The sequence below is a fragment of the Micrasema longulum genome, unplaced genomic scaffold (genome assembly GCF_059751315.1).
Source record: "Micrasema longulum isolate JH-2025_06_02 unplaced genomic scaffold, ASM5975131v1 h1tg000570l, whole genome shotgun sequence".
Classification (NCBI taxonomy): Eukaryota; Metazoa; Arthropoda; class Insecta; order Trichoptera; family Brachycentridae; genus Micrasema; species Micrasema longulum.
Window position 1 is genome coordinate 1,563,606 of NW_028277766.1, and position 219,358 is coordinate 1,782,963.

The following is a 219,358-nucleotide window of genomic DNA, read 5'->3' on the forward strand; positions in this document are numbered from 1 at the left end:
CCAATGTACAATTTAAATTATGTCTGACATGTTAAATAAAGAAATAAAAAATCACGTATTCCGGGAAACAAAGTTAAGTGAATTATATATTTTATACCTAAGTATTATTCTCTCTACTTGTTGTTTTGATATATTTAATGTGTTGTATTCTGTTGCCTTCGTAAAATATATAAAATTTAATAATAAATAATAAATACTAACTGTATCATAATGCTTTGGTCATCTGTTACATGATGGGAAGGTGATCAGTCTTAATCACACACAGACACATATATTTTACACTTATATCTCTTGTTTTTATGAACTTAATAATTTTATCACCATAGCAATGAACGAAAGTAAGAAAAGACTATTGTTGTTTAAAGGGGAAGTGAGGCTACTGAATGCATTATAAATGTATACAACGAATGTCTTGAACAAACGGAAGAGTTTGTGTATCTGGAAAGCATGTTTTCAAGAAATGGAAGAGCAGACGATGTTGAAAGGAGTGTAAATACGGACTACATAATGAACGACGCATTAAGCACAGTGATTGCAAATAAAAATATGTCAATTGATGCTAGACTGGCAGTGCACAACGGAGTTAAGACCCGACACATGTGTGCTGAATAAAAACATGGAACTGTCAGAGAAAGAATTAAACATAGTTATGCAGAAAGCAACCAGTCCCACAGGTTTGAAAAATTGAGATATTGATGTTATTAGGTGCAGTAAGGTTCGATCAATTCCTGAAAATCTCATACAAACATGAATATATATGTTTTTATTTATTTATTCAATGCACAATATACACAATTTTATCATAGACAAATATATGTTTTTTACGTCCCGAAAATTCCGTGTTAAGTCGGGACTGTATTCACTAAATGCAGCACTAAGCATCCATTTTCTGTTCCATTTAATATAAGTTCCGGAACCTAACTTGTAGTCAGTCAACGTGAAGCAGCTTAAAAAGACGCGACTTTTAACATTGATTTTAAGGTAAGCTCGCGTTTTTTAAGAAAACTTTTTAAAGAAATAAACATTATGACGGTATTTAGTCAGAATATTTATGAGAATATTATGTATAATATAAATATATTATGTGTAAAAATATATCTCTTTTTCCCAAAAATAGCAACAAACATAATTATAAATCTAGAAGTAAAGACAAATGAGTAATCCCGAAATTAAAGCTTAGTAAGGTAAGCTTATCGTTTGTGGGGCACTGCGTGCACTTCTACAATAGAATACCCGAAAATGTCCTAAATATGACGGACAATAAATTCGATTTTTTTTAAAAGGCGTACCTTAAAAGATCCCGATTATGGATCAAATAAGCACATGAAGGACAGCAGTATATGGGACTGACAATTTTGTTTTATTTGTGTTAATTTATTTAATAATTTTTAGAATGTGTATTTATTTATTCAATCTTTGACTATATCTTTGTGTTGTTTTGTTTATTCAATATACCTTTTTCGACTTTCAATAAGCGTGTAAATCATACCTTCATTGAAAATTAAATAACAAAAACAAATAACAAACAAAATCGACAGTTATACCCGTATGCAGAGAAGGTGAGGAAAGTACATTCTATTGTCTTCACCTTCGGGTTATTCTCCGCATTTGAGATTAGAATATACTTTTCTCATCCTAAGTTTTGTCTCTGCATACGGGTATTAGTCTTTTTTACTCTATTACACGTTTTGCACGGCAATTTCCACGTGACAACTTTCAAACAAATTTCAAACAATCGTTCTATGAAGCATCATCTCTATTTGACTATACATCAGTGTATACAAACTTAGTATCATTCAAAATTAAACAAATAAAATGACGATTTTCGAATTCCACTTTCAGATAATTTGTCTTTGACGCCATTTCAAATTTTAGTTGAAGACATTCATCCATATTTATTTTGTGTTTCCACGATTTTTGGTTCAGTATCGAACGTAGTTTGGTGGCGGTAGGTACGCTCAAATACGTTGCGAATTACCTCATCTGTCACCGCCTCGCGATGTTTGGCGGAACAGCTAACCACGGACACACCTTCCCTGAAACTAAACCTTTGAAATCATTTCTGAATTCCGGTTCCCCCAATCCCAACTACCATTTAATACCGTATAATGTAGGTGTGCGTCAACCTTTTCGTCTACCGGGTGTTTGAATATTTGCGTTTACCTGAATATTTACATTTCCGCGTTATTTTCGTCCAGTCGTAAGTAACCATGTTAGAAAATGGGACACAAGAAATTGGTTGAACGAGGTTTAAACATTGGGCCTCCGGACCCGGAGTCTATAATACCATATTACCACAATCCGCCTCCTATTCATTTCACTCTACCACTACTTTGCTCTATCACCACATCACTCCATTTTTATCACTACTCCGTTTTAATGTCATTGTACATAAAATATATCATCGGGTTGCTGGCACAAGTTGGTAGCTACATTTTATTCCTTTTAAGGTATTGCCATTGACGAGAATAAGCATAAGCGTTCAAAATATAGTCCCTTAACCTGCGACAAATTGACATATGTTTGATAGAACCGGCTTTAGTATGTTGCAAACATTCTTCGGCTACTTTTGAACGTTTGTCTCTCCTCGTAATTACTAAAATGCCAACACGTACGCTAAAATACTGCACAAATCGTTTAAGAAAAGATAGAAAAGTGATAATATTACCTTTCACCGATGGGTAATGTTTTTATTTTAATCAATATTTGTTTAAAATACCTATTTTAATGTTAAAAAAACGTTTTGTTTACATGTTACCACTGCTACCAGTATTTATTAATCGTGAGCTACCTCTTGTCTTTGTCCTTCCCAGCGAGCCGGCATCACATCTTCCTTGGTCGTTCTCGTCCCACATTTACGTTCATTCTCGTCATAATATATACCTGTTTTACTATTCTTCCGTCATCCATTTTTTTGTAAATTTGTTTTTTGTTCAGATTTGGAACATTTTTTTTATTATATACATCACTTTATTTATTAAAACAAAAAAAAAACGTATAGGCATGGCTAGTGCGTGGGCATACTAAATTTAGAATATACTATGAAAGCAATGGTGTAGATTTATATATTAATATAAAAAATAGAGGCATATGAAAAAATAAAATAAAGTTACATTCAGGTTTTTATTATATTTTTAATACGAGTAAGTGGAAAATAAGCAGAAAAAATACAAATTTGATGTAGAGCAAAAAAATTAAATTAAAGTAGATAATTAAATTAAGAAAAATTGCGAAAGCAAATAAAAAGTTTGTCTGGAAAAGAAAACATTGAAGACGATATCAATCGCCGACTTGGGACATTCAAGAGTACATTAATCAACCAAAGAACTCCTTATAAAAAAAACAAAACAATTAAATGTGAATGAACTACAATTTTTAAAATTTATTCATAAGTAAGACACTGATATTATTGTAGACAAAGAACTAAAACTTGAAAAAAATTGTAATAAACATGGACATAATACAAGAATATCAGAACAATATCACATTCTCTAGTCCTATCTAAAACTCACTCTTTGATGCGCCTAAACTACTAATCTCAATAAAATTAAATATCCCAACTAGAAACCTCAGACAGAACTTACTCTTTCATACCGATAACCACAGAACTAACTATGGTTTTCATTCCCCTATGCTCAAAATTCTTAGGTCTGCCAACAAACATACCAGTCTTGATTTTTTTTATGGCAACTTGTCTTTTTTCAAACGATCATTGAATCGAATTCAATTACAAACACCTCTCTCCTGCTTCCACTCCCACCAAGTCCATTGTACTATATACCATTGTGTTTACCAGTGTGTTTTAAATATAAATATATGTCCTTAAAAATGCCGATTGGGCGTATATAAAAATAAATAAAAACAATATTCCAAAACAAGACAAGGACAATCGAAACCAATAAATCAGGGACTGAAATTATACAATAAACTACCAGACAAAACTAATCAAAAGACTCAGACAAACTTTTCAAAAGGCGTAAAAAATATAATTATCAACAACAGAGTATAAATAAATAAAAAAAAAATTTTTTTTTAAATGAATGTAATTATCCGTAATGGTTAATAAAAAAATTCAAATAAAAAAAATCTCCAAACAAAATCTAATCTTATCATCTTCATCTTTCATTCAACAAAAAACGATCGAGATACTCTGCGGTTGGTGTACCAATGCAGTGCCCTATGCATCATTAGGAGCCTATAAATAAATTACAATATTTTGCTAACCTCCCTGTATCAGACTAGCCTGTATTGTATAAGTTAGACGGTATGTAGTGTTATTTCTACAGAGTGAGAAATAATAGGAACCGGCTCATTAGCGCGCTTTTGTCGCCACTACCGGCCACTAGGGGGAGATTGGGCCGCAGCTACCCCCACTATAGAAGGGGAGAGAGGAACATTTGAAATAGGGACACCACACTTATCGGTTAACTGGTTGCCAAAACCGATTTATTTCGAACTGAGCCGAGGCCTCGCGATAGCATCTCGGACTTACGAGTCAGAGCTCTGGGGTTCGAACCCGCTCTGCCGAAACATGACATGAACTTTTGCTCAGAGAAAGTTATCTTTTGTGGCCCCAAGAGTGTTCAATGTCCTGGGTGGAACATATTGAATTCTCCAAAATGAAAACCATTTTCAGGAGAAATGTACGTAAGTTGTATGTAAGTTTGTATTTTGTCTAAGGGAAAACATTGCATTTGATTTTGGAGAGACATTGCATAGATTTATATACTATTAAGCGTGTTGCAGAGATGTTTATTAAAATTTATGTTTATGTAATAATTTTTATTTTTAGTATTCTTTTATTCATGCTTCCATTTTCCATTATGTTGTATCCCAACTCATTACAGGGCTCTTGGCCTCATAGAGTTAGGGATACGTTATTGTTTTTTGTAATATGTATATTTGTATGAATGAATAAATAAATCAAATTATTAAAAAAATTGATCCGAAATCAATATGTACAAGTTAACTATAGGAATGAAAATATATTTTATATAATATATTGGTAACGATGTAAAAATAAAAGCAATAAAGCCAATTAAAATGTACATGGTACAAAGAATAAGTACAATATCTTCCAGCCAACCAAAAATTTTGGTCAAAAAGAAGAGATTGGCCAAAATTTTCTCCTAATAATAATAAAAACCTTGTTAATTAAAAATAACAGCTGTTTTTTTAATTGGAAGATAAGGCTTGCACAAATTTACTTTAATAAAAATAAAAAAAACATTATGTTATACATGTTAAATGATGAAGAATATGGGATCAGATAGTGTGTTTGAAAAGAGAGAGAAAGAGGAACTAAGGAAAGGAAAATATATAATAATGTTTCAAGCGTTTCTTGAAAGTGGCTAGAGAAGGAGTATTGTTTATATCAAGAGGTAGCTCATTCCAAAGTCTAGCAGTTTGGACGGAAAAGGAGTAGCGTGTCTACTTAATTATATGTATGTCCAATTATAAAGAAATTTTTTTTTAAATATTGAAAGATACTCTTACAAACTGAATTACATTGAGAACTTTTATTTCAACATTACACCATTACTCAATAGTAGGAAACATTAAAAGTGATGCTTAATGATTTGTAAATATGCATTTTAACGATTGCTAATTGAAACATAAAATGATTTCTTAATCTGTTAACTAAAATTGTTAAATTTCATATTGCACTAAATAAATAAATTACTTTTATTATTTTATTAAATTATTTCATTTTAATTTCTACTATCAAAATAAATTACTAAATTTAATTATGAAATTATTCAAGAATCAAATTAAAATTTTAGATGCACGATCTTAACTTTGCTACTCTGTGTTTTATTAAATAGCATTTCTGAATTATATTTTTTGATACGCATAATTATTTTTATTTATGTTGTATCATATATTGATGTGTTATAATATTTTTGCATGTATTTGAAGTGTAAAGGCGTCCCGATAAATAAGTAAAAACACTTCTTCTTTTCCCGCATCTACTTCTAAATGGAGCATGTGGATATCGCTAGAAGGCTCCTGGAGACCTTATCGCTAGCTAGCACTCTCGCGTCCTCCAACGTCAATCTCGCGTCCCTTGGGTATGCCAAATACAGCCGAAAGATCGTCATTAACAGTCTTCCAAGGCGGCGGGAGCCCGTAGGTGTAAAGAAAAGTCAACTTGTGTTTTAAGCTTTAGCTTTCCTAGGCTTCTGCAGGACGTGACCAAGCCACGTCCACCTTCACACCCTCAAAACGCTCGTTATAGTAGGCTGCTGCGTCCGTTGTCGGACTTCAATGTTAGTCATAAAACCGAAACGCTTTTTGCCTAATATTTTCTTCGAGCAATTCTCAAAACTCAGTTCAAAAGTCCGCACCATTAACAGATTCTTAAAACACCTTAAATACCAACTCCGATTTTTGGATCCCATTTCCATATTTTTTTTTTTCAAATGTACACTGTCATTATGGCCCCCCTATTTTGAGTTGGGTTAGGCGACGAGGGTGGAAAGGGGGTTTGGGGGATGGACAGGTCGCCATGACAACCTCCCTCCAGGTGACACATGACACCTGCTGTTAATGTGCAACTCTGATTCTGGCGTGGCGAGGGTTCAACCAATTTTTGCGTTTTGACAAAGATAACGTTAGAAAGATCTTCAGAACTTGCGGTACTTTGTCATCGTTTTGTCATTTTCATACCTCGAAAATTCGCTGCAAAAAATATTCGCATTAGACATTGAATTTCCACCCAAATTATTCGTAAATGCAATAATTTATGAATTCATGAGTTGAATATTATTTTTTTTTTAAATATAGAAGCAAACATTATTTATTCGAATAAATCAAAACAAGTAAACGGAATATATTCTCTTTGTGATGTAGTGGTTAATGAAGTCCCCAGTTTTATGTCAAACGATGTCAACGTTGAATATTTAATTATAATATTATACGGTTTCTGCATAGCTTGCTGTTGCTAGTTTGCAACTGACGTATTATATTTGAAATTCATATCAATGTATTTTTTAAAGCATCCTCTCATGAATATCCCGTGCCGAGAGACAGATTACATTTTTCCTACGAGATTACAGATAAAAACTCTATTTAAAATAAATTGTTTGTCTGTACAAAATTTTGTAACAATAATAACATGCTGGCCATGGAAGTTCTTAACGATATATTGACAGGACGTCTAGAAAGTAGATAGTAGATAGCCAACTCAAGTCTCAATATTAGCCCTTAGCACTCCTGGCTACCGTACTCGTCACACACACGTCTAACTGTTCATGCCCAGAACACTGATGAGAAATGAGGGATCAAATAATTAGTGGAGGAAACAGTGAAATAATTATTTATCAGCAATATCGTTCTGAAATCACTGTTCCACGATTCCAAAAAAAATGGCTTTGGCTGAAAACAGCTCTCCAAACAGCGGTCTTCGGGTTATGAAGTGGTTTTTGATGATCTTCTTTCGGGTCGTACTCCATTCAGGAGCATATATTCTGTTTTTTGACGAACTTCGTAATGCAAAAATGCCATTTGTCACTAAGAAAGCGTTATTTAAATATGTTTTGGTAGAAAATTCTTTCAAAATCATTCTGGCATAGTTTTCCCTCAGTATGTAATCATCTTATTTCAACTGCTGCATGATTTGCAGCTTGTAGATATGAAAGTTTAAGTCCTTCTGTGAAATCTTTTGCACCAAAATATTTTAATTCCAGTAGATTCCGCAACATTTCGGTCAGATTAGTGTGGACTTTGCAAAATCTTATCTATATTTCTAGACTCAAAACAGAAGCAGAAGATCCGGTTCGAGGTTCATTTTGACTGATCCTGCTTTTTTAAACTTCTGCACTTACGTCCATATCAACCGGTTTGACTGCCAATAACTTCGGATATCGAACTGAGAACAATAACATCGTTTTTCCATATTGATCGAATTCTTGTTCGCGAAATACGACTCAACCGCGAAACCCCGTAGGCTCGTGTACACGGACTAGTGAGTAATAAAAAACCCGTAAGACTCCTGCGTCGAATGATCCTTCGCTTCTCTGCTTTTACTATAACCAGAGACAGAACGATTTAAAGTGTCAAATGTGGGCACTGTTGTGAAGGGGCTTATTGTTGGGGTCAACAGTTATGTTGGACTCCCAGTTCGTCGACTCTATTCTTTCTTTGCAGGTAGGTCAGTCAGCGTGCCTACGCTACGTGGAGATGTTTTTATACCTGCAATGCAGGCAAAAGTATTGTGAAAGAAGTTGGCGGAAGTCCTACGTTTATACGAATTTACGTTTTATACGAGTATTTTCTACGTCGGTTAACAATAATTTCGGGAGACTACGATCGGTGATCCTGGCAGTAGGTAGTGGGCAGCAGAGGTAGATAGAAGAGCGAGCGATCCGTTCGTCGGTACTTTTATAGTCTTACCTACGTCACTGATCCTCTGGGTTGCCAACGTCGTAACTATCGGGTTCGTAGGCCATTGCTGACGCCGACGCGCGACGATTGGCGGTACCTACTTCTGAGGCACGACATTGTATTATATTTTGTAAATATTATTTTAGTGATATAAGAAAACGCAACAAAGAAATTTAAAATAAGTATTTGAGTAATATATTTTTGTACCAACCGACATCAAATTTTATACCTTTATTCGGGTTTATTGAGAATTTCATATTTTCTCAGAAATGCTTTCAAATCAGCGGTAATATTATTCAGCAATACCGCAAATAAAAAATCAATGATCTTATGTTGGAAGACCGCACTAAAAGAAAAGGAAATGTCTTTATGTATGCGGGCTACCAACATAAAGTCTCTCGTGAGTGCGCCTGACATTCAAATTCGGTTCTTATTATGTTCCCCGTAAAAATAAATTTACACAGAACGTCGGCGAAAACACAACCCCTTTTTATTCTGAAAGATATAAATCAGCGGGTGGTTAGGCATGGCCACTGTAGACTAGCGATGTGCATAACTGATTGGTGCAAGTGATCGAATACTTCATAACCGTTTGACTGAATATTCGATTTCACGGTTAACTATCGTAATCAATTGTGAATTAACTGACGGATTAATTTTCCTTGTATCCAGGAGGATGAGTGAGTAAACAAGAACCAGAACTTTTGACTCGATGGCTGCTCTCAGATAAAATCCTGAAAAAAGAGATCAAATGCAAATAAGTTTTTATTATTGTTTATGTGGTCTTACCAGACTTTAAAAAATCACCGAAATTCCCTTAAGAAATAATTAAATTATTATTTAATTTATTACAATAAATGAATTAAGGGATTCTTAACAATTAAGTACCCTTATATAATTATAAAACAAAATGTTAAATACGTAATCACACTATACATCAGAGTTTTACTAGGGCTGGCTTTTTTCTGCAAAATGCACATCTTTGGTTATGTGGTCAGCCATATAACCAAAAACGTGCACAAATTAGGGATGTTTGGTGAAAGGTGAGATCATTGCGCTTACCGAATATTTAAAGAACTTAGTAATGACTAGTCTCTTACTCTTAGTAGTACTTCTTTTACATGGCCTCTAACTCTAGTCCATTAAAAATATTACACAGTATGGAGATAACGCACGGTGGCTTAGTCAGCGGCTCGAAATTTGGGGATGACCAGTTGGGAGGTACTCCTAAAACAATCACAATGGTCAGATTATACATAATATAGTTCTATGATATTATTGGACTAAGTGCGGTGGTGTAATGGTCATTGCGTTTGCCTATCATGCAATAGGTTTCGGATTCGATTCTTGTCATTTACTAAAGTAAAGAACATTCTAACTGTTGTGTAAATTTTATCATTCAATCTTTTCACGAAAGTGCTATTATCTTAGTTTCACTTTTCTGCCTGCTTGCCGCTTTCTGTATAACTACGTTTATGTTGTTGATAATAACGTTTTAAGTTTGTATTAGGATATTCATCTTTTTATATAATTCTTCTGTACATGTGATGTCACTGAACTCCTCCTAAACGGCTTAACCAATTTACTTGCGGTTTTTAAAGAAATATTGGTCTTTGCGCTGTGCGTGTTCATAGATATTAAAATCTTCAATCTAATATGTAAAAAAGAAGTTATGAGCATAAATGTTTTATTTGATTTGAAAGATGTTGTTTTTTGTATATAAAAAAAAATGTTTTTGAATGTTTACAAACAGCATTTGTTTTTGTGGATCTCACTCATATTGTTTCCTTAAATTCTTTATGATTTCTTCCCATTCATTTAAAAAAGTTACTGGATTTTTGGTAATACTGAAATAATACTAAATTAAATACATTTTTAAAAATCGTATTCCTACATTAGTACACCCCTCTGTTGGTGAGAAGACCGGAGTTTGACGTTTGCAAAAAGAATGCCATATCTGAAAAAATATTTATTTTATGCTTTGGAATTCAACCATAAATAAGTACCTAAGTACCTACTTAAATTCAATATTTAAATATTCAGTTTTTAGTTTTCGAATTAAATCACAAACAAGAACCTGGGTACATACGTATCAATGAAAAGTATTTTGCCAACGTTCGGGCAGGACAACGTCTGTCGGGTCCGCTAGTATATTATAATATTATTTGTACTATTTAAGACCAAATTAAAAAATATTTTGATATTTCGTGTCCGAATAAAACGAAACGCTTTGCAATAAATAATCGTAAAATTGTATCCAGTTATTGTATTTCATTTTTGGATACCATACCAACAATTATAATCGAATGTTTCTGTAATGAAAATATTCGAATGATTTTATTATTATAGGCAGTTATGCGCACCACTACTCCAAAATAATATTACTATATGGAGAATAAGACTTACCCATACTGTCGCTATGCGGGTGTCGTAAAAATAAACAAGCTATCCGATTTCGGCCAATGGCTCAATATGCCCTACTTTACGTAAACTGTGTCATTTTACACTAAGTAAATCTTGAAGACCCATATTTTTAAGTAATACAAACTAAATATCATCTTTCCAACTAAATAAATATTAATATTGAACAGCTTTATATTGAATATTGTTCTTATATATTCAAAATGTTACTTTACCCAAAATTTACATTTACAATAAAAAGAAGTCTCAGAACAATGTCCGTACGAGGTTTTCCCAGAGCATGAATTATGTCATACCCAAAACCCATACGACTTTTGCTTTGAGACATCTCTCATTTATCGCACCGAGAGTGTTTAATATTTTGGAAAAGCGTATTAAGCTCTCACGGACAAAAAATATTTTCAAGAAAGGAGTTAAGGACTGGATTTTCCTTAGTGGGAGGGATTTGAGTAGGAAACTCCTTCATGATTTTCCAAATGTTTGAGTTTACTGTTTACCATATTGATGTGCCATATATATGTTTTTTTAATGTATTTTTTTATGTTTCTGACCTTATATTTGTGGTATACTCATGTGTCTGTGTCAACTAATTGCTCGTCCCATCTCAACACCGGACTTTTAGTCCCATGGAATTGGGACTTACGTCTCAAATAATGTACAATAAACTTATGTATGTAAATAAATAGATAAATAAATAAAATAAATTGTTAATTTTTGGAAATCGATTCTTTAAGCAAGTTTTTTATTTTTTTAGAACTTGACTCGCTGTATTTAAGCTCTCAAAAAAAGGTTTGCACTACAGGGTTTTATAAATTAATGTATTTGCACTACAGGGTTTTATAAATTAATGTATTTGCACTACAGGGTTTTATAAATTAATGTATAATTACATAATAAACTTGACAAAATATCTAGGTAGGATCACTAGGAATTGTGTACAAGTAATCGTGGTTATTCGTAGATAAATGTAGGCGAGTTCTAAATAATCTACATTATATAGTTATATTATAAATTAAATATTATACGGGAATGACGATATCGAATATTTGGACTGGATTTTACGATTTTAATGATATAATTATTGATGTATTGAAAGCAAGTTTTCATTTATAATTTATGGGTTTGAAAACGAGTACATACAAAACAGTTCGCTGTTAAAGTCACGTTATCTTAACGTCACACGTCATGCTCACCGATTGCGCTTCTAACAAACATTGCGTACAAGTATGGCGCGGTAACGCAATACGTGCTATTTGGCTAGTCTGGAATTCCGACGAAGTTTTAAACAGTAAAAATTTCAGATTATTAAATCAGTTTTTTAGCTCTTGGGTTGAGAAATGGAAGATTCTCAGGGGTGTCTTCTAATATAGAGATCTATACTTGTAAAATTCTCATCTTTAAAAGAATGTGCAGAATGGTTGGTAAATCAAATTTTATGTATTGTCCAAGAAGCCCAATGTCTCTGGGTATGAACTGAACTAATATTTTGTGCTGTCCTTCCCCACTAACGGAAAGTAGTGTTGCTAACTAAAGTGGTGTTGAAATTTTCAAACGTAGTACCTACCTTCTAACACTACTTTCACTGTGATTCGTTGAAATTGACGTAGTTAATAACCTTTAAATAAACGGTGCTAAATGCACGATTATGGAATTTATCTTTTGGTGACTTACATGAAGGGTGTTTGAGTGAGAAAATTTTAAAATAACGATTATTTATTTATTTATTTATTCATTCATTCAAAATTACAAAATTAAATATTTATGAACTTATTAGGGCTTTTTAGGCTATGCCCATGTCAAGCCACACTAAATAACAATAAAAATACATAGTAAAATTAATTAGATCAAATTATAATGACATAGAATCACAATCTAGAAAAAAGGTAAATGTATTAAATAATCGAATTCCAAAGAATACAATGCAAACAAGATAATCAGAAATAATTTTGAAAATATAAATTATACAAATTAAGAATCACACATAATCAAATATACAAAATAGTGGTTTCATTAAAATCAACAAAATAATAGTAAAATATAGTAGTATTAAAAAAATAACACAAAATAAGAGCATGATTTAAATCATCAGAAAAAGAATATATATATATAAGCATAATTGAAATGATAATTGAGTTATGTTTTCTAAAAATTCACTCAATTATAGTAAGAAATATAAGGAATAAGAGCAATAAATCATATATTGTCTAATATAACGCTATTAAATTTATAAAATTATTATAATTTTAGTAGGTACTTTTAATTTTCTTATTATTTTTTTTTTCTGTGGATATGAATTGAAAGTTTCGATTTACTTTGTTTTATTTTTTATCTTGTTTTGATTCCATATATGAGCACACACTATTTATATATGTGTTTATTTTGTTTTTCCTATACTTAAAACACATCCAAGTAGATGTCTATTCTTTATTATTCTGTTTTCTAACTTTTCAAAAAAATATTTTTTTGTTGGGTTTTTTTTCTTCTTAATAATATTTTTCAAAGCATCGAAAACAAAATAATATTTAAATATAAAGTTTATATTTATAAATTATAAAATTAGACAAATTAGAAATCTTAGAAATTAAAAAAGCGATTCATAATAAGAAAACAATAATTAATAACCAAATAAACAATATTTCTTTTAGTCCTCTCAGGAGAGGCTTACTTCGAAAATAATGATATCAAATTACCACCCGTGTAAGAAAAAACCACTTGATTTATTGGGTCCACGTGTAGTATTTAGTGAACATGATAGAAATAAAAAAAAAGGAATCAATTCATTAGTTACGTTAACCTTGACAAAGAAGCTTGTTTGCTTTGAAACCGGTCGGTGAAAAAAAAAATTAGCGGTTAAAAACAAAGTTGTTTTATTTATTAAAATAATATTTTTTTATTATTTTATACGTATAAAGTATTATGTTTGACTCTTTTATTTGAGTATTAATTAAAACTAATGTCTGAGCACCCGATGACAAACTATTATTGAATATTTCATTTAAATTATTTATTGACAATTCTTGATGGAATTCCATTGTAATGATGTAATAACTTATATTTCCATATACGTTATTAATTTTAAAAATACTTGGTACACTTCCACTTATTTATTTTGACCAATCAGCGCTTTCACCCTCTAATGGACATCTTCAGACTGGTCTGAAGATGCCAAATAAGTGGAAGTGTCCCAAGTATTTTTTAAATTAATAACTTATATTATGGAAATATAAGTTATTACATCATATTATTGAATAGTTTATCGAGACAAATTAAAAAAAAGTAAAAAATAAAATAAAAAAATTAACATTGCCTATGGTGATATAAGTAAATACAGTTTTTGCTACTATTTATATTTGCAATAAGGACAAAAGGATGAATGACAATATCTAACTAAGGCCCCTTATATAATTTGCCAAACTCACATTGAAAGGGACAGTAAAAGTAGTAGACTCAAATGAAATAAAAAAATCGGGTCATGAAACTGCATATTTTTAAATAATAACTAGTTTACTGACAGAGAAACGTTGCTTTTTTGTATGAGTGAAACCGATAAAAAAACCCACGGTATTTAAATGGATTTGGGTATGTGGAGGAAGTACTTTCACGTGCCGTGTATCCCATACGGTGTGAAACGTCTTGATTTTAGGTAATTTAAAATATGCCTATTTTAAACTTTCGTAAAAAAAATATTCGACGTCGCACGATAAAAATAATAATACCGTTATATTTACAATTTTATGATAAAAAAGTGTTTTTTTTTTTTTGCTTCAATTTAGTGATGTTCGCCTTTTAAACGATCGATCATTACTTGGGGAGGAGATATTCTTTAAAGTATTTCATTTCAAATCTGTCGGTATAAAATAATTGGCAGTTTCGATACATAGCCAAAACCCGACACAATCTATGACCCATACTTAAGAATTTCTCAAACCACACTTGAATATTTCTCCCATATTTCATTCCTTATTTCTCGACTGTCATACATCCCGACTTGATCGATAACTGTGTTGTTATCTTGGAACAGAAATAACAAGGATATAGTAGAATGGGCGCCATAAATATTGCTTAGGGTAGTCGGCGATTTTTCCATGAAAGATCGTGTCATTTTTCATAGGAATGTTTATTATATGCTAAGGATAATCCCGTTTAGGGCGAAGTCTTTCTTCCTACCCCGTGTCCTTTGTCTGGCCTTCAAACACATTTTCAGAAAGATGCCTTCGAAATCATTTACTTGGAAATTAATCATTTTATTATGTCACTTTTTTATAATACTTTCAGCCTTACATAGCAGTTTTTCATATTTGAATACGTTCGATTTTGAAAATTTCATTTAATTATTCAAAATTAAAACAAAGATATGGATTGCCTTTTTAACAGAGCGGGAATGATATAAGCGAACAAATAGAAGTCAGACATTTTTAAATTAATGATTTTGATCCAAATATGAAAAATGCGAACATTATTTTTCGTTTGTCTGTGTTACTTTTATTTGTTTGTACGCGAATTTCATTCCTTATATTCTCGCAAATGTCTCCAGATTTTGAATTTATCTTTTTGTATAATATGTCCCATGTTAAAATGGCGATGTGTGTGTATACTGTGTGTGTCTCCGACAACAAAAAGTAAAGTCTTGGCATCTAAATATCTTCTGGGGTTTAGAAACACTTGAGGCAATATGTTATTCCATTTTGTTCCAGTCGCTTTCTGTGGAATACGCACACAAAACTCTGGAAGTAATTTCAAAGTTTGTGCAAAAATATTGAATTTTCCGGCGCCGCGTTGGGCGCCATTTCTATTATTTAAATTAAGGAATCACGCAAATTTTAAATATTTTTATTATTTACTTAAAAACTTTATTTCTTCCTTGTACGCGAGACGCTGTTTTCAATAATTTCACTGTTAGTTTAATTATTATTTTGTACATAAAAATACATATTCTCACTATCCCGCGCCAAACTCGATTTTTTTTCCATTATAAAATCATTATTTACAGTTTTTTTTTTAATTGTGACATATTTTTTCAGATAATAATGAGAACACAGCGTGTTCACTGGGATACGACGAAAAAATTTTTTTTTTCTTATATTTGCAAAACAACCGTGTTAATTCAATCCTTTATTTTCTTTTGTGGTTATTTTAATTTAATATTTAATAAAAACAGAAATACTGGCGTTTTTTTGATTTCCCCAAATATTTCAATTTTGGAGCCATTTTCAACGAGTTGTAAATAACTCACTTTTAGGAAATGGAAACCAAGTAGTGGTAAAGTTGGGTTCGAACCTCGGACCTCTGATCCGCGAGTCTGCAACACTAGCCACGGGACCACAACCTGATTAATTTAGATTCAAAAGTATCGTAGTTTAATTTAAATTTATTGTTTCAGGAGCGGACGAGGTTCACAAGTTTATTGGAAACGATTCACACACAGATCACTTTCGAATAATCTTGAGAGATGGAAACTCACTTCTCGTCGGCGGAAGGTAAGTTAAAAATTTAATTATTATTTTAATGTATTATTCAGAAATATTTCAGCTATTTTTTATTTTTTTTATTTAAAGCTATGATAGCAAAAACAAAATAAAATGGTTTGAATATCGCAAAATACCTTGTTTATTTTTATACACTTACTTACATGTAAAAAAAAATATCTGCTCCTATCGTTTTTCTTTATAAATTTCTTCATAAATTTATTGCGAAAAAAAAATATGCATATTTAATAACAGGGAATCTATATAAAACCAATTAATGTAAAATGAAAACGGAATGTTCTCTGTTTATGATAGTCTCCATCTAACATGGCACAGCTTGTTCTAAGATAGAGATTTTCTATCTTTAGAGCATAAGTAGTCCTATACTAATAAATGAAAACATAAAAAAGAAAAACTTAAAACCACTGAATTATAAATGCCTAGCTAATCAAATGTAAGAAATTATAAGTCGTTATTATACAAATATAAAGTATATATATGTGCCAAGAATACATGTTACTTAAATATAAATAATATAGTTTAATATATAATTTCTCAAGCCTGGGTGTTCTGTGATGTAATTCACCGCTGTAATTGGGCCTCCTGGCCTGTTGTGGTGCAAAAATAAAATAAAATAAAAATAAAATAAAAAACAAATATAAAGCAATGAAATACATAAAAATATAAATAATATGTGTACCAATTATATAAAGTACTACGTTTTTTGATTTGCATATATTTTTTTTAAATCTCTCGCTACACTATTTATATGTGCGGTTATTTTTATTTTAAAATTTGTTTTACATTTTGAGTCTTTTATATTTGGCAATAAATCATTAAATATTTTTGGAGCAGTTACACTATATTGCTTTTAACCAAAGGTGGTTGATACAAATGGGACAATACAGTTAATTTGTGTTGCTGAACGAGTGTTTTTACTTTGTTGGGTTCTTTTGACCTCTCTTAATTTATCATAAAATTTAAGTAGTAGGCACCTCACAAACAATTATCTATTCAATTTTGACAATTTTGTCTGTTAATTTCCTATAAAAATAATAAACAAAATTTGATTCGTTATATTTACGGCCCATACCATTTACAGTACTTGCGAGAAGAAAAATATATATGGAACATAAATACATGTAGCAAAGGCAAACAAGAACACTAAAATAATGGTATACAGTACGTATATTAAAAAAAAACGGTATTCATTATACATGAGCTAAGCTATGCCAATCCTTATGTTTAGTGAGGGAAAGATCTAAGACGAGTGGTAAGATCTATTCCAAAGAATTCAAAATATTGAAATATCACATGCTATGAATACCATTAAAAACGCGTAAAATGGATTAAGAAAAATCAATTGTATTTTCTAAATCAGGACGGATTTTGTAGAGAAATGTTTTCGTACATAATTTAAAACATAAAATGACTAAAAATATGTTTTTACAAAAATGTGATATGTTTGGCCTTGACAATAATTCGTCCTCCATCTTTCAAAAAGGCATATCTCAAATTTGTTAATTGTTGAAACGACTCTTTGACGATTTGTTTGAAAAATTTTTGTCTTTAAAAATAATAATAAAATAATATTTTTGTATTTATATTTTTTCAAATTATTATTTTAATACAATAAGGAGGCCTATTTTTTTATATAACTTAATTTTCAGTAAAATATTTACTATTCAATTTCGACATGAAACGAGATACGCCTTTTGGAAAGATGGACGACGAATTGTGCCGTCAAGATTCGTGACGATGTTCTATTTAAATTTAAACGGTCACATAAAAAATTCAAAATTTAACCGAATTGTGACGTATTTGGCTAATGCAATGTACTGTTTTTGCGGGAATTCAATTTTTTTTTGTGGTACTAATTAGTACAAAAAAATATTTATTTTACTCGATAATATTTTATATACCCTTATTAATATAAAATTGTAAAGGAAAAGTGATATTTCTCTATTGGGCGATGAATTGACTAGTCTGCAGTGTCTACACATTCTGGACATCGGGGCATATAAACCAAAGTTGCTCTTAGAAGATTGGATAAATAGCAATTTTTTACTTCTAGTAACACGGTTGGGAACATAAAAAGAGATTGATAGCAATAGAGATGGGATATGACTTATAACATCCAATATTAAGCTAACATGGTCTACAAACTCTTCTCATGTTGTTCATCTTGGTCACTATACCGAATCTTGTTGTCCTTTCTTGGCAAATCAAGATCAAAAGATGTCCATCTAACAAGTTTAATTAATAATGTCAATACTTCGCGCGTCATTTTTTTGCCAATACGTAAAGTAACTAATACGTAGGGGAAACGTGTCCAAAATGATCCCTTTAAAAGAGAATTGATATTTAATATTTTTAAAATGTATTTTTTTAAATAATTCGACAAGTTTTGAAAAGTGTAATAATTTTTATCTCTGCAACAATTTATTGAATTGTGTTATTATTCAACGTGTTATTTCTATACCGATTTTAGCAAAACCCTACCAAATAATCATTTTTCCCTACCACATGTTCAAAATGATCCTTTGAGGATAATTTCGCAGGATTATTCAGAAGTTATTATACTAATAAAAGAACTAAAATATTAATAAACTAACATATGTTTAAATAATGAAATAAATAGGTATTATTTTATAATATTGTTTGTGCTGTATAAAGAATGTGCTGTTTTACAACTTTATATGATGTTTAAAAAATACTTACCTTAGATCATACAGGTGAAAATTATATCTTACGCACACTGGTTCTCACTGCTCGCGTCTCTTTGCCATTTCTGTCAAATATTTAAAACGTTGTTTTGTATATTTATTTATTTATTAACAAATTACAACAGGGGTGGAAAATACCTTCAAGAGGGGAATATGGAAGTCTAGGCATTTACTGGGCTTATGACTTGTCATTAACTGGTTTATACACTGAACATTCACCATGACTCCCGAGGGGGTGAAATCCAGTATTTTATCTACAAGCATTTGGGCAAACTCAAATATTTATTTATCAATTTATTTCGACAGCTTACGCCTTTGACAAAGTATAAAATAGTATTGAAAAACAATTATAATGAAACTAAACACCTGTACACAAGTATAGAAAATATAGATACATAAAATAAAATCAGCAGAAAGTAAAGATATAATAAAGGAAAATTAAAAAGACATTATAACATATGTAGATATGCAGCAAATTAACAATAAATAAAGAGTTTAAATATAAAAAAGTATTGAAGTAACGGAGGCAATGTACGAGTATCATAGTATAAACAGTAAAACAAGTGTAACACTTGGTACATTTTTATAATTTACAAAAAAAGGGATCTAAAAGTAATGATTTTAATTTGTATAAAGATAAATGAAGTAAATCAAAGTTTCCATGCTTGTTCGATTACATGTGGAGCCGTGGAATAGGTGAGTATTTAGCATAGTTTGAACTATGCAAATCAACAGCAAAATAAATATCGTCTCGTCCCACGCGGTCTCACATAAAAATTCACACAATTTAAAAGTTCGGGACTGTCAATAACATTATTTAATAACTTAAAAACAGCACTTAATCTGAAATTTCCCTTCTATCACTATTACATATAAATTTTAACTGCTTCATTAAACATTTATAGTTTTAGCTCCTCAACTGGAATGTTTTATTTGAAATTCATGAATCTTACAAACTTGTGTTGGACCTTCTCCACACTGTTTATATGGGTAACAAAATAAGAAGACCAAACTGACCATATGTTTATAGAATTAAACAATAGATGGCATTAGTAGTTTCGCTGAAACCTCGAGGGATCATTTTGTACACGTTTCCCCTTCATTTCACTCGCGTTCTCTGTATATTTCTAAAACAGTTTGCACATAAGCCATGGACACAATATACATCTTGCATTCAGTAATACATAATATTATATACAAGATGTCGGGAAACCCAATCGCATGGAGGCACGCCTCGTCTAGGAAAACTGCAGGAAATTGTTCATTTTATCAAAATCACTAGAGTGGAAAAATTGAAAAACAATTTTGCTCTTATTTGGATTCGGAATACATTCTCAACCCGCGCCAATATCAACTTTACACGTACTTCCATTTCAAAGTTACATTTTACATATATCACATCACATGCATACGTTTGTATTTTCTTTTCTGAGAGTTCAAATTAGTACTCCCCCGCATCATTTCTACATCTTCACGTATGTGGTGGTATTTTGAATCTTCTTTCCCCCAAGAGAGTGATTAGTATAAAGATTTTTATTATTTTAATGCGACGACACTTTGCTTCATATAATGGCCATACTGATGATTAATCGTCAAATGGTGTATAAAACAGTGGCGAATGGTGATTTTATTTACAGATAAGCTATAAAAAAATATCATATATTTGTGCCTACATAGGAGGTACATATTAAAATGTAAATAATATATACTATAAATTGATATTTTTCTGTGGTACTGTGTGATACAACAACTCTTATCCATGAAATCAACTCAAACGATGTAACTTCGTGATATATTATATTATATAGATATATTATCCATTACTTTAATATATAATTCATTAAAACATAAATAAAAAATACCACTATGAATTCAGTCGATATTAGGTATTCAATTGAAATGTCAACTGGCCGAATTGTTCTAGTAATTAATAGTGCTAAAAACGGCCGTGTGAAGCGCTATATGTCCTGCAAAATGACGCATGAAAGTAATTATGGTCTTTTGTCAAAAGTACCATCTCAAAGAAAAATAGTCCTTAAGAAACAATGTTTGAAATACTGTTCCAAATCAAGAATCTTCCAACGTAACACGCGTAAAACGGGTTCAGCTAGTAATAAATAAAATTGTATGTTTTTAATTTTACAAAAGAAAACATAATACAACTAGTATTTTTCGCATTGTTTAATCATTTGTTTCTTTGGCAGATTGTTTATTGACACGAAGTAAACTAAACCAAAAAGTGTAATGAATATCTTTCACGTTTAAAAAAAAACAATTTGATGTTATATTCCTCGTCAATATTCCCATCGTTTTATCTGCGTTTGCTCAAATAATTCCGCAAAATGCACAGCACACAGAAAGAGAAGATCCAGCCATCATTACGAGGTATAAATAATCCTCACTCATCCAATATTTATCTTGGGTTTTGCGGGCAAATAAAAATCTCCGTCGGTAGCACCGATTGGCTCCCATTAGCGTCAACTTATAGCGGGCGCGATGTACTAAACTCTCCCCGATTCATGCTCTATCTGTGCTGTAGATCTCGATCAGTATTCCGTACTGTGCTGTAGTCGGCACTGCCCCTTGTTCGGGGAGGCATGTTCACATTGGTCCAATAAATTTATTCAACTTTTTTTAGTTCATTTTATTTTTTTTAATGTATTTGTATTATTTTGTTTCAAATCACCTATTAAAAAAATGCCTGCCGGCTTTTGAAAACGTCGTTTTACTGGAAATCAATGTTCATTTTTTTCTGTTAGTGTTCAAGGGATCATAATTTTTTTGTCAGAATATTAATGTTTTGGAAATGCTTATAATTAAAATTTCATAGTTAAATAAATGTTATATAATAAAATTGAGCGGGAATTTAATTCTCATTATAAAACGAAATAATACAGACTAAAATGGATACAAAGTCGTTGGAACAATAAACTTCTTTCCCCCCTTCGGCAACTACACGTGGACTGGACAATCTTCTAGGAATTTAGCAAAAACATGTGTTTACACATGTCCGATACTGCAACACTGACTAGTTACTACCGAACATCTACGAGGGCTACCCTTCGGATATTTTTATCTGTTATGTCATCCACAGTGTTGAAGTGCTTTATCTGTTTAGTTTTTTATTGTTTACTTTTTAGCACGAACACCTTACAGATTACAGCACGTCTTGCAGCTACAGAGCGCATAGACAATAAAAAATCTAGCCCCTATTCGACAATAAAGTTAAGAGATTTAGTGACATTTAAAAAAAATATATAACAAACAAATTCATAAAAATAGAAGTTAGATAACAACAAATCTTGCAGCTACTGAGCGCATGAACGGTGGAATTCTAGACCTCATTTACTAAATTTGTATATTTGATAGTTGATAACATTTACCTATTGAAGCTGGATTACTAATCGTCTGGAAGCTACAATGTGCATGGACGAATGAAATTCCAGCAACTTAAAATTATCAGTAAATCTACAAAAATAAACATTGAACATAATAGTAAATTTGTAAAATGTTCATGCTAAAAATGATTATAACACTGACAGTTTGAATCCCAACACACACATTAACATGAGCTAATTGAAATTTCGAAAGAATTGTACGTATCTATAATTATAATGAAGATCTTTTTTTCTTTAATTTCCACATTCAGCATTTTTCGCTCAATTCCATTACTCCATCAAAATGCAAACAAACGACGGTCAGCTTTCCCTACTCTTTCAATAACAACCCTATTTCTATAACAGATAGTCAAATTCGCGACTTAGGTGTTATTAATGACACTAAATTAATGTTTAATATTTATTTATTTATTTGACACTTTATATACATATACAATAAATATACATATAAGGGTGGGCATATTGCCTTAAGGCAATTTCTTCCTACCTACCCAAACCGTTCAGTTTGAGAAAATTATAAATACATGGACATATTGAATCTTACAATTTTATACAAAAATTAAAAGCAAAGATTAACAAAAATAAATATATGTATAAAAAAAAATAACACTATACTATGAAGAGAGGAGAGGGGATGGGAAGGAAAGAAGAAGGATAAAGGAACAATTTAAATATTTAGATAGTGACATTTCAATCTTGACTTAAATGTAAATAAAGAAGGGGTGTCTCTAACATTAGAGGGTAGATTATTCCACAATCGAGCGGCTACTACTGTGAAAGAGGAGGCAAAAAAAATAGAGCGATGCCAGGGTATTAAAAGGGTTCTCTCGTTACTAGAACGAAGAGATAGTCCGTGTTGTGAAAGAGGTTGGATGAGCTCTCTCAGATAAACAGGCGAAGTGGGATTATTTAAAATATTGTGAAGAAGTGATAGAATGTGAATGTTTCTTCTATGCCTGATACTGAGCCAGTGTAGTTGCGTGCGATACTCGGTTATGTGGTCAAATTTGCGAAGATTAAAGATTTAACGATATATAATATTCGTATTGACTCTGTCCTAAAAAAACATATAAAATAGTTGGACTTATCATGCGGGTATCGAAACCATTTAAATATTCAGAGACATACGAAAAACTTAATAAAACATTTGTTCATCCCCAGCTAGAATACTGTACTCCTATTTGGTCACCTTACTATAATGTTAGTATTAATTAGTGAAGGCCTTTTCAAATCCTTAGATGTCCTTGGCTTAAGGCAAATCTACAGGTAAGTAATACTTGACATTCACAACAATAGGAGCACTCAGGTGATTGTGAGTCATGCGCACTCAACCAGGAGTACGGTAAAAAACGATTTGGTGATTCCAATAGCACGTACAGCGGTATTCCAAAAATCATTTCTATATAACAGACCTAAAATATACAACCTGATACCGTGTTTTTGGAAATCTGATAAACCATCAATACTGAAAAAAAGAATAACAATTTGGTTGACAGACATTGGAAGTAAGGAATCTGAGAATTTATTGAGGATAGTAATCTAAATATTATGCTATCCCATTGAATCATTTATAAATTTATTGTATTTTTGCATGTGCATATATATTATGTATGTATGTATGTATATATATATGTATATGTATATATATGTGTGTATATATGTATTTATGTGTATATGTATGTTTGTATGTAGTATGTATGCGTGTATGCGTGTATGTGTATATATTTAATGTAAACTGTACTTTTTTTTTCTTTTCTTCTCTTTTGGGCTATAACTGATTTCTTTATCTTCAATATTATTTTTACTTATAGGAAACATATTTGAAAACCATATTTGCCGCAACAAATCGGTTTCTTAGAACAAGCATTTCCCCATATAGGAACCGATTATATACCGACCCTTCATATACTGAGCCTACTCCTAGTACAAGCAGACTTTGCCAGAGTGTTTTTTGTGCCATTTTTGTAACAATGTATGTATAAACTAATAAATAAATTTATCCTAAAAAAATAGACTAGAAAGGGTCCAACAAAAATTCTTTAAACAGGTCGACTACCGGTTAAACCTTAAATTCTCTAACTATACAGAAAGTATGCAGTACCATGGAATAAACTTTTTAAAGTTAGACGTGTATGGCGGTATATCCGCTCTGCCTACCCCTTCAGGAAATGGCATGATGAAAGTATTAGCAGTAGTTATTTACAACATTATTTTGGCACGTGTATTTGTACATACACAAATCTGGATTTCTCCCAATTTCCCATTTCGCGCTCCAACTCGCTTGTGAATGGTTTCTCGTTTAGTAACATATATACAAAAATCAAAAATGTTACCTGTGTGGATATTCGCTAATAAGCGGAATGGGGAATGTTGTAGTACCTACTTAAAGTGGCCACTTAACCCAGCCAATGACAGGTCATAAGCCCTGTAAACGCTCGAATATCCATAATCCTGAATTTGAAAAAATTCTACCTCATCTCTGTAGGGATATAAATAAAAATAGTAGTTATTTACTTTGATTTTACTTGGTAGTTTATTGTACATATGGGGTTCGGAAAACCTTCTTTAAAAACTATTTTAACCGAACTTTACAGAGTGAAATTCTGAAATATTTGAGGTGTGCGTATTGTGACTATAGATGTCGCTATCGTTAGAAGTTATTGCTTTAATTAGTTTGAATAAGCCTGGATTAGTTTCGTTTACGGCGTTAAGACAACGTCCTGTGAGATAGATTCAATAAGAAACCTTTTGGCAAAGTTTCGTGATCTCCATAAGCTTTGTCACTTGACTGGCTTTCTCACCCACTCAGCCGAGTTAAGGTGCGGAGTCTCGACTCTCGAGTACCGGCCGTATACTAATGACCCGTCACTCGGCAGAAGTTGCCCGAAATAAAAAAGATACTTGTGAGTTTGGTCCGTCCGACTCGCCCCTAATAGGCTTGGGCCATTCTATAGGGGTATTTTGGAACCCGCATAATGAATATTTCACGAATAGGGAAACGTAACTTTTTTTAACATTTTTAGAGTAATACTGTGTAATACTGTCTACTGCATTGGCCACACCCTAATACGTCACGATTTGGTTAAATTTTGAACTTTGTTCGTGACCGTTCAAATTAAAATAGAACGTCGTCACGAATCTTAACGTCACAATTGTAAAGGCCAAACACGTCGCGTTTTGGGAAAGACAATTTTTTTAACAATTTTATTTTTTAAATTATGTATGAAAACATTACTCCACAATATATTGATTTTAAAAATACAATTAAATATTTTACATCCATTTTATATATTTTTATCGGTACTCGTAGTTTGTGATATTTCCCTATTAGACATTTTGAATGGAAGAGAAATCAAATCCTCAGTACCACTCTTGTCAGAATACTTGTACTTAGAATACATTTGAAATTATTTTTTATTTATTATTAATTTATTTATAAGGATCAAGTCCGGTGAATACGGTGGCTGACGCATCAATGCGGTCTGGTCACGAAATAGCCACGAGGCATGAGCGGTAGGGCTGAAGAGTCTCGAGACATTTTCAGTATCGAGACTCTCAAGATACTAATATCGAAATTAAGAGACCAGTAATACGATTCTTAACTCTCTCTAGGAGGTAGAGAACGCTTTGCTAGTGCGTAATTTAGTTACTTTTTAATAAATATGTAGGATTTTGCTGGTTGAGGGTGGGAGCTCCTACCCCAGCTGTAGATTGACGGAGGACAAGAGGTTTGAGATTCAATATTGTATTTATTACTGGAACAGATTTGTTGCATGACTAGGTTGACTTGCTTGGGCTCTTTGGGCTGACTGACGTTACCACGCTCTGTGGTATCTTTGGACAACAAATCTTGCAGCTACTGAGCGCATGTACGTTTGGAATTCTAGACCCCATTTACTCAATTTAGATATTTAATAGTTGATTTTTGTCTTTTTGGTCTTATACTTAGTTTCAATAATAAAGTCTTATTTTATCTTATTTTATTTTATTTTATTATATTTTATCTCTAATTCTTAATATTTTAAATATATTTATATTTTCGACACTTGACACTTGTGCAATATTTACACACATGTCCACCATCATTCCAATATAACACCCACCCTCTCACTCACTTACACTCACACAAACACACTAGTATGTATTGTACGTGTATTTAATGTATTTCTGTGGATATCTGTCATTGGTTTTATTCTCTGTATATTTTATTTGTTGTATTTTTGTCCCCAATGAATAAAATAAAAAAAAATAAAAAAACATTTACCTATTGAAGCAGCTACTATTATTGTGGATAATGTATACAGCGCTATTTTTGTGAAAATCACCTCAAGGGCGCTTTACGATATCCAAACACGTCTTACGGCTACATAGCGCATTGACGGTTAGGATTCAAGTTCCTAGTTTAAAATTGTAATTTTAAAATTGTAAACTTCACTCTCAACTAGTTGTTGATTAAGAAAAAAAAATGTTATGTTAGTTAGGCCATTGTAATCTTTGTTTAGTGAATCAAGGATAGTCGGTTGGTATGTTTTGAATTCAATTTAATAAAGTATGCTATGATGAGATTTATTTATTACTTGCACTGTTTTTTATACGAATTGTCGTAAGTATCAAATAGTCTCTAAAAGTGTAGAAATTTGGAGACTTTGTCTCGTCTTAATCTTGAGACTTAAATTTGTGTCAAGGCTGGGTGCCCAAGTGAGCGGGTGTCCGTTATTTTCACTCTGGAATAATTTTGAAAATTTCGCCGAACAGCAAAACACGTATATTAGTTTGTCTCTCGAAAACCGGCTGCGCTTCTGAAATGGCCTAAAATTGTCAGATTAATTATTGACATGTGTAACAAACTAGGAAAATAGAAAGGTTCTTACAAATGAACGTTGTTATGCAGAAAGCAGCCAGCCATAGAAAAGTGAAACTGAGATAATAGCACCTTTTTGAAAAAGGTGAACAATCAAATCTACACCACAATTGGAATGTTTTTGACTTTGACATATAATAAACAATAAATAGATTTGTTTTTAATACTACAAACAAGAACCTTATTATTTATTTGACTAGTTTTAATGATTTTTAAAGTACCATAAAAATTTTCTAGTGCTTTGAGTGTTTTTTGCAAATTGAGAAATGTCGTCTTTGTGATCTAAACTATTTTCAAAAAAGTGGTTATTACAGTTTTTTGTATGAAAGCGATCTTTCTGTTTTTAACCCCTTTTACAATTACGGATTTATATTTTTAATTCAAATATTATATCAAAGAAATAAAAAAATTATTATGCGTAAATTACGAAAGTGGCTATTAGACAGATTGTTTATATACTGATTTATTATTTATGTTAAACTTTCACTTAAGAAACTCAGCATTTTTATATCTCGTTAAATACATTTTTACAATTTTCTTTTCCACCTTTACTTTTCTTGTTAATCTTAATTTAATGGGTAGTTTTAATTTTTGTTTTGTTGATTTTTATATATTTTTATCTTGTTTTGGTTGCATGTATGAGTACCCACTACTTTTACATTATTTTCTAAAGTTTCGAATAAATTCTAGTATATGTTCATTCTTTAATTTAATTGGATTTATTTTTTCTCTATTTTTCTACTGTTTTATTTGGTTTTGTCGAGTTTTTTTTTCTTTCTTCTTAATACTGTTTTTTTTTCAAAGCACCTAAAACAAAATAAATATATTTTAATTATATTATTGTTATCAAAAACATTTTTCACTTTGTGGTATGACATTTTACACTTATTTGTTAATAAATTTGTATCAACCACTTAATTTTTTATTTTTTTAATTACACTTCGACCGGTTTCGAGGTTACTACCTCATCGTCAGGAATTTAACTAACTTATAATTACACGCGTTGCTATTTATATAATAAAATATTGTATGAAAGATACAGAAAATTGAAAGAAAGAGAGAGAAAGAAAATAAAATAAATCATAACGGGAATAGTTTTAAAATAGGACTCGAAGTTAAATTTAATTGATTATTTATTATTTGAAGTTTTTGATTAATGGCTTTACTAATTTCTAATCGTTCTAAATTATCTAAACGAAAACCATTTTTATTGACATGCAAAATTTCCACACACGTTTCTTGATTAAATTCATGGTTTTCGGTTAATAATATAGCACAAATTTTACCTAAAAATATTAGGCCAGCTTTTTATACTAATAATAACATAGGTAAAATATTAACAAATTGTACAGATAAAGATGATAAATTAAATCATTCGGGAATTTATAAATTAAATTGTTTAAATTGCCCAAATTTCTATATTGGAAAAACTTCACGTAAATTTAAAGTTAGAATCAAAGAACATATAAGATGTCTGAGTAATAATAATTTTTCAGAATTCGCAAATCATCTTATATCCGAAAACCATGAATTTAATCAAGAAACGTGTGTAGAAATTTCGCATGTCAGTAAAAATGATTTTCGTTTAGATAATTTAGAACGATTAGAAATTAGTAAAGCCATTAATCAAAAACTTCAAATAATAAATAATCAACTAAATATAACTTCGAGTCCTCTTTTAAAACTATTCCCGTTATGATTTATTTTATCTTCTTTCTCTCTCTTTCTTTCAATTTTCTGTCTCTTTCATACAATATTTTATTATATAAATAGCAACGCGTGTAATTATAAGTTAGTTGAATTCCTGACGATGAGGTAGTAACCTCGAAACCGGTCGAAGTGTAATTAAAAAAAGTGGTTTATACAAATTTATTAACAAACAAGTTTAATATGTTAATTATTTATAAGTGTACAATGTGGCATAGAAAAGTCGGTAAGATGTCATATACAAATTTTCATAACACCTTGAGAAATGTTTGGCCACAAAGTTAATGCTTTAAATATTAATAATATAAAACCCTCATATTTGATATCAAATTCTTTAAATAAAGTACGCCATTTTAAATAACCTTATTATTACAGTTCAGTCAATAAGTTCGTTTTTATTTCATAATTTGTCTGTTAATTATGCTATCTTATTCATTTTACGTTTATACTGACGTTGCAAAATCATGTTTACATGCTACTTCTCGAGACTTATCTCTTTATTTCATTAACCATCCGTTCCCTCGGCATTGCGATCTTCCTCTCTAATTTACTGTTCATAAAATGAAAACCTTTGCCAATTCGAACAAATTACAGGCCATTCCGACCAGTCCTTTGTATTTTCCCTTCATGTTTTCATGCATTTGTGTACTGGTTCTTTTCATTTTACACTGGTTCGTAATATTTCATATACAATGGTATTCATTAAATGTGCTTGAAAAAAATACATCAAAATTTGTATCGTATTTTTATTTTGTTTGTGGATTATACACATTCTGACTTTTAGGCGCCATCATGATCACCATTTCCTTATCCACACTTAGTAATGCATAGGACACTGCATCATAATAAATAGTGATTTTGCGCTGATTACATATTTTTTATTTTTTTATTTATATGTTATTACTGTACAGCATTCACCATTCCGCATGTAAAGTGGCCACTTAAACCAGCCAATGACAGGTCATACGCCCTGTAAATGCCTAGAATTCCATATCCCTTCTCAAAAATGTTTTCCCTCTATGTCGCAACAAATTTAGATCTGAATAACTCCCTCGGAAGGAAATCCTGCCAGTCTGCAAGCATTTGCAAGCAAACATTCTGCAAGCAAACATTGATAAATTTATGTATTTAAATTTTCAAGTACGAAGAATTAGTACTTTGGCGGACTTATTGCTAAAAGCCTTATCTTCCAACCAACCAAAAAAAAAAAGAGTTGGTCAAAAATTTGTACTCAAAAATAAAAGATATATGTCAAAAGATACACATATGAAAAATCCTAATTAATTAAAAATAACAGCTCTTTTTTAATAGGGAGATAAGGCTTGCACATATTAACTCAAATAAAGGAACATTATGTTATACATACTTAAGGATGAGGAATGTGGAATTAGATGATAAATTTGGAAGGGAAGAGAAAGAGAAAAAGGAAACAAGTAAAGAAAGGGAATAAAAATATATTTAAAAAAAAACAATTAAATGAATATAGGTTAGAATTCTCAGGATATATAGTCATTTTTGGGCGTTTCTTGAAGGGGGCTGAAGAAAGTGCTTTTTTTGTATGAAGAGGTAGCTCATTCCAAAGTCTAGCACCATGAACAGAAAAAGAATTGCTGAAAAATGATGTGCCATGTCGATATACTATAAGTGTAGAATTTGATACTATGAAATTTTATCTTGCATACCATTCCGATAGTCAAAACGAAATTTGTCTAACTTGTAATCCTCTATGTACTCTTAGATTTTATTAGTATAGATTTCCGTTAATATCAAAAAATTAAAGCTTGAGTGATTACTCTACGAATAATTCCAATTTCCCAATTAATATTTCGTCTTATCGCCGATCTTTTGTGCTATCTTCCATTAAATAATCCTACCCTCTTTAAAATTCTTTTCTTCCCCAGTAATTTTTTATTCAAGGCTAGAGGTATTATCTTTTCCTTTAATACCACTCGTTTATTAACTTTCCTGACTTTTTTTCGTTTTATGCCCTTCTTATTACATCCCTTAAAATGCTCTATGTTTCTTTTATGTATTGTTAGCAATTTCAAGCGAAAATTCTGCCCTTAGTGTACAATCATTTTATTTTTCACCTGGAGTAGAAATCCAAATAAAGTTTAAACTAACCTTTGCAAATTTTCGCTGAGCCAGTCTTATTGGGAAAAAATGTAATCTTATATTTTTTGCGTGTAATATTCAATTTTACTTAACGAAATATTTGTCTCGAATTAAATTTTAATTTAACCCTTAAATATGGGTACAGGGCTTTTGTCTTGAATAAATTATTTTTTAAAGAGCTTTTGTCCGACTTGACGATAAAAAATCAGTCAAAATTAGCGATGAAAATAATTGAATGAATTTGCTGATCGAATGATTAGTAATTGAATAAATGAAATAATAAAATCAATCAATTGAATGAATTATTGATTTCTATTTCTGATATTCCATAGATAACAGAGATGGGCGTTTAGGTTACTGTAGCCTCCGATCACTTAAAAAATTAGTACCTTGTAGGGGGAAGATGTGACCACTGAATTCGGATGAAAGTTAGTATCGAAATTAATGAGAATTCGTGAGGTACTCACAGGTTTTTGCGATCTTCTAGGCACTAGTCCGCCCTAATATATTTTTTTTTTTTTTAAATACGTTTTATAATGCAACTCGTATATTCCTTTATACATACCGAAAAAAAATCATTTCATGCTCCTCGTAATAATTGCATATTTTTACGCCTCTATTCTCTTTTTGCGCGGGAATATTTTACCGATCCACCTTTTTTTATATGAGTATTATGTAAAGTTGTCGTCCATGTTTGATAAAACAGAATAACAATGAGTTTTGTGTTTCCATTTGTATATTATTTACGCCAATATTTGTATAGCACCTCTATAAATCAAACGGCATTTGTCTCTGAATTTTCCATAATATTTCAGTGTCTTTCTTCATATTTGTTGTGGTATTTTTTACATCTAGAACGATTCATCAGATAACCAGAGTCAAAAATACTGGAACGTCACGTCTTAAGACGCAAGATCAGAAATCCTAACCCTTTCGATCTGGCGAAAGATAATAAATAATTAACGGGAAAGATGATAGATAAATCTCCCCTCTAAGCCCAGAGCTTTAAAGTATCGGGCTATTTATTAGGTAGGGGGCGAGCTCTTTAACATCCTCGGGTTTAACCGGTGGTTCCCCGAAGATGAGGCTTCTTTTATGATATAAAGCATCACATTCACATAGAATGTGTATAGGTGGTTCCTCACCTGGACTGCAAAACCTACATCTAGAAGTTTCGAAAAGGTTCATTTTAAGGTGTTTGTTCAATCTGCAGTGCCCTGGGCGGGCTCTCGTGATAACCCTCACTTGATTCCGGCTGAGCTTCATGAGGTCGAAGGCAAAGCTTCGATAACGCATGATAAAAATGCATGATACGTTTCTATTTATCCCCCGAACCCATTAACCCACTGAAACCTTTATTTATGCCGGTGAGATTCGTGTAATTGAATTATTTCACCTCCATACTAGGCAACGCCTGAAAATGTTATTTTTTCAATTTCTATACTTCTTCATGGACCAGGTAATTTATCAACAATATTTTGAGTTTGTCCAAATTTTTGTAGACAAGGACTGGATTCAACTTACTGGAGAGCTGTTTATATTAACATTTTACAACAGAGATGAAGAACATTTAAGAGAAGGTAATATAGAAGTCTAGGCATCTACAGGCTTATGACCTGTCAATGGCTGGTTTAAGTGGCCACTTTACACACTGTGTAACATTCACCATTCTGCCTATATTTGAACATCTATATTCCTTCAATTCTTTCATCTGTTGATTTTTGTGAAGTTAAAGAGCTAAAACCTTTATTTATGCGGGAGAGATTCATCTAATTGAATTATTTCACCTACATACTAGGCAACACCTAAAAATATTCACAAACTAACAAAATAACTTCACAAACATTAACAGATGAAAGAATTGAAGGAATATAGATGTTCAAATATAGGCAGAATGGTGAATGTTACACAGTGTGTAAAGTGGCCACTTAAACCAGCCATTGACAGGTCATTTATGATACCTTCTCTTAAATGTTATTTATCTCTGTTGTAATATGTTAATATCAACAACTTCCCAGGGAGTTGTATCCAGTCCTTGTCTTCAAAAATTTGGACAAACTCAAAATATTGTTGATTAGTTAAAATGTTTGACCACAAAGTTAATGCTTTAAACATAAATAAATTTAAGCTTTACGACAATAACTGTAAAACAATCTAATAAGTCTGGTTGGTCTATGTGGGACACAAAAATGTATTTATAAAGTTTTATCGTTCAAAGCAATCTTGTATTCTGCGCTTATTTTATTTTTGTTCGAAATATTCGTATCTGAAAGGGTTGTGAAACAGCCCCCGATCTGGTTCGTCTACGAAATGATAATATATTCATGTTGTTCCTATAATTCATCCCGCTTCACTACGGACCACGAATCCATCTTATTCTGGCGAATGCCTTCGTCCTATTGCAAAATATTCTTCTTGTATTCTGACACGTCCTACATCCTTATATGTTCTGTTTACTGAGACGTGCCTACTTAGGGAGATCACTCAATAGTACTTGGATGCTTCCATTTTGTATTATGGAAACGACATTTGGAAACGAATTTTTATCCATACACCCAGCTTTAAAATAAATAAAAAATACGTTATTTATCATTCAACGGACCAAGTCCAATATTATTGTAAAGACACGGAATAAAGAATTTCAAAAAGTATTTAAATTTTAAGTTATACATTTTAGTATAAAAAATATCTGAATGGGAACAGAAATAGTTTTTTGCCAAAGAATTATTTAAAAAATCAACCTGTCGCGTCGTGTTTATTTCATGTAAAAACTGTTTTTAATGTAGTTTCAATTTTTGTTAAATTTTCACACGCTGATTTGATGAAATTTCAATTAATTCTTCTATGCCAAATATGTTTCTGATATAATATTTTTACACCAAAATATTTCATGGTCCCTGGACTTTTACCTGAAGCGTAAGACTGAGCATCTTACCTTCGTGTAACAAAAAAAAGATCAAAATACACTGCAATGTGTGTAACAAAGCAGTGCCCTATGCACTATTAGGTACGAAAAGGAGACAATGGTAATAATTTTTTTGTGCCGATTGGTTTTTTAAATAAAAACACTTCAAAAATCAAAGTTTTTACTATATAATTTTTTTACTCTTATAACATGATATTTTTCTTTTTATCACTACCTGGGCCTCGAATATAATGGGAAGATAAAGACGTCATACTTCACCTTGACGGTATAGTTAAAAGATAAATTCTCTCAAGCGATTACAAAGGTATACTTCCGACCCCCCACTTTCGTTTTGGGTAGGTACATCGATATGAAACAAGGGGAAGCGTACGTCACGGTACACATATCTACGCTCTAAAATGACATAGCTTCAGTATGACGTCATAGTTAAAGATAAAATTCTCCCAACCGACCACAAAGATATACTACCGATCCCCCACTAACAAGTTTTGATGTAAGTACGTCATTTTATACCGATGGGTCTAGAACGCCTCGATACGTTTATCTACAGATTAAAAGTGTCCAAAATTTTGTTCCACCGAGCAATTTTTTCGTTAATTACGGTTTATTTAAATTTTTAATCGTTTTAAGGTTGGCTATTTTTTTCTTAAATGCCTATTCAAAATATGAGAGAGAAATAAGTTAATTTTGAACTCGAATTAAATTCCAACATAACTGTCAGTTTAATTAAACGAACGCCTGGTTGCAAAAAATAATGTCGGTAGGTTCTGCCCTATTAACATATAAGAGTATCTAGGCGATAAAAAGTTACCACTGTAAAAAATAAATTTAGTTATTATATTTTTTCCATCTATATTTCTGAGAGAACGTTTCGAGAGTCGGCCTTGTAATCGCTCAGTACTACCTCAGTAGATAAATGCAGACGATCGTTAAACATATCGTTTTGGCAATGGTTAAAATCATATAAAAATCATGTTCAAGCGAGCTTTTTTTGCTTGAATTGGGATTTATTGGAGTTTATAATCGCTATGAAGTCAGCACTTTTTTTCACAGAAGCCTATTTAAAATATAAACGAGAACTATTTTAAATGTTAATAAAGTAAGGAACGCGGACTAATTTTTGCGGTCATTCATTGGTACGTTTCGATCATATGATGTCGATATGGCAAGTAGATAGAACATACCAAGGTAGATACAGATAGTACAGAAGTTAAGTTTACCGTCTCGATATATACAGATGAAGAAAGGTTTCATAATTGACATCCTGGTGGTTCATAGCATTGTTAAAAATATGTATTTATGTATAAGGTTCCTTGAACTTAAAACTGAAGTTCAAGGGTACGTTATTCTTACTAAACCTTTGGCAAAAAATAATGAAGGATTATCTTAACATTCTTTATTTGGTCAAAAAGCATGACTAATATTTTTGGCGTAAACTATATGACGTATTTTTATTTATTTTATTATTAAATTGTCTTCCTTTGCCTCTCATGACGTACAACGTACAAATGGCTTTGTCGGTAGTATTTATCAAAATGACAAATCGTGGATTTCATTATTCGGAAACTTTTTACATATTTAATTTATTAAACCGAAAACAGTATGAATTATAAGGAAATGTTTTATAGATTACTAAGTTTGCTCAAGTAAACTAATGTTCTTTTCGAAAAATGAAATAAGAAATATCGCCAAGTCAAAAATTTACAAAAACAATAAACAGTGTCTTATTTTAACGCTTTTGCCCGTAGAACCGACTGTATTATTATGACGTTTCCAAATTTGATGAACATTTTCTTTCTATTTCTTTACCTTAGACTGTGTCCGCGCAGCTTAATAAATATTTTTATACTATTATTTAATAGTGATCACTTACATTACTAGTTACTACAGCAAATATAAATATAAAATAACATGTTTAATACATAATGACACAACATACATCAGAGTTTCACTAGAGCTAGCAGTTTTCTGCAAAATGCTCATCTTAGGTTGTGTGGTCAGCCAAACTTTAAAAACCATTACAACTAGTCAAATACAAGATGAAATTATTTTTTGCAACATAAAAAAATGAATGTATGCATTATTTATCATTTTTCAATGTAAAAAACATTACAACTGTTATGTAGATTTGATTATTCACTCTTTCCACTTTCGTTTTTCTATGGCTGGCAGCTTTCCGCATAACTACGTTCAATTGATCCTCTCGGTATAAATTCACTCAAATAAATTCCTCTCAAAGAAAAATACAGAAATGATAATAAACTATTTACCAAGAGAACCTGAAACTGACAATCAAATATTATTATCAAAATCCAAGCGAAGACAAGTGATATAAAAAACTATTAATGCTTTTATTTATTTATTTATTTATTTATTAACGGACATTGTCCATGTATACAATTTATAAGGTTTAAATATTACAATAAAAGAATAGTTTAAAACATTTTTTAAAAAAGAAAGAAGCATTGACAAACATAAGGGACATCGAGACAAGATCTGGACTATTTATTTAGTGCTCGTTTAAATCGTTGTAAACTTAAACCAAAAAAGTCCAGATCTTGTCTTGAGTTAACAATACGACAAAGGCGGGTAATTGGAGAATTTAGGCCATAGTTTGTTCTATGCTGATCGATGAACAGTACTTTATTGTTTCTCAATCTACGAGTCGGAATATTGAATTTTACTTGTCCCAGTAATGATAGAACATCGATTATACCATTTAGTATGCCGAACATATATATGGAGTCAATATTAGTTCTACGTTTTTGTAGACTAGAAATATTTAACATTGACTCTATTACAGCATAAGAATAATTATCTCTCTCTAGTCCAAGCATCCACGCTATTTTTCGAAACAATCGATGTTGGACTGATTCAATGTGATTTATGCGATTGACATAGAATGGAGACCAGACCACTGAGGCATATTCAAGAAGAGGGCGAACAGTTGAGCATTAAAGAGCTTTGATTGTACGGACATTAGTAAAATCAGAGGATATTCTGTTAATGAAGCCAAGTAATTTCAGTGATTTATTTACTGTATTATCTATATGCTCGTTGTATGTCAGTTTATAGCCCAAAACAACTGCTAAATCTCTGATGTACTTTACTACATCAATTTTGGAGTTTTCTAATAGGTACTCGAAGGAAATCGGTTGTTTTGTTCTATGAAATGACATTATTTTGCATTTTAAAAAATGTATTAAAAAATATAGTTCTAATTTATTGACTTTACACCATTGGTTAAAAGAGTTTAATGTCTGATTGAAGAAAAAAACAGTCTTGTAAAGTTTGAATTATTTTGAGAATTTTGTTGTCGTCCGCGAAGAGCCAAAAACGAGAGTAAGAGAATGATTTAGCAACATCATTAATAAACAAATTGAAAACAGGGGTGCTTTATCGATTCGTTGTTTTTTAGCGAATTCGATGCTTTAACGAAATCTTTCCTATATCGGTTTGATATCTTTAATATCTTACAAATTTGGTGCCATGATGCAGGCCTCTTAATAAATGCCAAAAAAGGTGAATTAATATATTTATTTTTTATTTTATTTTATTAGGTAAAAAAACAGTATGTTCACAAATATTGCCAATTTCTTTGTATATTAGTGTACGAAACTCATGCACACACCAAAAAAATGGTTTACACTTAATACAATAATTTAAATTATGTTTAATATAATAAATGTAAAAGAAACGAAAAAATAAGTATATAATAATGAAGTTAAATATCTGCTTCTCTAAAAATTTCTATAATTTTTGACCTAAATTTACATACAATGTCACAAAAAATATCAGCCTCGGTAAATCTAATGTTATATTGGTCGCATATTCTAGGTATTGTAGATTGTTTAAAATAGTTTGTTGACGCGTTTTCAGTGTAAAACAGAAGATTTTGTCTTGTCGGTCTAGATGGCACACAGAATGGAAGTCTTGTACTTGAGTACGTCAGGAGAATCAATTTTATTATTTATTAATTTGATTAAAAATAGCCGGTATAACATTATTCTTCGATTTTTAAGAAAGTTTATTCCGTGGTGCTGCATACTATCATCATGATTAGCGAAGTTAATGTTTAACCGGTAGTCGACCTGCTTAATTTTTTTTTGTTGAACCCTTTCTAGCCTATTAACACTTACATAATAGTAACGTGACCAAATAGGATAAATGTATGTTAGATCGCCACATGCCATAGTAAATATCTTACCTGTTGTAAAATCTCACAATTTTGAATATTGCGTTTAAGATAAATTAGCCATTGTGGACGAATATGTTTATTTAGGTACTGATTGATTGTTTTTTTAAGTGGAATATTTATTTATCTTTTTATTAAAAACTTCAAGTACAAATAATAAGAACTTTGGCGGACCCATTGTTACAAGCAATATCTTCTAGCCAACCATATATACATATTACAAAAACATGCAAACGGTTAAGATCCGTAGTTAGCGAGCAACACAAATTAAAGTTTTTACTTCCTCTCTCCACAGTAATATTAGTATATTTGTCTCTGGCCGAATCCATAATAAGATACGGCATCATCGCTTGGGGACATTCTTGCACTACAAACATTAAAAATGTACAAAATGCTCAAAATGCATACAATCAGAGACAAAATACTTCATTCATGTATAAAGAATTACATGTTTTACCAGTTAAGGGTATTTTAAGGAGCAAAATTATTATCCAAAAGATTTTCAGCTCAATGTATAAAAATAAATTAAAACACAGTTTTCTAACAAAATTTACATCTGTTGATGGTCTAGTAGTACCAAAATTTAAAAATCAATATGGACAGCGTACGTTGGATTATATTGTTCCAAAAATATTGAAAATGCGGCCACTTGACTTAAAAACATATCCTAATAAAAATATTGTTATGTTTTTATTACGAAAGTAGTTAGAATACAGAACGTTTCTGTACTGATTTATTATTTATGTTAAAATTTCACATATTTTTATATCTCGTTAAATACATTTTTCAAAATTTTTTTTCCTTATTTTGTTTACATATTTTAGATCTTAATTTTAATGGGTGGTTTCATTTTTTTTGTGGATCAAATTTGTTTATTTATTGATTTCGTTTTATTTTTTTATGTTGTTTTGGTTGCATTTATGAGCACTCACTACTTTTACATTTTTTTTCTAAAGTTTCAAATATATTAAATTTTATGTTTATTCTTTAATTTAATTATTTTTCTTTCTCTATTTTGTAGACTGGTGTAGGTGGTGATTTATACTCTAAATGTAGACTGGTAACCCCAGCAGGATCGAATATCTAGTGCGGAGGTTCATTTCATTCTTCAAAAGGCATCACGTAGGAATAATAATGGGTTCATAACTAAAAGGCCATAATTACTATTTTCACGGGCGAATTTGATTTACTCTCGGGATTAGGGTGAGGAAAGAACTCGAATGAAATTGCCTGAGAAAGCGGACATAAATCCACTTTCTAATTATCATTGTTGGAGGAGTAAAAAATCTAGTTGGAAATTATGTCCTATGATAACGTCAAAGAAAACGAAAGAAAAGAATGAAATTTCATCCAATTTAAATCAGATTTGCTTGAATGCAAAGGAATAAAACTTGGATCAACTTTCTCCTTGTAACATTACGCAATCCGAGATATTACGGAAGGAAATATAACTTAAACGCAAACTTATCTGGGATTTTGTCAAAGTTTAGGAGATCTCTCGATGTCTGTGATGGGAATTTATTTGAAAAGTCCGCTGAGAAAAAAACGGGCATTGTTAGCTCGAAGTTTGTACCAACACACATTTTGCATGTATTAAAGATAGCAATCTGCTAGAGATTCGCTCCTTGTTCTAACAAAACAGCTTCGCTCGCGTCAGAATGTACTGCTCGTTCGTTAACTTGTGATGTCGCTTCCTGTTTCAGCAGTTTAAGACATGTTTACCTACTTTACTGTAAAAATTCATGCGATTCCCCACTTATAAATTAGTTTTCCTAACTAACCGATAAATATTTACATATTTATAAAGTAGCTTAAAAACACACCATCAGACCTTTATTCAATAAGCAATGAATTGTTCCTAAAATGAACTATTACAAAAAATATACACCAAGTATTGTCAAAATACATTGTCTTAGATAATTCAAATAAAATTATTTTCTTTCTTTTCCCCCAATTTGAAAAAAATTAATGCATTATTTAAATTGATTGATTTGGTGTTTATTTTGTAGAACTCCATATTTAAACTTATAATTAGAAATCAAACACTGATTTGAGTCTACTGAACACTTAATTTTATTTTTACAAATATAAACATAAAAAAATAAAAACTTCGTGACAATTGTTTCGCCTTATTAGGGCATTTTCAAACGAATGTGAAGATTATTTGGATTGAATGTCCTTATATAGTTATATAATTTTCATTTCAAAAATTGTCACGAAGTTTTTATTTTTATATGTTTATATTTGTAAAAATAAAATAAAGTGTTCAGTAGACTCAAATCAGTGTTTGATTTCTAATTATAAGCATTATTTAAACAATTAATTAAAACAATATTTTCGTTTACTTTACGTTTTTCTGTTTATTTTTTACTATATGGCATGCTTCGGTCCTGTGACGGTCAATATTATTTTTTTATTTTTTAAATATTATTCCGAGTTTCCATCTTCAAGCATTTGTTTGATTTGGTCATGCCATGTATTTTTTGGTCTCCCTTGTTTTCTGTTCCCATTAATATCAGCATCATTAAAAAAATTCACGTTCGTTCGCTGTCCATTCGCTCTACATGGCCAAGCCAACGCAGAACTGTTTTCCTGATTAAGTCCATAATGCTTATTTAAGCCTTGCATGATGCACAGATCTCGACTTTTGTTCACCTATCTATCTACCTGTGTATAGTTTTACCAGAAATATATTTTAGTATAATAATATGTATAAAATATTTCAACAATGTTTTGAGTATGTCCAAATGCTTGCAGACTGGCTGGATTTTCTTCCTAGGGAGTTGTTCATATTTAAATTTGTTGCAACAGAGAGGGAAAACATTTTTGAGAAGGGAATATGGGCGTCTAGGCATTTACAGGGCTTATGACCTGTCATTGGCTGGTTTACACATTTCCTCATTCTTCCATCAATTGATTTTATAACATTGTTGAATTAACTACCTGTTAAAAGAAGAAGTATAAAAAATTTAAAAATTGTTTTCAGGCGTTGCCAAGTAGGTGAATTGAGTCAGTCGGATGAATCTCACCCACATGATAAAGGTTTTGCATATTTTACTTCACAAAAATCAACAGGGGGAAGAGTCAAGAAAATGTGGATGTTCAAACATTGCCAAAACGGTAAATGTTACACAGTGTGTAAAGTGGCCACTTACACCAGCCAATGACAGGTCATAATCCCTGTAAATGCCTAGACTCCCATATTCCCTTTTCAAAAATGTTTTCCCTCTCCGTTACAACAAATTTAAATATAAAATATTTGACGCAAACCCAAATTATTTATTTTATCGTCCACTGTGAAAAATATATATCGGATTTTTTTTTTACAATTGAAGTTTCTGTTATTCATTTCATAAATATTATAAGAATAACAATTAGTTTTTTGCACGTTACGATTTGCACGAATTAAGTGCAATGAAAAAATATATCATTTCGTTTCCCAGCTTTTTCTTAAATAATTATAAACAGCGCGAAAACCGGATACTCGCGTTAATTTACTTTGTTAACCTTCTGGAATCTTCTTTGTGTTTCAATAAAAATAATAAAATAGCACGCCGGAGAGTTTCCCTCGCACAATTTTCAACTTGGCCGTGTATAATAAGTGATATGAAACGTGCCATTTGACCGAAATGCTTCTTAACAATGCTCCACCTAGAAAAAGTTCAAACAAAAACCCGACATGGAACAAGGATATCGGAAAAAGAAACGAAATGAAAAAATTCCAGCAAAAGCAATCCAGAATTTTTCAACTTTTGTCATAGAATGGAGAGGGACATCGGATGAAAAACATCGGCCAATGTCTGCCTTCGTTATTTTTCTGATATCGAAAACTTTATTGAATTAAGCGCCCTTGTACTAATGTGTTTTTCTTTTCCTGATATTTTATATGATACTGTTATTTTATTTATTTATGTGTACATCCCTGTATATTGTTGACACAAAATGGCACAAAAAACACTGCCAATATTTCAATGTTTTCGGAAGCGGCCCAAAATATTAAGGTTTTGGCAAGCCAGAAAGATTAATACGCCAAAAGTTGCAATTGGTTCCTTTATGGGCAAATGCCTATTTTTATATTTATTATTCATTCCAAAAGTCCTAAAAACAAACAACGCTAAAAAGGAACAAACATACATACATGTTCATGTGTATGATGATAAAAAAGAAAATACATACACATATGTTGTCTACCATGCAAGAGGTCTCGGGTTCGATTCCCGACATGGTTGATATGAAATATTATTTGAAAGGGTGGGTTCATAGTCCCTGGACTGGCACCTGAAGCGTAAGACTGATCATCTTACCTTCGTGTGACAAAAAAATGATCAATAATAATTTTACAGTACACATAACATTTATTTTTAAATTCATTCAAACTTTTTTTGTTCTTCATACATTCAGGCATCTCTTCATACTTTTTCAAACCTTTATACATAATACAATTTTGAGATTTTCTTTTTTTTTTAAATGGCAGCCTTATTCTGTCCTTATTTTCAATAATATAATCACGGAAATTTTTATTTAGCACTATCTTATTAATGAAGTTTAAGAATTTTTATTTAAAAACAAGCATATTATATATCAGTGTCATTTTTATTGTTATCCGATGAAGATCTTCTCGCATTTTTGAAATTTAACTATACCTACTTTTCTTAAGCACTATTCTCATGGCTCTGTTTTGTGAAGTATTCCCAATTTATTTAAATTTCCGTCATTGGTTAAAAATAATACTGTTGAGCATTAATCTATACGTGGAATGATAATACAAATTAATTACATTTCCAGGAGTTACTGCAACTCAATTCGGGATTTAAATCTTTTTTTAAAAGCATATTTTCAGAAAACAAAGATACAAAGCAAGTTTAACATCAAATATATGACAGCAATATAAAAACCAAAAAAAATTTCTTACACAGACAAAATAAATTTTAAAAATTACCAGTCTATTATATTGTCGTCTCTGTGCTATTTTATTTTATTTTTATTTTTATTTATTAAGGAAAAACAACAGTTGTTATATAAGAATACAAAATACAAAAAATAGAACATACATTCAGTTAAAGTTTTTCACAAATATAATGAGAGAACATGTTACACAGTAAAGAGAAAAATAATACATTATTTAAGACATGAGAAAAAAAAAGACTTCGTAAGAAGGTTAGGGATGAGGAAATAGAGTGGAAGAGTGGAGGAGAGGGATTTTCATAATATAGTTGACTAATTCTAAATTTAGATATTATAATAAAATAAACATAATTAAAGGAACATAAACTTATTACACACTGACAAATGTTTCATTTATACTAATATTTGCTTTCTTGACGCCAATACGTAACTCATAGATCGTCTGGAGCGTTTGCAGAATCTATGCATCCGCTTCATTTTTAATCTCAAAACGTATGGCCATGCATCACCCTTTCGCTCCGAACCTAAGTGGCTTCGTTTTTATCAGCGCATAAACTTTCAATCTCTCTCACGTCTTTATAATATTCTTCACAACCCTTGCGCTCCAAAATATATTTCTGAGAATTTTATTTACCTTTCTGATCGTGGTCTTTCGCTTCGCTCTCCTCAGGAGAGAACACTTTCCATTCCTCGACATGGCACATCATTTTTCAGGTATTCTTTTTCCGTCCAAGCTGATAGACTTTGGAATGAGCTACCTCTTCATATAAAAAATGCACCTTCTCTAGCCACCTTCGAGAAACGCCTGAAACATGATTAAACATTTTCGCCCATACCAATGCTGAATCAACTGCTCCACAACTGTCTAGCTTATGTTAGGTTTTTGTTGTTTTCATTGTGTGTTTTGTAATATAAATAATATAGATGTACATAAATACCTTGTTTTTAAAACTGTCTGAATATTTGTTAATTATATTTGTTTTTTTAAGTTAGTCTTCTTTGTTTATTCTCAAATGTAATTTAAAAAAACTAAATTGTTAAGTGTCCTCGGCACGGGAAACCCCAGTGAGGTCACATTATTTTTATTATTAATTATAGTTTGTAAGCGAAAAATATGAATAAATAAATAAATATATCCCCAGAACCCTGAACTCCCTGAATTTTATTGTTTTTTTTATGTTTATTTTTATCGGTTTTTTTTTCCTTACTTCCTTTTTCTTTCTCTTTTTCAAACTTCTTTTAACATTTGATATTAGGTGTTCATGGATGTTCCATTGTGATCGCGAATACGATAAACAACAACGAAATTGTTATTGCGTCGCTTAATAAGCTAGTGCTAATAGCACGTCGATAGTTTTTTGTGATTGAGCTACCGGATGCCTAAGAAATTTCGTGTGGTACCGTTTGATAAACACATGCAGATCAGAAGCGAGATTCAGATATACAAAACGTGTGTCAGACCAAGCATGTTGTATGCAATAGAAACGAGAGTAGATATGATAAGAACCAAAAAAAAACAATTAACATTTTATAAATGTGACCGTACTATAATCTTGAACATTGTATTGTTTTCAACTTCAAATTCAATATTTATTATCTGTGATGTCCCAAGTTAAACAAACTTGTGATTATATTGCAACGAAGTACCCAATATAATACGATACGGACTGATAATGACGCTACACATCGTTCAAATAAATTATATAAAGCAGTTTTATTCCGACGCCATTTTAAACCATTTCCCGTTGAAGTTATGACAGCCCCTTGTCACGACTGTTACAGTTGATAGTTAAATCGTTTTTCCATGGAATAATATTCTCCGCGGGGTGTAACAGGGGCTCTCTGTCGTGTTAAGGGCTCATCAATTTTCTATGAGCTTCTCGTGTAGATAATAATAGTTACAGTTCACATAAGTCCCCATTTTATTACAGAAATAATGCATTTAATAGGGCCATTTCATTACTAAAATACTCTTAACTTTACCAATAAACCGGCACCGACTATCAGCTATCGGAGATAAACGGAACTACGTTACAATCCCAATAAATTATATCATATTTTATATCTTGCCCGCGACACCTTTATTTCATCGAAATGATGCAAATTATCGTAAAAGGGTAGTCTGTATTTAAAGCTTTAACGTCCAAAAAGTATTAACGTATAACTGTTTTATATTACCAAATGTAATTGTATTTTTTCTTTATCGTACGCTCTACAAAATAGTTGATTTTGAGCATGCATACATAAGAAAAAAAACATACCGAAAAAAACTTAGCCACGGTGTCATAGTCTTAAGAAAAATATGTGGTGACAAAATATACCTTTTTTGCTGTTTCACGGATTTTTTATTATGAATAATAAATTCCTTAATTTTTGAGTATGTCCAAATGCTTGCAGACTGGCTGGATTTTCTCCCTAGGGAGTTGTTCATATTTAAATTTATGGCAACAGAGAGGGAAAACATTTACAGGGCTTATGACCTGGCATTTATTTATTTATTTATTTATTGTGGATAACTTATATAGCGCCATTTTCGTAATAAAATACCTCAAGGGCGCTTTAGATGGTGATTCTATTGTTAAGTCAATTCAATTGAAGCTCCTAAATTTGTAATTTAATCAAAATAATTTATTTTGCTGTCACGTGCTACGGATTTATTCAAATGATTTAGAGAACAAGTGGGTTTTAAGTTTTTTTCCGAAACATCACTTCACTTTCACAGCCTCGCACCTCTGCTGGGAGAGCATTCCATGCCATAGGGCCTGCGACCGCAAATGCGCGTTCACCAAATTTAGTGCGCTGTTTGCGTAGAGGTATAATAACTTTTCCTCTCGCCATAGACGTAGCTGATCTAAGCTGGCATTGGCTGGTTTAAGTGGCCATTTTACACACTGTGTAACATTCACCATTCTGCTCACGTTTAATCATCCACATTTCCTCAACTCTTCCATCTGTTGACTTTTGTGAAGTAAAGGAGCTGAAACAAACAAAAATTTATGGCAACAGAGATGGAAAACATTTTTGAGAAGAGAATATGGAAGTCAATGCAATTACAGGGCCTATGACCTGTCATTGGCTGGTTTAAGTGGCCACTCTACACACTATATAACATTAACAACTCTGTCCATGTTTAAACATCCACATTTCCTCAACTCTTCCATCTGTTGACTTTTGTGAAGTAAAGGAGTTTGTTTCGGCTCCTTTACTTCACAAAAGTGTTTCCCTCTCTGTTGCAATAAATTTTAATAAATTCCCTGTTTTCATTATCAATCCGAATCCCATAATGGTTGTCATTTTTATCTACTTATAATTGTATAGTTTCTAGTTTTATATCACTTCGTTTTTATTTTATGTTTAAAATGGACTCTATCCGTAAATTTATAAAAATCAAATCAAGTAAAAACTTGTGTTACAAATCAGATAATTGCAATTTTTCGTTTTATTCTTTTTATAATCAGAATTAATAAATTCAAAAACTTGAAACAATTAAGCCAGAAAAACGTCATCAGTATATAATCGTTTGATTTTTGTGAGCTATTTTAATGTCAATACAGCTAGTAATTGAAAAGTTATTGAAATTTCGTTCGTTTATTTTGAATCTTCCTATCCATAAATCAAATTTGGACATTTTCTCCGCTCAATTATTTTACCTTCGATATAATATTCACCGAACACCATGCGAAATGTTTTTAAATACCGACTCCCCCCAAAGTTAAGATTGTCGACGTTGTCTGTCCGAAGGATTCGTGATTCTCCTGAAATGCATTATTTATCGTTACTCCGTGATTTACCTTCCCCCAAACCAATATTTCCCAACCACCCCTCTAAATCAAACCTCCCCCGCTCAACAAAACTTACTCACGAAACAACCGACTGAGATTGCTCGATTTATACTCAATAATTGAACTTGTAGGATTTCTTGAATAAAGAAACCTTTTCTTAATTCAATGCAGATACTTTAAAATGTGGTAAATCACTTATATTTCATATATTATATACTTTGTAAACACAAATGAAACATTAAATCACAAAATATTTATACACAACCACTTTTTAAAATTAAATATTAAAAAAAATAACACAAAATTGAAACTTTTGTAAATATTTAGTATCACAATATGTCCACAAGATAAATTGGTTGATCTTAATCCGATTGACGTAATTTTAGATATACACGTCAAGTCTTTTTTTTAAAGTTTAATTATATTCGGCACTATCTTTCTAAGCTTTCATTTCTAATTATTTGTATTTAATCGTTGGCCATTGTTAATACGTTCCTTTATTTGTAGATCTGAAGAAATATCAAACACTTATTAAAATTTGGTAATGTATCCAAAATAAAACAAGTTTATTGGAATTTAGTTCTACTTTATTTTTTATAAAATACACAAAGGGTATATAGAAATCCACAAACATAAAATAGCAACTATTTTTAGTATATAAGGAAACTTTGTAAATATTTAAGTTAGTTTGTTTGAAAATGTCCTAACAAGACGAAACGCGTCACCACAATATACCCTTTGTATATTTTATAAAAAATAAAGTAGAATTACAATCCAATAAACTTGTTTTATTTTGGATACATTACCAAATTAAATATGTAATTCTACCAATTGTCTGCATACACAATAAATAACTTATTGGAATTATTTAATTTTAATTAGGTAAAATAAAGTTTCATTTATGATATCGCTTATGTTAAAAACATTCATAAAAATTGATCGTCTATTTGTAATTTAACGCAAATTTATACATGAATACGAGGTTGTTTTTGAGGTTGTTATTTGTAAATTCGTTGTTATGTGTTTGTAGTTGAATTTTGAAATAACAAAACTATATACAAAAAGATAAATCAACAAATAGAAAAATACACAGAAACGTATTATTAACAAGAAGAATCAATGTTTTTTTTCTTTTGTGTAGAACTGAATCTTACCTTTACGTTTTGATAATACAAATAACGTTACGTTTCTTTCGCTTTCCTGGAGACGTTTTTTCCCGAAATTAAAACCTATTTTTTCATTTATCTCTGTCCAAAGCCAATATAAACATCAAGGCAATAAAGAAATACAAAAGACACGACAAAAAAACTGTCCAGCGGCAGGGGACTTGGCTACCATTCATTACAAGTTGACATAGACGTAAGAAAATGAGACGCGAGATTTTGGTTTTTCGAATCGAGGGGTTTGTTTAATATAATAAATGAAATATCGAGACACAGAAAACTCCCATGATACATTCAATTGAACGTGGTTATGCAGAAAGCAGCCAGTCCACAATTTTGAAAAAATGCTATATTTGTTTATTATTTTAACACTTAACATTTCGCATTTGTGCGGATGTTGGGCCACCGGGAGCTGACAGTAGCTTGTTACTTGACCTAATGTCTGCACAGTAATTAAATGTGTGAGCTGAACTTATACTATAATGTTGTTTTCTTTTTCTTTCTTTTTTTAATTTAAATTTATTTATTTTTTTCTCTCTTACTATTATATTTGTATATATCTGTGTGGATTTAAATGTAAATATGTAATATTTTACGTGTATTTTATATATATTTTTTAGACATTATAAGTATAATATACTAAATCATGTAAATGAATGCCTCGACACGGGTTGTGCCCAGTGAGGTATCCATATTAAAAAATAAAGTTTTATGTAAAACGTGAAATAATAAATAAATAAATAAATAAATATACGATATATCTTTATATATATATATAAGGCAATGTTCGTATGTGTGTTCTCGATAGACTGAATAACTTCTGGCTCGATTTACGTGAGATTTCAGTAAAATGTAGTTCTTTTCCATAAGTATTATAATAGCTCTTAAAATCTTCAATTTATTATGAAGAAAAAATTAAGGAGCGTAAATGTTTTTTTCATCGTTCACCAAAGCTGCATTTGCCGAATTGCATTTACAAAAAATTGGAGAGATGTTTTTTTTTTGTTAAAAGATAAATGATTTCGAATGTTTACAAACAACACTCGTTTTTTATGGATTCCAAATAGATTTTTCCTTAAATTCCTTATAATTTCCACCCATTTTTTTTCTTTTAATGGATTTTCAGCAACGATGAAATATTATAAACTGACATTTAATACATTTTTAAAAATTGCATTCTCACATACAGTGCACCCCTGTTGTTGGAAGATCAGAGTTTGACATTGGCAAAAAGAATTCTGTTTTAGAAAATTCATTATTTTATGTTCTGGAATTCAATAAATAATAAAAACCTAGGTACAACAAGTACGCCAACTACAATAATTAATTTCGATTGTGTTCATCAATTGAATCTATATACGAGTATGCACTAAAATCTAGGTAAGCATTGCTGGGTTCAGCTCGTATACATATAAGGGTAGGCGTATTGCTTTAAGGCAATTTCTTTCTACCTACCCAAACCGTTCGATTTATTTATTTATTTTGTTCATTAACGCCCAAAAGGCATTTACGAAAAATAAAAATGATGCTAACATACTAAATAACAAACACAAAATATACAGAAAAAATATGTGAAATTAGTTAAAAAGTTATTTTTATATACAGTTATTTTAAAGTTAGAAAGAGTACAATGTAAATTCCTTAGATTCATCAATTACAAACTTAATATACCCACTGAAAATATTGATTACGATAATTTATTATGTACACTTAATATGTCAACTCTTTGTAAAGGAAGAATTATAAATGATTTATTAAATTTATATAAAATAGCAAATGGCGTATTGGACGTCCCGGAATTAACTAGTGTTATCAGCTTAAAAGTACCAGTTCGTAATACTCGGCCGCTAACGTTATTTTTTTAATCTTCTGGCAGTCACAATTATTATTACAATTCACCAATACCTAGACTACACCGGCTAGGTAATGAGTATGGTGACGTTGATATATTTCGTCTGTCTTTATATAAATATAGGTTAAGCATTCAAAAGGTTACAAATTAATTTGTATAAAATTTCTAAATATTGTTCTTTATTTACTATTTTTTTTCTCATGTATCTCTATAATAATGTATAAACTTATATGTATGTATATGTATGTGTGTATGTTTTCATATGTAAATTTATTAAATATTTTTCTATGTATCCTATACCTATGTTGGTACATTTCCTGATTTTTACTTATTATTGTATCTTTTAGCTTTTCTTATGTTATCTTTAATTTTAACTAAATTTACATACTTATGTTTCACTGCTACACTTGAATGTAATTTCTAATGTAAAAGCCCGTAGGGCGTGTAAATTAATAAATAAATAAATAAATAAATAAAAAGTTTTACAAAGTAAAAAAATAATAATAATAACAAATGTATGCAAGAAAAAACAGAAAGCATATAAACTAAAAATGCAAAGATATAAATTCTGTAAAGCAAACAATAAATAAAGTGTTACGGTAAGCAAGAAAGACATTTTTAAGTTAAATTAATAAACAAGCAAACATATATTATCACGAAAAAATAAGAAATAAAAATATGTATCTATGAAATGAGTATTTGCCAATACTACAATGTAATTTGATACAATAGTAAAAAATAAAAAACAAGTATATGGTAAAAAAAATAAACAAGTAAGTATTTTTTTAGTTTATGGAATTGAATTGTCAATAATAGTTTAACGAGCAGCTACAAATGAACTTGATATTGTGGACTTATAAGATAGTAAAGAATTGGACAGAATGTCTGCAGCCGTTACATAAGTGTTACCTAACCTATGCAGCTCGGTATCAATAAATTGTTTTGTTGGTTGGAAGAAGTACTGGAGCAATGAAACAATAAAGTACTCCTAGTGATGACAGCGGGTACTCTAAAATTAATCAATTCAAGTATTTTTGGTGCGTCAAAAAGAGAGTTTACAATTTCATACAATACAGTAAGATCATTAATAGTTCTTCTAATTTAATTTCTTCATTAATTTGATAAGATATTGGTGTTATCGGGTGTAGAAAGGTCAATTCTATGTTCTGCTAAAAGCAGCCAGGCCGCTTTGATGCGAAAAAATGTAATAATCACCTTCTGAAAATAATGTTGATCACAAAAACGATATTTTTCAATGTGCAGAAAACACCCACAGCGCTAGAAAAATCTGACAGCATAGATGCTGATAGGAAAATTAATACCTCTATAAATTTAGTTCTCTTAAATAAATTAATGTGAATAAATACAAGAGTATTTTAATTTTACAAATTCATTAATTTGAAAATACCAGTAATAAAAACTGTGTTTTAATACAGAATGTCACCTCATTCATTCAAAGTTTTAATGAGGTATCATTCAATATTAGATCTGTCTGTTTTCTGCAAAATGCATATTTTAAGTTGTGTGATTAGCAAGACTTAAAAAAATCACCTAGGTTTATTCTTTCAACACATAATTAAATCATTTAAAAGTTATTACAACAAATTAATTAAGTGACTCTTTACAACTAAGTTATCTTATATATATTTATAAATATATATATATATATATATATGAATAACATGTTCTATACACAATGACACAACATACATCAGAGTTTTACAAGGCCTGGGTGATTTCTACAAAATGCACATCTTAGATTGCGTAGTCAGCCTGGCCTTGAACCGGTCAAATACATCATTTATTTTTTTGTTTTATAAAAAATTTAATATATGTCTTATTTATAATTTTTCAAAGTAAAACACATTCCAACTGTCGCGTAGATTTGATTATTCAATCATTTCAACAAAGTCCGATTATCTCAGTTTCATTTTTCTATGGCTGGCTGCTTTCTGCATAACTATGTTCAATTGTCTTCACTGTTTTAACTAATAAAAAAAACTTTTTTATTAACTCTCTCTGAGCCGGATTTCTACTGGGTCTGGAAATATGCTTTTTAGTTTGATTTATATTTACCCCTGAGCTGAGCCGATTAATCATAGAGTTTCCGATTACCATGTATATTTATTCTGGTATTTTAGGAAAAGTAACTTGTCACGTGGATCTTGCAAGTAAAAGATGTAAGGTCCTTTTAAATTTCAGTCACGCTTCAGTCCTCCAAGGGTTGCATTCGCTCTGTGTTACATTTCCTTCCTGCCATTAGAATTTTTTGCACGTTTTTTAAACTGCTCAAAATGAATTTAGGGGCGTTGTACTTCTATTTTTATCATGTTTTATAACTCTAACAAATGTATTTTATGTATATTATTATAAAAAATCAAAAGTTTTTCACATAAACAATCGTACTTTTAACATTCTGAACTTAAACGAATTTACCCGACATTTATTCAGTTTGTATCAACAGAAATCAATTGTATTTTGTTCATATATTCAGATTCGATTAATGCTCAAAACATCTGGGTCCTCCGATATACCACTACTGAAATAGCTTGTTCTAAAACACCAGTAGAGCAGTAATAATACTCATGCTTTCAACAAAATTCAACGGTTTGCTGGTATCAAAGCAGAGGATACTTGCCGTTAATTTCATTATTTCACTTTGCTTTTTTCACATACTGTTTACTTTCAATTACTGTTTTATTGCTATCAATATCATGTCATTAAATTTATATTTACCTGTTATGTACATAAAGAATCAATGTTTTAATGGCAGGTAATTTCATGTTTTTGCTTTAAGAAAGTTCTGTAAATACATTGTTTTTCATTCAATATTCTACATACTTCTACTCTCAAACTTCTCGGTTTTATCAATAGAGTGACGGCGAACTTCAAAAATATTAATACCATCAAAACTCTATATTGCTCACTAGCTCGACCCCATCTAGAATACGCTTCTCCTATTTGGTCTCCATTCTACAGGACTCATATTGACCATATCAAGTCTGTCCAACGCCGTTTTCTAAGAAAAGTGGCATGGTTGCTCGGATTACAAAGGGGTAATTATTCCTATTTTGAAATAGAGCATTCTCTTAATCTGTCTTCATTGGAGAGACGTAGAACTGAGATGGACCTTAAATGCATTTTCAAAATACTTAATGCTTTAAGTGATGTCCCATCTCTGTTGCAATCAATTTCTTTTCATGTTCCCAACCGTGTCACCAGAAGTCAAAATCTGCTATTTATAAAATCTTCTAAGAGCAACTTTGGTTTTTATGCCCCAATGTCCAGAATGTGTAGATTAGTCAATTCATCACACGACTTGGAATTTTTTGGGATAGATCTTCCGGCTTTTCGTAGATCTCTTCGCGACTAAACAGTGTGGGATGAAGTTGGATTGGCATGGTTTAGCTCAAAGTTTTAGGTCTTTCGTTTTTTTGAATATATTGTATACAATTATTGTTTCCCCCTTTTGTCTTTGCTAAATAGTTTTATGTTTTTTTTGTTCAGTTTTTTGCATTTATGTTTCTTCATACAACTGTTGTTATTGGCTTAGGCCGTATATATAATATATGAATTACTTTTTATACTAAAGTCCAAGGAGGAATTAGGGCGCGGGCCGGGCAGTTAGAACAAAAAACATTGAAGTCCCATAGTTATTTGACTGCCAATATTTTAAAAGTTTTTTTCTAAAATATTCTTATCAAAAGCCTATAAATTCCAAAAAAACAGCAATAAATTGTGTTTTTACTTCGAGAGATACATTTGAAATAGTTTTACAACTTCAAACCGCTCTTCTGAACAATTTATCAAATGTGACTTTCAGCATTTCAGCTTTAAGAAACAGAAATTACTTTGGTATTAGTATTAGATGTAATTTCACCAAATTACATGTTACCTAAAAATATATAACAAAAATCTAGCTTTTTACTTATTCCAATTGGAAAACCACTAAGAATAAACACTATTAGTAATTACTTTTGATCTTTTGCACGTTTCATTTGACAAATACTCACCCCTATTTATCATCAGATCTTAAGTAACTCAAAACAAACCTCTTTATGCATAATAATTTCACGCTTACGTGGTTTTGTTCGCAAAGTGCAACACAAAAGCAACCACCATTGAGTGTTAATGACAACAAACTACCCTTATTTTCGTCGGGAAGACGTATAACTGAAACTGCCCGCCAAACGTACACGTATGTGCATATTACCCCTATAAATTTTCCCCCTCAAAGGAGAGGCTTTAAGCTTTATACCTGAGGAAATGGGATGTTGGAAGCGCAAGACGAAACTGCTGGTCAAGTTTATTGATGTTTACTTTTGTAGAATTTGTTGCACTATATTATATATATCTACTTACACACTGCTAATATTTTTTTATTCGTTTTGTTAAACTTGCAATAAATAAATAGGTACATTTATTATTGTTTGATTTCAAAAAGGATTATTTTATAATTATTCATTTTTGTTGCTAGATTGGTTTGACTTCATCTTTTTTTTTTCATTAATATCGTTAAAATTTATATTCAAAATAAATAATCTTGATCGCGCTAAACAAATAAAAAGTTTATCTGCGTGTTTCTAACACAAACAAGAAACATGTAAAATAGTAATAAAATTTTTAATCATACTAAACAAAACAACAAATAAAAAGAGGAGAAATAATTGTCAAACATATTTTTACACTTTAAAGTTTTGATTTTAAATGAGGAAGTCTTTTAATCGAGTAAATTATATTTTTAATGTATTATTTACTCTTATTTTTGTTTAATTTCAATTCATTTGATTTAATATCTTCATTCTTCATTTTTAACCTCGTAATTTTCTTTTTTTTTTTTTTTTTTAAATTATATTTAAGCGATTTTCTTTATTATAAATGTTACATTTTTAAATATGCTATTTGTATGTTTAAAGAATTAATAAGATAAATTTTATGTACGGAGTAAATATAATTTGTACACGAAACATTTTTTATGTTTTACTGTGAGTTTTTTGTAAGATCTAAAAAAAAAAATTGTTTTTAAAGCCGTAACGGATCATAGTATCAGTACGGCTATATGAGTTCGAACCAAAAAAATAAAAAATATTTTTTTGGCATTTTAAATTCAATGAGACAGCTTGCCCACCGCGTACCGCACACCGCATCAGAGGACATAAGTCTCCTTACATAAGTCTCCTTGGCGGTGCTTACATACACGAAAAAGTTGCTCTTTGCCGAACAAGAAAAACTGCCCGAAGGAGCTCTCTGTAATCTGGTAGCTTTAGCATCTTTGTGCTGAAAGAAGGTAATCCAGAAGTACATAATATGCACTTTATTGGATTTAAAAAAGAAGGAAGTAAATTCTTCACTGACTGGGATTAAATTGATTGAACATAATCAATTCGATGAAATGATAACAAAACTTTTTAGAAGCCTCAAAATTATTTTTGGAAGCCACCAGATCTGTATGTCCGATAGGACCTATAACAGGGTCACGGATAGTAGCGAGAAGCTTCATACGGTAATCCTAGAGAAAATAGACGCACTGTATCTGAATTATGCTATTCGTATAAATTATTAAATAATAAAGTAGACTCTTTTAACCTGCTCTTCAAAATTAATCTCAATGTCCCCTTTTGCGTGACAAGAAATAAGTATTTGTTCCATCTGCCAGTCTGTGGCACTAACTATGCACAACACTCTTTCCTCTATCGTTCTTGCTCAAACTAAAATGATTTTTTTTCGTCTATTGATATATTTTACATGCCCCTTATTTATTTAAAAATAAATTAAGACTCCTTATTTCTGGCTGCAATACGATCCCACTTACTATTTAATGATGCTCACACTTACACATACCTTTATAACTTTTACTCCTACACTAATACACATAAAGACACATCTATACTTACTCTCACACAAATACACATAAACACACCATTTTGATGTAACACAATTTAAGAATATGTGTGATTCTTATTTAGAAACTTTGCTGGTCTGTCTTTAAACTGTATTTTTTTTAATGTTACTATATCATTGTCGACTGTTTGTTTCTTTATATAAATAAATCAATAACACTGTAATAGGCTGAGACAAGCATTATCGACAAAATCATGAAAGGAGCTCTGCGCTGGTTTTGACATGTAGAACAAATGGACAGCGAAAGAACGGCTAAGAATATTTACTATGCAAATGTTGATAGATGCAAAAAATAGAGGAAGACCGAAAAAGACATGGCATGACCAAATTCAACAAATACTTGAAAATGGACTTGTCAAAAGTCGGAATAATCGGCGCGCGTGCATGAGAAGATGTATGAATGTAGAAGAAGCGAGATATGTACGCAAAGATGAAGTGATGTGGCGTTATATCTTCTCTGCCTACCCTTGCGGGGAAACGGCGTGATGATTTGTTGTTGTTATTGTTGTAATAAAGAAATTCATTGATCGAATAATCACACGCATATCGAAAACTTATTTTTCATAACATAATATAAAATATTATTATCGTACAACTAAAAGTGACGCTAAAAAAAATAATTTCCATAATTAATAACGACTTCATTTAAATAACTTAAATCCATGAAGTTCTGCCAGTACGTACGTATTTTGAAAAATAATGATTATTTTACATTTATTTTTATTTTTACAAATAGAAATGTAGTATATACCGCAACATAATTTTACAGCACTTCTTTTTTCTTCTTTCTTTTTTCTCTGCTGCCATTGGCATGTTTTTATACTTGTTATACTTTTAAACTACTTTTAATTACTTATATTATATATGTTAATAAAATCAATATATTGCTGCTCTTACTATAATGTGTCATTAATTTTGAAGATGTTTTTTAAATTGACCTAAATTTAAATTTACTGTCTTATATTTCACTTAAAGATTCTTCTCATCGTTTCTTTGAATCCCTTAAAATAAATATGTGTTTATGTTTTTCCTTTTTTAAAAAAAAAATGTTATTACTATTTTATTTTATTTTTACATCTGAGTATGTTTTTCATTCTTTATTTCCATTCTTAATTCTTAATTACTCTTACAAGTTTTCTTCATTTTTAATATTATTTCCATTTGTAAATACTCACTACAAACTACAAACCTTAAAATATATTTTTTTTTTCACTTAAATTTAAATTTTTAAACAACTTTCATTTATGTTTTCTTTTTCCTTCTCTTTTTTATACTTTCATAATTAACATTAGATTTAATTGCTTTTCAATATGGAAACTTCACTGGTCCATTAGAATTAAGTCCAATTGTGTAAAATATTAAGCTTTGTAACTGTACTGTATGTTTCCTGAATAAAAGAAAAAAAAAAAAAATAAAAAAAAAAAACAGCACAATTTTAGTTTATATGTATTCTTATTTTCTGTATGCAATACAATTTGTAAAAACTATTGTTTTTTTCCCAAAATAAATAAATATCGGTTCCTTAGAACAGCCATTGCCCATATAGGAACCGATAGATCCGTACATATGTTTTACTAATTTACATTACTTTGCCTGTTTGACGTATTCTCGCTATAAAATAATATCAAACAATTTTATAAATTAATGTGTATGTTCGTAAAAAAATGACGTTAGTTTTAAAAAAACACGCTATAAAAGTGTGCTAGATTTTCTATCATTATCATAAAATTAGCTACTATACTTTTAATTTACATTTTCGTTCAACATCATTCACATCAACACGATATATTTTAAATATTCGTTTAAAGACAAATGACAATCGATGAGGATGGCGCGTTTTTCTTTTAGTTCTATAAACGTTTCTTTGGAAAAATTAGAATCGTAAACAATGGCGTGGTTTTCCTTTAGTTGTTTCAATGTTTGTTTGTACCCAACAAAGACCGGTGGAATATTTGCCTTGTCATAATATTGCGCAGCCTATTATAAGAACTTCCACTGTTGCGTACAACTGTCATAGAAGATAGAATTGTTCTACTATTGTTCCTTTAACAGCACACCCCTATTTTGTTACATTGATCCACTGAAACAGCGATCAAAATCATTTTAAAAATATACAATATCGAAATATATATCAAAATTTTTGAATTTGTTGTGAAACTGTTTTCATGTAAAGAATGATTATATCGACTTACCTAAAAGTTTAGTTGTACAGGATGAGCGTGTATAAATAAAAAAATTCACTCACATATTGATGTGGTGTTTAATAACCTAACAAAGCAAAAGAACAATTAAACGGATGCCGACAATACTGGCTGAACCTAACGTCGCGTTAGGTTCAGCCAGTATTGCCTAACGTGGCTGAATCCTAACGTTTCGACCCGACGCGTCGGGTCGAAACAACCGAAATCAGCGCCGAGCAAAAAGTCTGAATTTAGTTATTCAGTTGTTGGTGATGTGTGGCATTGCCACGTTGGCAGGCCTGGAACCTCGTATTGCAAGTGTCAAGTGTTGAAAGTGGCCATAAATTAATATAAAAAATTTTAAGATTTTTTTAAACAGCCACAAAGAGCCGTAGGATTTTGCTGAATATTACAGTTATATTTCGATGTGTTAAAACAGAAGACTGTGTCGAAAATGCTTACTTTCGCCTACTTGACATTCCATTTTAAGGGCTAGTAATAAAAAATATAGGTATTTTCTTTTTTTTTTATTTATATAAAGATGTACATTACAACAAAAAAAAATTGACGTATCTCTAACTCTATGAAGCCAAAAGCACTGTGTTAAGTTGTGATACAACATAAAGGAAAGTGAAAGCATGCGTATTATTAAAGAATGCCAAAAACAAAAATTAATACATATACACATACATTTAAATAAACACGCTTAATATTGTATAAATATATGTAATGTCTCGCAGCAGTCTCCTGCAATGGTATCTTCCGTTAGACAAAATCCAAAACTATTGGGACCACAAAAGAGAAATTTCTTTGAGCGAATGTCGTACGTGTATTCGGGTAAAAATAATTCAAATTACAGGAAAACCTCGTACAAGCATTCTGCTGGGATTATTATTATTATTATAGTTGGATAATTTATAAAGCGCCATTTTTGTGAAAATCACCTCAAGGGCGCTGTACAATTAATAAATATCCCAGTACGTCTTGCAGCTACAGAGCGCATGGACGGTTGGGATTCTAGTTCCTCGTTTTCAATTAAGATCAATCAAAAATTATAATAGATAGGAGCTAGATTACAGGACGTCTTGCAGCTACAGAGCGCATAGACAGTTAGAAATTTAGCCCCCATTTACACATTTTAAAAATTGACAAATAAATTTAGTGTATTACAAAATAATAATAATATGAATAGTAAAAAGGAGTAAGATTACAACACGCCTTGCTGCTACTAAGCGCATAGACGATTGGAATTCTAGACCCCGTTTACAAAATTAAGGTATTTTAAAGTTGAAATATGAAAGCTAGATAACCAATCATCGTGCAGCTACAAAGCGCATGGATGAGAGGAATTCCAGCAAAGTTAAAACAATATCAATAAATCTATAAAAAATAGAGTATAGTAGTAAATTGGTCAAGTGTTCATACCAAGAAGTAAGCAATAAAAAACTAAATAAATAAAGCACTGTATCAACTCCATGGTTAACAAAGGGAGATAGATGTCCGAAGAGAATCTTTTGTAGACAGTAGGTAGATATTGTCACCATGTGGTCCACTAGGCTGCTGGAGAATTTCTGGAAACGCACGTGTGTAGACCCCAGGATTACGCCTATTGTTCCAACGACTTGGTGTCCATTTTGGTCCGTATTATTTCGTTTTATGAGACGCAACATTCCTGTTCAAATTCACTTCTTTACATGAATATTACACAAACGCGTGTATAAGCGGTTTGATTTATAATTTTGTATATTATTAGAAGGCAGATATTTGAAATATTATGTATTTATCAATAAATGTCAGTTCACTTTTAGTAGCACTGTTGTAATTTTTTAATTATGGGTGTAGTGTTCTAAATAGCAAAATTTAGGTACTTTCGCGTCAAAAACTGATGCATTCTTAAACGGTTTTAAAGGATTCATATAAAATTTTATGATTTTAAGGTTACAGACGCACTATTTTTGTAAGTTTCCATTGTTCACTATTTGTCACATATTTTGTTAAGAATAATGCTATTAAATAAATAGTCTTCTTTTTTCCACTGTTTGTTGAAACATGACTACACTACTACACACTAATGATTTATAAACATAAACTCATTGTTTTCTAACATATAACAACTTATTTCAGATTTATTATAAGATTATAAGCTACGGTTGGGGAGGAACTATATTTCACGCCCAGCCCGTACGGTGGCTGAGCGTATCTCTTATTGTAACCGCATGATCAGAAATGTGTCAATGACAATGTAAATGTAACGTCAATTCAAACATAATATCGTGGGTAAACTGGCATTTTTTTTATTATTTGTTATTTATTTTTTTATTTATAAATCATTAATCATAAATCATCATAAATCAAGTATTTTACAAGTATAATACGTTGAATTATATTCCCAGGAGTTACTACAACTCAATTCGAGACATAAATAATATTAATATTTAGAAAATAACGCATATTGAGAACAACAAAGAAACAAAGCAAGTTAAGCACCTTTATAACTAAAAATAGCACAACAATATATACGCTAAAAACTTTTTTTTACACAAGCTGAATAAATATATATTTAAAAAACGCTTTGAAGAATAAAAAAAGTAATGAATCTAATAAGGGAGATAAGGTCATTAACATCACATGCCATGCAGATGATGCTGCCATAGTGATGATGAGAACATATCCATCTCAGTGATTAAACATCTGGATGCCTAAGAAATGTCGCATAGTACAATAAACACATGATTATTGGAAACATAATTCGGATATACAAAACGTGTGTCAGACCAAATCATGGTGTATACAACAGAGGCGAGGATAGATAGAGAGAAAATAAAAAATACGAAAAACCTAGTAGAAAAACTAAATAGAAAAATTAAACCAAAAAACCAAATAAATTTTAACTCGAAAATATGTGAATTTGACTTACTTATGCAGTTTTGTAAAGTTTTTAACGCTCTACAAACTGGCAAAATACACTTAAGCTAGGGTTTCCTAGGACAGCGGTGCCCGTATTTTAACTGCCGTAGTGAACGGTGATGCGGTAGACAGCCGTCGTAACGTCGACTAGAGAGTGGTTTCCTAGAAAAACGGTGTTAAATAGTGTTGATAACGCGGTTTTCCTAGGAAACCACACTCTAGTCACCGTTACGACGGTTATCCACCGCATCACCGTTCACTACGGTCGTTAAAATACGGGCACCGCTGTCCTAGGAAACCCTAGCTTTAGTCATATTAAATTTTATATATTTGAAGTTTTAAAAATAAATTTAAGTATAAGTTGTATACCCGGTATTTTATTAGGGTTAAAAGCTTTAAATAACTTAACATATATTTAATATAAAATTAAGAAACGGAAAAATTAAAAACATGTTCTTAAATAAGCACTTAACATCTTACTATATTTAAATTAGATGTAAAAAAGTAAAATTGAAACAAAACTTAAATGCTTGATTTCTCAAAACAGGGATTTGAGAGTTAAAGCTTTTTGCCAGTATACCCACGATATCTTTTAGAACAGAACATCTTATTTTGAATGACGCCTTTACCATTGTGTGTTACATTTGGTACTCATTTTTAAATTAGGAAAAAATCGGACGAAACTGTATGTATTATTTTCGAGTTTGGTTTTATATTTATTACATCCCTAATTTAACTTTTTTTGTATATTTTTTTGTGATTTTGATCCTTTGTTTCCTGTGCCCAGCTATGTGTGCAGTTTAGCATTCATTTCTGTGTACATATTTAATGGGCGCAATTAATTTGTGTTCAACACCACTCTGTATGGAATTCCGTCAAGGATGGATACAAGCGGGAACAAGGTTGCCAAACCCAAATATACCACCTCCCTTTCACCCTCCACCCCCTCCTGCACCCAAACTATCAACCATTGAATAAAAATCTGTCCTAAATAATGGCCCAAAAAATTTATACCAACTTTTAAAAAGCTCAAAAGTTCTGCTCCAGGTAGGATGAATTTGTGTGTCAAATAGAACTAGAACCATAGGTGAGTGCTTTCAACTCGATGACTGCTCGAGGTAAAAATCCTAAATAATTAATCGACCAAAAAAAGATCCTCGAAGTTTTGTGGTTCAACTTGGAGAGCAGACATGAAACTTTTTTTTATGATTTTCCTAAATGTTTTGATTTTGGGGGAAATTTCAACGATTTTTTCAACGATGTCACAACAGGGTAAAAGGCCCAATAACACTGGTGAATTACATCACAGAATACCCTGGCTGGAGAAAAATCACATTTAATTATCTCCGGGAATCAAACCCGGAACCTTCCGTATGTGAGGCAATCATCTTGATCACTACACCACGGAGGAGAGTTATAAATAACTCACTATTAGAAAATAGGATTCAAGTTTGGGTAAAGTGGAGTTCGAACCTCGTACTCTAATCCTCTACAGTCCTCAACACTACACACGGGACCACAAACCCATATTAAATAATGTTTTTTTTTTTAATTCAGTAAGCTATTTTTTACTGTTATTTTTTTTACAACAATGGCTACACCACCAAATGATGTCATAGAATAGATCTATTTGCGTCGCAATAGCAACGTCATAGCTTCAGTCTAAAAACTGGTTCTTTTTCCTGGAATATATATTTTTTTATTCAATGTTATGCCTACCCCATTCTATACGCAATATACCTACCCTTTAGTTCCACCTCGTACTGTACCTACGTTACAGCGCAAAACGGGGTACACAACCATCAGAGTAATTACCTCATCTAAGGGATGTATGTATTCCTTATCTCACGGAATATTTACCACCCTTTCGTCGAAATAACACCGAATTTCGTACAGTTTATGCTTAAAACGTGTTATGTGCGTAGTTTTTACGGAAATACAAGTCATTTTTAACCCGTAAAAAAGTTTCAGTATTTTCTAGACGAAAATATTGCACCATTTTGTTTAGTCTATATAACATATGTAATTGTATATTATTATTTACGCATTAATTAGGCGTCTTTTATTAATCGAGACATCACAAACTTCCTTTATGACTAACATGGGATATGAGAATTCCAGTCCTAAATTAATTAGATTTAATTAGAGACCGGAACACAAGAGTAATATCAGAAGGATTGTTGTGGCAACCAGAGCTTGTATGGAGCACCGAAGCTTAGGAAGGACTAAACAATACTTAACAATATTTTGAGTTTGTCTAAATGTTTGTAGACAAAAGTCTGGGTTTCGCCCCCCAGGGAGTTATTAAGATTAACACATTAGGTACTGCTGAGAAGAATAACATTTTAGAAGGAAATATGAAAATGAAGGAAGAATTTAAGAAATATGCATGTTCCATCGACAGAATTATGAATTTTACACAATATTTAAAGTGGTCACTCAAACCAGCCAATGACAAGTCCTGTAAATTCCTTAACTTTCATAAAAAGAAAAAGGAAAAGCAATCAAAAGCTTTTGTACAATAATCTATAATGCGGGATATAAAATTGGGATCTGTTTCTGTAAACAGAAGTTGTCACATTGTTAATGTATAATTTGATCAATTGCTCCTGTATTAGTAGTATGTATTTACCTGTATTTGTGATCTGAGTTTGATTACTTGCAAAAGGGTTCAACACCCAGTCGTGAATATCCAAGTTAAAAATGTCTTCAAATCTTTGGTTAAGGTCCGAATGAAGCACATAAGCAAAGAAATCTTCATCTTTATTTTGCAATTTTAAAAGATTTGGACATTGAGAACATTCTCCTCTTCCTAAGTTTTGCTTGTACAGCAAAAGTTTTGCAACAAACGCAGATATTACACATTTAGTTTTGATTAAATTTAATCTTTCACCTTGTGGTTTCAAATGAGTCTTGTTAAATCTTGCAAATAAATCAGTCATATAAGCGATGTCATTTTTTGAGATAATTAAATTGTGCAGCAAATCATTGTCTTTACTCAGGAATTTCAATACTGAATCAAAGAGCGAAAAAAAGAGATTCAAGCACGCACTTTTAAATAACCGGTGAACTTCTGTGTTAAGTAGTAAACGATTATAGTCATCATAATTTTTCAAACATAGTTGAGCAAATACTCTCTCATTTAAGGCATTCCTTTTGATTTTATTTACTGCTCCAATTAAACCTTCCGCGGACCCCCAAATCAATTTTAATTTTCCACGGACCGGACCCCTTGAATGATCCCGGGAACCCCTGGGGGTCCGTAAGAACCACTTTGGGAAACACTGCCCTAATGAATAATAAAATGATTCATAGAGAAAAATCTCAAAGTTAGAGCTTCAAATATTAATGTTATAATAAATTAGAATTAGTAGCACAATCCAAGTGATTTAGAGATGAATAATGTTAATAATGAACAAACTTCATCGATACGATATAATCTCTTTCTTCGCTAGTTTTCTCTTATTATTCCAACCATCTCAAATAAACGAGAGTAAATGAGGTAAAGTTTCTTTGGGTTTCCAAGATCCGGAGTGGTTTTATTTCTGTTCTCTCCCGGAACGCGATATTAATCACTCCAATGGCATTGCTGAGGTAAGTTTTACCTTGTAAATTGTTTCTGCATTTGCATAACGAACCACCTGTCTGCACAAGAGTATCGATGATTATCTCCTAGATGATGGATTCCGAAAAGTCTCCTCTGGATTATCCAAGAGTCATAAATACGACTCTCCAAAATAAAACAAAACTTTTTGACAATAATCTTGATATTACAAGTCATTTCTTAATATTTTTTTTAGTAACAATAATTATTCACAAACCCACTTTAAAATGCACTCATCTTTACCTAAATTACTCTACTTAATGTTTATTTTTTGTAAATTTATTGATATAATTTTAAGTTTCTAGAATTCCACTCCTCTATGCGCTTTGTAGCTGCACGACAATTGGCAATCTTGCTTCAATATGTAAATGTTATCAACCATAAATTTTATAAATGGGGTCTAGAATTTCAATAGCCCATGCGCTTAGTAGCTGCAAGACTAGATAAAGATAGTTATAAAACGAGTCTGATTTTTTTTTCTCTCGCAATATTATTCTGAAACTTTTCTTTATATTTAAAAATGTTTTCCCTTTTTTTTATATTTATGTATTTATTTCGTTAATATTTTTGGTTGCTTGTGTGTATACCTACTTGTTACTATTTTTATACATAGTTATGCAATTTTATAATTTTTTGTTTTGTTTTTATATATGTATTTTTTTCATATTTATGTTCAATATATGTTAAAGGCAATTCATGCCGTTTATGTAAAATAAATAAATAAAATAAATTTCATTTTCATTAAATTGTTTATTTTTAAGCATTCTTTAATTTTTTGTTTTGTTTACTGCTGTGATAACTTTTGTAATACTATTTTGTAAAAGATTCTTTGAACCGTTGATTAATAAATAAAACTCGGTAATTAATTATTTTTAAGAAAAGTTATACTTAGTGTAATTTGACAAAGAAATTGTATTGACATTGCGAGTATTATCAAAATAATTACTTTTTTAACGATGCGTGCTGTCTGGAACTTTAATAATACGTACTCTGTCAAAAAAAAAACCTATTTTGTGATATCATTCAAAATAGAAATGGACTTACCTAAATTATTTAACGTGGGAAATTGTAATGTAAGTGTTACAAATATTAATTTTAAATATCGAACATTCAACTCTTGTATAATGCCAGTACTCTTGTAAGGGTGCGGATCCTGGCACCTTACCAAAACCCAAAACACTAAACTCCTGAGTTTTGGGAGTTTGAAGAGAATATTAAATATATTTATTTATTTATTTAATTTTTTGTACATAATGTTATTTGTACATTGGCGGGCTTATTGCCAAATGGCAATTTCTTCCAACCAACCAATAAAATAAAAGTTTTATTTTTATAATTCAAGTTACAGAACATATTCAATAGAAAAAAAAGAATAAAAAGCTAAATATATATAAAAATAGAAATAAACGTATTTGTTTATAAATTACCTTAAATCAAAACTATAACTCAGTGGAAAATGGAGAAAAGAGGAAAGTGGAAAAAGGAAAGGAGGAGAGATTAAGTAAGAGAAAGGAGATGTTTCTTCAGACGTGATTTAAACAGAGATAATGTAGTAACATCTTTGATGGTGGATGGGAGATGATTCCACAGTCGAGCCGCATGGACACTATATGAGTTAGAGAAGAAAGAGGAATTGTGGATGGGTATTAAGAGAGTGCCTTGAGAATTAGAACGAAGGGGTAAACCATGAACTGATAAGCGTTGAAATTTTTCACGCAGGTATATAGGAGCGTTAGGACTATGAAGTACATTGAACAGAAGTGAGAGGGAGTGATAATTATAAGGTGGTTGGATTATATAACCAACATTAAATTCTGAGAACGAAAGGAAAACCCCCCTGTAACGAGTGTCTTGAATGTGCGGCGGTGGACGTAGCTTGGGAGCTTGCTGCAAATGCAAATGAAAAAATGGATGTTTAAACATAGGCATAATAGTGAATGTAACACTAATAAAATAAATCAGCCAACGACAGGTAAAAACTTAAGCATTTGATAGTACGGCGAAGTTTCTCTAAAATGCATGAAAAAATATTTTTTAAAAAACGACAATGACAGACTGTTATGATAGATTTCCGGTTTCCGGGAAGCCGACCCACCAATCGGGAAAATTCACTGAAGAAAACTGGTGACATCACAAACGGAGTAATTCAAAAATTCCAAAACTTTATCGATATCGATTTATAAAAAAATCGTAGCGACGATATTATAATGTCTAAAAATAATTGACAGTCTATTAATTGACGATAAAATACGTTTTAAAAACCACTGAACTTAAAACAAACAAAAACACAAACCATCACGCCGTTTCTCCGTAAGGGTAGGCAGAGAGAACGCCACACCACTCTTTTTTTGCATACAGATCTCGCTTCCTCTACATTCATACATCTTCTCACCCACGCGCGCCGATTATTCCGACTTTTGACATGTCCATCTTTAAGTATTTGTTGGATTTGGTCATGCCATGTCTTTGTCGGTCTTCCTCTATTTCTGCATCCATCAACATTCGCATTGTAAATATTCTTAGCCGTTCTTTCGCTGTCCATTCGTTCTACATGTCCAAACCAGCGCAGAGCTCCTTTCTTGATTTTGTCGATAATGCTTGTCTCAGCCTTACACAATGTACGGATCTCAACATTTGTGCATCTATCGTACATAGTTTTACCACACATTCGCCTGAGAGATCGCATTTCGACAGCATTCAGCCTACTTTCATCCCTGTTTTTCCAAGTCCATACTTCGCTCCCATACATCAGGGACGGGACCAGGACTCCGTTGGGAACTGCCAATTTTGCCTCTTGCGATAAACATTTATTTGCCAAGGTCGATTTAAGTGCACCGTTTACTCTGTTTCCGGCACTCACCCTCCTTTTAATATCTTTCTCAGTCATTCTTCCCAGATACACAAATTCCTCTACTTGTTTTAGTATAACTCCATTCACAGTGATTTCACATTTAGTCATACTTTCATTTCTTTAAAAAACCTTCACATTCGATTTATCGACATTCATCAGCAAATCGCTTCTCTCGCATACATCGTAGACCTTTGTTACCAAGAATTGCAGTTCCTCTTTGTTGTTAGCAAGAAGTACAGCATTCACTGAACTGAACTTCCTCATTGTAATTTGATTGGACCGCAATTTTAATTAAATAATATAATTTTTTTAATTTAATCACTTTTAATATCTTTACAGTTCCTTAAATATTACTATTCCCTCTAAGTGCAGTCTGTGTTTAATGACTGTAATATTCTAGATTTAAGGTACTCTGTTGAACCAGTGCTGTTAAATTTTAATAGTATTTTCTGCAAGTCTGTCTGTTGCACTGGATAATTTTATTTTCTTTTATACCACCATTAATAAAACTGTAATGTTATTCGTAGCATAAAAATGCTTTTATGCAGAATGACGTAAAACGAACTAAATTTACTAACTTCGTCTGTTTTGATCTCTATGTGATATTTCGATGTCCGTTTTGATCTCTATAAATATTTTTCAGCAAGGAGGATTCGCTACAAATGGTCTCTAGAATTAATGATGTATGCCTGGAGAGCAAATTGGTGATTGACAAAAGTATGTAAATCAAAAGGAAATGTGACGCTACTGATCGTATATTAAATGTTAACAACAAATGTCTTGAACAAGTCAAAGAATTTGTGTATTTAGGAAGCATGTTTTCAAGAGATGGAAGAGCAGAAACATATGTTGAAAGGAGAGTGAGTTCGGGCATCAAAATTAAACACTAAGTATTTATGTTTATATTTCATTTATGTTTACCTATATTATAAAATGCAAAACGCAAAACAAAAGCGCAAAAACATAACATAAACTTAACATTGGTTTGGGAAAATGCGACAATTTATTTTACTTCTACCCAGCTCATACTAGGCAACGCCTGAAAATACTTTTTAATTTTTATACTTCTTCTCGGACCAGCTGATTTTATTACCTCTGTTGTTGAGGATCTATAAAAATAAGACTAGAAAAGAAATCAAAAGCAATATCCCAGAACTGCCTTATGTACAAGGGAATAAAGTTATTTGAGGAAATGCCAGAAAGCATAAAAAATGAAAAAAATGATAATATATTTCAAATTAAATGTAAAGAGTGTATCTGTAAAAATACTAGATTATATATATTGTAAATATTGAATATATATAAGTTAATATAAAGATTTTACAACAGAATGGTGAATATTACACAGTGTGTAAAGTGGCCACTTAAACCAGCCATTGACAGGTCATAAGCCCTGTAGATGCCTAGACTTCTATATTACCTTCTCTAAAATGTTCTTCGTCTCTGTTGTAAATTGTTAATATAAACAGCTCTCCAGGGAGTTGAATCCAGTCCTTGTCTACAAAAATTTGGACGAATTCAAAATATTGTTAATATAAAGAGTAAATATTAAACATTTTGAATACCATGATTTATGATGTATAGGAGCGAAGTATGAACTTGGAAAAACAGGAATGAAAGTAGGCTGCATGCTGTCGAAATGCAATCTCTCGGGTGAATGTGTGGTAATACTATGTATAATAGCTGCACAAATGTTGAGATCCGTACATTATGTAAGGCTGAGACAAGCATTATCGACAAAATCAAGAAAGAATCTCTGCTGGTTTGGACATGTAGAACGAATGGACAGCGAAAGAACTGCTAAGAATATTAACAATGCGAATGTTGATGGATGCCGATATAGAAGAAGGCCGAAAAAGACATGGCATGACCAAATCCAACAAATACTTGAAGATGAACATGTCAAAAGCCGGAATAATCGGCGCGCGTGCTTATGAAGATGTATGAATGTAGAGGAAGCGAGATCTGTAAGAAAAAGTAGTGTGATGTGGCATTCAATCCTCTCTGTCTACCCTTACGGGGAAACGGCGTAATGGTTTGTTATTGTTGTAAAATAGTAAGTGTACAATAGTAATAAAAAATGATAGAATAAGTATAGATGTAAATATTGTGTTGTAAATATATACATGTTAGACTATGTTTATCATAGAACTGAATAAAATAAATAATAATATATAATAATATTGATAACTACCAAAGGGGTTGAATCCTGTACTTACCTGCAAAGATTTGGACAAACTCAAAATATAGTTAATTAAGTGATTAACAAATTACAACAGTGATGGAGAACATTTTAGAGAAGGGAAGTTTAGGCATTTAGGGGGCTTATGACCTTTCATTGGCAGGTTTAAGTGGCCACTTTACAAACTGTATAATATTTACCAATTTGCCTAAGTTTGAACACCCATATTTCTTCAAATCTTCCATCTGTTGATTTTACTGAAAGTAAAGAGCTGAAATGTATATTATTCTTACATATTCCTTTTTCTAAAATGCTCTTCATCCCTGTTGTAATTTGTCAATCTTGTTGACTCCCTAGGGGGTGGAATCCTGTCTTTTTTCTACCAACATTTGGACAAACTCAAAGTATTGTAATTAAGTAATTGTTTGAAGGAAAGTTTTGATATTCAATAAGCCCGGAGAAAGCTAAATAACGAGCTTTTGTGGAGCGCAAACAGTCAAACATCTCGGCTCAATTATGTCAGTCTTTATCTGCCGAACAAATGTTTGAACTGCAGCGCATAATCAAACTCCATTGTTCTGATGGGATCCAAAAGTTTACCAGGCTCGGCAGCCGGCTGACCGCATCAAAGCGATTCCCGTTGCAATCAACGTCTAAATTCTAAATCTTTCGATCGCCCTTCAACTTGCGCGAATAACCGCTATTCCTTTGAGTACGAATCCGCCCCACTTTCGCTCGCTTCCTTCCCCCGAGTAAATACACCACGCGTTGCGTTCAAATGGGACAGTAAGGCTTTGATCTAGACCTTCTTTTCTTTATGTTTTTTTATACTGACAGTTCTGTGGCGTTGTACCACAAAGGGTTTATTATTATTATTGATTTTTTATTTTATTTTTTATTTTATTTCATTGGAAAGCCAACAGACATTTATACATTTATAAGAATCAATTATACCATAAATACATATCATAAAGTCCAATTAGAGGCTTCCACGTAATATTGTTATTGTAAATGTTGTCACATAAAAATTATACATAACATAAAATAACTAATCATACAAAACTTATAATATTACTAGAAATGTAAATGAATATTCTTCACACAGTTGCACATTACAATAAATAATACAACTATAGTTAACCATACAGTGTTCATTTATTATGTGCCTACATACAGAACTGCACATAACCTGTATATTATAGGCTGCGGATTCAAGTCGCAACATCATAACTTGAATTATTTTTGGAAATTTCACTTTTAAAGGAAGTTAAAGATATGTTATTAATATCAATACAATTTAATTTCTGATTACACATATGGCAGGTTCTATTTACAAATGAATTTTGAAAAGATTTAGTTTTACATTTAGAACTTTTAAAAAGAGATTGGTTTCTGGTCTGCGTTACTGGGACTCTAAAATTAATAAGTGACAGAATATTAGGGCAATCTATCATGTTATTCAAAGTTTTATACATAAAAGTGGCATCAGCCATGTTCCTTCGAGTTTGGAGAGTTTGGAGTTTAGGTAAGTTTGAAGTAATCTTGAAATAAGGCACTAACATCATCACCGTTCCCTTTCCTCACCGAATGGTGCATAGGATACTGCATTGGTACACTAATCGCCGCGTATTTTGATCATTTTTGCGACATGAAGTTAAGATGATCAGTCTTACGCTTCAGGTAGCAGTCCGGGCACTATAAAATATTCTAGTGTGAAAAACCCTTTTAAATAAATATTTCATATCAACCATGTCGGGAATCAAACCCGAGACCTCTTGCATGGCAGGCAAAAGCGCTGACTATTGCACCACGAGGCCAACAAACTATCTAGCAAAATAATCTTCAAATCAGTCGAGCAGAATAATTTTAGCGTATATTACATTAACTTTTAATAGTAGGTGTAGTATTTTATCAAATCTTTTAGTTGAAAGAAATGAAAAATATTGGGAGTGCGAAATTTGATCAAAATCAATCAAAATATCAATATCAATAATAAAAATTGAAATTAAACTAAGAAAAATATAATTATTGAATTGAAATTATTATTTAATCGGGTTGTGGTCCTGTGGCTAGTATCGTGGACTCACGGATCAAAGTCCAGGGACTATGAAAAATTTTAAATAAATATTTGATATCAACCATGTCGGGAATCGAACCCGAGAACTCTGCATGGTGGGCAAACGCGTCGAGAGTGTTTTCACACCAAAATATTTTATGGTCCCTGGACTGGAGTACATGAAGCGTAAGACTGATCATCTTATCTTCATGGTACACATAAATATCAAGATACGCTGGGATTGGTGTACCAATGCAGTACTCTTTTCACCATTAGGGAATGATGATACTGATGAAAAATCATAACGCTTCTAATTTTTTTTTTCGGTGTCTTGTCGGGTCCCTCCGACGTTGGTGATCGCTGCAGCGAAAGCATATCTGTACCGCGCTACTTTTATGTTCCGCAGCCAGGACGACTGCTTATTGATGTACTCGCTTTAGTGTTCGGTGTCTGAGGTTTTTGATTGCGATTGCCCCTGTCAGTGAACATCTTTTGCTGAGGACTTTCCTGAGCACGAAATATACGTCTACTTTATTGCTTTCGCTTGATGAGGTAAAATTCTTCAATAAAATTACAGTTTGAGTATGTCCGAGTGTTGGCAAACATTGGTTTGCAACCAGTAGTCTTTGATAAGTCTGCTGTTTTTGGGTGTGCCGCCGGTGACCGGCCTTGAGTGCCACCTGGGGGCGTTCTGGTTCTCCAGAGAGTAGTTACTAACGTTTCCTATCACTGTCAATATAAAGGGGTTTGAACTGGGTGATGGATTTATTTATTTATTTTATTTATTTTATTTATTTTATTTATTTTATTTATTTTATTTATTTTATTTATTTTATTTATTTTATTTATTTTATTTATTTTATTTATTTTATTTATTTTATTTATTTTATTTATTTTATTTATTTTATTTATTTTATTTATTTTATTTATTTTATTTATTTTATTTATTTTATTTATTTTATTTATTTTATTTATTTTATTTATTTTATTTATTTTATTTATTTTATTTATTTTATTTATTTTATTTATTTTATTTATTTTATTTATTTTATTTATTTTATTTATTTTATTTATTTTATTTATTTTATTTATTTTATTTATTTTATTTATTTTATTTATTTTATTTATTTTATTTATTTTATTTATTTTATTTATTTTATTTATTTTATTTATTTTATTTATACTTCCCTTTGTCCATAACTTGTAGACGATGAAGGGGCCAGGGGGTTTTTTAGTGGGAGTTGCTTTATTATTTAGCTTGCTTATAATATACAAGGTTTTTATTTAAAATATGGAATTTTCTGCAATTAAATTTCTTTTAATTTATCTAAACTGTTGGGATCAGGAGGGATAAACTAATGTGGGGCAATCAGGAACTTCTCAGAATTTGCTTATGTGGAGAGGAAACCACTTAAAACTCTTCAGGAGAAGCCGGTCTGTTAGCAGTAGTCAACAGGCCTTCTGTTGCACTAGAGGAGTGTTCAGCATTTTCTTCCCTACTTTGATTTATTTTACCCATTGCCTGCACTATATTGACCATGTATAATACTACCTCTCGTGTGAGTTCTTTATTACCTATCACCGATGGGATGTCACATAGATCTTCACCCAAGCTTCTGCATTGCGCCTCCATCTGTTGTCTTTAAAAGGGGGGGGGGGGTTTAGAACAACAGTGAAAGGGATATTGAAAGTGGTAAATGTAAATATTTGTTCGCGCTTTTCCTCACTGAATTTAGTTAGTAAAGAAAGAAATATAATCAATTTGTAATGAAAAAAATCATTGCTTGCTAAAATGAGTAAATCCAAAGAAAGACATTTAGTCTTTAAAATGGATTCGGGTATGTGGTGGATGTTTTCTGTGTTCCTGAGAAAAAATGACCAGAGTGGTTTCCTGTTGCCTTCTCTAGTAGATTTTTCTATCGGGGTTACCTTCTCTTAGTTAGTCGATTCTAGTTTGGAGACGCCAGACACTCGCTTTTCATCCTCTCGTTATCTGCTGAGATTACGCCGTTACGAGTGTGATCCCATTGCCCAGGGTTCGCGACGTGGACGCTAACGAGTTCGAATAGTCAGTAGTGTTGCCGGTGGAATGCAACTGGGCTTTCACAGCATTTAATAGAATCACACCTTTTAGCAAGATGTAACTCACTGCGACCCTACTGACAGTTTGAACCCAAGCGCTTCTAATAAGATACATAGAAAATAATATTTTTTTAGGCTTCGTTTGATAGTCCACTAACAAATATTTTAAAGTACAAAACTTTCTCATTCTTTAAATGCGGTGTTCAGTATTTGGTGGGTATGCTGTAGCTAATACTATGCTTTATGCACCACTGGGTGTGGATATTGAAGAGATGATGAAATATAATATCGATGACGCCCTGTGTGTGACCTTGTCCCGATTCCATCTCGGGGAATCACGGTTAGCCTACAATATATGAACCATTCTTACATCCCTCCTCTGCCCTCTCGTGTCTCTTTCCGCAACTTTGATCTTCAGTGGCGATGGCGGGGGGATTCCAAGGCTTAGCGTTTTTTAAAGGGCCGTAAAATCTGAAATCGTGTCTGAAAACCAACCCCCGGATAGAGAACGAACCGTTGACAGACAGAAACATTATTATTGTATAGAATCCTCTCAGTGTATCGAAGATCAAAGATTTTGCAAAACGTTTTTCATAATACATACTTTTTATGTAACTCACATCTCATAAGGTGAGTCTGTAAAGGAAAATGGATACTTATTTGTCATATGATGTAAAATAGATATTTGAAATACGTGTAATTTATAAATTTTTATTTTATTTTATCGAAAAAAACGATATTTGATGCCTTTTACATATTAGTGGCAAATACAGTAATATGCACACATGTAAGTAGAATTATTAGTCAAAACAGTTATTTGCAAATTGAGAAGTCTGAAAAGATAAATAGTATAAAAATTATAAAAACAGTTATAAAAGTGTTAATGAAAAAAAAGTTATTTGTTATAGAAATATTTTGAACCAGTAAAAAAACAAAGAAAAAAATACGTAAAAAGATTTTTTTTTAATATCACTAAATGATTTTAAAAATATGTATATTAACATGTTTATTATTATTTATGTAAATAATATGTATTTAATAACATAAATTGATATAAAAAAATACAAATTGAAATATTTCGTCCCTGTAAAATCAAGAAAGGAAAAGGAAAAAAAACATTATTAATAAAGAAATTTAAACAATTTTGATCAATACCAAATGATAAAAAAAAATATTATCCAGAGCTATTAGGTACTAGCTTCCCCTACCTATAAATACTGAATTGTGTAGCTGAATCTCTGTAGCTACAAGACGTGTTGGAATATTTATTTATTGTACAGCGCCCTTGAAGTGATTTTCATAAAAATGGCGCTATATAAATTATTAAACTATAATAATAATAATAATAAATACAGTAGAAGAGCTGCCCTGTTTGTACTAAACTTTACATGGAATGAGTCACCAAATATTTTTTTTTTTCAATTTTGATTTAATAGTTTATCGACAAATATGTTTTAAAACTTTATGTTTTTATTCTTATAATGTATTCAAATAGTAATAAAATGAGTATTTTATTGAATCATAATCTATTAAAGTATAATAATAAAAACCACTTAATTTACATCTTATTACCGACCGGTTTCAAATTTTTAATGAACACCTATATTTATTTTTTAAGTATTTATAGGACTTGCAAACAAAAAAATACGAACACAGTTCAATCCTTGTCAGAACAGGTTAAAGAAGCGAGGAAAACAATTCAATCCATTTTCTTTACAATGTTTGATAAATCGCATAATAAAAAAAAACATTTTGCACCAGGACAAAGTTGTACCGTCAGGGATTAAAGGATTTAACAAAGTTGCCTTTTCTTAACATCTGCGGACTCCAGCACTACCATTCTTAAGGTCCTGGGTTCCTGAACAGAAACCGGAAGCTTAAGACTGATCACCAAACGTTCCATGTAAATAAATATATCTAGATTAAAGATGCAAGGCGGTAAAATTACCGCGGTATTTTACGGGAATTTTACCAGATTTTGGTAAAATACGGTATTTTTCGGTAAGAAACGAATTTGACGTACTAATTTTTATTTTTCAAAGATATTACAAATACGAGTAGCTTTGTTTTAGAACACTTTACATGACTGCAAAAACCAGGTTTAGATCCATCGGGTGGTTGTCGAGATTTATTAGAAGTATGTGACGTTCAAGGTCATTCGGTATGTACTTTTTTCACTTTTTTTTATAAAAAGGGTTATTGTGTTTTGAAACTTAACAGAATCGGTGGACATAGGGTCCTTGGTAAAACCTTAAGTTTTTGACCTTGAACGACCACCGCTCATGCCGTGATTTTGAAAAAATCGTGCTTTAAATCAGTTTTTTGTGTATAATTACGTCCCTGAAGGTTTTATAGAAAAAAATATACGAAAGTCTGAGAAAATAAAATTTACTTGAAAATCGTTGTATTTTTTTTTTCGTAGGATCAATACTTTCCAAGATTCACGTTTGAACATCAAATACATTTTAACAAAATATCGGAAAAGCGCTATTAGCACTAACTTTTTACTAATTATTTGATAGTTGACCTACCAAAAGTCATCATCATTATCATCACATTCCATGTCCGCTACCTAGTTGGAGCATATGGTGTTCACAAAGATCCTCCAGGCATCTCGGTCGGATGCCAGCTCCTGTGCATCCTCACAAGTCAGGTTCGCATCTCGTAGTTGTGACATGAACTACCAACCAAATTAGCAGCGGAGGTCTAAGACGTCGAGAACTTGATGCCTCGTTAAGCCGGCTAACCTGAAGTAGCATTATGTAATATTAAATTATTTTTATATTATAATGTACACTGTTTGAAGTATTTGTAATACCTACCGCCTGTATATTTGTAAATTTCGATTCTTTTATTAGAATACGCGACTGCGAGAAAAAAAACTCTTTTTTATTCGTTTCTTACCGAAAATTACCGTAAAATACCGTAAATTACGGTATTTTACCGCGACTTTTGGTAAAATTACGTAATTTTACATCCATAATCTAGATACGCTGCAGTTTGCGTACGAAATGATGACGCAAACATTATTTTCTGTTTTTTCTTGGTAATTCAAAATAAAGATAAATTAACAAAAAGATAGAATATCAATCCTTATTTTCTGCGGTCTTCTTCTCTGAACACTGTGACATGAAGTTAGGTGTAAGCGAGGCTCGGGACTTACTCTCGGCTTGCTCTTTGCAAGCTTCACCTTAGGAAACTCCATTAAAAGTTTCACCTCGATCCAACAACTTGGGCCAAAGGACAAGTGTAGAATTATTGGAGTCCCGTGCATCAATATTATCAACACATAGGTCACCTTCATCTAATCTCTTAAGGCTGAAGTTAGCTCGTGACATTTAGCTGTCATATTAATAATGTTACTGTCAACTCCGCAGCGTCATATTTTTCAAAAATACAGAATAAGCGTATTCACATATCTTTGATGGGCAGAGATAAGACCATAAGAGTTTAACTACATTTTTGTTAATTTTGTGATTTGTATGTGAAAATTGTGTTCAGGCGTTGCCTAGTAGGTGATTTGGTTCAGCCGGATAAATCTCAGCCACGTGATAAAGTTTTCAGCTCTTTTACTTCACAAAAGTCAACAGATGGAAGAGTTGAGGAAATGTGGATGTTCAAACATGGGCAGAATGGTGAATGTTACACAGTGTGTAAAATGGCCACTTAAACCAGCCAATGACAGGTCATAAGCCCTGTAAATGCCTAGACTTCCATATTCCCTTCACAAAAAAATTTCCCTCTCTGTTGAAATAAATTTAAATATTTACAACTCGTTTAAAATGGTCGTCAAGTTGAAATATTAAGGTGAATTTTTAAAACGCCAGTATTTCTTTTATTTAAAAAAAACGCAAATATTCGCATAAAAATTTAATTTGGCCATTATTTTTTGTGATGGTAGTAGTACGAGTAGTATTAGCACTGTTAGAGTTGCGTTATATGTTGTATTAGATTCTATAGAAAATGATTACATTGCTTTCTTCGGTCATCGCACTATTTCAGGTGAAATCTCAAATTCAATAATTATCTGTTGGCTTTCCGATATAATAAAAAAATTACTGTTTTTTGACGTGGCAACCACGTTTATTCTTTTTGAGTGATTAAAAAGTCAACTGCAAATATTTTAATCCAGCCACGCCTTGTTCGGGCGTTAATCGTCGGAGTGCAAAGTTCGTCCCTGGAATAAATTATTTCACTCGAGGAAGTAAGGAAACCGTTCCTGAACTTTGCTAAATAAGTCAAAATAACCTTTCTGCCCTCCCCCGCACCTTTGTACGGTCCTGGATCAATTAGTCACCCGCTAACGCAAAAGTTACCTGGCTCTACCTGCCTTTAAACCGATGGATACACCAATTGTGAGAATTTATTTATTTTAAGGTAGTATTCAGTGTATATATATTTTTTTCTTTTATTTATTTATTTATTTACACATTTCATCGTAATTACAATTTTTTGTTCACTTTGTCCAGCTAACAAGGGTGAAGGGTACATACCCCATTTCAAGCTAGGCAATTACGTTTTATTGGATGAACTGGTTTACAAGTTAATAGAAAGCACAGACTAATAAAACATTAACTTACTCGTATACACATTTTGATACAAATACACATACACAGATTTACATATATACATACATACACCAGGGGCAAACCGTGTATAGAAGCGATATGCGCAGCTTACTATTATATTTGACTAACCTTAATAATGTTGTACTGTAATTTTATTTACAGAAAAACAAATAAATAATTCCTTTTTATTTTAAATCATTTCCACTGTTTGTATCTTTATTCTAATATAATTATAAATATTAATAAAGCGCGCCCAGCGCTTGCGGTGAGCCAAGAAACTAGCCGATTATTCCAGCTTATTTTTTTATACAAATAAGTATACTATATTTCAAATGTCTTAATTCCAGTACGGGTTTTTTCTCCTAGATTAAACTTGCAGATTACACAAATTATTTGAAGATTCTTGACTTGGGAAAATAGTATTTCAAACATTTTTTCTTAAGGGCTATTTTTCTTTGAGATGGTACTTTTGACATAAGACCATTTACTTTCATGCGTAATATTGCAGGACATATGGCGCTCGACGCGGTCTTTTTTAGCACTATTAATTTCTAGAGCAATTTGGCCAGTTGACATTTCAATTGAATATTTTATATCGACTGAATTCGTTGGGCTATTTTTGGTTTTTTTTTAAATGAGTTATGTATTGAAGTAATTGATAATAGATCTATATTTATTTATTTGTTATATAAATACGGCCTAAGCCAATTACAACAGTTATATGAAGAAACATAAATGCAAGAAACTGAACAAAAAGAACATAAAACTATTTAGCAAAGACAAACAAGGGCAAAACAATAATAGTATACAATATATTCAAAAAAACGAAAGACCAAAAACTTTGAGCTAAACCATGCCAATCAAACTTCATCCCACACTGTTTAGTCGCGAAGAGATCTACGAAAAGCCGAAAGATCTATCCCAAAAAATCCAAGTCGTGTGATGAATTGACTAATCTACACATTCTGGACATTGGGGCATAAAAACCAAAGTTGCTCTTAGAAGATTTTATAAATAGCAGATTTCGACTTCTGGTGACACGGTTGGGAACATGAAAAGAAATTGATTGCAACAGAGATGGGACATCACTTAAAGCATTAAGTATTTTGAAAATGCATATAAGGTCCATCTCAGTTCTACGTCGTATAAGTGGCCACCTTACACAGTGTGTATGGTGGCCACTTACACCAGCCAATGACAGGTCATAAGCCCTGTAAATACCTAGACTTCCATATTCCCTTCTCAATAATGTTTTTCCTCTCTGTTGCAATATATTTAAATATCAATAACTCCCTAGGGAGGAATCCAGCCAGTCTGCAAGCATTTGGACATACTCGAACATTGTTGCAAATAATATTGTTTCACAGTTGTGTTATCAATAGTTTCAGAAAAACAAGCTTTCAAACTTTACAATCGCAGTTAAATTTTACAACCAAATATTTCAAATTTTATCGATAGATCCGAATTATTCGTACCATACCGTTAATAACTTGAATACAAACTTATCATTGGTTTGTTTTAATCATTAGACTTCGATAAAACATTAAATAGTTATCAAATAGAAAGAATGAACAAACTCTAACTCCCATTGTATAATACTATTACACTTTCCAAACATATTTTACAGATATTTTTAAATTTTTTGTCCATTTTATGACTCCATCGCGTGCCCCATTGCTGAAGAATAAATTTTTCGTTAATAGAAAAAGTTGAACTTAGTTCGCGCCCAATTAACTTACAATCATTTCTCAAAGGAATGCGAAAACTTTTTTAATGATAATATTTCCTTATTTTTCAAGGGCGCCCGAACTTCTAATAACTTTGATAATAATTTTAATTGCTAATAATGATTTAATTCGAAATAAAAATCCTTGTGTTATTGTTTTTATATATTGTGTTTTATTCCGATTATATTCTCGGCAAGGGCGAAAAGTTTATTTTATATTGTTTGTTTTTTTTTAAACCGAGGCGTAGCTGTTGAAAAAATGGAAGTCTATACATTTAAAGAGATTAGGGTCTTTTATTGGCTGTTTCAAATGATCGCCGTATACACTGCGTAACATTTACCATTCTGAATGAAGGTATAGTCCATAAAATATAGCTTGATTAAAATAACAGCTGCCTAACTAATGTCACTAGTGCATAGTAATGGGAAATTACTGATCACTGATCGTGTACCGATCAAATCGATTTTATCAGTGCAAACATGTGACTCTGTTTCCGAAAATTGATATAAAAACGCAAAAACAAGCCTGTTATAGTATGTTGAAAACAATTATTTACTAACAAATACTTTTTTTCATGAACAACAACAAATTAACTATTTTTTATTCCATCGATTTACATTGATCATATGTCCATCTCTAACATTTTTGCAAAATGACGTTAACATGTAAGAACGTCGTTAATAATTAGGTTCATTTTAGTTTTAAAACTGATTTTATATAATTATGTTCATTTATATTATGTCAAGCATTGTATTAAAAGGGTAAATTAACATGCCAGATACGATTTTTTTTTTTTTTTTTAAAAAAAGAAATATTTGCGTTCTTATGATTTACCCAAATATTTAATTTTGAGGGCCATTTTCAACGAGTTGTAAATAACTCACTATTAGAAAATGGAATCGAGTTGGGGTAGAGTGGGATTCGAACCACGGACCTTCGGTCCGTGAGTCCGAGACACTAGCCACAGGACCACAACCCGATTTATGATTTTTCACAATTTGATTTTGACACAATGATTTTTCGTGTGTCAATATAAATCACTCTTTAGACGTTTCTACAAAGTTATGTCGTCACTTTTGCCGACAACTTTCATTCTAATCAAGCTATATTTTAAGGATCATAGTTTGCTTCCACATTTAGATTGCATTTTTCGATGTTTGTTGTTATGCCTGGTTAAACACTACGTTTCACAAGTATATTAATTTAAGATACATACATATTCCCAACAGCTTTATCGTTTTTTTTATTTATTTATTTATTCAAAGTCTAGCTATTTACAGGGTTTTATGAGCTGTCATTGGCTGGTTTGTATAGTCACTTTAAATACTGTAAATCATTCACCATTCAGCTTATATTCGAACATTCTTATTTCTCTTTTTTTTATTCTTAATAACTCAAATGTATTAAATAATAAATATAATATGAAAATAAACAGGAGCTAAACCAAAATAATGACTGGCCCGTAATGAGCAGCGAATGAATATACTAATGTCAGGAGCAACTCTGAAAAACGCAAAAGAGTTTGTGTACCTTGGAAGCAGGATCACCTGGGATGGGAGAACAAAAAGAGAAGTCGACTGCCACATATACCAAGCGAGGCTTGCGTTTAGCAAAAAATCGAAGATTTTTTAGAATTGGGTTGTGGTCCCGTGGCTAGTGTCTCGGACTCACGGATCAAAGGTCCGTGGTTCGAATCCCACTCTACCCCAACTTTATTTCCATTTTCTAATAGTGAGTTATTTACAACTCGTTGAAAATGGCCCTCAAAATTAAATATTTGCGTAAATTATAAGAACGCAAATATTTATTTTAAAAAAAAAATTTAAAAAAAGTATAAATCTAAAACTCCGCAAGCAACTTGCAAAGACATATGTATGAAGCATATTGATGTACGGTTGTGAAACTTGGTGCCTTACCGAAAGAAAAAACAAAAGTCTAGAGGCCTACAAGATGTGGTGCCACATAAAAATATTAGGAATTTCCCGGAGAGACCACATTACTAATGACGAGGTTCTCAGCAGAATCGAAGAAGGGAGGCACCTAATCAAAACCATCTCAGAGAGGCGAGCCCAATGGATCGGTCGCATTATACGCCATGACGATCTCCTGCATGACATCATAGAGGGAATGGCTGAGGGGACAAATTACAGAGGGCGCCCCCGACGGGAATATTTGGAGCAAGTGTGTGAGGCTTTAAACTGCGCCTCATATGTCGAGCTGAAGAGGGGGTGCAGGGAATAGAGACCAATGAAGGACAAGACGCAGGACTTTTCTGCAGACCAATTCCCAGGATCAAGACTGCGAAGAAAGAATTCAATGATTGTTTGGGGTCGAAATCTAATCAAATTAATTGAAAAATATTTCCAAGCGTTTCAAAGTATAAAAGTGAAATAATTCAGTCTCATCCGCATCAATACAGGAAATCAACAGATATAAGAATTTAAGAAATATGGATGTTCAACCATAGACATAATAGTTAAAGTTACACGGTGTGTTAAGTGTCTACTTTAACTAATCAATGATAAGTCATTAGCCCTGCAAATACCTAGACTTCCAAATTCACCTATTTTTCTTGTAATAAGTATATTAGTCTAAAAAACTTCCTTAGGGTGAAATCCAGTCGTTGTCTACAAACATTTGGGCAAATATAAAATCCGTTGAACAGCCTACCGAGAGAGGTGAATCTTTTCAATGCTGTGATGGCCAGTTTTAGACTCGAACTATGAATATGTAAATGAAATATAAAATACGTAGTGTATAAAACTGTCTGAACATTTTGTTAATTATCTGTGTATATTAAGTATTTTTTGTATATTCTAACAAGTAAAAATATTTTTGAAAAAGTATATAGTTAAGTGTCCTCAGCACGGGTAACCCAGTGAGGTCACATAATTTTTATTTATAATCTTTGTTTATTATGTGGAAAAAAAAATAACGTGTATTATTGACTTATTTGTAAATTTTTTTATCGACCATATGTTGGACCTCAATAATCTAAAGCGCCTTTTTTTATTTATTTTTTTGTAATTACCTAATAATGTAATATATGTAGAATCACCATGTAAAGCGCCCTTGAGGTATTTTATTACGAAAATGGCGCTTTATAAGTTATACACAATAAATAAATAAATAAAAGTAGTGTTATATTGTACATGTAAATAAATGAATAAAATATTGCTGATTTTCTAATTAGATTTTTATTTACGATCTCACGATAGCTGAATCACTATCGAATAGTCCGTTTTGAAATGTGCCAACAATTGATGCATAAATCTAGCATTATTCAAATTTTCTGAATAATATTTAAATCACCGCTTTATTTAGGTAAAATGGCTCCGTTCGTTTAGCCAACAGAATTAATATCTCGGATATTCATTACATTTTATTTAGCACATCAGATTTTATAATATTGATCCGTTTTGGGTGTTTTGCTATTATTCCCCAAACATAATATTACCCATTTATTTAAATAGCCGTACATGTTAAACCATTCAGTCTTTATTATTCGTCTTTATAAATATAACTATGTTGCCATTTAAACTTGTTATAACCCCTAATGTAACTTTGTTGGCAAACATTTTTTAAATGGGAATTCTTTATTTTTTGCCTTGCTTATTATTTATAAGACTTGTATTTATTGCAATGGGTATGTTCCTTCTAACTACTCTTACTATATTGTGAGGATCTGTAGCTCAATCACAAATAACTATCAACGCGCTTAAAAACATGCTAAGCATTTGAGCGATAACAATGAACAATAATGAACATGCTTAAATTATCACAGTCATAAGTCAACGCTCATGTCGGTTTCTTTTTTGTTTTCCTCATAAATAAATACAGTTCATTGGCAAAAAATCGGCGTTTACAATAAAAAATAATACAATATATTGCATTTGCAAAATAGTAAGAAGTATCTAATACAAAAAAGTGAAAATTAAATTACAATTACTATGGGGACTGCTTTTCTTGACATTTGGCTTGCCAACCGCAGGCTAAATGCAATAAATAGCATGATAAATAATAAATAAATAAATAAAAATAGCAGTTTAGGAATATTTTCCATATTTACACCGGCGAAATTCAATCATGTGATTGAGCAGCGGGATTATACGTCACAAAACGTAAATATTGTGACATTTAGTATTAGGTGTTCACGTTTGTTCGATTGTTCCATTGTGATCGCGAATACGATAAACAACCATGGTGAGAAACTGTTATCACGTCGCTTATTAACACGTCGTTAGTTATTTGTGATTGAGCTACTGGTGGGATAATCGAGTATGGCCTTGTTAAGGAACTTCTCCGCATTTGTTTTAAGAAAAGAAAACCACAGAAAACTCATTTAGGAGAAGCCGGACTATTGACAGACATACACAGACCTTCCTCGTCTTTTTTTTATTTATTCCAACAGTTACTTTTACTATTTTTACCGTGTATGATATTATTTCACGTGATAAGTCGTAATGACTTATTACGATATCTTCTAAGTCCTCATCCATAATTCTTCATTGCTCCTCTGGCTGCATTCGCTCTAAGCTGAAAATGAGACAATGCATTAACAAATGAGGGACGCCTTAGGGTGTCTCAACATCACATGGACAGCTATTGATTTGCGAGAGCTAAAAATGGTGAAGATTACTCATATAACCACCATGGCCGGTGAGGATTTGAGTCAGTTCATAGCCAACTTGCTGCGTTTTCCTGAAATCAATGGCGAGAAAAATTACTGGAAAAAATAGTAAAGTACCTGTCCAGCAGATTCATTTAAACACCGGTTGTTCCAGAGCTTAAGAGTTCTGCTTATTATTTTCTTTTGGCAACACTTAAAGGAAATTTGTCAAAATCAGGAGCTGTTTTCTTGAGAGCAGCTTCTCGAGCCTTTTCATTTGCTTTTTGCCTTGGATTCCGCAGTGGCCTTGTATAGAAATCCACACACATAAAATCGCAATTATTTTTAGTATATAAGGAAACTTTGTAAATATTTAAGTTAGTTTGTTTGAAAATGTCCTAACAAGACGAAACGCGTCACAATATACCCTTTGTATATTTTATAAAAAATAAAGTGGAATTATAATCCAATAAACTTGTTTTATTAAAAGATTTTAACATTTATTAAAATGTTATCCCACAATGTTAATGCTTTAAATATTCACAATAAAATTTACCTTCTTAATTAAAACCCAACTGCATAAGTTTACCAATGTTAGACCAGCCCCCAATTGCATGTAGCATTTTGTTTTTCTCGGTACTGACTTGTTTTGATACGCGTATCGTAACATGGCCATTTTGTTTATCTGTACACGAGGGGTGCCCGGTAAATCTCGGAGCGGGGAAAATGAAAATCAATGATGCATCTATCGGTCCGATAGCATTTAATGGGAAGCAATGATAAGGACAACGTTTCCCTTCTTTAATTGTGTATGCTTCTATCATTGCGGGCATCCATCTTCCTCGTCGTGACAGGCGCGTGTACCGGGCCGTGACGGATCGTGGCGCCCCCCGCGGGTGCCCGGGTGGTGACCGCCGCCCTACGCCCCACTGGATATTGGCTACTGGCTACAGAAGTATCGGCCAATCAAACGTACTGTCATTGAAACATGATTATTTTTCAAATCGTCTGAGTATCGTCATTTTTATTTCGGTTACCTTTATAATAATAATAATAATTATGGATAACTTATATAGCGCCATTTTCGAAATATAATACCTCAAGGGCGTTTTACAAAGTGATTATTTAAAGTAAAAGTAAAGTAAAGTCAACACAAGTTCATTTTTTATAATTCATTGCCCAAAAATAAATTAGGTTCAAAACTCGTTTATTTATCGTAGCTGCTCCAAATTTAATTTACTTTGTCATACATTGATTCCCACACATTCGTCCAAGAGATCGCATTTCAACCGCGTTCGCTTGGCTATTCATATTGATTTTTAAAAATACAATTAATTATTTTAAATCCATTTCATATATTTTTATAGGTATGCGTAGAATCTATAGTAAACTTTTTAATGCATCAGTGATTCATCTGCAATTTGTTACGAATTTATTTTTCTAAGCCCAATAATTTATTATTAATAAATTATTTTAATCAATACGTTAATGTTTAACGGAGGAATATCGAAAATCTTAACCAAGTATTTATTTTATTTATAGATATAATAACGTTATTCCATGAACTGTGTACTGGCTACACACCACTAGGAATATAACTCAAAATTATGTACAGCTATTTTGTCGGTTTGTTGTTTCGAAAAGGATTAGTTAGGAAAAGATTATTCATAAAACAAAGATTATGAGTCCAAAGAAAGCCATTTTCACTAATAATTATAAAATTGGTGATGTAGGACACAAATTAAAATTTTGTAAAGACGATGTATCAGACAGTATGAGTCAGACAGTAGTGGCGAGCTGTCATTTATTTTATAGGTAATCTACAAAAAATGTTCAATGATTTGTATCTACATTTAAGTACATAATATTTAGGTAATATCAATTTAGATGCCATCTTTTTCTGTGGCTCTGTGAAAATCAACTCAAACAAAAAAAAATACTAACCACGTGATATACGTAGCTTTATTCTACATTATTTTAATATAATGCTTGCAAAAAAGCTTATTCAATTCATTTATTTAAATATAACATATGCATAACATAATTATATAAATTCAATAGAATCTGTTTAAAAAAGTTCTTAAAGTACATTTTGAATAAGTTCCAAATTTCTAACCCACGTTCAAATTAAAATTACGGGCAACTTTTAACTCTTTTTCATTTTAATTCTCTGATAAAACGCCGCGTTGTTTTCGAAATAAAATTTCTGTATAAAATATTAAACTATAAAGTAGATACTAACCTAAATAAAATACAAAAATAGATGCGGGATTGAGAACACTCAGACATTGGAAAATATTTAAACTGCCTTTGTTTTCAAATAATGCTACATACCTCACACCTATGGCCCGCATGTGTCGGGAATATAATATATACTACCGAAACAATAAAATTGTCATTTTTCATGATACTCTCTCAGCTTTTGCGAATAATCTCTTAGGAATAAATCTTATTTAATAAATACACACGTACAACTTATTTTTTATTGCATTGTTTTCTGTATAAAAAAAATATTCATTTATATTAATATGTATTACATATTAATATATAAATCTATTTTGTGTAATTATATAATTGAAGATACATATATATGCATGTAAAATTGTATCGACGAATGCTTTGAAATTGTATGTTTTGTCATATGTATCTTTGTTGAATTACCTAATAAAATAAAAACTGAATAATCATTTGACCTAAATATGAAAAAAACAGTACAAATTTAACTAACAGCCCGAAAGCTCATTAATCTACATATTATGTACATAAAAAAACTAAAAGTAAAAACATACTTATGTGCAGTCCATTCAAATCTCTAATAACCTTTGCTTTATGTGTTCGTTACAATAAGTTTTCATATAAATCATTCAAATGTGCGTGCTTACAAAAGTAAAAGTTGTATGTTTTCTTGGCTTACCGACAGGCACCAACACATTAACATAGTCTTATGGAACATTTGAACGTTCAGTAGAATATTTTATTTGGAAACGTTACGCTAAGCAGCCATAAACAAAGGTTTATTGAAGATTCGACTGTACAGTGCGTTTAAATGTTTTACAGCCAATACTTATGAGATAATGCCTGTCGGTGAGCCAAGTGGGTAAACATGTTTAAATGTAATAAATTACTTAAATTGTGTGATGAATCAATTCAAAACAAAATTCATTAAAATAAATTATCGACAATAGTATGAACTAATCGTTTCGTTCTCTTCTTTCATTAAATCAATGTTGCTAATCAATTCCGTACATTGTTGTTGAGTTCTGATATAATATTTCCTCTTGAAGGGGGAAGGAATAATTGCTTATTAGTTCTCTTTTGTATAAACAATTAATAAATATTACTTGTGTTCAACTACAGAATGCTAAGAAATATTTCAGTTATTCTATGTGGCAATTACTTCCTCTTGTTTCCGTAGATACTCGTTTACACGAGTATTGAGGAGTTCAACTCTTCAGATCTGATCAATTACTGTACTCGTATAAGGGTCAGTCAAAAACTAATGCCTCCTATTTTTATTTATTATTTTAGTTGTCAATAAATTAAAATGCAATTACATAGGTTAAAAACCACATTATTGACGCTTAATTTGTCACAATATAATATTCGTCCATTTCCACAGTTTTTGTCTATCTTTAAACAAGGGCACGTATTGCATTGTGGTAAAAAGCACAAACTTTTGAGTACCCCGGTTGTCAAATAATCGTTATCACACTGCCTTAGAATGATGTCATCGACTCGCTGAATGTTCCGTGGAGTCACTGCAGTCAACGGCCTGCCGCTCCGCTTTGTGTTTTTCATTCAGCTTTGCCACAACAGTGTTGACGTCAACTGTTGCATCACCGTACATATTTTTTGGTCTTTCGTGAGTGCAAATGGGTGGTTCACTTTCTGCATTCAAGAATTCAATCACAGAACGCTGTCTAGTTCGAACATCGATGTCGGCCATTTTGCAAGCGTCTGCAGTGCTGCCACCAGACCTGTTGACGCAGAAAGTTACTTCTGCAAAAGATTATAGAAGAAGGTTTGAGGAATAGCGCCAAACGCAAATTTTTCACTTAGCTAACTTTATTTAAGTAGAAAAAAAAGGAGATTTTAGTTTTTGACTGACCATCGTACTTTGTTCCCTGTCCAGTAAGGTCGCACCCCTAGAAGTACACTCTCGTAAGTCTAAATTGGTCCGTTTTGAAAACAGCTTAACAATTTTTTTTTATATTTCTTAGGAGAACACTCACGTATCTCTACGGTTTTTTTGAGCAAGGTATACCACCAACTTCAGTATTCTTTTAAATAAATTGAGTAAAATATTCGAAAGAACACTGCACTTATAATGATTCTTGTTGTTCCCATATTTTAAGCGGTAAGGTGGTCTGACTTTTTTTTTTTTAATAAAAAAACGTATTCCTGTATTTCCTTCCTGGATTTTGGCATTGAAGCTGTGATTTTTTTTACACACTATAGATATTTACCATTTCCGTGTCTCTATTGTTTTGCTTTTTAATAAATTGTTTCTTATGGGAACTAAGACCATCCTAAAACCCAAAAAAGCACCTAGTTTTATCTGCCGTCTTTGAAAGTACCGTATACAAATATGATAAACTATTTTGAAATATAGAAAATTTCATCCTGTTACTCTTTTAAAAAAAAAAACAATCAAATCTATGCAGTTTTGGGGTGCGTAAAACAGGACAGCGAAACGTCATTTGTCAACTTCAATTAGACAAAAGCAGTACGACGTCCAGTTGTCTTTTTCTCACAGTATCGATGAGGCATTTGCGATAGAGCGACAGAAAAATAATGTTCAAATACCTACCTACAAAAAATTATACCATTCTGTCGAAATCTCAAAAGGCGCCATTATTCTACTCACTAAAACATCTCTCGTAGTGATTTTAAAATGGCACAGAACAGCCCTAACTAATAAACAATTTGTAGTTGCGTTCACACACATACTGTATACACAAACACACATTACAGTATACCAAAACTGTTGTATGAACCTTAACTTTTCCACAGACCTTCATTCCGTGGTGGAATTCTGTTTCGTTCCACTTTTCCCCCAGTGCAGAAATGGCCAACACGTCATTACATCAAATATCTTTAATTACGAATACAAGCAGGAAATAAAACATGTATTATTGGACAGTAACACATAAAATTAAGAATAGTCCAGAAGGAGCGTAGAATCATATTTGAATACATCGGACTGTGTCCAATAATCCCCCCACCATGTCCTATTTTCGCCGCGCGCATTCGTGATATCGCTGCGTGATGTTGCTTGATAGGAAAAAAAATAATTGTAACACAAATGCATGGTAAAAAAAAGCAATCTGTTAATTTCTCTAAAATTTTATTCTGCGCGCGGAAACATTAATTGACACAACAGAGTAGATAAGTAAAGGGTCATTTAATAAGAGTAATTGAATTAATGAACTTTGAACTTAAAATATAAAACAAATTTTATTTTACATAAAACGGATATATTTATATAATGTTAAATAATATTTTATGTTTTAAAGATATTGTCGTTCAAATGTCCCCCACGGCGTTTTTTAATCCGAGGTCTAATTTTTATTATTTCTTTCATTAGATGAGCAAAGTAGGGTAAAAAAAATTACTACCCTGGCAACACTAACGAAATTTCCATTTTGTTTCTTCGACAATCTGACAGATGGAAAAATAATTCAATTTTTAAGTAATGCATTTGCTATTCAAACATTCGTTTGCTAATTACACATGAAATGTGATAGCATCCTGTTTCTTTAAGATCCTAGCAGTATTTCTACACTTTAAAAGGACACTACACGGCATAGTTGGATTCAAATCAGGAGTTGCGTACTGAGCGACGTCTACAAAGAAAGTAATCGGTCAAAACGTAAACCTACTAATTTATGAGTAGTTTAGTCGCCTTCTGTTTGATGTGCGTATCCGTTTTCTGGACTATTCTTAATTCTATGCAGTAGCATAATTAACCTTGAAATCATGGTTACACTGTAATTCATGTTACCCACATTTAGTTTGAATTTTTTTTACAATATATTTTAACCTTAAATCAATAAACAAAATATGCGTAACTAAGTGCACTTGGTAAATCTATTATTTTTTAATATACCTTTATAAAAAAGTCCATTCTAAAAATATTATTTTTTGTATAGATATATTCTCTTAAAGTACACCGCCAACACGTGTTTCGATCATTTGTCTCACTCTGTTCCATTGCAATATTGCGTATTGTATTTTTTTCAACTTATTTTTAAATGTACCTACACTTAAGATAATATTTAATTTTATATAAATTATCCATACACTGTAAAATATTCACCAATCTGAAGATGCTCATTAGAGGGTGAAAGCGCTAATTGGTCAAAATAAATAAGTGGAAGTGTACCAAGTATATTTTAAATTAATAACTTATATGTAAATATAAGTTATTACATCATTACAATGGAATTCCATCAAGAATTGTCAAAAAATAATTTAAATAAAAACTTTGTATACTTTGTGGAAATCTGTTATTAGTTTAGAGTTTATACACTATATCTGTTTGTTTACTTTAAATATGTATGTAGAACTGTTGATTTCCCAAATAAAATAAAAATAAGGTCCAATTAGAGGCTTCCTCGTAATTGGTTACGTTAATTGTCAAATAACCATAATATATGTGTAATGTAAAATAAGTAATGGTACGCAACTTATATTTATTTATTCTCTTTTACATGACATGTATAAAATTAAAATCCAAGCGTTTCATGGTATAACAAGACAGTAGGTCTAGTAAATATGTACATGTGTGTTATAAAAATGTACATTTTTTGATGTTTCGAATTATATTATGCTTTATAGACATGTTAACATTAATAAATATTAAACACTATGTAAAAGTAGATAGATACATATTTAATTTTTTTTGTAAAATTATAACAGTTTAGGCAAAGAAAATAAGTTTACAGCGGGTATTTCTTAAGGGGAGGTAAGTAAAATACGTCAAAGTCAAAATGATATATTATTATAAATATGAAAATAAATGTACGCTTAAATACAGAGCACTAATGTTTGTCGCACAGCTACACAATATATGATATTTGTATTTTTTTTATTGATTAATATTATTACATAATTCACGAATGTTTTTTTTATATCCAATCAACTTTTATATTTTTTTAATGTTATAACTGTTACTTTTTAAAAAAGAGACTAGCTCTTTAGCTTGGGGAGTGATTTACACCTCTTATATTTATTTAGTTATTTGAAGTTATATTATTTCGAATATATAAGAGAAAATAATTAAAATCATACGAAATAAAGAAAAAAATACAAATAATACAGTAATTCTAATTTAAAAAGAAAGCTGTTTTTATTTGGGTTCAAAATTTTTTTTAAATTTAAACTTGAATTTAATTTTAATAGTTTTTAGTTCATTGGGGAGATTATTGTAATTTTTTATTCCTTTGAAAATTAAACTATTTTGACAATGACTTTGTGGAGTGTAGGAATTTAGATACTATTTTGGTATCTGGGCGACTTATTCATCTCAAAATCGTCTATTTTTTCTTCATTGTAAATTTGTATTAGATGGTTCATTTTGTTTTATTCGAAAATCAAACGCGCCGTTTTCTAGAAAACTGTTACTTTTGCTTTGTAGTTGTTTTTGTTAACTGCGTATTTATAAAATATTCTTTTTATTTTTAGTATCGATTTATGCAATCTAACGCGAAGTAGAACCTACGCAACATTTGCAATCTGACCAACTTTGGGTAGTATTTTTTGTCATTGTAAAACTGAACGCGCTTTGTAGGAAATTTGCTTTAAATCTCTAGCCGTAAAGGTGGGAGACTCCTGGCTCTGTCCACACGGCCAGTTTTCTCTCTATTCTCCGTCATTTTACCCCGATGTGTGTTTCGCATCATTGTTTTTAATTAACGTGAAAAGGGTAGCCAGGTCGAGCCGTACAGGAATGCGGTCCTTCGAACAATTCACCTTTTCGGGGTTCAAATATTTCAGGCCTCTTGGCAGAGTAACAATAAATGAAAGAATTTCCTGATCCGCCTCCATTTGTTGGTTTTATCTTGTTTTTGCTCGGCTTTGTTTGATTAGACATTTCAAACGAATAACGCACAAATAAAATTTATTAAACCTACATCACAAAATTTATGTTCTGTGCAAAAATACTATGTAGAATCTTGCTTTAAAATTTTATTCGGTACTTCATAGCAATATTTAATTCCACTCAAATAAGTTTTGTACTTTACTCTGTACTAAAAACTATTGATTCTAGAATATCCAATTTATCTCTTCTTCTCCATTCCTTTTCCACACCTAATGGTGCATAGGGCACTGCGTTGGTACACCAATCGCAGCGTATCTTGATTTCGATTTTATCGAACGAAACTGACCAAAACCGAACTTTTGGTCCCTCTCTACTAACTAGTTTAACTGACAGAGAAAGAATGAAAGCCGAGTGAACGCAGTCGAAATGCGATCTCTTCGACAAATGTGTGGGAAATCAATGTATGTCAGGGTTACGAATGATGAAATCAGGCGAGAGTGTAAATCTGAGTCAAGTATAATTGATAAGATTAAGAAAGGGTATCTGAGATGGTTTGGTCATGTAGATCAAATGGACGCTAAATGAATGGTAAAACAAGTATATATGGCGAAAATGAACAGAAACGTGAGACGATTACGACCAAGGAAGACGTGGTATGATCAGATAAATTAAAATCTTAGACTCGTCATGTCAAAAGCAGAAGGAACCGAAGGGCATGTATGACAAGATGTATGAATGTGGAAGAAGCTAGGAATGTATGCCAGGATAGACGTGTGTGGTATTCCATTCTCTCTGCCTACGAAATGGCGTGATGGTAGTAGCAATGACGTCAAACAGATCATTATAACGTCACAAAATGGCAAAATACTTTCCTGTAATATTACGATTACGACATTGGCACTTTAGATCCAAGGCACAGAAATATTGAATTATCGTTTTAAGAGTATATGATATTATCTTTTTTTTAAATCAATTAAAATCTAAAGACCACTGTCAGACTGTGTTTTGTAAGAAAGTTATGTCTCGTTATGTAAAAAACCTTTTTTCAATGTATAGTTAAAAATAATGATTTTCTATTACGGGCAGTGAAAGGGATTATTTTCTTATCAAGTAATCTGCTTCCGGGAAAGCTCAAGTGTAAACAATAGTCCTGTTTGGAGGAAAAGCGCATAGAAAAAGGGAAAAACAAAATCTGCAACCACCCTTCTGTGCAGCTTAAAGTTTTCCTGCAGGAAATACCTCGCCCATGGGCGATCGCTCAATCCGAGTCAACTTTTCTCACAATTGCGAAGCTCGGGACTTTAGTGATGCTATTAAACCATTTTAAAGAGAGCATTAAGGAGATTAAATAAGCTAATCGAGTTTTATTAATGATCAAGTTGTCGATTGTACTTACTGATAGCTGTTTTAATGGTTTTTAATAAATCACCATGGAATTGAGTGCTTTCCTGTTAATAAAAGTACTTGAGTACTAGAACTTTTTATTTATTTTTCAAAAATATTTACACAATAGTCTTGAAACTGCAGTCTAGTAAAACGCACGCAAAATGAGAAAATCATATGATTTTGACATTTTAAAACGAAGGTTTTTTTTCAATTGCGCAATAATAAAAAATGAGATATTTTTTACAGGTATTTCTGTTAAAAAATAAGGTTTTTCGTAACTAAAATATAATTAATTTTAGACCGACAGATTACGCCATTTCAAATTTAGACTAAACTTAGGTATCTAGGATCTCAATAAAGACTAAGTATTGAACTAAAATTTCATCTATTAATTTAAGATAATAAATTAAACATGAAAGTGGTAGAAGCAAAATTTGAATTTTTTATTTTTGGAAAGAAATACAAGCATTTTAAATCACATACATTTTTTAAACATTTTCCTTTGTTTCTACGTAAAATTATGCCTTCGAATTACAGAAGTATTAACTTTTAAAAATATATGTTTACCAAAGTATTTTAGTTGAAACCTTTTTTTATAGTATATTGAGTTTTTCTACTGACATTTCTTGGTGGAACTGCATTTCAACTATGATAATTAAAATACGTATGTAGTTTTATTCCACTTTTATTTATAAATTTTTACCAGTGACCGGGTTTCGACGTGACCAACATCAGTCTGACAATGTCGGTCACTGGTAAAAATTTATAAATAAAAGTCTAATAAAACTGTTTTTTTTTCTTTCTTTAAATATGCTTTTTGCTATACAACATACATTAATTTTTTATTATGACTTTAAATATGCTTCTTACTATGTATTCTGTTTTTATTTCGCATTTTACTGAGTTTCAAAATATTTTTATAGACATATTTATATATTTTCATGGTTTTTTTTACTATGTTTTCACTGCATTTGTTACTTTTTTTTTATAATTTATTTTTTTTGCTACGTTTTTTTTACTACATTTTTACTATGTTTTTACTACATTTTTACTATGTTTTTACTACAATTTTACTATGTTTTTATTACATTTTACTTTGTTTTTACTACATTTTTTACCATGTTTTTACTCCATTTTTTATTTTGTTTTTCACTTTGTCCTGTATCTTTATAACTGTTTCTATAAATTGATTACTGTTTTTTATATTTTTTGACTGTTTTAGAACGGGGTAAATAACCCTAGTTAGACAGTCAAAGCAACTTTACATAAATTATAATTTTGTGTATGTAATATAATGATAATAAATAAATAAATAAACTATATACGTACTTTTTTTATAGAATTGTATTCTTTTTTTTTTTAATAAGTTAATTCTGGTTGTAATATTCAATATATAACATTATATTATAGACGTTTTTAAGACTTTTATGCCAGGAATGAAGGTCATAAAAACGTAAATAAGAAAAGTCAGCAGGTTCTTATAAATTGCTTCAATTATTCATACTTAACCTACATTATAATAATTGTACTTGAAAAATGTTACACATTATACTACATTTTATTACATTATTAAAAACTAAAAACTATCGCAAATACAAAAGACTTGTTTCGATTAACCATAATTTGAGCATACGAATACAACAATTCATAAGAAAATTGGAAAAAGACGATTTGAACCTTCCGAGTGCGAGTCAAGCGTCTTAAACACCACAAAAACTGCTGATGTGTTTCTTCATTTATTTTAACATTACTTTGGTGCCTGTGGTGGTATTCTGGATCTTCTCTATCCCCAGAGAGTAATTAATTTGAAGATTTTTATTTTTTAATGCGACATATAATGGCCACACTTTTTTTTCACGCAGCGATTGTTTTGTCTCCTAATGAAATGTGTGTCTATGTGTCACAAATCTGTTCTATGATTCCGTTTCTTTCACAGCATCTCTAGCGTATTCTGATCCACGCAATTCACTCCATAAAGTCGCATTCAAATGGGATTACGATAATTGGATTGTAAAAACCCGGCATCTTGGATTTCTAGGAATCCTCTCTATCTACATCTCCTTTTTCCGATTCAGTAACAAATTTGTGCCCGATTTTCCTTACACTAAGCTCTCGCTTTGTCATCCTTTTCCTCTATTATACTTGACTTCTCGGGCCGAAGTAATTTGTTTATCCTAAGAATGCATATCATATAACATTAGGGAGGAATATCAGTGGAATTTTTTACCTAATTCTTACTTAAATTTTATGTATCTCTTACGCGTTTTTTTGCTGACTAAAAATTGATTGCGGTTTTAAATATCAGTTGAATATTCCTCTACGCGGTAATTCATTTTTATTTTACAGAGGTGTTTTTAAACTAGGTCCCTTAAAACGTTTAAACTGTGGATGCAACATAGAATATTTAGAATATATTTTAGCAATCTGATAACCATCAATGAAGTATTACGTATAGCCCAATACAAATAGATAAATTCTACACTACCGTTAAAAAAATAACGAAATTATACGATTCAGCCATTTTAAATATTCATTCAATACATTCAATATGTCCATGTGTTTATAATTTTCTCAAACTAAACGGTTTGGGTAGGTAGGAAGAAATTGCCTTAAATCAATATGCCCGCCCTTATATGTATATATATTGTATACGTATACAAAGTGTCAAATAAATCAAAATAAATAAACCGTATTTTTTTTAATCGTTTTTTTTTTTAATAAATATAATAAGTATTAGATAAAAACAAATATTTCTTAAGATATGCTTGATAAAAAAAAACTTGAAAGTTTTAAATAATTAAAATACAATTTCTTTAAAATTTGGTAAGGTATCCAAAATAAATCTATTATTACGTTTATATTATATTATAACCATAATATTGTATATATGACTTTAAATTTCAATAAATAAATTAAATTTAAAAAAATGAAATCACTTTTATTAGATTTAATTCTACTATCAACATATTACAACAGAGATGAAGAACATTTTAGAGAAGGTAATATATAAGTCTAGGCATCTACTTATGACCTGTCATTGGCTGGTTTAAGTATCCACTTTACACACTGTGTAACATTCACCATTCTGCCCATATTTATACATCTATATTGCTTTAATTCTCCATCAGGTCATAAGCCCTGTAGATGCCTAGACATCTTTATTACCTTCTCTAAAATGTTCTTCATCTCTGTTCTAATATGTTAATATTAACAGCTTCCCAGGAAGTTGAATCCAGTCCTTGTTTACAAAAATTTGGACAAACTCAAAATATTGTTTAATTCTATTTATTTTTTAATATACCTATGTCACGCGTTTCATCTTGTCAGGACATTATCAAACTAGCTTAAATATTTTTTAAAAATCCTAATATACTAACAATAATTACTGTTTGATAATATATGTGCATAATGTTGCCAATAGTTTATGGGGATATTTATTTAACACTTTGTATCCCGGAACCGTGTAAACACGTGATTATATCGTTGGTATACTAGCAAATTCCGTCTAACTTCTTGACTCTGGATTCTGCCTCTTTGGGGTTTCCCTCCGATTGCCTTTAGTACTTTCATCTCTGACGTTCTAAGCAGTTATTTGGTTTTTCTATTTGGTTTTTCTATTTAGTTTTTGTACTTGGTTTTTCGTATTTTTTATTTTCTCTCTATCTATTCTCGCCTCTGTTGTATATACCATGATCGGTCTGACATACGTTTTGTATATCCGAATTATGCTCCCAATAATCATGTGTTCATTGTACTATACGACATTTCTTAGGTATCCAGATGTTTACTAACTGAGATGGATATGTTTTCATCATCACTATGGCAGCATCATCTGCATGGCGTGTGATGTTAATGACCGTATCTCCCTTAGTAGATTCACTTTTTTTTTTATTCTCAAAAGCGTTTTTTAAATATATTTATTGTGCTTGTGTAAGAAAAGGTTTTTGGCGTATATATTGTTGTACAATATTTAGTTACAAAGGTGCTAAACTTGCTTTGTTTCTTTGTTGTTCTCAATATGTATTATTTTCTAAATGTTAATATTATTTATATTCCGAATTAAGATTTTGTAACTCCTGGGAATGTAATTCAACGTATTATACGTATTATACTCGTACTACTGGTTTATAAATAAATAAAATAAATAAAAAAACGTTGACTCGAAAATATGCGGATTTGACTAAATGATGAACGCTCTACGAACTGGAAAAATACACTATCCATATTAAATTTCATATATCTGTAATTTTAAAAATAAATTTAAGGTTAAGTCGTATACCAGGTATTTTATTCAGGCTAAAAGCTTTAAATGACTTAATCTTTACTTAATATAGAATTAAAAAACGGAAAAATTAAAAACATGATCTTAAATGAGCACTCAATATATTACTTTGTTTAAATAAAATATAAAAGAGTAAAATTGAAACAAAACTTAAATGCCTGATTTCTCAAAACAGGGAATTGTAAGTTAAAGCTTTTTGCCAGAATACCCACGATATAACCACGTGTTGAGTCCCGGTCCCATGGTTTACCAGCTGTCTAAAAAGTGCATTTTATTGACATCTAGTGACTTTTATTAGTACTTTTTCGCTGCTGGTAAAATACGTGAAAAGACGGGACCGGGACACAACGCGTGGTTACTATAATCACGTGTTTACACGGCTCCGGAATACAAAGCACAAAAAAGAGAGTGAGACCCTGTATATATGCGAACATTGGAATGTGGCTCTCTATAAATGCCAATGTTGGCAAAACTGTCATACAAAAATTTTTCAAATTGTTTTAAATAAATATAAGAAAATTCAATTGATATAATTAAGTATTTTGATAATTATGACACTTTTAAATTCTATGTGTATTCGGCCAGTGCTCAAAGTGTTTTTTTAATTTTTTTATTTTATTTATAAATCATATAACACAAAGTATTTTACAAGTATAATACGTTGAATTACATTCCCAGGAGTTACAACAACTCAATTCGGGACATAAATAATATTACAATTAGAAAATAACACATATTGAGAACAACAAAGAAACAAAGCAAGTTTATCACCTTTATAACCAAATATAGTACAACAATATATACGCCAAAAACCTTTTCTTACACAAGCAGAATAAATATATTTAAAAAAATGCTTTGAAGAATAAAAAAAAGTAGTGAATCTACTAAAGGAGATAAGGTCATTAACTTCACATGCCATGCACATGCTGCCATAGTGATGATGAGAACATATCCATCTCAGCTAGTAAACATCTGGATGCCTAAGAAATGTCGTATAATACAGGACACGTGATTATTGAAATCATAATTCGGATATACAAAACGTGTGTCAGACCAAATCATGGTGTTTACAACAGAGGTGAGAAAAATACGAAAAACCAAGTAGAAAAACTAAATAGAAAAACTTAATAGAAAAACCAAATAACTGCTCAGAATATCAGAGATGAAAGTACTGAAGAACTGTTAACAAGTATTGAGGATTTTTATTTAGACCAAGAAAAGTAACATTATCAAAAATCAATTGGGATATACTGAGTTTATTTTATTATGTACATTATGGGTATATTTTTGTGAGCCTTGCATTATTTCAAATATTTGTAGGGGTGCATCTTTAAAATTGATAAAATAATTCGATTTTAATTTTTAAATTAATTTAATTCAAAATTCAATAAAACACTAATGTAGAGTTTTAACTATTTTTCAATATAAACCGTTCGTCTCGAGAAGCCAACTCACCAATTACGACAATTTACCGTTTACAATTTACAACTAGTGACGTCACTGGTAGAGTAATTACAAAATAATTAATCACAACGATGATAATACAATATATAATCATATATTTTTTTAATTTTCTCCAAGTTCTTTTAACCAACAAAAAAACATTTTTGTTTTAAATACTCCTCAATTTCTTCTTAAAATATAAATATTTCATACCCAAAACCCGTACGACTTTTGCTCAGAGACATCTCTCATTTATCGCACCGAGAGTGTTTAGTATTTTCGAAGAACGTATTTAGCTCTTAAGGACAAAAATTATTTTCAAGAAAGGAGTTAAGGACTGGATTTTCCTTAGTGGGGGGGATTTGAGTAGGAAACTCCTTGATGATTTTCCGAATGCTTGAGTTTACTGTTTACCATATTGATGTGCTATATATGTATATATTTTTTTGATTTTTTTTTGTTTCTTATCCTATATTTGTGGTGATATACTCATGTGTCTGTATCATATAATTGCTCGTCCCATCTCAACACAGGACTTTTAGTCCCATGGAGTTGGGACTTACTGTCTCAAATAATGTACAATAAACTTATGTTTGTAAATAAATCAATATATTCAATGTGCTAAAATCCCATAATGAAAATCAATTCAAAGTCATTTATTTCTGTTGTCAACTTGCTTTTCACTGTAAATTTATTGGGAATTTGAAATACACACTTTTGAAATAATAGGTATATTTTTGTGAAAAGAGCGAATCGTTTAAATAAATAAGTTAATAAAATAAACCATAGCACATCCAAAAAAAGCTACTACACCCATTTTAATAACACTTTTTTTTTTTTTAATTGGCTTAGACCACTTTTTTCCTGTGAGCCTTCTATGTACGTGGATACGAGCTTTCATTCTACGTCCTGTAACATACCGACATATGTACATATGTCTGTGTGTCCACGTGCATGGTAGTGTGTGTGAACATGGCGGAATGCAGCAAATGTTTTTGCCGGGAAACTTTTCCAATATCCAACCATTCCGGAAAATGTGCATAAAATTCAATTCCCACCCTTTTCTCTTTGACAGAACCTGTGTGTTGTCGGTAGCCTCTCACAAAGACATACAAACGGGTACTTTAAGTACTTAAACTGAGTGTTTTACTTATTTGTCGACTTCGTAATCTAGTTCGCGTGTTTGGGTTTTAAATCAATGTACTTTAATAAATATTTGTTTTATATGCGGCGTTTGCTTTCAAAATAACTCGTAGTATTTTTTTTCTTTTCTTTTAAATTTACATTTAATTACTATTCATTTTATGTTCGAGAATCTTTTTTAACTTACTGTGATGCTACTTGTGAAAACCTGTAATTGGCTGATTTGTTATTTGTTTTGTTATATAAATATGATATAATATAGCTGTTGGTTATCCAAATAAATAAAATAAAAAAATAAATAAAATAAATAAAAGACGAGTGATACTTTAATCCACAAATTTGGATTTCGCGACATCTTCTAGACTGGTATCTTCACTAAGGAGTTCAATGTATTTATACAAAGCAGAGGTACAACAACAACAACAACAAACCATCACGCCGTTTCCCCGTAGGGGTAGGCAGAGAGGATAGAACGCCATAACACTCTATCTTGGCATACAGACCTCGCTTGCTCTACATTCATACATCTTCTTATGCACGCACGCCGATTATTCCTACTTTTGACATGTCCATCTTCAAGTATTTGATGGACTTGATCGTGCCATGTCTTTCTCGGTCTTCCTCGTTTTCTGCATCCATCAACATTTGCATCGTAGATCCTTTTAGTCGTTCTTTCGCTGTCCATTCGCTCTACATGTCCAAACCAACGCAGCACCCCTTTCTTAATTCTGTCAATAATGCATGTCTCAGCCTTACACACTTCACGGATCTCGACATTTGTGCACCTATCATACATCGTTTTACCACACATTCGCCTGAGGGATCGCATTTCGACAGCATTCAACCTACTTTCATCATTATTTTTCCAATTCCATACTTCGCTCCCATACATTAGAGTTGGAACTAGAACTCCGTTGTGAACTGCTAGTTTAGCCTCCTGCGATAAACATTTGTTTGCCAAAGTAGATTTTAGTGCACCGTTCACCCTGTTCCCGGCACTCACCCTCCTTTCAATATCTTTATCGGCCTTTCCGTCCCTAGTAAACATACTTCCCAGGTACACAAATTCTTCTACCTGATTCAGGATATCTCCGTTCACGCTGATCTCACATTTAGTTATAATTTCATCCCTTTCAAAAACCATCACTTTCGATTTATCAACATTCATAAGCAAATCGCTTTTCTTGCATACCTCGTAGACTTTTGTTACTAAGAATTGAAGGTCTTCTTTGCTGCTAGCAAGAAGCACGGCATCATCCGCATACAGAAGACAGTTAACAGTTATACTGAAAGTAAATTAAATAAAGTTATTTTTATCTTAAGGATCATTATCAACATTTTTTCTGGTTAACTAATGAGTTGATATAATGCTATTTTAATGAGTTAAAGTATTTTATTTTTAGCGTCCCATCTTTCGTGAGTGTGATTTTTGTCAGTCATGATTTCTAACCTTACCTCTGTTTTGTATAAATACATTGAACTCCTTAATAAAGATACCAGTCTCGAAGATACCGCGAAAGCGATGTAACTGGTCACTGGACATTTCAAATTTGTGGATTAAAGTATCACTCGACTTTTATTTAAATAATGAATTACAATGAACTTCCATCAAGAATTTTCACTAACAAACTTAAATGTTTTAATAAATATATTGGAGGTAGAGATTTCTTAACTGTACCTTCACGAAATTGCCAAGACATTCAGATAAAAGATAAAAGTATATATTTTTAGCTATCTGTGGCGAGTATATTTTGTTTGATATATATTTTCCAGAATTGAAAGGGAGGCTCTGGAGCATTCAATCATGCGCGTAATGAGATATCGATTAGCGATATCCCCCGCCATTTATCGTAAATATAACATCCACTTTTATGATAACGTTGTTAATTTAAATGGATTTCTCCAATAATTGATGTTTTTCCTTTTACCTCCGGTTTTTCCCTTCGGATTGACGTAACTTTCCTCTCTTATTTTCTCGTTTTTTCATATCTTTTTCATTTTTCTTGTGTAAATATTTTATATCATCTGTTTACAATCTGCAAATTTCTAAATTTTGTACTTCATGCGGTATATCATTATTTATTTCCCAATCATCTATTTATTTACTCTCGTGTTATTTTGAATACTTACATTCTGATACTCATCATGATTAATACTTTTCCGTTCCTAATGGTGCATAAAAAAATTAAATATCCCAACTAGAAACCTCAGACAAAACTTACTCTTTCATACCGATAACCATAGAACTAACTATGGTTTTCATTCCCCTATGGTCAGAATTCTTAGGTCTGCCAACAAACATACCAGTCTTGATTTCTTTGATAACAAGTTGTCTTCTTTCAAACGATCACTGAATCAAATTCAATTATAAACACCTCTCTCCCGCTTCCACTCCCACAAAGTCAATTATAAACCATTGAGTCTTTCTAATTTTGTTATAATAATTTTCTATGTATAAATGTGTCCATAAAAATGCCCATTGGGCGTATATATAAATAAATAAATAAAACACTGAATTGGTACTGTAGTGAATCTGTTTTCGTGTAAAGAATACTTATGTGGAATTTCGACCTGCGGAAAGTACGATACGAAGTTGCGTGTATTAAATAAAATATGTCACTTGTATATTTATGTGGAGTTTTATTTTTATTTATTTGACTGAACAAAGAAAAAATACAATTAACTACATGGCGACAATACTGACTGGACCTAACCGTGATATTGAATTTAATTTACGGTTAAATGTTGAAAGTTGTTATCGACGTCGCCGTCATGGAAAAGCAACTGAAACCAATGCCGACAAAGAAAGCCTGAATTTAGCTTTGTAGCAGCTGGTTTCGTGTTGCGTTGCTGTTTTGGTAGGCCTGGCACTTAGTGTTGCAAGTGTTAAGTATTGCTAGTGCCCATAGTACACTAACTGCAGCGTATCTTAATGATTTTTGTTACAAGAAGATACGATGATCAGTGTTATTTGGGTGCCAATTCAGAAAAACATGTTGATACTTGTTAAATAATAATTTTAATAGTGCCCTCATATGGCTTACCTAGCGAGACAATAACGATCCAAAAAATTATCTTAATTACCAGTAATAAATAACAACAGAGATGAATAACATTTTAGAGAAGAAAGTATGGAAACTTTATCAATTAAAGGGCTTATGGCTGTCTCTAGCTGCTTCAACTCTTGTGTGGCTGTGATGTCACACAAGTCAACATACGATACAAGACTTGATATATCTCTCTTATTTTCTTAAATTTTGAAAGCGTATTTTTGATAATCTTCAAATGGACATTTTCACACCCGATTTGAAAAGTAAATTTCGTATAACGATGCTGGATTTCAAAACAAAAAATATTTAACCTTGCTACCCGAAGACTGAGTCCGCAAATACAGCAAAACATCTGTATTAGAGAAAGCACGAAGAGAAAACACATAACAAGGTAGACAGAGACAGAGTTCTGTGTAAAACAAATTCAGTCGGTTGTTGACTGTGATGGGGGACGGACGCGTGAATTATGAGCGGTGAATTTATGATTTTATTTTTTTTGCAACAGGGCTAAACTGTATATTTATTTTCATAAATTATGGAAAAGGAATTATTAAACTGTATGTCTTTATGTTTTTTTTTAATGTCTGAGCTTTAGAATATTCCGTTTTTTGCTTGTGGTAACACGATTTTACATTACCGCGCGTAAAGGAATTATTTACCCCAATCTCCTAAGAGTTAACTGATCTATTACCAAACTGTAACATGAACCATTGTGCCTTTTTTGTTATTACATATTATATTTATTGTTATAATAGTAAAGTGCTGAAACATTTATTTACGTCCGTTTTCCCTTCTCGAAAATGTTCTTTATCTCTCTTGTAATGTCTATCAACTTAATAAACTTCCTATTGCTTAAAATTTAAAATTATTCTGACTATGTTTTGACCTACTCAAAATATCATCTATTTTTCCGTACAGTTTTCACTGGATTAATATTCTATTTTTCGTTTTTTCCAGGAACTTGGTACACAACTTAAGTTTAGTGGACCTCACGGAACAACGCCGCCTCACCTGGTTTACACCTGAAGATGACGTGAAGATGTGCCTGATGAAGGGAAAGGACGAGGTAAGTTCTCCTGGCCTTCTTTATTTCCAAAAAATATAATTTATTCTTAACCTTCATCGTTCCCCACAGTTTCTTTGATAACAAAATTATGATTTGTTTTTTTAATGTTTTTTTTTAAATAAATAATTTTACTAATTATTTTGAATAAACAAATAAATAAAATGATTTTTCATAGTAAAATTAAAATAGAAAATTAATAGTGATACATTTTATATGCTACAATATATAATTCAATAATTTGGTAAATAGATTAATAAATAATTTTATGTCTTAATTTATTGCAACAGAGAGGGAAGCATTTTTGAGAAGGGAATATGGAATTCTAGGCATTTACAGGGCTTATGACCTTTCATTGGCTGGTGTAACATTCACCATTCTGCCAATATTTAAACATCCACATTTCGTCGACTCTTCCATCTGCTGACTTTTGTGAAGTAAAAGAGCTAAAACCTTTATCATGATGGTAAGATTTATCTGGCTGAACCAATTCACCTACCAGGCTACTTTTTATCACAGAAGCCTATTTAAAATACGAATCAGAAATACTTAATTTTTAACTAAGCATTGAACGGGGAGCAAAGTTTCAGCGCCATCTATTCGTTGAATTTGAAAACTTGAGATAGTAACGGTGTATGTGTCCGATCATACGACGTTTGAAATCTTATGGCAATGGCAACAGTTCGTAAGATAAAGCCACTGTGACAAATAAATATTACCATTTCATTTTTTATCGTCGATAGTGTTATCTCCCTGAAAACACGTATAGACATGTCGGTAGATAAAATTCGTCATACCTCAGTAGATAAAAATAGAAGAAAAGTTAAGTATACAGCGTTTGTAATTGCGACTGGTGTTTTTTTGTATTTTATATAGATTTTTTTGGAATTATTTTTATTTATCTAGTTTCACGATATAAATATTATTAGATGTATCTAATTTCACCTTAATCAATGCATTGTCTGTAAAGTTACAGCCCATAAACTGTTACTCCATATTCTCTTACTTCCGTGTTGTCCATCTTAAGCTATAAAGTATCTTATCTCCTTACTATAATATGTCTTACTTCCTGTGATATAATAAAATTATTACGAAACTGCCGTAATATTTTATTTCGCTTTTATTATCCAGCGCATACTTGTTCCGCCTTTATCCTGAATTTTATCATAAACACATTTTTTAGCTAATAAATAAGATACATAAGATTCTTTTTATAGGTTTCAATACGCTTTTCTTTCATTTGCAATATCATAAGTACCTACTTCAGTAATGGTATGACATGCGTGTCGGAGGTGACACGCTAACTCATTTTGAGTGAAAAGCATTCGGTATACTGATTATATGGTTTTTGACTGCCCAATAGTTGACAGTTATAATATTTATTTTTTATCATAGTATACCAAAACAAAATTCACCAGCAAATGCCGCTTCTGTCTTGCCATGTCTCACTCAATTTACTCCAGTCCATTGAGCTACAATTAATACATTTCTTTTTTTTATATTCAGATACAATAACTATCTCTATCTACTTCGGTATTTTTTTTATTTTTATTTATACCACTAAAATGGCTACATAGTATAGTGACAATTCTACCATATAAAACAAAATTATCTAAGAGGTGTTATATATATATATATATATATACAGGGTGTTCTTTAAACCCTGTCACATCCGAAACCACGATGATCAGTATGGACAAGAAGACATATTAGCATATTAAAAAAAATATTTAGAATGAAGAAAATTTTTAAATATATAATATTTAAAAAAACAAATGGTTGCTGACTTCTGCAGGGGAAAAGCGAGGGGGGCGTGGCCGCGCAGTTGACAGTGTATCAGACTTCCCCCTCCCTCCTCCTCGTTTCTCCCCAGCAGAAGTAAGCAACCAGTTGTTTTATTTGATATTTTATTTTTGTAAATTTTATTCGTTTTAAAAAAATATTTAAAAGTGCCAATATGTCTTCTTGCTCATACTGAGCATCGTGATTTCGGGTGTGACAGGGTTTAAAGAACACCCTGTATATTTTTGAAACGCTTATGGCGGTGTCAGCATATCCCGCCAACAGGGGTGAATGGATCCACCCTGCAGTGGTTTGGAGAAGCGCTTTGTTGGAGCTTATCAAGCGTTCCCAGCGTATTGAAGCGTATTGCAAAACCGGCTCTTCGACATATCAATACGTGTTTTCTGGAAGGTCATTAAAAAAATAAGACAATGTTTATGTCATCTCGCACGTCAAATAATGGGACGAATGCTCTTTAACTGCCTTTAGTTTTCAAATCTTATGCTAGATGGTGCTGTCACTGCTGTCTTTACTGTCAAACTTTTCTCCGCACTTCAGGTTGATTTAAACTTTACTAATTTCTCTTTCGTATTTTAAATATGCATCTGTGATAACAGCAAAAAGTGCTGATAAGAACGTGATTTTTATCACTTCGTGCGTAGATATGTGTACCGTGAGGTACGGGTGCCCTCGAAATTCAAATATATAGGGGCGATAGTTTATCTTCGTAATCTTTCAATCGCTTTACCGTCATAGTAAAGATTTTGCTTTCGTATCGTCCGACTGTAATCGGAATGGAAATTATGTGACAACCCGTGGGGAACTTTTTGTAATACTCTCTTCTGTTTTATTATTAAGTTACTTTATTAATATTTAGCTGTTGTCAAGAAGAAGAAAGATGGATTAATAATTAATCTCAACGTTCTCCGGAGATTCATCGATCCATTAGTCTTATGCTTAGATGTCAAAATATTAATAATAACGAAACGAAAAATTATTTTAATATTTTCTTCAGTACAATATGAGCTTTCTTATAATTTGATTTAATTAAACCTAACGTTTTTATATATTCATGTTTTTAAAATTTATAATCATATTCTAAATTGTTAACTTATTTAAGTTTCAATAATTTAAATAAGTAATTTTTTAAAACTGTAACATTTGTTTTTTGTTTTTATTGACATTGACTTTTTTTAACTGTTCATATATGTCGTTCTTTTTCAGTAACCTTCGTAAAAAAAACGTACTGTTATGTTCAAATGTGATCCGCTATTTAAAAGAATTCCGTTCCTGTTATTGGTCATTTTTTTCTTCTTGAGGTTGGTAGGACTATCATAGATATATAAGCGATGAGCGATCTGGGTGTTTTGTTCGGTTCAAAATTATTGTTTAAAGAGCACATCATTAAAATATCTAACAAAGCTGTAAAATTATTAGGATTTGTACTTAGAACCGGAAAAGATTTTAATAATATAAATACATTAAAATATCTTTACACATCTGTAGTTAGAAGCCAACTAGATTATAATTCTCCAATATGGTCACCTTATCAAATCACTTTCTCAGATTCTATTGAGAGAATTCAGAATAAATTTCTTAGATATATTTTAAGATGGGTTTTTCTACTAATCAATTAAATTATAACAAAATTTTAGACTATCTTAAATTAACTAAATTGTAAGAACGAAGAACATCGACCGATCTTACGACTTTATATAAAATAATAAAACCAATGCTTGATACCCCTGATCTACTGAAATTGATTTCATTCTATGTACCACCTAGATTAAGCAGAACATCTTCAATATTTTATTGTCAAAACTCTCTAGTATAGAATCATTTATTTTCTAATTCAGAATAATATTGTTATGTTTCACATTCAAAAAATCTTGTTCACGGTTAATTTTAAGCTATGAATCACATTTAGAAGTCGTAACGGGTTTCCAGTTTGTTTACAAACATTTAACACAAACGTTATAATGAAGCTTACATAGGCCGTTTTCACACCTACCACGCAAATCCATACTACCCGATATTTTACCGCGCTTATCCTGCAAACGCATACAAAATCTGTTACCTTTTCACACGCGTTGTAAAATGAATACGACCCGGTCTGTCAGACATAAATCTGTTGGGGTGTGCTTAATCGCAAACGATTATTATCAATATTAATAGTTCGAATAACCGAATTAGATTATTCCCGTAATCGACTTTTTATTTATGGATAATGCGTTGTTTTTTCAAAATACTTATGAAGTATGAAGAATGAAAGAAAAAATATTAATTAAAAATATATAAAATAAATATGCCTACTCTTATAATGCTTTATTGTATACACTAACTAAAAAAATACATAAAAACTTATGTATTGTACTCGTAATATTATTATTATTGTAAAAAAATATTTTTCGGTCATTTCTGTTTAGAAAAAGGTGTTTTTTAATTAGGTATTTTTTCTATTTTTTGTTATTATTATTACCTTTTTTTTAATAAAAGAAATATTCCTTCACACAGGTTTTATCAAGGGGACCATTGAGAAAGAATGGTGTATTTCTATAAAATAATTTAATAAATATAATAATAATAACGCGTAAATCAGGGAATTTTCATGTACCTAAGTTTTGCTCAACGAAGTTCGGAAAAAGGTTTCTGGAAAGTATTGACCATTCCGAATTTTAAATAAATATTAAAACACGAAAAATCGAATAGCCAATTCAAAAGTGTCGTAATTAAAAAATATTACTTAAATCTTTTTGATAGTGATAGTTATTAATGTTATTTATAAAGATGGTGTAAAGTACTATGCTTTATGTTTCTTTTTGTTTCCTTACAATTTCGGATGTATTTACTATGTATGATATTATGTGTTGTCACAAAAATGTCTCATTTTTATTTACGGTCCCAAATGAGGTTTTTTTAAATTCCTGGGAGTATAATATCTTAGATATGTATTATATATTTCATAAATAAAATAAAAACAAATGTAAATGTATATATATATTGAAATATTCGATACTTTTGAGGCATTTTTTTCAAAGCTGTAATTATTTCATATATGTAATACTGTCTGTAGCTCTGATTTAATATAAAGAAATACATTATGCTACATTGCCTCTGTCACTTCAAAACTTTACATTTTTATATTCGTGCTTTTCTTGTCTGATAAAGTTATGGGTTTTAATATTTTTTTGTTTTTTTTTTATTTTTGTTTTGTCCTTAAATAGTACAAACACAATACATGAATGTGCTAATATATTAACCTATATATAATTATTAGTCGGCCTCGTGGTGTAATGATAAGCGCATTTGTCTCCCATGCAAGAGGTCTCGGGTTCGATTCCCGACATGGTTGATAAGAAATATTTATTTAAAAAGGTGTTTTCCCACCAGAATATTTCATAGTGCCTGGACTGGTACCTGAAGCGTAAGACTGATCATCTTACCTTCATGTAACAAAAAATGATCAAGATACGCTGCGATTTGTGTACCACTGCAGTAATCTAAGCACCATTAGGTACGGAAAGGGAATGACGACGACGAATAGTTATTAAAATATATAATAATTATTAAGATTTCACTAATTAAAAAAAATCTTTAAGACCAACTCGAATGCAATAACTTTTTAAGAGCTAACTTATCTGCTACACACATGTTTTATCAACTAACATTCAAATGAAATGATTTTTTTTTGTTCTCTTATTTCTAATGGTCTTTCCTTAAACTCTTATTTCTGATGGTCCACCTCGGTGAACCAACGAGTTCTGTGTCTTTGTTTTCTTACTAAATGGCAGACTTACTTCATTTTTATTTCTAGTTTCATATCCGAGTTCACACTGATTAGAAAAAATCTTGTTCCCTATGTTCAAAAGATTTTTTGTTCATTTTGTTTATAAACACAATTGTTTGGTATTTTGCTTTCAATACACAGGAATTTTGTTCTATGGAGTTGAGATATGGTCTCAAAAATTGATAAATTAATTTAACTAAACTAAAATTATTTTTCTGTGTTAAAAACCTAACATGTTTTTTAAAATTGAATTTCATATATTGAAATTGATCAGGCAGAAACCCAAAATTTAGGCAAAAGAGCAAAGATAGATATTTTTTATTTGGCTAGGTTGGCATTGATTTTTTTTACTATTTCGTTAGCTTAATAGAAAAAAAACTGTATTATTTTTAAGTATTCAATATATTGTTAGCTATAGAGTGATTTAGACAAGTAAAAAAATACCGAACGTATTAAATATTTTTGATGAATTTTCATAATGTTCCTTTTATTGTAAGAAACATGACTAAATAAGTATTTTTATACACAACGTATTATTATTTAAATTTTGTTTATATGTTTTAATTCGTATATATCTTAAATCTGCTAGTTTTTATTCACAAATGAAATGATAAATTAGGAACCGTTAAGTCAAACGCACAGAAATGTAAATAAACCACGCTGCTAATTAGCGTATTATTAAATAATATCTGTCGTCTTCATAGAGATCCCATCCCGCCTGACATTAATGTATTTATTTGCTTTACAAACAATGAAAAATAATATACAGAAACATTAAAATAAAAAAATGCACTACTTATTTTTCATCAATTACGTGCAAACACTTTTAATAATATTTTACTTAAACTTAAAATACATATATAAACAAAATGAACAATATAACCCACTTATTTATAATATAAATTAGAAAGGGTATAAATAAATAATATGCACTTATTAGTGCAGTTTTTAGTTTTCATGTAAATTATTTATTATTCGGAAAATATTGCTCTTAAATAAATACCTTTTTTTTTTAAACTGATATAAAATATTCGATTATAATAACAGGTTTAAAAATATTCATAAGAACATCGCAAAGAGTTTTTACGAATGTGTTAGTGAAAAAGTAATGTACCGCCATTATTCGTTTAAATAAGTTTCGATAATAATATCGATTTATCGTTTATAAAAACGAATATTTCTTTATATTAAAGTAAATTTATATATACATCGGTAAAATTTATATTGAAATACATTATCACCAAACCCTTATCAGAACCTAATGGTGCATAGGCCAGTGCATTGTTAATTTGAATGTATATATGATTTAAATCATTATATAGACATAATAAAGTAATAATTGCATACAATAAACATTAACGTATGCGAGTGTATAAGTCCTTGTTTACACCTTCAACTTTAGTAAGCAGGAAATTAACTATCAACAAAATTACCAAAACAATCAAATTATACAAAAAAAAAAAGAATTTTTTTTTGTACAATTTGACTGTCTAGTTTCGGCTACAAAATGTTTCACTCTTTAGGGTTATTTAACAAGTTAACATACATAATACATATATTATATATTCGGCTGTGTAAGCAAATACAGTGGATTACAAAACAGTATTTTTTATTCTCAAATAAAAATTATATATTACGATGATCCACAATATTAGATTTACAAACATCTAAAATAATACAATGACATTATGTTCATCACCATCAAACTCTTATTCGCACCCAATGGTGCAACGGGTACTGGAGGTGCAAGTAATGATGTACCGCGGGAAAATTCCCGAAAGCGTAATTCCCCGGAGCAGGAGTACATTCCTCCACATACCCGAAACCGTTTTAAAGACTGTGGGTCTTCCTATCGGTTTTACTCATTCAAAAAAAACAATATTTTGGTCAATAAATGAGTAGATCTTTTGAAATTTCTAATTTCGTTTATTATTTCAATTCAATTTAACTTTATTACGTTCACTGCCCCTTTCACTGTGAGTTTGAAAGATTATATGGAGGGTCTTAGTCGGATATTGTCATTCATCCTTATGAACATACATGTGTATATTGCAAGCATAAATGGTAGCAAAAACGATATTTACTTGTATCGCAATAAATTCGAGATGCAAGGCGGTAAAATCTCCGCGGTATTTTACGGTAATTTTCGGTAAGAAATGAATATGACGTATTAATTTTTATTTTTCGAAGATGCAACAAATACAAGTAGCTTTGTTTTAGGACACGTTACATGACAGTGAAAACCAGGTTTAGATCCATCGGGTGGTTTTCAAGATTTATTATAAGTATGGGACGTTCAAGGTCATTCGGTGTGTACTTTTTTAATTTTTTGACAAAAAGAGTTATCATATTTTGAAACTTAACAGGATCGGTGGACATAATGCCCTTAGCCCTCCCGTGCCTAAGAGGAGTATCTGGGGTCCCCCAGGTAGCATATTTGTTCAATACCTTTTTTGTTAATCATCATATTGATTTCATTTTATGCATAACTCTACTCCATTATGTTACAAATGTATCGAAGATATTAAAATATTTTTCCGCGGAACTCTTTTAATAATAATTCACATTTGTCTTTTTTTCCCCCCCGCGCAAACAGCATGCATCACAATTCATTTGCTATTTGCTCCACAGTTTAGTGATCTTTGATACTTCGGTCAATTTGCACGTCTCATCTGTTTCCGGAATAACCACAAAAATCCAGTTTACGCGAGTAAGATTTTGCATGCTAAGGGTGTTTAGAAAAAAGTATTATTATGACTAATAATTTCAAATAAACAAAATTTTTATATTTAGCTATCTGGATATTGCGCATTGGATTTTGCATACAAAGGTGTTTTTTGAATAATAAGTGAATTTTTTAAAATTTATAAAACCTTTTTTTACTTCGCCAATCTCAAAATGAGTAGAAAAAATTTGACGGATGATGTTATTGAGCAGCTTCTAAACGATACGGATATTGAAGTGTCTTCCAGTGATGACAGTGATTTAGAGTTAGAATCTTCAGATGATGTTTCTGAAACAGATGACTTTGTAATCGAAGATTACGATGAATCTGATTATTTCGACCAGGATAGTGTTAATTTAGAAGAAAACAGCCAAAATGACGGAGAAAACGTCTTCGCTTCTAAATCGGGTTACCAATGGAGCAATATTCTACCTTCTACTTCAACAACACGTTCCCATAACATAATTAGTCCTACGTCCAAATTAACTTTTTTTATTTTAATTTTGCATATTATATAAATTTTTACACGGCGTTGTTCGATTTTTGAGTTTTTATTTCTTGATTATTTGATTTTCAAGTTTTTTAATTTCGTATTTTAGATTTTTTAAGGTCTCGAGTTTTTTTTTATTGTACTTATTTGAAAAAAAAATCGATTTAGTGATTTTTCAAAGTTTTTTTGCCATGGAGTTACTGTAGAGTAATAGAAATTACTATTTTGTATTATTTTTAGTCGTCGTATTCTGTAAAATTGTATAATATATCTACATATGTAACCGATAAAAGGAATTCGTGCCGTGTTATACTTTATTGTATTTTATTTGGGAAACATACCAACAACTTTAAACACATTAAGATTGAGCTGTGTGATTTTTTTTCTATATTATTTTGTAAAATATTATTAGTTTTTAAAATTAATTCAAATAAATTAACAAACACGCTGTATATGGTTTACGAACTCGCTCATCCCTCTCCCGACCGCCCGCCGTACCGCCCCTTTAGCTAGTGGCGTAATTTCAATCAGTGGTATCCAAAACGTGGCAGCGGGAGGAGCGCGCTGCCATATAAAATATTATCGCAGCAGTATTTTATGAAAAAATGTATGAATTTCGCAGAAAACTGGAAATATTATGATGAACCAGTTTTATAAACAATACCATGACAATTATAAAGACATTTTAAAAATATTTTTTTAAGACGTATTTATAGCATTTTAGCTGGGGTATTCGTAGTACCCCCTCAGGCGCTCGCGGAATTTTTTCACCCTCAGGCTCCCAAAGGTTAGTAAAACCGTGTGTGACCTTGAACGACCACCGCTCATGCCGCAATTTAAAAAAAAAAAAGTTTTTTTGCTCTTAATTACGTCCCTATAGATTTAATATAAAAAATATGAAAGCCTAAGAAAATAAAATTTATTAAAAATGTTCATATATTTTTTTTCTTTGGACCAATTCTTTTCAAGATACACGTTTGAACATCAAATAGAGTTGATCGAAATAGCGAAAAAGCGGTATTTGCACTAACTTTTTACTAATTGTTTGATAGTCAACCTATCAAAAGTCATCATCATCATCATCATTCTATGTCCGCTACCTAGTTGGAGCATATGGTGTTCACAAAGATCCTCCAAAAGCAAAAGAAAGAACAAAAGTCGTACGGGTTTTGGGTATGTCATAATTCATGCTTTGGGAAAACCTCGTACGGACATTTTGCTGAGACCTCTCCTCATTGTTCGACCAAAAGCGTGTAAGTGCTTCTTTTAGGTACAGTTGTCTCATATCCAGCACCTTCATGTATTGGAACAGCTGTTTTGACGGGTATGTTGGAGGGTGCCGGAATATTATTCTCAATAATAATTTAATTATGTAATCGTATGTGTGTATATGAGTACTTACATATATATTTATATTTTTGTTTTTTATTACTTTGTTGAAATTTTTACATATTTTTGAATTTGGATTTTAGGCCAGAGCATTCTTAACAATTTTAAATCGATTGATAAGGTGGTTGATAGCTTTCCTCATAAAGGTTTGAAAAAAACAATTATTTTTTGAAAATCATTGTTCAATAAGTCAACTTATATTCACTACACATTGTCACATATATGCACACCCATACATGAATACACAATATATTTAGTAAATACACACCCTCACACAATATATTTAGTCCCCCTCCCTAACATGTACAATAATACTGATACATTGTAACAAGTAGGTACTTAGCATAAATATTATTATTGTACAGTAAAAGTTATCCTCATAATGTAATTGTACACATTATATATAAATGTATATATTTGTACCGACATATTGAAACCATTGTATAAATTCTATAATGTGTTAATAATGTGGTTTTATAGTACATAAATTTAGAGTTAACTCTAATGGACCGGTGAAGTTTACATATTATATTACATGCTAAGTTTATCAATTAACTATTTGAATTTTTTAAGTACAATATTGTAAGGGAAAAAAAACATAAATGAAAGTAATTAAATAATTAAAATCGAAGTAAAAAAGATATGTTAAAAGTTTCTAGTTAGTATTTACATAAATGGAAATAATATTAACATTAATAAAAAAACTTACTTAAAGTAATTAAAAAGTAAGAGTTAAAATAAAAAAGAATAAAAAAACATGATCAAGTGCACAAACCATTTTTTTTAAAGGTAAAATATATTTACGTACCTACATATTTTAAGGGATTCAAAAAACCGATGAAAAGCAACTTAAAAAAAAAAGACAGTAAGTTTAAGTTAATTTAAAAAACATCTTCAGAATTAATGTTAGGAAGATAGAAAATATCAGTCTAGTGCGTCTAGAGGGGACATGGTATGCAAGTAGATTAATTAGTTCTGGGGAATCAAATTTATTATTTACAGTTTTGTAAAGCAGGATCTGATTGAAGATATCTTTTCTGTGTTTCAATGAATCAAGGTTATGAAATTTTAAAGAAGTTAGGTATATAATTTGGAAAATACAAATGAAATTTGTATGTATATTTATATATATACATGATCCCGTAACTTCGAATCGATATTCGAATATTCGAATCGATACTTTAGGAATGAAATAGTTCCGCAGTCCCCATCCCCTTCTCACACACACAAATACAATTCTACTGACTATGCGATGTCGCATGGATACGCGCTGCACATGTGAAATGGGCCATACTGAAAACTGTGAACCATCTTCCTACATTTATTATATCGATGGCTTAAAGATTAAACATTGTATCTCCAATTTTTGTAACAATGAGTTTAGTACTAAATTGTGCCAAAGATAATAAATATTTTCACATGTAAAAACTCCTTAGCAAACCGTTCCCAAGATATATGCATATTACCATATGTTGTAAGTCCGCCAGGCGATATTTTTATAAGCAAAAAAATGTTACTTCTTTACAATGAGTTTTTCTTTATGCCAAACAAATTTACAAATATTGAATTTACATCAGATACAATGTTTTGGGATATAAAAATATATGAATTGTCATTTTCTATGAAGATTTTTTTTAATGCAGCCTGTTTGTTATACGAAACGCCACATAAGCCTTTGAGTAATTACCCTGCAGTGGAATTTAAATTAAAACGTTATAGTACACACGCAAGGCTGGTAGCGAAACACAGTCGCCATCCTTCTTTGCAAAGGACCTAAACCAAAAAGGATGAGAGATAATTATTCCAGACTTAGTAAATGGCACAATAAAGGACCCACCTAATACTAAAATATAATCTACTAAATCTTAAAATACATACTAGATACACAAACAGTTTTTTTTGTTGCTGTGCCATGGCGTTTCGGACCGCATTACTAATGCCAAAGCTATTGAACTACATGATCGCCTTCGAACCAGTAAGAAGACAGACATAACAATGACGCAAAGAACAAAAAAAAATCAAGGCTTTAGTCTGATAAAAAGTACGGAAATCATTTTAAAACGCCGTTCTTTCAATATTGCGTAATTAATAAAATAAACATTGGTTACATGCGGTTATTTTTTTAAGGTATACTTGATAGAAAGTATACTTAAATGTTTTATATAATTGAATTTTATTACTTTTTGACCGGTAGATTACCCCTTTTAAAATTTAGACTAAATTTAGGAACATCAGTACTCATAAAAACGAAGTATTGAAGTAAAATTTGTTAATATTGAGCATGAAAATTATGAAATTTTTCTTTTTAAAAAGAAATTCACGGTTTTTATAACCACACAAATTTTGTGGTACTTTTCATTAAATTCTGGGTTAAATTATGCCTTAAATAATCGTTAAAAATAAATATATTAAATACTTTCATCCGATTGAACGGTGCGAAAAAATACGTTAGTTTGAAATAAAATATTTGACGTAAATTGAGACGGTAAAGATTGTACACAAAATTGCGTTGGAAAACATACAAGGCGATGACATAATAGTAACCGAAAATACTGACTAACACAAATAATAATATCAGATAACAACAAAAGTACCATGAAAAAATGTGAGGGCAGAATGAAAGACAGTCCGCCACTACCGTCTACTACTACTACCATCACGCCATTTCCAAGTAAGGGTAAGCAGAGAGAATGGACCGCCACACGCGTCTATCTTGGCATATATCTCTAGCTTCTTCCACATTTATACATCTTGTCGTACATGCACTTCGGTTCTGCCTGCTTTTGACACGCCACGTCTTCCTTGGTCGTCCTCGTCTCACGTTACCGTTCGTTTTCGCCACATATACTTGTTTTACTAGTCTTTTTGTCTATGTAATGAGAGGAGAAAATTACTAGCTCCTGCAATCAATGATAGAGAGAAGAATAGAAGGCGGAAGGGGGCAGGGTAGTCGAAGGTTTCCTGGCTCTGAAATTTGTAACACAGTGGTACGGAAAGAGTACCAGGTCACTGTTTAGAGCTGCAGTCAACTAGGCGGAGATAGCTATGATGATCGCTTACCTCCGCAGAGGAGACGACACTTAAAGAAGAAGAAAACCACACTAACCAGACGAGACATAACATAGCTTGACACGCATGGAATGGAGTTTTCATAGCAAATTAAAATGCTTTAAAGTATTTTCAGTAAAGAAAAATCGTTAAAATGTGCATTTCAAAGAGCCGTTTCAAAATAACGTCCCATCGGCATTCGATCCAACAGCTTATTGTCACCATAGATTTTTCGAACGTTTCGTTGTATCGTAATGGCGGGAAAATCCTTTTTCTCCGGCAACATTGCCGAATAATGGATGGTCTCATTAGACAAGTAATGCGCGCTCAAAAACCTACTGCCGTCACCCTGTCTCTCTCTGCCCTGAAAACTTTATATCCAGTCTGACAGGGATGGGAGATTAAAGGAACGTGTTAAGCAAACCCGAGGGAAATGCGATGCAGCAAACTCAACTGGGCGAACCGTTAATGCAACGTTGCCTATGCGCCTACATCATTTTTTTATCTACAATAATGTGAAATACGGGGCTTAATCGCATACTTAATTATTGCACATGATACATAAATTTTAGCGCTGAACTTTTAAACTGTATGTATTTCTTTACGTAACATGTGTTATTATTTTATTTGTTTATCTAAATGTTTATTTTTATATCTCATACAATTTTTTCTCTCTTTTATAGCTTCCTTTATATTTATCTATTCCAACTATATGTCTCAACACTGTTGTATTTTTTATTTCTTAACACAGTGTTTTTTTAATTTTATGTTGTTTATTTACTCGTGTTTTATATAACTTATTAGCCCGAAAAATTATAGGCGTAAAGCCTTGACCGTGATTTTTTTTTTCTATTGTTGATAATAGAGGTTTATGCTATCATTATCTAACATTATAATAATATTTTTAAAAGCCAGAAAAACTAAATTGGCCATAAGTAAGTAATAAATGTAGTGTTTGTAGTATTTAGTGAACATGATAAAAATAAAACAGGAATCAATTCATTAGTTACGTAAACCTTGACGAAGAAGCTTGTTTGCTTTGAAACCGGTCGGTGGAAAATAAAAATTAGTGGTTAAAAACAAAGTTGTTTTATTTTTTTTATATTTTTTTTTTAAATTTAATTTTACAATACGCTCAAGGGGCATATACAAAAAATATACAGGTAAGTACAAACATAGTGCGTAAAAATTTAAAAGATAAACTAATATCAAGTTTATAATTTGCCCATCTTCAATAATAGTTATTTTGTTATAGAAAAGGCAAATGAGACAATATCTTTTAACGTTCACTTTATATATTTAATTATTTTACAGAAACATACAGTCAACAATGATTCAATTACATAATAAAATTATGGTACATTTTCAAATGTGTCGTGCGTAACATGTATGTAAAAAGGTATGTCTGTGTGTATTTGTATGAGAGTAAGTGTACATGTGCGTTTGTGTGTATTCGTGTGAGAATAAATATGTAGTAAGTATGTTGAACTAAATATGTAGAACTGTTGGTTTTCTAAATAAAATAAACTGTACAATTAAGGCTAACCCATATTGTCTACGCATTTAGGGCTTACGAAATGTTATTGAGATATTTGAAATTATTTAAATATTACTTTCCTATTTTAGATGCCATTTAGATCAATTAACTATTAAGAGGCTGTGCTACAAAATTCCTTTACACGCGGTGATGCAACATCGTGTTACCTCAAGCAATAGACAGAATATTCTGAAGTTCAAACATTTGACAAAAAAACATGGAAACCTACTGTTATTCCATAATTGATAAAAATTATAATATATTTTTGGCCTTTTATAGCAAAATAAATTTAAAATCATAAATACGACGGTCATAGAACTAACGTGCACTCTCGTCTACTACCAATAGCCAATTAATTTAACGAATTTCTTATTTTGCATTTGGTATCTTTCACACAAATACCAGCCATAGAACAGCGTCTCTGTCCTTTTTGTTCTAAGTTCTATTCTTGTGCTCTTTTTTATGCAGTAAAACAGATTTATTGTGGTATTGGCATCACTTTTATTCGTATAATTATTAACAACGTTTTGATTTTGTCCAAATTTTTATAGACAAGGACTTGATTGAACCCCGTAGGGAGCTGTTAATATTAACATATTACAACAGAGATAAAGAACTTTTAAGAGAGGGGAAAATTGAAGTCGAGGCATCCACCACTCTCATACAAATAAAAATTGAAAAATATTTTTAAAGGTTGCTTAGCATGTAGGTGAAATAATTCAATCATATGAATCTCACCCGCAACAATAATGGTTTCAGCTCTTTAACTTCACAAACGTTAAAAGATGGAAGATTTGAAGGAATATAGATGTTTGAATATGGGCAGAATGGTAAATGTTACACAGTGTGTAAAGTGGCCACTTAAACCAGCCCATGACAGGTCATAAGCGCTGTGGATGCCTAGACTTCTTTATTCCTTTCTCTTAAAGGTTCTTGATCTCTGGTGCAATACGTTTAATTATTCTTAGCATAGTACAGAAAAATATATTTTGCATTAAAATCCAGCATATTTTTCCAAATTTTACTTTCCAAATGCGATGAAAATACAGCGTCATCTTTTAAATAAATAAGAGCAATATATCTACATATTAAGTCCTGTATCCTATGTAGACTCGTGTTCCATCATAGACACACAAGAGGTAATATAAAACGTTGATTTATATTTTTTCAGTCATAGTTAAGCAAAACTTTCTGTTTTTATTGAATTTATCAGAAGTGATTAATTGCTCTTTATCAAACATCCATAATCTCACCTTTTTATAGCAGTTTCGAGTTGAAAATGTGTCGGATTTACATAACACTATGCAGTGTGTAATTAGTTTTAAGGGCGATAACAAGTTATTAGCGGAAGATAACAGGGTCGGTGTTCTGGCAAGGTTTAATGGGAGACCAGCGAAGTAGGGGGGTGGCACAGGAGAGAGGGTAGAACGAGAAGAGGATTGAAGATGGGAAGAACAAAAAGCAATTAGTGTGAAGGAAAGATTGCGGGAATAGATACGAAAGGAGGCATTCTTGTTAAGGACTGAATAATTCTACTCCTGCAACAAACAGTACGCATTATTTTTCAAGGAATACAAACACCCCTCGCCAAAAGTTTCAACACTACCGTCATCCTTCTTCCTGAAAACTTCGTATTTTTCATCGAGGTGGATCCGTGCTCCCGCTTTCGCTGGATCTGGATCGAGATAATGTGGTTTAATTTTATTTGCTGTAAAAGTTGGGCTAAAAACACACAAACCTGCCCGCTATAAAACTTTCCCTCGCTTGCATTAGACTTATGCATAATGTTAAGAAACTTTCTTAATATCCATTTTCTGCGAATCAATAATTATTATTATCTACCTGGCTGAAAAACTTTTGCACAATATCGTTAAACAAGGCAGGGAAATGTTTACCCTGTTATGAAAACATACCATCTTTACGGCGTTCAAACAATTCTTTTATAATATTATTTTTACTGTACGGACAATGCTCGAATGTACGAGTATATCATTAGGGGTTTTCCGGAGCAGGATTCTTCGACTACTTTGACATGAGTCTCTTGCTTGTATTTTTTTTCTTTTTTATAATATGTACGTATTGAATATATTTTTGTAATGTATATGTTATATTTAAAATAAATAAATTGTATTGAAAAAAAAATTGAATTGAAAAAAATTGAAATGAATTGAAATCATTCATGGAATTCAATAAATGAATATATGAGAAAATGGTTAGTAAAACGGGACAATTGGTCCGAACTTTATTTAACGGGACAGCCGAAATAATAACACACGAACACCGAATAGTGCGTTCAAATGAACCAAGTAAACACTATCTTTGCGAGTAAGCACGCACATTTGAATGATTGTTTCGGATTCATTTTCTTTCCCAATGTACCTACTCCTCCCTGACGGCGAGTCAAGAAAGCAACGCGCGAACACAACAAAAAAACCGTACCGCGAACAACAACGAAAACCGTACCGCGAGCGTGACAGTGATTTCGAATCACCAACATACAAAAACGTGCAAAGTGACCAGTGCAAACGATAACGGTGTCTTTCTGGACCAGTGCAAAAGGGAGGAAACCGTAAGTCCTTACTCCTTTCATTAATTCCAGGATTGACACTCAAAACCATAACGTCAATTAGTTTACCTTAAATCAAACGTTCCCTGTTTTCTTCGAACACGCGTATCGCGAGAGGGCAGGCCTTGTTTACAGTCCCGAGGTCGAAGGTATCGAGCATCCAACAATGATTAATATGAAAAATATTTGCTACGCACACAAAAACAGGTTATTAAAGATTTGAATAAACTGTACTTCCACGCAATTTTTTGCATTTTTTTATTTCATATTTTTTATTTAATGGCAGGAAAACTATTTCCACGCGGATGCGGGGCGAGAAATAGCAGGGGGCGGAGCCCTAGAGCTTCTACGACTTTATTTAGCGGGGTGGACCGTATTTTATATATTATTTTTTGAAATATTCAAATAATCATTTTCCCATCGGATATGGAAAGTAAAATTTGGAAAAATATGCTGGATTTAAATGCAAAAAATATTTTTCCGTACTATGCTAAGAATAATTGTCATTGGCTGGTTTAAGTGGTCACTTTACACACTGTGTAACATTTACCATTCTGCCTATATTTGAACATCTATATTCCTTCCATTCTTTCATCTGTTGATATTTGTGAAGTTAAAGAGCTCCCCAGGGAGTTGAATCCAGTCCTTCTCTACAAAAATTTGGACAAACTCAAAATATTGTTGATATTCAAGCTTTCAGGGCCCCGATTACAGTGTATAGTTGACAGAGTTATCTTCGAATTTCTATAAAGAGAAACCGAGATTTATGTACGAAAATGAGTATATTTGCATGAACATTTAAAGTATCTTCTTCGGTAACCTATAACTTAACATGTTCAGAAGAAAAAAAATATGCATATTCTGCTTTTCATACAGAAAACTTATTTTACTTTGTAGATAAAATTGAAGATAAAAATTAACTTCCCATTGTAATCGAAGCCCAGGTGTATTTTTACTTTTTACTCACATTCTAAATTGTAATTGAATAAAAATGATTGCTTTAAACTTTGTGACTGACGTCATTGCGCAATATGCACACCAAAAAATGTGGCCTCCGTGGTGTAGTGGTCAAGACGCTTGACTCACACACGGAAGGTTCCGGGTTCGATTCCCGGTGAGAACACAAAAAAATAAATGTGATTTTTCTCAAGCCTGGGTGTTATGTAATTCACAACTGGTATTGGCCCCCCTGGCCTGTTGTTGTGCAAAAAAAATATATGAATAAATGCATTTAATGTTTATTAGATAAACTAATACATTAAATAATTTAATTTTAATTAAGTAAAGATTCGTTAATTGAGATATTTACTATGGATATGTCTTCTTCAAGAATTGATTGTTTGAAATCGTTTTTCGCAGAATTCTGTAGCATCGCGATAAAGTTGCTGATTTGATTAAAAAACTTTTCTCAATTATTCCGGTGAGATGTTGACGCCATCTACGATCCGTCGCTAATTTAGACGCTTATCGTTTTATCATTCAGATACCTTTTTTGCTCATTTTTTCATCCCCTGTTATGGATTCCGGCACCAAGAAGGTATCCCCGTCAAACGTGATGAATGTTCCTTTTCAATCTTGAAAACATTTTTACATTTTTATCACTTCAGATAATTTTGTTATAACGCTTCATATATTCCTTTGTACAGTGCATATTCGGTATATATAAGCAAAGGGGTGTTTTAGCATTAATAGAGAAGATATACTACATTATCTCTTTTTTATTTCATTTAAATTATTTATTAACAATTCTTGATGGAATTCCACTGTAATGATGTAATAACTTATAATTACATATAAGTTATTAATTTAAAAAATACCAGTCTGAAGATGCCCATTAGAGGGTGAAAACGCTAATTGCTCAAAATAAATAAGTGGAAGTGTACCAAGTATTTTTTAAATTAATAACTCATATGTAAATATAAGTTATGACATCATTACATTATCTCTGTTTAAATCACGTCTGAAGAAACATCTCCTTTCTCCCACTTAATCTTACCTCCTTTCCTCCTTTCCTCTTTCCTCTTTTTTTCCCTTTTCCTATTGAGTAATAGTTTTGATTTAAGGTAATTTATTAGGTTTATTTCTATTTCAATATATCTTTAGCTTTTTTTTTTTTTTCTATTGAATATGTTCTGTAACTTGAATAATAAAAATAAAACTTTTCTTTTAGTGGTTGGTTGGAAGAAATTGCCATTTGGCAATAAGCCCGCCAATGTGCAAATAACATTATGTATAAAAAGTTAAATAAATAAATAAAAATAAATACCGAATATGAAACAGCTTAGGGAAAAAAAAATGTTAACTACTACTACCATCACACGATTTCTCCATAGGAGTAGGCAGAGAGAATGGACCGCCACACACGTCTATCCTGGCATACATTCCTAGCTTCTTCCACATTCATACATCTTGTCATATATGACCTTTGGTTCTGTCTGCTTTTGACATGGCCAGACTTAAGATTTTGGTTTATCTGATCATGCCACGTCTTCAGAAAAAACTCAGACTATTATTTACAAAACTCTCCTCAGACAGGTTATTGCATATAATGCACACGGTGCCGAATTCTGGGTTATTACTTAAAGTGATGAAAACATGGTATTAGTATTTGAAAGAAAAATATTTAAAAGATATTTGGTGCTGTCAACCAAAACGGAGTGTGGAGGAGACGGTTTAATCATGAATTAGAGCCACTGTATGGCGAACCCAACATTGCACAATTCATCAAAATAAGAAGATTACAATGGTTGGGCATGTGCACAGAATGAATGATAACCGCACCCCAAAAAATATTATTTATACCACTCCGGAAGGCAGACGAAGCAGAGGCGGACCAAAATTAAGATGGCTGGATAATGTGGAAAGTGACATTAGAGCGATTGGCCTGACGAACTGGAGAAGAGCCGCAGGGTGCAGGGAGGAATGGAGACAGATTTTGGAGGATGCCAGGGCCTACAACGGGCTGTAGCGCCACTGATGATGATGATGTATGACTGTATGTTTTCTGAATAAAATAAAATATTAAAATGGCATATCTTGGACTACCGATGTTTTTTGCATTAAAACAAAGTGCACTTCAGGTTTTTATTTCAACTTAAAAAATCATTTTTATATCGAAAGTGAGCTTCGGTTTTTTATTCACGTATAAAATAGCTTATTGACATAATTTCTGCGTTTTTAACTTCAAAACAGAACAAAGTGGACTCCATTGTTGTATCCTCTAAGGTACAGCTATGCATTGTTTTAAGAGGTGTTATGTCCTGCTTGTTCGAAAACCTTTTACAAAAAAAGTCTCACCTGTTGTTATTTTCCACTTTGTCCTTTGCAGTCACTAATTGAAATAATGAAAATTGCGCACTCTTTGTTGTTTCAAAATTACATATTCCGACAAAGTATTCCTATAAACTACTCAAACAAACGATGCTTTGTAATCAAACACAAAAGATAAAAATTCTGAAATAAAATGTCACGCTTTTACTGCATGCGAAGCTCTATATGTAGTATGTACTGTTTTATGACAATTTTAATTCAAATAGTGCCAAAGCAGATAATAAACGGGTATATTTCTATTTAAATTTATTTCAACAGAGAGGGAAAACATTTTTGAGAAAGGAACATAGAAGTCTAGGCATTTACAGGGCTTATGACCTGTCATTGGCTGGTTTAAGTAGCCATTTTACCACGCTGTGTAACATTCACCATTCTGCCTATGTTTGAACATCCACATTTCCTCAACTCTTCCATTTGTTGACTTTTGATAAGTGAAAGAGCTGAAACCTTTATCACGTGGGTGAGATTCATCCGGCTGAACCAAATCACCTACTAGGCAACGCTTGAAAACAATGTTACCATCTTTTACTTCTTCTTTTACCAGGTAGTTAATTCAACAATGTTTGAGTATATTTCTATTTAAATTGGTTGCAAAAGAGAGGGAAAACATATTTGAGTTGGTAATATAGGAGTCTACGCACTTACAGGGCTTATGACCTGTCATTGGCTGGTTTATTTTTTTATTTATTTTTATTTCACATAAAACATTTTTTTTCTTTTCTATATGAACACCTCACTGGGCATAACCCGTGTCGAGGCATTCATTTACATTATTTTTATATAAGTATTAGAACATAATAAATAAATATAACACTGTACTGATATAAACATAAAACATAAAACATAAAACATAAAACATAAAACATAAAACATAAAACATAAAACACAAAACATAAAACATAAAAAGCAACATGCAACAATAATTCCGACTTCGAATAGACTACTGTTTTGGTGAAGTGACCATCTCAAGGCAGTTTTCAGGACCCAAATCCAGAAGCCATTTTAAAAAATGTTGTTAAAACAAATAATTTAAATTTCTGTTTATTTGTATTAAATTTTAAATCAAGAGGTAGAGTTTTGTAAATTTTGGGAGCACGGTACATGTGATTCCTCTGACCAAACGATGTTGTCATTTAAGGTGGCACAAATAGTTGCCTCTTTTTTTATCTTGGTTTATAGAATGTATTATATTTACTCCCTCCGTTTAAGTAGCCACTTTACACACTGTGTAATATTCACCATTCTGCCTATGTTTGAACATCCACATTTCCTCAACTCTTCCATCTGTTGACTTTTGTGAAGTAAAAGAGCCTTGATCGTGCGGGTGAGATACATCCGGCTGAACCAATTCACCTACTAGGCAACGCCTGAAAACAACGCCAAAAATCCAGCGAGTCTGCAAGCATTTGGACATACTCTAAACATTGTTGGGAATATTTATATTTCAGTGTTGTAGAACACCGTTAATAATGAGGAAGATTGGTGGTTTTTAAATGTTTAAATTTTTAATACGAGTAGACTATCAAACTCAACCGAATTTTCAAAATTTTTGTAATTTTTGTATTTTCGAAATAGCTCCGCGTGTGACGTCGCAAGTTCTCTATGAGGAACCTCAGCCCTACGAAAATCGGATACAATTTTTTTTTCTTGCGCGCGGTGAAAATTAGAGCATTTAATTGTACGGCAAAGTTTCTTGAAAATGTACGAAAAAAATAATAAAAAACATTTTAACAAAAACACACTACTTTGAACTACGCCACTGGTTCAAATGAACCAACCAATGATATGAGACCGGTGAAGGATATCCAGTTTGCTTATCCTAAACAAACTAGTCGGAAGAACTGACAGATATTATTCTCTGACGACACACGAGGAGTTATTTCAGAAATCAAAACTTAAAAAAATCATAGCGCTGATAATACGATATTTAAAAAAAATAAAAAATAAATCTCAGTTTAATAGTCTATTAACAAATAAAAAAACACCGAACTTCCTCATTCTGCTGATTTATGAGTTGGCTTCCCGTAAACAGAAAATCTATCACAACACTATCGTTGGTTGATTCGGAAGAACTAGTGACTTCGATCAAAATAGTCCGTTTTTATTGTTTTTCACATTAATTTTCAAGAAAATTCGCCGTACAATTCAATGCTCTGATTTTTACCGCGCGTAAGAAAAAAAATTGTATCCAATTTCCCATACCACTGAACTTCCTGATAATATTTTAAGTTGCGTGCATATTTTAGTTACTCACTAAGTCTAGAACTTCGCTGGGATGCAAATTTGTTTAATTAGAGTAATCACACCCGCACCAATAATGGTTTCATTTATTTAACCTAATGAAAATCAACAGATGGATGAATTGAAGAAATACAAATGTTTAAACATACGAAGAATTATGAATGTTACATTGCGTGTAAAGTGGCCACATTAATCAGCCAATAACAGGTTGTAAGTTCTATAAATGCCTAGACACCCATATGCCTTCCCATATTATATGTTCTATATCTCTGATGTAATATGTTTATAAGATTAAATAACTTTTTTTTCCATTTTGACTAAAACACTTTTTTTTTCAATCTTTAAACTTTTTTTAACTAAACTTTTTGTGATGCAATAGGGAAATACCACTTTTTTACATTTTTAAAGTAATCGAGGTCTTTTAAATACTGTCCAGTAAAAAAAAATTTTCTGCTAATTATTAGTAGCATAAAAAATACTTTTAAATTTGTAATTTTGAATTCCCGCAAAATGGTGATTCCATTGACCACGCCCCTAATACGTCACGATTCATGTTTATTTGTTCCTGCCATTAAAATTTGTGTAGAACGATTCCATGAATCTTGACGTCACAACAACCAAGCCCAAACACGTCACGTTTTTTACTAACATATTTTTATTGAATTTCTTTTTGACATTTATGTATGAAAGCATTTCTCTGCAATAACCACATTGATTTTGAAAATACAATTAATTATTCTAATCCATTTCATATACGTTTATTGATAATCGTAGTTTGTGATATTTCCCTATTGACGCTAATTAAAAATGGCTTCAGAATTGTAACACCAGAAAAAAATATTCGATTACGAGAACCCAAATATTTATTTGAAATAAATCTGAGTAGGTATTAAATATAATCATCATCATCAAAATCTTATCTGCACCCCATTGGGCGCACCATTGTGCATAGGGCACCTCATTGCTTAAGTAATTGCAGCATATCTCGATCATCTGTTACAAAAAACACCACTTTCTTACTTTAGAAGATCGCCGTCTACTGTTGGACATGGGGGTGCTTCATGACATACTTAGTGGACGCCTTGATAGTCCGGCTCTTTTGTCGGAGTTATCATTAAATGTCCCCGGCTACCGCACCCGTCACACGTCGAGCTCTCTATTTCATCTGCCAGCAGTTCGTACGAACTATGCCCAGAACTCTCCACTTATACGTTTTGTTAGTGAATATAATTTGAACTTTCCCCTTATTGATCCATTTGATTGTAAAAAATAACATTTAAAATGCGCGTCTTAAAACATACTTTTTTGTCTTATACTTAGTTTCAATAATAAAGTCTTATTTTATCTTATTTTATTTTATTATATTTTATCTCTAATTCTTAATATTTTAAATATATTTATATTTTCGACACTTGACACTTGTGCAATATTTACACACATGTCCACCCTCATTCCAATATAACACCCACCCTCTCAAACACTTACACTCACACAAACACACTAGTATGTATTGTACGTGTATTTAATGTATTTCTGTGGATATCTGTCATTGGTTTTATTCTCTGTATATTTTATTTGTTGTATTTGTGTTACATATTTTATTGTTGATATCCCTAGTAAATAATTTTCAAAAAATTAAAAAAAGGCAAGGTAATCATTCTTATGCTTCATGTGTCAGTCTAGGAACAATAAAATATTGTAGCTATCGAGTCAAAAACACCCGTCCAAAGTTCTGGTTTTATTGTACACTCACAACTGTGTTCTTCATTCGCCTGGATACAGACATATTGTTACATTTTATCCTGTCACCGTCAAGAAAATCTGAGTGGGGTTTCCTTTTAAATTAAGTCGTCACATGGAAAGTTGAATCAGTTAGGCGTAAAAGTATTCAATAATGATATAATTAATTATAGAATTCTTATTAATGCTCTCATAACGATCACTTAGAGCTTTTAAACCGAAACCCCTGTCGAATTTACCGAACTTTTGCCCTCTGCTTCGAGAAGGTTAGTTTTTTCTCGGGAAACTTTTTATATTATATAATACTAAACATTCAAGTTTGTTATTGAAAATTCTAGATGAAAGTATTTTATTATAGAAATAAAATACTAGACTTACTTAAATCTACATTGGAAAAATAAGTTACCGCTAAATAATTAAATTCAATGGGGAATTTTAATGGTTTGTTTTGTATATTTTTATTTGATCAACCTTTGCTCCTGGCGGTAAAAAATTGTCCAGGTGTAAAATAGCTCATATATGTCTTATACGAGAATGCATTTGATGTAATTAATCACAATCGGTACATATTTAGTCACTTTTTAGTCATCATTCCATGTCCGCTCCGTAGCATATAAACTACTCGTATATCTCTTCACCACTCAAACAATGTGGGATGAAGACGGATTGGCATGGTTTAGATTGAAGTCTTATATGTTTATTGTGTTTATGAGTATATTGTATTTTACCATTATTTTATTGTCTCTGCTACATAGTTTTGTGTTATTTTTGTTCAGTTCCTTGTATATATGCTTCTTCATGTAATTGTACATGTAATACATACATGGTATGAAAGAGATAGAATGTATGGGTATTGGAGCAAAAATTGATAATTTTTCAGTAAGCTGCTTGTTGTATGCTGATGATGCAGTTTTGTTAGCAAGCAGCAAGGCTGATTTGCAGCAAATAGTCTCTAGGATGTATGATGTATGCCTGGGGAGCGAATTGGCAAAGAACGAAAGTAAGTCAAAAGTGATGGTATTTGAAAGGGATAGTGAGGTTACTGACTGCATAATAAATGTAAACAACGAATGTCTCGAGCAAGTAGAAGAATTCGTGTATCTGGGAAACATGTTTTCAAGAGATGGAAGAGTAGAAAAAGATGTTGAAAGAAGAGTGAATGCGGGCAACAAAATGAACGGAGCACAGTAATTTCTAATAAAAATATGTCAATCGAAGCTAAACTGGCAGTGCACAACGGAGCTTTAGTCCCAACACTTATGTATGGAAGTGAAACATGGAACTGGCAGAGGACGTATGAAAGCTGAGTGAACGCGGTTGAAATGCGATCTCTTAGACGAATGTGTGGGAAATCAATGTATGACAGGGTTACGAATGATGAAATCAGGCGAGAGCGTAAATCTGAGTCAAGTATAATTGATAAGATTAAGAAAGGGTCTCTGAGATGGTTTGGTCACGTAGAACGAATGGACGACGAAAGAATGGTAAAACAAGTATATATGGCGAAAATGGTCATGTCAAAAGCAGACAGAACCGAAGGGCATGTATGACAAGATGTATGAATGTGGAAGAGGCTAGGATTGTATGCCAGGATAGACGTGTGTGGCGGTCCATTCTCTCTGCCTACCTCTACGGGGAAATGGTGTGATGGTAGTAGTAGTAGTAGTAGTCATGTAATTGTTGTAATTGGCTTACGCCAAATGTAAAATAAATAAATATGGTGTCCACAAACAGCCTCCATGCATCTCTCTGATCTGCTGCCAGCAACACTGCCTACTTTGTATAGGTAAAAGTTTGGTAATATTTAAAATATCGCAAAGTCAATGTTTCAAATAAGTCCCAATAAGCCTTGTTAGGTGGTCCCTTTCAAAAGATAAATGAAATGAGTGGAGGAAAATTTATGAAGAAAAAACTACCAATAAGTGGATCAAGCAACTTTTAAGAAGCACAGACGAGGCCAAAACATTTTGGAAACATGAAACGCCTACATATGAACTAACTCAGGCTCTCTCGGGGCATGGATGCATGAGGCAATATCTGCATCGCTTTGAGCTGCGAGACGATAGTTGCTGTCCATGTGATGGCATCACTGAGCAGACTGTAGAACATCTTCTTATATACTGTCCAATGTTTGATAGGCCGAGATGGGAGCTTGAATGCAAAGTAAACACTCGGATTGCTGCAACTAATAACCTAGCTGAGCTTCTGAACTATAATGATTCACGGAGAGAGACTGTTCGATTCATTACAGGGACGATCAAGCAGGCTAAGTTATTTAATTGTGGTATCTAGCTCCTTTTGTTTTTTTTTGTGTCCAACTTTTACGGCTTTTTCATTTTTTATTATTTGTTAATGTAATATTTCTAGAGTTATTTTGTTTATTCTGATTCTGCTTTTTTTATTATTATTATCTACGGTGTCTATTGAATATAACCTAATATTATTTATATATATTCGATAAAACCTTGCATATAATTATCCATATCTCTCGGAGCGTTTTTCAGTCAATTGTCAGTCAACACGACAAGTTCATTTTTTTTATTATTCATTGCCGAAAAAAAATTATATTCAAAACTTGTTTATTTATCATAGCTGCTCCAAATTTAATTTACTCTGTCCCCATGTAGATATTTTTAATCCAAAATTTTGTGACTTCAAAAAAAAACTTTTTGAAACACTGTAAAATGAAACATTTGTCAGTTTGTAATAAGTTTATGTTCCTTTAATTATATTTATTTTATTATAATATCAGAGTTTTTAAGTCGTCAACTATATTATGAAAATCCCTCTCCTCCACTCTATTTCCTCATCCCTTAACCTTCTTACGAGCTCTTTTTTTTCTCATGTCTTATATAATATATTATTTTTCTTTTTACTGTGTAACATGTTCTTTCATTATATTTGTGAAAAACTTTAACTGGATGTATGTACTATTTTTTATATTTTGTATTCTTATATAACAACTGTTGTTTTTCCTTAGTAAATAAAATTAAAAATAAAATAAAATAACAAAAACAAGGTACAAATAATTTGCAACTAAGAAAAAAATGTTTCAAAAACTAATTTATTTATTTTTTGTTTTACAGGAGGACTGCCAGAACTACGTTCGCCTTTTAGCGATACCACATGCCGGTCAGCTTATGGCCTGTGGGACTAACGCTTTCCGGCCTGTTTGTCGTTTCTACACTGTAGAAAGTGACAATTATATGCTAGAATCTGAAAGACCCGGTACGGCCCTCTGTCCCTATGATCCGAGACAGAACTCCACGTCAGTCTTCACAGGTAAAACGAAATACAATTTTTTTATTCATACATCCACATAAGAGACATTAATGAAAGCACAAAAAGCCTTACTGAGAGTAGCCAACAAAAAGCCCTACCAATACTCTACAGACAGACTTTTTACAGAATTTTCAGTACTAGACATGAGGCAAATATACACAAAGACAATTTAAGGACACTTTTATCAAAAGCCTGACAGACATAATGACGGACAACAAATTTACGACACGATTCAAAGACAAAAAACAATACTTCTGCTCCCAAATAAAAAAAAAACAAATTACTGACAAAGACACTATAATTTTCTGGCCTAAGCCATACAACTTTTTGGGTATGGATATATTGGTAAACAAAATAAAAAACATTTTTTTTCAAAACTCTACTCCATAAATGGATTACTAAAAGGACTAGACGGAAAGCTGAGGAATATGTTTCAAAATATAATTTTAATTTCTTGAAAGTCCTTTCTCATTTTATTTATGTAGGTATCTTTTAAAATCTTTTTCCATTTCTTTAAATTTTTTAATATTTCTTTTGAATTTTTTATATTTCTTTTGAATTTTCACACCTATAATATTTTGATGTGACTTGACAATTGATGTGAAAGTATGTACTATTATGTATTAAAAAAAATACACTGATACTCTGGAACGTGCCATAAGGTCAGTGGACTGACTACATCCATAAATAATAAAAATAAAATATTAACATATTAGAACAGAGATGAAGAACATTTAAGAGAAGGTAATATAGAAGTCTAGGCATCTACGGGGCTTATGACCTGTCAATGGCTGGTTTAAGTGGCCACTTTATACACAGTGTAACATTCACCATTCTGCCCATATTTGAATATCTTATCCTTCAATTCTTTCATCTGTGAAATAATTCAATTAGATGAATCTCACCCACGTGATAAAGGTTTCAGCTCTTTTACTTCACAAAAGTCAACAGATGGAAGAGTTGAGGAAATGTGGATGTTCAAACATGGGCAGAATGGTGAATGTTACACAGTGTGTAAAGTGGCCACTGAAACCAGCCAATGACAGGTCATAAGCCCTGTAAATGTCTAGACTTCCATATTCCCGTCTCAAAAACGTTTTCCCTCTCTGTTGAAATAAATAAAAAATTATTTTAAGTTATTGAGACGCTAGTCCACATCATTATAAAAAGAATGAACAAAGACAAACATTTGATTTACATGAAACAACAAACTTACATAATTGAAACATCATCAAAGAGTTTACAACTCAAACCCCTTCCCCTAAGGAAAATCCAGTCCTGAACCCCTCTCTTCAAAACAGATTTTATCCTTGAGAGCTTAATACGCTCTTCAAAAGTATGAAGCATTCTCGGCGCGATAAAGTAGAGGTGCCTTTGGGCAAACGTCGTGCGGGTTTTGGATATTACATAATTCATATTCTCTCCTCGAGGCCTTCCTTCGGCCAGAAATGTAAAATTAGTAAAATTGTCTCCATATATCCATATCCAGCACCGTCCTGCACCAGAACAACGGTTCTGACGGATATGATAGAGGATACCAGAATACTTGGCAATAATTTCTGTGAAATTATGAGAGGATTTACGTGATGCTACACAACCCTTTCAGCCAACTATTCCATGGGTTGCAGTGGATTAAAACAGAGTTTGAAGTTTATATAATATTTTTAAAAAATCATATATCCATTAAAATACTGTTCTTCGATTCTTTTTTACGTAACGGAGGGGAAATTGAAAACATTCCAATTATACAGAAAAAGGTAATGGGATAATATTTAGAGTAAACAGGTATATTCAAATGTAGAAAGAATGCACAAATAAATTGGCTTTTTCACCCTAAAGCGACAGATAAAATGTTATGTTCCAATTTTCATTAATCAAATCAAGGGGTTGAATAAATATAATAAAATTTAAGAAACAGTACTAAGAGATACAAAATACCATATTAATATTAATAAGGAGGAAAAAAGTTTCAAAAGTCATTGTACAATGAATTACCCGAGGAAATAAAAAGCCTCAAAATGTTTAAAAGAAAACATGTAATAAATTTTATAAAATCAAATTTCAACATTAAAAATTAAATAATGACTATTTTTTTATTTTTTTTTATTTTCTTTCATTCAGGAATCATACAGTACAGTTACAAAGTTTAATATTTTACACAATTATACTTAATTCTAATGGACCAGTGAAGTTTCCATATTATAAAGCAATTATATGTAAGGTTAATTATGAAAGTATAAAAAAGAGAAGGAAAAAGAAAAACATAAATGAAAGTTGTTTGAAAATTAAAATTTAAGTGAAAAAATATATTTTAAAGTTTGTAGTTTGTAGTGAGTATTTACAAATGGAATTAATATAAAAAATGAATAAAATTTGTAAGAGTAATTAAAAATTAAGAATTGAAATAAAGAATGAAAAACATGCTCAGATGTAAAAATAAAATAAAATAGTAATAACATTTTTTTTTTCAAAATGGAAAAACATAAATATACACATATTTATTTTAAGGGATTCAAAGAAACAATGAGAAGAATCTTTAAGTGAAATATAAGACAATAAATTTAGGTCAATTTAAAAACATCTTCAAAATTAATGACACATTATAGTAAGAACTATGTAAATTTGTTGCAACAGAGAGGGGGAAAAAATGAGAAGGGAAAATGGGAGTCTGGGCATTTACAGGGCTTATGACCTGTCATTGGCTGGTTTAAGTGGCCACTTTACACACTGTGTAACATTCACCATTCTGCCTATGTTTGAATCTGTTGACTTTTGTGAAGTAAAAGAGCTGAAACCTTTATCATGCGGGTGAGATTCATCCGGCTGAACCAATTCTTAAATCAGCCAATGGCAGGTCATAAGCCCTGTAAATGCCTAGACTCCCATATTCCCTTCTTAAAAATGTTGTTCCTCTCTATTGCAACAAATTTAAATATGAACAACTCCCTAGGGAGAAAATCCAGCCAGTCTGCAAACATTTGGGCATGCTCAAAACATTGTTGAATGACTAAGTACGCTAACTAGCTGAGACAAAAGATGTCTTACCTTATAATATGTTCATACAACCCCAAATTTTTTTTTTTAATTAAAAATATATGTTCTTGATTAAAAATGTTCTTATTAAATATGATGTAAATTAAATGTTTATAAATTATTATTTGTTCTCTAAAAGCTAACATAATACAGTATAAATAAATCAAGGTAATACTTAAACCGAGGATATCATAATAATTATCATTTATCGTATCTTATTTGCATACATAATTTTTAACGATGAAAAAAAATGTAAAAAAGAAAATAAAACAAAGTAAAGAAAAAAAATTAAATTTAAAAGAAGATATCATATTATGTATAATTTAAAGAAACTAAGTACCAAAATAATAAGGTGATTTTATTGCATTTGAGTTTATTGCTAAAATTCACTTTTAAAAAAGCATTTATCTCGTGATAGTAATAAAGTTACAAAACATTTATGTAGGTTTTACCGGATCATAATTTTAATTGTTATTTTTATATTAATTTATAGATGGGGTCCTCTACTCAGGAACTGTAGCTGACTTCAGTGGGATGGATCCTATTATTTACAGAGAGCCCTTACAAACGGAACAGTATGATTCTTCAAGTCTCAATGGTGAGTTAACCTTTCTTAACACCGCTTTTTAAAATTTATTTAAACACAAAATGTTCTTCTTCCTCTTTATCGAGATCTGTTGATCCGTTCTGGCAGAAAACTGCTTATCTCGGGACGTCCAGAGTCTTCTTCTTGCTATACTCCATCGCGCAACATCTCCGGTGCCACGGGACCGCGATTACAAACACTATCTTCAACGATGCATATCGAGACGGTATTAAGTAAAATCAATATGTTTATACGTTTAGTACTACTAAAACATCATTATACGTGGAGAGCGTATTACTTATTTTATTTATTAGGGATATCAACAGTAATACATGTAAAAAAATATAACAAATAAAATATAGTGAGAATAAAACCAATGACAGATATCCACAGAAATACATAAAATACTCGTACAATACATGCTAGTGTGTTTGTGTGAGTGTAAGTGTGTGAGATGGTGGGTAAGTGGGTGTTATAATAGAATGAGGGTGGATATGTGTGTAAATATTATTGCACACGTGACAAAAACATAAAAATATATGAAATTTTCAGAATTGGAGATAAAATAAGATTTCATTATAGAAACTAAGTATAAGACAAAAAAAAATGTTTTAAAACGCGCATTTTAAATGTTAATTTGTTACAATCAAGCGGATCAATAAAGGAAAAGTTCAAATTATATTCACGAGCTAAACGTATAAGTGGAGAGTTCTGGGCATAGTTTGTACGAACTGCTGGCACATGAAATAGAAAGCTTGACGTGTGACGGGTGCGGAAGCCAGGGATATTTAATGATAACTCCGACATAAGAGCCGGACTATCAAGGCGTCCACTAAGTATGTCATGTAGGACCCCCATGTCAAATAGTAGACGGCGATCTTCTAAACTAAGCAAATGGTGCTTTTTGCAGGAAGACATATAATTGAGAACGGTATTCCTGCATCTCCTGTTAAGACGTCTAAGAAATGTCCATTGAATTTTCTCGAACCTTTCTTTATGTGTGACCTATTGTGGAGACCAAACAGAAGAGGCATACTCGAGCAAACTGCGAACATAAGCAAAGTAGACCATTTTAATACACGCGATATCTTTAAATACCTGACATGTACGAAGTACAAAAATTATGATCATGTTTGAAATTATTATTATTAAAGTTAAAACTAAAACATTATATTCGTTGATAAATGTATTAAAAGCTCGGTGTGTGACTTTTAAACGTTTATTTGTTGTGCTGGTCTGTTTTTAAGCCAGCCATTGCTATTTACCAAAGTCGGGGCGTTATGTTTGCAATTTATTATTTTTTATGCGTTTTCCTGTACTATAAACATAACGATGTCTACCTCAAATGGCGCAATTAGAGCTAGCATAAATGAACTCTCATTTTTTAGGTCAAAAGCCGCTCTCCATGTTGGATTTCCCGGGTGAAAAGTCGTGTTTGTGTGTCTATGGCGCTCGAAATTTAAAACAAACTTCAATAGAGGCGTTCATTTTGCGAAATTATTCCAATTACTTGAGTTAAAAACTGACGGAAAAATTTTCCAACCTATCGCAAAATAATAATTAATATCCTAAACCTGAATATTCGTAAGCGCATCAAACTTTTTCCCTCTCATGGCGTAGTGGAAAACGCCTTTGAGTAAAATGAACCCCAACAAAGATCATATATCCTAATTTATGTATTGTTTAATGAAGCATGTAAATTGAAATATTATTTGTATTCTTCATACAAAAAAAAACCGTTTTGTGGTCGCGTACTCACGGATCAGAGGTTTGAGGTTCAAACCGCAGTCTATCACAACTTCATACCCATTTCCTAATAATTATGTAGTTATTTACAACTCGTTTGTAAATGGCCCCCAAAATTGAAATATTTTAGTAAATCACTTATGATTCTTGAAGTTCTTAAACTTTAGAATGCTCAGACTATTTTCAATTTCAAATTTATGTATCTGTAGTAATTCTTTATTTCTGTATAATTTTTATTATTATTTGTACATTAATACTGTCTTTATTAAAACTTTTTGTTAAGTGACATATCGAAAAACTGCTCGATGAATGTGCTCGTACAACAAAAACAGCTATAAAAAAACGTATTATATTATTAACTCATTCTTCGATGGTTGAAAATTGCCAACAATGCCTTGTCTTTCTGGAACAGTTTTATGCATCTTAATGAGGTAGTTCAGTGCAACGATAAATTAATATGATACGTTTAAGAAGTGGGGACAGCCTAGTAGCCCAGTTTTTACTGACATTTATTTTTTATTAATGAACTGGAGAATGAAATATTTTCAAGTAATTCTCCTCTTCTCAAACGTATCATATTATGGCGACGGTATGTGGACGACGTTTTTTGTCTCTTTACAGGAACCGGCCGAGAACTTCAGACATTCCTTAACTTCCTAAATGCATTATGTTTAGAAATAAAATTTACTTTAGAAAAAGAAAAATATTACAAATTGAACGTTCTTGACTTGTCTTGAATAATAAAAAAATACGAAAAATTCTATATCTACCGTAAATCAATATATACAGGCACGATTATTCATAATTCCTCAAATCATCCAATTGCCCGTAAACATTTCGCATTCCATTCAATGATACATAGGTTAACTAACGTTCCACTTGATGATACTAATTTTTTTACTTCGAAAGAACTTCATACAATATAACAGATTGCTAATAATAATGGATATAATGAGAACTTAATTGATAAAATATTAAATCAAAAACAAAAACGCAAACTTATAAATAAATATTTATATTCTACTCTCACATTAAATAAAGCTCACCCACCTAAATGATGGAGGCGGATTCTTTTTATAAATGACAATTTTTCTAAAAAAATATCTAATTCTAAGGATTATGCGTCGCGAAACGTAAATATTTTGACATTTAATATCAGGTGTTCGCGGATGTTGTTTTGTGATTGGGAATACGATAAACAACCATGGTGAGAAGTTGTTATCACGTCGCTTATTAGTACGTCGATAATTATTTGTGCTTGAGCTACAGGAAGGCTACGTCACAGCCAACACTATATAATATTCATATTTCATCCCTTGTTATTTGCGTTTCAGCTCCTGATTTTGTGAGTTCCATGACCCGGGGGGATTACGTATACTTCTTCTTCCGAGAGACAGCTGTTGAGTACATCAACTGTGGCAAGGTGAGTGCCTACTCCTATCAATATCACTTTACACCTGGATGTGTTCCTCCTATCGATTTCATACTCGTACAAACCATCGCCCTCGCATCCATACAAATAGACGGATCACATCAAAGAAATACCAAGCGCGTATTGTGGACTCGCTTTACGTAACGTTATAATAATATAACATATTTTAATATTATATTACTTCATTATAAGATAAATTACATTTAAATTACTGGTGTTTCTACCGTGGACGATCTGGGTATTTTATTCGATTAAAATATATTTATATATTTATTTATACATCAACCGTTCAAAGAACCTTTAAAAAAAATACAGATATAATCACAGCAGTGCACAATAAACATGTAGTACATATTATGATATAATAGAATTATTAAAACTAAAAAAAATTGTGAACATATTATGCAAAAAACAAAAAGTAAAAAAGAAACATAACATCTCTAAATAAAAGATAACAAAACCATGAGAAAATATTATGTTCTAAATATAAATATAACACAGTAAATGTGAGAATAACTAGATTATAATAATTTTAAAAAATTTATGTTTTTTGAGCAATTAAAAAAAAAAACTAAATAATACCTTTATTTAGTGAAATCATCATCATCAGTTGGTTCGAAGAAGTTGCCATTTGGCAATAAAACCACTAATGTACCATTTAAATTATGTCTAACATGCTAAATAATTAAATAAAAAATCACGTATTCCAAGAAACAAAATTAAATTAATTATATATTTTAAAATAAATCCATTCTTTTTCTTATAAATAACGAGTGAGAATTCGTTTTAATTCATGAACAGAATTTGTATTGAAAATGTCGAATATTTGTTCTAATTCATTTCCATACCTATGTTTTTTGGGTATAGGTTTTAATTTAATGATCTCATATTTAAAATATTTAACAAAGCTCTAAAACTGTTGGACTTTAATCCGAGAACCGAAAAAGATTTTAATGAAACAAATACTTTAAAATGTTTTTTTTTATTCGAGATTTATTTATAAACCCTTACTGATTACATTAATTTAACAAAATATTTTTCTCATATTCTATTGTTAATTAAAATTATTTTTAACATCTTTTGTAAGTGTTGTCAGAATCTTTTGTTTAGTTTTGTCTGCTAGTTTAGTGTATAATTTCAGTCCCTGGTTTGTTAGTCCCGACTGCTCTCGTCTCGTTTTAGAATGTTGTATAGACATGTTTTTATATGATATTGTTCTGATATTCTCGTTTGTTTTTTCGTCTATCGGTGGCTAATTGAAACCTTCCTACCATTAGTGATCTATGGTACAATTTTGTGTTTTGAGATAATCAAATAAAACATTACCTTATGCTTAATATACTTTATTTAATTTATATTTAAAATACAATGATTTCAGGAACCTCTCAAAATACGCGTTAGTTTCGGTAATCACTTCTCCGTTTGAGGTGAATCTTTTTCCTGCGAGCCATTTTTTCAAGTTTGGAAACAGGAAAAAGTCACTAGGAGCTAAATCTGGACTATTAGGTGGATGATCAACCATTTATAAGTGTATTTCACGTAATTTTAGCATCGTATCAAATGCTGTGTGAACCGGTGCGTTGTCTTGATGAAAGAGCACTATTTTCTTCTTTAAATGTGGTCGTTTTTCCTTGATTGCATCACTCAATTGATCCAATAATGCACGATAATTCTTTCCTGTGATTGTGAATCATTTTTCAAAATAATTGATGAGCAATATTCCGAGTGCATCCCAAAATACAGTGGCCATAACCTTGCCAGCCGATTTCACTGCCTTTGCCTTCTTCGGAGCACTTCCACCAGCTTCCACCCATTGCTTCGATTGATTTTTGGTTTCAGGTGTATAATGGTGCACCCACGTTTTATCAATAGTTATTAATCGATGCCAAAAATCAACAGGATTACGCTTTATCATGTCCAAACACTGCTGTGAAGTGGTCTCTCGAACTCGTTTTTGTTCGACACTGAGCAAACGCGGCACCCATCTTGCCGATACCTTTTTCATATGCAAATATTTATGCAAAATGTTGAACACACGTTTATATAAAATGTTTACCATTTCACGCAACTTTACTTGGTAATCATTCATAACTGCATCGAGGATTTTCTTGATATTTTCTTCAGTAACCACCTCTTTTGGCCTTCCTGTTGATGGTATTTTTGCAGTGCTTGTTCGGCCACGTTTAAATTCAGCAATCCAATATTTTACCATGTAATCTGACGGAACAGACTCACCGCAATGTTTATCGAGCTTTTCTTTTGTCTCTTTTGCCGTTTTCTCTTTCAAATAATAGTGTTTAATCACTGCACAAAATTCGCTTTTTTCCATTTTTCAAGAAACACAAAAGTTCTTTACTTCAAACGACTACAACAAATAATTTAATCGATGAATTTGGGTGACATTATCACAGCTGCCGTTTGAAAGATCGCAATTTGTAAAAAATAAATCTTTTTTTGTGTTTGTACTGCCATCTAGCGCTAGGTAGCTTCATTATCAATCCGCCCTCGTATGATGTATATGCATTCACAACTCAATACTGCCCAAATGTAACATACGAGTAGGTCATTAATGGTGGGAAGCAGTGGCGTCTTTGATACCAAATTTCTAGTGAAGCTCAGATTTTAAGGATAAGTATAATATGCGTAAATGTTATGTAGGTATAACACAGTACGGACCATGTTTGTAGGCATCTTTGAGCATTTTTATATTGGTTGCTAGTTTTTTATCTTAATAATGTGTTGATTTAAAGCGAATGAAAATACATATTAGGTACTGGTAAATAGCAATGATTTCTTAGTGAGGCTCAGCCTCACTTGCTTCATATACTCCTTTGGGAAGGCTTCAATTTACGAATAAATTTTAAGGATTCTAGTTGAAAGAGTTCTTTAGTTTCTGTTAGATATGGAATGTCATATACCAACTTGAATATTTTATTTTGCTGTCTTCGTGGTCTATTTACGTCATTTTGATTTCCTATTTCCCAAAGTAGTTGCAAATCATGTTTTATGTAATATGTTTTTACATAGGCTTTATAAATTAGAATTTTTTCCGTTTTCGGAACAAAGTTTTTGATTTTTTTATGAAGACTCGTCGCAACGTCGCAAATTTCGCCACTTTACTAATTAAATTACTGATGATATGCATTGTCCATGTCAATTGTCTATCTATTTATTTGTTTATTTTATCATTTATGTAAGCATCTAGTTTATGTCATTGTTTTCTAGATTCAAAATGGATAAAAATAAAATTTTCAAGCTTGTGTTTGTTAGTTTGAGTTTTATGGAATTTTTCAATGTACTCATATCTGTACACATCTCTGGTTGGGAGTCGATTAAATTATAATTCACCACCAACATGGTCACCGTTTTATAACTTACTCAGAGTCTCAAGAGATAATTAAAAAGGGTATATTAATTTTATGGTATCCCTAAAGATCCAATAAATTATGACAACTCTAAAATTAAGTAAATTACACGAACGAAGAACAGCAACCGATCTAATTACTTTGTAAAATAATAAAACCAGTATTTTTGATACCCGTGTTTTATTGGCGTTGGCTTTATTATTTGTACCGTGTAGGTTGAGTAAAAAGCAGGCTAGCCAACCAAAATATTATTATTTTCAAGTCCATGGTTTATACTGCAGAATAAGATTTGCACAGTATTTTTTAAATATTATTATAAACTTTTTTTACGTTGATGCAATTAATAAGGAAACATTACTTTTTTTACAATTTAAATTAATAATGATCTATGAAATACTGTCGAGTAAAATAATAAAAAAATATATACTACTTATATAAATACGCGTATAATTCATATCATTAATTGTAGTGTAGTGCTTTCACACTTATATATTCCGCAGACAGATATTCCTTATAAGCAGCGTAAAAAATATTTTTAAATACATCATTTTTAATTCCCTTGAAAATGTTCCATTGCATTGGCTACGCCCCTAATACGTCACGATTCGTGTAAACTTTGAACTTTGTTTGTGACCGTTTAAATTCAAATAGAACATCGTCACGAATTTTGGCGTCAAAATTATCAAGGCCAAACATGTCGCGTTTTCGCAGGGACATATTTTTGAAAAAAAACATTTTTAAAGTTATGTATGCAAACATTTCTTCACAATATTCATATCGATTTTGCAAATACAATTATTTTTTCTAAATCCATTTTATATATTTTTATTGGTATTTATAGTATTTGATATTTCCCTATGATGAATTTTAATCTATATTTTAATAATCAACTTGATCATTACCTTCCCATAGAATGGTTTTTCATTGGTGTCATTATTCCCTTGTTATACATAATTAATTTTCAGGTAACAAAATGAATACATAATTTTTTACACTTATTTACTTATAAACTTGTATAAACCACTTTAACTTTTGAGTTATACGTCGACCGATTTCGAGGCTACTTCCTCATCATCAGGACTTGAACTGACTTAGAATTACTCGCGTACCTATTTATATTATAAAATATTGTAAGTAAGAAACAGAAGAATGAAAGAAGCCGAGAGCAAAAGGATAGTGTGAATCATAACAGGAATATTTTTAAAAGTGGACTCGAAGTTAAATTTAATGAATATTTAGTATGGAGAGTTTTTGGTCAATGGTTTTACTTATTTTTTATCTTTCTAGATTGTCTAAACGAATATAATTTTTCATCACCATTCCCTTTCCGCATCTAATGGTGCATAGGGCGCTGCATTGGTACACCAATCGCCGCGTATCTAGATCATTTTTATTACATGATGATCAGTCTTACGCTTCAGGTACCAGTCCAGGGACTATGAAATATTCTAGTGTGAAAACACCCTTTTAAATAAATATTTCATATCAACCATGTCGGGAATCGAATCTGAGACCTCTTGTATGGTAGACACCCGCGCTGACCATTACACCACGAGGCCGACATACCATTTTTAATTATTATAATAATAATAATTATGGATAACTTATTTAGCGCCATTTTCGTAATATAATACCTCAAGGGCGCTTTACAAAGTGATTATATAAAGATATAAATTTAATTTTAACTTTTTAATTTAAGAAAAATAATGTACTTTGTCACCACATGCTAAGAATTTATTCAAATAATTTAGAGAACAAGTGGGTTTTAAGTTTCTTTCGAAACATCACTTCACTCTCACAGATTCGGACTTCTGCTGGGAGAGTATTCCTCGCCGTAGGGCCTGCGACCGCAAATTCACGTTCGCCAAATTTAATCTTATTTAATTTAATTTAATTTAAGAGATAATCACCGCGATCTAAGCGTAAGACGTCTGGCAGCTAGTTCATCTGGAATGCAGAGTTCCCTTAGATATTCTGGAGCAGAGTTGTGCAGTGACTTATACATAAGCCAACAGAGTTTGTATTCCACCCTCTGTGGAAAACGTAGCCAGTGCAATTCCCGAAGTAGTGGAGTGATATGACTGAACTTAGAGATTTCAAAAACAAGTCTCGCTGCGGCATTCAATACAGACTGTACGCGAGTCATTTTATTCATAATATGTAAAACTTCTTCACCCGTTTCTTGATTAAAATTATGGTTTTCGGATAAACTATAAGATGATTTGCAAATTCTGTCAAGTTATTATTACTGAGACATTTTATAATATGTTTTTTTTTAATTTACTTGAAGTTTTTTCTAATACAGAAAATTGGGCAATTTAAACAATTTAATGTATAAATGTGTAACTCAAAAGTTAAAGTGGTTTATACAAGTTAAAAAATAAATAACTGTAAAATGTCGTACTATAAAGTGAAAAAGTTATTGAAATCGGAAATACATTATGTTTTTAGTCGACTGTAAATTTTGCCCCGTATTAAATTGCCAATTATATTTTGTTGGTTGATAAATTTAATAACTGTGTATAAAATCTCTCTTTTATATATGATAAGATCTGAAAAATAACGTTATTTCTCATATATTCGGTTGAGGAAAATAACCACTACATCCAATTTCCCTGAATTTTCCGTAAACGGGTCGACCAGATTTCAGGAGTCTATACTAATATGGTGGTTCACGGACTTGCTCCCTTTAAATATCCTGGAATTCTCCACAATTTACCTCGCTTCTGCAAACCCTCGTCTCGGACGAAAGAGAAAACTAGTGGTACGCTATTTTGAAATATTTTAAAATTTCAAGTACAGTATTTTTTTCATGCTTTTCTTCATCCGCCATAAAAACAGGTCAAGATAATAATATTATTTCCTCCCTTTAATGACGGAATTTTCCGAGATGTAAGTTTTGAATATTAATTCATTCTGTAAAAAATATAATGTTTTACATTTATTTAAGACTACAAATTAATCTTAATATGTTGCAACAGAGAGTGAAAACATTTTTAAGAAGGGAATATGGGAGTCTAGGCATTTACAGGGCTTAGGACATTATTATTGACTGGTTTAAGTGGCCACTTCACACACTGTGCAACATTCATCATTCTGCCTATGTTTAAACATCCACATTTCCCCAACTCTTCCATCTGTTGACTTTTATGAAGTAAAAGTTTATGTGTATGTCTGTATGTATATGAAACAAAATGTGTATCCGAATAAGTTTATATTTTGTTTGTCTGTGCTCTATATTAATTTGTTAAGTATTATAATATATTAAAATGTAATTGCCTAGCTTGGAACGGGGTATGTACCCTTGTTAGCTGGGCAAAGTGAATATGGAATTGTATTTTGATAATAAGTGTGAATAAATAAATAAATAAATAAATAAATAAAAGAGCTGAAACCTTTATCGGGTGGGTGAGATTCATCCGGTTAAACCAATTCACTACTAGGCAACGTCTGAAAACATTCTTATTTTACCATTTAGTTCAATCAAGGATGTTTTGTGTGTGTCCAAATGTTTTTAGACTGGCTGGATTTCCAACCTAGGGAGTTATTTTGATCTTAATTTATCGCAACAGAGAGGGAAAACGTTTTTGAGAAAGGAATATGAATGTCTAAGCAGAAATTCAGCATGTCTACAAACATTTGGATTAACAAATTAATGTTTAAACCCCTCTTTTCAATTCCGTTTTTTTACTGCCGCATCGTTTGACGTTTCTCACAAAAAAATATAATCCACATACAATTCATTGCTGCTCATTGATTTTTACATATCTACCTAATTTTTACTAAAAAATGCTTACGTTAATACTACGAGAACATTTTTTTTTTCTTCAATGTTTAACGATTTTTACATTATTAACTATTCAAATACTTTTGGGATTGTCGTTTACATTGATTTGATGGTTAGGCGGTGGCAGATAAATTAACAGGTATTTAAACATAGTTTTTTTGTCACCCTCTCGCAGATGCCTCCCCGATACTATGCGAAAAAGACAACTGCACGTCAGACTGGTTATTCCTAACTAAAATCCAACTCAACCGAATTTCTTGTATTTTTTAGGAAAAGTATCAGAACGAAATGTTTTATGTTAGCACCTTTTCTACTTTTCGAAATTATTTATCATAATATTTGTATACTGTACGTCCGAAGACTGCAGATAAAAGTGTCATAAGAAGCAAACTACTCAAGAAGACAGTGTCTTAATCCAAGGAGAAATTACGAGAATGCGTTTGTGTAAAGAAAAGACAGACCGCCTTTCCTCTTGACTTCCTATTTATACTTACTAAAGTTTTTTTTTCTTTTCTTATTTCAATAATAATCACAGGGTTTATAAAAGTATCCATTCTTTGACGTTTTTCCCTTTTTTTTAAATTGGCAGCTATCGAAACATGCTTAAAAGTTAGTTTATGTGACTGAATTTTTTAGTTCAAGTATTTTGTCTATTAACCAAGGATAGTAATATATTCAAACTAATAAATGAAACAGGCAGATACGCCAAAATATTGTATTATCTTTCTTATCTTTAGTGGTAGGTACATCAATTTTTTATTTCATTAAAATATTTAGACCTTGCGCATTTTTCGACTAGGCCAATGTCAAAAATTTAGAAGCCCGGTGCCAAGTGAGGTAAATATAAAAATATACGAAGGTGATAGACGCTCAGATAGCACCCATCGTGAGGCTAATGGCGGGAAATTGCCGCGAGCGCCACCGCTCTACGAGAGGAAACTACTTTATCAGTGGAAAGAAAATTCGTAACAAAATATGTGGCTGCTCGCTGCACAGATTATACAGTAACGTATTTATAAAAACCTACCTGACAACGTTATTTTTACCCTTATATTAGTGTGTCTGAAAATATCGCTGAATTTGAAAAAAAATGATTAATGATAATGACACATCGAGAACCGTCTCAAACTTTCTTTATCAAACTTCTATGAAAACATCTTTTGATTTTATACATTTTATTAGATGTAATAATTTTATGGCACGAATATTCGATCTTCAATAATATTACATTATTTTCCCGCTTTAAATCACCGTGAATGTTTCTGCTACTCATTCCTTTCAATTGTCTTTTATGAGAAGTTCTCTCAATATTCGCGAAAAGTACACATTCGGGAAATGGAAGCTCTAGCTACTACACTAAGATTAAGTTTCGAGATAACACATCCGAGTACGTTTTCTTATTGCGAGCACTTAGCCCGCCTCGAAATATTCCGCCGTTCTGTTATGCTAGAGTTTCACGTGCCGTTTTAAATGGCGCTCGGTAGACGTTAGATTTTATTCCGATTCAAATCGATGACGTCGTTACGGGCGATATGATATTCGAGTCACTTGGGAACTGTTAACAAAATGCCTGCTTTATGTACACGAACAGCGTTTTCGGATTCGTTGTGTGGTATTTTATAGAGCCATAGCTGATTTCCCCCATAGGAGTGCCTACTGAATTGGGAAATGTAAAATTGTGCACACAATGCCTATTTTGGATTTACCGCCTGTATATTGAAATGTCAAACTTTTTTCGGTGGCGCGCTCGTAAGGTATACAGAAATATACGTCACAAATTAATAGTATCTAGGTTCATAGTTTCTTCCGGCGTAATAGTGTTTGGACGTAGATAAATAATTGAACTATTTTTGTAAGAGCCTTCTTTAATCGAAATAGATAATACGCGATGTTCGCACCTACGCAAAAACACCAGAATAAAAACGGCGGTATTTCAGTTCGCGAACCGTTACACAATAATAATGGTAAAAGTCTTCATCCCTGAACCAGAAATACATCACCCGGATTAGATCAACACGGGAAGGAGGGCCAGCGGTGTTTTCTCAGAAAATATTTAGCCTTCGATCCATTAGCACGTCTCTTTCTAAGTATTCGAGGAAATGTAGCGGGAAAATAAAGTAAGACAATAGAACGGATGAAGTTCCTAGTAACTAAATCTTAAACTCACCCCTTTGTTAAATCACATTGCCGTCCGCGTCCTGGGGCCGGACTTAAAAATAATTTATGAGAATAGTTTAATTACAATTTACTTCATTAGTACGGAAGATAATTCATTCTACGTCTCACACATTTTTCATCTTGAATTACTTTCCATTTAACTGTGTGGCTACGCCCTAAGTATCTCCCCGCTCTATGTTATTCCGTTTTGACGTTTCTATTTCATCCGTGGGCGGTTTGAGGGAAACCGCGAACTTGAGTAACCAAGATTAAATACTTCTTACGTAAGCAGTTTTTTCTTTCTCTCTATATTACTATTTAAGGTCGACTAGGGAAGTAGCTGTGATCCTTATAATAGAAGCTCTAATGTAATAATGTAGCCGTCTCGCCGTACCTACCTACCGCCGCACCGTGGCAATATTTTATGATTATCTCATTAGATAAGTAGTTGCCTCGGCGTACCTTTGCAAGTTTGATTATTTATTAATAGACATCAAGTCTTCGGGGATTAAGATATTTAGGCATTCCGCAGTATGTGCTTAGTTACATGCGTATAACCACCGAAGATCGACGTCTGGCGCTAATTATCAAAATCAATCAGAGATCAGAACTAAGATTCACTTAAAGCGACTATGGTGTACCTATTCCAGTGTTTTTCAATATGTTTCAGTTAGATCCTATTTTATAATAAAGATCATGAGGTATAAAACTATAGTCTTAAAAATATACCTCGATTAAAATGACAGCTGTCAAACTAATGTCATTAGTGATGGGAAATTACTGATCACTGATCAAATCGATTTTATCAGTTTTTTCATGCAATCACGAAACTCTGTTTCCGAAAATTGATATAAATACGCAAAAACAAACCTAGTATAGTGTGTTTAAGACAATTATTCACCAAAAAATAAGACGTTTATACTATTTTTATTTTTTTATTTAACTATTTTTTTATTCGATCAATTTACATTGATCAATTTGTCCCATCTCTAACGTTTTTGCGAAATTAAGTAACCTTGTAAGAACGTCGTTAATAATTAGGTTTATTTTAGTTTTAAATCTGATTTTATATATTTATGTTGATTTATGTGTCAAGCATTGTATAAAAAAAAAATTAGCACGCCAGATACGAATGATTTTTCGTGTGCCAATATAAATAACTTCTTAGACGTTACTACAAAGTTATGTCGTTACTTTTTCTGACCAATGTCATTCTAATCAAGCTTTATTTTAAGAACTATAGAGTAAACATAAGCGTTTGAATTATGGTCCCTCAACCTGCGGCCAATTGGTCTATGTTTGATAGAACGAACTTAAGTCTATTGCGAGCGTTTGCCAGCTACTTTTCTCCTCGAAATTACTAAAATGCCTATATATACGCTAAGATACTGCATAAATCCGTCTGGAAAAGTGATGGTATAACCTTTCGCCGGCAAGTTATGTTTTTATCTTTATCAATATTTGTCTAAAATAGCTATTTTTATATCAAAAAACATCTTATTAATATGTTACAATTCGTGAGTTATCTCCCGTCTCCGTCCTGCACAGTTATTCTGGCGAAAAGCAAAACGGCAAACAAAGGTGACGCGTATGCTGAAGAGAGCGACATACTAAATAAAACTTTAAGTAGACCGATGCAAACAGTCCGTGCTTTTTGCTGTACTACCTACTTGTTTTGCTTGTCAAAATCGACTTGACGATCCTTGCTATCTCCGCAGGTCAATCCCTGTCCTTTGAGGACGACTTTTAAGCTCGGATTTGTATGGAGTGTTATCTTTATATACACATATTATATCTCAATGATAAAAATCAATTATTTCAGCGAAAAGGCCGTGCATGTTTATTTTTTAATGATTTGTCGAGTCGTGGTTATATTTTTGAGATGCAAATAACATAATTGTTTTTTAATTGGAGTATATTTCTCTATTTCGTTTTTATCCCCACCGTTGAAGAGAATGTTAGTTCACATAGGTAGGATGTGGCGAATGGTACTTATAATTCAAAAGCTTCCCTTGCCAGTTCTGGGTGTTTTTTTTCTCTTCATCCAGAAGACTTATGCAATTTAAATTAATGTAAAAATGCCGTACCTAATGCCTGCTTCCCCCTCTCCTATTACTCGATTTCGGGATTGCAAATAATAATATCTGCACTTTTGCTGATTGTGAATATTTCGTACAAATAAAATATGTAATGTAATTAAGTTAAAACGATGTATTTTGTCATAAATAAATCAATAAATGGTTTCAATAATTAAATCACCATTATTAATAATAATATTCAAAAATGTTTTGAGTGTGTCCAAATGTTTGCAGACTTGCTGGATTTCCTTGCTAGGGAGTTATTTAGATCTCAATTTGTTGCAACAGAGAGGGAAAACATTTTTGAGAAGGTAATATGGAAGTCTAGGCATTTGTAGGGCTTATGAGCTGCAATATATTTTGATCTAAATAACTCTCTAGGGAGGAAATCCAGCCAGTCTGCAAACATTTTAACATACTCAAAACATTGTTAAATTGACTAACCGGTAAAAGAAGAAGTATAAAAATTGGAAAATTGTTGTCAGTCGTTGCCTTGTTTTCAGGCATTGGTTCAGCCGGATAAATCTTACCCATATGATAAAGGTTTTAGCTCTTTTACTTAACAAAAGTCAATATATGGAAAAGTTGAGGAAATGTGGATGTTTAAACTTAGGCAGATGGTAAATGTTACACAGTGTGTAAAGTGGTCACTTCAACCAGCCATTGATAGATCATAAGCCTTGTAAATGCCTAGACCTCCATATTCCCTTCTCAAAAATGTTTTCCCTCTATTGCAACAAATTTTGAATACTAATAATATTTAAACCAGTAAATGGGCTTCATTTAATAGTACAGAGCCAATTTAACCGTATAGCACAAAAAAACATATTTTACTCATAAAACAATGTAGAATTGACGAATATAATAAATAAATCATTCAAAAAACGTTTCTAAGAAGTAAGAACTAAATTTTTTAATATTGAATCAATAAAAAGAAACAAATAGTTGGGGAAAAATTACAGATTTTTTACAGAAATGAAATAAAATAAAATAAAATTTGTAACCACTACTTGAACAGAGGTGAGTAAATACGGCGTTGAAATCACTGACATACGAGTACCTAGTATAATAAAATAAGTCATGAGGGTCGCCAAGAGGTCGCGTATTTTAAAAGGTTGGAAAACACTGGTGTATTCTATAATAGCTTAAGTTGTTAGTATGTTATATCGCCGCCGACGCATCGTGGCGCTAATGTATGCCCACCGAAGCATGGATCGCGTTCTGTTTGCACACCTTTACCTATTCCAAGCAGTTGATCACATTGCCATAATCCCCAATGTGATACGTGAATTGGTGTTAATTAAAGCGTGTACATGGTACTAATATCACCTTACTCAACCAAATTCAACTAAATAAACCATTATTGGGTGCTATAATGAGAGACATAATATTATCATGTTATGTTCTAAAAGTTATTAAATAATGGAAATAATATTGCTGAGAAATTCAGCCGAAATTCATTTTACATTATAAGCTTCTCTTCATATTTGAAGAGTTCTTTAGATCTGTGTTACAGAAAACTAGTTGTTCTTTTGAGATGACGATCTCTCGGGTGATATTCCAGGCGGGCGTTTTTCAGGTGGGATTTCATTGGCTGCCACGTACACAAGTCTGTCGCTGCTCATTCTGTCCACATAGTCTCTTCAGTATCTTCGTCTGGATCTGCTCCATCGCACGATGTCCTCCATTTCACACGTATCTCTAATTACAATATTACGGGTTAGGTCTCGGAGCGCTTTTCCAGTAATAGTATAAGCAAGATCAAAAATACTGCCACTCCCGTGAAAAAAAATGGATTACATATGTGAAATTATTTTTTTAACCTCTTTCTCATTTGTTCCTTCACCTATATTTGTCTTCAAACTCAGACATAGAGCACAATAGAGCAACCTTTATAGCGTCTATTTTCTATTTACGAGGGTTGATTTACATGCACCACCCTTGACGTATTTTGATGTGAATAAAAAATAGTTTTTTATCATACTTATCGACGTAATCCCCCTGGACTTATACAGAATGTTCTTTAAACCCTGTCACATCCGAAACCACGATGATCAGTATGAGCAAGAATACATATTGGCACATTAAAAAAAATTTTTAGAACTACTAAAATCTTGAAAAATAAATCAAAAACAAATGGTTGCTTACTCCTGTAGGGGAGAAACGAGAAGGGGGGGGAGCCTGATACACTGTCAACAGCACGGCCGCGCCCTCCTCGTTTCTCCCCTGCAGAAGTAAGCAACCATATGATTTTTTTAATATTTTATTTTCAAAAAAATTCTGCGTTCTAAATATTTTTTCAAATATGCTAAAATGTCTTTATGCCCATACTGATCGTCGTGGTTTCGGATGTGACAGGGTTTAAAGAACATCCTGTATACGCATCTTCCACCGATGCTCCAACATTTCCATAGCTTCCTTGTAAAACATTTGTCCGACCCCTGCCAACCGCTCATCTACACGACACATGACTTCTTCCCTAAGTTTTAGAAATAGCCAGTGGTCACAGGTAGCTAGATCTGATGAATATGGGGGTGTTTAACCAACTTCTACCCAGCTTCGTGAATAACAACCATTGACATTAACACCTTCTGTGCTAGAGCATGGTTTAGCATTTTAGTACTAAACAGCATTTTGCAGTCTTTGCGGGTCAGAGGTGGAGCATATTAATCAACTCTTGTAACTATCTCCACCAACTGAACATAAACATAATGATATTTATTTACCTGTATTATAAGCTTATTTACAGTAGTTCTATTTAGAATCTTAAGCAACCACACAAAATAATAAAATTTCTACCCATTTATCTCTGAAATTTCGAAAAATTTGAGGTTTCTCTTTCCGAACCCCAATCGAAACATTTTGTTTGTCATAAGAATTGCAAACTTTATACTTATTTTTTTTATTCTTTTCTTCATTAACTTTAAGAAATTCGAATTCTCTATATTTAATCATAGCGTATTGAGATGGCTAGTATTGAAAATGGCATCTCATTTTTGGACTGCATTGTATTTATTTTATTTTATTTTTCAGAGTGTGTTCTCTCGCGTCGCTCGCGTTTGTAAAAACGACCGCGGTGGACCACACCGGTTTCGGAACCGCTGGACGTCTTTCCTGAAGAGTAGACTGAATTGTTCTGTAGCCGGAGATTTTCCGTTCTACTTTAATGAAATACGTGAGTACAATAACTATTACAACTTATTTTAATGGTAAATAAAAAAATACTTTTACGTTTTTTTATATAAAACGTCAGCTGTTAATAAAATTAGTTAAGTGTATTATAAATATTGATAGCCTGGCGTTTAAAAAGCTTATGGCCGGTAATCTGCCAATTTATGTGATTTTTACCTATTTTGTACTGTGCGTCATTCACCATTCTTTATTATTTGAATCTCCACATTTTACTCATTTTTTTTAACTTTTATCATTTTAATTAGTATGGAAACATCCATCTGATTTATTTTTAATTTCCATTTCTTTTAAGTACTGAGATATTTCAGATACTTATCTATCTGGTTAAAATACATTATTTGTCTACAAAGATATGAATACACTCAAAATTTTGCTAGTTAAATTACCCATATTATTACCTAAATTAAAGATATTTATTTGTTAATTATTATCTAATTTACTCATATCATTATTCAAATTTCATTTTATTTATGTGATAATAATTATCTAATTATATGTTATTTCCACAGGCATTCTCTAATTATTGTGTTATATCCGTAATTATTTCCTGATTGTCATGTCGTTTCCGTATTCATTACCTAATTTTCATGTTGTTTCCGTATTTATTACCTAAGTTTAATGTTGTTTCCGTATCCATTGCCTAATTTCCATTTTGTTTCCGCATTCATTACCCAATTTTCATGTTGTTTCCGTAAATATTACCTCAGTTTTGTGTTGTTTTCTTATCCATTACCTATTTTTCCATTTTGTTTCCGTATTAATTACCCAATTTTATGTTGTTTCCGTATTTATGACCAAATTCCCGTTTTGTTCCCTGTGTTATCTACATTACCTAATATTATTGTGTTATTTCCATGATCGTTACATACCCATGAGTTATTATGTTATTTAATCATTACCTGATTATAGCCTAATTTTAGCAATCATTACTAATTTATCATGGTATTTCTGTAATAATTTACAGAACCTAGCCAGCAAAGCCTTATAATCATGTGTTTTGTTTCCAGAATCAATGGCGGATCTAATAGAAGGAACCTATGGTGGGACCTCCGCTCAGCTGGTGTATGGAACCTTCAACACTCCTCCCAATAGTATATCTGGAAGTGCCGTTTGTGCCTTCAGTTTACAAGATATAGCAGACACCTTCGAAGGGAACTTTAAAGAACAGCTTTACATGAATTATAATTGGCTCCCTGTCAACAATGCTAAGGTAAGAACGACACCTTCCTACATCAAATAATATTTATTTTCACTTTACTGCTTTTTTGCTCTTGTTTTCATTTAGTATTTTTGTTCTAATATATACTGTGCCTAAAAAAATTACAGCTTTGAAAAAGTTAGATGTACCGTCAATAAATTGATCAAAATAGTGTTTTTATTTAAAAATCCATACATTCATTCTAATGGCATTGACTCGATATTATTTCTTTGGTGTAAATTAAACAGTTGTATTCGTTAAATTTAATTACGTTATTTCCAATTCAAGATATTAAATTCCTCAGGTCTTTTGATCCTTAAAGTCCAACAATATTTAAACATGGTTTTTTGGACAGTATTGTAATGTGATTTCATTTACAATTTCCAGGTTCCTGAGCCACGACCAGGGTCCTGCCATAATGATTCTGGAAGTCTCCCAGACCAAACGCTGAACTTCATGAAGACACATTCCTTGATGGATGAATCAGTTCCAGCTTTCTTCGGAGAACCAATAGTCATAAGAACAAGTTTTCAGTAAGCTAATTACATAGTTTCTAAAAAACTACTAATACCTACCTACATCAATAATATTATTAATCCTACTGTCATTTTAAAAATAACAATCTTTTGTATCTCTGATATGCTGATCCTGAAGATATTTATAATTTTCTTTGAATTGTTACAGTTACCGATTTACGCAAATAACCGTTGATCCTCAAGTGAAGACGCCTGGAGGAAAAACATATGATGTTCTCTTTATTGGAACGGGTAAATTAACCATAATATGTTCTTTTTATATATATGTAAATAAAAGTAAATAAATCAAATTGCACGTGGAAAGTTGAAGTAATCTTGAGAAGGAAAATGAATGTGTGCAAGTATGCCCACATGATTTACAATTACGTATAATAATCACCAGACATATCGCTGTGTAAAATTGACACATATTTAATTACCAACCCAATACTACATTTTATGCATTTTATTGGGACTTCAAGTTCACCCTTTGAAACAATGCTCACTGTCGTGTAACCTACAATCGCCCCGAAGACAGTGAACTGTGCATTTCCGTATTAAAATATTCAAATTGTTGACAAGCACAAATATCAAACTGCTGACAGCTAGGGAAATAGTAGACGACCTCAATTCCCCACTAGGAAGTAAAGAGAAGATAAGGGCAATAGTATATAAGTCAGTACTTAGTTCAGTCAGCCTGAGTCAGACATTCATGCAGTCAGTTACCATGTGTGTTGGTCACCACTAGGCCGACTAAACTCCGCTTGATTCCCTTTTTTTAGGATATTTATCTGAAAGTAGCTCTCAAGTCAGAAATACTCATCTGGTTCTATTTCACATACAGAACTGTATTAATTCTACCCAGGCACAAAATTTATTTAGGACTAATTAAGATGGAATTTAAGACAAGTTAATTTCTAATTACAGATAATGGAAAGGTGATCAAAGCAATCAACGCGAACTCAGCGGATTCAGTTCGACAAGTGTCGCCCGTGGTGATTGAAGAATTGCAAGTGTTTGGACCACAAGAACCAGTCAGGTCCTTGAAGGTGGTCCGAGGTGTCGGTAATGGCGCTCCTTCCAGGCTCATCGCTGTGTCCGACTCACAAGTGCAGTCTCTCAGACTACATCGCTGTAACTCTGACAAAATCACATCTTGCAGGTATATTATATTTATATATTTTTGTTTCAAACTTGAATGCAATGGCATTCTTAGTCAATCACTTGTATTATTATTTTGATATGCAAACAGAATCACTTTTCTTGATAAAGCGTGCTCAGTCAAATAAAACTAAGAAGAGAGATTGATACTTTGCATAAAAATTATTCATATCTATGAAAAACATCAAAAAAAAATTAATCACTTACATTTATTTATTTATTAAACGGCTAATGCCCTTAACAATAGAAAACAATAATGATAAAACAAAGTATAGTGTACTCGTGCAATAAAACGCACAAAAAATATAAATATCTTTAAGCATTGGCGAATATAATAAAAGAGGTCGTAAATACTCCTGATACTTAAGGTATACATAAAATAACAAAATCTATTTCAACAAATTAATGGTTAGGTTGGGTTTTGCCACTTTAGTGTATCAAGTTTGTTAAATGTATTGAATTCAAAAGTTAGTTAAGATGACACTTGAATATTGATAATGAATGCTTGAATGAATGAATGAACGAACGAACTTTCAACAAATGTTTTATTTGTGATTTTTAGCGAATGCGTTGCTTTGCAAGACCCGTACTGTGCTTGGGATAAAATATCAGGACGCTGTCGGGCTGCCGGAGCTCCGAGATGGCTTGAAGAAAACTTTTTCTATCAAAGTATCTCTACCGGACAACATGCTGCTTGCCCTCAAAGTAAGTCAAAATTGATTATAGTCACTGATTCGTCTAAGATGCATTCCGATCATGCAAAGATATTTATAGTTTAAATATATAGTATTTTGTAATCAGCCAAAATGACTTTTATAAACATACAAAATGCTTTTTTTTCGTAGGACTTTTTCAATGTACAGTACAAAATTTAAAAATATAGATTACACAAACATCACTCTGTCAGATTTAAAATTTACACTAAAAATGTATTATGTAACTTAGCAGACATTATAATAATAAATATGTACATCTCCCCTCTCCTCCTTATCCTCTCTTCAAGCATTCTTGTCCTTTTACCGCCCAATTTACAGTAACTTAATGTTCTTAAAATAAATATTTAAAAAATCTTTGATTATTGAGTACATGAAAATAACATTTTTATATGTTACATTTTTTTATTTATATGATATGTAATATATTTTCTTTACTAACTTTGTATACTATGTGGAAATCTGTTATTAGTTCTGAGTTTATACACTATATCTGTTTGTTTACTAAAAATATGTATGTAGAACTGTAGATTTCCCAAATAAAATATTATTTTAAGGTAGTCAGCCACCCACACTTACCCCTAAAATTGTCATCATCTCTTAGCTTTGCCCTTTATAAGGCTTCCTAACTCTAGAAGTCGTAGAAGAGTATTCTCGGTCGTCTTCCTGCTATTCTGCTTACCCATCTTTTCGGGTACTTTTTAGCCTAAGACACCTACTCAGGGCTCCCCTAGCCTAATCAGCCAACTTTCTTTGTTTGAAACTCTTTGATACTAGAGCACACCTTGGCTTACCCTGTACGATCATGTTATACTAATCTGCCACTGCCTACCAGGCACTTACCTTATTTGGTTCACTGGGTTCTTTGGTACGACTTATAACTTGAATAACCCAGATCCTAGTAATTAATTTGTAGTACTTACTCATTTAAGTATGATTACTGGCTTTTAAGCCCTTTTCGCAAACAGAGAGCTGGGCTGAAGTACCATATGTTCTGTTGCCTTGAGCATCCAGAGTCATAAATCATCCCTGTGGCTTTAGTCAAGTCAGTGCTTGTCAACCTGTGTAACCTTTGATATTAACTAATTCGCTTAAACTTTCTTTTGCTTGTACTGTATTCTTTTAGAAGTATAATAGAACCTGTTTTAGATTTTATTTTGTCTACATATTATTTAAGTAGGTTCCTTCTCTTCTTTTATATTCCTTGCTTTTATATTTTCTATTTAATTCATACTTTGTCAACATTCTCATTAATAACATAATTCTTATTAATGCTTACGAAATACCGCACAACCCGCTCCTTGTAAGAAACATGGTTTGATCCATCATTAGTGCATTCCTCTCCCCTCCTTTGCACACCCTTAGAAACTTCTCAATACGTTGGTTTATAACACAGGCAAAATTCTTGGTAAAGATGCGGGCAGCGTCGGCGGGCTGAGCTCTTCACAACCCAAGTACAATGAGGTTCCACGGCCGAGCAAGGAACTACCCAGAGGAGAGGTTATCAACATCATGCAAGATAAGGATCTTCATAATACACAAGCTGAAGGTAACAGTAACTTATATTCCATCTTAACTTTATATTTATGTACAGTAAGTGTCCAATTAATGAAAACAGCAGATTATAGTACAAGTACATACAAAATATGGTCAAATTTTGATGATTTTGAGATTTTGAAACAGATGTTTTTTACATTGACATTTTGGAAAATGTTTTTAGTAACTATCATTACTATGGGTAATTATGTCACTGAAATGTAATTAAACAGAGATGATGCTTCATATATTGATAGGTTCAAACTACATTCTAAAAATGATGCCACATGCCACATGCCACATCAACATTGCCATGCAAAACGCGTAGTAGAGTAAAAAAGACTAACTGTCTATGCTAGTTTACTGTGAATTGAAAGCTGTATGTCGCGCCCTTTTACGCTGCTTCACATTTACTGACCGCTACACGTAAAACGCTATTTCTCACCAAATATAAGATAAGTTCCTAAGCCACAGTTGAATGGAACATAATACAGGTGCTTAGTACCGCATCTAGCATCTAGTACAGTGGTTCTTAACCGGTGCTCCGCGAGCTTGTTGCAAGTGCTCCGCGAAATTATGAAAACCAAAATTTAATGTTGACTCATTTACTGTGCAATTTGAGTTGCAGATATAATGCCTAGATGGCAGCACCCTTGCAAAGTGAAGTTGTGTGCACACCTCACAACAGCGGTCAAGTACTTTATCGAGAACTGTCACTCAGTTACTAGCACTTCCACGCAGGGGGTTATATAGCTAATAGACAGACCCTGTGATTAAATAATCTTTTTTGTTTATTTCGATAAACCCTATACACAACACAACCCCTGTGTAAATTGTTTATAACATAAATGCATCGTTAATTTTTTCAAATAAATGATTACAATTTTCAACCTCATATTTGTGTGAGCTAGGTTTCTTGACATTAACCAATATTAAAACGAAGAAACGCGAAAAACTTGGATGCAATTTGGATGAAGAAATGAGAGTAGCTATATCAAATTTCAGACCTAATATCGCTGAAATTTTTAAAAGCCGACAAGCTCAAGTGTCACATTAAATCATTTTCGCCACAAAAAGTTTCATTGGAGTATTTATGTATTTTTTTACTTGACTGTAATAAAATAATCAGTTTTATTTTTAATAAAAGTTATCTTTATATGTTTTTCAAATCTTTAGTTTTGGTGTACCGCGAATTTCCCTTATGATCAAAAGTGCTTCCTGACTTCAAAAAGGTTCAGAACCACAGATCTAGTGTATACATTGACAATTGTACTCTACATTACATCACGCAATGCAGACTGTAAATATAAGTTAGTAATTAATGAATAGAAATCAGATATAATTGATGTAATTGTGTATTGTTATTTTCATTAAAACGTTTCTCATTTGCCTCAAAGCACTCTGCAAAGGTAATTTTATGCAGTATTAAATTTTTGTTAAATGAAAATTTAAGTAAAACTGATTTTCTTGCCAATATTTTATTAATTTATCGGAATGAATCTGGTTTTAATCAGACATTCATTGCGATATATTGTTAAACATTTTTTTGGTCGTTTGCTTTAAAGTATCAAACTCAATAAAGGCTTTATTCAAAATAAACTTTGTAAATTTACCACACAAGAGTTTAATATATTATAACACGACTAGTTTCGGGCAATCAGTATTACCCATCCTCCTGTAAATTATGATCTCTTTATTCATGACCGAACGTAAAAGTTTAATTTTATGTGAATGAAACAAATGGTTTGTATCCATAATATGGTTTGCGAATTCAGAAAAACTATTACTAGAAAGTCCACGGCGGTGTTTGTTAATTCTAATTTTTTAATTTCTCGCAGTTTGGCCATAATGTATTTATTTATTAATTTATATACGGCATTTCAGCCATTTACATATATGTAGTATAAAGAGTGCTTAAAAAAATATATATTTTTTTTTTAAATCGAGTATGAAATATTAATATACTCGTACGGTAAACATTATTAATTACTTCAAATACATATATATTTTAAAGAAATTATACAATAACAAAATACATTAATCAATCAAATTATAACTATTCCAACCCAATCTTCTGAAGATGATTTGCTCTTTTTGATAAAAATATGTTGGTCACTTCATTTTTTAAGTTAGGCAGAGATAAACTAAATATATCAAAATGTGATGCATATTCATTCCCGGTATTCTGTAATCTAACAATAGGTGAGTTATATTGAGCTACCGTTCGAGAGTTTTGACAATAAAATATTGTAGATGTTCTGCTTAATCTAGGTGGTACATAGAATGAAATCAATTTCAGTAGATCAGGGGTATCAAACATTGGTTTTATTATTTTATATAAAGTCGTAAGATCGGTCGATGTTCTTCGTTCTTGCAATTAAGTTAATTTAAGCGAGTCTAAAATTTTGTTATAATTTAATTAATTAGTAGAAAACCCCATCTTAAAATTAATATATCTAAGAAATTTATTCTGAATTCCCTCAATAGAATCTTAGAAAGTGATTTGATAAGGTGACCATATTGGAGAATTATAATCTAGTTGGCTTCTAACTAGAGATGTGTAAAGATATTTTAATGTGTTTATATTATTCAACTCTTTTGTGGTAAATTTACAAAGTGTTTTATTTTAAATAAATTCAAAGTGTTTTTCCACAAAGTAAATGCTGAAACAATAAATAATATACTAATAAAGGCTCTCTTAAATGATAAATTAATCATAAAATGTGAATTGAGTTTATTTTCGTTTCCTACAGGTCCTGCTGTGCTGGCTGCCGATACTCTGTCTCCTGCCTACTCTGCGGAAACCCTCGGCTTGGCGGTTGCTGCCGGCGCTCTAGCTGCGGCGTTAGTCGGCTTCGTGGCCGGTTACTTCTGCGGACGAAAGTGCCACAAGGATGAAGATGATAACCTCCCGTATCCCGATACGGAGTATGAATACTTTGAACAAAGACAGAATATTAATAGGTACTTTTTTTTTAATTGGCTCTCTACGTTAGGGTCCTTTCACCAATCATTACGTCTACATAACTTCATGTTTCAATCAGGAAATTATCTAACTTACGCTACCTCACATCAATGAATATTTTTCTTATAAATTTTGCCTCACCTAATAAATAATATTTTTTTAATCAAACGAAATAACAAATGCCACCACTTTAAATAATGGTTTCATCGAGAGGTTATTTTTTTGTGAGTAATGACACAGGGGGACAATAAAATTAATGTTGATATTTACTATCAATTCATTGCAACTTTTAAGTTATAATTATGGACTTGAAAAATTTTAACAAAACAGATTTTTTTCTAAATTGTAAATAAAGCTAGTCACCAAGGTTACATCATCATTATTCAGCCATATAGATTTAAATTAACAACATAATACCGAATATTTATACTTTGTTTTTTAACCCTTTACTATCATTAAAAAATATTACATCTTCACTATGCATGGGTCAATTTGGACCATAATTTTAAATGTAGTTTAATGAGTCTGTACAGTAAAAATATAAATAAAAATTCTTGTTTATTTAAAACATTGTTTATTTATGAAAGGAAAGAACACTAATCAAATTTAATTTAGTATAAAATTAAATTTTTGGTCAGCGCGTTTACCAACCATGCAAAAGGTCTCGGGTTCAATTATCGACATGGTTGACATGAAATATTTATTTGAAAAGGTGTTTTACACTAGAATATTTTATAGTCCCTAAACTGGCACCGGAAGTGTAAGATAGATCATAGTATAAACATGTGTGTCAAGGTCCTGTATCATTCGGACATTAATTTCTGTGGCATTTAGGTAAAGAGGTACATGTCACTATTAGCTAATTGTGCAGGGGAGCCATTTAAAATTTGTTACAGGTTTATTTTTTTAACAAACAGTTTTGGGTGCTTTCTTGGAATAAACTTTTAATGCATAAACTTGTAGGATTCATAGTCTATTGATCGATGACACACAGACGTGCAATCATTTCACCTGAAATAGAGCAACGACCGATGAATACAATACATTATATTCTGCAAGACTAACAGTATTATACATAAAACATCAGTCTACATAAGCGCAACGTTCTGCAGTCTATTTGCACCATGGAGACATGAAGAACAAAGGAATGTGGCCTTTAAAGAGACCACATGGCGTGGTAACGCCCAGTCATCTGAAAGAGTCAGCTTAACACGTCATTGCCACCACGCTTGTGCTTCACTTCTGTATATTTATTGCCCATATACTAAATACACATTAAACCCCAACCTCGTGTCTTCTGTCAATCTCCAACTGACGTAGGAGCTCCAACCCTAAACTAATAAAATCCTACAGACTTAAGAATGAAATATGTCGAGCGGTAAAAGTCATTGTTGTTAAAAGCAATTTTTACCTAATTGTATCATAGAATTATTTATAACCTAATATTTGAAATATTGAAGTTGATAAATTTTGACTAATTTTTATCTTTTCACCCAATCGTCCCTAGATCTTTTATATTGGAACTGCTTAACTTATTTTCTCAATTTTAGCAACTTGCATCGCTTAATCTAAATACCACGGATTTATTCTTCATCCATAACATTTATTTTAATCTAAAATATAAACATTTGTAGTAAATACAAGTTGTTAATTATTCGGTATTTAATAATATTTCACGAGGTGAATACTGAAATGAGAAACAATCAACTAGATAATTTACTGACACGTCTTCTGTTAGGATTCAAGCGGAGCCCAAGCTGCTGTCTCAGGTAGAAGAAGTCACATACGCGGAACCCGTCCTCGCGCCGCCGTCCGCGCCCCCCAAGGGTCCGCACTCCCCTCGCAGCACCCTGAGAGGGGGCATGGCCCCCCCTCCTCCTCAAGGGCCCTATGGGGGCGTGGGCCACCCACACGCGGAGACTCTCTTCCAATTCCAGCAAGACGGAGCAGCAGGGGGCTACCGACCAGGAAGGGATAACTTCGGGACACTTCGCTCCCATCAGGTAGCTAAATCAAATGTTTCGACTAAAATAATTTTCGGTAAACCCCAGTATTTTTTTTCTTTTAACATTAATTAACGTTTTATACTGGTCTTAATTAGGAAAATGAGCGCCTATTCTAAGAGCCTCACTTTACAGGGTTATATCTATTTATTGCTGTACAATTTTTGCATCGGTTTTTTTTTATTAAAAATAATTCAAATTCAATTCAATTCAATTCATTAAAATAAATAAAACAACTTTGTTTTTAACCACTAATTTTTATTTTAATGTTTGCTTTGAAACCAGTCGGTGAAAAATAAAATAGTGGTTAAAAACAAAGTTGTTTTATTTATATTATTATAATGAATAACCACAAAATTAGTGCTTCAAATATAAACTTAATATCAATTCAATTCATTTATTTAAATATAACATATACATTATAAACATACATTTAATAAGTACATATTATAAAAAAGAAAAAAATACATGAAAGAGATTCATGTCAAAGTAGTAGGAGAATCCTGCTCCGGAAAACCCCTTCGGATACATGGAACAGATCAATATCCAGAGCGATGTTGTTCAGCATAGAGGTAGCTCTTCCAATGGGCATAACCATCGGCAGGTTGTTGATCTCTCTATAGTATTAATGTATGCCCAAAACTGTGTCGTGCAATATTGACACAAAGCTGCATTGTTTTTACACCTTTACGGGTTTTGGAACCTATTTTACAAAATATACTAACAATGTGGTGTGAATGTTGTCGGCTTTTCAGGGTGACGGATACCGGCGCGGGAACGACGGATTCTCCACAACCCGCAGTGTGAAGAAAGTCTACCTCTGAGAAACAAGTGGGGCCGAGGGAAGGGGGGAGCCTAACAACCACCGCGCCCAACACCGCTCCACCAATCAGCACCATCACACTTTGGGTATGTATATCCAAACAAAATCTGATGATTTTGATAAGAAATATCAATAAAGTTTAATTTTGACCAATGAGAGCTTTCTTCTAAGTAGGCATCTTCAGGACTGGTACATTGTGTCCAACATTTTCAACTTTTATACTATTTTTTGCAATGTTTTTGGGAGATAAGAAGATCGATCAGGTAAGTATTTTATTTAGGAACAGACTAAATAATTATAAATAAAACTAGTTTGCAAAACAGTTAATTTGTAGCTATGATATCACATGAGTCTACATAGAATATTTGTAACTTGATTGTGTAACTTTTTCTTATTATATAGTATGTTTAATGTAAAAGCCCCATGGGCGTCAATAGAAAGAAAAAAAAACAAAAAAAAAAAAATACAAGACTTCATATACCTCTCTTATTTTCCCAAATAATGAAGTTGTAATTTGATATAACAGGCATAAATTATATGATTATTTTTATAAATGATTTAAAATGGATTATTAAACAGCTTAAATTTTTTTTTTTAAATACCTGTACTTTAAAAATTTTTGTCTTTTGCTTAATGCAGCACCGTTTCCAGCGATTTTTTTAGCGCAGTCTTTTGAAAGTTGGTGTTTCATCAAAAAGTTTTTTAAATATTAATTGTTGTCCAATATTATATTTCCAGTGTCCCAGCGCAGTAGTGGATCGGGCTCTTGCTCCGCTAGCGGGGTGGGGAGCAGCCCTTCCCCCTCGCCCCCCTCCAGCAGCCCCTCCCCGCCGCCCGGCCACCAGGACATGCGCCCCCGCACCCCTCCGCCGCCTGCCTGCAGCTACATCTACCGGTCGTAAATTAACCTCACCTCGTGAGCAAAAACCAACCCAACCTTATTGACACTCGAAACCTGAATCAGTGGGCGGGGAAATACAACCGCACAAAGACAATATGGAAGAAATAAAGTGTTACTGATAAGTTAAGCAGTGGATTCAGTAGCAGATTTATCAAAATGGATATCTCGATTCGAATGTGCATAAATTATTTGGGTTTGCCAAATGTTGAATCGTTGGAGATCAATTAACAGTCTCGAAGCCTTTTTGGCTTCATTTGAATGTCCGTTGCGGTCTGTCAATGGTAAAGTGCCATACACGATATTTTTTCTGAATAAAATGATTATTTTGATTGTTATATAGAATTTAATGAGGTTACTCTGATTACTGAATAGGCCGATACAGTTTGTAATGTGTTATAAATCTCCAAGTGTCGGCTAATAATGTCGATTTAGGAATATACCTGTGTATATAAATGTAAGGAAAATTGTTAAAATGACGACTGTAATTAAATGCATATTTTGTGTGGAACTTATTAAATGGTTTTTTGCCTAATTTAAGACCTTTAGGCTGTTTGCTCTTACATTTTACCAAGGACCAGATAAAATGATTTCATTCTGTAAGCCAGGCATTTTTTTATTATTTAAATGTAGCAGATGACACAATATTTTATAATATGTAAAATTTCATTTGTATATTGTACATTTTTAAATATTTTTTCCAATCATCTTATTGCAGTCTTCCTATTGACTTCGTATATTCTGTCACCTGAGAAATGTGGGTTAAGTCAAGTTTTTTAGATGATTTCACATTTACTTCCATTAAATAGATAAAATGAAAAAGTTTTGAATATTAATCCTATGTATAAATCATTCTATAACCTTAACATGTTGAATGACTTATTGACATTTGTTTAGTAATTGCAAGCTTATATCAGCATTTTTTTAAAAGTTTTTGTTAGTTTCTTATATATTTGATGTTTCATTTATTTACTTAAGCCCACTAAAATACTGTAATTGTAACAAGTAAAATTGTAAATATCCTCACATATTGATCGGTATTTGTATTTTGTCTCATTTTGTTTTTCTTGTCATAGTTATATAACACATAGGCACTTTGTAATATATAAAATGTATCTGCGTACTCTATGGAGTTATATAAATATTGACACGAGAAACATGACAATAAAATTAATGTGTAAAAAGATGTTTGATGAAACTCTCGAGGAATGGTATAGTAAGTTTTGTACGTAATCATTTGAAAGGAACAAGATATGTTTTCACCTCTTTCCATAACCTTACTATCCTTTGCACTGAAACCTTATTCCGCAGTATATTATCGATAGACTGTAAATATTACGCTGGGATCCGTGCAAAATTTGTATGTAAATTAATAAGTACTCTTTTTCCTTTCGAGTCCGTCTCGTTTATGCTATTATTTTATCGTAAGTTGGATTTTGGAGTGTATAATGCCATATTAAATTAGCGTAGTGTAAGTTTTGGTGTTTAGTTATCTCTAGTTACGTACTGTAAATGTAATTAATAATAATAATTAGTCTCGCTATACATATTACATATTATATTATGTCTATCCATTTAACTGTGTAAGTGAATGAATTATTTAATATATAATCTTATTCAAACTCGTAAATAAATATTATATTCATATATGACAAGTATAATTCTTACAAATAGTTATAACTCTGATAATGTCATTAAAAGTGCTTCTTATGAATGTTTTAGATTTTTAGGAAAGATTTCGTATTGTGACCTATAGTAGTGAAATAGTTTCAATGAGTCGAATCGGTTAGATTAATAAATAATTATTGATATTGGCTTTTATTTCAAACTATTTATTTTATACACTTTTATTCTTTCCTCTAATACAGTGATTATCCTACTTGCAATTCTAATTTACCGTAACTTTTTTCTAGTACCACTCTATCTTAGAAATTGAAATTAAAAAGCTATATTTTATCTGAAATGCTGACAACCATTTCATTTGATTTATTTTAAACATATGCCTATGTGAATGGTTGGATGTTATAGTTAATTTTAAAACCGCATTTCATCACACCTTTTTACAGAACTCTATTTCCACACATTTGGAGGTTGTTGTTTAAAATATAATTAAGAATAATCCAACCACGGTTAATTATTATTTTCAAGAGAATTTGGGCAAATAGCACCCGTTTATGTGCATGAGTGATAGAGATACTATTTTTAAATACTTATAACATGGTAAATATTTGTAAAAAAAAAGTCAATTGTAAATTTAGCATACATAATAATAATTTGAAAGTCAATAATCGATAATGAATAAATGTTTTCAGTTTAGCATCAGATCCCCAAAAATAAAAACAATTGGAATTATCATTTCTTCTGTGAACTTTTTACATCAGATAGCATTGCTAATTTAATGTTTTCTGGAAGCGTATGGTTTGTAATAGTTTTATTTAATTTGGCAATTAAATTTGTATTACCTTTGTCGTTTTTAAGGTTACGATATCTTTGGATCCGCATTGAACTGGAATTATTGCAGATGATAAAATATAAAACCGTTATTTATGTACATGTGGTAATGGACTCGTCTCTTTTTGCTAGAATTAGTTAATTGTAAACTAATATTACTAAGACTGATTGACGGATGATTAGTACAGAATGAACTAACAGTAACGTATGCATTTTATAATAAGATCTGTGACTTAATGTACATTCTATCTCTCCTGCAAACATTTACTTCTTTTTAAACCAATTTATTTTATATCATCTCATAGATACATATTTTTTTAATGAATACTTAAATGTATGTTTTTAATGTCTCAAATTCAATAAATTAATGTTGTTATAGTTTATTTATTTTATTTATATTGAAAACAATTTGTTGTATTAATTAAATACCAAAGATATTATTTGACACTGTTTTTCTATTTCATTTGTTTTTACTAAAATATTATAAAATTATTTTTTAAATATTTATATCAAGTATCTTAGAAGGTTCACTCACCAGAAATTGCTACTTATTTTTAATATATTGTTTTTCCATAATACTGATTACTTATTTTGTGCATTGCTTGAATAGATTCGTTATAACAATAATATTATATCATAATCGGTAGCACATTTTTACTAATAAAATTATATTGTACTTCACTACATACTTATATAGAATCATTTCAATGGTTTTGAGATAATTTTTTGAATATTTTTTAAGAAATATCATTTCTTATAACCCATCATTACAGTTATACATAATTTACCTACAGCTTGTATGATATTCCTCGAATATAAATATAACATTATTTCTAGTAAATACATATAGATTCCAACAGAATATTAGGTGAGAAATAATTATATTGCTCTGAACAAAATTTTGTTATACTGTGCATTTAGGTTATGTAGTTTTAAGTGTTTTATACTTGTATTTAAATTTAAAAATGCATTATACTCTACAAAGCATGACTAGAAAATGTGTATATAGGTGATTAAGGATACTCATAGATTTACCGCTGTTCACAATTTTTCTCCCTTTACGGAATGCTATTTGCTTATAAATGTATTTTATACAAAGAAATCGACCATTAGGCATGCGTCATATTGACTTTTTGTCAGATTACATTGAACCAAATATTTTAATCATTCCTTTTTATGAAATTCATTTGAGTATGAATGTTAACAATGTGGATCCAAATATTTGTTGGCTATCTGAAGAATCACATGTATTTGGCTTGGCAAGCTATGACATATTTATTACCTATATCACTCGACTTTTTTTTACTGGCCAACTTTCCCAATACGGCCAGCTTACCTCATTCCTCACCGAGATCTCAGCTGAAGTAAATCACAGGTAATCTAATAAACTTTTTTAGGAATAATTGAATAATGTTAACTTAATAATAGAGCAGTCGGTTGAATAAGGAGAACCTTGTACCTTGTACATCCAAGCTAAATAAATGTGATAAAAGTCCAATGTATCGCATTGTCACAAATTTAAAGAAAATGTTACATCAGTTTTTATAACATTATAAAATTTGATAGCCGATACAGTTGTTGGTCAAATTTGTTTATTAAAGATCTATTTATAAAATATGTTTAAGTAAAATATCAAACATTAGTTTGATTATATACAACTATTAATCCGCTAAGGTGTTCTGTTGAACATTGTTATACTTTTCTCAGTACATTTTGAATACATAAATAGCGTATATTTATAAATAAATAGATTTAATAAAGTAGTCGGAGCAGAGTTAGCGGTCTGTTGAAAGCGATTGGTTTTCACTAGCATGCCTTCATTTATATTGAGTGACTCCTTGGCCAGAGTTACCCGTGGGTTCCTCGGGAGGAGAGAGGGGAACTCGCAAATGGGTATCTAGAGATGGTCATATTGCCTAGTCTATACCTGTAAACGGGGTATAAAACCTCCTAGAATAAGTTCAAACAAACCAATTATTTGTACTAACTATGAAAGTTTAAGACAATGAAGATGGTGTATAATTCTAAAGTACTTTACATTTTCAATATTTTAAAAATATTTTTGCTTTATAAACTTTTTTACTTACATAATATTTATCATTTAAGGTTTACTGATTATTTTTGTACGTGATTCATTTTAAATATTTTTTGTATGTATTGTTGCTAGCACAGAGTACTTTTATAAGCGAAGCAATGTTTTGCTTGAGATATTTTCTTTTTGTCTGTCTAGGAAAATGTTTAAAAATTTAGTTCAACATGTTTCTTGTTTTTATTACATTACATACTAAACTTTAAAACGCCAATTGAAAATGTTAATACAGTTCAGCAACAGTTACCTGTAGCGGTGCTTTCCTGCACATTTTCTGGTAATGGATGCTAAATATTTTAGCAAACAACATGTATTCATTTCTTTAGAAATAAAATGAAATTTAAAATAAATTGGTTTTATTATTTACACCCTGCAATCCTTATATTTAAATAACATATAAAACTATTTCTCTAGTGTTAAAAACATTATCTTGGGGTACACAGTATGGAGACAGGTTTGTTTTGGATATAAAAAAAAAAGACAAAAATGCACTTCATCATCAGAATTTTTTTTTTTACATTTTCAGTTCAAGTTTGCACGTGTATTTATATAAGATTACGGTATGTGTATTTTTATAAGTTAACAATATTTGAAGTGTGTACAAAGTATAAATCTATAGAAACAAGTATGTAGTAGATATTTCATCAGGGATGGAGAACCTCTTTATGAAGGAAATATGGAAGTCTAAACATTTGTATGTTGATTTAATAAATTACTGTGTGACATTAAAGTTTGATCTATGATTGAACATCTTTGTGAAAACCTCCGGAGTATAAATTTATCTATATAGATGTAAACCATTATTTGAAAATATAGCAAATATTGCATTGCCCTCAACAATTTGAAAGAAAAAGAGATAGCATATCACAATACACATGCAATCATTTATGTAAGAAAGAGATATATATGATTCTTTAGTTCATTTTATTTTAGTGAAACTAATTAGCATGTACTTTAAAACATAAGTAATTATTTATTTATTCCTTAAAATTGGATTGCTATTCCTTAAATGAAACTGTATATCTGTTATATATCTTCAATTATTTTAATTGTTTGTGAAGTAAAAAGCTGAAACCTTAATTATGTATTGCATCACAAGCCACAACAAACCAAGAGCATTTAAGTTTTCAAAAAATCACCTTATTATTATATACCTATTACCTAGATATTCACTAAATTTATGCAAAAATAAAAATTACTATTAAAAGCGGTGAGTATATTTTTAATACATGCAGTACTTTTTCTATAATCCGGCACTTCACTTCTCCGGCCCTGCTAGTGATTCAGCGTTTTTATACAGGTAGCTACTAAGCGGGTAGGTCGGTAATTTCGATCCTGAGTAGGAGAAAAAGATGTTCAAAATATTTTATACTTCTGCTTCTCATTTATCAAATAATACATCACGAGAATCAAGTTTTGTTTGAAATGTTTATTTTATTGATATTCATAATGGCCGAAACAGATTTTCTTGATTAAATTTAATTCCCTGTTAATTTAGACGAAGTAGTGTATATCTGTAAAATACTGTTTTTGTCGGTTACGATGTTTTGGCGATCATTGCTTGGTGTGTAAATAAACCAACCCAGAATACGCACTATTTTTTTCACAATCAGGTAGGTACTGCGAAAATTTTCTATGGTATGTTTCTGTGAAAGTGGGCATCGACTCTAAGAAATTGAAAATGTCTACTTTATGTCAGATGGTGTTTTCTTGACGTTTGTTATCTGACTTATTTTTTGCCACTGTAAATTGTAAACGTTTTGAATATGTAATTTAATGTAACAAATAAAAAAAACATTCAATATGAATGATTTAGACGAGTGTATAAGACGTAAAATAAGTTGGGCACAGCTTCCAACACAAGTCAAACAGGTTGATATTTTTACTACGTTTTTCTTTTCGTTTCAAGTAAAATGAATTGCATTTAAAAAAACTAACTGTTTTAATGTTTTCACAGTTGCTGGGAAATTCTCAGAAAGAATATCAGAGATATGTCTTTGAATTCAGCATCAGAAATCAACTTAGGTATCGAGGAAATCTCGGTCAGTATGTTATGAATACTAGACTTTATTTATAGTACTGCTGTGTTCAGTGTATTTCAAAATCTTAATCGTATTGCGGAATTATATTGTGAATAGTGACTTATTTACATGATATTACAGTGAGGACAATAAGGAAAGATGAAAGGCGGTATTATGAAGCTCTCGTTCAGAACAGTATCCGCAGCCTTATGTTATTTCCGTATCATCTTGCCGACATGGTTGTCAAAGGTTTGTTTATATACCCCACTTCGTATATTTATTTATTCATATTTTTTTCCATTCTAAACTATGATAAATAATAAAAATAATGTGACCTCACTGGACACTTAACAATATACTTGTTTTACAAATGAGAATAAACAAAGATGGCTTTATAAACAGAGATAATTAACAAAATGTTCAGACAGTTTTAAACACTATGTATTCATCAATTTGTTTCTTTTTTGGGTGATACCGTATGTGTTGGATTTGTTCTAACGTTTCGGTTACCATTGCAGGAGCCATCTTCAGGGTAAACTGAGTGTTTTGTAGTGTGTTTAAGTACTAGTTATTTGTACCGTGTCGCAGTCGGTAGTAGGAACATTTCTATTAGTTTTTGTTGTTGTGCTGGGAACCATGTTGAGTTTAATTTAAGCCCGTCGTCTTTGTTTATATTATTTGGGTGTATGTGTATTTCAATTGCCTCTTATTATTCGTGCACTTTAATTACTGGGTTTATGTAAAAAAAATTGCGTTGGAGCGTAATGGATAATGGAATCAGTTTGATAAAAATAAATAATTGCATTTGGATATTGTAATCTTCATTTTGTTCTAGGATTACGGATAACTCCATTTAGCTATTACAAGGAGGTGGTTGGTCTTATCATGGAAATGGAAAAAAGTTATGATACGCTCCCCAATTTCACAGCTGCAGATTGTAAGTTTTATTCCAATCTAATAAAAAAATACATAAAAAACTCCAGAGAAATATATGTTTTAAAACAACAGTAATGTAACCCCTTAAAGGATTGACCTCATACATTAATTAGTGTATTATTGGTTTAAAAGTTAAAACTCAATTCTCATGGCCTTTGGAAGGGCAATGAGTTTTTCTGGGTTATTGTGACATGTGTTATCTCTCTTTTTAATGTTTTGTGTTGCATTACAGGGTACAGATTGATCAACAAAAGCTGGTGATTTTAAAAAGCTTACATTTAATTTCAAACAAATGTGCTATCTTTTTTTAAATTCTTGGATTAAGAGGGTAATAAAAATATAAATTTATTTTTACACTGGTACATTTTTTATTTAATATTTTGTGTTCATCATATTATGATAAAAATCAATACAGTGTAATTAAAATGCGTACCACAAGTTGTATTTTTATAGTAGATTGTTTTAGGTATGTAAATAATGGGATTTATTGTTCATCAATAAGTCTCCTGTCTGATGGCAAAACGATGAAAACTGATGCATCTATAGTTGCATCGTTTTGCCGTAATACAGCTCAAAATATTCTACTCTCTGAGATCTGTCATATAGTAATTAAGATTATTTTGTGTAAAGCTTCCTAGCCAATTGGCAACTTGGTGTAACTATGGAAAAGTTCTGATTTAATTGCCATAAAACATTTTAAAAGCGATTATCTCAGTTCGACCTGTTTTTAGATGCATCGTTTTGCCATAAGACAGGAGAAGTGTGTATATGTATTCTCTCGAATTTTACTTGTACCGGGCATTTTATGTATAATTAATAATAATTAATGCAGAGTGAATTCATTAGAACACAAAATAAATAATTTAAAATAGAGATAAAAATAAAAAGATAAAAAGTGTACAAGTACACAAGTAAACAAGTTTAAAGATAAATAAATATATGACATTTGTCATTGTCAGAGATTTTTTAAAGAACATGGCACATTCAACTAAATTTAATATCAAGGTTTTTTAAACCAATACTTTAAAAATTACCAAGTACATTAAAAATGCATTTGTCTAACTAATCAAGCAAAACTTTTTGCGAACACGCTAGCATGAGATAATCAACCTATGCATACGTGACTAGATTAAATGAGAAAGTATATTTATATACCAGTATTTTTACTGCTAAGAATCGCAGCAAAATTCAGACGAATGCAGAAGCACGCTGTGTATATTTTATTACCATATCATTAGCAACAAACAAAACAATAGTTCTCTGTCACGCTCATAAGCGCGCCCTAGCACAAGGAAGACAGATATTTTGTTCATAATGCGTATGCCATGCGATGTCATACCATGCGCTTATTCACAGATACTACACAAGCGCAATGTGTACATGATGATGTGGGGAATGATGAGTGGATCAGGCCAAATACTTTAAATATGTTTTTATTTACAGTGTTTTTAATTGTGAGTTTAATGTGTTTTATTATGTTTTACATGTATTTGATATTATGATTTAATTATGTTCCATAAGCCATGTTCCAAAATTATATAAAATGTATCTCTCGGCACGGGACACCCCAGTGAAGGAACATTATCTTTAATGTAAAAAAAGTAATACACAAAATGTAAAAGAACAAATAAATGTATTGTTTGCGCCAGCTCTTAACAGACCAGTATATGACAATGGCGTCAGGGTTGACAGTATACCCAAAAAAACCCATTTTTCATAATATCTTCATACATATTTGTAAATTTGGTTAAAAAAAAATAATACAAATTAATTTTCTCAAGGTCTGCGTCTTTTGGGTATCGGCCGTAATGAGTATATCGAACTAATGAACCGCGCTCGTGGTCGAGGCCGGATTAGAAGTACTTCTGGCAGGAGGCTGCTTCCCTCGTTGCCTTGTCAGCCTCCCTTGCAACCGTGGTGGAGATTGGAACTAGGTTTTGTGCTGGAAGACGACGTCAAGGTAACTTACCCACATTACTCTCAAGTGTGCAAAATTGTGTTTCACAGAAATGTTTCTTGTGTGCTGCGATCGAGTAGTTAATTAGTCAGGCAAGTCCGAATAACAAGATTTACCTTAAGTATGCAGTTTATCTAAAAAAAATCCTTTATCCTTGAATTTGTGTGATTTTATTTTTAATTTTTTTTTTTTCATTATTTTAGTATTTAACTGAAGAAGAAAAAACCTTAATTGACATTCTTATTGATGAAGGATCGCAGACGCTTGGAACACTTGACCATGCCACAGTACAGAGCCTTTACAAGTAAGTTTATCCTTCAAAATTACTGATGAATTCATTTACATCTTTTCTTTTAATTATTTTCGTTATGGAGTAATAAATCAGATTGTGGATGAATGGTATTTGCCTCTCGGCTCTCAAAGGAACATTGAAAAATCATTTCAATGTAGTGTCACTGAATGTTTTATTACATCAGTTTATTTGTATTTTTATATTGTTCAATTATTATATTTATTTCAATTTGTAACTAAAGTTTATTATAAATTCCTCTCCGATGGGTCTCTTACTGATGGATATATTTAAAATATTCTTCTATTTTTTAATGTTACATTAATTAAAAATCAAATTAAAGCATCTATCTACATTATATTACTCGTACAAACTTTTACAACTATCTACTATATAATAAATATTTATTTATTTATGCTGCTTAGTTTATCTTTATGAAATAATTTAATAAATAGATGGTGTGGAAAAATACATCAAGCCACGCCAACCTCAAACTTATATAATTGATGTTAAACATCAGGCGCATTTTACAAAAATATTATTAATTATTTAGTTTGGGTGTTTTTTTTTTGTATTTATTTTTATTTAAGAAGATAAACATGAACAGAAAATATAAAAGGAAAAATAATGAAACCCACTAAACCGCGAAACAAATTAAATAAATGTTGAATTTAATACATGAAAAACGCATAATAGAACAAAAAAAGGCTATAATTTTTTTATATTTTATGTTTTTTAATATAAAAATTTGACAAAAAAGTAGGAAAACACATTTTTACAGAACCCCTTAAAAACTGTTACCTTTGTAATAACAATATCCCAAAAATGCTTTGAATAATGTTACTTCCAATAAAAATGAAATGTAAATTTATAGTTTTTTTTATGTAAAATTATTAATAGAATATTTGTCGGCCTCGTGGTGTAACGGTCAGCGCATTTGCCTACCATGCAAGAGGTCTCGGGTTCGATTCCCGAAATGGTTGATATGAACTATTATTAAAAAGGTGTTTTTACACTAGAATATTTCATAGTCCCTGGACTGGTACCTGAAGCGTAAGACTGACCACCTTACCTTCGTGTAACAACAATGATCAAGAGATTGGTGTACTAATGCAGTGCCCTATGCACCATTGGGTGCGGAAAGGGAATGATGATGATGATATTTTATTTATTTGTTATAGAAAATTTTTAGTAAAAAAATTAATAAAATTTAAATAAAAGCTTCATGTTCAAAACCAGATGTTAAAAATACCTTGGGATTTACTTCCAAGATGTATCCCCCAAATTACAAAAAGTTAATTGCCGTTTGTAATAAACAAAACTTGTCGACAATTTTGGCAAAGAAAGTGTCTTTTTAGGCTAACACATATTTACAATGTTGTTATCATGTTAACCACATATTGATCTTAATTCGCAACAATACATTAAGCATCTTAAAGCAGCGTTACATTGTTTTTAGCCCAGTTGCATGATTTTTGGTTAGCGCATCGAGGTATTAGAGAAATTGTAAGTTTAAACTCATCTAGTATTTTTTCAAAGTAAGAATATCACTTTTGGATCATGATTCTCACACTTACTCATTTTTTCGATTCTGTGACTTGACGCATTTGCATAACACCATCCAAATATGTACAGTAAACTTAAGTTATTCGTTTTATATAAACCTAAGTTTTACTGTATTTCAAATCCACTTAACATCAATCTATTAATTTCGTACTTTATAATGGACGATTGCTATTAGAGATTAGATAAAATTATTGGACTTCTCTTTTGCAAACTACGATGCGCTGCGTACATTTTTTATGAATTCTAGTTATCTCAGTTATTTTACGAGTCAACAAAGCACTTCCCTAGCAAAATGTAAATAATTAAATTATGTTATTTCAGACCTGCTTGAGGCATTTAATAGGGTTCTTACACATTAAAAAAATATATATAAAACTGTAATGCTAACGGTATTATTTTTTTCGTGCGACGTTGGAAGCATTTTCTGTATTTTTTAAAAATATACTTATTTTTAATTACCTGAAAACTAGACGTTTTTCAAAAAAATAAAATTATATGCAAAATTTAAAAAACACCAAATGTCAAAAATAATTTTCTATGTAATAAAAAAATATATTACTCAAAACATTTGAATTCTTATGATTTGTCATCTGTTTTCTCGAATTTTTAGTAACACTCGAAACTTTGATTGGCTCTCCTGAAAAATCGTCTTTTTTTATTTAAGCCAAATTTTCTTTCGAATGATGTATAGACTTAACCACTTTGTTTTACTTTTGGTGCTTTTTTTTTATAAAAAAAAACAGACACAACTTATATTAACGCCTAATATTTATTCAGTATTTTTTTTTACTGTGAAACATATTTATTTTATGACTGACTCATTGGGAATTATATTTATCAAAAGTCTAGTGATAACAGCGTTTTGTCTATGAATGTACATTCTTATCTATACCACAATACTGTCCACATTAACCACACAGTTCATTAACATATATTATATCTTTAAAAAAACCTTTTTAGAATATACCTAACTTACCTATGTTTAATTTGAGCGTGGGGACTGTTTTCCACTTTATTTTCTACTGTAAATAGATAATAATTGTGATAGAAAATATATATCGTGTTATTTTAGAGTAGGAATTGATCATTGATCTTCTCATCTGAAGACTCTTGTCTATGAAAACATTAATTTAAGTACTAGTTACGCTTTAAGATAGCTTATACAATCTATTTGCATGCACAATATTTATTGCATAGCATATATATGCTATCTAAATTGACCCATTTTGTGGAAATATAAATAGTTATGATTATATTTTGATACATATAAACTGTAAATAACTATATGTTATGTTAAATAATGATGTAATGTCTATCAGATTTTTTCTCTTTATCTGATCATAGCACGAATTACAAACAATGCTTTTATGTATGCATACATTGAAATCTCCAAAGATCCAAATCTAGCAAATATATTTTTTCAGTTAAATAAGTGTGCACTATCAAATGTTTTTAAAAATGCCCACATCATAATAAGGATCTTCAGCCCTACGGGAAATTGGATACAAAAAATGATTTCTTGTGCGCGGTAAAAATTAGAGCATTAATTTGTACGGTAAAATTTCTTAAAATATACGGATAAAAAAAATAATATTTTAACAAAAACGCACTACTTTGAATGACGTCACTGGTTCATATGAACCATCCAATGATATGAGGGCTTTGAAGGATATCCGGTTTGGTCACCGTAAACGAACCAATCGGAAGAACTGTCATAGAACAACCTCTGACGTCACACGCGGAGTTATTTCAGAAATACAAAAATTATTTGGCCTAGTTTAATATTCTATTAACAAATAAAAAAAGAAAAAAAAGACACTGAACTTCCTCGTTGAAACAATTTGTAAGCGAAACTTTATTACATTATTATTTTCTGCTCTTGAAAATAAAATAAGCTTGAGGGCAAATTTAACAAAAATATTTTTCTTTTATTTTTAAAAAAGAGATGATACATCAAGACTTCAACAGAGGTCACATTTATTTAAATATTAGCTTTTACCCACGGCTTTGCTCGCGTGGTATTATGGAGAAATTAGTTATGCAATCAATTAGTTTTGTCGTTTAGCAATAACAATTTTCCCGATGGAATGCTTATTTTTTTGGGGTAACTTGTATCAATTGCCATCCTCCAACTATCACTGTGAACTACGAAGGTAGTTGAAGAATGCTCTCTTTAAACGAATCAGTTGTCGTCGGTACAGCTCTCCAGTAATGGTTTCACCCGATTTTAGAAGCTCATAATACACAACTTCCCGCTCTTTGTCTTTGATATAAAAATCGTCACTTTTAAAACGTTGAAACCACTCGAAACACTGTGATTTCGCAAGAGCGTGTTCGCCATACAATTCTACGAGCAAACAATGACTTTCGGCTGCAGTTTTCTTTGCAAAAAAGTGACTCAGCAAAACTTCCCGCAAATGCTGTTTTTTTCGCCAATTTTCAAAATTTTCCATGACTGAAAAAAATATGATGCGCACAAGCAAATCAAACACTATTGACTGATTTTAACAGCACAAGTGCCTTTCATTAAAATATACACGAGACTCCTGGATTCAGCCATGGCCCACCCAGGGCTGTCGAGCTTATGATGATGTTGATAAGAATACAAATATTTATTTAAAAAAAATCGTAATGTGAGGTCTCCACTTAAGCAATTTGTCAATTTTGTTATATGGGACCCTTCTAAATTTGCCAGTGTTTATATATTTAATTGTTTTTTCTTTAGTAAGGTTGTTCATAACATAATCTTAAGAACTAATAATTTTAACTTGCAATAACATTTATCAAGAACATGTAAACTGTTATACTAAAAATGTAACTTGAATTTTCATTACAGGAAGGGTTTGGTTTACATTGACGTCCCAATAACAGGCGTTGACAGAGTAAGAGTGCCGCCTTTGCAAGGATTCGTTATGAACCGAGTTATGGGCGACTATTTCGAGACCCTCTTGTACAAAATATTTGTCTCCATCGATGAGAATACAACCGTCAGTGAGCTATCATCCGTACTGCAAGTGGATGTGGACCTTGTCAAACAAGCCGTGTCTTTGTACTGCCGGCTGGGATTCGCTCAGAAAATTGATGTTCCACCAATCAACACCCTTCATCAGTCATGGCTGAATTTAACACCAGTCAAAATGTAAGTACAAAAACAATTTCAGTGCTAAACTAACACAAGGCTGTGGTCGCGTGGTACTGTTGTGGACTTACGAATCAACGATCCGAAGTTCAAATCCTACTCTACCACAGGCTCTATTTCCATTTTTTAGCACAAGTTATAGCACATGACTTTTAGGGAACGGCCTGAAAATTTAAATATTTAGGTGAATCTATCGTGAGAAGCTACTAAAAAAAAATTGGGAAGATAACGTTTTAAATATATATCAAGTAAAAATGTGTGCTAACTGCCGCAACCTTTCAATGTTTTGAATATAAACCGACCACCGTTTTTCAAAATATTAATTTTGCCTCTAATTCAAAATAATATTTGAGAAACTATCACAAGACATTGATGATGATAAAATAATGTAAAATGAATTGTATGTATGATCTTTGTACTGTGTTGCAACTAATAATACTACGCACTTAAATTGTGTTTTCAAATTGAACCCTTCTCTTACTGTACCAAAAACTACCACGCGCTATGGTGCTATGTAGTCAATACACATGCAAAAAATGAGAGATTTTAAATTGGAAAAATTTAATATCCATGGGCAATTGCTTCAATCATTCATAGTTGAAGTCAAAAACGATAATAATCTAATTGCTAAAAACATGAAAAAACAACTGACTGACGTTCGCAGCACGAACAGAGAAACCGCCCCTAACAAAGGCCCAGAAGCAACTGCCCAAAACTGGCATACTGTGGCAGTGGTACCGGTTACTTTGTTATTGGCCCGCGTGATGCGTGAATTTGCCTCTCTCGCTCATGAATATAACTATAGCATCGCGAGTGGAACTTAAAAATTGTTTGAGACAGCCGTATATTCGGTACTCTTATATACGACGTATGTCACTGTTATCAATTTGTTTCTTTTTTGGGTGATACCGTATGTGTTGGATTTGTTTCGGCTACCATTGCAGGAGCCATCTTCATGGTAAACTGAGTGGAAACAAAACACTCAGTTTACCCTGAAGATGGCTCCTGCAATGGTAGCCGAAACGTCGGAACAAATCCAACACACACGATATCACCCAAAAAAGAAACAAATTGACGTATGTCACATTGGTAAACTTTTGAGTGATTCATCTTCAATTTGTTACAAAATGCTTTTTCTGTCCCCAATAAATATTATTTATTATTTCATAACAAATATTTCAATCGATATATAAATATATAACAGAGGAATCATGAAATGTTTAACACAGTTTGTTATTATATTTATAGAGGTATTAAAGTTTTTAGATGCAATGTGTACTAGCTTCACATCACCGGGAGGGAGAGTTAAATTTGACGTGTTGATCCATTCACTAAACAAAATTTAAATGTTGACTTTCCTTTTTACCTTTTTATCTTTTACCTTTTTCTTCTTACACATCTCAGTACCTTTAAAAATATACCTAATCACAAGATTTTTATTAATACAGTGTATGATACGTGTGGGTTTGTTTCTTTCTAGTGTTCGGCCAGTCACGCCTCTAACATATGACCAATCACAGTCAAGTTCTCTAGAAATGGAGCCTGTATTGACTAACTTACCTGAAACGCCTCTAAAAGAGGAGCGGGTGTGTACGCCTTTTTGATTAACTAATACACGTGTTAATATTTGACTAATAAGCATTTTGTTTAATCGTACCCGTGTGTATTTGTTCACTTAAACAGTTCCATTTGCAGCCAATATTTCCCGGAGTTTACAAGGATTCCAGTTCAGATGACAGAAAAGGACCGAGGTTCGCATTTTTATTTGACTCGACGTTGACAGCATATCTCATGATGGGTAACTTGTCACCGGTAATAATCTTAACCTATAAATGTTTCCTTTTGTTTTTTTATTGTACTTTGTTACTACTACTACTACCATCACGCCATTTCCCCGTAGGGGTAGGCAGAGAGAATGGACCGCCACACATGTCTATCCTGGCATACACTCCTAGCCTCTTCCACATTCATACATCTTGTCATACATGCCCTTCGGTTCTGTCTGCTTTTGACATGACCAGACTTAAGATTTTGGTTTATCTGATCATGCCACGTCTTCCTTGGTCGTCCTCGTCTAACGTTGCCGTACTTTGTAATTATGTTAAAGTAGAGGCCCACCAATTTTTCTTGCACAATCTGTTTTTAACAAAATGCTCTAAATGCAAATTATTATTATTTTCAACTGACTAACCAGTATCTATGTTAAAACTGTCATGCCATTTTATTTTCCTTAGATTGAATACTAAGAAGCGGGCCAGATAACTCACCAGTTCTCAAAACTATGGATAGATTGTATCTATACATTATACCAATTAAAATTATCACAAATGTACATTTTTAACCCAAGATAAAATCTAATAATGTTATTTTTAATGACTGTCTAGATCCTCATAGACACCCAACCCCTTTTATGTTGAGGTTAGGCCATTGTATGTGTGTCGGATTTTTAGTAACGAGGAATAGTGACCAATAGTCTTCAAAATAGAGTTCACACATTTTTATTTTAAAAAAAAAAAACAGTTTGTGTTCAAGCAAATATTTTTCATGTAAAGATGATTTGATGAAATTAAACTTACCACGAATCTTGTTGTGTAGGTTGCGTGTCAAATGAAAATATTCACCTACGTATTATATGGAGTTTATTACAAATTTCAGTATCTAAACTATAACAGATGTTTTAATATGTTAATTAAAATATAGACAGTATTTAATTCATTTATCCGTTGCGGTAAAAATTAGTTGAATTAAAAAAAACTATTGAGTGACCGTTGCGACATTGTGCTAGACCAGCGCTGATCGGTGAATGTCTGGCTTTGTTAATTACCGTTTTGTGTCGGCTGGTGACGTGTTAAGTTTGTTTTTGAGGGCTGCCTGACATTCGGTGTTGCCAGTGCAATCCATAGTGTCATTGTGGCTTGATCTTTTCGTTGTATTATTAGTATTAAAGGGGTTTAGTAATTGTTTTTAAAAACTTGTCTAAAAATACCTATGTATGGTTTTAGGACTTGAAGAACCATGCGGTGACAATGTTCGAAGTGGGAAAATTATGTGACGAAAGTATCAACAGTTTCTTAGATGAACTTGATAAGGTAATACATATTCTTTATTGATATTTTAAACATATTACAACAGATATGGAGATCATTTTTGAGAAGGAAATAGACACTTATACATGGTGTGTTCGGAATTACAGAGATTTTTTTTACGCGACTGTACGTCGGAGCGCACGCGGACCTGTTGGGAATGGTAGTGGGGGAAGTCAGCTAACGAACCCTGGGTCTCAGTCTTCTTCGGCTATCCGGAGAGTGAAGACAGGCGTTTCCGCGGAAGTTGTTTTGGGACCTTATACAAAAGTCAAAATGAGATGCTCTGTCAGATTGGCAAAAGGTTGGCGTCCCCTCGTCCCAAGATGACCAGGATGAGCAGATCCAAAATCAAGATGATGCTCATCGCGTTATTCAACTGGTTTTAAAATCTGGCACAAACAATTAACATCAAAGGACTAGTCCATCACGAGTTTGTACCACAGAGTATTTAGAACAAGTGTGCAAGGATTTGAACTACGCTTCGTATGTTGAGCTAAAGAGGCCTGCAGTGAGAGTAGTGGAGGACGAGATGCAGGACTTTGCTGCAAACCAATCCCCAGGATCGAGAACACGTTGCTAGCATGTAATTTATGTACAAATTACCTGCTACCAACCCTATTCCAGAAAGAGTGCTCAGAATCGGACTGCAGATAGAGAAATGATTATTGTTTTGTTATTTATTTATTTAAACAGTTTACATCCATATGCATAAGGGCGGGCATATTGCCTTAAGGCAATTTCTTCCTGCCTACCTAAGTAAAATGGATTTTTTACACTATTATTTATTACAGATTGGATGGCAAGATATTGAAGGTGAAGCCAAACGCTACTGGACTCACGCTCTAGTCCTCAGGTCAGCCTTACGTGCGCTCGCTCCACTCCGCCCACTAGATCTTGTCCGATGTGAGAGTCTACAGTCGCTGGATACCGCGACGGCCGCTCGCTTACTCAATAATAAATACAAGTAAGTGGATATTTGGATATTAAATGACACACAACTACAAGTCACAAACCAATTATAGAGGCTTAAAAACGTCAACAAGAAGATAACTCAATCAAACACAAACATATACCACTTCCCGTCAAAGGTACTTTGAGTACTACCTAATTAAGACTTGCTTTCACTGTCGAGACACTTCACTGTCACACACCGAGACAATAAATAACAAAGGTTTTGAAAATGGATAATGGAGGCAGGTAGAAGTAAAATGGAAGCGCCATTTGGCCAAATTAATTTTGATTTATCTACTCCATTGATAATACATTTTGTGAATATACCATTTATTTACAAGTTTCATATTGATTTTCTATTACATTGGTATTTTTGTACATACATTTTATACTTGTGTTTTGACCTAATAATTTTTTAAAGTAAAATGTCTTTCTATACTTAACATTAAAATAAATGAGTAATGTAAGTGTCCCCGGCATATAGGCATATAATTTTTAATGTTGTACACTAAATGTAAACGTCTAGACTTCTAGAGTACTTGTTTGACATTATGACCCTTTTTAAAAGTGTTCTGATCTCCATTGTAGTATCTATCAAATAATAACATTTATTTCCAGGCTGCTAGTTTCCATGGCCCCCCTATCTAGGGAGGTGCGCCCCCCCTCGGGAGCGCCCTCCACCCCGCCTTTCCTCGGCCCCTGCCCCCAGGAAACCAACTCCCTCTGGTTTAAGCTTTACATCTACCACATAACCGGTTATGGACCGCCCACACTCATTTTAACTAAAGGTATGTAATTTTTACACTTTTTGATTAAAAATGGGTTCTTTTAGGCAACGACGCATAATTAAATAGACACATTACAAGCATGAAGTCGATGGCATTTCAATTCGTAGGTTTTCTTGCGTTCATTCTCTAATGGACTTTCATCCCACATACAAAAAAATGTACTTACACAAAGTTGAACGAATAAAAAAATACACTAGTTTTCATTAATGTATCCATTTTCTGATATTACCTTTTTCGTATTTATGCACCTAGTTTTCTTATTTATTTATCGTAATATATACACATAAAATTATAACATTAACATAATTTATTTCTATAACAGATAGTCTAATTCGCAACTTAGGTGTTATCATTGGTACTAAATTAGTGTTTAATATTTATATTTTTTTGCACCACAACAGGCCAGGAGGCCCAATTACAGTGGTGAATTACATCACAGAACACCCAGGCTTAAGAATATTTTTTTGTTCTCACCGGGAATCGAACCCGGAACCTTCCGTGCGTGAGTCAAGCGTCTTGACCACTACACCACGGAGGCCTCCATCTATTGAATCAGTCCTGAAAAAAACATATAAAATGATTGGACTGTCATGTGGGTTTTGAAACCATTTAAACATGAAGAGAAGTATGAAATACTTTATCAAATATTTGAGGCCTTCAATATCAAAGATGGCCAAACAATTCCACACATATTTTCGAGAAAATTTCGAAAATCTGTAATCGTACTTTTGAATTTAAATATTTACAAAAACATTTTTATTTGATAATATTTGGTGCCATTAACACTTTGAACAATTACCCTAAAGGTTAACATAACAAGAAACACTATTTTGATTACGTATTAAATATGCAGTTGGCCGCCTTTGATATTATTTTTAGCGTTTGGCCATTTTATACTGTATACTGTACTCCTATTTGGTCATCTTACTATAATGTTAATATCAATAGACTAGAAGGGGTCCAGCAAAAAATATTCAAACAGGTCGACTGTCGGTTAAACCTTAACTTCTCTAACTATGCTAAAAGTATTCAGTACCATAGAATACACTATCTTCAAAATTGAAGAATAATTTTTGACCGCAGTTTGTTGTAATCTACTTGAAAGACTTCCATTCCATGTGCTATCTAGACGTCAAGACAAAACCTTCTGTTTTACACAGACAACCCATCAACGAACTATTTAAAATCTACAATACCTAGAATATGATAGCAATATAACTGTCAATAGTCCGGCTTCTCCTGAATGAGTTTTTTGAGGTTTTCTCCTCTTAAAGCAAATGCGGAAAAGTTCCTTAACAAGGCCACAGCCGATTATCCCACCAGATCCTCACACTATAGTCAAGGTAATTAGAAGGAACATACCTTTTGCAGTTAATACAAGCCTTGTACATAATAAGCAAGGCAAAAAAAGAGCAACCCCATATAAAAATAAATAAATTTAAAAAAAAAACTGTAGATTTACCGAAGCTGATATTTTTCATGACAATGAATGTAAATTTAAGTTATAAGTCATAGAAATATTGAAAGAAGTCTGTTTAATGAATTTTAATATTATATGCACATTTTTAATTCATTATGTTTTACATTTATTAAATTTAACATAATTTGAATTATTGTGTTCAGTGCAAACAATTATTTTGGTGTGTGCATGGGTGTCCTACACTCATGTACAAAGAAATCGTCAATATATTTTGTACATGCTGTTTGTTAACCCAATAAAATAAAAAAATAAAATTGCTTTCACTGTCTAGTAATTAGGACAAGCAACCAAAAACCCAAACGCTCTAAAACAATTTAAAAAATAATAAACTTGTATTTGATGAATTTCCATTGAATGTTATAGAAATTCTTTTTTCATATCTGGATGCTGTAAATTTAATTTGTAAATTTGTCCATTTGCTTGAATTATAATAAAAAATCATTACCAAATTCGCTAGTGGGCAATTGTGAAGGATGTTTTTTTCTGCATCTTCAGGAACAGTTCTGAAGCACCTCCCCCGCCTATTCCTGGGCTTCTCTCGCCTGCTAGTATCGTCCTGGCAGCACGAGGCGGTTGTCCTACCCACCTGCAACTTCCTGGCCATCAACGCCACCCTCAAGTACAGTCCCGTCATGATCCAGGCATACGGAGTACGGGACGCGGCCACTACTTCGCTGGTTCCATTCCCCTCGTGTGATGATGATAAAGGTAAAAAAACTAAAAACAACAAAGGATTAAGAGGATATGCGGCGGAGAACAGTTTGATAAATATGTAGATATTTAAATATATGTGGTTTTTATTCAGAGAAATTTGTAATTTTAGCTGTGAGTTTAAAGACAGTTTATTGTATTTTGCGGACATTATTGCCGCCATTTTTGCGTTTTTGACAGCTCATGAATCTGAAGTTAGTCTCTAGTTATTATACCAACTTGTTGGCCGGAAAAATTCAATCCCCACTGAAAACTGACAGTCCAAGAGTCTGATGTTAGTCTCTATCATTATACCAACTTGTTGGTAAGTTATGAAACTATTGCCGCCATTTTTGTGTTTTTTGGTTGTAATTTTAAAGATGCTTATTGTGTTTTACAGACATTTATTTTTTATGATTATGTTACTTTTAAAAGTTGCAATAATAAAATGGTTCAAACGTGTCTTCATAAATATTTTAATAAAAAATTATTTACTAAATTTTTTTTTCAGTACCCTTCATTTACATTTTACATTTTTATTGCCGGTCCCTTGAAAAGCGTAATTTAGGGGATTTACTGTAATAAAAAATATTTACCATGTGGCTTGCGAAATCAAAGATGCTTCACTTTTATAGCCAGATATTTTCTATAATCCAGATGATAGTGGCACCTCCTGGTGGCGGCACTCGGCACTAAAAAGATTATCGACCTGCATGGACTTGGAACACACGTGTGGTTATATTACTATGGTGGACATCGGGGTACCGGACTGGGGTATAGAAGTGGTACCTACTGAAGTTTCACTAGGAAAAGCTCCAACACGTAAGTTTCATGATGTACAGCAACTCATCTTTTTAGTGATGAAATAATTAGCATTTTTAATTCATAATAAATTTTCAATAGATTAGCAACCGCTAAATGTACTCACTCATTTTATTAAATGTGAAATAAAAATATACATTTATATAAGATGTCTTAAAACAATGAAGATATTCAACACATTTTTCATTTTGAGTAATATGCAATAGTTTTTTTTAGCACTTTTCTCATACTGCAAAGATAATTTATCATTTTAGTTAATAATTGTCGCCACAAGTTACTCTGTGTATATTACATTGCGATTAGTCAGTAAATGATGGACTTATTTTTAATTAATATATGGTGTTGATTTGTTTTTTGTTCTGCAACCTAAAATAGACTGCCTTTGTTGTTGTGGAACTAAACACGTTGTGTCGAAGATGTATGAGTTACTGCCATTTATGCTCTGAAACCTTTGCAGTTATCAATAGTATTTTTATTTCTCTATCCATCGCCATAACTCTGAACTGATAAATATAAAACATTTAAGTTTGTAAGTGAAAATTCTTCATAGAAGTTCATTGTAATTTATTATATAAATAAAAGACGAGTGATACTTTAATCCACAAATTTGGAATATCCAGTGACCGGTTTCATTGTCTTCGCAACATCTTCGAGGCTGGTATCTTTATTAAGGAGTTCAATGTATTTATACAAAACAGAGGTAAAGACAGAGAATTCAAAATTATATGAAAGTAAATTAAATAAAGTTATTTTTATCTTAAGGATCATTATCAATTTTTATTTTTTTTCAGGTTAACTAATGAGTGGATATAATGCTATTTTAATGAGTTTAAGAACGTTATTTTTAGTAAACACTTAGACTCATTAAAATAGCGTTATATCCACTTAATTTTTATAATTCTAATTTATATCCACTTAAGTTAACCCGAAAAAAACCTGAAAAAAAAAAAAATTGGTAATGATCCTTAAGATAAAAACAACTTTATTTAATTTACTTTTATATGATTTTGAATTATTACATTGAACTCCTTAATAAAGATACCAGTCTCGAAGATGCCGCGAAAGTGATGAAACCGGTCACTGGATATTCCAAATTTGTGGATTAAAGTATCACTCGTCTTTTATTTATATAATAAATTATAAATATAAAGTTACAGTTAAGTTATAATTCATTAATGTACTATTTTTTATAGAAACATTAAAACGGAAATCCAAAATTGCGAGGATACCATCATCCCAGATGAGTTTTGACGAATCAGTTATTGATAATCAAAATGTTTTTGATAAATTGAAAGAATGCCAAGGGACCAGTTCTAACACCGCCCAGTCTTCGTCTAACGAAGATGTCAAAATCAACGAAGAATGTTTAAGAAAAGAAATTAGTGAAAAACTTCATTTAGATCGTAATTCGGCTTACGATGCTCGCTTGCAATCGCCGAATGAATCACACTTTGCTGTCACGCCGACTGCCCAAAGTAAAACTCACTCCCCCGCAAATGGCTTCACAAGTGCCGACTGCTCAAATATTCTCTGTCAGGAACTAGATCAATTAGAAAATCAAAATGCCGAATGTGATAGCTCTTGTAAAATAAGTGACAAAAGAAAAACAAATCCTGAAAAGGACCTGGAGTTTAAGCCAAGTGATGTTTTGAGCCTGGAATCTATCGATAACCTCATGAGTCCTGTGGATGAGAACATTTCTATGTTTTCTCAACTAAACAAGGATCTAGAATTAGAGGGACAAGATTCTAAACCAACTGGGGGTACTTCCGGTGGAGAACTTGAAGATGTTTCAAATTTAGAAGATCTCCATAGAAAAGACACTAAATCTGAAGTAAGTACCTTGATACATTTACTTAAACAATAAAAAGTGGGGTAGATTGGTTCACTTCAAAAGTTAGTTTTTGAAAAAAAAAAACGTAATCTGGGATATTGACCTCTTAGTTAGGAATAGTTCAAAATTCAAAAAGGTGAAAATGCAACACATGATTACGATAATACAAAATTTAAATTATAAATGTGTAAATGTTTAATAATAGTAATCATGGTTTATTAACAAAAATAACAATTACTTTATCTACTACATACCCACTTAGGTAATAGATTTTTCTAGATCATGTCTAGTCTGCCTAACTAGGTACAACCTGTTTTAAGGCAGATATTTTTATGCAAAATAAACAATAACTTTACTACCTACTAGTTAATTTATTATACAGTTATACCATTTATTATTTATATTTTAAGTTATACCATTTATTATTTATTATCGCAGCCTATATTATGCAGGTTATGTGCAGTTCTGTATGTAGGCACATAATAAATGAACACTGTATGGTCAACTATAGTTGTATTATTTATTATAATGTGCAACTGTGTGACCAATATTCATTTACATTTCTAGTAATATTATAAGTTTTGTATGATTAGTTATTTTATGTTATGTATAATTTTTATGTGACAACATTTACAATAACAATATTATGCGGAAGCCTCTAATTGGGCTTTATGATATGTATTTATGGTATAATTGATTCTTATAAATGTATAAATGTCTGTTGGCTTTCCAATGAAATAAATAAAAATAAAAAATAAATAGAAATAATGTTTTTGAGTAAATTTTCCGATTTTTCTCGACCTAAACCCAGTAACCAATTTATTACAAATTTATTTAAATGTAAAACTACTATTTTATACATTTTACAGAAGTTTCGCCAAACATTTCATACTATCATGTCAAAGAATATATTTTTAAACCCAATTTCAGGTAGTTTTCTCCTCAAAAAATATGCATTTTTTTTATTCCTTTTTCTTGTTTTACAGAAATGGACCCTTTTAGAATGTCACTTCGGAATTCCCTTGTTTGATGAATATGCAAATCAAAAAATTTGCAGCGCAATAGTCACAAAACTGTCCAAGAAAGAAAGGTATATTTCTTTAATTTGTGATACTTTATTATATTACAGTACCTATAGAAACATCTTGTAATCATTTTTTTGTTATTTTATTTGCAGCCTGGAAAAACTAACAGAATCAAATAAAGCTCTGTCTGGAAGTTTACTTACCTTCATTTCTCAATGCCAAGTAAGTTCATGTGTAATTAAATTTACCAATACATTGGTGAGTACTGGAACAATTACGTAAGATTAATTATTATTGTCTAATATAATTTAACATTTCAGTATTTTCCTGGTGAAGATATGGGTATAGTGAAAAGAGGCCATCTTGTTCCACTTCCAAAAAAGAATCTGGCATTTGAAAACGGAAAAATTAGCCTTTGGACTGGAAAATAAATTACGAGTTACCATGTAAAAAATCTGAAAATTAATATTTTTTCCAAACAGTATTTACTTTGCCAAATTGACGGGGCAAAAATAAATTATATGAAAAAATATTTTATAGATTTGACAAAAAAAAATGTAGATTATGCAATTTTTAAGTACAAATATTTAGGCATGTTTGTACAGTTTTTGTATCTTACCTTTTACACCAATTACTTCGCTGATTCGCCACAATAGACAATATAATTTTATTTTACAGAGATTATTATAGTTATTCTCTTCTCATTATTATGTTTTTTATCTTTATTATTTTTTACATAATAAATTTAATGTTATTCCTTATCATCATTCATTTTGCACCATGTATTTGAAAATTTAAATGGGTATTATGTATTGAGTTGTTAACTCTTTCATTTCCGGTAGAAAATGAACAAATTTTCAATAGTAAAAATTTATCACAATGAAAATAAAAATGATTTTGTAAAATCATAAAAGTAAAACTTCTATTTGACAAAACTTAACAATGAGAAAGCTTAATGCTTCCCAAAATTAGATTTATAAAATATTTTCATAGACACAATAACAATCCAAACATTGTGTGGCAAAAATAGTTCACACTTCGCTTTTGTCCCATCATAATATTTAACTATCCACTAATTAGTTTGCCAATCATAATACCTATGTAACCTTTCCCTGGGGGTTTGAATCCAGTACATGTTTACAAAAATTTGGACAAACTCGAAACATTGCTGATATTTTTTGTCAACTTGGTAATGTAACTTGATTTACCAAAACTCGCTATTGACTGAGATAAAAAATAAAGATTTAAAGGGTTAGCATTGAAATCGTCGGAAATTATTTTTTACAATAGGATTATTACACAAACTTGGTACATTAGAAATGCATCAAATTACTATAACATAATAACTTAATGTTTATTATTGTTTCTATAAAACTGTTATGTTTCTTTATAATTATCTTTTTATTTTAACATAAAGTAACTAAGTGTTGTAAAAGAACAACAAACCTTATTACTTACGCATACGTTTTATTTTATTACTATTTTATGAAGAGATTAAATCCAATGCAAAGCATAATTTATTTATTAAACACAAATTAGTTAACATGGCATTTAAAAAAATATATATTCCTATTTCCATTCCATTTTTTTTTGTTTGAGCAAATGGCGTACTTGTTATTACAATTATTTTAATACAAAATAGCTTTTAGTACAAATTTAATAGATTAATTGTATTTTAGGTACAGTGTGATAGTAAATGATTTATATAATTATTGTAATATAATATTCCGCTACATTTTTGTAGAAGGCGAATTTGTGATTGTTTATAATATAACATATCTAGTGATGTGGCTTCCTGTAGAAGTACTTATTAAGAATACTAGTAGTCCTTCCATTTTTGTTCATACCTTATGTTGTTTAGAAATTCCTCGAATATCTAAATTGACACAATAACAAATGTTATTGAAAATTTATAAAAAGATTCCTTTCCAAGTGTAAATATACCTTAGAGTAATAACACGCCACTGGGTTACTGGGGACTCTTTTGAGTCGCCCATGTGGAGAAAAACCATTCTACAATTATTAACTATGAAGTTAGCTACAGATTACAGCAAAACAACAGGCCATAGATACTTGGGTCCCTCGACCCTCATTGCAAGAGCAAACTGAACCGTCCATTATACGGTTGTTGTTAAACTAAAAATTTGGAACGCTGTTTTTCTATGCAATAGAGCTAAGGGGCTTCTCTAGTGAATTATTACTCTGAGAAATGTATATTTCTGTATTATAATCTGTATAGATTAATATGAAAATAATGTCACTTACATTATACCACAGCATTTCTCAATGTTAACAGGTTTTCAGGAGGAATAAAATTATATTTATTTTTTAATCATAAAATAAACCTTAGCGGGTTTCTCTGAATAATAAATAAATAAATTGTAAAAACCCTACACTTGGAAATTTAAAAAAAAAAAAATGTTTTTTTTTTTTATGAAAGCAATGACTTTTTTTTTTTGTCTAAGGATTACTGTTTTATTATTATAGTAAATTCATAATTTAAGTATAAAATGAACATTATGCATATTGATTTTAACTAATTTAAATTATAAAACAAAGTTAATCTATAATAAAAATAATATATTATGTTTTCTTGTATAATTTGTATTTGTGTGCAATAAGTTTAAACATACATGTATTTTTTTCAGTGTACATTGTTTTTATAATTTACACTCAATATCTATGTCGCCGCCACATTATTAAATCAGCCACTCAATTGGACGGCACGGCTACGCTGTTCGTTAAATGCCCGCATTCAATTGAATAGCTAGGCCGTTCTTTGAATAAATTAAGATAGCGCAACGTTTAATGTGATTGGCTGGTTAAAAGCTAGCATTTTGGAAACAGCTGAACCAAAAGTCTTCAGGTTTGGTTAGGATAGGTAAATTTAAGTAAAAAAATTAACTAACCTAACTTCTCATAACAAAATAAATTAAAAAATAAAACAATTATTATTATTGTTGTATTAAAATTAAAGAGACTAGGCGACGTTCAGCTCTTTTATTAAACTTTGCTTTCAACATTTTGGCCGAGTGTCCATAAGTCATTCAATTGAATGCCGGCATTTAATGAACAGCCTAGCCGTCCAACTGAGTGACTGATTCAGTGACGGCGACATCTATATTATCTCACGCATTTGTCTATGATTTTTACCAGTCGTTTTAAATTCAGAGTGTTCCTAAGATGTTATAGCATAATTGTGTAAAAGTTCTTACACAAATAATTTCTCCGTAACTTTTGCCTTTTCGTGAAAATTTTGTGTAGTAAACCACTGTACATAAAAAAAAATTATAATCGTGGTACTGTCCTAATAGCAATTAACAGTGTATAAAAATATATTATGTACAATATTATTTGTAATGTAAGGTTGTTTCATAAACATTTTATTTCTAAAACAAAGACAGTCATTTTATTTTAATCCTACCTACCGTTTTAAAAGCCATCCAAAAATTAATCAGAAATTATCATTTGAAATAAATTAATATAAAATAAAGTTAGATTAAATACCAAATGTAGATACTGCCTTTACAGATTACTAAGTTACCCTCTTATTCTTTGGCAATAAGACATGTACGCAAATTTCAACATAACCATTTGTTATGTGAAAACAAAAATGTTTGACGTCTATTGATCAGTCTTTTTGCCTACCATCAAGATAAGATGTCATGGGTTCGATGGTTGACATGAAGTATCTATTTTTAAAAAGTACTGTTGTTTAATATTTCATAACCCTGGACTGACTCCTGAAGCGCAAGACTAATAACTTTACCTTCATGCAACTTTTTTTTTTATCGAGATACACCGCCATCGATATACCAATGCATCGTCCTATGTACCATTAGGTGCAAAAAAGAGAATGATGATGAAGGGTAAGAAGAAAGAAGAGGATCAAGCTAGAGATTAAGAAGTGTTTAGTAGTAAAGCACAATTAAAATGGCTTAATTTTTTTTTAAAACAGCCACTATTTTTTTTAAATTAAGGAATGAAAAATTCTTAATAAATACATAAAAGAAATAAACATTAGCAAATATAACTTTATTACAGCTGTAAAAATCTTAAGAATATACAATTTTACAGCATGGCATTATCAATTAATTTACATACATAGCCACTATGCAATACTTTCATAATCATATTTATTACAGATTATTATAATAATTAATTGTTAATATTATGTAACAAATCAGTTTTTTTATCCTGTATTAAAAATATTCTAATTATTTTGTTGTATTTTCTTTAGAAATATAATCTTTGGAAAATCAACAAAATAAAAAATTTATACATACCTACATATTCCAACAATAATAATATCAATATAAAGTTTATATTTAAAGCACTAACTTTGTGGTTATTCATTATAATAAAATAAATAAAACAACTTTGTTTTTAACCACTAATTTTTATTTTTCACCAACCGGTTTCAAAGCAAACAAGCTTCTTTGTCAAGGTTTACGTATAGATGGCAATTCATTTAGAAAATTACTAATCCAGCCGATATAAAAGGATAAGGACAGTATTATGATTAGTAAAATGCGTTTTATAATTACAATTACATACTATGTATATACATTCTTCACATAATATATTTCTTATTTGATTATAAAGTTATGGATCCGAAGTCATCATGTTTTATGTTACATATTTTACAAAAGACAATTTTAAATTTTTACAAAATATCTAAAAATTGTAAAATGATAGACATATTTTTATAACTATACTATAATAGTAGATTTTTTTTCATTGGAAAATTAAATTTATGGGTGAAATATATTTCTAATCAGTATGATACTAATGTTGAGAATGGTTATATTAACATTATTAGACAGTCTGAGAAATCGAGTCCTGTATGCGGCATCAGGCCTAATAAAACTCTGATGTATGTTGCGTCATTCACTTAAATAATTTGTTATAATAACTTTTAAAACAATTTAACTATGTGTTAAAGGAATTTTGGCAATTTCGAAATCTGGATGACCACACAACCTAAAATATGCATTTTTCAGCCAGATCTAATATTGAATGATACCTCATTCAAACTTCGAATGAATGAGGTGACATTCTGTATTAAGACATATTTTTTTATTACAGGCATTTTTAAATCAATGACTTTACAAAATTAAAATACTTATGGATTATCCACTTGAATTTATTTAAGAGTAATTAGATTTCTGGAGGCATTAATCTTCCCACCAGCATCTATACTGTAAGATTTTTTTAGTGCTGTGTGTGTTTTCTGCAAATCGAGAAATGTAATTTTTGAGATTAACACTGTTTTCAGAAAGTGTTTATTGCATTTTTTTTATATGAAAGCGGCTGTCTGTTTTTAGCAGAAAATAGAATTGACCTTACTGCGCCTGATAACACCAATATCTAATTTTTCCAAAATTTGACCGGCATAACTAAATTCAATTTTACAATTTTTTAAAACTGAAATAATGAAAACATTGTATGTTTGCTAAAGTTGGAGCAGTCCCATAAATACATTCCCTCTGAAAAATGGCACAAATTGATTTATTGAAAATGAACAGCACTATTAAATTGACATTTAAAAATTAGAGCAAAAATATGATGCACATCATATTTAAACCTTTTTTAACCAGTTATTTTAAAACAACACTAAATCAGAAATTTTTCAAACAATAGCATTAAAGTTTCTCAATAAAAATATTAGGTACAAATAAAATATTTTTATAATTTACAAAACTAAAATTACATCACAGTTATTAAATTAAAAAATGATGACATTTATGCTTAGCGAGATTCGGGACAATGAGGGGGTTCATTTTCCAGGAGAAACTGTGCAAAAATAATTTCAAATGGTCAGATATTAGAAACATCACTTCGCATCGTTCCAACAGAAGCAATATTAATTAATTATATACATCCAGTTAGAGAAATGTCCATAAAGTATACAGTGATTGAAATATTTTAAAATCCCGTGTAAATAAATGCAGGAAAAAAACATGTAAAAATGCCTTTTCTGTCATGATATTTTATTTGAAAATTCTCTCATAATCCCAGATAAAATAAGTTGAATAATACTCTAAATGCATCAAAACCACTTCAAAGTGAATTAAATTTTCACTGTAATTCAATTAAACCTTGGGAATATTTCAAAATGCTAGTCACCTGTCCTCATACAAATTTGTATTGAAATGACCAGCGGCAGCATGCCGAAATAAATCTAACAATAGATTGATTTATTTATCAGTTTGGAGAAACACTTTGAGCTGGACGTATGCCGGTTTTTTATTTTGAATGTAAGGCGGGATGTAGGACTGTGTAAAGTACCTAGCGGCTGCAGCCCGCTAGTTTGTGTCTTAGGCCTTAAACAAAAATTTACTCATATACAAAAAGACACAGATAAATGGGATCACCTACAAAAGATCAAAGTCAGAATAGAAATGGCACGAGACTGCTTTTTCAGAATGGGTGACCTCCTTTTCAGTAGAGACTTCAATTAGGCCTCAAAATACGAATTGTACGATGTTACGTCTTCTCAGTACTTTTTTACGGCATCGAAACGTGGACACTCACCCGAGCCACTTCAAAAAATATTGAAGCCTTTGAAATGTGGTGCTACAGGAGGATATTAAAAATCTCCCGCTCCAGCGGTGGACAGAGTCTGGAACGATGACGTTCACCGATGGATGAAAAAGATAAAGAGGTACTGAAGGCCATTAAGAAAAGAAAACTCAAGTATTTTGGGCATGTGATGAGTGGCGAAAAATATAACATTTTACAAGTCATTCTACAGGGAAGGATTGTAGGAAGCCGTAGTGCAGGTAGAAGGCATATCTATAAGCAAAAGAACTTGTGTGACTGGTTCCATTGCAGCACTCGGTCCTTGTTAGGGCAGCTGCCAACACAAAGCAAGAATTGCTGCGATGATTTCCAACCTCCGTCGGGGTGAGGAAATAAGAAAAGAAAAAAAAAATTAAGTTACATTCTCATGTAATTTCTCATTGTATACCGTTGATCTTCCTGCATATACGGATTATTAACTTGTTCTTGGATAGGAAGACCAGGTTCTGGATTAATCAAATAGTTTTGTTTTTCCGCTTCGTGGGTCTTGAGATGTAGTTTAAGTGATTGTTTGGTACCGTAGCTCTTTCCGCAAATATTGCACATCATGTTCCGTTCCCCGGAATGCTTGAGCGTGTGGTTCTCTAAACATTTCCTGGTGAAGAAGGAGAGCCCGCACTGCTGGCACTTGTGGTTTTTCTCCTGAAGGTGTACCCTGCGAATGTGGGCGCGGAGATGACTACCGAGTTTGTACTTGCACGGACACTGCATGCATTTGTAAGCTTTCTCCTCACGCCCGTGTTTCTCCGCTTGATGTTTAATTCTAGAGAAGATTAATTCACTTTTTTAAATTTTTTAAATATTAATACATTTACTATTTAAAAAATAAAATTTCAATTTTTTTCAGAATTCAGAATCAAACACATTATGCATACTGCGTTTATAATTTATGCTTCTTTTAGCACCTGGTGTTCATCCAATAATCTACATCTCAAATTAAGTAAGTGCAAGGTTATGACATTTTTTAAAGGTATTTATTAATTTAGGCCATAGTTTGTTCTATGCTGATCGATGAACAGTACTTCATTGTTTTTCAATCTACAAGTCGGAATATTGAATTTTACTTGTCCCAGTAATGATGGAACATCGATTATACCATTTAGTATGCCCAACATATATATGGAGTCAATATTAGTTATTATTTATATCACTACAGAGATGGGTAGAATTTTTTTTTTTTTTTTTTTTTTTGTTTCAAGATTATGGATATTCGAGCGTTTACAGGGCTTATGACCTGTCATAGGTTGGGTTCAAGTGGCCACTTTTATGTAGAATTCTACAACATTCCCCATTCCGCCAATTGCAATTGCAGAGCCATCTGCAGGCGATTACTAGTAATTAATTTAACTCGAATAGAGTCTTAGCTACATAAATAAAGTAATTTGCTTTAATACTTAACCTCAATATCAAATACATAGATGGCGCTCCAAACGCGCTAGCGAAAGCTTTCCCTGTTTCATGACATATATACTAAAACCAAAAATGTCACCGATATGGATATTCGCTAATAAGCGGAATGGGGAATGTTGTAGAATTCTACATAAAAGTGGCCACTTGAACCCAACCTATGACAGGTCATAAGCCCTGTAAACGCTCGAATATCCATAATCTTGAAACAAAAAAAAAAATTCTACCCATCTCTGTAGTGATATAAATAATAATATACCTACTCCCCCTTGGGATAAAAAAACCCAGAATTGTGTGTGTATAAATATGTAAATATATATACATACCAAAAATAATATTGTGTAAAAACATGATCTGGTCAAAATTAAGTAAATAAAATTGCAGAGCCATCTGCAGGCGATTACTAGTAATTAATTTAACTCGGATAGAGTCTTAGCTACATAAATAAAGTAATTTGCTTTAATACTTAACCTCAATATCAAATACATAGATGGCGCTCCAAACGCGCTAGCGAAAGCTTTCCCTGTTTCATGACATATATACTAAAACCAAAAATGTCACCGATATGGATATTCGCTAATAAGCGGAATGGGGAATGTTGTAGAATTCTACATAAAAGTGGCCACTTGAACCCAACCTATGACAGGTCATAAGCCCTGTAAACGCTCGAATATCCATAATCTTGAAACAAAAAAAAAATTCTACCCATCTCTGTAGTGATATAAATAATAATATACCTACTCCCCCTTGGGATAAAAAAACCCAGAATTGTGTGTGTATAAATATGTAAATATATATACATACCAAAAATAATATTGTCAATATTAGTTCTACGTTTTTGTAGACTAGAAATATTTAACTTTGACTCGATTTCAGCATAAGAATAATTATCTCTCTCTAGTCCAAGCATCCACGCTATTTTTCTAAGCAAGCGATGTTGGACTGATTCAATGTGATTTATGCGATTGACAGAATGGAGACCAGACCACGGAGGCATATTCTAGAAGAGGGCGAACAGTTGAGCAATAAAGAGTTTTGATTGTGCGGACATTAGTAAAATCAGAGGATATTCTGTTAATGAAGCCAAGTAATTTCAGTGATTTATTTACTGTATTATATATATGCTCGTTGTATGTCAGTTTATAGTCCAAAACAACTCCTAAATCTCTGATGGACTTGACTACATCAATTTTCGAGTTTTCTAATAGGTACTCGAAGGAAATCGGTTGTTTTGTTCTATGAAATGACTATTATGATATTTCGCATTTTTAATACATAGTTCGAATTTATTGACTTTACACCATTGGTTAAAAGAGTTTAGTGTCTGATTGAAGAAGAAAACAGTCTTGTAAAGTTTGAATTATTTTGAGAATTTTGTTGTTGTCCGCGAAGAGCCAAAAACGAGAGTAAGAGAATGATTTAGCAACATCATTAATAAACAAATTGAAAAGCAGGGGTGCCAAATGAGCACCCTGAGGTACACCCGATGTAACATCAACACTGGTTGATAAATAGTTATTTATCCGAACATTTTGTTTCCTACCAGTAAGATACGATTTAATAAATGAGAGTAATGGATCTCTTATTCCCAAGGCATGTAATTTACATATGAGAAATTTATGATCTACTTTGTCAAATGCCTTAGAAAAATCTGTAAAGAGAACGTCAATCTGCTGACCATTTTCAAGTGCTTTGACAATAACCTGGGTATAATCTACCAGGTTAGAGGTGGTTGATCTGGCAGATCTAAATCCATGCAGTTCATCGATCAGTATATTCTTAAACATGGGCGTGATTTTGCTAGCAATAATAGCTTCAAACATTTTAGGGATACAAGATAATGTTGAAATTAGTCATTAGTTGATATAATAATGGGTTATAATATAATGAACCATATCCCACCTGTTATTATAAGTATTTAAATTCTCCCCACAGATGTTACATTTGAACAAAATTTTCTGTCCCTTGTGCTGCACTTTCACGTGTGTGTTAAGATTCGATTTGTTCTTAAATGATTTGTCGCATAACTCACACTCGTGTCGTACGTCCGTGTGGGTTTTAGTATGGAACATGAAACTCTTTCTTGTAGCACAAATTTTACCACAAATATCACAGATGTGATTTGGGTAGTGCTCTGGCATGTGTTTCAAGAGCTCTCTGAAAATATAAGGTATTAGAAAACTAGTCACATTTTTCTTAATAACAATCTTTTTAATTTTCAGATAATAAAAAAATATATTTGCGTTCTTATGATTTACCCTCATTTTAAGGGCCATTTTCAACGAGTTGTAAATAACTCACTTTTAGAAAATGGGAATCAAGTTGGGGCAGAGTGGGATTCGAACCATGGACCTTTGATCTGCGAGTCCGAGACACTAGCCACAGGACCACAATCTAATTCAAAGTTTTTCGATTTTAAAGTTTTGTATTTCTGAAATAACTCCGCATGTGACGTCAGAGGTTCTCTTCCGCTTATTCTCGGTCAGTTCTACCGATTGGTCCGTTGACGTAACCGTATTACTAATGTAAACCAGATATCTTTCACAGCTCTCTAATCTTATCATCGGTTGATACATATGAACCGTCATTCAAAGTAGTTTGTTTTTATTAAAATATTATTTATATCGGTTGATACATATGAACCGTCATTCAAAGTAGTTTGTTTTTATTAAAATATTGTTTATAATTTTATTCGTATATTTTCAAGAAACTTTGCAGTACAATTTAATGCTCTCATTTTTACCGCGCGCAAGAAAACATTTTTCGTATCCAGTTTCCCGTAGGGCTGAAGTTCCTCATTGGTACTAAACTAAGGTGGAAATTTGAAAAAAATTATAAAACAGGAGTAAACTTACCCAAAAAAACTGAATTCTTTATGACATATTTCACAAGTCCTGTCAGTATTGTCTAAGGCGTATGGAAGTGTTTTTTGTTCACCAACATCAAACTCCATCTAAAAATATTAAATTTGAAAAAAGCTTTTTTGCTTGCTTTTTTTTAGCGATCCCTCTCAATGGCATCAATGTAACAGATATGCAATATTATAATACACAAAACCATTATTTATTTTACTTTTAAAAAATAAACTTACTCTGCGGAAGACTATTTTTGTGGGTTCGATTTTAACAGAATTGAAGAAATCATCATCGTCATCGTCGGAACTGTCTGAACCCGAGTTAAGAACATTACTGGATTTGGCTGTTTTAGTAGGAGTGCTATTGGGGGGTTTTATTTCATCTGTGAATATTTACTTTTATTATTAACATAATAATAAATACTTGATAAAAAATCAATCATAAGTAAATTTTATAGTACTACTGCAATCATGCTATTTCTCTTCAGAGCGGATGAACCGCCACGCATATCCATCTTGGCATATATCCAAGCTTTGATATGTTTTTAAGACCTTTAACGTGACATCCTCATTCTACATTTCCTTCGACTCTCGCCATACATATCAGTTTAACAATTCTTCTAGCATCCATTAGTTTCCACATCAGGGGTGCGGTGAGGTTTTCGATGAAGGAAGCAGTCAGTTGATACTAGGTACGTAAGTAAAATTCACTTATTATAGTACTTTAAAATGACCTAATAAGCGATTTTATGCCATAATTTCAACATAAAAGAGTTATATTATCAAAATACTATTTTATGTCAACCGATTTGAGCGCTCGATTGGTTATAAAACATTTAGAATTTACATTTAGAATATTTATTTATGCTTTATTAAGTTACTTCATAATATCTTAAGAACTAATATAAACTTTTAATAACATTACAATTTTTTTTATCAAAATTTCTCAATGACCAATTTTTTCAAATTAATTTAAAATATTCCGATCTTTTCTATCCCCTTTATTTCTTCAGGTAACTCCAAATCAATGTCCAAATCAATTACAGCTTCAATCCCTTGTACAATGAGTTATCAGTTTTGAGATTCTGTTTTTCTTCTCATTGGTAATCTTATCTTTTTTTATACCTTCTTTCATATGTATGACATTGTTGGTGAAATTTTATTATTATTTTTATTTTATTCATTCCCTATGAAAAATAAACATGGATTGATTTGATCAAAATGCTTCCATAGAGCTAAAACTCCTATGCAGTTCCATATTTCAGAATTACATGGAATGCAGTAATTTTAACTTCAGTCTTCACCTGTGTAACTGTGTAAGCAAAAGGTTACGTGAGGGGTTGAATTAATGTACATCGAACCTATCGCAGATCGCTTTGATTAACAACAAACTAATTTAAAACATTTCTTGCATTTACTGAAAAGATAAAGCCATTTTTATTACTAAATTGGTTGCAACAGAGGAGGAAAACATTTTAGAGAAAGTAATGTAGAAGTGTGGGCATATACAGGGCTTATGACCTGTCATCGACTGGTTTAAGTGGCCAGAACTGTTTTTATTAGATAAAAAAATAGGTGCTGATTGTGCAATCAAAATTTTTGTGAAGCATTGAAGCATTTAAATCCAATCTATGGATGGACCTCATTTTTCACGGGCATCTTAATAACCCTTTTTCAATATTTTTGACAATACCTATTCCAGATTTGTACTCAATATTCATAACCCACATTTATTTTACACGCTGATATTTTGTGAGGAAAGAAATCTTTCAAATATCATACCTTTTTTTCTTACTGTAAAACTTACAATTTTCTTTAAACAATAAACAAAAACATATTTAAAAAATTAACTTTACCTTCATTGAATGATAACTGGTCTTCAAAATTTTCATTGTCACTTTTTCCATTAAGTGAAGATGTTTCATGTAACTCTGCTTTAATCTTTTCTGAACTATTTGTGCTAGCTGCAATTAAAAACTAATTGCTAGTATATTTAAATATCTTCATCAAACAAGATTTAAAATTAATATTCCTTAGAATGTAAATACCTATTGTTTTATGCTTTTGATCATCTATTTCCAATACATCGAGACATTTTACCACTCGTTTTTCATTGCATGTCAACTTATAATCTGCAAAGTAAAAAAAATATTTTCAATTGAATACAAGTCATCTTTTATTTTATTGAACTACAATTTACTTTATATATTATTTTAGATATTGCAATAAATATAGAAAAAGGACACTGCAATACAGTATACCTAAAATATTCAACATGTTACCAAACAATATAAAAAATACTGAGTGAAATACATATAGGAGTGAGACGTATGCTCAAATTATGGCTAATCAAAAAAAATTTTTTTTTGGTGATACTTTTTAATTTTTAATAATGTTATAAAATATGGTATAATATGTAATGTTTTTCAAGTAGAATGATTATTTATGTAGGTTAAGTGTGAATAATCGAAGCAATTTATAAGAACCTGCTGACGAGTCGTATGTATACGACTTTAATTTAAGACTATTATGTAAATATTTTTTTTAAATAAACAAAAAAATAAATAAATAAACAATAAGCAAATTATTCTAAAAGTGACCTTCCTTGGCGCATTCTGGACGCTTTTGCAAGAGAAGAGAATACTTTTTAAGCGAGTATTTGCAAAAATGGAAATCTGTTGCCGGTTGCAATCATGATCGCCCATGGTTGCCACAACAACATAACAATGCTATAATTTATTGGCTATTGCGAGCACGTGCTCACATACCTGTGAAATTACAAAGCAGTTCATTTTTACTAAAACCATTTATAACCTGGAAATAAGAATAATGAACATAACTTAGAAGCTCTTAAAAAATGTATTACCTAAACGATATTAATACAGGTATTAGAAATTCGTTTATTAAATAAATAAATAGTTAACAAACCACCGGTGGTGATAGGTTTCTGAGTATTGAGGTAATCCTTAGAAGATTGTACACACAGGCGGAAACTCAATGTGGCTCTCAGTCTACGGACACAATCTGAACAGATGGATCCATCATTTGATGACAACTAAAAAGATAATATTTGTATAAGATATTTTTTTCAACAAAGATGAAGCTCCAAATTTATTGCAACAGAGAGGAAAAACATTCTTGAAAAGGGAATATGGATGTCTAGGCAATTACAGGGCTTGTGACCCGTCATCGGCTGGTTTAAGTGGCCACTTTACACACTGCGTAACATTCAGCATTCTCCCTATGTTTAAACATCCACATTTCCTCAACTCTTCCATCTGAATGATGTAATAACTTATATTTACATATAAGTTATTAATTTTAAAAATACTCGGTACACTTCCACATACTTCCAAATACTTGGTACATTAATAACTTATAGGTAAATATAAGTTATTACATCATTACAATGGAATTCCATCAAGAATTGTCAATAAATAATTTAAATGAAATCTTCCATCTGACTTTTGTGAAGTAAAAGAGCTGAAACCTTAATGAGGAAGTTCAGTGTTTTTTTTTGAATTTTTTATTTGTTGATAGACTGTTAAACTAAGTCAAAAAAAATTTTTTTTAATGTTTATATATCGTATTATCGGCGCTACGATTTTTCAAAGTTTTGTATTTCTGAAATAACTCCGCGTGTAACGTCAGAGGTTCATTTCCGCTTATTCTCATTCAGTTCTTCCTATTGGTCCAGAAGCGACAAGCAGACCAGAAATCTTCCATAGCTCTCAGATCATAGGTTGATTCACATGAACCAGTGACGTCATTTAAAGTAGTGCGTTTTTATCAAAGTATTTTTTATTATTTTTTCTGTACATTTTCAAGAAACTTTGTAATAAAATTTAATGCTCTAATTTTTACCCCCGAAAGAAAACATTTTTTGTATCCAATTTCCCGTAGGGCTGAAGTTCCTCATTGATAAGGGCGATATTTAAAAAAATAAAGAAATATTTGCGTTCTTGTGATTTACCCAAATATTAAACATTGAGGGGGGTTTTTTAACGAGTCGTAAAAAACTCACTATTAGAAAATGGGAATCAAGATGGGGTAGAGTGGGATTCGAACCACGGACCTCTGAGCCGTGAGTCCGAGACACTAGGCCATGAAAAAATATGAATTTTTATTCATCTGAATTAGAAATTTAGAAACTGGTATGTTTGTAAGCATTGATTATAATTTTCAATAGTGACAATATGCAACGGCGATTGGATTTGAAAAACATTTCTCTGGTATAACGGGCAATGCTTATAACAAGCAAATTCAGTTGATCCCGTCTTCCTCTAACCAAGTGTGGCTGCATTATAAATAATCATTTAAACTTAAGTCAAAGTGCTATTTTTAATATTTTCCCTATAAAGTCTAACTCTACCTTAAACACTATTACTCCCTCCCCAACCCTTAGAGACACCCACTAATTTGGTCACTGTTTCTTTTACATATTATATATATATATAGTTGGATAATTTATATAGCGCCATTTTTGTGAAAATCACCTCAAGGGCGCTGTACAATTAATAAATATCCCAGTACGTCTTGCAGCTACAGAGCGCATGGACGGTTGGGATTCTAGTTCCTCGTTTTCAATTAAGATCAATAAAAAATTATAACAGATAGGAGCTAGATTACAGGACGTTTTGCAGCTACAGAGCGCATAGACAGTTAGAAATTTAGCCCCCATTTACACATTTTAAAATTATGCATGTTTAGTTATTAAATAACCCTGAAGAGGGCAACGTGTTGTTGCCGAAACTAATCAGTTGTGTAAATTAATAAAGTGGTTCATAAAACAAAGCTATTTTATTTATCTCTCAAAAATATTATAAATAACAAAACCACTCGTCTAGGATCCTGGTGCTATTTCACACACAGAACTCTATTTTTCATCCGCTCATTACTAAAAAAAAATGAGTGGGTTGATTTGATATCAAACATACTTTTTTAAAATTATTATGGATAATTTATATAGTTCCATTTTTGTAATATAATACCTCAAGGGTGCTTTACAAAGTGGATATATAAAGAAATAAATTTAATTTCAACTTTTTTAATTCTTAGTTTAAGCAAAACAATTTACTTTGTTGTCACATGCTACGGATTTATTCCAATGATATAGAGAACAAGTGGGTTTTAAGTTTTTTCCGAAACATCATTCACTCTCACAGCCTCGCATCTCTGCTGGGAGATCTTTCCGTGTCATAGGGCCTGCGACCGCAAATGCGCATTCGCTGAATTTAGTGCGCTGTTTGTGTAGAGGTATAATAACTTTTCCTCTCGACATAGATGTAGCTGATCTAAGTGTGACATCTGTCACCTAGTTCCTCTGGAATGCAAAGTTCCCTTAGATATTCTGGAGCAGATTTGTGCAGTGACTTATACATAAGCCAACAGAGTTTGTATTCCACCCTCTGTGGAAAACGTAGCCAGTGTAATTCCCGAAGTAGTGGAGTGATATGACTGAACTTAGAGATTTTAAAAATAAGTCTCGCTGCGGCATTGAATACAGACTGTAGGCGAGTCATTTTATTCATTCATACCTACAACCAAGTTCCATACATAGCTTTACACAGGTTCTGAAAATTATTGTAAAACATTACCTCTGCTGAAAAGCAGGTAGCGAGCATATCCGAATACACTTCAGACTTCCCGTGGTACAAGTACGGCTTCACTATACTTCTCAGGCTGTTAGTAGACAAACAACATTGGCAGACATCTGGTGACTCCGGACCCGGTACATCAACATGCTGAAATGCCGGGGCACTAGTGATGGAAGAAGCCATGCTTATTGTTTACAAATTGCCTACTTTAGTTTTCGGTCATCAGATATTTTTCTACACTCTGTTTTCATCTTAAAATTGACTAAAAAATTCCAGATGTTATATTTTATGAAAATCCAAGACTTTTTATCTATATTTATGATTATTATACATCGCGCACGACTGTTATTTTATAACAAAACTGTAACTGAAGCTACAACGAAAACATTCAAAAGAGAAAAGCCTTTACAGATTAAATATTATTTATATTTATACGGTATCATTTACTTATTTATAGTGAAAAAAAAATATGTACAGATATTGGAAACGGATTGTTTCATAATAGTTTCGTGATGATTTAAGTACGTTTTAAAATTATTTAACAAATGAAAATATTTTTAGGTTTTATTGACATATTTTTTTGACAGTCAGGGCAGCCAATGTACGAAAACATAAAGCTTCTTGTTTCTTCTGGTTTCTTGGATACTTTTGAGTACAGTTTCATGTTACATTATGCTCTGTTCTCAGATCGGTTTGCTATCCACCTGCCAAAACTGACAAAATTGGCACTAAATACACACGTTTCTGGCAGTTTAAATGCGGTTTATTCTGTTTCATAACCATGAAACGGAATTGACTTTTTAACTCAGCCTTTCTCTCTTTAATTTTCTTTGATTTTGTCTGTGGATTTTGTAATTGTCTTCGGTTTTATCTGATTTTATCAATTTTCTGACAGCTTTTGGACGGAAGTAAACGGTTTACGTATTTCTGTTAAAAGGTTACAATTCCTTCATTAATTAATAAATTCTGTTAGATTAAATTGGTATAAAATAAATTAAAAATCGTTAGAAGCCTGGATTTCACAATGGAGGTCGACCTTTGGCAAAAATCTTCAATCGAGCCTGGTCCAAGTGCCGGCCTTTTACCCACGATCGACGAATCTAGCGCTTTAGGTCCCCAAGATCCTAAAGAAAGGTATTGTTACCTGGATATTAATATTTAGTGATATAAAAAGGTTTATAGTTCATACTGCGTCACTAGTTAATTTAATAAAAAATGTTGTCAGTCATTTATTTGCGTTTTAAATTGTTGATCTAATACAGAAACATGAAATTCTCAACAACGACATCGATGAATTCTGCTATTTCGTTTGTTTTAAAAAAATTAAATGGCTGTTGGGTAATTATTACCCTGTCTTGTTTATCTTATCTTGTCACCCTTATCTCAACTCATGTACTAAAACAAAAGCACGGCTGATAATATTATGATAAATCCTTGTGATAAATGTCACAGGAAGCTTCATTTCATAATAACCATATTGATCATAATTCCATTAATAACTGATTATCTCCTTTAAACAAAATCTATTCTAGTTTGATTCCAAACAAACCATAACGCCGTTTCCCCACAGTGTAAGGCAGAAAGGATAAAATGCCACATCACTCTTTGTTTTTGCATACAGACCTCGCTTCCTCTGCATTCATACATTTTCTCATGCACGTGTGCCAATTATTCCGACTCTTGACATGTCCATCTCATATTTTTTGGTTTTGGTCATCCCACGTCTTTCTTGATCTTTCTCGATCTTTCTCGTTTTCTGCATCAACTTTTGCATCGTCAATCGTTTTAGCCCTTCTTTCGCCTTTTTTGGACAATGGTTTACACAATGCCGGCCTCGTAGTATAATTAATGGTCAGTGCGTTAGCCTGCCATACAAGAGGTCTCGGGTTCGATTCCCGACATGGTTGATATGAAGTTTTTATTGGGTGTTTTCATACTAGAATATTTCATAGCCCCTGAACTCGTACCTGAAGCGTAAGACTGATCATCTTACCTTCATGTAACGAAAATGATCAAGATACGCTATGATTGGTGTACCAATGCAGTGCCCTATTCACCATTAGGTGCGGAAAGGAAATGATAATTTTTTATTTTTTAAGGAAAAACAACAGTTGTTATATAAGAATACAAAACATAAAAAATAGTACATACATCCAGTTACAGCTTTTCACAAATATAATCGAGAACATGTTACACAGTAAAGAGAAAAATAATATATTATATAAGACATGAGAAAAAAAAAGAGCTCGTAAGAAGGTTAAGGGATGATGAAATAGAGTGGAGAAGGATTTTCATAATATAGTTGACCAATTCATAATTTTGATATTATAATAAAATAAACATAATTAAAGGAACATAAACTTATTACACACTGATGATGATTACATAATGCACGAATCTTGACATTTGGGGATCTATCGTACATAGTTTTACCACTCATTCGTCTGAGAGATCGCATTTCAACAGCATTCAGCCTACTTTCATCCTTGTTTTTCCAATTCTACACATAAGGATCGGCTCCAGGATTCCATTGTAAGCTACTTATTTCAGCTTCAATGACAATAGTAGCAACGGTAGCCGAAATATCGGATCGAATCCAACCTCCACGGAATCACCCAAAAAAGATGAAACATACATTGATAACAGTGACCATGAAATATCTACACACCTAGGTATAATATATAATACCTTTCCTATCATAATAAATATAGCTGATCTGCAGGCTTCTTCTTTCACAATTTCGTTTCGTAAGTGCGTTCGTTTGTCATATATCCATCTTTGTTCTAACGCAATCAAAACCATATCTCACTATTGTTCCCTCTCATACGACACTAATTAATTTACGAAACAAATTAATTTACAAAAATAATTAGTTACAGCATAAGGCCACTGAGCATTAGGCATCTGTGAGCAAATTCATCTGAAATGCCTAGTTTTTTGAAGATATTCCGGAGCATTATTATTACATTGCTCTCTTAAGATTTTGAAAGTCTCAATCGAGTCACCATGTCGCATTCGCTCTTCCCGTATGCTCGAAATGAGTTATTCTTAAATCATTTTTAGGTTAATCAAGGTTCTAGATCAAGTGGAAGTCCGAGTAGAGCGACTCCGCAAAGATGCGGCAAGAATCGAAGAAGAAAAAGACACATTACTTGCAACACTTGATGCCATTAAACATTCCGAGTGGATGCTCGAACTAGATGAAGGTGAGGCAATACAGCCAATGTTTTTTTTTGGCTTACAAAAATAATTGAAGGCATGCAACCATCGATGATATAATATAACACATTTATAATTGAATTCAAATTACTTTTATACGATTTTTATTTCTTTATCCTTACTGATTTTGTATTTTATTTTATAGTAAATATGCCAGTTTTGAAGATGTTGCGAAAGAAATAAAACTAGTAACGGGCTTTTCCAAATTTTATTTTTTATGTATTAAAATGTACAATACAGCACTACTGCCAATTACAATGTACATAAATGATGTAATTATAACATGATAAAAAAAAAGCACAATAGATTATTAAGGTTCATAAAAACAATAGTAAACAAAAATGAATATGTCACTAATACACATTATGATACATAGTTAGAGAGGAAGAGTCTAAAACTGGTAATCCCAGTATGGAAAAGATCCACCTCTCTCGGTAGGCTGTTCAACAGACCAATCATTTTCCCCACAGGCATCAACAACGGTAAATTTGTCCTGCATTCAGAAAGAACAAATGGTCTGTGTCGCCTAGCTCTTAAATAGTTGCTCGGTACATGTTATTTTATGCGCTTCAAAATTTGTCGGTTTAAGTATTATTCCTCTTTTATTTCTTTAATAATTATATAGAACATAACATATTGTTGGATTTTTATCAAGCCATGATAAATTTAAGGATCAACAGTTTCTCTTTAATTTTGATGATTCCGCTTTGTGCTGCTGTGGATATCCTAATCAATCTTCTGAACACAGCTTGTGGTTTTGTCCCTTTCACGCTCTCTATGGAAACCGAATGGAGCTTCTCGCTATTATCCATGGCCCTTTTATATGTTGTATCGGATTTACAGATCTGGTGGGTTCCAAAAAGAATTTCTAGGCTTTTAAAATGTTTTAATCATTTCAGCAAATTTATCGTTTCTAATCAATTTAACCCCAGTCAGTTAAGAATTCACTTCCCTCTTTTCCTCTATCCAATGAAGTACATATTAAGTATTTATGGATTACCGTCTTTCGGCGTGAATAGCGCCAACAAACGGTGTAATATTAATCGGCAGTTGATCTTCGTACGAACATCTAGCTTTATGTGCTTTTAAATCTTTTATTATAGTTGAATGTGAAGATGTTAAACATTCCTTGGGTCGTGTATTGGATCGGTGTTTGACAGTAGAGGCCCGAGTCAGTACCAAGAGGGATCCACAACAGGAAGAAGCACTCAATCAGGTTTATCTTTGTATACTTTTTTCTCGAACTGATAAATAATTTATGTGTCCTGACGGATGAAATGAGTGTGTAATAGAACCAGAACCCTGGACGAATGTTTTCAACCTGATGGCCCTCTCGCATGAAAATCCCGTAATAGGAAATTGAGTGGATATAAGTTCACCTCGTAGTGTTGTAGGGCTCGTTCGCCTACCATGCTTGAGGTCCGTAGTTGGATTCCTGGCAGAGTGCTTGTGAAATATTGGTTTCAAAAGTGGTTCTGTACTATTTGTACTTGTTTATCGAAGCTACAAAATTTTACGCAAAATAATACAGGTCTTGAATCAAACTTACAAGTCGTATCATTCTGGGTGTGGATACTTGCAAGCTATATTTTATTCTGTGATAACTGAACAACAGTGTATCATTCTATGACATTTATTTCAAATTCCATGTCTCTGTTAAGGTAAACCAGTACATCGATTCCCTCGTGTTGTGCGTACGAGATGACCCAATCTCGGCGCACATCCGCTGTCAGTCCTTCATGGGAGCTTGCTCTTCACAAACGCAGCTGGGATCCAACCTGGGAGTTGGCCAAGTGGACACGCATTTCGAAAGTGTGATCCTCGGCTGTACAGTAGACGACCAGAAAAAAGTTAAGAAACGTCTCCAGGGACTCCTCGACTACTTTGCCCGACTTAACGTCCGAAGCACGTAAACCTTCAAAGACTGATGACCAAGGAAGCCTTGCCAAACTATCCTTATTGGCGTTTAGTTAAATCTCCGCTTTGTTGTCTTAAATTTTCCTTCATGTGTCTCAAATCAGTCAGTGTAATAATATTTCACGCTTAAAATAGATCTGAAGGTTACTAAACATTATCTACTTCTTTAAGGAAATTCGAATCATTACTATAAACACATTTTTGTGGTTGGCGAATCTTTTATATTGGTCAACAATAAAAGTTATCTCTTTTTGGAATTGGTTTACTGGTTGATAAATTATACCTTAAATCAAAACTGTAGAAGTCTTTTTGATAATCTTGAATAATTGTGTTTGTTTGCACAATTTTTCCACTTTATGAAAATGTGTATTATATAATAGAATAATTAATATCCAACATCATATTTCTTAAAACACCGCTTCCTACCGTATGCACCGAAGAAGACTTGTGATATTTAGTACTTAAATGTTTTTGTAACATCACCTATTGGATCCCTTGCTTTTGCAAAAACCTGCATTGTAGATATTTTAAATCTATTTAGTTTTCCCTTATTTTACTGTAAATAAAAATGAAGTTTTGTGTTTGTTCCTAAAAATCTTTTAATTTTCCAATCTATTTGGCTAATCAAAAAATAACTCACTGAAATGTCCATTCGACTTATATTCAATTTTGTTTTTCTTTTATCCATTCTCACTCAAAACAGCACTAAACTTCCTTATTAATTTAATTCTTCATCTATGTATTTTACTGCCACCAATATAATTCGTTTTAAAATAATACAGTTTGTTTTTACCAATAATTGACACTTAAACGTATTTTGGTACCCTTTATTACTGGAAATATTTATACATAAATAATATATATCGGGCAGATCCTGTTATCAGTTTTTTTTTCAGATTTCGGTCGTATTGCTCATTATCAAAGTCAACATAATATCAATGAAGGTGATGGCTATCCGATGTGAAATTTTAATGACCCAGAACAAATTAAATTTTTCCCATATTTTAATTTCTTTATACACTGCCTCGGAATTCTCTTAGCTGTAGAAATTTCCCCACACTTGATTAATGATGCTTGCATTTGTTTGTTCTACCTCAATATTCAATTAATTATGTATAACTTTGAAAGTTGTAAAAAATCGTGATGTACATACACATACATAATACAATTAGTCCGTAATTACTACTTATCGCATACACGCTTGTTTTTGTGATTGTAGTCACATGTAAATATAATATGTACTCTGCGCATTCATAAAGAATACATTACCTGTTTCTAATCTATCGTCATCATTATTTTCTATATAAAAATTCTGCACTTAAGTGTTGCGTCTTTTTACTTTTTTTAAATGCCTTATATTTTCTTTGCAAATTACTTACTATTCAGCTCCTCTTTCACTGAAGTAAAATTATCTTGAAAACAAATCTGTATATTTTTAATGCATGTGTTTATCGTAAGACATTTGATTATGGTTGAATTTTTGTTTTTCAAAATGGTTTTACCTGCTCTTTAGGAAAGACGAGGACCCTGCAATCAGTAGGTATCCCTGTATGTAGCGGCGAACTTTGTGTGTGGATTTTAGACTGAGTATAAAAGACAATATGTTGAAGATAATTGCGCTAATGATAGGAATGATGGACTCATTTTGGAATGCCCTCTTCATTTATTTTGTGTTAAATAAATTATATATATTTCAATAAAACTGTGTTTTTTTTTTTACCCAATTCACTCATTGACCGAAATGGAAAATTAATTCCATTATTCATTTGTAAAGAAGTTCATATTATTTTAGAGGAATGTTGGTTATAGAGGATGTTTTATTTCAGTTGACTAACAAAAAAAACTGTTTTAAAATATGAAAGACGGCTGTAAAAAGAAATGATTTTGAAATTTATTTTAAAACAGTGATAAGTTCTTTGTATCATGGTGTTTTCACACTGGAATGTTCCATAGTCTCATGTAATAAAAATGATCAAGATACGCTGCGATTGGTGTACCAATGCAGTGCCCTATGCACCATTAGGTGTGGAAAGAGAATAATTATGATATATTTTTATAAAACCTTAAAAGGTTAAGTAACAAATTAACATCCTAAATAAGAAGGAAAAAAGTGTAAAGCGTTGATTTAAAAGTCCTCACTGGGATAACCTGTTCTAGGGCGTACTGTTCGGAGTTTAAAATGTTATTAACATTGCTCACATGACACTTAAACATTTTATTTGTTAAATTGGGTTGTGGTCCTGTGGCTAGTGTCTCACACTCACGGATCAAAGGTCCGTGTTTTGAATTCCACTCTACCCCAACTTAATTTCCATTTTTTAATAGTGAGTTATTTACAACTCATTGAAAATGGCCCTCAATAAATCCGTCAAAAAGTTACGAGTGGAAGAGCCAGTGCCCAGCCGTCCCCCAGACCATGGAGACTGCATAATCGACCTGGAGCTCTACCCCAGTTCTGGCCAGGAAACTAAAGTCAGCCGTGAGTCCTTTTCGTCTTCCAAACAATTTCTTATCAGGGCAATATGATTTGGTAGTTTAGGTTAGCTGTGGCAATTATTTAGCTCGCAGGGATTGACCTCTCCGTCATGTATTCGTACACTTTATTATAACAGCTGTAATCTTAAGCCTAATTTTAGTTGTTTGCCTAAATATACATGCTCCACCAGAGCTTATCTTAAATTGGATTTTTATTTCTTATTTACCATCTAATTGTTGTACCTCGGACACATGAAACCAGACCTGTGGGAAAGCAAGGCGGAATATGGGGAAGGGGTCAGAATCTGCGCAGTAATGTAGTTGAAGCTTTCAATAGTATTATCGCTAAATTTATTGGGGGGAAAAGAACTAACATGACAGGTAGGCAAACTTATAATGGACGTTGCTCCGGGGCTGTTGTTTCATTCAATCCTAGAAAAATTCATTATACCACCAACAAAATCATATTCAATCAATGTCCACAAAATATTGAAAAATTTGAAGAAAATAAAATAAAATGCAATGAATTGAGAAAAAGTTATCCTAAAAAGTTTTATCCAAAAAATAATTAAATTTCCCAGTGAGTGTGGCTAAAAACCGTATTTGGATGAAGAGTCTCTTGAAAACACTAAAACCATTTTTTTTAATAAATTGAAAATTATCAAGTACTGAAAGAAATTTGAAAGAAAGAAGCATAATTGAACATAACTATGTTCAATTATGCAAGGGCTCTTTAAAAATACAAGGGCTCTTCACTGTACTCTGGCCAGGCCAAAACTGAATAGAAAGTAGAGGGAAAGCATCCTTTATACAATGGAATCATTTAAAAGAAGATACTCTTCATCATTTCTGAAGAAATTTTTTTTTACCTAGGATCATAAAAAACGGTCATAACTTTTGCATCAACCATAGTATAGTACGGATCATGGCAGTATCATTATTGAAATAAAATGTCCATCGTCTGCTTCTAACATGACTTAAAACCTTAATGGTAAAAATACTGGCTGTCTAAAACGCTAATAAAAAAGAAAGTAGACGAAACTACAACTGATTTTTATGCTGGCAACACCAAATTATAAATAGCTGATTTTGCAATTGGTTATGACTAGGCCACGACCATAGACATAAAATTTGCTTCATAGCATTCTAAGTCGGTACTGCCGAGAGTGCCGAGAGTGCGGAGTTACCATTTGAACAGCAGCGCTGGTAATCTACTCTTTTGCCAGACTAATAAAGCATTAAAAAATGAGCCATAAAAACAAGAAGGATATTCTGCATATAAATAAAGAAACCAATATATAGATACAGTTTTTATTTTACAAAAATAAATCAGCTCCATTGTCAAAATATTGTGTTAAATCATTAAAATTTTAATTTACACGCAACAATATGAAATGCCATTTGAAAAAATGTATTAAATAATTAACTTTCTTTTTTTTTTCATAATCTTAATACAATAAGATAAGGTAAGGTTGTTCTTTAAAAAAAATTGAGGGAATGTACATTTAATTGTTCACTGTTTTTTATATTATTTAAATTCTAATAAAAATATTTCAAAACATGTTTTAGTTATTGTCACTTAAAATGAATGTTTATAATGAACATTAAATTCATGAATAGTTTCATAACCTAAATATTGAAACACAAAACCACAAAATGGATAAATAATATTTGAATTAGAATTCTGTCAATGAGGAAGTTCAGTGCTACGGGAAATTGGATTATATTTTTTTTTCTTACATGGGGTGAAGATTAGAGCATTTTAATTGTGCTGTGAAGATTCTCGAAATTGGTTTTGATAAAAATGAACTACATTGCAAGTTCTTTAGAATCAACTAATCAATCACAGCATTGTTGCGTATTGTGATAGATTACCAGTTGCCATTTTTTTCAATGTCTAGTGTATTTTGACGCTACAGGGTTCTACTTTTGAATGTCAGCAGAACTTACCAACGGGACTTGTGACGTCACGGGTGGAGTAATTTCAAAAATACGACACTTAAAAAATACCATAGCTCATGATCATATGATACATAAATCAATTTTTTTTTAATCGGATTAGTTTAATCGTCTATTAACAAGTAAAAAATCACTGATCTTCCTCATTCACTCTATTTTGAGTGTCAAACTTACATCAGTTTCTTTAAAGACATTTTTTTGGGATAGCAACAACATATCTGGCTGAAAGAATAAGTTAACCTTATAAATTAAATTATCATTACACTTAAGTTTCGTGACTAAGACATATTTGGATGCATTTATTGCACAATGAAACATTTCGGCTGCATTCAAAAACATTTATACAGAGTCCATCTTTGCATTTTTTAAATTGTTTTCTTAGTTTCAACATTAAACTGTCTTATTAAGATCATTTCATGGCCCCTCCGTAGTATGGGCATATGGTGTCCACAATTATTATACCTGTTTATATTTAAGATCATAAAAAATACAGTTGTAAAACAGAAACTAACAATTCAATCTTAAAAGAGACAGATTTTTTCGAAAAGTAAATATGAAATTTTGGCATTCCTACAAAGCTTATGATCTGTCATTGACCGATTTAAGTGATCACTTTAAAATGGGGAATTATTGACCGGACGAATAAATAATATATGGATGACTGTTAATGAGATACTTTAATACTAAATCGAGCAATGTTAAATTATGCTTACGAAAAATTAACTTCACTAGAGATAAATATTCTTATTTATAGTAATTCTTTACTAAAAATTTGTAAAATGAGCTACCAATAGTTGTAAACAGTTAATCTAAGCTGGCAATTAAAATTCCAAGTGTCTGAATGAAATAATAAATTGGGCGAAAAAAAGTTAGTTTAGGTTAGGTTAGGTGTACGCTCAAGAATTATTGTACTGATCGTTCTGAATAACTCGTAAATCAAATTCGTATTTTCAAGTAGCCGTTTTCAATATTTGTTTTCGCCCTCTTAGTATTTCAGTACCCCATAATCAGTATTTTTGGCACCCTTCTCATTTATTTATTTACTTTATTTAAATACTACCCCTTTAATATACTGTGGAAGATTCACTGTTTTGAATATCCATATTGACATTATTTTTACTCTTCCTATTATTTTATTTTACAAAGAACTAAATGTACATATTGGATTTCTTACCACCACCTGTTTTTAGTAATCAAACATGAATTTCCTATCCGCGCCCAGTGGTGCATAAGGTACTGCGTTGGTGCTTAAATTATAATGTATCTGGATCATTTTTGTTACATCAAAGGTAAGGTGGTCAATCTGACACTTAAAGTGCCAGTCTGGGAACAATGAAATGTTGCTTTTTCAGTAAGTGACGGGGAACTATATCCCATTAGATCCGGCGCTCCAAGCATAGTAGGCAAACGCGCCAACCACTACATTACCAGGCCTAAATAATCAGTCATAATCTTTGTAGATGCCTAGACATATGCCTATATGGATGGTCTAGAAGACAAACGTGCCAATTACAGAATTGGTAATTATTCAAGAGAGCAGTTTAAAGTTTGACAAGTTGCTATTTTATCATTGTTTTCACATCACTTATTATAAAAATGCAATATGATTTGGGAAGAGATGAAAAATTAGTGTTCTAATGAGTTCAAATGGTACGACACATTAATTTAATACGTTCGAAGTTAAAATGTCCAATTCGTTGCAACAGAGAGGAAAAACATTTTTGAGAAGGTAATATAAAAGTCTAGCCATTACAGAGCTCATAACCTGTCATTGGCTGGTTTGAGTGGCCACTTTACAAACTTTGTAGCATTCTTTTATATTCATATTTCGTAATACTTTACTTTACACGTGTTAATGCCTAGACTTTATTTAGTTACGGTTCCATGAACCTTTTACATAATAACCATAAAACCAGTGAAAAAAAATACAACAAAAAAAGAACAAAAACATCGAAAAAAGTACACAATAGGAAACAGCGTTTATAAAAAGATAAAAATATTACATCTGCAACAAATATAAATATTTACTTATATAAAAGAAATGTAAATTAAAGAACATAGTAGTTTTTTTTAAAAGAGTCTTCCATATTACCTTCTCAGAAATGTTTTCCCTCTCTGTTGTAACAAATTTAAATCG

At 31.7% G+C, this 219,358-nt stretch overlaps 4 protein-coding genes across 7 annotated transcripts; 3 read left to right on the top strand and 1 right to left on the bottom strand.

Moving 5' to 3' along the window:
• Positions 1 to 16,190: 16,190 nt before the first annotated feature.
• On the top strand, positions 16,191 to 170,974 carry Sema1a (semaphorin 1a). 2 transcript variants are annotated; one of them, XM_088228216.1, is made up of 16 exons: positions 16,191 to 16,283; positions 104,874 to 104,982; positions 132,701 to 132,896; positions 136,423 to 136,527; positions 139,596 to 139,684; positions 154,114 to 154,255; positions 155,280 to 155,482; positions 155,858 to 156,003; positions 156,155 to 156,237; positions 156,913 to 157,147; positions 157,709 to 157,851; positions 159,256 to 159,408; positions 162,149 to 162,359; positions 164,099 to 164,363; positions 165,119 to 165,272; positions 165,925 to 170,974. In XM_088228216.1, the coding sequence occupies exons 2-15, from the start codon at positions 104,956 to 104,958 to the stop codon at positions 165,185 to 165,187; spliced, it is 2,067 nt and encodes a 688-aa protein (XP_088084342.1). In that variant the 5' UTR covers positions 16,191 to 16,283; positions 104,874 to 104,955; the 3' UTR covers positions 165,188 to 165,272; positions 165,925 to 170,974. The 2 variants fall into 2 exon arrangements, with proteins under 2 accessions (XP_088084342.1, XP_088084343.1); XM_088228217.1 differs by having other exon boundaries at positions 159,274 to 159,408.
• A 1,285-nt stretch (positions 170,975 to 172,259) lies between these two features.
• LOC148280553 (protein FAM91A1) lies at positions 172,260 to 191,914 on the top strand. Of its 2 annotated transcripts, none has more exons than XM_088228191.1 (18): positions 172,260 to 172,496; positions 172,582 to 172,666; positions 172,787 to 172,894; positions 173,481 to 173,582; positions 175,363 to 175,541; positions 175,742 to 175,842; positions 180,230 to 180,532; positions 182,013 to 182,118; positions 182,216 to 182,344; positions 183,535 to 183,621; positions 184,410 to 184,582; positions 185,188 to 185,357; positions 187,333 to 187,545; positions 188,185 to 188,349; positions 189,543 to 190,183; positions 191,170 to 191,273; positions 191,361 to 191,430; positions 191,529 to 191,783. In XM_088228191.1, exons 1-18 carry the CDS (start codon positions 172,428 to 172,430, stop codon positions 191,637 to 191,639), a joined length of 2,916 nt encoding a protein of 971 aa, XP_088084317.1. In that variant the 5' UTR covers positions 172,260 to 172,427; the 3' UTR covers positions 191,640 to 191,783. The 2 variants fall into 2 exon arrangements, with proteins under 2 accessions (XP_088084317.1, XP_088084318.1); XM_088228192.1 differs by having other exon boundaries at positions 172,291 to 172,496; positions 182,228 to 182,344; positions 191,529 to 191,914.
• Positions 191,915 to 196,510: 4,596 nt separating this feature from the next.
• LOC148280554 (uncharacterized) lies at positions 196,511 to 208,336 on the bottom strand. The gene is made up of 8 exons (XM_088228193.1): positions 207,652 to 208,336; positions 204,983 to 205,109; positions 204,103 to 204,186; positions 203,911 to 204,018; positions 202,292 to 202,437; positions 202,056 to 202,153; positions 201,103 to 201,357; positions 196,511 to 198,556 (listed from the first exon to the last, which is right to left on the bottom strand). The coding sequence occupies exons 1-8, from the start codon at positions 207,832 to 207,834 to the stop codon at positions 198,151 to 198,153; spliced, it is 1,407 nt and encodes a 468-aa protein (XP_088084319.1). The 5' UTR covers positions 207,835 to 208,336; the 3' UTR covers positions 196,511 to 198,150.
• A 178-nt stretch (positions 208,337 to 208,514) lies between these two features.
• On the top strand, positions 208,515 to 214,489 carry LOC148280555 (BAG family molecular chaperone regulator 2). Of its 2 annotated transcripts, none has more exons than XM_088228197.1 (4): positions 208,515 to 208,785; positions 210,715 to 210,857; positions 211,974 to 212,086; positions 212,532 to 214,489. In XM_088228197.1, the coding sequence occupies exons 1-4, from the start codon at positions 208,676 to 208,678 to the stop codon at positions 212,781 to 212,783; spliced, it is 618 nt and encodes a 205-aa protein (XP_088084323.1). In that variant the 5' UTR covers positions 208,515 to 208,675; the 3' UTR covers positions 212,784 to 214,489. The 2 variants fall into 2 exon arrangements, with proteins under 2 accessions (XP_088084323.1, XP_088084324.1); XM_088228198.1 differs by having other exon boundaries at positions 208,533 to 208,785; positions 213,684 to 214,489.
• Positions 214,490 to 219,358: the final 4,869 nt, after the last annotated feature.

Bases quoted from the DNA above. Each gene is read 5' to 3' on its own strand.
- LOC148280553 (XM_088228191.1), top strand. From the start codon at position 172,428: ATGAATGATTTAGACGAGTGTATAAGACGTAAAATAAGTTGGGCACAG. The intron at 175,542-175,741 runs GTAACTTACCCA...TCATTATTTTAG, and splicing joins TGCTGGAAGACGACGTCAAG to TATTTAACTGAAGAAGAAAA. The intron at 182,345-183,534 runs GTAATAATCTTA...GTATGGTTTTAG, and splicing joins TGATGGGTAACTTGTCACCG to GACTTGAAGAACCATGCGGT.
- LOC148280555 (XM_088228197.1), top strand. From the start codon at position 208,676: ATGGAGGTCGACCTTTGGCAAAAATCTTCAATCGAGCCTGGTCCAAGT. The intron at 208,786-210,714 runs GTATTGTTACCT...AATCATTTTTAG, and splicing joins CCCCAAGATCCTAAAGAAAG to GTTAATCAAGGTTCTAGATC. The intron at 210,858-211,973 runs GTGAGGCAATAC...CTTTTATTATAG, and splicing joins GATGCTCGAACTAGATGAAG to TTGAATGTGAAGATGTTAAA.
- Sema1a (XM_088228216.1), top strand. From the start codon at position 104,956: ATGTGCCTGATGAAGGGAAAGGACGAG. The intron at 136,528-139,595 runs GTGAGTTAACCT...TTTGCGTTTCAG, and splicing joins TGATTCTTCAAGTCTCAATG to CTCCTGATTTTGTGAGTTCC. The intron at 139,685-154,113 runs GTGAGTGCCTAC...TTTATTTTTCAG, and splicing joins AGTACATCAACTGTGGCAAG to AGTGTGTTCTCTCGCGTCGC.
- LOC148280554 (XM_088228193.1), bottom strand. From the start codon at position 207,834: ATGGCTTCTTCCATCACTAGTGCCCCGGCATTTCAGCATGTTGATGTA. The intron at 204,019-204,102 runs GTATTTACATTC...TTTTAATTGCAG, and splicing joins TCAAAAGCATAAAACAATAG to CTAGCACAAATAGTTCAGAA. The intron at 201,358-202,055 runs GTAAGTTTACTC...TTATATTTTCAG, and splicing joins AAAGAATTCAGTTTTTTTGG to AGAGCTCTTGAAACACATGC.